The sequence below is a fragment of the Oryzias latipes genome, chromosome 12, assembly GCF_002234675.1.
Source record: "Oryzias latipes chromosome 12, ASM223467v1".
NCBI classification, from domain to species: Eukaryota; Metazoa; Chordata; class Actinopteri; order Beloniformes; family Adrianichthyidae; genus Oryzias; species Oryzias latipes.
The window spans coordinates 25,323,131-25,591,212 of NC_019870.2; the positions used below are offsets into that span (position 1 = coordinate 25,323,131).

At 42.9% G+C, this 268,082-nt stretch overlaps 10 protein-coding genes and 2 long non-coding RNA genes across 22 annotated transcripts; 5 read left to right on the top strand and 7 right to left on the bottom strand.

Moving 5' to 3' along the window:
• Positions 1–14,176: 14,176 nt before the first annotated feature.
• LOC101165905 (gastrula zinc finger protein XlCGF26.1) lies at positions 14,177–17,311 on the bottom strand. The gene is made up of 3 exons (XM_004075095.4): positions 17,045–17,311; positions 15,663–15,834; positions 14,177–15,440 (listed from the first exon to the last, which is right to left on the bottom strand). The coding sequence occupies exons 1-3, from the start codon at positions 17,264–17,266 to the stop codon at positions 14,218–14,220; spliced, it is 1,617 nt and encodes a 538-aa protein (XP_004075143.1). The 5' UTR covers positions 17,267–17,311; the 3' UTR covers positions 14,177–14,217.
• Positions 17,312–32,585: 15,274 nt separating this feature from the next.
• On the top strand, positions 32,586–41,485 carry LOC101166152 (mixed lineage kinase domain-like protein). The gene is made up of 11 exons (XM_011482040.3): positions 32,586–32,683; positions 33,319–33,756; positions 35,700–35,756; positions 37,938–38,118; positions 38,703–38,806; positions 38,882–39,017; positions 39,143–39,227; positions 39,305–39,444; positions 40,669–40,718; positions 41,036–41,176; positions 41,285–41,485. Exons 2-11 carry the CDS (start codon positions 33,321–33,323, stop codon positions 41,329–41,331), a joined length of 1,377 nt encoding a protein of 458 aa, XP_011480342.1. The 5' UTR covers positions 32,586–32,683; positions 33,319–33,320; the 3' UTR covers positions 41,332–41,485.
• Positions 41,486–44,657: 3,172 nt separating this feature from the next.
• Positions 44,658–52,964, bottom strand: tmed6 (transmembrane p24 trafficking protein 6). The gene is made up of 4 exons (XM_004075077.4): positions 51,546–52,964; positions 51,298–51,424; positions 49,653–49,819; positions 44,658–44,983 (listed from the first exon to the last, which is right to left on the bottom strand). The coding sequence occupies exons 1-4, from the start codon at positions 51,756–51,758 to the stop codon at positions 44,759–44,761; spliced, it is 732 nt and encodes a 243-aa protein (XP_004075125.1). The 5' UTR covers positions 51,759–52,964; the 3' UTR covers positions 44,658–44,758.
• A 7,421-nt stretch (positions 52,965–60,385) lies between these two features.
• Positions 60,386–67,383, top strand: LOC101160750 (mixed lineage kinase domain-like protein). 2 transcript variants are annotated; one of them, XM_004075078.3, is made up of 11 exons: positions 60,386–60,514; positions 62,259–62,696; positions 63,051–63,107; positions 64,003–64,183; positions 64,390–64,493; positions 64,571–64,706; positions 64,824–64,908; positions 64,986–65,131; positions 66,095–66,144; positions 66,506–66,646; positions 66,756–67,383. In XM_004075078.3, the coding sequence occupies exons 2-11, from the start codon at positions 62,261–62,263 to the stop codon at positions 66,800–66,802; spliced, it is 1,383 nt and encodes a 460-aa protein (XP_004075126.1). In that variant the 5' UTR covers positions 60,386–60,514; positions 62,259–62,260; the 3' UTR covers positions 66,803–67,383. The 2 variants fall into 2 exon arrangements, with proteins under 2 accessions (XP_004075126.1, XP_011480341.1); XM_011482039.3 differs by lacking the exon at positions 60,386–60,514 and adding an exon at positions 60,565–60,820.
• A 17,443-nt stretch (positions 67,384–84,826) lies between these two features.
• On the top strand, positions 84,827–99,543 carry LOC101166403 (phosphatidylinositol 4-phosphate 5-kinase type-1 beta). 4 transcript variants are annotated; one of them, XM_011482041.3, is made up of 15 exons: positions 84,828–84,945; positions 88,159–88,379; positions 89,620–89,750; positions 89,855–89,972; positions 90,050–90,202; positions 90,404–90,700; positions 92,852–93,036; positions 93,179–93,259; positions 94,524–94,572; positions 94,652–94,736; positions 94,812–94,949; positions 95,032–95,116; positions 95,838–95,925; positions 97,075–97,142; positions 98,481–99,543. In XM_011482041.3, the coding sequence occupies exons 2-14, from the start codon at positions 88,308–88,310 to the stop codon at positions 97,111–97,113; spliced, it is 1,521 nt and encodes a 506-aa protein (XP_011480343.1). In that variant the 5' UTR covers positions 84,828–84,945; positions 88,159–88,307; the 3' UTR covers positions 97,114–97,142; positions 98,481–99,543. The 4 variants fall into 4 exon arrangements, with proteins under 4 accessions (XP_011480348.1, XP_011480343.1, XP_011480347.1 ...); XM_011482045.3 differs by having other exon boundaries at positions 84,829–84,945; positions 95,035–95,116; XM_011482042.2 differs by lacking the exon at positions 84,828–84,945 and adding an exon at positions 87,927–88,027.
• Positions 99,544–104,670: 5,127 nt separating this feature from the next.
• On the top strand, positions 104,671–152,403 carry tjp2 (tight junction protein 2). Of its 7 annotated transcripts, none has more exons than XM_023961030.1 (26): positions 104,671–104,830; positions 122,513–122,642; positions 132,730–132,783; positions 139,029–139,153; positions 139,223–139,325; positions 139,407–140,112; positions 140,316–140,419; positions 140,491–140,644; positions 141,541–141,652; positions 144,966–145,096; positions 145,177–145,249; positions 145,323–145,473; positions 145,608–145,716; positions 145,800–146,019; positions 147,381–147,568; positions 147,651–147,746; positions 147,828–147,907; positions 148,166–148,376; positions 148,453–148,553; positions 148,643–148,867; positions 148,944–149,039; positions 149,233–149,430; positions 149,578–149,592; positions 149,740–149,817; positions 151,355–151,440; positions 151,528–152,403. In XM_023961030.1, the coding sequence occupies exons 2-26, from the start codon at positions 122,640–122,642 to the stop codon at positions 151,640–151,642; spliced, it is 3,534 nt and encodes a 1,177-aa protein (XP_023816798.1). In that variant the 5' UTR covers positions 104,671–104,830; positions 122,513–122,639; the 3' UTR covers positions 151,643–152,403. The 7 variants fall into 7 exon arrangements, 6 of the variants coding, with proteins under 6 accessions (XP_023816798.1, XP_023816799.1, XP_023816794.1 ...); XM_023961031.1 differs by lacking the exon at positions 104,671–104,830 and adding an exon at positions 107,179–107,196; XM_023961026.1 differs by lacking the exon at positions 104,671–104,830 and adding an exon at positions 119,857–120,275.
• Positions 152,404–152,449: 46 nt separating this feature from the next.
• Positions 152,450–179,552, bottom strand: LOC101166648 (amyloid-beta A4 precursor protein-binding family A member 1). Its single transcript, XM_023961032.1, has 13 exons — positions 179,246–179,552; positions 170,820–172,626; positions 168,562–168,825; positions 168,288–168,327; positions 168,043–168,188; positions 161,055–161,084; positions 160,890–160,976; positions 160,572–160,772; positions 156,806–156,985; positions 156,330–156,542; positions 156,126–156,245; positions 155,347–155,487; positions 152,450–152,869 (listed from the first exon to the last, which is right to left on the bottom strand). Exons 2-13 carry the CDS (start codon positions 172,557–172,559, stop codon positions 152,798–152,800), a joined length of 3,234 nt encoding a protein of 1,077 aa, XP_023816800.1. The 5' UTR covers positions 172,560–172,626; positions 179,246–179,552; the 3' UTR covers positions 152,450–152,797.
• Positions 179,553–185,130: 5,578 nt separating this feature from the next.
• Positions 185,131–204,495, top strand: mamdc2 (MAM domain containing 2). The gene is made up of 15 exons (XM_011482053.3): positions 185,131–185,570; positions 185,690–185,800; positions 189,548–189,837; positions 192,867–192,951; positions 193,038–193,175; positions 193,522–193,799; positions 194,971–195,064; positions 195,135–195,275; positions 195,380–195,499; positions 195,591–195,733; positions 197,037–197,133; positions 197,215–197,373; positions 197,935–198,188; positions 203,783–203,867; positions 203,941–204,495. The coding sequence occupies exons 1-15, from the start codon at positions 185,540–185,542 to the stop codon at positions 203,985–203,987; spliced, it is 2,073 nt and encodes a 690-aa protein (XP_011480355.1). The 5' UTR covers positions 185,131–185,539; the 3' UTR covers positions 203,988–204,495.
• LOC105355305 lies at positions 195,918–198,041 on the bottom strand. Its single transcript, XR_002291388.1, has 3 exons — positions 197,943–198,041; positions 197,602–197,695; positions 195,918–197,404 (listed from the first exon to the last, which is right to left on the bottom strand). It is a non-coding gene; the product is annotated as an uncharacterized LOC105355305 (long non-coding RNA).
• On the bottom strand, positions 200,009–202,559 carry LOC110016114. The gene is made up of 2 exons (XR_002874304.1): positions 202,510–202,559; positions 200,009–200,659 (listed from the first exon to the last, which is right to left on the bottom strand). It is a non-coding gene; the product is annotated as an uncharacterized LOC110016114 (long non-coding RNA).
• Positions 204,496–211,221: 6,726 nt separating the features above from the next.
• On the bottom strand, positions 211,222–220,507 carry slc30a5 (solute carrier family 30 member 5). The gene is made up of 17 exons (XM_011482054.3): positions 220,436–220,507; positions 220,029–220,317; positions 217,130–217,252; positions 216,969–217,035; positions 216,752–216,837; positions 216,597–216,684; positions 216,172–216,259; positions 216,021–216,097; positions 215,773–215,943; positions 214,232–214,520; positions 213,948–214,156; positions 213,706–213,863; positions 213,500–213,629; positions 212,292–212,508; positions 212,002–212,228; positions 211,674–211,802; positions 211,222–211,489 (listed from the first exon to the last, which is right to left on the bottom strand). The coding sequence occupies exons 2-17, from the start codon at positions 220,103–220,105 to the stop codon at positions 211,319–211,321; spliced, it is 2,307 nt and encodes a 768-aa protein (XP_011480356.1). The 5' UTR covers positions 220,106–220,317; positions 220,436–220,507; the 3' UTR covers positions 211,222–211,318.
• A 1,770-nt stretch (positions 220,508–222,277) lies between these two features.
• On the bottom strand, positions 222,278–227,169 carry LOC101161495 (annexin A1). Its single transcript, XM_004075081.4, has 11 exons — positions 226,891–227,169; positions 226,699–226,804; positions 226,472–226,566; positions 225,669–225,782; positions 225,255–225,345; positions 224,993–225,129; positions 224,770–224,860; positions 224,512–224,607; positions 223,216–223,274; positions 222,800–222,922; positions 222,278–222,730 (listed from the first exon to the last, which is right to left on the bottom strand). The coding sequence occupies exons 1-11, from the start codon at positions 226,963–226,965 to the stop codon at positions 222,674–222,676; spliced, it is 1,044 nt and encodes a 347-aa protein (XP_004075129.1). The 5' UTR covers positions 226,966–227,169; the 3' UTR covers positions 222,278–222,673.
• Positions 227,170–268,082: the final 40,913 nt, after the last annotated feature.

Genomic DNA, 268,082 nt, shown 5'->3' on the forward strand with positions numbered 1-268,082 from the left:
AACTTAAAATATAAATTTCAGTCTGTCATCTTAAAATTTGATTCATTTTAACAGTAATAGAAAATCACAAAGAGAATAAAAATAATCCATTTTACAGAATTTAAATAAATGCATTTACATTTCATTGAGGGAAAAAGGTTCCCTCAATGTAGATTCCCTACAAATCACTTAAAGTTCTGGTTCACACAGACCAGTTAGACTCTCCTAATCAACCTCCATCCACCCATCCATCTATTTCCGCGACCGGGTCACGGTGGCAGAAGGCTAAGAAAAGATGCCCAGACTTTCCTCGCCCCAGCCACTTCCTCCAGCCCCACTGGGGGGACCCCGAGACGTTCCCAGGCCAGGCGAGAGACGTGGTTTTTATTACAGGAGACCAGTGAAGTTAAATTTACTGTATAAAAAACAAAGTAGTTAGCATGGTGTCCAAATTGCTTTTCAAATTCAGGGCCCTAGCTAGTCCCACACTGGAAAGTTTGTTTGAAGTTAAGGAGTAAAGGAATTCGGATATAGCCAAGTTTATGTTTTTCTTCAAAATCCACCTTTAGCAACTAGCATTCACAGACTGACCTGCCTCCACCTGAACACCACCAAGACAAAGAAGATGGTGCTTGACTTCTGTGGAACACCTGCCACGGTTCAACCCATCCATCATTGATGGAACAGAGGTGGAGGTAGTTGATAACTACAAATATCTAAGAATCCCAGTGGACAAAAGTCTGAACTGGTCAGCAAACATGGACTCCATATACAGGAAGGGGCAGAGCAGGTTAAACTTCTTAAAAAGACTCGCCTCTTTTAATGTCTGCTCAGAACTCCTTTTTATGTTTTGTCATCCTGTTGTATCAGTGCCTTGTTTTATGCGGTGGTGTGTTGGGGGGCTGCGCGAACAAAAAGGACATGAAAAACTGAATCGCCTGATTAAGCGGGCAGGCTGTGTGGTGGGGGTAAACCTGCAGACAGTGGAGGCGCTCCACAGAAGTGTCACTGACAAAAGAAGCGCTTTTAGGGACCGCCTTTACTCTGCCATTTCTCTGCAGCAGGGGTGACCAAACTTTTTCGCTCAAAGTGTCAGGTTGGGAGGGCTGGGGGCATGAAGGACCCAAAATGCAGAGACAGGAGCACACGGTTCCAGGGCAAGGGATTTAATCTGAACAGAAAGGGCTGCAGAGCAGGATAACAAAACAAAACTCACTGTGGGCAAACCATGAACAAGGCGGAAGGGAGTCAGGGACAAAGAACCATTACACGAGAGACATTAAGGACGTTAATGGACCAGCACAAGAGGAAGGCAGAGACGAGACTTGAATACAGACAGGACAGACAAGACACAGGTGAACATTATCAGGACAGATTGAGACAAAGGAAGTAAAACTCAATAACATGACAAAACAGGAAACCTTTCAAAATAAAACAAGAAACAGAACTCAACCATGACAGAACAAGACAGAAAGCAAAAACCAATACAAAGAAACCCAAACCATGACAGTAGCCCCCCCTCAAGGAACCGCACCGAGGTTCCAAAAGTCAACCAAGGAGGAGGGGGCCCGTGAGACGAACTTAGATAGGCAACAAAGTACAGGGAGGCCGGGCTTGGCACTCCAGCGAGGCCGAGAAGAGTCCGGAGGAGGGCCGGAAGGCCAAGCTGTTTGGCGAGGCAGGTCCGGAGGACGGCCGGGAGGCTGCGCTGCCCGGCGAAGCAGGTCCGGAGGATGGCCGGGAGGCCGCGCTGTCCGGCGAGGCAGGTCCGGAGGACGGCCGGGAGGCCGCGCTGTCTGGCGAGGCAGGTCCGGAGGACGGCCGGGAGGCTGCGCTGTCTGGCGAGGCAGGTCCGGAGGACGGCCGGGAGGCTGCGCTGCCCGGCGAAGCAGGTCCGGAGGATGGCCGGGAGGCCGCGCTGTCTGGCGAGGCAGGTCCGGAGGACGGCCGGGAGGCCGCGCTGTCCGGCGAGGCAGGTCCGGAGGACGGCCGGGAGGCCGCGCTGTCCGGCGAGGCAGGTCCGGAGGACGGCCGGGAGGCCGCGCTGTCTGGCGAGGCAGGTCCGGAGGACGGCCGGGAGGCCGCGCTGTCCGGCGAGGCGGGTCTGCAGCAGTCGGCCGGCGGGTCAGGCATGGAGTTGGCCGGCGGGTCAGTCAAGTTGCCCACCAAGACGGCAGGCGGGTCAGGCATGGAGTCATGGTCAGGCATGGAGTCATGGTCAGGCATGGAGTCAGCCGTTGGGTCAGGCATGGAGTTCTCTGAGGGGTCGGGCCAGTCGTCGAGCTCCGGCGGGTCGGGCCAGTGTGTGTCAGGCACCCCCCTGGGAGCTGGGACAGGTCGGGGTTCAGCCGGCATCCCCCTGGGAGCAGGGACGGGTCGGGGTGCAGCTGGCAGGTCAGGCATGAAGTCCTCTGAGGGGTCAGGCATGGAGTCCTCTGAGGGGTCAGGCATAGAGTCAGCCGGCGGGTCAGGGTCTGACCACCAAGCCACACCAACTTTCCTGGAAGGAAAATAAAACTCATTACTTACCTTTCACCAATCCTGGTCTTCATTCTGGGTTTCGGCGTCTGGGTCTGTCAATCCTTCAAGTCATGACACAAAGGGCCAAAATCTAAATGTGATCCCGGTCTGTGGGTCAAATACAATAATTTTTTGTTGTCATGAAATAAAAGCAGAGAATAAAGAATATAGTTTAGCTTATTTTTTTGTATTTGGTACTTTTCAAGGTAACACACATTAGTGAGACTAATAAGTTAGTAACATTTTTCTTTTCGGCAATTAACGCCGAACTTTCATAGCTAGCCAATGTGGTGCTGTCCTGTGCTGCAGAGCGGATCATGAGGATGGCTTGCTGTGACAGAAGTTTAGATTGGAAACCTACCTACCTACCGACCCACCCACCCACCCACCGTGAAGCTTGGGGGTGGAAGCATGCTGCTTTAAGGCTGCTTATCTGCAACAGGGGCAGGACGACTGATCTGGAAAGAAAAGTAAAGAATGAATGGGGCCATGTATGCTAAAACTTTGGTCAAAAACCTCCTTCCATCAGTGAGTCCATTGAGACTAAAACGTGGCTGGGTCTTCCAGCGTGACTGATCACAAACACATCACCCGGGCAACAAAGAAGAGGCGACGTCAAAAGCATTTCAAGGTTCTGGAGGGTTATAGCCAGTCTCTGGACCTCAATCCAATGGAGAATCTGTGAAGGGAATAAAAGTCTTTGTTTTCCAGCAACAGCTCTTGAGAAGATCTCCATGGAGAAAAAAAGCAGCTACAGTGTTCAAACCTGCTGAAGACCTACAGGAAATGTCACTAAAACCAGAATTGCATTACAAAGCATTTAGGTGAACTCAAGATATTGATCAAATACTTATTTTCTGCAACATTATAACAAGTTCTGAATTTGTACTTCTGTACTGTACGTGGAGAAAGAGGGAAGTGTGACATTAAGGAAAAAAAGGATTTTCTTCATGTTCAGAGCATGTATCATGTGAAAGAATACATATTTCTGACACAAACATGAAGCAGCGGACACGATTCTTTATGCTTCATGTTTTCCTTTTTGGCTCATATGCTGTTTTTCAAGACAATTATGGAAACTTTGCCACCTTACAATCTCTAAGAATCCCTGCGGAAAATCCCAAAATGGATTTTTTGAGATATGAAATTCTTTATTCTTTCTGACAAGGCTAAATATTTATAAAGTTTTTGTACTCTCTTTCCTGGTTCCACAGAAGATAAAACTGTTCTCCACCTCGGGATTGGTGGCACCTCTGCACTTTCATCCACAAGCTTCTCTGTATCCATGGCAACATTTCATTTTAGTATTGATTTTACCATTTGAACACTCTGCAGATCTTGTTATCCTTATTATTGCCAGAACAAAATGCCTCTCAGCAGCCACTGGACTGATTTGGGTTATAGCCACACAGGCTCCATTAAGACTCTGTCTCAACCTATTTGGGTCCTCAATGAAATTCTCCAATGGTACCATTAGAGTAGCTAGATGGGTCACACATGCCCGCCAGCACACCTGCACTCAAACTAATGTTCATGCAGTGACTATGCTAAAAAGAAAGATGGAAAATGTGAACTTTGAGGAGTCTTAAAAAAACCTTGTGAACCAAGTTTCAGAGAAGAAAAAAGACCCTGTGCGCTGAAATGACCAAAGACCTGTGAGTCTGACATGAGCTCTCCTTTAACCCTTGTGCTATCCTGTGACCCCACCTTTACATTGACGTGTTCTCCCTCCCATGACAAAGGTGGAGAGGATTTCATGTAATCCATGGACACCAGTGAAGATCACAAATCATTGAAGAAAAAAGGTTCAGAGCACTGTCTTGGTCTTTTTTGCAGAAAAGATTCAGTGAGGAAACAGAGGAACAGCTTTGTTCCGTGTCTTAAACCTCTGAATAATATGTGCCACTGTCATCACAGGAACTTCAATCTGCTTATAGATGGTTTTACAGCCTTTACCTTTACGATGTTTGTCCATAATTTTGTTTCTAATGTCCTGGGACAATTATCTCCTTGGCTTTCTGTTGTCCATGTTCAGTGTTGTTCACATCTTTTCACCAAACAGCAACGTGACTCTCTTTAAATAGGCAGACAGACTGATTATGGGTTTGAAAACAGCTGTGATGTCAATTAAAGGACATACCTGAGTTCATCATGACCCCCTGGAAAATTAGTTCTCAGTCTTTTATGGAGTTACCATCATTTTTGTCCAGCCCTATTTCATTGGTTTGTTTTTTTAAATAATTCTGTTAATCAAAAACTCAAAAGTAATGGCTGATTTTGATTATTTAAATTTCAACAAATTTAATTTATTGTTACTTTTGAACGTTTAAAGTCATTTCAGTGAGCATTGTGGACTTTCTTTCTTTAACTGAGGGGTACCAACAATTTTGTCGACCACTGTATGTCAAAGAGCGTGTTTTAAGGAGTCGCTGTGACACCTCCATTGTTAAAGGGTTAACAAACAGCTAATTTTCTGTCTCATCATGTTTCTGGCAACCAAACCTACAGCTTCCCCTCTCAAGTTTAAAGCTAACCCAGAAACTCGATCAGCAGGTGCTTTGCTCCCAGCATGCACAATATTTATGAATGATGTGAATGCTCTCGCCAGCCTGCTGAGCTTGGATTGGTGCAAAACTCTCAACTCCTAGCCTATTGACATTACAAAAGGCTCCTCTCTCCAAAAAAAACAAAGTTTTAACTTAACTTCAGAAAAAAAGCTAAAACAAGGCAACTTAGCTTCCACCTTCTGCTTTGCTACACCATACAACTAAAGACCTAACAGAACATAGGAAAGTAATCTAATTTCAATCTATTTTTTTTTATTTACCTTGCTAAAGTCCACTCAGGGACAAAGTTGCAAATTTCTAACAGCCCATAATACTATTCTAACAGCAGAATTGTTGAGAATAACAGAAAATTCCTTTAATACATCCATAAATTACCATTTATTGAATTTTTCCTGCAAAAATGATCATTTTACAAAAGCAGTGCTGTCAACTATGTCACACAGGTGTTGATAAAGTACTAATGACACAAAAACATAAAAGAATATTCCATAGGATTTACTTGTTCATAGAATCTAATAGCTAAACATGAGAATACCTGGATGTAATAACTCTGTAATTGGATCAGGATGACTAGATGCAGGACAGAACAGACAAAGTTGAGTGAAGGGTTGGTATTTAATAACAAAAAGTCCCACTCCAGGCAGAAAATCAAAACCAAAAACCAATAAAGTTCATAAGTGTTGATACCAAGTAGCATAAACACTTGAGCTGATGTCACAGGAAACCTCCGTTTATCTATCCATCTGACAGTCATCAGAACAGCTGATACACTCAGAACCAGATGCTTTAACAAGTATCTTCCGAGGGGTTGTGAGTTCCAGGCTTTCAGGACTGTGCAGTATCTGGTGACTTGACTGCTGGTAAAATGAAGAGAAAGGTTTCAGTTTAACCAATAGGGCTGACTTTTACTTTCTAGACCATGTGCAAAATATTCAGAGAAATGTAACTTTTATGCGAGTCATTTATTTTTTAATGAATGACATCGTTTTCAATAAAGAGGGTTTATTATATTTGTCAATTCAATTCAATTCAATTCAATTTTATTTGTATAGCCCAAATTCACAACAACAGTCGTCTCGATGGGCTTCGTATCGGTGATTAAAAAAGTAAAACATAAAATCAAAAGGATCATGAATACAAAGAGTTCAATAGGAAAATACTAAAATGAACTAACAAACTGACTAAGCTATACTGGCATCCCTGCCCTTAGACCCCCCTTCGCGGTAAGGAAAAACTCCTAAAAAACGGATTCCGGAAAAAAACGAAGAAACCTCAGGGGTGCCCACGTGAAGGAGGGATCCTCCCCCAGGACGGACAGGCGATTTACCAGAACTCTTAGAGAAGAATTAACTTATCTAACTCTACAACTACATGTATAAAATCCAGCAGACGAGCTTCATCCAGCCGTGGTTGGGGGGACCGTCAGGGGCGCGAGTCACGCCTGAGACAGGAACCACAGCCAGGTGTAGGAGCAGGAGCAGAGACAAGGTACACGGTCAGGTACAGAGCAGAGACGAGCCAGAGACGAGCCAGAGGCAGGATCCACAGCCAGGTGTGGGTCCTTCAGAAGATGGTGGGCTTTTCTCCAAGCGTCCTGTGAAAAAGTTTATTAGCCCAGCTCTCATGTTATGTTGACATGGAACTGCTGCTGAAGGGTTGCTGGTTTTAAACCTGTTGGAGTTTGGGTAAGTACAAATGGTGGGACAGTGGTGGAGCAGTGTTTGACCCCCTTGACCCTACCTGCTTCAGTGGATCTGTGGTTTAACTGGGCGCCTTTCAGGTTTGTGAAACAATGAAAAATGGGAGTTAGGTGACTCCATGCATTCATACCAGTCATCATCTGGCTGCACCAGGCTTTTTAGCAAGACAGAGATATGCAAAGCTGTCCACTGAAGTTGAGAAACCCTGGCCTGCAGAGTGATGAATCCCCTTTAAGCACTCTCACTTGATCCCACCATGATGAGACAAACCCCCACAAATGCAGCAGCAGCCCAAAGGGCCAGGCGGCTGAGGAGTGGTTCTGTTCTGTTTGCAGCTCCCATCAGGCATGTTAAAGAAGTGAATCAGCACCACCCTTCCTCTAGAATTGACCAGTTTACTCAAAAGGTCTCCACATGTGAAGTTTCACTTGGAAATTCAAGCTTTTCCCCTTATAGGTTTCTCTCTGTATTTTTGTCCCAACCAACTTAAAACTGCAGTAGTGTGGCCCACTCACTGACCTGGTAACATCACAACCCTCTCCCCACAGCTCGACTGTATTTGGCCTTCAGTCTCAGCACAATAAAAGCTTCTGCTGAATAATCAAATGTCTCAATCTTTTGATTCAGGTGAGTTCTTGATTTCTTTTCAGCAGGTCTGACGTCTTTATGGTTTTTAATCAAACATTTCTTTAATTTTATTCTCAGTTTACTGAATAATCATGAAAATGCTTGTGTCTGTGTTTCTAAATTGCCCTGGGTGTGCATGTGAGTTGAGTGAGTGAATGGTCCTGCAACAGACTGGCGACCTGTTCAGGGTGTACCCCTCCTTTGCCCAACAGTGGCTGGGATCCCAGCAACTCCATGACCCTGAAAAGGATTCAGGACGGATGTCTGTTTCAGAAAAACGGTATATTTCAGTGAAAACCGTACTTACATTTGTGAGCATTTTGAACCAGGTTTGTGGTTTCATTGAGCTAAAATGCAGATGACAGAGTAACATTTCAGCACAAAACACTGGTTTTAATAGATTTTTGCTGACTTACTAGAACTTCAAAGCTGTAAGTACCCATCATCAGTGCCAGCATCTCAGCTCACCATTTGAGCATGTAGGTGAGATAATGTTGCATAATGCAGGGATGCAAGCCCACCGCTCACTGACATTATCTGGCTGCTGCTGACTGATGGGTCACTCGTGTCGAGTGTGGGGGGGCGGGGGTGATAAAGAGCTTTGCAGAGTTGTAATTAATGACATCTATCCAAGGTCAGAGTCATTGTGTCAGTGAGCTGAGACACAGAACTGATGGATCTGTGCTCTCACACATCGATCTTATGCTGTCTGTTCAACACTCCTGATAAAATATTCAGACTTATATGGCTTGCATCCTGCTGTCTTACTCACAAGCATACATGTGTCATTAATTTCCCTGTCATGGGATCAATTAAAATGGTAAATGGCATATACTTCTATATCACTTTTCTACCTTCCTCAAAGGCCCAAAGTGCTTCACAGTCACAGTCCTTTTCTCCCATGTATGCACACATTCACACACGGATGGTAGCTCTGCTGGCTTGCACAGGTGCCAACCTTTAACCGCCAGAGGCAAGGCAGGGTTCAGTGTCTTGCCCAAGGACACATTGACACATGAATACAGGTTCGGTTCGGCGGAAACCGAAGTTGTGTCTATGTGTCGTCTGCTCTACTTCTGCACCTTGGTTACCCTCAAGTTCTACATATCTATCTACACGCTGTCACGTAGAAGGATCAAATCCAGTCCTACAATCTAACATGCAGGGTGGTGGTAGAGTCATGATTGTAGCTTTGTTTGCAGCTAAGGAACTTGAACACCTTTAACTCATAGTGGACTGTAAACTGTTTCTACTTGAAAGCATTTAAAATCCAAATATGAAATTATCTAAAAATGTTTTTACACGGTGAAGGTCCAACAGAATTGATTTCAAAAAAATGTTACCCCTGTTTGGTTTGGGTGTTTTTATTTTTTAGTTTAATGTCAGGTTTGGTTTCCTCTTCACTTGCTGCCTGTCCTTGTTTTGATTGTTCCCAGCTGTCTTTTGTCTCGTAAATTCTGTTTCTGTGTATTTAATTTCCTGTTCTCTGTGTGTTTCAGGTCAGGTCATTGATTGTTGATCGTCTGTGTGTATGTCAGTTCCCTCCTGTTTTCTCTGTCCACAGTTGAGTCCATAAGTCATGTCTATTCCAGTTTGTAGTCTAGTCCAGCTTTTTACTACTGGAGTCATCTACATCCTTTCATTAAAGGCAAGTTACCATGAAGTTGTGTCAAGTTCAAGTCTTGTGCATTCCATCCCTTTAATAAAACCGCTTTACTACCATTTCAGGGTCGTGCTGATCCTGGAGGCTACCCAGCTACTAAAGGCACTCCTGGACAGCTCGCCAGTCCATCTCAGCTATGCATTCAAGCCAAGTTCGGTCATGTCATACTAAGTTCCTATATCTCTAATTCCATCTTTTGTCGAGTTACTTTTCGTTATGTCACAATTGTAATGTCATGTTATGTTTCACTTTGACTTTCATGTCAATTCATGTCTCACTTTGACGAGTCATGTCTGTTATGTTGACTTTGTCATTATTATTAGACTTATCTTGTATTCTAGTGACGTATCGTTATATCGAGCTACATGTCATGTTGTACAGTTATGTATTGTCATTTCATTTTGCATCTTGTTTTTTTCTATTTAAATCTGTCACGTCTGTCATATCCAGTCGTGATCGTGTAAATGGTCGAAGATTTACAGTGTGTCGAAGAGCATGTGCTATTTAGGTGTCACTGGCAACATGTCCGGTGTTAAAGGGTTATATAAACTCAGGTCTCCTTAAATCAAGGAAAGTCTAAGTTTTTTGAGTCAAGTCTGTTATGTTGAGTCACATGTGTTTAGTTTTGTCATATCCAATCAAATTAACTGAATAAATACACCCACCGGCCACTTCATTAGCCACACATGTCCAACTTCTCCTTAACCCCAATGTCTAATCAGGCAATCAAATGGCAGCAACTCAATGCATTTAGGCATTTAGGTATGGTCAAGACGATCTGCTGCAGTCCAAATTGAGCATCAGAATGGAGAAGAAAGTGGATTGAAGTGACTTTGAATGTTGCATGGTTGTTGGTGCCAGACGGGCTGGTCTGAGTATTTTAGAAACTGCTGATCTACTGGGATTCACCCACAAATATGTTTGGTGTTTATAGAGAATGATCTGAAAAGGAGCAAATATCCAGTGAGCGGTAGTTCTGTGGACAGAAATGCCTTTTTGATGTCAGAGGTCAGAAGAGAATGGTCAGACTGGCTCCAGCTGATAGAAAGACAACAGTAACTAAAATGACCACTGGTTACAACCAAGGTCTGCAGAAGAGCATCTCTGAACGCACCAACGCAGTACCGGGCAGCAGCCATTGGGGCCACCGGGCACTGGACACTAAGACCATAGCTTCACCCTACCTCTCCCCCATACTACACTACCCTCTACAGCCCCCCCCCCCCCCCTGCTTTTCCCACTCTGGAAAAGGGAGGGTGAGCCCCAGCGGAATTGTGGTGTGGATGTGCGGTGTGTGTGCTGCAGGTAAAATGGGAGGTCTCCAGTGGGGTGGCGGGCAGCAGAGCCCCCCCACCCAGGGGTCCCTCTGTGTAAGTGTGTGTTTGCTGTGTGTGTGGTGCCAACATGCAGTATGTGGTGTCTAAAGTGAGAGTATAAATTGAGGGGCGGACCGGTGAGAGATGAGCCCAGATGTTTCAACGTGCCCCCCTCCACCAGACCCTCCCCAAAAGACCCTAGATAAATCAAGGTGTCTAACGTGCGAGTAAAAGTGGAATGGAGGGAGGGTGCCGACGAGTCCCAAAGAGAGTCACCCCCGGTCAGCCCCGCCAGCATATCTCACCCTTCCAATTCCCGGAGCCCTATGTGCATCTGTGCAAAATTGGTTTGGGTTGGAGTGGGAAGTAGCAGGTGGATGGGCACAACCAGGGGAAGAAGGCTCCCCCCAAGCGACCGCCCCCCCAGCCAGCCGCAGTAGGCGCTTCACCTCCCAGGGTGACCGGCAAACCAGAGGGCGGCCAGCCAGCTGCAGACAGAGACCGGGACAGCGCCAGCACAGAGAGACAGTCAGCAGAGAAGGGGCCGGGCGCCACACCCGAGGGGCAGGAGGTCCACCACCATCACTCATGCCCCTGACCTTACTGAGGAACTAGCACTACCCCCCCCCCCCCCCCCCCCCCAGAAAAAAAATAAGAAAGAGAACTAGAACTTATTGTTGTGAGGCTCTGAGAACTTTAGCCCGCTTTGCCGACAGCATTTTGGCTGATGCTCCGCGCAACAGTTGCTGCACAACTTCACTCGTTCTTATCTGAGTCCGCTACAAAGCAACACAATCCACATTTAAAATGATACTGAAAGCAGCATGGCACAGAGTTTCTGTTCGGTACCCATCCCAAGTAAAAACTAAGTAGTGGATGTCTCATAACAACAAAACAAGCTGCTTCTGGCTGAGATCTTGAAGTTGTTTTGTGTGGTTTAGAGCTACTCAAAGAGACTCAGTGTGCTCTGCTGCTAACTAGCGGTTAAGAGCCTCTTGTCATTGAAGGATGTTCATCTTTTGTGAAGTCTGAACCTCCATTTAAGTTTAGTCTAAGGAAATGTAAATTAGATTTCTGTAGCAGTAATAAACAATTTCATGTAAAAAATGATGTTATTGCAGCTCAATTACTACCTTAATCCTCAGTTGACTTAATGACTGGGTAACATCTTTTGTTAGGCTAGACCTCTGCATTTTGGCTTAGATTATTGATCTAAAAGAGAGAATTATTATTATTGTTGTGAGTTGTACTTATGATCTCATAGAAAGGGTGTCTATGTTAGCGCATGAGTGCCATCTTGTGGAGAACTTTAATGTCACCATCTTTGACAAAACTGGGAAAGTGAACAGAGAGACTGCAGACTGGAGGTAAGAACTGCAGGATTATTCCGGCTGTTCTCATTCTTTAAACGCAAGTAAAAAAATGTTTCCAATATTCTGGCCTCCTTTAAGGTGTTTTTTTGTTAAATTTACTTTATCATGGTTTTCAATCGTATTTCAATTTTGCAATCGTGCTGTTTGGTTTGGTTTTTCAGCTTCCCTTTAGAGACCGATCATGCAGCGGCTGTTTTTGTCCCTTAATGTCAGATTCTCAGCCTTTCTGGTGCCTTGTGTTCCAGAGATGAAGTTCATCTATGTCAGGTTGAGCCTCAAGCTAAAATAGTTTATTAATTAAGGATCTCTTCCTCTCAGATACAAAAAGTGGCAGCTATGGTGCAGAGGTAGACCGGTGGATCTCTGATCATTACAGGTTCGGTTCCTCCATGAGTCTAGGTGTTCTAGGGCAAGACCGTGAAGTCCACATTGCTCCTGGTGGTTATAAGTTAGGGCCAGTGTTAGGCACTGGTTTATGTATGTACTTGTATGTGTGTGTGTGTGTTGAGGCGGGGAGGGGCAGTACTGGGACTGTAAAGCACTTTGGGTCTTAAAGCAAGATAAAAAAGCGCTATATACGCCATTTACCTGATGCCATTTACTATGTCATCTATGACACCCATGACATCACAGGCCAAAGGTTACCTGGTATGCCTTATAGTGAAAACATTTAGCATTAGCAATGGTTCATTCATGTTGTGCTGCTGCATGTCACACTATAGATGAGGTTTAACAGATACCTGCTGCCTCAACTGGTGATAGGAGGAGAAAACAGTTTGACTGCATCCAGGAGTTTAGCTGCTCTGAGTCAGCAGTTTTTTTTATTGCTCATCCTAATAAATAGAACATCAGGACTGGTACTATGACAGTTAAACATGGAAAGATCCAGGCTGCTTTTCTTCTGTAAGCATCAAACAACTGCATTTTGGAGCAACAGCAGAAAAAGAAACCTCCCTGGACTGAGCTGTTTATGATTTTGGGGCAGCTGAAAATATTTTCGAAAGAAACTTGTGTTCTAGATAGCAGGTAGGTCAGTTTATAGCTGTAACATCGTCCATCCCAGAATTGTATCACCGATTTCATATTTCTAGATATGTAGGTAAATAATTCTTACCAAGCTGCAGCTGAGGTCTGCTTACTTTTGTGATGGATAATTTGTTCAGATGTTTTAGATTCTTCTCTTGAAATACAATGTTGCTGATGGTTGTTGATGTTGCTGTTGCTAATGTGTGAAAACCTTCTTTACACTTCTCATGATCAATAAGATCTTTTTTTATGATACTGAAGTTTAATTTTCCAGCTTTTTAGGTTTTTCTTCCACACATTGAAAAAATAAAGCATGATGGTGGAAGTATCATGACGAGAAGTAAAAGAAAAAGACTACTGCACTTCACTAAACATACAAAACAAACGGAAAAGATAAAATAACTTTAGTAGTACTGCAACTTAATTTACTGTAAAAGTCTTTTACTGCAAAGCTGTGCAGTAAAAAGTGTCACGAGTCTGTAGAAAAATATACTGTACATCTACATTGTTTACATTTTTATTGAATTAAATGATATATTCCCATTAATTTTGTTAAAGCTGCATTTCCCTGCATTTCGTAGAATTTCACAATAGGAAGCTTTTAGATCGTGAAATCAATTAAGCGCCATGCGCTAAACTGACGAGAACTCAAATTGCTTTACGTCAACATAAACTCCCGTCACCGACAGCCTGAGGTTCAACTTCTGCCAAATTTCAAATCTCATGTTAAATTATTTTATTTTTTGATGTCTATTCTATCCAAAACATTAAAATTTCATGACTTTTCCACAAACTTTTCAAGGATCTAGAAATTGCATTTAGAATGTCCCAAGCTTTTCCAGGTTCTTAATGACTTTACAAACCCTGTTGTTATAATGATGCCGTTTTTAACCAAAGTTTAAAAACCTGTGTTGCTCGACTGAGTTTCTGCAGAGCAGCAGGAGTTCATTAGAAATTCACCTCTGAGTTGTGTGTTTGTGTGTGTGTGGGGGGTGTGTGTGTGCAGAGCAACCCCTACCCCATTTCCCATCATCCCTTTGTTGACACGCTGTCCCGCTAGTTTACAGTCCCTCATATCCCCAACCTAACGTTACAGTTGCAACAAAATTTAATCTGTCCAGCCGTATAATTTAGATCCAGATTCCAGCTCAGACGAGAAAAATAGACGTTCCTGGATCCATTTGTCTGTAGGTGGATGCATCGGAATAGAGCATCCATCCATTGTAGAAGCTACAACAGCTTGTAGCTTCTACAATGGATGGATGCTTCTACGTCTCACCTACAAGCTTTTTCCAGCAGCACTGATTCCATCTGCTATTGACTCACAACAATTTTAAAGGAGAAATAATCAGAAACCTTCATTTTCTTTTCATATGTCCTATATCATGACAAAAAGGCCACAAGAACATGTTAAAAACCATTGAACTGGTTCTTTAATGTAGCGAATCAGCATAGAGCAGAAACAGCTGCAGCAGCTTTGTCTCTTCCCTCGTCTTCTGCCAGGTGTCGCCTCTGGTGTTTCCTGAAGTCACACCTGTGGGTGAAGTCCTTCCCACAGGTGGAGCAGTGGAAGGGCGTTTCCCCGGTGTGGACTCGTGTGTGCAGCTTCAGACTGATTCTCTGGATGAAGCTCTTCCCGCAGACGTTGCAGCCGTACTTCTTCTCTCCGGCGTGAATCCTGCGGTGCACGTGCAGGTTACTGGGGTTGCTGAACTGCTTGTCACACTGATCGCAGGCGTACGGCTTTTCTCCCGTGTGGACGCTCATGTGATACTTTAGCTTGACGGCGGAGCTGAACTCCTTCCTGCAGACTCTGCAGGTGGGCTTCTGACCCGCTTTCCTCCCCGTGTGGATCCTCAGGTGGTTCTGCAGCGCGCTGGCGTGGCTGCAGCGCTTGCCGCAGGTCTCGCAGACGTACGGCCTCTCCCCGCTGTGGGTCAGCATGTGGTGCTTCAGAGCGCTGCGGTGACTGCAGCCTTTGCCGCAGACGTCGCAGGTGAAGGCCTTTTCTCCGCCCTCTTTGTTCAGGGGGCCGTCTTCATTCTGCACATGTATCACTCTGTGCACAGCTAGCGACGCGGCAGAGAGGAAGCGCTCGCCGCATGCTTCACAGACAAAGTCTCTGGCTCCAGAATGGAGGTTTTCGTGGTTGGCTAAAGTCTGTCGGCACTCGAAGGTCTCCGGACAAACGGAGCATTCAAAGGTCTTCTTCAGAGCACAGCACCTGTGGCGCTGAAACGCCCGCTCCCCCCAGAACTCCAGCTGGCACGCCGGGCACGTGTGCATCCTGGCTTTCTCCACAGCGTGTTTCTGCATGTGCCTCTGAAAACTAGACTTGTGGGCAAACCCCGTCCCGCACTGAGCACATCTGTGGAGCTTCTGCCCCGTGTGCGTCCTAGAATGTGCGGTCAGTCCCCGGAGAGCAGCGAAGCGTTTACCACACTGAGAGCAAAGGTGAGGTCGGCTGTGGATCAGGAAGTGTCTGTTCATCAGGCACTTTAGAGCAAACGTCTTGTCACACGTAGGGCATTGAAATCGTCCCACTGCCCTCTTCTCCTGACCCGTGACTTCTGAGTCTTCTGGGACGGTTTCTCCTTCACCTGAATCGGGAGGAGTGGTTTCAGCTGCAGACGTGGATCCACAGTCCGTCTGCGCAGACACGGCTGCAGCTGTATGAAGACAAGCAAGGCAGAACACAAAAGAACTGTGGTTACTCGGCTGCTGGTTCTTCATTCTGCAGCTCGTCTCACAGCAGAACACCACAAGAATAACCACCAGCACATCCATGCAGTCATGCAGTGTTGCATTCACACAGACATGTCACACAAGTGCAGCTCAGTTCTCAACTGTCAAAAGCATCCAGGTCCATTTTTTCTGTTTCTTGATCTTACTTCTTCTGGATGAGACCCTTTCCTGCACAGTTCTGCTTCTCCGTTTTCTTCTCATGTTTAGGCCTTTGCTCTGCTCTGCAAGGGAAACCTGACATTTTGATGCTTTCAGCATCTTCAGGATGCTCTCCACAGCATCTTTGGTCCACACTTCCATGAGGGATGCAAAGCGATCCTGTAAAGTAAAGGATGAGAATCGGACTTTCTTGTTGTTACAGCATAGAGACCAGGACTGAGGCGGCTCCAGGTCAGAACCTGCAAATACCTTCACCAACGTCTTTGTGCAGGTAGGAACTTATTTGATATTGTGATCATCTTAAGTTCTCTTTTTACCAATTTGATATATTTGATTAAATTCTTCTTCTTTTACTGATTAATATCTGTCTATTAAGGTTTATTTATTTACATTTCTGGTTATTTATCTGTTTGAACTTTTATTTATTAAATTCCTTTTACATTTTGTTTGTAACTCTGGCTCTTATACTCAGATCTGGGGGGGGGGGGTCCTGTGGTAGCAGATTGTGTGAAGTTGAGTTGGGGGGGTCACTGATGTGGACATGTCCCCAAAATATTGTTTCCCCACTTCAGTGCAAAGCCATATTTCTACATTGCATACTTTTTCTAACCATGGTGTGTGTGTGAGTGTGTGTGTGTGTGTGCATGCGTGTGTGAGTGTGGATGGGGGTGTCCTGGGCACTGTATGGGCCGTAGACAAAATATTTTTTTTTAATGTCTTGTCTTTTGTTTTTAAAATTGGATTTGTTTTTTATGTAAAGCACTTTGAGTAGCACGAGTTGGAAAAGTGCTTTAGAAATAAAGTTTGGTTTGATTTGAAGGAGAACGTGGAAGAACTGAGCCGCTCCTTCACAGACTTTAACTCCTTTTGCTGCAGGAAGAAGTGCTTTTACAGATCTTTCTTCCCGTCAGTTATTAAACTCTACAACACCTCATGGACAATGAGGATAATTATAATTATTGTTGTTGTTGTTATTTTTTAAGTGTATTTTTAATAATGTTATTAATTCTTAATCTTCTTTTTTAAATAGAGCTTTGGTATCAAGTTAATTTACTCTTAGATCAGTAAAGTTTTATTGCATTCTATAATAAACTGTAAACATGTAAACAAGCATGAATTTGTTAAAGTCGGAATTGACCCCTTTAACGCGAAGCGTCATCACTATGGCAACAGTCAAAAGAGCCTCTGGGTAACGTAGTTTATAATGGCAAAGTTAATTTTCTATTGCAACAGTAGTTTACCGAAAACTTTATGGCTGTTTCACGGGAGAAACGAAGTTGTTTGTCCAATATAATTTTCACACAGACAACGCGCATTTTCAGTGTCCCCGGGTTTTTTCTTCCTCTTTCTCTCCGTACGGGGCCCTCACCGTTATCTTTTGGAAAGACTGCCGGAAAGACTCGTCCTCCCGCCGGCTCTCCTCGCTCCCCGCAGCCGGAGCTGGAGCCGCAGCGGGGCCGGTCCAGACGTCAGCGGAACTCTGCTTCAGAAGCCTGCCCAGCTCTGCCACCGCCGCCCCCGCCAGACGCTCCATTACAGAACCAAGCTGACTCTGAAAGGTCTCCAGGCTGGACATGATGTTGGGTCGCATGTTCGTTTCAGCTCAACGAAGATTCCGTACTGCGCCTGCGCGTCGATTGAGTTCCTCCGTTTATGTCTTTGGCTTGTTTACACTCAACAGCGCCACCAAGTGGACCGGAGAGCAGAAGCTCCACGTTAAAAGCGCATGTGGCTGAAACAAAAACCTATTTTAACCACAGGAGACAACCTTTTTTAATACATCCTTTACTTCCTACTATGAAATAGGTTAATTTTAAGTCAAATTGATAAATATATCTTTGCAATTATTTTTTGGAATTGAATTTAGAATTTAGTATTTTGATGATATGTTATGTCCTTTTGTGTAAAAAAGATACTGAAACCCCAAAACATTCATTCATTCATTCATTCATTTTCTACCGTTTTTCCCTTTCGGGGTCACGGGGCTGCCGGAGCCTATCCCGGCCACTTGTGGGTGAAGGCAGGGGACAACCTGGACAGGTCACCAGTCTGTCGCAGGGTAGAATGTCCACAAACACACACCCATTCACTCTCACATTCACACCTAGGGACAATTTAGAGTTGCCAATCAACCTATGAAGCATGTTTTTCACCCAAAAACATAATTTTTATAATTTTAATTTGGGTAAAATTTATGGTTGTTCAGTAAATCCCTTAAAAATTGGAAAATAAGAAAACTATAAACTCGTAGCCAATGCTTTTTTCCTTTTCACTAATTTCCTTTTTTTCCCATTCTTTTTATTTCTTATTTATATGACTTTGAGTTGGCTTTGTTTGCTGTTTAGTCCTTGTTCCGTTTTTTATGTGGGAGGTTACATGAGAGACAACATGTTCTGTGACTTTAGATCTGTCAATAAAGGGGAGAAAAAAACATTCTTTTCTTTATATGTTTTAGTTTATCTCAAACAATGACACGATACAAATAGGCATGACTGTTCACAAGCAGCCTGTGGTACAGGTTACACCATGTCAGGATACGGAGGATGTGCAGTCGCTGCCGAACCTTCTTCACCATGATCCTGATGTTTGCGGACCAGGACAAGTCAGCAGAGATGCTGGTGCTCAGGACTCCATCAGAAACTGAAGTCATTTTATGGCTTTATTTTTCTTTATTTTTTCAGATTGCTGCATGAAAAAAGCCAGTGAAGTAATCTGAGGACTGCAGTGATGTGCACTTGTCTGGTTATTCCGGTTGGGTGTCATGCTGCAGCATTCAGGACTGTTTGGTAAATGATGAGTGACAGCATCTATTCAACAGATTTCACTCCCAGTTTCGAGATTACTGTGATGTAGGAAAGGTTTAGCTTTAAAAATGGTTTTCCATCACAGCAGAATGTTTTTTAGTTTCTGTCTTAGTAATGATAAATTGCAGGTAAAAGCTCTCGGACAGACGAGGTGACATTTAGAGCTCGGTGGTACCGCTCAATGAAGAAGGTAGAGGTATATCATCAGCTGAGAGAAGGACTAATAGCCTTGAAGTCAATTCAAAGTTGTGATGGACACCCCCCCCCTCCCCCCGCACACACATAATTTGTCGACCTTTTGTGTGACTTATTTTTTTTTGCCCATTTTACACACACACACAAAATGCATTAATTTTTTATACTCGTGTTACCAGGGTGTCAAACTTAGTCACACAAGGAGACTAAATCCAAAACACCTTCAGGTTGCGGGCCAAACAAGATAAAAATTTATTGAACACACTAAAGCTAAACTTTTAAACCTTTTAAAACTTGTGTTTTTTAACATGTATATAAATAACGACAGACAAGCATATTAATTCAGAATAAATCAAGATAAACCGTAAATAACATATAATATTTGCTCTCCATAAAAAGAAATTCCTGTCAAAATTAAACAAATATGAACATGATGCAGAACAAAACAAACAAAGCCTGAAAATACTAGAAATAAGAAATAACAAATCAAATCCTTCCATTTTCTTTGCTCTTTTGTCCGTTTTTTTAGAGCTGGACTCCTGGCATCATTTTTAGCAATAAGGTAATTTCTTCTTGGTGTGTGATGTCCGTGTGTCTTTGTGAAACATAACAAAGGGATTTCATTTGTTTCAAAACCTGTTATTGTGAATATCATTTTTAGGTCAAATGAAACATTAAAAACTAAATCATAGAAGTCATCACTGAGAATACTCCAAAAATATTTGGTATTTTCCTAATTTTATGCAACACAACAGTAAATATCCCCCAAAAAACCCTCTTTCTTTACTTTCATAAACAAATGATCTATTGTTTATTTATGATCTCATAAAGCGCAGCTGTTTTACTGCCTGCATTACCTGCTGTCTTTATGTCAAATAGGTTACTTACATCAACTAAATTACAGGAAATACGTAAAAAATACATTTTCTATGGAAAATAAAGACATGTAATAAAAATATCTACAATAGTTAATAAAAAATGACAGTGTAAGCATGAAATGAGTCATCTAAAGCCATGCTATTATCCAGGTATTGCGTGATCGAGGCTGAGCTCCATGCACCCTCCACCTCTCCCCTTTTTCTTCAAAAATTTTGCAACACCTTCTCAAAGACAGGAATGCGTGCAGCTGCGGGGGCGCGCCAATTCGCAAGTTTCAGGCCATAATGAACTCTGTAATATAATAAATAATAGAAAACCATTAGTTGCGCAGATTTGTTTTTCTTCCAAGCACTGAGTTGCCGCCCCCTTTGAATTTGCGCCCCGGCCAATTGCCCGTATGGCCCGTGCCCAAAACCGCTACTGGCTGCACACCTGACTCTCGTTCATTCATCAACCACAGCATACGTAAGTCCAGATGATGAAACATAAGTTTATTTTAAAGAAGCCAGCACAGTGATGTATAACATTTAAGCTATGTGACCAGAACCTCTTTTTTTAGGTGTGCATTATCACTTTTAATGCACACCCAGTAGCCAATCAGAATCAAGTAATTTTCCGGACCATGGTATAAAAGCTGTTAAGTAAACATACGATGAAGAGCTTTAAAAACAAGCAGAAAATGTTTGAACTGAATTCTGAGTTTGAAATCCTAAAATCATCCACACAGTGAACTGCTGTTTGATCCTGTGGTCAGTCACCTACCGTGGCTTTCCCTGTAACTGAAGTCATTTTATGGCTTGATTTTTCTTTATTTTTTTAGATTGCTGCATAAAAAAGCTAGTGAAGTAATCTGAGTACTGCAGTGATGTGCACTTGTCTGGTTATTCTGGTTGGCTGTCATGCTGCAGCATTCAGGACTATTTGGTTAAATAAAGAGGGACAGCATCTATTCAACAGATTTCAGTCCGAGTTTCGAGATCATTGTGACTTAGGAAAGGTTTAGCTTTAAAAAATGTTTTTCCATCACAGCAGAATGTTTTTTGTTTCTGTCTTAGTGCCGGTTTTACCCTGAATTTCTCCCCGGGCGAGAACCTCCCCAGGCGCCCCCCGACCCCCACCACGTTTATAAGAATTCTACACTGCATTAGAACAGTTTTCTTAACATAAAAATAAAAGACCATAAGCATGGCAAGGAAGAAAAATATTTAATAAAACACAATATTGAAAAAATAATTTGAATAATTATAAAGCACAAATCTTTAATCACACAAATAGCACGCCGACCGGCGAGGCGGGCCCGGAGGGCGGCCGGGAGGCCGCGCCGTCCGGCGAGGCGGGTCCAGAGGGCGGCCGGGAGGCCGCGCCGTCCGGCATTGAGAGTCCGACCAGTGAACGGCTGGCGGCTCAGGTTCAGGGTCTGCGGCAGGGGGCTCTGGTCCAGGGTCCGCGGAAGGGGGCTCGGGCCAGGCGACTGGAGCAGGGGGCTCGGGCCAGGCGACTGGAGCAGGGGGCTCGGGCCAGGCGTCTGGTGCAGGAAGGGGTTGGGGTGCATCCGGCACCCTCCTGTCCACCTCGCCCCTGTCCAGGACCCTCCTGGGAGCAGGAACGGGTCGTTGTGCATCCGGCACCTCCCTGTACAGGACCGTCCTGGGAGCAGGGATAGGTCGAGGTAATTCCAGCACCCTTTTGGACGCAGGGGTCCAACAGAGCCTGGTCCGTTCTGCCTCCAGGCAGAACCCTCTCAAGGCCCTCTCTGCTGGGCGCAGGTCTGGCTGGTCCATAATGTTACGGCAGGGGGGTTGAGGGGAAGCACCCAGGCGCAGAGAGGAGGGGAGGCAGGAGTTCCAGGGAAGATGGAGCTTTAATAAATAAACCAAAAACTACAAAACAAAACCACTGCAACAGGCAGGCAAAACTCGAAACTCGAAACACGAACCACACAAGAACTCGGGGTTTGACATAATATGGACCAGCACAGGAGGAAGGGAAAGACAAGACTTAAATACATACAAGGCAACAAGACACAGGTGGAAAAACTCAGGACTGATGGGGAAGGGTAAAACTCGAAACAACAACAAAACAGGAAATACTACAAAATAAAACAGGAAATCAAGGAACCAAACACAAAGAGACTGAAACCGTTACATTATGACCTGTTAAATTATGACCTGTTAAATTATGTTTTGTCACCATAGAGTTGCGGTAAATGGTAAATATTCATCTTTAAAACTACCAACAGATTTATGAAAATTCTATTGACTAATAATATAACTCAACATTTGTAAATAGATAGTTTTTATTTGGGCATTTCAAACAAAATTAACCCAAAAAGGCATGATTTTTATACCTTTATTAAAATTTAGGTTATAGAATGTCACCGTATGACTGACTTTTAAAAAAGTAGATTCCATCCCACGCCCTTGTAAAGGACCACCTGGTCACTTTACTCGGAAGCAACCCACACCCCTTTTAGTCACACATTTCCAGCAGGATACCGTGCAGTTGCAGCCAGGGGCCCCAATTCGCTACATGGTGGTGCTGTCGCAGTTTTTATTTTTAATTTTTCATCAAGCACTGAGCCGCGGCCCGCGACGTGGCCCCCATTCATTTTTGCGCCCCGGGCCATCGCCCGTATAGCCTGTGCCTAAAACCGCTACTGGTCTTAGTAATGATCAATATCAGGAACAGCTCTCGGACAGACAAGGTGACATTTAGAGCTTGGTGGTACCGCTCTATGAAGAAGGGAGAGGCAGATGATCAGCTGAGAGAAGGACTAGTAGCCTTCAAAGTTGTGTTGAACATGTTTGAAATGTTCTTACATCCTTTTGTTTCATCTTGAAAAGACGAAAGTATGCACTAGAATTATACAATCCCCTCCAAAAGAACAGAAACGGCAAGGTCAAGGCCTTTGTTTGTTAACTGCAAATTGTGTTTTCGGTTTAGACCACAGAGTGATGTTTTTCAGAAAAGAGTCAAAGCAATTGATCGGCCGGTTTGGAGGACGGTGCTTAGTGTTTTAGCAATTGGAAAAACTGTGAGTGACAATGGTTCAGAGTCAGTCAGGGTGCAGAACAGAATTTGCTTTAAGAAGAGGAAAGAAAACAAACAGACAAAATTACATTTAAAAAATCAGCAAGACTGCAAAAGGCAAACTGTGTTATAGCAAGGGTTGGTCCGCTAAATTGCAGGAGTAGATGGTGAAGCTCAGCTTACTCGGAGAGTCTCTGAACGTTGTCATGAACCCAGACATGGACACGTGCTTATCGATACCTTTGTATAGTTCTTCAAAGTAAATAAGCCATGAGGTTAAAAACTTTTGATGGTATGAGCGGCAAATTTAATGTGTGTATTGCATTTGACGTGAGCGTAGCATAAGAATTGTTTGTATAAAACAACTTCTGCTGTCGACATGGTAACAGACACAATACTTCCTCAGTGCCAGCTACATTCCCACCAAAATACCTTTTTAGTTTGAGCATTACTATTCGGCCCAGCTCAACTGGTAACACAGTTATCATGACTACTGTGGACAGGTTTTCCAAATTGGTTCATGCTGTGCCATTGCTGAAGTTACCACAAGCCAAAGAAATGACAGGGCTTATATCTCTACGTGTTCCAGCTGCATAGTCTTACTTAGAACACAGTGTCTGAGTTTGTAGGCTCCTTCTGGAAGGAATTCTACAAGCTGCTACGGATGAAGGCCAATCTGAGCTCCAGTCCGCCCCCCCCCCCAAACCATTGGCCAGATGGAGAAGTTCAAACAAGATCTGGAGACTACTTTATGGTTCATACGTGCCAAGAACCCGAGTACCTGATCGTCTCAACTTCTCGGGTCTGAACATTTTCTCATTTCCTTAATCTATGCACCATTTCTGTCCCCCTTCCAGGTGGCATGAAGTACCCGCTGGTACCGAGAAGCCAAAATCCCACTGAGAAATAAATCATTCTTGCTCTGCTACATTTTTTTTATAACATGTTCTCAATAACTATATTATTTGTTACATCATATTTTTATCTATAGTGCAAGTTATTCCAGTTATAAACTCACCAATCAGATGCCTCAATAAAAGCATGTGGTCTCACAACCAACACTCCAAACAAGAATAACTAAATCAACGGAAACATGTATAGACCTAGTGTTCTCTAATAAACAAGAAAGAATTTATAAAACTTACAATTTAGTCACTGGTCTATCTGATCGTAACTTAATTCTTTTTCAAGGAAACTACCCAAACATAGGTCCTTGTGCCCCTTTAATAAACCAGTGAAGCAGGTAAAAATACCACAAAGCGAAAATGAGAACTTAGAGACAACTTTGAAAGGAGTGAATTGGTCAGAAAACCTTTTGCATGACCAAGTGTATGAAAACTGTAAAGCATTTACTAAAATACTTCAGGATATATTGCTTCAATTTAAAAAACAGGTAAAAGCAAGGCACCAAAAAAAGTATCTGCCTTGGCTGAATGACAAAATCTGGAAACTGATGAAACAGAGAGATTAAAATTTTCATGAAAACTAAATCAACCTCAAAAATATTGCTGTTTACCTCACTAAGGAATAAAGTTACTGCAGAAATCGGACATGCTAAAGCTAATTTCTTCACCAATGCTATAATTAACTCAAAAGGTAATGCAAAAGAAGTCTGGACACACATTCATAAACTGGCGGGATGCTTTACTGCAACACGTAACATTAGTGAAATAAAATTAAAGGAAGGAGGGTCTATCCAATGACCCTTTAGATATTGCAAACGCCTTCAACACATATTTTGCGACCTCAGCCATAAACTTGACACAAACATTGTCTCCTGTTACAATTAAGCCTGTTGTAATGCCTGCTTCAGTAAAAGAACCATTGTTTAATGTAAGTCCAGTATCACAAGAACAAATCGGAAAAATACTTGGTGGTTTCAAAAATTCTAAAGCCGAAGATGCATTTGGCCTGAGAACATTAATTATAAAAACTCACAAAGAGTCACTGGTATTTCCTATTACTACCATAATCAACAAATCAATAAACTCAAGTACTTTTCCAGATCTCTGGAAAACATCAGTGATCACACCAATCCTTAAATCTGGAGATCCAACAGAAATAAGCAATTACAGATCGATAAGCATCTTGCCAGTCGTGTCTAAAGTGCTGGAAAAGTGTGTAGCAGAACAACTTACAGGACATCTTAACTATAGTTCTTATAACCTCCATCAAATGCAATTTGGATTTAGAAAGCATCACTCTACTGAAACAGCAGTCTGTTTTCTTCTAGAAAACGTAAAACTAAAGATTGACAGAGGAGGAGTTGTGGGAGCTGTGTTCCTTGACCTTAAGAAAGCTTTTGAAACAGTCAACAGGGAAATCTTAATCGAAAAATTACATCATTTTATTCTTTCACCCAGAACTATACTCTGGCTGGAATCTTACCTGACACGCAGGAAACAGCAGGTCAGAGTCAATAATACAACATCATCATGTGGAGAAAATCAACTAGGGTTACCCCAAGGCTCATCAGTATCCCCATTACTGTTCAGTCTTTACATTAATGACCTCCCTAGCTGCTGCCCACCTAATGTGCAGTGCCAGCTTTATGCAGATGATGCTGTCATCTATGTTCATGCTAGGGACAGATACCAAGGAGCTCAAGAACTCACATCAGCCATGAATAAGGTCTCAGAATGGCTCCAAAGATCCCAGCTGATTTTCAGTGTATCTAAAACCGTGTGCATGTATTTTTCCAAAAGCTCAACTAACCAAGACACCCCTCCGGTATTGATACATGGAACAGCAATACAAACAGTATATTTTAAACTGTGGGTAACTTGTTTCACTGCTTTTATGCTACTGAGCAGCCTTCTGCCCCATATAGTAGCTTGATTTAATGAGGAAGAGGGCAGTTCTGCTCCAGTCCAAATGTACTCTTAAGCATGTTTTAATCTCTTACCTATTTAACTACTTTAGTCCTTCGAAAGTTATAACTAAAATCTGTGAAAAAGAGAGAAGCAAGCTCTTAAAGGTTTGGTGGGTGGCTCTTAAAAGAGCCGTTGTGGATTCTGGAGCGGCCATGGGTCTGCTCCCTCTCCAGGAATGTGGATGATGGGGTCTCTGAGCCAGAGAGCCTCTCTGGAAAGGCTGTTGGCAGCAACCTATTTTCATCCCATCTTCAGTAATCACAGCCTCATCACTGCAGGTTCCTGTCATGCTGAGGACCTGATGAAGCTGTGGAGAACACAGGCATTTCACATTCTGCTCTGGAACTTCAATCAGGGGCTCAGGCATTCTTCAATCAGAATGCCTTTTGGATGTAGAGAGCATCCAAAAGGCATTCTTCAATCAGAATGCCTTTTGGATGTAGAGAGCATCCAAAAGGCATTCTTCTCAGCCGGGCTAGGGATAGGTCGTCGTTAAAGATGCACCTCTGTCGGGGTGGGAGGCGCTCAGGCAAGGACTACCCCATAGCAATTAAGGAAGAAACCACCAGACCAGCACTAACTAGTCGGGCTCCTTGGTGGGGCCCTGGTAACTCTTTATGGGGGTGTGGGGGTAAGTGGATCTAGGAATAAAAAGGTTTTTGTTTGAACCGCCCTTAGTCTGGCCCGTCTCCCAGGACCAGTTTGAGGTGGATCACCACCCGACTACCGGCTCCTGGGATCCTTTGGGGCACACAAACCCCTCCACCACGATAAGGTGGCGATTCAGGGAGGGGACATGAATCAGTCACAAGCCAATCACTAAGAATTATTGTGGGTAAACCGAAGGGCTCGGAGAAAACCCACAGGACTTATTTGGGTTCATTATCGATAAATTTTTGTGACTGATATCTATCTATCTATCTATCTATCTATCTATCTATCTATCTATCTATCTATCTATCTATCTATCTATCTATCTATCTATCTATCTATCTATCTATCTATCTATCTATCTATCAATTAGTAATTTATTATTTATTACTGTTAGTATTTTCTTCTTTTAATTATAGTTTTATTTTGTTAATATTATTAGAAGTTAATCTATTTATCTATAGATTATTTTATTATTTATTATAATTAATATTGTTTTTCTCTTATAATTATTATAATTATAGTTTTATTTTGTAAATATTTTTTAATATATTATTATTTACATTTATATTACATAATCCGTTTTTAATATTATAAATATTACTATTCATTGTTTGTACTTTTATATCTTTTTTTTTAAATCAGGGTTGCCTAAATTTAGCTTCTTATGGTCCTATTCCCGCCGGGAACCAGGAACCCTTTTTGGTAAGGCACCCTGATGATGTGCAAGTGCAGCTCTGTATTGTTGGAACCTGCTAGTTCTTTCTGTGATTACAGAGGTTTCCTCCAACACAGGCTGACTTGGTTGGTTTGGAGCAGGAAGCTCTCCTTGTGAAGCCACTGGCTTGTGGATATTATTAAAGTTATTTATCTATGTATCCATGTTTTTTTTGTTAATTAGTTGTTTATTATTAATTATATTGACAATGTGTTTTTTTTTATGATTGCAGTTTTATTTTTTTAATATTATTATTAACATTAATATATTATTATTTACATTTATATTACATAATCCGTTTTTTGGGGTTTTTTTATATTATTACTATTACTATTCTTTCTTTGTACTTTTATTACATATTTTTTTTTAAATCAGGGTTGCCTAAATTTAGTTTCTTAAGGTCCTAGACCCGCCGGGAACCAGGAACCCTTTTTGGTAAGGCACCCTGATGCTGTGCAAGTGCAGCTCTGTATTGTTGGAACCTGCTAGTTCTTTCTGTGATTACAGAGGTTTCCTCCAACACAGGCTGACTTGGTTGGTTTGGAGCAGGAAGCTCTCCTTGTGAAGCCACTGGCTTGTGGAAATTATTAAAGTTATTTATCTATGTATCCATATTTTTTTTGTTAATTAGTAGTTTACTATTAATTATATTGACAATGTGTTTTTTTTATAATTATAGTTTTAGTTTTTTTAATATTATTATTAACATTAATATATTATTATTTAAATTTATATTACATAATCTGTTTTTTTTTGGGGGGGGGGTTATATTATTCCTATTACTATTCTCTCTTTGTACTTTTATATCTGTTTTTTTTTTTGTTTGTTTTGTTTTGTTACCTTTATTACATTTTTTTTTTAAATCAGGGTTGCCTAATTTAGTTTCTTAAGGTCCTAGACCCGCTGGGAACCAGGAACCCTTTTTGGTAAGGCACCCTGATGCTTTGCAAGTGCAGCTCTGTATTGTTGGAACCTGGTAGTTCTTTCTGTGATTTCAGAGGTTTCCTCCAACACAGGCTGACTTGCTTGGTTTGGAGCAGGAAGCTCTCTTGGAGCAGCTCTGGCTGGAGTCCGAAGAGGGCGCCTCAAAGCAGCGTTCTGTGGTTCTTGTGCAGAGTTTGAGGCTTTGGCTTTTAGAACAGCGTTCTCAGCCAGAAGTGCTTCATGTTCTTTTTTTGCAGCTGCATATTTGACCTCCAGGTGTTTTTGGCCCAGAATTTCTGGATTGATCTTTTCTAAATCTTTGGTGAGGTTAAAATTTTGTTTCTTCAATTCTGCAATGCTGGTCTCCAGTTGTGTATATTCTGTGGCCAATCCTTCTAATTGTTCTTTCATGATTTCCAGATTTGTGTGTTCCTCCAAAAGGGATTTATTTATTTCTTGGACTTTGCTGATGGACTCTGTGGTTTCATTGAATTTTTCTGTCATTGGCCTGAAGTCCTCACATTGCTGAGAAAGAACTCTGATCTGCTGCTTTATTGTTTTGTATTCACTCTCCACAGCCTTTTTCTCAGCCTGCAGAGAGGAATACTGAAGCATCATCTCAGAGTCTTTCTCATTCTTTTTCTCCAGCTCTGTCATCTTTTCTTTCAGGATGGCGTTTTCTTTCTGCAGAGACTGGAACAAATCAGATTCTTCTTTGTACTTCTGTTCCAACTCATCTGGAGACACACCAAGGTTTGCGTGCCCTTTCCTTGTGTAGCTTTACTTTTAGAGTTGAGAACTCCGAGGTGAGGACTCTGTTTTGGGTTGAGACCGTTTGTTGTTCAGCTTTTAATGCAGCAAATGTTTCTTTTAAATCTTTGAGATTTTTGAGGTTCTCCTGAAGGTCTTTGACTTCTTTTGTGAAACGTTCATTTTCTTGTTTCAAAGGAAGGATGTGTGATTTGGCTTGAAGGTATTCTTGTTCTGATTGGATGAGTTGTTCCTGCTCTTTTTTCAGACTTTCCAGTGTCTTCAAGAGTTCAGCGTTGTTTTGTCTCAGTCCATTAAGGTTGATGGTAATGTCCTGGTGCTGCTGAACCCAAAGTTTCGCCTCCTCACACTGCACAGTGAGCTGGAGGATCTCAGTCTCAAGGCTGGAGTTCTCGTCTTCCAGAGACTTGGTTTGGATGAGGATGGAGGCATAGCGTTGTTTTGTTGCTGCCTCCTCCTCACGATGGCTTTGGAGGTTTTTGAGCTGGTTCTGGAGGGCAGTGTTTTTGTCCTGCAGTGTTTGGAGGCGATCCTTCTCGTCTTTGAGCTGAATTTCCAGAGATTCAAGGGCCACAAGGGTGGTTTGGACCCTGTGAACCTCTTTCAGTAGCTCACTGTTCTCCTGAATGAGAGCTTTGGCGGTGAGTTTGACTTGTATTAACTCGGTGGATAACACTTTAGTATCCTGAACTCTCGCCTGGAGTTCCTGGAGAGTTTCTTTGAGGGTGGTGTTGGTCTCTGTCAGGAGGTTGACTTTTTCCTGTTGGTTCTTGCAACGGTCCTCCAGGGGTTTTTGCTCCTGGATTTTCTTGTTGACACGTTGCAAGTCCTTTTCCAGCTTCTTTGTAAGTGTGGCGGCAGATTTCTTTGCCTGGCAGAGTCCAGAGAAGGTCTCTCTCAGATTTTTCTTGCCTTCCAGCTCAGCGGCGAGGGTTTGCAGCTGGTTGGTCAGCGAGCAATTTTCCTGGACTGTTTTCTGAAGTTTGGAAAGATTCTGTGTGAGGTAGCTCTCCTCAACCCCAAAATGTCCAAAATGGCGAAGGGACATTTTAAATATTGATTTTCAGGATAACTAAGAAAATCTTTAAAATGTTCTCGTGGATGGTAAAGAATGTATATGCAGTTTTTGTAACGTAGAAAAAAAACTGCGCGTTCCTTAGTTGGTCAAAGGTACCTGACGGGAATGCAAGGTTTTCGTAGCTGTGGAACAGAACGTATGCTCTCTGGTGGGAACCAAACGGGCAATAAATGAGAACTAGTTGAGGGTCCTATAAGGCAAAAACATGTGTGACATCACACAGTAAGCCCCCTCCCCCTTTCCCCCATGAAGATCATAGGCCTGGGCGGGGACATGCCCAGGCAAAGTCCTCTCGATGATAATGTCACACCTGGTAATATCCCTCATCATTTCTGACATCACCAAGAGTGACATCACTAAGGGTGACATCATCATGTGTGGCATGGCCCCTCCCCCCACTGTCTTTGGGTGTGAATGTGTGAGTTGCAGTCTGTGCAGGTTTTGTGGCCGTTACCATGACAACACAGCGTTCTAGAAAACAATTGAAACCAATTAAATAAAAGGCAAATGCTTTTATAAAGGCAATGGCTCCAACTAAGCATCCTGTGATCTGCCTCTTTCCCCTGGGATATCCAGTTGCTGAAAGTTGTCTGACTTCGTCTTCCCCTACAGCTGCGATTAATATTTCAGGATACAAATTATTCAGAAAAGACAAAGAAACAGAAAGAGAAGGGGGTATTTTGGTTTACATCAAAGATAATTTTAAATCTGAGTTAATTAGTTAGACCACAGCTAACCAGGCTAACACTGCATCTGGCTTGGCTCTCACCCCAGCTAAACAGGTTCCCTCATCATCTACAGCTAAGTGGGCTCTCACCCCAGCTCCTTGAGCTACAGTTGCAGCTAATCAGTCCTCCTCCACCTCAGCTCCCCATGACACAATTATTGGATACCGGTAATACTGTCTAACACAAAAGAACATTGTTTCACAAGTTCATCGTCAACAACAGTCGCAGAAAAGTTTTCTGCAATAAAAAAACAACGTAAAAAACAATCAATAATGCAAACGTTATTTGGGAATTCAGGTCAAAACCAAAAGGAATTCTACTTGGCCACATCCATATTAGCAGTATTGTTAATAAAAGTGAGCAAACTGAACATCTGCTAAGTGACTCCAATATTGATATGCTAGGACTATCTGAAAGTTGGCTGACTTCAACTTCACCTACAGCTGCCATTAATATTCCAGGATACAAATTATTTAGAAAAGAAAGAAACAGGGGAGGAGGGGGTATTTTGGTTTGAATCAAAGATCATTTTAAATATGAGTTAATTAGTTGGCCAGAGAAAACAGGAATTTAATTTAATGTATACTGTAAATGTAACACTTCATTCTACAATTTATTTTACTGTGATTTGTATATATAGGCCTCCCTCCACCCAGGACATCTTTTATCATCAGTTTCAGTCTATTTTAAATCACAGAAAACAAGGTGTACAAATTGAAAATTCACAGTCATCATTTCTTAGTTGTTCAGATGGGGTCCCTCAAAGCTCAATATTGGGGCCACTTCTATTTGGTTTGCATGTAAACAACCCGCCAGATGTATGAAAAAACACAAAAGTACAATTAATACAGATGATATAGTTCTGTATGTTCGTGCCAAAATAAAAGCTGAAGCAGTTGTAGTTCTGTCAGGAGCCATGGTTCCAGTCTTTCAGTGGCTCCGAAACTCCTGCTTACATCTCAATGCTAAAAAAGATGGTCTGTGTTCTTTTTTCACGTCAGCCAACAAGGGAAGAACAACCATCTGTAGTGGTCAATAGAGAGCAATTGGAAGTTGTAGAACAATTCAAACTTCATTCAAACTGAGCCTTTAAAGATAATGTAAAGAAAATATCGAAGATTGTCAAATGTAATCTGTCAAATTTTAAGCAAATAAGGTCTTCTCTGACTGCTGAGGCAGCAAAGGTTTATAAGCATTCAATGGTATATAAGTAAAAAAAAAAATGTTGGAATAGGCACCAGGGCTTTAACTCAAGGGGACATTGATGTACAAAGGTGCAGGACCAAATTTAGCCAAACAGTGGTGTCAATCAGAGGCATACAGTTATGGAATACAATGCCACAGCACATTAGAAACTGTGAAAACTACTGTTCTACTGCTTCTAAACATGGCTGAAAACAAACCAGTCCTGTTGACATTGATGTAATTATTGTTTTTCTTGTTTTTTTTCAGACTCTTTTTTTTATTGTAAATAATCTTTGTAAATATCTTTATCACTAATATTTTGCCAATGTATTGTGTTGTAAATGTTATTGTTCAACCTTTTTTCCTGCCTGGCGACAACGGATGAAATTCAGCTCCTGGCATATTTAAGTAGAAGCAGCTGCTGATAGGTTGATCAATATGCACCGTCCTAATTCAAATAAAGAAAGAAAGAATTAAAAAAACAGAAATTTTATGTTTATGTTTTATTTCAAAACAACTTTATGTTCAAACTATTTAAAAATCAATTGATACACCATTTTAGCATTACTTTATTGTGTTGTAAATGTGGATGATTACCCTCTTGTGTCTCTTTGTGTTTAAAGTACTTTGTTGTCAAATGTTAGAACAATTTTTTTGTAATACTGTACATCTCTCTCTTTTACTCATGGTGAAAGTAAAAGAACGTCTATGGTTTAGTCGTCATGCTTCACGTTACCGGAGACCTTTTTGGTGTTACGGGGTATTGGCAGCTTTTAGCCACTATTATCTGAATGAAGCATTTTCACAAATATACAAAAATAGTTAAGGGAAAGAGGGGAGGATCGTATTTATGACAGAGAAGCTCCTTATAGATTAAAACCAGACAGGGAACACAAGAACTTCAGTTCCTGAAAGTGGTTAAAGCAGTTTTTTTAGGACTCCACAGCTGTTACATAAGATCAATAATCAGGTAAAAATCTGAGACATGCACGAACTGATACCAGTCAAGGATGAAATGTTAGCTGAAGGGCTAAACTGTCAGAAAAAAAGGAAGTCCTGTGCAGTAAGGAGGGGCTTAAAGCTGCTTATTACACTTGAATATGCAGGAATCTTACAATGATCGGGATTCCTGCGCACAGTAACTGACTACACTGAATTCCTCCAAAGAACAGGTTTGTTTTCTCTTTTACTCTATCAGGTAAATTATTCTTGGTCATGTTTTTGGTTTTCTTTGTCAGTCACTCCACCTTCAGGTTCATGATCCACAGCTGTCTTCAGTTCAGTTAATGACCCTCAGCCTATTTAAGTGTCTTGGTTTCTGTTCTTCCTGGTCAGGTCATTTGCTCTGTTGTGTCACAGTTTTGGTTCTCCTCATAGTTTTGCCATGTTTCAGTTTGCCAATTAAATGTTTTATTTCCTGTCACCAATCCTGGTCTCCTGCATTTGGGTCCTCCACCACCAATTTGTGACAAGTTTAGCAAAACAATGTTTCGGTTTCTTATCAATTTATGTTTATTACAGCGCATTCCAAACTGTTATGCAAATGTTATATTTCTATGATTTTTCTAAATAGTCAGCATAATGTTAAAAGCATAATGTTAAAATGTTAAGAATTCTATTTTTTTGCACTTAAATACAATTTACATATTAATTTTTGAATGCACTGTATTTGTTTATATTTCAATTATAAATACATAAAATTAATAACTAATAATTTTATTTTCAGAATAAGTTTCACTTAGTTTAGGGGAAGGTTGTACTCCCTTTCTGTCTCTTGAAATACATGTTCTTTTTTCTCTTCATTCAGCCATGGACTTCATAGATCCCATCCTATCAATTGTCAAAGGCATCTATGAAGTGGTGGAGCAGGTGAAGGCCAATGAAAAACGCAGCAGGCGTATTTGTGACCGAGTCGCAGCCTTGGAGAAGATCATTCGTTCCATTCAAAGCCAAAAAAAAGTTGTAGAAACTGAGAATGTGAAGAACATCATCAAGGATCTCGCAGACACTCTAAATGCAACAAAGAATCTCCTGGAAAAACATGCAGATTCAAACTGGATGAAACGCGCCATTAAAAAGGGTTACTATGAAGAAGAGTTCAACCATGTGAATGACAGGCTCAACGATGCCTTCCAGGCCCTAAGTTTAGCTCTGAATGTAGAGCACGAAGACGCAATCCGCAAGGTTTTTGACAAGGTCAATCAAAAGATGGAGGATGAAGAAGACAAGAAGAAGGATGAGGAGGGTGAGTGTAGACTTCCATCTGAAGCTATCCGGCCCATGAGTCCAGCTCTCTAAATGCAGTTCTGTAGACATTAAAGAGACTTAGATATATGTTTTTTTTTACATCTAATATTTGTTGTTGACCTTGTCTTAATCTGACATCTGAACCAAAGCTAAACACAAATGCTAGGCTGCAGACTGCCATTTCAGTTTATTCAATTATTTAGAATGAACTTGTTTTAGGGATTAATGTTCAGAACATAGACTGTAAATGAGGAACTGGACCGAGTGATGTCACCCATAGAAATAGCTTGCTTCTGGCTCCAATGGAATGAAATCAATTCAGTTATTTTTTCATAATCTTGATGCCACTATCTTGTAGCCAGTTGACATTTTTATTGCAAACATTCCTGCCGATAAAGAGTGAGCTTGTTCAGTGGACTGCCATCCAACCACTTCCAACCAAAACATATCAGATTAGTAGATGGAAGGTTTAGGTGGATCCGGTAATGTAATTACACAGGACAGAAATTAGTCAACTGATTTATAGTTTAGAATCTTAAGGTTGGATGGGACTGACTGAAGCACTTGAGTCTCCAGACCACGGATGGTGCTAGTGAGTACTGCTGGGTGAGAGTGAGAGTTACTGACCACTCCGGCACAGGCACATATTCTGATTGCATAATCACTCACTGGGGTCACTTGGTGATTCTGGAGGGTAACACAGTCAGTCCGCAGCGTGTGGAGACAGTCTGAGTGGAGACAGAGGAACCATGAGCAGGCAAAAGAACCGAGAGTGAAGATCTGAGGTTTGGCAGGCAAGCAGGCACAGGCAGAGATCCCGGGGAGAGGAGACGAGGTCTGGAGTGGTTAATGAGAGACATTAAAAAAAGTGATGAGACCAGACAGGTTGCAAAGCCACACCTGAGGGCGAGGATCCAGGCTGGGCAGGCAAAAAGGCAATTAGGCAGACACCCAAAACACTTGGTGTGAGAAGGACTTGAAAGTAGCATGAAAACTTGCAACTTTGTGGTAAAGAGACTGGGGAAATGGCTGGCTTAAGTCCTGGGAAGAGCAGGTGCAAAAATGTAACTTGATGACCAGGAACCTCAAAAAGTGGGCCACACAGAATCTGTCTAAGACCACATCCTTTTATTGAAGCATCTGATTGATCAGTTTATAACTTGAATGACTTGCCATAAAGAAAAAACATGAAGTCCCAACTGGAGTACCTGAAACAGCATCACCAATGACGGACCAGTTTGCATTTTCCCCCTGTCCCTGCGTGGGTTTTCTCTGGAGACTCCGGCTTCCTCCCACTGTCCAAAAACATGCTTCATAGGTTATTTGGTCTCTCTAAATTGTCCATAGGTGTAAATGTAAGTGTGTATGGGTGTGTGATTGTGGGCGTGTGTCAGACTGGCGACCTGTCCCGGGTATCCACTGCCCTCGCCCACGAGTGCCCGGGAAAGACTCCGGCAGCCCCGTGACCCCGAAAGGGACATAATGGGTTTAGAAGATGTATGGATGTAAAAAAAGTATCAGATCACGAATTCTGGCAAAATGACTCAGTACTTCACTATAGAGGTTGTTGCGGCCGCGTAAGGTCTTCCCATATTTGGATGGTTAAGGATATCAAAAACCTAATAAACAAATGGAAAAGAAAAATCACACAGAGTCTTCATGAAGTTTCAAACCTTTTGCAAAAGGGAGAGCCAGTGGCCTCCACAGAATAGAAGTACTTCACTTCTATTCTGATCTGGTGGCTGGTGCTCACAGAGCAGGATTCTTAGAAGAATACTCAGAAACGCGTGGATCAAAATATCTCTTCTGGGTTAATTTTTCTGAAGAATGAACATTATAATACATTTAAAGACTCAAAAAAAACTGATTTTGCATTGTACAGGCCCTACAAAGTAGGGAAAACGTCTGTGTTCTTGATTTCACCCTTACTCTGCTCCTCAGACCTGCTGGAAAAGATGACAGCAATACAGAATGACGTGACCAAAATCCTTGAAATCTGTGAGTATATTGTCTTTATTTTACCATGGAGTGCTTGTCTGACTTGATGAGACCCAGTGAGTTCAGAGTTAAAGTTTTCTAGACTAAAAATCCAAGGTGTTCATTTTGGAAATGTCCTTCAAAAGTGGACAAAACCTGACGAAAAAGCCAGTAGTTTTCAACATAAGCAGAACAATAGAGTCCACCTACCAAATAAAAAGTTCCACGTTTGATTTGAATTCATTCAAACAAATTGGGTCATGTTATTAAAAGCCTCTCATGCCTGCAGCAATTTAACTTGAGGTTTGAGCTGCAACAAGCTGCAAAGTTTGATCACTGTCTTATTCAGAGAGAATCTCACAACTCTGAGTATTGGGTGTGAATGACCAGCTAGAATTCCCATCGGGTTCAAAATTGTTAGTGTGGCTATTGCGTTACCTTTCATGTGTTAGTCCTTTCAACAGGAGGAAATTCAACTTTTGGCCCCATTGTTCCATGAAGACATACTGGAATGATGTTCTCATTCTTTCAATTAAACTCAATTGTGGTGCAGTGGTCACTGTACTGTTTAACACAATTAGCATGTTAACAGTTCCAGCCAATACTGTCAGCTTGTTAAAAAAAACATTTATTTTTACTCAGTTTCAAACTAAAAATTTAACAGATTAGTTGTAACATTTGAATTACTTTTACTAAACTCTGAATGCACACATTTAAATAAAAATGATCATTTGGGATCAGGAAAAGTTGGGAGCCGGTTTAGCTCGTGCTGGTTTGCGGCGCCTTCCGTCCGTGAAACCAGGGTTCGAATCCGGGCTGCTCCCTATTCAACTTCTCTACTTCTGTGTCGGTCCCAAGCCCGGTTGCTTTGAGAGGGTTGCGTCAGGAAGGGCATCCGGCGTAAAACATTGCCAAGTTTACCATGCGACTCGTTTGCTGTGGCGACCCCTGATGGGAAAAGCCGAAAGGGAAACAACATTTGGGATCAGGAAAAGTTGAAACAGTGTCAGGTTGGGGGGGCTGGAGAGCAGGTAGGACCCAGACGCAGAGGCAGGAGGCACACGGTTCCAAGGCAAGAGGGTTTATTGAACAAACAAAAAGCGCTGCAGAGCAGGATAACAAAACTAAACTTACTGTGGCTTAGCACAAAACATGGCATGAAGGAGTCAGGGACGAAGAGATATTAAAGACATTAAGGCGCTAATGGACCAGCACAAGAGGAAGGCAGAGACCAGACTTATATACAGACAGGGCAGACAAGACACAGGTGAACAAGATCAGGACAGATTGGGACAAAGGAAGTAAAACTCAAGAACATGACAAGACAGGAAACCTTTCAAAATAAAACAGAACTCAAACATGACATAGACCAAAACTGAAAGCAAAAACCAATACAAAAGAAACTCCAACCATGACAAACAGGTCACTAAGATTGATGAATCTCAGAAGCTTGTAGTGTAGGACTCAGAATACAGGAGACCAGGCACAGTGGCAGAAACTAAATCATTTCATACATAAACTGAAACATGACTAAAACCACGGTGAAACAAAAAGGTGGCAAAGCAGAGCAGAACAGAACAGGTGACCTGACAGGGATGAACTGAAAACCAGACGCTTAAATAGACTGAAGGTATTTGACAGAAATGAATACAGCGATGGATGAGCAACATGAACTTGGAGTGACTGATAGTGGAACAAATCAAAACATGAGCAAAGCCAAGAACCCAACTGAAAAACCAAACTAAAGCACAGAATCCTTACAGATGAATTGATTACTTTTTTGTCATTGCATAACAATTCATTTGCAGCAGTGAAATGGTTTGTGACTGTGACCTTTTCAGAAGGTAGTACAGCTCTATGTAAGTATACGCCATTTACCATTTTGAATAGATCAGGCTCCACCGGTACCAAATGAGTGTCATTTGACATAATTATAAGTGAGAAGGAGAAGGGCAGGCTGTGACTGTCAAAAAAAACAGGTGGAGGTGCAGATCCTGACATCTATCCCTGCACTGGAGACAAAAACCTCAGATGATTTGTTTTATTAGAGATTTTTGAGAAAACTTGAGCTCAAATTGTTCTTTGCACTGAAAAAGTTGGACAGCAAGAAGCTTTTTGTATTTTCTTAATTGACACATTTTATTATGCATCCAGTTAAGAATTCTTACATGTATGTCTTTTGTTGTTGTTCTTTTATTTCAGTGACGATACAAAAAAGGTCTTATGAAGAAATTCGGAAGATAAAACTTTCTGAGCTAAAATTTGTCCCAGACTTCCCCAAAAAACCATTCTTGACAACAGAGTCTGCAGAGAATTACAAGGGAGAGTTTCAAGGGTTCCCAGTGGTCATCAAGAAATTCCTCAACACAGCCCAAGTCTCAAGGTTTGTGTTTAACTATGGGGTAAATACTGTGCGCTCATATAGAGCTTTATTAGGGCACAAAGTGCTTTACAGTCACAAATCCAATTCACACACGCACACATCCACCCAGTGGTTCTATTGCCATGCAAGGCGCCAAGCTATAACCAGGGGCAATGAGGGGTTCAGTGTCTGCCCAAGGACATTTCAACAAATTGGAGGGCAAGGCAGAAACCAAACATTTAACCAAATCAAACCAAATCAAAAACATTTTTTATTTTTTAGTAGGAACTTTCTTTGCAGATGGAACTCAGAGAGCAGAGACGAATAATCATCAGCAAAATCAATAAAACACACATACACTCAATAAATACAGAAAGTAAAGACCCAGCATACTCAGCAACCAAAGTTAAGGTTTTTTAAAAAAAAAAAAAGTAGTGACACAGCTTCATGACATCTTCAGCTATATTTGATACACTTTCAGACCTTATAAACTTATTGCTAAGTAGTGTTACTCATTACTGTTGTATTAATGGAAATGCCTTTTCTAGCCCTGTACAGATATAAAAACGGGCTTCTTGTTCAATCATGTCCCTTCTCTTCAACAGTTCAGAGGTGGAAACAATTTTCAAAAAGGAAACTGATACGATGAATCGCTTTCAGTCACCCAACATCCTGCGTCTGTTTGGGATCTGCATCGTTAATGAAAACTGTAAGTTCTTCATGGTCCTCACAGGGCCTGGTACTCACACTGCAGCAAAAGTCTAACGGGTTTGAGTGTCTGCAGCTCCAAAGTCAGAGTTCCTGGTTGTCATGGAGTACTGTGAAAAAGGAAGCCTTCGGCAAGTTCTGGACTCGAACTGTGAACTATCCTGGACCAGGAAAGCTCGCATGTGCCTTGATGTGGCACAGGGAATCTATAGGTGAGTGTGTTGCTGCTAAAATACTTTAGTTCTGCACGCCTTCAACTGAAAGCCTCTGATCAAAGCATCAGATGAAATGTGCACAAAACAACTACAGAGAAAGATGATAAAATGTTTGATCTCAGGCTGCACCAGACTGAAGAAGACTTCAAGGTTCATGGAAGCATCAGCAGCAAAAAGTTCCTGGTGGATGAAGCCTACAGAGTCAAGGTGCGCCACTTAAATCAGACATGCTGGGGTATGAAGCATCATAGAGATCTGAAATGATTGATTATTGTCATTTTCAGCTGGGAGGCTTTGAGCTTTCAAAAACGGAGACATCACTTCAAAAGTCGGTGAAAAAAAACGCACTGGAGTCAACTCTGTGCTACTATGCCCCTGAAACGCTGGAACACTTCAAAATAAGTAAAGAGAGCGAGATCTACAGGTGAGAATCGGGGTCTGCAAAGTTTAGAATAGAATAGAATAGAATAGAATAGAATAGAATAGAATAGAATAGAATAGAATAGAATAGAATAGAATAGAATGATTTATTGTCATCATACAAGGAGCACGACAATAGTGATGGTGCCCTCCTGCTACCGGTAGTTTGCCTTTGACCTGAAGGCAAACCAATACAGGTCAAAGTTCTTGGGGAAGAAGGATTTAAGGTGCTCAAGAACAAGCTTTTCAAAGCACTTCATAACCACAGATGTCATTGCTGGTCTGCAATCATTATTGCCTACATCACATCTGCCCTTACGGGTGGATATAGGCTGTCAGCACGCAAACAATGGGAAGATCTGTACGGGGTACATAGATGGCCCGCAGGAAACATCTAAGTTGTAGATTGCACAGTACCCCCTTAGGGTGAATATGTTTTTAAACTTTTTTAAAGGCATGCCGGAGGTAGTAACAGGTTGTGGTGAACACTTACACAACAGGTAAGAGTAAGGGTGAAGTAGGTGAGACCCCTGCATGATGTATGGGTTAGTCTTTTTTTCAACCCCCATGAATCCTGCGCATTGCCCAAGGAGCTCATCAGTGCTATTCAGGTGAAAGGTGCAAACTCCTTGCATGTGTGTGTAGCCTGGTTTTTGGAAATGAATTGACCTTTACCTTCTGTTTAGTTTTTTCACATCAAAAGGTGAACAGGTTCTAAAAGTAAACATGTGATTCTTTGACTTTAACTGCCACATATACATTTAGTTTGTGTGTTAACAGTAACTCACTCAGGGGATAAAAAATGGGGTTTTGGGTGTAATTCGCCACACTGATCATGAAATTGGGTAAACTGTGAGAGGAAAAGCTCCCTGAGAGACCTTCAGCTGAACCAAACTGAAAGGAAGGAGAGGATTCTGCTATGAGAGGACAAGAGAAACTCAGAAACAAGTCTTCGTCTTCACAACAATAAATTACTTTAAAGTATCACTCTCACGTTACTTTTTAAATGTTGGGATGTTTTGTGTCTTGCTCAAAAACATAATAGTGTCTTGCTTGGGACTTGAACCTCTGAACAACCATGTCAACAAAGCCTGCTGAATCCACTGGCCCACACCTCCACCCCAAACGGGAATATTTAGTTGAATGTTAAAGTAAATACATTTGAAATTGCAAATAATGAGAAGCTTTATTTACCAGAAGCACTTTTTCTCCCTGACATCTCTTTCAGCATCGGGATTGTTCTGTGGGAAATTGCAACTCGGAAGAAACCATTTGCAGGTGAATGTTTCTGTAAACTTCTATAAATCTGGAAATAATAAAACACACAACCATTGTCCTGTTCAGCCCTGAAACGGTGACTGTCAGTACACTCACACTCATGATTTCATACTGATGTTCAGGAATTTGAAGCCTGTCTGGGCAGGTTTGTGGTTGAAGATGTTAACTCATCTACTGCTTACTTTTGCTGCTTTCTATTCGACTAATATAAAAATAAGAGAAATGCCTTTGTTGAATGTCAGTTTTTTCTCTTGCATACTGTACATCTGAACTTTCTAAACTGAATTTAACTGATGTTGTTTATCTGGGTTTTTCAGGTTTTGATAAAAAACAAATTTATCAAAAAGTGTGGACAGAAAAATACCAGGAGCCGCTTCCACCTGATTGCCCTGAAAATCTGCAACAGATGATCATCGCCTGCCGGGCTCACGAACCCTTTGACAGACCATCAGCTGGTGGTAACTGACACACCTTCATCCAGACGCTTTATTTGAACAAACAGGTTTTGTCTGACTGTACTGACTGTACATTTGACCTGTGTTTGCTCTCATTCCTTTTTCCTGCAGTGCTCATGGATAAACTGCGCTTAGTGGTGGCCCAGCTGGAGGAGTGAGACAGTGATCATCGTAAAGAGGACTCAAACATGCAGCTCAAAGCTGTGCAGGGTGTTCTAGAGCAGTGTTTTTCAACCTTTTCTGAGCCACGGCACACTTTAACCTTAAAAAAAATCCCGCGGCACACCAGCATCCAAAAATTTAAAAAAAAGGAGAAACTCATAGTCTGTATTGATCTACAGCCCCTGCACAATCTCACATGCATTTTTGAGATAATTGTTACAGAAAAAGCTGGAAACTGCAGCTGTTTTTTTCTAAAAGATGCAATAAAAGTTAAGTTAGAAGATTTAAAAACAGTTTGTGTATTCGTTAGTTTCAAAACGTTTAACAACAGATCTCCTTTTGCGCTGTCACTCTCACAACCCAATGCATCATGGGAAATGTAGTGCATAAAACGGCCGAAGATCGGTTTTCGGAGCTTCATTGTTTTGTTCACTTGTTCCACGGTCTGATACCGGATTCTGTGGAAAGCTACACCGCTAAAGACGAGCTTTAGCTGGTATTTCTGTTAGAACTGAGCGACTTTACGAGCTAAATCGGGACAAGGAAGTGAAGACTTTAAGCACTTCTGATTGGTCAGACCGATGACATGTGATTAACCCCCCCAACACGGGACTTTTCCAAAATACAGCCGAAGGTGCAGCTGAATCGCGGTACGTCATTCTTATCAAAATGTCTTTAATAAAATAAAATAAACGCAAAGAAAATGTATTTTACGATCTTTTATATTCCTAACTCCTCAGTGTTTTATCAGGGCCTGTTTGGATGAACAGAGAGCTAAAATCCTGGAGATGGGAAATGTTTTTATATCAGTTAATGAGGGCAATTTCCCACGGCACACTTGGCCATCTCCCACGGCACACTAGTGTGCCGCGGCACACTGGTTGAAAAACACTGTTCTAGAGCTCTTATATTTCCATTTTAAATGTTTACATTGGCTTACAGAGGAAACAGAGGAACTGCATGACATTAATTTCAAATTCTAAATCATTTTATCTATAGTAGGGCATGCTAAATTCTTTTCCTTAACTATAAAACTTGGTAAAACATATTTACACTTCCAAACTTAACGTCTTGTTTTTATCCAGCTGGAACGAAGCAAAAAGGACTTGTGCTGAAATCAGGAAGAACTGGTTTGTGACCAGGCAGTTAACAGTTTGCACTTTTTTTTCAGAGAAACACCAGCTACAAAGAACTGCAAATCCATCATTTAGGATACAGATTCTGTTTATTGGTGTTTAAGGGGAGAATGATGACTTAAAGGGTGACTGGTTTTGGGTGAATGCCATAAAGTTTTTGTACTGTTTTATATCGGTGAACATTCTCATTGTTGTGTTTTTGTTTTACTTGTCTGTGTTTTTCTGAATTTTTTTTGGATGTTTGAATCTTGAAATCTTTTGAAATTTGAAATTCTTCAATTGTTAAACTCTTTCAACCATCATCTCCTTCAGCTGCTTCAAACTTTGGTTTTGGTGATTTAGAAGTTTTGAATTAATTGTCACTTTTAAACTTCAATAAAAACTTGGGAGAGATGTTTGGTCTTCAAATCCTTTAAAAAAACAGCTTTATGTTAAGGAAGATTCAAATGCAGCAGATCATCCAGGGCCAATTGTAATGGTTCCACATCCCTGGTGCTTGATGAGTTCCTATTAGCGTCAAGCTCCGCATCCGGCTAGTTCAGTGTGGTGAGGGAGTGGGCACAGAAAGGTTTATATTTCAAACTCTCATTTTTTTCATAGAAGCAATATCTCAGCAATATTTAAAAAAATCTAAGATGTGCACCGATGACTTTGACATCCATAAAAGTCGGTGAAAAGCTTGACATTACAGCCTTAAATTCAAAGTTTTGTTAAAATGAACCATCTATCTTCAATACTTTGGAGCCGACTTTTCTGTCAAAGCCGAGTACTGTGATCCCCTTGTAGTTGAAGCACACTTTCTGTCCCTCTTCTCAAAAAGAGGGACGACCACCACCACATCCTACAAGTCCAGAGGCACTGTACATGACCACTACGCAATATGACAAAGGTGTGCCGATCGAAGAAATCCACCTACTGGACAATTATATCAGTCACCTAGAACAGGGCCAGCAGGACCGCCACAGGAGCCCCCAACGCCAGAGAGCAGAGAGGCACGGAAGCACAGAGAGAGCAAGCTCCAGCCCAGCCAGAAGAATAACCTAATAGCTATACTCTCATGAGTTTTACTAGAACTAATAACAGTGCTACTCAAGAAGAGATGCAGAATCAAGAAAGTTAGCACCACACTTATGAAAGATTTTCCCAACGTAGGATAGGTTAACTTTCTGGGTGGCTGTCTTTCTCGACAAGCTGGTCGGATGACTTGGTCCATTGTTGCCCGTACTGGTTTGTGTGGTCTCCTTACCATTGGTTGTGTTCAGAATTGGTGCAGCTGTCACTTAATTTATAGTTGTTTTGGGTCCTTTTCCCGTTCCGGTAAACTTTCTGTCTCAGGTAAGTTTTTACAATCATGTCGGGCGGCAGTGGTGTAGCAGTGGGGTGGTTGATCTCTGAAAGGAAGATTGCAGGTTTTATCCCGCCTTGCCCTCCAATGTGTTGAAGTGTCCTTGGGCAAGTTGCTGAACCCCACATTGTGCCTGATGGTTAGAGGTTGGCCCCAGTATTTGGCAAAATAGCTGCCATTAGTGTGTGAATGTGTGTGTGAATGGGACTGTGACTGTAAAGCGCAGTGGAGGGTAAAAACGTGCTAAACAGGTATACGCCATATAGCATTTACTATTTGAGTTTCCCCAATCAGGTAAGTTTCTGTCCTCTCAAACATTATCAGTCCTTGTGGCATCGTTCAGATTTGGAGTGCTAAACATCACACTTTAAATTAGGTCTGGAAGTAGACAACAATCCTCACTGGACTTTGAAATCTCTCGAGTGGGATCCGGGAATAATGCAATGTGTAGCTATCCTTTTCTTCTAAATTGAAATTGGCTTATGTTCATCAGGTCAGTGGTTGTTTTGTTGCTTATGTTGGGTCAGTAAGGTTTTTCTTGAACTGTTGGAGAACTTGTAAGGACTGTTGTCAGGAATCTGCATGGTAACAGAAGGTCTCTGTGAAGAGTTCTAATGGGACTGTCTTAATGTTCAGGCTAGAATGTACAGTATATACAGGTATTATGGCTTTTTGACTTTGACCACATAAACTATGGATTCCCACCCCCTCTACTTCTTAATCATCCTCCAACTCATTCAACCCCCTTTTACTCCCCTTTCTTTTGTATCCTTACCCCCATCTTTAAAATCTCTCCTTCTCTCTTAGCCTCAAATACAAAAGATACAAAGAAGAACATCACTAACGCAGGACAACCATCAGTGTTTTATTTTTATTTTTGATCAAAACTCTTCAGCAAATCTTTGCAGGAAGGACTTGGTTCTGCTCAGAATGAAGCCACAGTCAGCAGGGTTTTGTGTCTTCACTCCTGCTCACAAACAGGCTTTTTAGGAAGCGTAGCTGCAGGTACCCGGAGGTGACGATGAGTAGGCTGAGGGCCACGGACCACCATGTCATGTACTTTGAGTTAGAGCGCAGAATGTAGTAGTCAGAGCTCTTTTTCATGCGGCCAAATGCGTAATAACGAAACATGTGGAAGACAAAATTCTTCACTCTGTTGGTGGAACCCTGGGGAGGAAAAGGCATTACAGGAGTAAGAAACTGGGAGCATAAGATCAGGGCAGTTTACGTTCATGTTTGCATCTCTGCTTTAAAGTTCTCACAAACAACAAAGCTGAGACAGAATTTTATCTCCTTAAAAAGTTACCAGAGTCAACCCTCCCTCTCCAGAACCAGAGCAGATATTTTAACATATACTTTCATGAAAGTGTCTATTGGCACGTAATTTTCAAAATACGTGGCGCCAGCCCAGAACTATTTTCTTGGCCTATTTTCTTGTCTTGTTTACTCTGGGTATGTCGGTTCCAAAAGACCGGATATGAGTTGGCGTAATTACGCTCGACTTGGTAACCCTGGGTTAATGCACGTACACAGCAAGTACATAAAGACATTCTCAATGGATCGCCAATTTCTGGAGTCACCATGGAAACGCGTGGTGAAAAAAAAAGAAAGCGCTACACTTCAGTGAGACGGAGTTGGAGATTTTAATGACGGCGTATGAAGATTATACGTCCATCAAAAAAGTAACACGGATGCATCAGCAACAGAAAGAGTTTCTGCTTGTAGTAGAAGAGCAGACAAAGTAAACGCACAAGTTTCTGATCTTGTTTCCATTTTCCATGTGACGCATATATATATATATATATGTAACTTATCCAATTTTGCCAACTTAAATGAATTACATCTATTGGTAACAAGTAATTGAGTTAAATTTATTCAACCTAATTTTTTACGTCCCAAAAACTCAATAATTGTTTATACAACTCAAATGTACGTATTTATCAAACTAAATGTCATATTACTCCAATTCAATTAATATTTTTTTCATCTTAATTAATTATATTTCTTGAACTCTCATATGTCTAAGTTTGAGCCGGCAGATATGCTCATTTTTATAAGAATAAAAAGGATGGGAAAAAATGCACGGAGTGCATAAATTCATTAAAGAATTTTCCATCATTGTCATTATACAGGGAATTGGTAGGGGTGCTATAAAAACTCATCATCCTCTCCTTCACTCTCACTCATGGTGCAGAGACTTAAGCATAGTAGGACTAAATAACACGGCAAAACACAGTAAAACAGCTAAACAACTAAACACATTTGGTAAAAAACACACACTTAAACCCAAATCCGTCCAGACAGGCAAAGGGAATGTATCCCACAGTCCCTTGCGGTGCCGATCTAACAGCAGCACCAAAGTTACACTTACTTAATTGAATTAATTTCAATGAAAGTAAAATAACTGTCTGAAAACTATGTTGTTGTTTTTTTAAGCTGACTTAACAAAAAAAATGATTTATCTTAACTGAAACAAATAATTAAGTCAGATCAAAGTAAAAAAGTTTATTTTTCCAACATCCATATGTGGTCTTATCACCCTCTCTCTGTGGAAAAAGTATTATCTGAGCTTCTTCATCCACTAAATCATCTTCAAATGGACACGCCATGCTGCTTCACCTCTCTGAAAACAAACTAACCTTCAACTAAACCTGCTCCAGACCAGGTTACGTTCAGAGCATGAGTTACTATGGCAACTTGACATATCCTGAAACATACCTCCATTTCTGGAACCAAAAGCTGAGGTTATCGACTTCCTTAGCCTCAAACTTACCGTGGGAGCTAGCATAACCTGCTTTCTGGAATGCCCCCCTGGAAGCTCATCAAGAGAATGCCAAGAGTTTGCAAAGCAGTTATCAAATCAATAGGTGGCTACTATGAAGAACCTAGAATAAGACATTTTCAGTTGTTTCACACTTTTTTATGTATATAATTCCGCATGTATTAATTCATAGTTTTGATGACTTCAGTGTGATTCTACAATTTTCATAGTCATGAAAATAAAGAAAACTCTTTGAATGAGAAGGTGTGTCCAAACTTTTGGTCTGTACTGTACATTTGTTCAGTTTACTCATTTTGGGTTTGTTTAATTAATGTCATCTGTTTTTGAGTTGTCAGTTCTGAGGGTGCCACTGATCCCTACCAGTGTGGCTGAGGTTCTGCTCCTGGAGATGTGCTGTGAGGCATGGCCAAAAGAGGAAGTCAAGTCTTCACAGCCTTTAAATGCTCCAGTCAGGCAATTGGGCAGGCGCCATCCACAGAAGCCTCCAAGGGTAGAAACCAATGGACTTATCCCACTATACTGAATAATTACAGACCTATCTCTAATCTGCCATTTTTAGGAAAAGTCCTTGAAAAAGTTGTCTACCAACAGCTCACTGATTTTCTCTTATTAAACAATTCATTTGATGTTTTCCAGTCAGGTTTTAGACCCCATCATAGCACTGAAACTGCTCTTATCAAGGTAACCAATGACATCCGCCTGAACACTGATGATGGAAAAGTCTCTGTCTTAATCCTGCTAGACCTGAGTGCTGCCTTTGATACTGTTGATCATGGGATCCTTTTGCACAGACTCCAAGACTGGGTTGGCATCTCTGGATCTGCCCTAAGTTGGCTCAAGTCTTATCTAGAAGACAGGAAATATTTTGTTGAAATTGGGAGTTGTGTCTCAGACTACATGGCCTTGACTTGTGGTGTGCCCCAGGGATCAATCCTGGGACCCCTTCTGTTCAACCTCTACATGCTGCCACTAGGGCAGTTAATACGCAGTAATAACATATCTTATCACAACTATGCAGATGATACTCAGATCTATGTGTCACTGACAACAGGTGAATATGGGCCGGTGGATTCACTCAGCGACTGCCTCCAACAGATCAGTGCGTGGATGCAGAACAACTTTCTCCAGCTAAACTCAAACAAGACCGAAGTTATTATTTTTGGCCCACAGAAACAAAAAGAAAGAGTCAGTAGCTACCTTCATTCTTTGTCTCTTAAACCCTCAAATCAAGTCAGAAATCTAGGGGTAAGCATGGACTCTGACCTGAACTTTAACAGCCATATCAAGTCAGTAACATCAGCGGCATTTTACCACCTGGAAAACATTGCCAAAATCAAAAACATAATCTCAAAGCGAGACCTGGAGATACTTATTAATGCATTTGTCTCCAGTAGGTTAGACTACTGTAACGGCCTGCTCACCGGCCTCTCCAAACGAGCTGTAAAACAGCTTCAGTACATCCAAAATGCTGCTGCTCGAGTCCTGACCAGAACCAGGAAGTATGATCACATTAGTCCTGTGCTCAGGTCTTTGCACTGGCTCCCTGTACCTCAAAGAATAGACTTCAAAGCAGCTCTGCTTGTGTACAAGTCTCTCCATGGCCGCGCACCAAAGTACATCTCTGACATGTTAGTGCCATATGAACCATCTCGTACTCTGAGGACCTCAGGGGCCGGCCTCCTGTTGATTCCCAGAGTCAGAACTAAACAAGGGGAATCAGCGTTTCAATATTCTGCAGCTAAAATCTGGAACAGCCTCCCTGAAGTCGTAAGACAGGCCTCTTCTGTGTTCATGTTCAAATCTAGACTTAAAACATTTCTGTTTAGCCGTGTATATGACTGAAAGGTCCTATCTGCAGTTTTCTTTCCTTTCCTTCCTTTATTTTTAAATCAATTTTCAAATTTTTTCTTTTCTTTTAAAGTAAATTTTACGTTGATTATTTCTATGATGTATTGTGATTTTAATGCATTTTTCTGTTTTGTGAAGCACCTTGAATTACTTTGTGTACGAATTGTGCTATACAAATAAACTTGCCTTGCCTTGCTTTAATGTTTATTTGCTTTGCTTCTGTTAATTATTCATTTTCTTCTACTTTTGAGGATTTGTCTTTTCCACTAAGGGACCAAGTTTTGTGTTTGGTCTGTGTAGTCTTTGTTAAATGTCTGTATAATCATGCTAGTCCCCCCCCCCCCCCCTTGTTTTTTCAGGTGGTCTGATCAGCCACCATATGTTCCCTTGTGTCTTTGGGGAGGTCAGTTTGTTGCCTGAGTTGCCTGAGTTGCCTGAGTTGTCTCAAAACAAAATGGACAAACCTCCAAACCACTTGGCAATTTTTCACAACAGAATGGAATTTCTCATTAATGTTATCAAATTGCAAATGTCTTAGTACATGTCTCAATGTCTCAGTACATCTTTGCAAATGATTAAGTACAGGTAGCCTACATTTAGCACAATTTCCAAATGAATAGATCTTGTTGATCGAAACCATTTGTTGATTCTTAGTGTAATGGCTGTTTGCTCCAAAATAGGTCAGCATCATTTTATTGTGTAAGTCTTCACATGCACAATAGTCTAATGTGTAATTGTCAAAAATTTTCCAGAACATAATACCATGAATACGATATATGAATCCCTTGGAACATTTGATAAAATTATTACAGCAATTGGCAGTCAGGTGAAACTGGAACTTGACTAACGAAGGAGGATGTCCCAGGCCAGCGAGGGGGCAATGTGTGCTGCCATATCTGAGAATGGTGTGGCCACTCACATCCCCAGTCTTGGTCCATACAATACACAGAAGCCACGGTGGAAATTCACATTGTCCCATACAATATTATATAGTGGTAGGTGAGGCCCTAAGACACCTCTCTCATTTTCAGGGATCAAATCAAAATGAAGGCGGTACAAGAAGAAGAGGAGCTTCTTGCCAAGTTGTTTGGAGGTTTGTCCATGTTGTTTTGAGAATGTAATTTCTGTTTCAAGAAATGAGCCAAACCAATGGAGAAAAAGTGCAATAGTAACAAAGTTGATAAATTGAACTGTAGGGACGTTCACCTCAATGATGCTCAGGGTATTGTTTAGGTCTTTGTCAAGTTCTTCTTTCTTCTTCTCCTTCTCTGCCTTAGAGGGGTCCTGGTCATCATAGTAAACACCGAAGCTGAGGAAAATTTGCATGGTGCTGAAGCGGTTGTGGAAGTTGCTAAAGCACATCTGATAAAAGCCTGAAAAAGAATATTAATTTTTTTTAGCTTATAGAAAACCCTCCCCTGTGTGGGGTAGAACAGTGGTCTCCAACCTTTTTTAGGCCCCGGACCAGTTTATGCCAGACTTGCCTCCAGTTTCCCTGGATACTTTTTTTTTTAAAGGTCACTAAAACTGGCATTCTTTACATTTAATAGTAAACATGAATCTGTAATTTGAGCAACTTTATTAGCAGCATCCTCTCCAAATCCATGTTTGGGGTGTAGACTCCTGGTTTTGTCTGTTAAATCCTGATTTCATTTTTCTTTAAAGTCAAAATCTTTTCTTCTGTTTCCTCACTGGAAACAAAAGAAGAAAAAAACTTCCTAAATAAACTCGTTTCCGCCAACTTGGGGGTTTCACTTCTTAAAGCAGCCATTTTAAGAAAGTGGTGGATGTATATTTGATGTGATTGTGGTGGATGTATATTTGATGTGATTGAGCAACTTGACATGCGCCAAGAATGAATCAGATGTGATGGGGAAAATAGTAGATGTAGTTTTTCAAAGTAAAAAGAACATCCTTCAGAATCAAATTAAAAATGAAACTGAAAAAATATATGTCTGGTTTTTTTACTTTCTTTGCGGCCTGATACCAACTGTTCCACTGAGCGGTAGGATTAGGGACCACTGGTGTGGAAAAGACAGGCATCCTTATCTGCAGAGGACGTCTTACTCACACTTTTCAACTCCACATTATAGGCTAAAATTTCAGAAAGTGCAGCTATAGAAAGACTTGTGTATCTAAATTCCTTAAACCAGCTCATTCAGTCAGGCATGGAGAAGAATGTCAATGAAGGCCGGATTTTGTTTTGTTTTTGTTTTTTTTGCCATAGGAAGTGAACACAGTCAACTTAACTGGCCCTGAATCTCCCTCAAATCTCCCCTGCTTTGCCTCCAAAGAGGACCTAAGTGAGCCTCAAATGTCACTGCTTCAAACAGCAGCATCACTCATGACTGGATGGAATACCAGTCTGCAGTTCTGATCCTGGGGAACAAACTCAGAAACAGTGCCTCAAAACAGTTGATGTATCCACACAAACCAGCTGCAAGTTCATTGAAGGGGAGGCCTCAATGATCTGCATCAGCCAATCAGAGAGCCCCACTTGTCCCAGGAGGCTTTCTGACTATGGCACAGACACATGGCTGTTCTACAGCAACCCAGAGCTGCTGATAGTTACCCTAACCATAATCCTTAACCAAAGCAGGAGCCTGGAAATAACATTCTGCTTGTTAGGATAGACTGAAAGTTTACAAGGTCAGAAAATCTGACAACCTGGATATAATGAGGTAAAAAAAATACATGTTTCGGTATACTTTTTTGAATATGACATCAAGAAAAAAACAATTACCTCCAAATCTCTAACCCTAACCCTTTGGTTCCTTGAAACTACCAATAATAAGAACTATTCGAACCTGAAACTCCAACGCTGTTCTTTGTGCATGGGAAAGATACACACCTGTTTCTGAGGCCTTGAAGTTGACCTGACCCTTTGCATCATCCACCGTGGACACCAACAAACCACCGGGAGCATTGACCGTAACTGTGAGATGCCTGGCATTACCGATTCCCGTCACCCACTGGACCTGGAAGCAGTAGATAGTTCTGGATGTGCTGGGCCCAGTAGCTCAGTACTGTTCTCTATATCAACACAGTCAGCTTACAGGAAATCCACTGATAAAGAAAAACGTCTGGTTTTTCTCTCACCATGAAGCTCAAGTAAAATGTCTCTCCATGATGAGCAAAGTGCCAGAAACATTCAGTTCCACCTGAAGGAAGCACCACAGAAAAGTCGTACTGGTCGGCCCCCCAGAACAGCTCCTGGTCTGCAGTGTTGAGGTGGGGGCTCATCTGGGGGCCACAGGCAGCTAAGCCCCACAATACGCAGACAGCAAGAAAGAAGTGAATCCCAGCCAGCATGATGTGAAAGTGGAGAGCATGACATTGTCATCTGGCTGTGTCGGCAATAGGAGTGAGGGTTTAGGAAATAATTAACTGTCTGTGGGAAGAAAAAACTGCAGTGCAGATGGAGGTCAGCACCTACACAGCACAACGTTTTCAGTCAAGCTGGGCCCAAACCTGATTTTTCATCTGAAATCACCATCAGGGTCAGCATGAGTCCAGCTGTCCAAAAAAATAGCAACAACAAGAACATTACAAAATGAAAAAATGAGGGACAATCTTGCATTAATTTTGGAGAAACTAGTTCCCAAAAACACAACGTAACAAACTGGTTTGTTTGTGTATAAAAGGTATCTGATACACGTGCAAAAATGTTTTCCACTTCCCACACCTTTACAAGGTGTGGACTACAAAGATAAGAGACTGAGATAAAGCACTTATGTGAAATGTGAGCAAAACCAGCAGATATCAGGGTCTCCCTTCTTTCCCTTGTAGTGTTTTATTTATTCCATCAAGTGTGGGACCAGTAAGAAGAAAAAACAAACCACATCTGCTCATCACATGAAATCAAAACTATGTGGGAGCACAAAACACTTGTACATATGAAAATTTAAGACAAAAAACTAAAGAGCACTTTAGTAAGACGAAATCTTAGGAATGGCATTACAAGATTTATTAGTGAAATAGAAAATGCACAATAGTTTTAATGTGTCACTCACGAAACTAGATACAGTCATTAAAATCACTAAATCACTTACCCAATGAGTGCAAAGTAGTCTACTTGTTCACACAAATGTAATTTGCTCTCATGTACAAACTATTCATAACGTTAAAACGATTGAATTAAAAAAACATACATTTTACTGTGCGGGAAAAAAAATAATCAAGAGATTTCAAAGAAGTAAGATTCATTTGTCTTTCTTAAAAAACGTTTTTTGCAAATAGAAAATGAATGGAAACATATAAAATGGAAATGAAAAAAATATATATTCCCTTAAACTAATAAAGGGCCAAACTCAACAGGGAGATGCACTTTTTCATCCAAGGCTCCAGTGTGGCACGATTTATGAAACATCAGTGGAGAGTGAAAGAAAAAGAAAAATAAGCTTTGTATCCCAAAGGATATTAAAAAGCGGCCAGCTGCTTGCATTCACCACACACAATAAAATAGACAATAAAAAGAATAAAGCCATAAAAACCATTCCAATTAAAATCTATTAGGAAAAAATAGTAAAATATCATTTAAAATATATAATAAATCTATAAAATATTTAAAAAATTGCTATTTAATACAAAAAAAACATGACGTTTTCAAGAATTAAAATTCTATGAGGTTTGTCAACGTTTTATGCTCAGTCAGGCTGTTGTACTGTCATATATCAGGAGGGACAAAAGACCTCTTTAGTCTGTCTTTGGAGCCGCGTTGGGACAGGAGTCTGCTGCTGAACACGCTCATCTTCCCGGTGAAGGCCTGGTGTAGCGTGTATGACGGATTGGTCACAATGGCCCTGAACTTCCACCATGTCCTCCACTGGGGCCAGTTTCAGTCCAACCACTGCTGCACCAGTAAGAAGAACAAGATCAAAATTTTAACTTCCTAAGGTTCCACCTGGATGTTTTTCCACATCCAAATAATCCAAAAGGACATGATTAGAACATTTTACCACACTGTATGGTCACATTTTGGACTGGAATGATGGGCTGGTCAGTTTTTGCTGCCATCCTCCTTTTCACTTTACAGTAAAATAAACCTTCCATGTCTCAAACCAAATGGTATTTTCCAAGATCAATTATTGATTTATCTAATTTTAAAATGTTTTGTAATGGTATGGGTCAACTTGATTTTATTCTCTTCTGCCTCACACAGATCAAATTGATTAATCACTACACCCCTAGTAAGTATATATAAATTTATTTTGCTTTGCAAGACGTAAAGTAAAGAGTGAACTTATAACTATGGCGGCAGACTGTCGGAGCAGAGCAGCTGAGGAGAGGAAGCAGCTCCTACTGGTAAAACTGGCTGATTTGCTTAACCCTTGTGCTATCTTAGATGACCCCACCCTTCCATTGACGTGTTCTCCCTACCATGACAAAGGTGGATGAAGGTGAAAAAGATTTCCTGTAATCCATGGACACCAATGAAGATCACAAATCATTGTAGAAAAAAGGTTCAGAGCACGCTCTAGAGGGTCTAGATGACCCAACTCCCAATGTTAAAGTGCCAAGAATAGCACAAGGGTTAAGCTTGGATTGATTTGCTCAAGCTCAGAGCGAGGTCAGCTACTCAGTGAATCATTCATGATTCAGCTTGGAGCGAAGCGAAACTACATCACTTTCCAAATTACTATGCCTGGCTTTATCTGCACAAACCCGTGTATTGGTTTGAATGCCACAAATCTCTTAATGATACAATGATCACTCTTACGTTTGTGTTAAATATCCAAGGTTCTCATACCTTGTCCAAAGAATTTCAGCAGCAGAGAGATCCTTTTTCTTTCCCACATTTCTAGAAAATGTTTCTCTTCTTAATAATGTGAACCATCCTTCTTTAGTTGTTTTCCTTAAATTGAACTCATCTGGCAAACTAATTACACTTTTTATTCATCCATGAGTTTAATTGACAAACAAATAATTTTCTATCTTTTTCACACTTAAATACAGTTTTTAAAATAATTTGGAACGCACTGTAGTTCACCAATTTAATTAAGCTGATTTGATATAAGCAAGTGTTGCAGCCGCGTGAGGCCTTCCCAGGTTCTGATGGTTAAGGATATCAAAAGTCAGATGTGCACATGGGAAAAAGGAAACGTCACATAAGTCTGCATGAATTTTCAAACCTTTTGCAAAAGGGAGAGCCAGAGGCATCTGCTGAAAAAATGCTGCGCTTCTGCTGTGCTCTGAGTTCCACCTTTCCAGCAAGCAGATTTCACTACTCAACATATGTAAATCGAATGATGGCATACAACGGCTCTGTGTTCATCCTTACAAGCACGAAGTTAAAAGGCAACCCGTTCCTGGTACCTCTGACAGTTATGACCACATTCCTTAGGCACAGAAATAAATCATTTTATACCATTTTACTGTGGTTTTGAACCAACACTCCTGTGAATCTCAGTACTGTATCAATTTATGATATCTATCTATTAACCTTTACATCCCAAATTTATGTCCAACATACAGTATATCATTTCTGCATGCATACAAATGTCCTGTCTGTGCAAAAGTGAGCAGGGACTAATACTTAGTTGAATGTCTATGTTGTAATGAGGGCAAAGGGAGGTAGAAAGTAAAACAAAAGAGGACGAGCGCACTGTTACCCCTGTGTCATGGTTTGGCAAATGCCTGTCCATCTGTCGCCCTCCTTTGGTTATCTCTGTCATAGCTCTCCTCTGGTTTTTTTTTTTTTTGTTGGTTTCCATATTTTCTTAACTGTTGTCTCTTCACTAGGCAGCCTTCACTTCTTTTACCATAAAATACAATCCATCTCTTGCAGGCCTCTGACCGGCTCTGCACCATGCTTTTAGCTCTTGCAAAACTTCCTGTTACTCATTTGTGTGCCAATTACCAAAAATAAATCTGTCAGAGGTTTAGAAAAGAATTCAAAAATGCAAAAACTCCAGACAGCAAGGAAAAACAATTTAGTGTCATATATTTACCACATGCAACAAGACTAGCAGACAGGGATATGAGCAGAACCTCCAGGCAGAAGGAGGGCTTCATCAGACTGACTTGTAGCAGGCAGGAAACAGTTGGGTAAGATCTGAGTCCTGAACCATGCCTTTGTTCTGTATTTATTCAGACTCCCTTTATTCTGTTATGAACCAAAGCTTGTAAAAAAAAAATACTACTAAAGATCTCTTCAGTCATTGGCCAGGAGTTATGAGGGCGGGGCAAAGCAACAAGAGAAGGAATAATGGAAGTCTTACGATCTGCAATCCTTGTCGGGATAGTTTGTTTATTCAAATTTAATATGTTGCTGACCAATTTTGAATATCTGTATCATACTTTGGCTCGGTGGAGGCATGCTGCAAAGCGGTTACTGAGAAGACGTCAGCTATGAAGATACACTGATATGTGTTTATGAAATATAGATTGTCAGGAACTCAGTGTGAGAAGCAATGTGTATCACAGTAAAGATTTTAATGAACCAGCATTCATCCAACCAAATTTCAATAAGGTGCTTTGTTTCAATGTCATGGTTGCTTCCTTCCTACTCTGTTTACATCCCGTGGTGCCAGCATCAGTTGCCGGTTCCTGGCCCTAGACCAGGGTCCCCTGGGTGTTTTCAGACTGAAATTTTTTTCTGGATTATTGGGAGAAACAAACTCTGAATCACTTCAAAAGAACCAAGTATGTCCTTCTGGCCATTCTGACACTTTAATCCTCAGCCTTCTTAGGGTTAGGGTTGGGGTTAAGGTTACAGCTCTCAAAGACAGTCCAAAATTATGGCTTTTCTCCCAATGCAGATAAGAACAAGGTACAGGCAGGGGCAAATCCAGGGGAGATCAACATCAAGAAAGTGTAGCACTCTTGTCTTTTATTCAGGAGAAGATTACGTTCAACAAAACTTTAAGTACGAAAGTTCTAAGATAAACTATATTTAATAAAGGATCAAATACTTAAATTTAGGATATGCAGCCAAAAGTTTACCATCAGCACGCTGGACCAAACCAATGTCTCTCTTAAGGAACAGATGCAGAGTGATCAAGAGGGAAACAAATTTCCCCTCTTTGTTCTCTCAAGTGGCTATATGCACCGCTTGGGACGTTTCCCTGTATGGCTCAGTTCTCAATGTGTTCAAACCCGGCTGCAAATTAAGCCTCTGATCCTAATTGGTTTAACAGGTGTAAAATATGAGCTGCAGTGTCATCTCTGCAACTGTATGCAGAAAAGCGCCAGAGAGGTGTCAAAACATCAATCTACTTAAAGTTACAAAATTCAGATAAAAATACAATCTTTTAGTCTTTGAAATGAAATACGTTCTATAACATAAGCAAGCTTATGTGAGCTCAGGTTGGAGAGCTGCAGACAACAAACAACTTTCTAGCTGAGAATTAGTGGTGAGCAGAGCAGGTGCACCATAAGGGTAATTATACCTATCTGGGGTCCTGGAGTCGACAGGGGAAGGGGCAGAATCCTGACATAAAACAATCAATAGCTATAATTGTTCACACGTTTATCATAAAACTGATGCAAGTGAAAAAATATATTTATCACATTTGAAAAAAGTGCTTACATTTGACAAAATGACTTAAACAAATCTACTTTCAGTGTCCTCTTTGTAACAAACAACTCCTTGTCAGTAACAAATGCCCATATTCCATATAGGCCCACAAGGGAAACATACTGTTGCCAGTTTAGAGCCAGGAGGCATTCGGGCAAGTTAAACATAGTACATTTGGATGCACACGGACTCACAGGAGAACACTTAAGCAACTAATTATTTAACTTTCCTTCCTCTCACTCAGTATAATGACAATCTCACTTGAAAGTTACCTGGAATGCGTATGGGCTTGTGTGACAGGTTTGATTGAGTTATTTGTTTGAGTTGAAACTTTGGCTACGAATGCCTGATTGTGATACTGTTAACGGAGATTCCAATAACTGTGAACTCCTCAGAGCACCAAACATGGATCGGGGCAATAGGTGAGCGCTGGATGTGTACCAAGGCTGATACCTATGAGGAGCAACAATGACTGCCACTTGTGAGCTTTCCGTTAACACCAGGAGCAGAGAGCCAATTCAAGATGGCGCCAAGTCCACTCATTTTTAAGAGGTCGGTGATAAAACTGGACCCCAAATGATTAATAATTAAAAAGCCAATCAAAAACATCAGGCAAAAGGAATCTTATAAACGTTTAGCCTGCTAGCTGATGCTTCTGACTAAACTTTCTTAAGATAAGATGAGCAGTCAGGGAAACCAAGCAAAAATTGAGGACCCCTAATAACCAAAGAGAAGGATGGGCTTTAAAGACCCACTCCAATGGAATTTGTGTTTTGGTGTTTTAACATGTTCTTGTGGCATTTTCTTATAGTGGGGGAAATATATTTAAAAAATTAAGATTAAAATTGTATTTCTAAGCATTTCTTCGTTAGACTTATGGAGAATCTGGTGCAGACAAAGAATTCTGTGATGTCACAAGGCGTCTGGTGGGCCACAAGCTCCCTGCTTCACCCCCACAAATAGATCCATGTATGTCTTTGTTTCCTCGGCCTTGTTCCCTCAGCCTTTGTTTCCGGGCTCTCATCTGGATGTCAACTGCAAAGCTGGACAGCTTCAATATCGTACACCATTTTTGTTGCACTGCTAATGTTAGCTTGGGGTTGTGAGTGGCTGTAAGCTAGCAGAAGAGAGTGAAAACAAAGGGTTAATGGGATATCAGCGCAAGTTCACTTCACGGCAACAGTCCCGCCCACAACTGACGAACTCCTGCCGCTCTGCAGAAACTATGTCCATGAAACTGACTCTAGGATTTTAGACTTTAGCGAAAAATGGCAGAATCATAATTAAAAGATCATTGGGAAAACTTTACAATAGATAAAAAGATGACTGGAGAGGAAAAGCAAGCAGAAGGCGTGTCTTAGGTTTCTTAAGGTTTTTCGTCACTAGATGTCTCCAAAACTCTGTGTTATTATCATATGACAGTTATCATAAATAAACTCTGTTATCCTGGAATATTCAAACATAATTTTTCTCCTCAAATTTGTTTTTTGTGGAACAATGTTTACATTTTACACAAAAACAAATAAGTGTGTATTTGCATAAATGGTTTGTTACTAAATTAACACTGTGAACTAAATGATCAAGCAGAATGTGATTTTGTGATTTTGTGATTTTTTTTTTAAATAAGTACAATAGTGCTGCTTAAAAAAGAGATTTTAAGCTAATTATCAGATCAGTTTCACATAGTACACATGTGTCAACACAAAATAAAACATTTGGGATCTAAACTAAATAAAATGATTGATTTCAATTGAGAGAATTGGCCTCATTGACGAGAAGTGTACAAACAGGTTTTGCTCAGTTAGATAAATATGGTCTTATTTTGGTAAAAATCAATAGATTGCAAATAGAATGCAGACTTTTTATTGCTAATTAAATGTATATTTAATTAAAAATAAAGATTTTTTTTAATGTTGCATAAATACTAGATCATGCCATATGTATAGATTATCTTTATTGTATTTTTTCTCCTGATATCTGCAGGGAGATGGAGAAAACATTGTACTTGTCTGTGTAGACTGTGTCATGTTTTTCTATAATTTGGTGTTATATACCTTTACAAACATGTTTGGGAAAAACGTTACATTAATTAAACAAATAATCAAATTTATTTTTATTCAATCAATCTTCTTTTCAGAGAAAACACATGTTGTAAATCTAATCATATTTTTGGACAAAATAGTCAGAAAATATCCCCATACTAAAAAAAATGTAAGAAACAGACATAAAAACATTTTGTTTGGATAGGAAAATAAAATGTAGTAATTAATAGTTATCACAATCATTTAGACTATCAGAACAGTTAAATGTATTTCTCTAACTAACAGACTCCTATTACTTTCTTTTATTGATCTATATTATTTAGTGTGCTTTTTCATAAGAGATTTCTGGGCTTGTTTGAGGAAAAAGTTTGTGTAAGTTCTTATCATAAACCGTTCCATGTATTGCTACAAAAAATAAAAAAAAATTGCAGGACCACTCCTTCCTATGCCGCAACAAATGGACAGGTAGAAGGACTGAACCAGATATGACTCTGCATGACTGGGCAGGACTGGGCACGCTCTGCTCTCTAATGCCAGGCAAAGTTGGCAGTCAGAGAATGTGACAGTGATGAAGCAACCTTTGGGAGAGCATCATCACTACTGTAGGCCGCATCAGTAGAGGGCTGACAGTCTGCACTAACAACAGACGCCATTCTGTTGAGGAAATGACATCACCACAACCCAGTGTCTTTTTGTTTACTCTTTATTCAAACATAGACGTGTCTCACACTGAGGAACATAGAATACAATGTACATCAATTTTCAAGATAAACCCTGAGGGGGTGGTAAAATGAAAGAAAAACAGTAGAGGTAAAATGATGTTAATCTATAAAGCTGAGATAAATGATTGGATTTGACTCTTTTATTTGTACTGATGAAACAGAGTGTGAATAACATCTGATTTGTGCTAATAAATCCAACAAATGTGTAGTTTTATTGCTAAATTTAGTTTTATAAATGTAATATTTTGTTAGTACATCAGGAGGTTCACCAAATAGAACTGTAAAGTTCTGTCAGCCAATGTCAGTATTGTCCCAGCAGCTGCTGGGCTCAAGGCCTCAACATGTCAAATTATAACAAAAGTTCGGAATTGAAACTGTAAAACTGAGAACTGAAAGCAAAGAGGAAGAGAAATGGGAAAAACTGGTTGTTAAAAAACTAACTTTTTGACTTGGTAACATTTATTGGATAGTTTTTCTCTCTCTCAATTCTTCAGCATGATGTTGATTTTTTTTTATGTACAATTTAAATTAATTTAAAGATTAATTTTCATATTGAAAACTGTTTTTTTGAGAGGATCTGTGTTTTGCATCCATAATCTGTTTTTTAAATTCATTTTGTGCTGATCCTCACACAGGAGGCCTCCACTGTCAGAAAAACAGGAAGTCCTGTGCAGCAGGGGAGGGGCTTTAAGCTGCTTGTAACAGTTGAACTTGCAGCCCTCTAAGAACCAAAGTATTTCCTGTACACAGTGACTGACAGTGACAGTGACTGAATCCTTCTAATAGGTAAGTTTGTATTCTCTTTAATGCTTGAGGCATTTTTGAGCTGCTGACTAACGGCTTTCTCGTTCATCAGGAGTCCAAAGTCTCTCTTCTTTTACAGCAGCACTTTAACCACCTCTAGCAAAAAGAACTCTATTTAAGTCTTCAGGTATACGTAGTCTAGACTAAAACTGAGGCAGTATACTTCAAATTTATCTTTTGATAGATAATAGCTAGAATAGATAGTAATCTATTAATTGTATACTTAAAACATTCCACTTTAGTCTGAAGAAGTATTCAGTTAGTATACGTCCTACTCTACACCTCCATGTGAGTAGACTGGCTATGCTTTTACTCAAGTATAGTTAGTTTTAAAAAAATTCAAGTGTACTGTTTTTTGCTAAGGGCAAGATTTATGTTTTGTCATCTCATCTATCTTTAATCTGTTTAGTTTGGCTGTATGCTGGCGTTGTTTAAGAAGTGGACGTCTGCTACTGCAGCATCAAGCTGCTGCTGTTTGTGGATCGACCAACCCCTTTTCATGAACATTTACATTTAAAAGAGATAATAATAAACCTCTAGCAACTCGTTGTCTCTTTCTGTAATTCTACCCTCTCCTATTCTTTAGTCGTCCTCCAGCGTCTAAACTCCCCTTTGTTCCCTTTCTTGTACTCTTGTTCTCCATTTTAAATATCCTATTCTTTGTCTCTCTGTTCACTGCTGTCTGGTCCAAAAATAAATGTTTTCAACTGTAAAATAAATAAAGTTAAGCCAAAAAGGGATTCATACAAACTTCAAAATTCATAACCTACTATTATAACAGTAACCTTAGTCCATTTGTTTGCTCAGCTGCTGGACGGGAAGTAAAAAAAGGAAAAAAGCTACATTTTTTGATAGATACAACTTTATCGTTCACAGTCATGACAGAACTGTCTTTATGTAAATCATAAATCAAAATGTGTTTTGTAAATGAGCTCAAGTTAGACCACTGACTGCACATGAGAACTGGACTGAGTGGCCCCTCCCCCATGGGGTTCCAAATAGGAAGTACTTGCTGGCTCCAAGATGCCGAAATCCCATAGATTTCTATAGATAAATCAGCAGCTGTCATTGTATTTATCACAATAACCATTCTTGCCCAGCCTTTTTTAACACGTTTTTGATAATCATAAGTCTTTTCTTTTTCATTTCTCTATTGCAAGGTATTTCAGTTATTAACTGACCAATCAGATGCCTCAATAAAAGAACGTGGTTCTTCAACCATTGAAAGCATTTGACTGACAGCTTCTCCTGAGCCCACTTTCAAGTGGTAGGAATGTGGTCTTCCAACAAGCTCACTTCTGAGTGGCGTGAGTGGTTGCCATAGAAAGGAAGACTCAGATCGACTCGAACCAATCACAGCTTACTGACGTTGTCTGGCTCCAACATGGTGGCGTCCGTACTGCAGAACATGGCGAATTAATTGACTTAATTTGGTCTCAGCTAGAAGTAAGCCATTTTCTAAGGGTGACGTCACACTCACTCCCTTCATTTCTCATATACAGTCAGAGGAGTTGAGCACTAGTCTACAGTGCTAGTACTAGCACTAGTAATAGTCTACAAACAATGTTTCAGTTTCTTACCTGGGTATGTTTATATTTCAATAGTTTAAAACATCTGTAATGTTTTCAGTGTTAGAATAGGTTTCCTTTAGTGGAAAATGTGCTCCCTTTCTGTCTCCTGATGTGACTCTGTTCTGATCTACACGTTGTCTTTTCTCTTCATTCAGCCATGGAAAGCATAGAGCCCATCCTGTCAATTGTTAAAGGCATCTATGATCACGTTGAGGGGGTGAAGGCCAATGAAAAGCGCAGTAGGCGTATTTGTGAGCGAGTCAAAGCCTTGGAGAAGATCATTCGTTCCATTCAAACTCCAAAAAAAGTTTTCGAAACTGAGAATGTGAAGAACATCATCAAGGATCTCACAGTCACTCTAAATGCAACAAAGAATCTCCTGGAAAAACATGCAGATTCAAACTGGATGAAACGCGCCATTAAAAAGGGTTACTATGAAGAAGAGTTCAACCATGTGAATGAAAGGCTCAACGATGCCTTCCAGGCCCTAAGTTTAGCTCTGAACATAGAGCATGAAGACGCAATCTGCAAAGTTTTTGATAAGGTCACTCAACAGATGGAGGATGAAGAAGACAAGAAGAAGGATGAGGAGGGTGAGTGAAGACTTCCATCTGAAGCTTTCCGGCTCATGAGTCCAGCTCTCTAAATGCAGTTCTGTAGAAGTTAAACAGAATTACTTGAAAGAGTTTTTTTGTTTTGTTTTTTTACCCTCTAATATGTATTGTTGACCTGGTGCTACTCTGACATCAGAACCAGAGCTAAACACAAATGTTAGGCTGCCATTTCTGACACATTAGACCTTCTCAAAATTTGTTCCTTGAACTATTTAAGACGAACTTTGTTTTGAAGTTTTTTCAGAGGCCCAGTTCCTATAAGTTTAATTTTAAATGTCTAAAGTACAGAAAACTTGTGTGCTCTTGGTTTCACCCTCACTGTTTGCTCCTCAGAGCTGCTGGATAAGATGACATCATTGCAGAATGATGTAGCTGAAATTCTTTCTCTCTGTGAGTATGCTGTCTATTCTCTACTGTGGAGCGCATGGGAATCTTTCACACACCTAATGAAAGGAGACCCAGTGAGTTCAGAGTTAAAACTTTCTAGACTAAAAGATCCAAGGTGTTACGGAAATGTCCTTCAAAAGTGGACAAAACCAATGAAAAAGCCAGAAGTTTGCAACAACAGGAGAGTCCACCTACCAAATAAAAAATTCCTGGTTTACTGTCATTTTAATTGTCTTTGTCAATGACGAAGACAGAACTATGTTTACACCTCTGCCAAAAAACAAAATTGGTTAACATGTTATTGAAAGCCTGCTGTGGAAATTTGGCCTGCAGCAAATGAACTTCTTATTGTTTAAGTCAAACTTGACTGTGGTGCCATGGTCACTGTACTCTTTAACACAACTAGTCAGTTGGTCCATACTATCAGCTTGTCAAAAGAACATTTATTTTGAACTCTGTTTCAAACAGAGAATTTTGCCATAAAAGATAAACATAAAGATGAAAGTTGCTTTTACTTATCTCTGTCACTTTAAATAAGATTAATGTTTGTTTTTGGAATGACAAAAAGGATCAATGGAAAGAGTCTGCAGTGCAAAGACGTTTTGCCTTTGCACTGCAGTTCTGATTCATTGATTTAGTTCAAGCATTATAGGGCCTATATCATGCAAAATTAATTGTTTGAACTTTGCACTGAATTAGGAGTGAGCAGGAGAAGGCCACGCTTTATGTTCACAGTTGGCCAAAAAAACAGGTGTAGGTGCAGATTCTGACATCTATCCCCTAATGATTTTATTTTTTATTTTAGCTCTTTGAGAAAATTTAACTTTTATGCTAAAAAAGTTGAACAACAAGAATCTTTACAACTACAGTTAAGAATTCTCTGTCTTTTTCTTTTTAGTGAAAACGCAAAAAATGCCTTATGACAAAATTCGGAAGATAAAACTTTCAGAGCTAAAATTTATCCCAGACATCCCCAAAAAACCATTCATGACAACGGAGTCTGCGGAGGTCTTCATGGGAGAGTTTCAAGGGTTTCCTGTTGCCATCAAGAAGTACCTGAAGACGGGTCAAGTATCAAGGTGGGTGCCACTCTAGCATTAGATTAGTGAGAGAGCAGCACAGCAGCTGACGGAAAACTTTATCATCTTCCACATTTGATTATCAACCCATTGATACAGTTGGATCTAAACAACACAGATCTCTCAAGTAATGGAATTGCCTTTTCTAGCCCTGTACATATATGAAAACGGGCTTCTTATTCAATCATGTCCCTTCTCTTCAACAGCTCAGAGGTGGAAACAATTTTCAAAAAGGAAACTGATACGATGAATCGCTTTCAGTCACCCAACATCCTGCGTCTGTTTGGGATCTGCATCATTAATGAAAACTGTAAGTTCTTCATGAGCTCCTCACAGGGCCTGGTACTCACACTGCAGAAAAAATCTAATGGGTTTGAGTGTCTGCAGCTCCACAGCCGGAGTTCCTGGTCGTCATGGAGTACTGTGAAAAAGGAAGCCTTCGGCAAGTTCTGGACTCGGACTGTGAACTATCCTGGACCAGGAAAGCTCGCATGTGTCTTGATGTGGCACAGGGAATCTATAGGTGAGTGTGTTGCTGCTAAAATGTTTAGGTTCACTATGTATTTACTAGAAACATTCTAACCAACACATCAGTGGACAAAACATCTAAAGGGAAAGATGAGAAAATGTTTGATCTCAGGCTGCACCAAGCAGAGCAAAACTTCAAGGTTCATGGAAGCATCAGCAGCAACAAATTGCTGGTGGATGAAGCCTACAGAGTCAAGGTGCGCCACTGAACCAAGACATGCTGGAATATGAAGCATCATAAAGATCTGAAATGATGCATTATTGTCATTTTCAGCTGGGAGGCTTTGAGCTTTCAAAAACAGAGACATCACTTCAAAGGTCGGTGAAAAAAACCGCACTGGAGTCAACTCTGTGCTATGGCGCCCCTGAAATGCTGGATAACCTCAACAAGAAATTCACCAAGGAGTGTGAGATCTACAGGTGAGACCCAGAGTCTGCTAGTTTTCTGGGAACAACAACTGTGGATACAATTTTAATTTCTGTTTAGTTTTTTTAATAGTTTTCTTCTTTTTTTTTACTTTTCCTGTTCAGTAGCTGAGCTAACAGGTAATAGCTGAGAGCCTTTTGTGTTGGACAAATGTTATCGTCACAATGGGGTTATTTAGCTTTGAACACACAGTATGTGTGTAATCCCTTTCTGTGTTAATGCTAAACTTTTGTATTCTTTTAAATTTTTCTGTGTGTATTTTTGAACTGGACAGATGTGGTAACTGGTTGATGACCTCCATTGTTGCTCTTGTCAGCTTCAATCCTGCATGCGTCGTGACGGTCCAACTTTGAGTGGAAATGCTCACCTGAATTGCCTGGACCGGACCGTATCGTAGCACTCAGTAGAAACAAGGCTTTAGGAGGGGGTCAGATTACAAAGCGGCAAAAATTTGCACAAGGTTTATCATTATTAATTTGACACGTGTATGTTTACGAAAACAGCTGGGTCTGTTCACAGATACACTTATCCACACATACCCAAATACTATTAACACATCTTTTGGCTGAATAAACGTTTACACACATGCATATTAACATCTATGTCCCAAAGAGACCTTCAGCTGAACCAGACTGTCAGGAAGAAGAGGGTTCAGCTATGAGCGGACAAGAAAAACTCAGAAACAAGATGGCTTCCTCACAGCATTTATAATACCACTACTTTCATTTTTAACTGTTGGGGATAATGTTGGGTTTTGTGTCTTGCTCAAAAACATAATACTGTCTATCCTGGGACTTGAAACTCTGACCAACCATTGGAACAAAGCCTACTAAATCCACACCTGCACCCCAAACGGGAATATTTATTTGAATTTTAAAGTAAATACATTTGAAAGTACAAATAATGAGAAGCTTTTTTTAACCAAAAGCACTTTTTCTCCCTGACCTCTCCTTCAGCATCGGGATTGTTCTCTGGGAAATTGCAACTCGGAAGAAACCATTTGAAGGTGAATGTTTCTGACAACAGATGCGTCTTCTTTGCTTTGGAAGTGTTGTGACGTGATACCCAAGTCGCACCACCTAAGTCATGCTCAGAACCCGCTTCTACCAGGCCAACCCTCTGCACTCGACACCCAAATTACACCGCAAGACCTCTGATTATGTCTGTACATTGACTTAACATTGAAAGTGGATTCCTGATGTGTGAATCATGCTCAGTGTGAACTCAGCTTTAGTTAATCACTTATGGATGGGCACGGGTTGTCTGCTGCTGAAACCTATGCTCTGTCTGTACTCTTTTCTACCCTTTACAACTTCCATTGATTTTTAAACTGAATTATAATGATGTTGTTTTTCTGGGTCTTTCAGGTTTAAAAGAAGACCTCATTTATCAAAAAGTGTGGACAGAAAAATACCAGGAGCCGCTTCCAACTGATTGCCCTGAAAATCTGCAACAGATGATCATCGCCTGCCGGGCTCACGAACCCTTTGACAGACCATCAGCTGGTGGTAACTGACACGCCTTCATCCGGACGCTTGATACAAACAAACAGGTTTTTGTCTGACTGTACTGACTGTACATTTGACCTGTGTTTGCTCTCATTCCTTTTTCCTGCAGTGCTCATGGATAAACTGCGCTTAGTGGTGGCCCAGTTGGAGGAGTGACAGTCAGAGGAATCAAACATGCAGCTCAGAGCTCTGTTCAGGGTGTTCTAGAGCTTTTTATCTTTGTATTTTGAACATGTACATGTGCTTACTACACAAAGGGAATAGCTTCACACGAATTAAAAATTCTAAACCAGGGGTGCTCATTACTGCGATCAGGATCGACCGGTTGGTCTTCAAGGACATGAAGGTAGATCGCAGGCCAGTAAAGATAAATAACCAAAGAAATATGCATATGTATTTCAAAAAAATCCGTCAGCGAATCAAAATCCTCAGCCAATCGAACATCCTCTAAGGCCCAGATCGCCCCGCATGCGTCCTCGATCTGGAGTCGCCCCTTCTGACCCAGCTGTCCTGCCATGGTGCCTCCTGCCGGCTGCACAGTTCCCAGCAGATGGATCTGAGCTCACTAAGGCAGTTGTGTTTTCCTGTTGCGCGCGCTTCTCGAGCGCTGCCCACGGAGCCAGCCACGCTTTAGAAATGCCATGCTCCCCCCATTGCATGGTTTACATTAGAGCATAAAACGCGATAGTCACTGCTTTCTGATTTTGTAATAAAACGCCTCATCTGTTAACGCAAAAGTATCTCCTAACATATGTTTGTGTACTCTTACTGTGTATTTTTTTAATTATCAGTAAAAAACAATTTTATATACTAATAGTTCATAATAGTATGTTTATTAAACAGTCCTGTAGTCTCAAAATACTATACCATTCTGTTCGAAACTCAACCTGCAAAAGTGCACGCTCAGTGGCAGGGTCAAAACAGCCAAGCTGACCCACCAATGCTAGAAACTGAACAGTACTGGAAAAGTACATGTGAGAAAGAGACAGCACATAACAGCAATGCACAGTGGCTGGTCTCTCTGAGAAAAGAACATAGCAACCTCCCTGAACAGAATCCAGTAATCATCACAGTGGCAGACATCCAAGAAAGAGTCTCAGGTATGAAGAACTGGACAGCACCGGGCCCTGACATGATACATGCCTACTGGCTAAAGAACTCCACGAGCGCCTGGCAGCACAAATGAACCAGCTGCTAAGAGATGGGACTCACCCCGAATGGCTAATAGAAGGGCGAACAATCCTGCTCCAGAAGGATCCCTCAAAGGCTGCAGTCCCATCCAACTACCGGCCAATAACCTGTCACTCCACAACATGGAAGCTCATGTCAGGCATCATTGCAACCAAGATAAATAGGTACATGGATCAATACATGAGCAACACACAGAAGGGCATTGGTAGAGACTCCAGAGGAGCCAAACACCAACTCCTGGTTGACAGAACAGTCGCTCAAGACTGCAGGTAACGACACACCAAACTCTGCACAGTTTGGATTGATTACAAGAAAGCCTATGACTCGATGCCCCACACGTGGATCACTGAATGGAGCTGTACAACATCAACAGGACTCTAATAGCCTTCATTGGAAATTCGACGAAGCTGTGGAAAACCACACTTGAAGCCAATGGGAAGCCACTTGCACAAGTGTCCATCAAATGTTGGACATACCAAGGTGATGCTCTGTCCCCACTGCTGTTCTACATATAGGTCTGAACCCCCTCAGCCAAATAATCAACAAGACTGGCTATGGATACGACTCAAAAATGGGGCCAACATCAGTCATCTCCTCTACATGGATGACATCAAGCTATATGCTAAGAGCGAGCGTGACATTGACTCCCTGATCCACACCACCAGGATCTAGAGTACTGACATTGGGATGTCATTCTGGCTCGAGAAATGTAGCTGGATGGTGACAAAGAGAGGCGAGGTAGTCCACGCAGGAGGGGTCTCATTCCCAGAAGGAACAATAGCAGAGATTGAGGACAGTTACAAGTACCTTGTGTAGCACTTGTGTCAACTTAACCAGCAAAAGCTACACAAAGTTACTAGGTTCTATTTACGAAGAGAAGAAAAAAAACAACAATGTGTTTAAATAACAGAGGGCAGGTTTATTCCATTACCTTTCACAACACAAAATAGAACAACAACATAAACAATAATTTCTTCCTAAACTGAATTTCTTTTACAAAATAAATCAGCTTTATAAAAACATAGTATAAAATAAATTGTTCTTTGTTTCGTTTGTGCACTCAATTTGTTCTCTACCCGGGTAGGATAAGTGAATGTGCATAGGAATATTCCTTATCTCTTGTCCTGTCAGATTGGGTTCAATCCTGTTGATGGGAATCAGTAACAGCTGGCCACACTGTACTTCAATCTTCAACAGGATACTCTCGTTCTACGCCTGGCTCGCCATCGACTTCCAACGAAGAATTGTAGTCCGAGCTACATTGAGGGTCATCAAAACAATTCGGAGTTTCCAAGAATTCTTAAACACGATACGTTCACAACGTAGCCGCTCTGAAAATGTTCTTTCGGCACACAACGTAACCGATCTCAAAAAAACAAAAAGTAGCTTCTTTTAAGTCTTCAACTTATTTTTTTTCTTCCGTCTATAACACTGCTGATCTTTCTCTGCCGGTCACGCAGCTCCTTCTCTGCCTCGTGCTTGCAAGAAAAAAAACACGCAGACACAAGATGGCACCCTCCACAGAGCCCTGCATGGTATGCCTGGAGGGCCAAACCATCTCTACCGCAAATGAAAAATTAACACTTTAATTGCCAATAGGAAAATTAACCCTTTAAAAACCTGTAGCAAAAATAAATGCTTTTTATAAGTGGGCTACACCTGGAATTCCGCAGGCAAATAGCAACCTGGAGCAGGCAACAAGGAAAGTTGCAACAGCTAAATACCTCCAACGAGTAAGGCAAGTCCTGAGAAGCCAGCTCAATGGCAAAAATAAGACCCGGGCAATAAACAGCTACGCACTGCCAGTTATCAGATACCCTGCAGGAATAATAAGATGGCCAAAGGAAGAGATACAGACCATGGATGTTAAAACACGAAAGCTCCTCACCATGCATGGAGGGTTCCATCCCAAATCCAGCACCCTGCAAGGAAGCAGGCTGAGGACTAGTGAGCGTAGTCGCCACTATCCAGGATGAAACATCAAAGATGCATGAATACATCAAGCTCAAGGCCCCAACTGACAGTGTGCTCAATTAATGTCTCAGGCAATGAAGAGTAAAGGATACAGTGCTGGAGGACAGATCCTCATGGGAGGACAAACCCCCTGCATGGGATGTAGCACCGGGCCATAACTGAAGTGGCTGATATCAAGGAATCCGACCAATGGCCAGAAAGGGCTGGCCTACAGGACAGCACTGAAGAACTCATCCTGGCAGCTCAGGAACAAGCTCTGAGCACCAGAGCAATAGAGGCTCAGATCTACCACACCAGACAAGACCCAGGGTGTAAGCTGTGCAAAGAGGTACCTGAAACAATCCAGCACATAACTGCAGGGTGTAAGATGCTGGCAGGTAAAGCATATATGGAGCGCCACAATCAAGTGGCTGGAATAATATACAGGAACATGTGTGCAGAATATGGAATGGAAACCCCAAGGTCAAAATGGGAAACACCTCATAAGGTGGAAGAGAATGAGAGGGCAAAGATCCTGTGGGACTTCCTATTCCAGACTGATAGAATGGGAATGGCGAACCAACCCGACTGTCATGATACGAACGTGAGTTCAAAAAATGACCCAGATGCTGGAACCCGGAAAGAGGCTTGACACAACGGTAGATTTCAATGGTTTAATTTAAACCAGAACTTGACAGAGCTTCCTTCCAGGAAGAGTGAGCGTGAGCAGGCTGGAGGAATCTTGAACTGGAATCTCCTTGAGGGGAAACAGCGGCGGGAGCGAGGCTTGGACCAAGACGAGGCGAGGCGCTGGCTGGAGGCTATTTGAGACGGCGTGGGCGAAGCTTGAACCAAGGCGAGGCGAGGCGGCTGGCTGGAGGTTCTTGGGTTCGGCGTGACTGCAGCGTAGGAGGACTGCGACCAGGTGAGGATCCAGAAGGTTAACGTCCTGTGGCAGAGCGAGAAATATCATGAGCTTGAGTCTACAAGACTTGAGACAAAAACATGAGCTGACCAGACTATGCACCATAGGAGGAACAACGAACTGGCACCGGCTGATGATCCAGGAGGAGCTTATGAAGGAAGGTGTAGATGAGGTGAGTGGATCCAGCTGGTCGCGTCCAACACAGGAAGGAGGGGGGAGGAGGGAGTAGCTGCCAGGCCATGACAGTACCCCCCCCTCAACGACCGCCACCAGGCGGTCCAGGGCGACGATCAGGATGGGCAGCATAGAAGTCGCCGATGAGGGTATGGTCCAGGATGAGCGAACGCGAGATCCACGAACGTTCCTCTGGACGATACCCCTCCCAATTCACCAAGAACTGGACCCCACGACCCCGACGCCGAACGTCCAAGATCTTGGAGACAGTGAAGGCGGGGGCCCCATCGATGGTACGGGCGGGTGGCGGGGAAGTGGCCGGCGGGCACAAAGGGCTCTCGGAAACAGGCTTGATCTGTGACACATGGAATGTGGGGTGTATTTGCAGAGCCGCCGGCAGACGAAGTCGAACACAGGTCGGATTAATGACCCGGTCGATCGTATATGGCCCAATGAACTTGGGCGACAGCTTGCGAGAGGACGCCTGGAGAGGGACATTACGGGAGGACAGCCACACCTTTTGACCTGGCTGGTATTCGGGACTCACCCCCCTGTGACGGTTGGCAATCTGGCGGTTATTCTCAGCGGTGCGGACGAGAGCGGCCTTGGTCTGCAGCCAGATCTCCTGACAGCGCTGCAGATGGAGCTGGATAGAGGGAACCGCCAGATCCAATTCCTGGGAAGGAAACAAGGGGGGTGAGTAGCCCAGCGAGGCTTCAAAAGGTGACCGTCCCGTGGCTGTAGAGGTGTGGGAATTATGGGCATATTCTGCCCAAATCAGATACTTGGACCAGTCAGCATGGTTCTGAGCTGCCAAGCATCTGAGGGCGGCCTCTAGCTCTTGGTTCGCCCGCTCCGCTTGACCGTTAGCCTGAGGATGGTACCCTGAAGTCAAACTGACCGTGGCCCCCAGGGCGGAGCAGAACGCTCTCCAAACTTGGGATGTAAACTGGGGGCAACGATCTGACACAATGTCACAAGGGATCCCATGATGTCGGAAGACGTGGTTGACGAGGGTGTCGGCGGTCTCCGTGGCTGTGGGAAGTTGAGGGAATGGAATAAACTGGGCGGCTTTGGAGAATCTGTCTATGACGGTTAGTATGACCGTATGGCCCTGTGAAGGTGGAAGTCCTGTGATAAAGTCCACCGCTATGTGGGACCAGGGACGGCTTGGGACTGGCAAGGGTTGTAGAAGTCCAGAGGGAGGTCTGTTGGAGGTCTCGGAACGGGCACACGTGCTGCAGGCCGCAATGTACTCTTTAACATCGCGTTCCAAGGTAGGCCAGAAAAAACGACGCTTGAGCAGACGAATGGTGCGATAAACCCCTCCGTGGCAGGCGATACGTGAGGTATGACCCCAGGCGAGGACGTGCATATATATATATATATACTGAATATATAAATATATATATCTACACACACACAGGTAGATCTTTAAGACAGTTGTCTTCTCAAAAGTACCTCAAATGCCAAAGAAGTGTGGACACCCATGTGCTAAACCTTTATTGATAATAACGCATGTTAAATTCTTACGTAAACCTTGTGCTATCTTAGATGATCCAACCCTTACATTGACGTGTTCTCCCTACCATGATAAAGGTGGATAAAGGTGGAAAGATTTCATGTGATCCATGGACACCAGTGAAGATCACAAATCATTGAAGAAAAAAGTTCAGCGCACTGTTTAGTGGGTCTAGATGACCCAACTCACAATGTTGAAGTGCCTAGGATAGCACAAGGGTTAAACAAAACTTAGTAACAAAATATAAAGTATTTGTGCTAATATCCTGAAGAACACCCAGTCCACAGTCTGCACTTATATCTGTGAAGCACTTTTAAACTATAAAGAACTTCGTCTGCGGGTTTCTTTAACAGAAGCAGAGTTTACTGTTCAACTGCAAATCTATCATTTAGGCTGCAGATTCGATTTATATCGTTTTGTTGGAGTTTACGAAGAAGCCAATAACTAAAAGGTAATGAAGGGTTTGTTCATGTTTAACTTATTTCTTTATTTTTGTGTATATCAATTTTGGATTTTTAAAAATATTTTATAATCCCTTTTAATTTGAAATTCTTCAATTGTTAAATTCTTCGAACCATCAGCTCCTTAAGCTGCTTGTAATTTTAGTCGTGGTGGTCAGGCAGGAGTTCCATTAGATGGTGGCATCGGAGCATTGTAGACCTGGGTTTTTCTGCTTGGTTCAACATGGTCGGCTGATGTTACAATCAGGCAAGCACGCAGATGCAGGAAAAAACCACAGGCAAAGATGTAACGGAGTCCAGAGAATTCATTTGCAAAGAATTCACCACATGTAGAGGAAAAAAACAAAGCAGCAAATTAATAAACTCAAAGGTCCATAGAAACGGGGTTAAATGTCAGAAGAACGCTAGACAAGCTGACGGTATGGGCACAGAGATAATAATGAGCAAAGTGCAGACAGTGTGACTGCTCAACAGGAACTACAGGTGAATGGGTGGGGTCACAGCCAGCCTGAACAAAAACCCAAGAAAAGAGAAATGTTAGAACATGAGAAAATATAAAAAGGAAACGAGATATAAATAACAGATTTCTTTCCACTTACCTTTACATTACCTGTAAAAACACTTGCATTTAACCAAAATAAACTTTTGTTACTGACTAAATATTTATTTTCCACCATAATTTAAAAATTAATTCTTTAAAAATCAGATAATGTGATTTTCTGGATTTTGTTTTCTCATTTTGTCTGTCATAGTTGAGGAATACCAATAATGAAAATTACAGGCCTCTCTCATCTTTTTAAGTGGGAGAATTTGCACAATTGATGGCTGGCTAAATACTTTTTTGCCCTACTGTACGTGTCCATTGCATGAGACAAAAAGATTGCACATGGCCTTACCAGCTGCACAAAGGCAAGAACCCCTTACCCTTGCTATAGGCACTTTAACATTGGGAGTGGGGTCATCTGGACCCTGCAAAACAGTGCGCTGAACCTTTTTTCTTCAATGATTTGTGATCTTCACTGGTGTCCATGGATTACATGAAATCTTTCCACCTTTATCCACCTTTGTCATGGTAGGGAGAACACGTTAATGTAAGGGTGGGGTCATTTTGACCCCACATGATAGCACAAGGGTTAACAGCACAACTGGCTCTGAATCATGCAGTTTAACCTATAACATACAGGTATACAGTGCCTTTAATAGATTTAAGAAGGTAAGAATGTCAGTTCATTTTTTAAAGCTAATAACATTTTTAAATTACTTTGATGATTCATTGCAAGCATATCATGCATTACCAACGTTTATTTTAATTTTGATTCTAACCACTTATGGAACTGCATCCATTCTTCCTCTGAAGAACACCCAGTACTCACATGTAGTAGCACATTCTGTATGATTATATGACTTTCCAAGATGAAACAAAGTGATGTTAGAACATTCCAGATATGTTCAACAGAACTTTGAAGTGTCTTCAAGGCCACAGTTGATGAGGTGTTTCTGAGGTGTTTCTGCCTTCTTCATAGAACGGTAGCACCGAGCTTTAAATGTCAGATAGCTTCTTCCTGACACTAAAAATGACAAAGAAAGACATTAAAACTTCTCCTGCTAGCATTAACAAATTACGGCCCAAGTTAGCTAAATATATAATGAATATAGCTTTAGAAGACATTAAATAATCTGCAGAGACTCTGCCAATTTCATTCTACTATCAACTCTCCCGACCGGAAAGGTTTGAGCGATCTTACATCAAACGTGGACGTAATGTGTGCAAATAGAACAGAAATCTTGATAGCAGTTGAAAGTTGCAAAAGAGAGATTTCACCGCAACTATAATGGTTGTTAGGAAAAGCTGCTTGTTAACTGAACTCCTGGTCCTGCTGAGCTGAGCCAGTATGTTTGATGGCACTGCTGTCAGCTCAGCAGGCCCAGGAGGCGGGTCACATGTAGGCATCCTCACCGCTGCAGGCCAGGAGCTCCACGTGCAGCTTAGACCATTTTTAACCACACATTTCAAAAAGTACTATTTTTCTGTTTCACAGACAGTCAGAGTCTTTCTTGTTACTGGGGTGTTCATGCATGCAACTTACAGCTTATAAAACTAAACAGGTGAAATGACACTTTGGCTTTCGCTTACACAAGGCCAGAGAGAGAAGCTGTACTTCTCGTCTCTCTGTGACCCACTTAGATGACTTGCTGTCTTAGTCTGAGGAGGGTAAAAATAAAATCAGAAAACCTTTTTATTATTCTCTTGATGGAAAAAAGAAAAATATAACATTCAGTAGGAGAACAACCAGATTCTCCTCCATGTTGGTTTTGGATTCCACTTGCTGATCTTGTCATCAACACATCCAAAGCTGAGTCCCTGATCAGTTGACGTGACCCATATTTTTAGATATTTCGATATTTCAACACCCAAAACACGCTGCTGCCAGACCGTCACCCGACACCCAACATACGCCGCTGGACCTCTGATCCTGTCAGCACAATGACTTAAATTGAAACTGACAAAGCATGTGGACAAAGCATGGTCTTCAGGACTAATAAACAAAAGATGAAAATGATTCCTCACCACATTCGGTCTGTCACAGATGCAAAAAACACAGATGTTCATGATAGTAAAACATCTGATCTGATGGTGAGTGGAGAACAAGATATAAGAGAGTAAAAAAGGGTTGAAGTTGGGTGGAAAAGTGTAAACTGAAAAAGAGATTATCTTATTTAAAGCAGAGATGATCTTATCCTCTACAGATTTATGTCATCATTTAAATCAAATTAGCCACCAACACCAGTGTGCACCTGTTCTCAGAAAACCTCATGCAGGAACAACCTATAACCGCAAACATTCTGGACTTTCTGTGAACTTAACTTGGAGGCTGAGTAGGAAGGCGAGGCCACCTGAGGTGAGGTGGGAAAACTTCACAGATGTGTAGAAGCGGTCCCCGAGTTTCCTCGTGTCTGCTCGAGAGAAGAACTTAGTCACTGTGAACACGCTTGAAAGACTCTGTTCAGAAGTCAACTAAGTTCCACGCCTGACCAGAACTGACACAAACCTGCTGAGGTTTTCTTCTTGCAGTCTGATCCAGCTTCTGTCTGACCGAGAAACAGCAGGTAGAAGAAGTTTGAAGGGAGTCTTCGGCAGAACGTCAGCAGTGTCACACACCCTGGCAGTGTGATTTCCGTTTACCACCTGTCCAAGTCATCCTGCCAGAGACCCACAGCTGGCTCTGCCCTTGTGAAGTCACCTGCTGTCTTCCCTCCCCCATTTCCTTCTCCCATGCTAGACTTCACTTTGGGAATTTCCCTCATTAACATTTGCACCTGTATCAGCGGCTGCAGAGGCCCGAACAAGGTCGCACCCAAACCCAAACCGGAAATGATTTTGATCCATTCATTGAGCTGAGGTGCAGTGGAGACTTTTGACTACGTGAGGTGTTTATTTCTCAGCTGTGTTCTGTTTGGATTTTTGATTCATAGTTCAGTTAGGATCGGGGTGACCAGATGTTTCACATTGAAATGAGCAGGCTATTAAAGGACTACATGTGTGAAGACAGACTGGATTCTGAGATCCAATTTATCAAAAATAATAGAAATTGATGAAGGCTGCCAATGGTAGGTGAAAATACAGCAAAATCTCACTCCAGACCAACAGAGGTGTTTTGTATCATATTCCAGTGGTGCTTTCAAGGTGGGAGAGCAAGGCATGAAACTCCTAAAGAATTCTAGTCACCCCTGTGTGGATTCTGGAATGAATCGATGGTTTAAATGTAAACTTGATAGACAAAGGATACTGGACATGACCTGTTGACTTTGCTGCTCTGTCAGACTACGATGGATGGATGGATGGATGGATGGATGGATGGATGGATGGATGGATGGATGGATGGATGGATGGATGGATGGATGGTTATACTCATGGATGGATGGATGGATGGATAGATACTTGTATTGTCCAGTGATCCATGGCCAGAACTAAACCAAACTGCTCCTCCTCCTGAGGACTATAGAGTTGCATGTAGTCTGGATAGTTGTCGCATAGACCTTACATAGCTGTAGGAAGGCAGATATGCACAATATTTAGAACTGAAGAGTGCAAAATGTCATGGTGCCTCTGTCAGACTCCTCCCCCTCCAGCTCTGCTCCATTCTGCTCCTGATTACCACCAGCTGCCGTCACTCTCCTCATCACCACTTTTGCTCTTAAAGAGCTTCAACGCCTCAAGCCGACGCCAGTTCGTTGCCCTTCAACGGTGACTCGCCTGGTCTCATTTATGCTCTGTTTTGCTCTACCTTGCTCTCGATCCAGAACTAACTCTTGTTCTCATGCCTCAGGAAACCACTTCATGAGTGACGCCAATGTGGACCCTCTGCTAAGCAGCATCAGTGAGCCTGCAACCTCTGCCTCTGTCGCTAACCGCGATAGCACCTCCAGCCACGCCACAAGCCATTCTCAAGTCCGGACCTCGTCAAAGCCAAGCCACTGTCTTCCACAGCGAAACAGTAAATCTTTACTCACCTTCCACTTACCTGTCATTACTCTGGGTTCCAGCATCTGGGTTCGCTCCGACTGAATATCATGACAGAATGAACTGGCCAAACTCCGGACCCAGCTGACCCAGAAGGACTACGTTTCGCTGTAAACCAGCAAGGCATCGCCCTGGGTGGTCAAGCCGACGCTCGGTCCCAAATATCATCCGCCCAACAAGACCTGTTTCGACGCCTAGATGGTTTGACTCAAACATTAATAGATTTAACTGGTCAAATGTCCACTTCTTCCACCCCAGCTACACTTCCGGCTCCCAGCAACGCTTCCACTTCCGCTTACGCCATGAACCCGGAAAACTTCCGCCTACTACCTGAACCATTCTATGGGGATGTCGAAGCCTGCGGCGGTTTCTTCCTTCAGTGCCGATTTCTGTTTCAACAAGCCCCGAGGTACTATCAGTCTGATCATAGCAAAATTGCATTAATCATAAATTTGTTACGTAACAAGGCTTTACAATGGGCTCAAGCATTCCTGGCCATCAACCCCATCTCTCACCTGTCTTTCGACCACTTCATCAGGGAGTTCCAGTTGGTGTTCGACCAACCGAAAAAACAAGAAGAAGCCAATCGTAAGCTGTTAGCTCTAAGACAACACAACCGTTCTGTTAGTGATCATGTGATCGATTTCAGGATCCTGGCAGTGGAGGCGGGATGGACGGATCCTGCGTTACGGGGGTCTTTTACCAATCCTTGAGTGAATCCATCAAAGACCACTTATGTACGCAACCTGAAACCCACTCTTTTGAGGAGCTCCTCACCGCTGCTCTCCGCTCTGACACTCGATTACGTGAACGTCAACACGAGAAACCCGTTCAGTCCCGCAGCCGCGGGTGGGTGTTTCCACTTCCTTTTTCTCTTCGTTCCTGTCAAGCTCTGCCTTCAGTCTAAGATTTCTGAACTCCAAGCTCTCATTGATTCTGGGGCTGAACAAAGCCTTAATGTCCATAGGGTGGTTTCTCGTCTCTCGCTACCCACCGAAAAACTAGACGCTCCTGTTAAAGCGGCTGGCTTAGGAGGTCAACACCTCTCTTTAATAACTCACCAAACCTGTACTGTTAGTCACCTGCGGTAGTCATCGGGAGTTCACCCGGTTTTTCGTCACTAGAATCCTGTCGTGTTAGGGTTTTCGTGGCTCCAACGCCATAACCCCCAGTGTGATTGGGTACACCATCGCATCACTAATTGGAGTGAGTTTTGCCTAGCTAATTGTCTGCAATCATCTGAACCTCCTGTTAATGTCTCTTCCCTCCCCAGTCATGAAGAGATTGATTTATCTAACGTGCCTGACTGCTATCATGACTTAAAAAACGTTTTCCGTAAAACCAAAGCTAGTTCTCTTCCGCTACACAGACCCCATGATTGTTCTATAAATCTCCTTGATGGTGCCACACTTCCTAAAGGGAGGTTATTTAATCTTTCAGGTCCCGAGAAAGCAGCTATGGAGAAGTACATCCAAGAGGCACTTTCTTCGGGACACATCCGTCCCTTGTCCTCCCCTGTTGGTGCTGGGTTCTTCTTTGTTGAAAAGAAGGACAAGACTCTTCGGCCTTGTATTGACTACCACGAACTAAACCAAATCACGGTAAAAGACAAGTATTCTCTCCGTCTTGTAAATTCTGTCTTTGATGCTATTCAGGAGGCTCGTATTTTTTTCCAAACTTGACCTCCATAATGCCTATCATCTCGTTCGGGTCAAGGAGGGGGATGAATGGAAGACTGCCTTTAATACCCCCTGGGAGCATTACGAGTATTTGGTCAGGCCTTTCCAGCGTCTGGGTTCGCTCCGCCTGAATATCATGACACAAAAATCCCTTTGAAAGCTGTACGGAGTTCTGAGACAAGCTGGTGCAAGAATCAATTGGTTCCACAGTCTTCCAGTTCCAGATTCTTAGATACTGCAGCTAGCTCTCTGACACACCAGGTGTGTCAGAATCCAGGCCTTGAGGTCCAGTGTCCAACGTGTTTTCCAACCAACCTGCCATTGAAGCTGGTTATTGGCTAAACATGCTTGATCCATGTCATCAGCAGCAGAAAAGGCAGGATTTCTGGGAAAACCAGCAGGACACAGCACCTTTTCTACATCCTTCCTACACCTCACCTCAGCCATAGCTCACCGAGTTGTTCGTACTCATTACAAGCCTTCAAAGCTTTAAGGAGCTGAACGGCTGATCTGCGTTCACTCGAGCCCTCGTAACGTGAATCACACAGTAGAAACATGCTGGTTCACACCTGCTGGGGTTTCATTTTTTACTCATTTGATCTATGGAGGCATGGCATACCAGGCGTAATCTGGGCATGTGACCCCACCAGCTGTTCAGCTCCCCCTACCCCCAGACCCCTCAGAGTAAAAACAGCAATTCAGCTAACAAATAAAAACAGCAATTGAGTAATTTAGCCCAATTATTTATGTTTTTATTGTTACAAACACTACAAAATAAATTATAACACATCATGTTGATATCTAGGGAGCCGGTTTAGCTCATGCTGGTTTGCGGCGCCTTCCGTCCGTGAAACGAGGGTTCGACTCTGGGCTGCTCCCTGTTCTCTTCCCTACCCCTGTGCCGGTTCCAAGCCTGGCTTGAGAAGGTTGTGTCAGGAAGGGCATCCGGCATAAAACATTGCCAAGTTTACCATGCGACTTGTTCGCTGTGGCGACCCCTGATGGGAGAAGCCAAAAGAGGAAGAAATCATGTAGATATCTAAATCCTGTGAAATAAAATTTCTTGATACAATAATATATTTTTAGAAATTCCCAACAGAAATACAAAATAAAAATTGAAAAAGTATGTCTAAAATGTTTTACTTCATTTAAATGTAAACAATTCTCAACAATGTTTATGACCACTGGGAATGCTTTTACAATAGAGCAAAGCAAACCCACATGAACTGCAATAACTAATACCTTGATAAACACTAAAAAATAAAACCCAAAAGAAAATATAAACTCCCATAATGCACCACACCCACTGGTTGCCTCACAGATAGTGGGATAGTAAAAATAATTGTCAAATATTTGAACTCACCCACGCTTCGTCGGACCTTCTTGTTTGATCATAAAATCCATCATCCTGAATCCTGAATGCTCATTCTCTCTTGTGCTCATTCAGATTTTCGCTCAGAGGAAAACATGTTACAGTGAAAATATCAACAGAGAGTAACTGTCAAGATGGTAGAAACTATTGTGAAATGCTTGGGACCACACTGTCGGTGTCTTACAGGGAACAGTGTTACAGTGTGCATACCTTGGCCATTTATGTTATTTAAATGTTTCAACATAATACAAGTTGATAAAGAGGCATTAATCTCAAGGTTGCATGAAAGGTCATGGTATCATAATAAAGTATTTATGCAGAGCAGAAGGGAGTAACAGTTTCATCTCTAAAGCAGATCATGTTTGTATTTTAAAGCTGAAACCGAAACAGCCTCATGTTAACATAAAAGGTGAAGCTTAACACAATAAAAACTGACTTACCTGCATTACCATTGTCTTTTCTCAAATCCTTGGTAAACATTTCACAGATTTTAGCTGACAAACTGAAGCACGTTGACTTGCAGTGAGGCGCTCTGCCGTCCCTCATCTGTTGCTTTCTGGAGCTTCCTGCCTGCTTTGGGCCGAGCCTGATGTCTCTCCCTGTTCTAATAAATCAGTCTTTATGAGTTGACGTTGTGTCGTTTGTGCTTTCGGTCGGCCCCAACCCCACAACAATTCAAAGAGCAGCTTGTTGGCCCGTCCTTTCTGACACAAAGCTGCTCTTTCAGCCTCTGAGTGACCGAAGGAAGTCATTCTTTGGAGCTCGGTTCAACAAATCTCACTGGTCTGGTGTTTCCAGACAAAGCAACATGAATAAATCTGGTTTGCTTCAAAGCCGTGGGACCGTATTATGTTTTAATAACATGTGTGACAATCTGAAAGCAAACAAAAAACTGACATTTTAGATTAATAATGATTGACTGTCTCTGATGACAGTCTTCTGTGGGCTGTAAGGAAGAGTGGTGACATCAGCAGCCATTCTTTTCATTCATCCTTCTGCCAGACAACCATTTGCTCCTCATACCATCAAATGTTAAGCTGATCTTTTTTATCATGGCATTCTTCCTAATTAGGCATTTTTATATTTTCTTTAACTCTGTTTTGGTCCCTTCTCTATTTCACTCGCTCGAATTTCGAGAAGTTCGTTGCATTTCATCAGATAACCAGCAGGTGTCAACGTTGCTCCTTAAAAACTTTAACTTTCCTTTCATCAAATTGATTGATTCCAATCATTCAAATGGTGTGAACCTGAAGCTGAACATCTTCAACTCACTCTTTTCAAAAATCTCCATAAAAGAGATGTTTAAGCATCACTGAGATAACAATTATCATAAGCTTTAGTTTTCATTTAAAACAATGCTTTGGACAGCTTTTGAGCTGGTTTTATTCAAAGTAAAAGCTGGACCTTGAGATCCAAAGTGTTGGGAAAGGCCTACTGTCCAGGTCTGTCGGAGATCTGAAGAAGGAGCTGCAGGAGTCGGAGAAGGAGCATTCATGCAAATCCAGCTGAAGCAGATCATCAGGAATGTGAGGAGCCTGGCTGAGCGAGAACCACCAGGTTTGTCTCAAGCTGACAGTAGATCCTAAACCCACATCATCTGAACCCAGAACCCAGAATACGACGAGCTCAACCCACACAGTAAGGTGCATCCTTCACAGTAAGAGCTATGGTGTTCATGTTTCCAGTCATCTTCCACCCTGAACACAGAGAGGTTCCTGGTTTGAGGGGATTTACTGTTTAAAATCTTTTTTTTTTTTTGTCAGAAGAGGAGGACAGAATAACGTAATCACCAGGAGCAAGGACTCAGGCAGGAGTAGAAAATAGGGGCAGCCATTCCTGGACTATCTATCTGTAAAATGCAAACCTTTCTGGGAGAGTATTGTTACCACGGCAATAAAGTTCCCAGCAACATCCCAACTCTTAGGATTTCCCTTCCCATTGTGTGTCTGTCAGATCACAGAAGGCCAAAGATTTTCCTCACTTTCTGAGGACAGAGGGCCACCTGGTCCTGACGATGGAAGAAGCTGTCATCGTCAGGCCTCCAATAGGAAGAGGATCAAAGGCTCTGAGGTGCACCACCTTCCTTGTGCAGTGGGCATGGAATGTGATGCAATAAGGTGGTGCAGCCTAAGGCCCATAATGCATGAATAATTTCACTGTAAAAAGCAGACGAGCGTCCTAAAAACCATGGTTCAGAGTTATTAAAACTGCACAGTGGTGTAGTGGTTTACACCCTTAACTCACACCCAGAAGGTGACGGTTCAAATCCCAGCTGGTACTGTCTGTGTGTTGTTCGCAAAGCTGAAAAAGTTGGTCAAGGATGCAGTACCGGGGGGGCTGCTGCAACCCCCACTGGCGGGAGGGGGCAGCTGTGGGACAAACATGTTGCTTTGAGTGTTGAATGCTGCTGTTTTTGAGCTCTGAGCTCTTTATAGGCCTCAGGGTAACACAGAGTTTGATAATCTCTTTTGTTCTCACAGATCTGGAAAAGCAGCGTGTCTGGATCACGTTGCTTAAAGCAGCTTTTGTGTCACTGAATGGGAAAAAACTAACAAAAAACTAGCTAACTCTGGTTTTCTGTCAATAAAAAAAATAAATCTTTATTGTCCTTTATTGTCCATCCATCCATCCATCCATCATCACATAGTCCCTAGTGGCAGTTATAAAATAGAAACTTCATATCTGAGAAGCTTCTGCTTTCCTACCAACAGGAGATCATTCCTTTTCTTAGTGAAATGTTGCTGCAATACATAAACAAAATGATAAAAAATAAAATTTAGTTTTAAACATAGACAAAGTGTTTATATAAGTATGCACCATTGCCCTCAGGATAAAGCAGTCTCTACTTGTACTACAAGTAGAGTAGTACAATAAAGTACAACAGTATAAGGGGGGCAGTATACTTGAAGTTCACTTTATACATACTTTCTGCACTACATGTACATGGTCTAGAGTACACTTGCTATACGTATACTCAACTGTACTTGTAAAGTAAACTTCAAGTGTACTACTTTTTGTCAAGGGCAGTGCCAAATCAGCACATGCGCGGCCCAGCTCATACTGCTTAATCTTTCTAAAATAAAATCAAAATCTGGAGAATTACCTTTCCAACATGCAGCAGCAAAAGACTGGAATGACTTTCAAAAACTCAGAAAACTAAGCACTTTAGTATTGATCTTGTCATGGTGCCTCTGGCAGCGCTCCTCCCCCTCCCCTCTTTGCTCTGCTCCTGAGGACTCCCAGCTGTTTCCACTCAATTCAGTCATCTATGTCTGGTCATCTATGTTTTGCTCTTGAACCTTGATTCCGAGTTAATCTCTGCTTATGCCTTGCTTCCAGGAAAACAAACCCTCCACGAGTGGAAACCTGGAAATGCTCCTTGAACCATTTGGACCTCCTCGCTACGCCCCGATCCTGTTCATGCCTATCCTCCAGCCACGCCACAACCTCGAACCTGTATACCGGTCTCTCTCTCAGCCTCTCACCTGCAGCCGGCAGCTGTCATTTGTCGCCAACGTCTCCACAACCTGCAAAGAAATAAATCATCTTTACTTACCTTCTCTCTCCCGTCTTCCTTCCGGGCTCCAGCATCTGGGTCTGTATTTGTTCCTTGCTAATCATGACAGATCTGAGCTTTTAAAAACCTTTTAATTGATGTACTGACTGAAACTTGCATGTTTTAACTAAACATGCATTTACCCCGTGTATATTTTCCAGACTTTTTGACTGAGTAGTTTTCTTGATGTAAATTGTTGTATGTGATGTGCTTTTATCTACCTTTGTATTTCTCTGCAGGTCATTCTTGTAAAGAAGATGTTCTCAATAGCTTATCTGGTTAAATAAAGGTTAAATTGAAAAAAGATCAGCTGGGCTTACCAGGCTTGCCTGACAAGGAGACACTCGAATACACAGAGAATAACTGACTTGCATGAAAACAACTGCCCTGCGACAGACTGGCGCCCTGTACAGGATGTCGACTGCTTTTGCTCACGAGTGTCCGGGATAGGCTCCAGCAGCCGGAAAGGAACAAAACAAGTTTAGAAGATGGATGAATGAAAACCACAGTAGATAATTGAACCTGACGTGACTGTGACCCAAAACGGATCATGGCAAAAACCAAGAGAACTTAACCAAGCAAAAGGGAGCAATTCCTCTTTTGAACCATTTTCTCCTCCTCTATAACTTTTTTTTTCTCTCAGTTGAAAGTAGTTTTTAAAAATGGTTTTTAAGGCCTCTCCTCATTAAGCGGCACCATGTCGGCTGTTTGAAAGGCATGTATTAAACATTTTTCCTCAAATGCAAAAGAGAAGTTTTACCTTGGGGAGGGACTGTGTCAGTGCTGAGTGCAAACACAACAGGTAGGCGGAGAAAGCGGAGCAGAGAAACAGGAAGGAAGTGGTGAGGATGCTCCACAGCTCTTTGCTCCGTCGCCTTTATCACTCAGTTCTGCTCTGCGTTTGGTTCACCAGCAGCTGTTTTACACCCAGAATGCTCCTCCAGGTAAGAAGACCGATTCCCATTTTTGTTCTGGCTCCAGCCTTCAGTCTGGTTCTGCTGGCTCAGCGTTTCTGTCCAGCAGTGAGCAGCTGTTAGTGTCATGGGGCATGAGAGGTATAACTCTGCTCCAGAGGGGTAAGAGCGCAGTTTCATATCATAGACATGATATGAAATGACACAGAAAGCTGAAATTCTGCAGTGGGCCTAAAAGGAGCTCTCAGTATTTACATTCATGCAAAAGAGCTGGGAGTGCGTGCCACGCCACACGTTCAAATATTTACCTGCTTTCACCTGAACACACACTGCAGCCCGCATTGGTGCAGGCTTCTCTGGACTTTGGCATTAGGGCAGCTTTCTGAGCAACAGTCCAACAGGTGCAGCAGGTCTCTACGGTCTGGGCTTCGTCTTCTGATGTCTTCCTTTTTTGATAAATCCCCACCAAAGATCTTCTTACTATGGCTCAGAATACCAGGAAATTAGACTTCTGAAACATTCAAATGTTCCCCGTCACCTGTTCAGTTGACATCACTTGTGCTGTCACGAGTCCTGTCAGGTCTGTCAGGTCTGTCAGGTCAGCCAGCAACAGCACTTCTGATGATGACTTTCTGTACTTTCATCTCTGTTTCAATCCCTTTCTGCGCTTTGCAACATGATTTTAGTCTCAGATTAGCAGCATTTTAACCCCTTGACGCCTGAATTTGTTTCCAGCAATGACAGAAAATAAGCTCTTATGTGTTTTTGCCGTTAATTAGATGCAAAATGAATGTAAGTTAGGAGCAGAAGTGGTTTGATGCACATTTGCATCAATAGCTGTTGAGGGATGAACAACATGAAAATATGAGAGAAAAGTTCTGCGTTTAGAAAAGGCGACCGCCTCTGGTTAAGATTAACCAACACTGGATCATCAACAGCACCCATAAAACCTTCAGAGAAGGCTTTAATTCTGTGAACAATGCGTCACAATGAGGAACTTCATTAAATCAAACTGTTTATTCGTTTTAGGAGTTCAATGCAGTTCCGATAAAAAACGGAAATCATAGGAAGCGACTAATTAACACAAACCAAACGGGTGATGTTGATATGAAGCTCTTGAGACCTGGCGTCCACATATGAGGAGATCTCATCGTGTGTTTTATTATCACTGAAGTTCACTCTGATTAGCTAGGATCCATATGACTATGCATAAAAAAGGCATATCAAACAAGAGCTCGGCTCTCAAGAGGCTAAAGGAGTGATGGTGCTTGAAGTGCTCCATGGACCCGCCACTCATGGTTCAGTCAGCTCTGGATTCCCCCTTGATACCCCCCCCCCCATTACTGGAATTGCTCTTATGTGGTTTGGCCTTTTTTTTTCAGCTTCACATCTGAACTCAAGTCTATAGCTGATTTTGGAGTTTTATAGGACTGTAAACTGTTCAAGAAACAACAAAAATACAAAAGAAAACCTGCTTTTGTTATTTCTGCTTTTACTTTTTTTATCAGTTTAAAAGTGGAGGAGCTGCATCCTCCTCTATGACATAATGTGCACACCAGAAAAAAGGCTTTCTTAGTCACATTCCTACAGCAAAAGCTGAAAGAATGCTGAGTTTTTTTCTCAAAGAAACATTTCTAAACCCTCAGAAGACGGTTTCTCCACAAACGCCTCAGTGCTGCATCTGTCTTTTCAGAGGTTATGACAGGTGCCGTGTGCACTTTTTACATCAGCTCTTCTGCTGTTCTTAACGTGCTGTCAACAGTTTCACTTTTACTGACAAGATCTTTGGTGATGAGTCATGTAACAGATGAAATTTCCTTTTAACTTTCAGTTTTATTTGAGGAGGATCAGCTTTCAGTGACTGGTTCTGTGGAGGACTGTTTGAGCAGGTTGTAGGAACAGCGGCATGTAAATGATCCCTACTGTGTGCTGCAAACTCTTTCTTGTTTTGAAAATCCCTCCAGATCCATTTCACATAGTTTGTTTGCAGAAGCAAAGGTTGTGTCCCGTCTATGTGTCTGTTTCTGGCCCGGCTGTTCACCACTGTCCCATCATCTGAATCGGTCCTGACTGCTTGTGGAAAGAAGTCACTTCATCAGCTGACATTCTAGCACCACATCATGAAGATTATAAAGCCCAAGCATCTGAAAACAGTTTGATAAATCACTAAAAATTGGAAAAAGAAGTCTCAAATGTGACCTCACGACCCCCCCCCCCTTACCCAGTTTTGAGTCAGAGCCTCACACCACATCCTGAAGACACATTGTAAAAACTGAATCTTAAGAAAGACTTCTGTTTCAACGAAAACTGTCTTATTTTCTGTCTTAAGGAAAACAATCTTGTCTAGAAAGTTTTCACTAGCAAAATCCTTCTTAAGAATTCTTTATGAGGCCATTTTTCTCATCCCATTGTCAGGATTTCTTGTGTATTTAAAGAAAATCTACCACTGTGGTAAGAGGGGGACGGTTTTGGCAGTGCATCTAGTGCATCAGTGCATCCTGTAATGACCAAAAAAGAAAAGTTAATTAACTTCTTAAAAATTTGAATGAAGAAGAAGCACAGACTTTGCATGTTGGTGGATACGTGACTCATCATTTTAACATGAAAAAGCTGTGTGTGTGTGGGGGGGTTTACACTGCCCACAAAATGATGATCAGGTGAGTGTTTGCTCACATGGCCGAACACGCCATCAGAAAACAAACCATGTTGTTGAGAAAGCAGCTCCAAATCTTTCTGGGCTTACAGAAGGTGGATTTTGTATTATGACGTATTTAGGTCAGCTCCATTATTTTGATGGAAAATAAGACGTGAGGGTGCACAGCTTCCACTTTAATATAGACGAAAGCTTTTATACAAACCCAATCGGCCCATAAAAATATCAAATTATGAAAAAGAAAGCTTGTTCAGAGTAAAGTTCAGGAATCACCATCTTTGGGAGGTTGGGGGGCTTAAGTTTACAGCCACTTGTTGTGTAAGAGGGATTTAGTGTTTAATGGTTCTTACAATCCTTCTTAATTAGAATCACGGGCTTCTTGGAGAGGTTCTTGAGTGTTTGCAGCCCACAAGCACCGGGCGAGCTGGAGGAGCACAGGTCCAGACTGAAGGCTCTCAGGTGTGCAGTGAGTCTCTGCTGGGAGAAGGGCATCGACCTGGAGCTGTCCACGCATGCTGAGTGACCTCGGGGACCCCCCCGCACCACAATTTCATACAAAAGTGACTCTTCTCTGTTTTTTTTATCCACAGGAATGGCCCACCTGGGAAATGCAGTTTCGGTGAAGCAGATCAAAGGTCACCTGCTGCGCTTTTCCATTCACCACTGAGGGGAAGAAGGAAGTCGTTTCAGGAGGAAGAACTGCCGAACTTCCTCTGTTCAGGTTCTCTCAGCCAAAAAGATGTCAGACAACACTTCCATGAGTGAAAGAGAAGGAACCACGCGGCCCAGAGAGGCAGCCACACTCCGAAAGGTCAGATCATCCCCCCAGACTCATTTTGGTGACAAAATTCTTACTAATGAAATGTGTCATTCGTTTAGATTTTTAAACCTGTGGATCAATTTTATTTATAAAAGATCAGCAAAGCAAACCAAAGGCTGAGAAAAAAAATCAACAGTTAAAATAAACAATAAAATAAAATAAAATAAAAAATAAATAAAATAAAAGTTAAAATAAACAATAAAAAACATAAACAAACATAAACAATAAAACACCACAATTCTTTGGAGCAAAAAATGAGAAAAAAAATGTATATAACCTAAATATAAAAGTAAAATAATTAAAAAATCTGGGATATTATCTCATTTTGAATATTTATCAGATCTGCTGATTTTGACAGCAACATGATTGATAGACTACATTTGAGTCAGCTGAAGCAAACGCCGTCTTTCTTTATAAAGTGTTAGAACTTCATGTTTCTACGTCAATGCACAGAAACGCATCAAGAACGTAACCAGGTGGGCGGAGTCAACTCCACTCAATGGGACACTTTGGTTGTCGCTCTCTGTGTAAATATCTGCCCAGAATTTGTATACAGTTTAGGGTTTCAATGGAAATTCAAGTGAGCTTCATTGAGCTTATATTTGATTTTCCTCTCTAAAAACGTCTACTGTTTTTTTTTTTACTGTTATGTGTAGTTTCTATCAAGTTTTTAACAGCTATTGTGACTCTTTCCTATCGTTTGTTGACTTTTGGCCAAGGATTACAGAAGAGAACTGGCCTTCCAACTGATTCTTCTCATTATTATTATTATTACGGCCTTAATGCCCAAATTCATTTTCAATCACACAAAAATTTTCTTTAATGTTCTCATTGTGAAATGGAGTCAAAGATTACATAGTATGTTGCAAATTAGTGACACATGCCATGAAATGTAGAATAATATACAGAGCAAGAATTAAAATCTTAAAATATTTCCATGGTTTGTGGGGATTAAACAAACATGAAAACAGCGTTTAATTCGTTGCATGTGTCAACCAATCCAGGACATCTGGCCAACACCTCGACAGTAGTTCAAACATTGACCTGAGCTACTACAGTGCTGGAGAGGTAGATCTGTTAAACGCCGAGCGCAAACAACAGATTTTATGTCAGACTTTGGCCTAACCCTTTAGCTGGAGTCAAAGAGCTGTTCATAAAAAAATAAACAAATAAAAAAACTGTGAGGATCGGTTTTTAGAGTTTTTCCTCAATAAACTTGTGTGTTTTGTAGCCCAATGCAGCAGCCCTGAAAGGAGCCATCCAGCTGGGCATTGGTTACGCCGTGGGAAACATGAGCTCAAAACCAGACCGAGATGTTCTCATGCAAGACTTCTCTGTGGTGGAGACTGTCTTCCTGCCCAGGTACACGCTTGAGTTTTTCATATACCTCTTTAAACCCCTCATTTTCTGCGTAATCCAAGTGTTTACTGTTACACCATCTTCATACACGGATGTCTGCTCTACAGCCAGGGTAGTACCCTGACCCCAGCACATCACTTCCCAGACTTCCGTCTGAAAACTTACGCCCCGTTGGCTTTTCGCTACTTCAGGGAGCTGTTTGGCATCAAACCAGACGATTACCTGGTGAGAAGGATCACACCAATTTAGCACAGTTCACTTTGGCCTGTTTGCTGAGACTCTTGTGTCCCTTTCATTTCTAGTACTCTATGTGCAATGAACCGCTGATAGAGCTGTCCAACCCCGGCGCCAGCAGTTCCTGGTTCTACCTCACCAGCGATGACGAATTCATCATCAAGACGGTGCAGCACAAAGAGGCGGAGTTTCTGCAGAAGCTGCTTCCTGGCTACTACATGGTTTGTTGATTCTTGGCTTATGCTTAAGCAGTGACTGTGACTTTAGCGTGGTTTCAACTGTGTGGTTCTGGAGACGTTGGGGTGAAGAGCTATTAATGAATCGCTCTTTGAACTGTCCTTTGAGGTGTTGCATTCATTTGAATTAATGTTTTAATTCCGTGGCTTTGGTAAAATAACAGACGTGCCTTTCTATCGTCACAGAATCTAAACCAGAACCCAAGAACCCTGCTGCCCAAGTTCTATGGACTTTACTGCATCCAGTGTGGCAGTGTGACCGTTCGCGTGGTGGTCATGAACAACGTGCTGCCACGGGCCATGACGATGCACTACAAGTACGACCTGAAGGGTTCTTTGTACAAAAGACGAGCTTCACGCAAAGAACGTACCAAGTCTTCACCCACATTCAAAGACCTGGACTTCAAAGAGACGCACGAGGGGCTGTACTTCGATCCAGAAACCCACAATGCGCTGATGAAGACCCTTCAGAGAGACTGCCGGGTCTGTTCTAGTTCATACTTTGATCTGTCAGAATAGCATGACTTCGTCTTAGACAAAATATCTGCTCAATCTTTTCACCTGTTGACATTCAGGCCTGTTACTCTCAGAAAACGGTATCTGACATGTCAGCAGAGCCACTAATTCTATATGGGGAGCAGCCAACTGGGAGGGGTGATTGGGCATCTTTGGGGGAGGACACCTGGACATCATTCCAAAGACGTGTTAAGCCACGTTCACACCACCCCCAGCAAGATGTGTTTAAGCGGCCACTTACAATCAAAAGTCTGTAACTGCACATAAATGTACATTTCGGCTTCTACGTTTAAACCTCTCTCTTTCACGTGTAACTACGCAAGTTTCTACAACCATTTTCGGGCTCTACATACAAATTGTGCAGCCACTGAACATGCGTTGCAAGTTAAACCGGGTCAAACTTTGACCAATCAGGGACTCGGATTTGGCTGTGACGCATAGATTTGGTCTATCTGGTGAACCCAGGCATGGTTCCGGGGTGACGTGCCTGACGACGTTTGCATGACGGGCCTGACAACGTTTGGACTGATCTTTCAAATAAAGACAAACTACAACACGCTTCTGACATGACGGTAATCCATGTCTGCCATTGCAAGCACACTAACAATGAACTGAACTGTTTTAATTTTGTGTCCAAATTTCGAGATTTGCACTGCTTTGGCATTTCGCACCAAGCCTCCTTTAACTGTAGGTAGCGGACATGCACTAGTAAATAGTACAAAAAGCTTGTTCAGTATGAACACCATGGGTTAAACGTGCATTCAGAACCTGTGTTTAGGGCATTGTTGAACACGAATCAAATGCCCAGTGTGAACGTAGCTTTACAAGATGGAAAGGGCCTCATAGCAGACCAGGACACTCTGGAGAGATGGTCCCTCTGCTGTTCAGAAATCCTTGGGAAAGTTGGGAGATGGTCAAAGGATCTGGCCCCATGACCAAAATCCCAGACGAGTGAAAGACAATGAGAAAATGGATTCCTAAAATGATTTAATCCATATCAAAAAAGCTCAAATTGTTTCAGGGATGTCCCCTATTAAAAAGAAAATATTCTCAAAACATTTTTGAGTGCGGAATTCTGGATTTGTAACGGATATAAAATATTTTGTGTGTACACTTGAATATCAAAACTCTACTAATACAAAATATAATTTATGCACGCACAACTTGAAATTACACTGGCTTAAAGCTAACTACGAATTCAAAAAGCTCCCGCGCATAACAGTACGCACCAATCCCCTGATAAACATAGACAAAACCACATTTACACACTGATCAGAGTTACAAGTGCATGAGGGGTTTTGAGACTCCCTTCACATACCCAGATTTGTGGTAGATGATGCGTTTAAATGCTGGTAGAATTCTGGGTCATCAGAGTTACAAATCAAGTATTACACGCACAAATGTTTTATGATTATTTTCTCTCCTTATTCCCTCCCCTGGGTCAGGGGTAACATGCTGTCACTCAAAACCATTTGTTTCTTTAGCTCCCTCAAACCCATCAAGGTGTGATCTGGTTGCAGAGTTGAACCCCCATTCTCCCAATCCGAGTGCGGGCTCTCCACTTCTCAGTTTGGCGGTTTTGGTTGAGGGTCTCCCGAGAGGGTGGAGTCAAGCATTCAGAGGGATGCAAAAACTACAACAGATGTTGCTTTAATGCAAACGGATTTTGGCCTTCCTGTCCGCCCAGCAGGTTTTCCTCTCCGTTCACAGATTCAGGCCTCGGATCGCCATCACCACACTGTTCTTCTGCTGTTCCATCACGTAGAGTGTTGATCACATAATCAGGCTCCACCTGATCCGCTCCACCTGATCCGCTCCACCTGATCCGCTCCACCTGAGCAGCCTCTGCATGTTTGCTGTCGGTTCACCTGCCTGTCTGCTGCAAACTTTGTTTGCAGGAAAACTCAAAACATTCCCCTCCGCCTTTTAGGTGTAGAGGTTTTAAGACATTGTTTCAATCAATTCTAGAATTATAATCTGGGATTAAGGATGAAGTGAAGTAAACTACAAAACAGCAGACAGAGGAGGAGAAACCAAGCTAACCTTCATTTATAACAGACGGATGGACCTCACCATGACGGTTGGTTCCCTCTGAGACTCATCAGCTCCTCTCACCAGGTTCTGGAGAGCTTCAAGATCATGGATTACAGTCTCCTGCTGGGCATTCATGTTCTGGATAAGAAGCCACTGACCAGAGCAGGCAGGGGTGACAGCAAGAAAGGTCAGAAGGTCCTGTACTCCACGGCGCTGGAGTCCATCCAGGGCTCAGTGAAGGATCCGGAACCGGTGGCTGATGACGACACGTGAGTCAGCTTTCACCCAAAATACCCTCAGCCCATCAATTCTGCCTGAAATCAACACGATTCCAGTGTCGATCTTTCAGAAGGAGTGTACATGCAGTTGATGTGAAACTTACTTGACTATAATGCTGTTCTTTCCTTTCAGATTTGGGGGAATTCCAGCCAAACACAGAGATGAGAACCTGCTCATCTTTTTAGGAATCATCGACATCCTTCAGTCCTACAGGCAAGCCCCCAGCACCCACCCACCACCACTAACAGCACAGAAGACTGATTCCAGCACCTGTTCACTGCATGCTCCACAATCACAGACATGAAGCGCCCCCTGGTGACATATGTGGGCATAACAGACAGTTGAATTGTTCCCCAGGCCTCTCAGAATTTATTATCAGGCAGAGACGCATTAAGTTCTTTAAGCAGGAGGTGGGGGTGAAGATCTTTGCCCATCTTTGCCCATCTTTCCTGCAGGAGGTGTTATTGTGATGTTGACACTTAGTGATTATTTAGAAAGATGATGTTGAAGAACTCACGTTATGATCTAGAGCTCCCCCACCTTCAACTGAGTCACCCAGGGGAAAAGCTGGGATGGGTGGGGCTGGTTGAGGCATGATGATGCAAAATCCTGCTTTGTGAACTGGATTATATAAGATATATACGAGGTGAAGGTTGGAATGCTTCAGACTTCTGCTTTGACGACCACACACACCCAGGGACAGACAGCTACCACTACACATTAAAGCCCCACTCTGATCATACTTAGATTTATGTTTAAAGTGTTCCCACTGGTCTTTAAATTATTATTATGTTGTTTGTAGCCCAAATAGAAAAAACATGGGTCGTTTTCTAGGACATTGTTTCTGCAGAGCAGCAGGAGTTCATCCGAGATTCACCTATAGGTTGTGGGCTGGACTGTCCGTGGAGTAAGCCCGCCCCCCTTTACTATCATCCATCTATTTACAATCTCTCCCGCTAATTACAATCTCTCACAACCTAACATTTGCGGTGCACCAGAAATGGCGAGCAATATTGGAGCTACCCAGCCGCACAGTTCAGACGAGGAAAACACAGACGTTCATGGATTTATTTGTCTAGAAGTGGATGCATCAGAATGGAGCAGAGCAGGAAGCTTGTGACCCACCCATTGTTGTTTTTTACATCATAAAGACTATTTTTTTCAAACAGCATTTTTTTCATCTGTTCCTAATTCACTGAATCTGAATTTTAAAAAATATAGTCGGAAATGCAATTTTAAGCTTTCTTTATATAAACGTTAGGGTTAAGGTTAACCCTCCATCAAGAGAAAAATCCCACAAAAACATGTTAAAAACACCAAAAATAGTTATCATCAGAGAGGGTCATTAATGAATTCTGATTTAATTGTTACAGTATTTTACAGTATACTGAAAGTTTTCAAAAGTAACTTCAACTGTGCAGTTTTTTTGCCATGTTGACATGAAATGTGAAAAACTTTATTTCTGACTGAACTTCAGGTTCATCAAGAAGGTGGAGCATTCCTGGAAGGCTCTTGTCCACGATGGAGTACGTTTCTCTTCCCGTTTTTTCCCGCTCTGCTTTTCCGATCCAAAGCTTTTGTGAGAAATTCCTGTTTTCATTTCAGGATACAGTTTCCGTCCACAGACCCAGTTTTTACGCTGACAGATTCCTGAAATTCCTGAGCACCACTGTTTTCAAAAAGGCTCACTGTAAGCATTGACGCACAGCCGCATCCTCACCTGTCGGCGTTATTTCCCACAAACTCTGCTGTTGTTGAACTCCAGCTCTGAGAGGAACATCCTCTAAGAGGAAGAAGAACTCGCTCTACACGACTAAGTACGCCTCCCAGGAGTTTCTGTCCTCACAGAAGGAGAAGGAGGAGAACATGAAGGCGCTGAGCATGAACAACCTAGATGAAAGCTGTAAGCTCAGCAGCTCATCGCTTTTGGATACCTGTCAGGACGGCTGGGGTGGTTCTTCCTCTCATTGAGTCTTTTGTTTCAGCAGTTGGCAGTTCCTCCAAACAACCAGACCTTCTTCCTGTCAATCGAGATTTTTCAAGAAATGAAGACGAGCTGTCTGAAAACAGGTGTGTTGTCTTCCCCACGAAGGGAGATCCGTGTTCAAATGTAAGAGCATTAGAGTGATCCATGATGTTTTAATTACTAAACTCAGTTCTTCTGCCATGACATTTCTGCAGGAAGGAGATAATCTGCCTTCATACTTTGACTAAAACCAGAACATACTCGTATAAATATGTCTGAAACATACAAGCAGGCAAAGATTACAGATCAAATGTCTCCTGTGCAACTTTGAGATCAAGTTTGTCGGTATATAGCTTAAAGACTCTTAATTTCAAATGAAACCAGAGATTATGTTTTTGTCAGAATCCACATTTAACGGGGTTTCTCTTTGATGAATTACGTCCCAGTTTATTTTTTTACAGCTTCATCCCAATACTGCTCATTGTTATCTATAAGACAATTTGCAACTAAATCAAACAAATGATGGAAACACACGAAGGGAATTTGAAAAACCAAAATGCATGAAGAAACGTAAAAATAATGACTTATTTCTTTATAAAGTATGTTTCATTTCAATGAGACGGTAATTCTTGAATGGAAAAAACATCTTAGGTGTTCGACACAAAATGAAGGTTTAGACAGGCTGCAACCACAGAGCTAATGATCATACAACAGCAGCTTACCTTTGATGCATGCCAATCTTTGATCTTCTGCACATATTAATACTTTCCAAGAGTAGTTATGTTTTTGCAGGAAAGTCACTGACGTATCTTTTTTCTACTGCAGTGGTGACAGACGGGACTCCGCCTCCACCATCGCTCTGGACGACGCTCTGCCCTCCCATCAGTCAGACACGGAGCTGGACGTCTACCTGGTACGAATCGCTGCTCTGCCAGTGGTTCATGATCTTCCTGATCCAGCACCAACATCACTTTCATACCACTGTTTGTTATTTTACATGGTTACGTGTGTCAGATACAGCTTCGTAACAAACCTTCAGAAAAAGTTCATCCAGAAGTGGAATCAGAGTTGATGCAAAGTTAGGCAGTCTCACATAAACAGCTGAAAGAAGGAAGGAAGGAAGGAAGGAAGGAAGGAAGGAAGGAAGGAAGGAAGGAAGGAAGGAAGGAAGGAAGGAAGGAAGGAAGGAAGGAAGGAAGGAAGGAAGGAAGGAAGGAAGGAAGGAAGGAAGGAAGGAAGGAAGGAAGGAAGGAAGGAAGGAAGGAAGGAACGAGGAAGAAAGAAAGAAGGAGGAGTTGTCCTGCCTCTAGTTAGACTGGCTCTGCCTTATTTATAGTGTTTTCTATGAAGGGGCTCGGCTGCGGCTGCTGTTTTATACCCGGCTGACTTGTATCTTCTTCCATGTCACATAAACAAATGCTGACAGGAAGGCAAACCCCCACCCCCTCTGATTACTGCATTATTTAGCTGGGACCTGTGATTTTAGCTCTGCAGCTTCTCCAGCCTTCATTGTTCCACAATGAAAGTGTCATCACTACAGGATGACTTAGTGCTGCAGATTGATGCACCTGCAGCTTTTTTTGGTCACTTCACGAATGCAATCAGGACTCTCCTATAAAATGAATTATCCCCTGTGCTATCCTAGGCACTCTAACGTTGGGAGTTGGGTCATCTAGACCCACTAGACAGTGCGCTGAACCTTTTTTCTTCAATGATTTGTGATCTTCACTGGTGTCCATGGATTACATGAAATCTTTCAACCTTTATCCACCTTTTTCATGGTAGGGAGAACACGTTAATGTAAGGGTGGGGTCATCTAAGATAGCACAAGGGTTAAAGAACAATTGTTTGTCGGAACAAAAAAGAAAAAACAACATTCTCAATTTTCCTGTCAAAATGTAGGATTCAACATGAAAAAAGTCGAAGTTGTTCCTCTGTTCATGTAATTATTCGTGCGTAAAAGAGTGGTTTAAATGAACAGTCAGAAAGGGTCTGGTTCAAAGTGTTTGCATGTTGTACTGGAGCAACAGTAAGGATGAACTGGGTGTTTCTGCGTTTTCAGACTGACACAGACTCACCCACAGCCCCCGGCTGGACTTGATCACTCTTTGTGTCCCAGCATCCACAAATGTAAGCATCAAACCACATCTGTGGCCTCTTTCCTTCACTCACGTTCTCCTGTGGACGGGTGCTTCTTCCTAAGACTCACATTTGCCTGGAAGACCTTCAGGACAAAAATAGAAACATTCTGTGTGTGCATGGTGGGGGGGGCGGGCTCAAAAACAGCTGCCTCTCAGCCACGTCTCCTCACTGTCAGTTGCACGCTCATATCTTCCAGCTCATCTCTTGCATGCAAGTTATCTCATCTTCCTGGAACTTTCTGCTTTGATGGTGGTGTCCCAGGGCCCTGAAGCCCTTCTGTCAGCCGCTGACGTCCTCACTGTATGACTCGGCTCGGTCACTCCCTCCTCAGCTTCTGCTTTTAACCCTTTCTTTTGAAAAAGACTTCCACAGCACTTCTCTTATGTAACCTAAAATTCTCCCTTAGGCTAACATGGAGCTCCTCAGCTCACATTGGACAGCGGGGCTTCATAGGAAGCCTGTTGACGTCCATTGAAAGATCCTTCAAATGATAACAGCCGGAGATCTTGGAGCCATGGGTCATTGCGCACAAGTGGCTTTTTTTCATCCTGGTTCAACAATCCTATTTTTCTGAGATTTAATTTACTTAATTCAATGTATTTTCGTGTCTAGTTTAATCTAGGAAACATTGGAATTAAAAAGGCATCTATCCATTCAAATATAATCCAACAGGACTTCATAATGAGTTTTAAGGACCCACTCCGATCATCTTTAGATCTATAGTAAACGTGTTCCCAGTGGGCTTTTAATTATTATTATGCCATTTTTTTTTTTTAGCCGAACCCCAAAAACCTGTTTTTTTCTAGGACATAGTTTGTGCAGAGCGGCAGTGGTTTATCAGAAATCTGCCTCTGAATTGTGGGCAGGACTGTTGGAGCAGAGAAAGCCTGCCCACACTTCCTGTCACCCATCTGTTTACAATCTCTCCCGCTACCTTACAGCCCCTCACAACCCCAACCTTACATTAATGGTGCAACTAAAATGGTAAGTAATATTGGAGTTTTGAGCCAGATGCACGGATCCATTTGTCTACAAGTGGATGCATCAGAATGGAAATGAGCAGGGAACATGTGACCTGTCCACTGTATTTTCCACGTCACTACTACAGTCTTTTTCAGACGCCCCTTTGTCATTTGCTCATAAATGCAATTTTAAGCTAATTTGTTTTTTTAAAGATGCTCTCCTTCATCAGAAAATACTACAAGAACATATAAGCCATTCAGTTCAGTCCTGCAAGTCTCAGCAGAAACACCAAAGTTATTTTTTCCTTATGTGCCTTTGACCACTTTTCATGTCTGTTAGCTGAAGCATCCCATTGTTTTCCAGTGAGGATCCCTCTGAACATGTGAACCCCCACCTCCAAAAAGCAGAAGACATTAAGGTTAAAAACTACAAGCAACAGCAGACGGGCTCTGGTCTGCCGGCTCCAGTCTGCATCTCTTTACCTTCCTGTCTGAGTCCTTTTCATCATGCCAAATCATCGGAGACCCAAGGAATGAATGAAGAAATGATCCCACGAAGTTCTGGAGGTTTTATTTATTGTCTCGATTCAGATCTATGAAACACTGCTGAAATGAAAACACTATGAAGCTTGTCCGTCCTTTTATGTTTGTTGCTTGCAAATATTTCCTTAAATAGCATGCATATTATCCAATCTGTTCATTTTTTTCTGATTCCTTTCTTTGTTTGTAGAAAAAAAAATTTCCGGCGGCTGGATCCCTGAAAACACAAGTTTTTATCAAACAGTCAATAAAAATAGTATTTCTGGGATATTATACTTTGTTTTTGCAATTAGAATTCATACTTAGCTGTTGAAAATATCTATAGAAAGAGTGATAGCAGATAGTGTAATTTATGTTAAACTGTGCCATTTTCTGCAACATTAAAGAATTTACTTATTTTGTGAAAGGGTGCTCTCAAACATCAACCTTAGCCTTAACTGCACTTCCATTGCTTGCAACTTCGACATGTTGGCATTCCAAACATAGATCAACAAAAATAACGTGCTAAATATTGTCACGTGTGTTGTTGCTACAGCATATTTCCATTACACTGTTGTGTTTTTGAGACTTTCAGATCCTAGCATGGGAACAAACTTAAAAAATAGTTAGCATGCTAGCAGAGAGCTAATGTGACTAATTCATCAAATATTTGTGGTCCTGTTATCACGTGTGACCGTCTTTATTCACTGTTCTGTTATTTAAACATCAATTTCCCATTTTCTGGGAGCTGATTTTAGCCTCTGTCTGCCTTAATTTCCTCAATATGTTACTGTGCCACTTCACCAGGAAAACTGTCCTCTATGCTAGTTTAAAAACTGAATGTGTGATGACATTGCCTTGTTTGCCTGTAGTTCTAAAGTAGCTTATCAAATAAAATGATGAGATGATTTGTGTTATTTTTGGTTTCTGCACACAGTCCATGGACTGAATGGATAATCTGTGATGTCACCCACTGGAATTTGAATATGCCGAAATGGAAAATGGCTAAATTGACCGGACGTTGCTCCACCCAACTCTGCATATCAAAGGCAACTTTGATCTGCCAATAAAAAAACCCTCTTATGCTGCGTTCACACTGAATGTGCATCAAACTCACATTGGCTGCCTCTCAAATCCAATTCGTAGCTCAACGGTCCAACAATGTTTTCATAAACTTGATGCCCCAGATGCCTGTGGCAGGAGCTACCACCAAATGATTTTAGTCTGATCACCACATGAAAGCAATGACTGATTATCTTATTTACAATGCATAGAAGACACGAATGAAGTTAAGAGATTTGGTTTATTTTTTATAAAAATTTCTACAAAAGAATCGGTCGTCACGTCTCCATGTCTGGGTTCACCCTGCGACAGACTGCCGGCATGGTCACTCCTGCTGCAGGAGCTGTGTCTTAATGAAAGCCGTTTTTAGCGGAGTTTCCGTGTCTCTGTGACCCAGTTTGAAGAGTTGCTGTCCAGCCTTAGTCAGACAAGGGAAAAAATTAAACAAGAATAAAATCAGGATCTTTTTATTATTTTATAGACCAAAAAAAAGTAAAATATAAAGCTCAAGAGGGGAACAATCGGATTCTACCTATGTTAGATGTGGACTCCACCTATCGATTGCTTCACTAAACATGTCACGTGCCCAAGGCTGAGTCCCTCATTGGATGACGCAAAGCGTTGACCTAGCTAAACTTAAACAGGTTTTTGGACTCTTGAAGCAAAGTGCCACGACGACCAAATTGCGCTGCAATGCTCAAATTGCGTAGCTGCACGACCGATGGGCCACGCCCAATGCTCAAATCGCACGGGACCTCTGACCATGTCTGTACATTGACTCAACATTGAAATCGGATGTTTATGCTGAGCAAATGGTGTGAATGCAGCTTAAGTCTGTGCAAATTGAGCTCTGATAGTACTGTATTTTCCACACTGTAGGGCGCACCGGATTACAAGGCACACAGTCAATGAATGGTCTATATTTGAACTTATGTCGTAAATAAAACACACTGAACTATAAGGCACATTTAACGAGACAAAAGAGTCAGAGATACGTCAGTCCGTCAGACTTTTTTTCACAGTAACACTAGAGATTTTTTGTAACACGCTACATGTTAGACACGTAAGAAACATAAGCCACATTAGCGTACTTACAACACCTGTAACTCCCAACCTTGTTTATAAAATGTAAATAAACAGACTGATACCACTAAAACAAATGTTACTGTAACTACGCTAACTTCCAACCTTGTTAGCAGTCAAGCACCACTTCATATTAACTGTGTTAGCATATTAACAATATTACACAAACATGTTTGCAGCTCATAAAAAGACTGATACTAAACAGAATGACATTCTGACAGAGCGCCTCTCAAAATTGGTTCAACATCAGAAAGCAGAATTAATCTAAAAGGTTTTCCAGAAATATAAAGCGCAATGTTGTTGTTTGAAACAACATTGTTTAAAGTGTGCCATAAAGTGCGGAAAATATGTAATCTCTTTAGGAGCTGCAACATTTGTAACTTTCTGGCATGTGTCAAATTGGGGAATGGCAAAGTGAAGGCATTATGAAAATCATAACTGTCAAATTGAGGGCGCAATTTCTGCATCCATCCATTTTTTAGATCTGCTAAATTCCTTTTGGAGTCACAGGGTTACTAAAGCCTCCTGGCTGCTGTTGGATGAAGGCGGGGTATGCCCTGAACAGTTTGCCAGTCTGTCCAATCTCCATTTGCAGACCCAGAGACACCTTGGAGCAGGGGTGCACAAATCCCAGCCTTAAGGCTGGTCTCCTGCTGGTCTTCCAAAAACCCTACCTTACCTGGATCAGGTGTGTTTATCCAATAAGGAGCTTCAATGGTTGGTTGGAAAACATGAAGTTTGTGGTAGGATTTGATCTCTGAACTTTTAAAATCACGTTGTGATAGTGTTTTGTTTTTTTGTCTTAACCCTTTAACACCAGAGTTTTCGCCATTGACAGTAAAATAACACATGCTCTTTGCCCTTTTGTAACTCTTAAAGTATTTACGGAATTAATGTAATTCCAGCGGATTCTGACCCAGAGAAGATCGGCTTTGCTCCATTATGCAACTCTTTACTAACGTTACTAAGGAACAAAGCCACTTTGCTCCGTATCGGAATCAGTTGATTTATTTTTATTGTGTGAACACTTTGCCATTGTAAAGAGTTGTATTTTAGCATAAGGCTGCTACACCTCAGCTTTATAACCTGCTGGAATTACGTTAATTGAATACACGGTTAAAGATTTATGGACATTCAAAGAACATCAACACTGGAACAAAAGCTCTGGTGTTAAATAGTTAATATGAAGGGTGTAGTTTAGTAGTTTCCCCTTTTTTTTCTAACACAATGTCACTTTGGTGACATAGTGTCATAATCACAGTCATCAAACTAATATTTTTCGAACTCTAAATATGACCTAAGCTCTGTCACAGATTTGGTGAGGTGAAGTGAGATCAAATGTCTACTGAGAGAAAATGGTTTGGTCCATAATAATAAGCGTATAAGATGGAAACGCAACAAAGACGAGAATAGAGGCCCTAAGGAACTTCCACTTGAATAAACTCAAGTGTATTGAGAGGTCAGGTACACAACTAATGGATGTGTTCTTTCTGTTCACCAAAACTCTGTATAGAAGCAACTAATTATAGCTTTCAGGGCTTTTATTTGGAGTAGTGATAAGAAGCTGCATTTACTCAACAAACTATATGTTCTAAAAGATGCTGAACAAGTCACACCAGTAGTCTGTAGACTCTAAGATCTAATGATAGAAAATAACCCTGAATTCATCGTTAAATGCTAATTTGTAAAAAAATAAAAACATTTCTCAACATTAATACAAATACTTTCAATGATTGAGAATGAAAATGAGAAAAGTGGAATCTCTCTTTCACTTGAGCAATAAGTCATTACACATAATTACTGTAAATAATTGAAGGGTGGGAGCTCTTTCCTGCGATGCAGGTTGCCTTCAGATTATCCAGTTTCACCCCCAGGACAGAACTTGCCCTCTGTTTACCCCCCTCTGTCTCGAGCATCTCAAGCTTCAGCAGCAGTAGACAACAAACACTGAAGGACTGGAAACTTTTCAGGAAAAGGAGGAGACTGTGGCCTTTCCTGCACAGAGTTCCTGCTCCAGTTGAGCTTCCTGTAAACTCTCAAGAATGTATTCTCCGTTATCTTTTCCTTCATCTCTTCATGCAAAGGGGCTGGGTAAATTCCTCACCACTTTCTTTGTGCTGGCTTTGAGCTGCACATGGTTCGGTCCACTTGCTAGACTAAATATAGATTAAAAAAGGAATAACTAAGATGGCAAAATCTTTAACGTGCTTTTCCATTTTCTGCTAGAGCACCTCACACATCACTCTCACACATTCACACACACTCACACAGTGCTGCCGTCCAAGGTGCTAATCAAACTACCAGGAGTAATGTGGAGTTCAGTGTCCCTTGTTCAAGAACACTTCAACAGCGACAAGTTTGCAGAGCAGGAACGGAAAATTGCTTTACCTCTGCACCAATGGCCACGCCCATGTAGAAGAGGTCTTGGAAACAGCAGAACAGCACCATGTGGTACCCGTCTTAACCAAATCGCCCAACAGTACCCATCTTGGCTGCTGTTGGGCAAAGGAAGGTACAACCTGGACAGTCTGTTGCAGGGCCGTTGGAGCTGAATCACTATGCCGGCTCCCGGGAGGCCAGCTGGCAGCCAGACAGAGACCCGTTGCAGGATGGGGAGCCAGCCTGCTCGGGTCTCCTGAAGTGTAGAGATAGTTTTCTTATGTTCATCGAGGCAATAAAAAAATAAAGCTTTGGTTTTATTGGTTTTTATTTTTACCCTCTCTGGTTATTGCGGGACAGCAAACCTTCAAACTCAGTCAGAGAGAGAACACAAATGTGGAGAACACATTTGGGACTTTAAGTTTAATTTTAAATACGTGCGGCTAACAGCTTATTAATTCACACCGAGCGTCTTCGCGACTGTTTGATTGACAGCAAATTAACTTAGAAATGCAAAAATGAAATGATTATTTATTACGTGATATTTTCATAAGAATGGCACAAGTTCAAGTCAAAAAAGTCAAAAAACATGATTTTCATCGGAGGCTTTTAGGTTCTAAATGTCAAGTAGCAGGTTTACAATGGGTTATAGCAGGGGTGTCAAACTCATTTTCACTGAGGGCCACATCAGCATAGTGGCTGTCCTCAAAGGGCCAGATATAACTGAAAAATAAATGTAACTACTCCTTAATGTTAAATAACTCATCATTTATTTATTATCACTTTTTAAAGTGACAGTTCCAGTGTCATAGAAAACATATGTTTGCTTGTTACTTTTACATTTGATTCTGTCAGGTTAGGTTATATGAACAGTGTTTAAGTCCTAATGTATAGTTGCCCAATCTGATATTTCAAGTTTAATTCCCCCCAGATATGAATAAACAATTATCAAATAATTAAATAAACAACAATTTTTATTTATTATTTTAAGAAATTAAAAACTTATGCTCTTGCGGGCCACATAAAATGACATGGAGGGCCAGATTTGGCCCCTGGGCCTTGAGTTTGACACATGAAATCCTCTTCACCGTTATCCACCTTTGTCATGGTAGGGAGAACACACCCAAGTGAGGATCAGGTCATCTGGACCCCTCATAATAACACAAGGGTTAAAATTACTAGGTAATATTTTGGCTGTTTATTTATCAATTGCAGCCTGTGAGTTCACAGCTTCTTAGACATTTCCTATACTAAGCATGATGGGGGAGGGGTCACTCAGTCCAACTTTATGTAAGTGGTCAATGCTTCTAACTCGAGGTTCCAGGGCTCAAAGCTAAAGAACCAAAACAATTCTGACCTCACAATCTTGATGATTTTACAGTCTGTTTTGGTTTCCTAAGTCATAATGTCCCACCGTCACATAAAAACCCCACTGACACGAAACTACATGCCGCACCTACAAAGAGCATGAAACTAGTGACGCGGCACCACACCTGCACTCCATAGGCCACGCCCACATACCTGCCAGAACCAGGAAATAACGTTACATGGCCTTCACCGAGGCTGAGCTCGGCTAAGGAGCGTCTTTGTTCGCTTTTTAACATCTAGTCTTTCGTGGAGGAGAACCGCGCCGCGGACTCTCAACACCGCGATCAGAAACACCTGCACCAGGTAAGAAGGCTCAGTCCGGTCCGGCTCGGCTCGGCTGGCGCAAATGTTGTTCCCTCCGCTCTGTCTGTCTGCCATGTTTGAACACCACCCAGTCTTTCAACGGCCGCGAGTAACCGTGTCACAGGACCGAACCGATTCGTTCTGAATAATGAACAATAATGAACAGTTTGGGCCGGATCGCGGTCTACCGAAGCCCCCCGAACTGGACTGAACTGGACTCACGCTCGCGGCCCGCAGTGTAATAATACCGCACGCGCGCACGCACAGTTTTCTGCGTCCTTCTTACTTCCGGAACCTTCCTGTGACCCGACCCACAGTTCCACGTCGAACTAGTGATGCAGGTTTGTTTTCTGGACCACAGAGCCACTGATTTCCTGAAATGTTCAAACTCAGGCCTTCCACTCTGAAATGATTCAGCAACGACTAACACAATAATAATCACAATAAATCATACAGAAGCTAAAAACAGTTGACTGAACCCAATGGTTTATACATGTCAGGACAGGCAGGTGAGCAGACACTTTGTCTAAAAAAAAAAAAAAAAAATTTTTGGTGTATTTTAAAGAAGATTCTAACAAATAATGTGTCTGATGTGGTTTTATTTGCAGTTTCCATTGGTCTGCTGAATACGTCCCTTCAGGGAAGTTCAGCCGTTCAGCCATGTAGTTGTTCAACATGTTTAAACAGGAGAACTGGAAAGATTTCCGTCAAACCTTTTGTTAACATGCAGACACAAATGGAAACCTCACAAAAGACCTATTTAATTATCCAAAGCTTCTGCTTTTTAGTTTGCCAGTATATATATACATATATTTGTCCATAAATGTCTTGATCCAAATTTAAAGGTTAAGCAACATGTGGGGTAAAAAATTGGAACTGAGCAGGGCAGAAGAACGTATGGATGAGTTTCATTTTCATTGTGCTTTTTGTCGATCCTTTTTCTATTTAAGGCCTGAAGTGAGCAGAGTGTGACTCATGCCTGAAGTCATGGATTGACGTGAGGACAAAGACTTTTAGAATTTGACAGTTACTCTGTTACATGTTATGACTCATCTAATCACCATCACACAGTTGAAGTTAGAAAATATATAACTATTGGGTATTGGTATCCTAAAAACTGGAGTTTGGATTAGCATCTAAACATGTTAGTTAGGTTGTAATTACATTGATTTAGGCTTTTCTGAGTAGCGTCAGTTTGTTCTGATCCAGTGTGGCCTTTACAGCTCAGCCCAGTTATGGTATGAAGGACCAAAGCACATTAGATCAATGGCTTTTTGAAAAGTACATATTCAAAAATCAACTAAGCTTTCAATGAACTTCGTTTTATTTTTTTTATAATTATTTAATGCTGAGGCAATACATAAGACAAAAATGAGAAAAAAGGACAATGATTTGAACTAGTGTGTACATATTCTTATTTTATAAAAGAAAAACATTCTGATTAAGAAAGCCATTTCATCTGGTATATTCCAGTGGTCTGGGTAGAAGAGGCATTGTTGTATTTTCTCATGGGTTTTAACTCTTTTGTTTTAAAAATTCAGATGTTTTCCACTGTTTTTGTCCTGTTCTACCTGTAAGACTGTTGGAACTGAGAAACTTCAGAAGAACAGAATTCTTTGAAAACCCCTTTTAAAAAGAAAAACCCTGTAAAGCAAACACATTTCCTATACTCCTCATAACATTTGAGGTGTTAACCCTTTAACACTCCAGTTTTAGCTCCAGTGTTGACATTCTTCCAACTCTTCAATTGTTTATGCAATTACCCGGTAATGTCATTCCAGCAGGTTCTGAACTTGAGAAAAGCAAGCTTGTGCGGTTATGCAACACTTAACAGTAGTGAAGTGTTAAGGCAATCAACGTAAATCATCAGATTTTTGTCACGGAGAAAAGCTGCTTTGCGCGGCCGAAGCCGCTTTTCTCCACGTCAGAATCAGCCGATAGATGTCGAATGCGTGAACGGCCAAAGAGTCGTGGTATGTCAAAGAGCATGTTTTATTTAGGTGTCGCCGGCAACAGGATTGATTGGAAAAACCACAGCTTCTCCTTGCTGAATTGTTCAAAACAGTGAGATTGAATGAAAGCTCAATTCTTTTCAAAAATAATCCTGACTAATTGAAAAATAATCAATAGATTATCCACCAACCAAAACAGTATTTAGTTACAGCCCTAATCCCTGCCCTGTTTCCTTCTGGAGTCCCATCATTGAGGTCTCCCTCTTTTGTTTTGTTTTTAGCTGTGGAGGAGCTGCTGCTTGCTCCTGCGCGATGCCGTTCTTACAGTGCCTGAAACCATGAAAAGATGCTGCTGACACTCTGTTGATTCCAACTTTCTGTCTGAGTGATCATTGAAGCGCCGTAGGCACAGCTGTAGGTAGACGGGTGGGGGATTTTATGGGCTGCGGCCATAGTCTGTGTGTGCAGGTCAGTGCTTGTCCTGACTGTTCTTTGCTGTTTCAGAGGCATTTCCACTTATTTCAAAAGATTCTAAGAATTGAATTAAGATATTAAAAGGACATATTAAACACGCTCCTAACAGATTTTTCTTAGAGCAACCAAACTGGATTTTTATAACTCCCCTTCGCTGCTTGATATATTTAAAGTTAATGGCTGTCACTATAAGACAGTGTTGGGGAATAGAGAGAAATAAAACTGAATGCACCTATTATGAAATAAGTCTGTATGCAGACAATGAATAAATGTACAATGATCTGTCTGTTAAACTGACAAATGTTGATAAATTGTCATACATTTTCACTACTGAAAAAAGTCAGTTTTATTTTATTGAAGAGTAGAGGACAGAAAGTAAGACCTTTGCCATGAAAATCAAGCGATGTTTAATATGTTGTTGTTTTAACTTTACTCTTATGCAGCCAGACTACCTCCAGTCAGTAAAACATTACATTATCTTCATTTTGTATTACAACAGTCTCTCTTTTATGGTAAATGGCGTATTCTTCTATAGTGCTTTCTTCCTTCCCCAAAGCACTTTACAGTCACAAACCCATTCACACACTAGTGGCGGCACCAACCTTCCAACAGAGGCAAGGTGGGGTTCAGTGTCTTCCCAAAGGACGCTTCGACACATGGGCGGGCAAGGTGGGAATCGAACTAGCAATCTTCCGATCAGGGGTCATCTGCCCTACCGCTACACCACAGCCGTTTATATTGGCAGTTATGCCCTAAAAATTACCTACAATAGGTGAAATCAGCAAAGTAGTCAAATTTATTGACTAATACAGATATATTAGGGCCATAAAACTCCCCACTACACACTTTAAAGACTATTCTCCGACATAGGCCTACATTAACATTTTTACACTTCTCTCTCTTGTTTAAACTTTGAGATCATACCTTCATATAAGTCCACTATTAAAGAATGAAAACAAAGATTTGCTAGCGATGGAGGAGTTATGTCGATTTTGCAAACTGAACACATTCTGTGCAACGGACATCAATCAATCAAACAAACTTTATTTATAAAGCACTTTTCATATAAAAGTTTAACACAAAGTGCTTTACATTTAAACAAAATAATATAAAAACAAGCACGAAAATTAAAATAAACAAGCACAAAAAGAAGTACAGAAAAATAAAAATAGGGCCCCCCCCTCCCCGTACCTACACAACCCCCCAGTTCTTTCACATCTCCCACCCCCCTACTGATGGGGAAAGACAATGAGTAAGAAGAAATAGGCTGAGGACGAAAACAAGATGTTGGAAACGCTAATAATTGGAACCTCCCTCTCTGTGAACAGCCGCATAACCAGCCAAATGCAGCATCACAGGCGGGGACCGCTCCACCACAGCTAAGCAGTGATTCAGGTCCCCATCCAGAGCCCTAGTGGCTGAACAGCAGCCGACCCAGAGGGAGAGGTTCCAGCTGGGGAAGCACTGGAAAATAAATAAAAAATGAAAGAGATTGAAAAAATTAACTTATTGATAAAAGCAATAAACAATAAAACACTGAAATAAGGTAAATTAAAATTAAAATAACACATTAAAATCTAGTGTAAGTTCATAAAAAAAGATAAAATGGATAAATACAAATAAATACATAAAACAAACAAATAAATAAATAAAAGTAGTAAAAAATTAGCTAAAAGCCAGGTTAAAAAGATGGGTCTTTAGTCTTTTCTTTTAATGCTCTCTGCGGCTCTCAGGTCCTCTGGCAGACTTTTCCATAAACAGGGTCCATAGTGTTGAAAAGATGCTTCTCCATAGGTTTTGGTTTTTACAGTCGGAATGGTTAACCAACCAGTGCCAGAGGACCTCAGGGTCTGCGAGGGCTCATACTTTACTAAAAGATTGGATAAATAAGAAGGTCCAAGACCGTTAAAACATTTAGAAACTGTTAAAAGTATCTTAAAATCAATCCTGAAGCATATGTGGAGCCAATGCAGGGATTTTAAAATTGGGGTGTTGTGAACCCACCTCCTGGTCCTGGTGAGAACTCGAGCAGCAGAATTTTGGAGAAGCTGAAGGTTCTTAATGTTGGTTTTTGGAAGACCAGCAAGCAGGGCGTTACAATAATCAACTTTACTCCTGATGAAAGCATGCATTAGCATTTCCATATTAGCAAGAGAGAGTAGTGGGCGGACCCCAGCTAGATTTCTGAGATGATAAAAAACAGTTTAACCACCTGTTTTATATGTGGGATAAACTTTGGCTTTTAGTCGAAAATAACGCCCAGGTTTCTGACTGTTTCTGAATGGCTTAATGAAAGTTCTTTCAACTTCAGAAACTCTCTCTCTTAGCTTCGGGACCAATAACTAAAATTTCGGCTTTTTCCTGGTTGAGCTGCAGAAAATTATTTGCCATCCATAATTTCACATCTAAGATACAGTTAAAAATTGCTTCTATTGGTCTTGTGTCATCAGGAGACATAGCTATGTACAACTGGGTATCATCAGCATAGCTATGAAAACTGACGTTGTGGCTTCTGATGACATTTCCCGGAGGAAGCATGTAAATGTTAAAAAGCAAGGGGCCGAGGATGGAACCCCATGGACCCCAGAAAAATATGTGTCCATGCTTACCATAAAGTTTCTCTCCATGAGATACGATTCGAACCACTTGAGAACAGTCCCTGAAAGGCCAAGACTTTTAAGTCTGTTTACAAGGATCAGGTGATCAACAGTATCAAAAGCTGCACTTAGAGCTAACAGAACTAGTACTGAGAGCTGACCTGAATCCAAGGCACATCTAACATCATCAGCAATTTTCAACAAGGCTGTCTCTGTGCTGTGGTTCGTTCTAAAGCCAGACTGGTTTATCTAAAAAAAAATTGTTTTGTAAGAGAAACTCGTTTAGCTGAATAAAAACAAGTTTTTCTAAAACCTTACTTAAAAATGGCAAGTTGGACACAGGCCTCTTGTTATTAAAAACTGAGGGGGCTAAATTCGTTTTCTTGAGTAGTGGTTTCACCACTGCAATCTTAAAGGTAGCAGGAAAAATACCTGTCTGTAGAGAGGAGTGCATGGTTTTTAAAATCTCACTCTCAAACAACCTGTAAAATCATTTTAAAAAGTGATGTAGGGATGGGGTCTAAAGAACTGGTTGTTGGATTAACTTGGAAAAAAACTCGACCAAGTGTTGCAGCTTCGACCAGGCCAAAACTGTCCGATGCTTCCTCATGTAAAATCAAGTCATCATTTCCAATAAAAAGGCTTTTCTGTCCATTTACAATGTTAGATCTGACAGAATGGATCTTGCTCCTGAAGTGGTCTTCAAAGTCCTCACACAATGAGGCGGAGGCTGGCATTGTGTTTTTATTCACATTAGAGTTGATTAAATATTCAATTGAGGTAAAGAGGACTCTGGGGTTATTTGTTATTTACAGAAATGATGTTCGCAAAGTAGGAATTTCTGGTCTATTTTACTGTTTGATTATATAGTTTTAGTTGGTTTTGGTATAACTGATAATTTATTTCAAGTTTGTGTTTTCTCCAAAGTCTTTCGGCAGATCTACAACGTCTCTTCAATTGTTTAATTTCCTCAGTTCTCCGAAGGGGGTGTGGGTTTGATTCTTATCTTTTTAGATTTTAGTGGAGCAACTGAGCCAAGACTGAATTTTAATTTACTGTTAAAACTTTCAACAAGTAGATCACAGGGGGCTGATAAGACAGGTGGAGAGTTGGAGCCAACAGATGTAATACATTTTTTGACCACTTCTTGAGTCAAGTAGCGTTTCTTCACCGTTCTCACAGAGGTCTCTTGTTCTGTAAAACTAGTGATGTTAAAAAGCACACAGTAATGGTCAGATACAGCCAGGTCCACAACAGTAGACACACTTGTAGGTAAACCTTGACTGATGACGAGGTCAAGAGTGTTGGGAGTCGGCTGCATGACGTGTTGTTTCAAATCAAGAGAAGCAAGCAAGTCCAAGAACTGAGTAGTGCAATAGTCGAGTAAGCCCTGGCTGCAGCCTGCAGAACTGCTCAACATAGTGGAATGCTGGAACGCTGAGGAATGTGAACACGCTGTGGAATGTTAACCCCGCCCACATTGAGCCCGTGCATTTGATTCACCTTCGTCAGTGCAGTTGTGATTGCAGGAAAGGGGAAGAATCAGTGGAGCACATTTTGTGTCATTGGTAATTGTATGAGGAAGAAAGAGAACAGAGGGGGGGGGGGGAATTTGAATGGTGCAATGTTTATTTTTATGTACATTCAAAAAAATGATTCAAGCCCCTCTTTCATGTAACACAATAAAATTCTGTTTGTTTTATTTAGAAATATTTATTTTAAAAGAATGTATCTACATTTAATTGACCTAACACAAAATGTATTAATAGTTTCCCCGATAACTCCAGTAATCCAAAATAATTGAGTTCAAGTAAGGGGCATGCTGTTGAATGCTGTTTTCCTGTTTCTCTTTATTTATTCTTTTTGCCGTCTTACGGCTACAATTTTTCACCTATTTTAACCATTCAACTATTAAAATGTTCAACTCCTTCGTCTAATGCCTGGTATGACTTTTGGTCCTTCAAATCCTTCGACTTTTCAAAAGTGAAAACTTTCTGTCGTTTTTTCCAGGTAAAATCGAACTGTGGCATGAAATCGTTTCAACTCAGCTTATAAGACGATACACGACGAGCCTCATTTATGTAAATAATGAATCTATTTGTTTATACCGGCGGCTTTATGATGGCACAAAAGTGTAAGCTCAGTGGATTAGTTGGCGGGTATACAGAACATCCAGAGGTTCTGAGTTCGAGGCTGGCTTCAGACTATTGTTGCATGGTTTTTTATCTTGCCTTTCTTGATAAAATTGAGTTCGACTAACTCAATTATATTTCGTTACATGGAAGAATTTTCTTTGAGGTGGGGTTACTCATATTTATTGGATAGAAATCCTGCCCACAATTAAATTGAGTTCATCCAATGAGTTATTATTTTGAGTCCGTGAGGCCAGACAAAATTTATTAACTCCCTAATACATGCACATGGAAACTTGTAAAAGGCATAAGAAGACAGCAATCACTGTATAAATTCTCTAATTCAATTAAATATTTGTTTTTATTTAGTGCAAATTCGAACTACAGACGTCTCAATGGGCTTCATACCGGTAATTGCAAGGTAAACATACAATGAAAAAGGGATCATGAATACAAAGAATGGATTAGGATAATACTAAACTTTAACAAAACAGACTAACTAAACTGATATTCCCCCCTTCACGGTAAGGAAAAACTCCTTAAAAACCGGTAGGTGGCAATATTGCACATGGAAACTTGTAAAACCAAAGAAGACGGGCTCAGCATGGGCGGGTTAACATTTCACAGCGTGTTCACATTCCTCAGCGTTTCAGCATTCCACTATGTTGTGCAGTTCTGCAGGCTGCAGCCAGGGGTAGTTGCAATAGTCCGACTTCCTGTCTATATGCAGGTTAAAATCACCTGTTATTAAAATTATATTAAAGGAAGTGTGGACAGATGCCAAAAACTCAGAAAACTCCTCAATAAAAACAGAGCTTGGTTTGGGTGGTCTGTATACTGTGATGCGTAAAATTGGAGGGCTGTTAAAAACAAAGGCGTGATGTTCAAAGCTGGGGTACTCATCTAATGAAATTTGCTTTGCTGCAAAGGAGTTGGACATTATAGATGCAGTACCCCCACCCTATTTGCCCTCCCTGGTTGAAAAAGCAAAACTAAAATTGGGTGGAGAAGCCTCTGTGAGAACAATAAATGCATCCGTGCTCAGCCATGTTTCAGTTAAAAAGAGTCCATCAATATTATAATCAATGCTAAAATAATTTATAATAAAAGTTTTGTTAGACAAAGATCGAACGTTAGAAAGTGCCATGTTAAGGGGGGGGGGGGGGGGGGGGGGGGGTTGTGGAAGCTGCTCCCTCAAGCTTTGGTGCTTCCTTCAGTGGACGAAGCCAGTTAATGTTTGCTTTTCTCCCTGCACGCCCCCTCATAGAAGACCTGTCTGTAATAATAGTCTTAATGGGCTGGGGGGGGGGGGGGGGGCAGCAGGTTGTGGAAAGGAATCACTGTTGATAGTTGAAGCAGTTTCTTGGGGAATGTGAGGGGGTGATACCACATCCAGTCATTCACTGGCATGAAGTACTTGATTGACACTTGTCTGCAGCTAATCTGGACGCAGAACACAATGCATTGTAAAAAAAAAAAAAAAAAAAAGCAATATAGCTCTCAAAAAAAGTGAAAGATGAATCGCAGTATTGCAAGGAACCCATCTACATGGATGGTCAATGGCTTAGACGAGTCAAGTAGTCTACCTAAAGCACTGCTACAGTCAGTCCATTACTCAGCTATTCTGATCTTCTGAGGGATGTGATGTTTTCTGCTCTTATGATTAAGTCTAGTGTAGTAATTAAAATCGGCTTAGTCAATGATGTATGCATGTTAATTATTCTTGGCTTAATTATCTCTGAATGGTGTTCTTTTAATACTCTCAGGTCTTTCTACCATCATTAGCGGCCTATTGTTTTGTCAATGACTAACAGACATTGTCAATCCACATTATTAGCATAGTGATCCGCATTTTCTTCTAGCATCTTTAGTTAGCCACTCTTATTTATCTTTTTTTTGGTTAATTTAATTAAATTTTACGCCCCGAATAAGGCGTACATCAGTTGATAGCCTGAGCCTTGAATTCTCCCCCACAAACACACCCCCAACATTGTAGGCGTCAGAGGTCCAATGGGCCCAAATTTTCATGGTATAATTCAAATTTAAACACTTTGCGGGAAACTGTTTGTTAGCAGTAATGTTTAAGTGCGAAAAGGGACACAGAAGAACCATACAGCAACCAGTAGGGAAGTTCCCCTATCAAGTAGCCCACTTCCATGGTTTTTTTTTTTTTTTTTTTAGGGTCCCCTCCCCGAACACTTTACCAACTTTCGGTATAGGCAATGATGGGAACAGAGAGCAGGTTGGAACAACCTCCAACTCTCATCACAATTTGTTTTAACCCCATCCCCTTTCATGCAGATGAATGCATTATCTATTCCCTGCCTATTACCTGCTTTTCATGTCATTAGAATGTCATCAGAAATCTTGCTGTATAAATAATCAGTTTGTGAGAGTCTCATCAATCGCAGATAAAGGTTGGACTTTGACTCAACAGGTGAACATCCAGATTTTATTTTATGTTTACTCATGCAGGAAAAGAAGCCACTTAATACTTACATCCACTGCCCCAGCATTCCCTTTTATTTCTTCACAACTACTTACTGTTTTTATGCATATTGTTTTGGAGAAAAACGAACAATACATTTGCAGAAAAAGAGGAAAGAAAAGTGAATACTTGAAGATAAAATGGCAGTCTTTTTAGTCTTTGTTCTGATTGTGCTTTGTGTACTCAGCAGCGTTATCCCTGCAAGGATCTCCATGTCTGCTGATGATCCAGGTCCCAGATCCTGTAGGGACTATGTGCAGACTGATTCCGTTAGTCGCTTTCTCCCTGCACTCCCATCACAGATTTGTTTGGCATGTGTCCCTCCATCTGGCTCGCACATGCCTCGCATTTAGATATTGCATAATGGCCTTAGTAAGGCAGCACTACAATTTTACTATGGCATGTGGCAAAGTGACAAGACTCTGACAAACGAAATGCTTATGTAAAAGCATTAAAAAAGACCAAAAAATGAAATACATTCTTATACCATGGAGAATGGAGGGGTTCTGTTTATATTCATTAAATGTTCAAAGAAATGAAATTATAATCTTATCTGTCGTTTGTCCTGAACAGGGTTAAAAACCGAAACAGGCCCAAACGCATCCCTTGCTGCACTTTAAAGTTCATGGCTGGACACAAAGTACACATACCACTGCAGTGGATGGCGTTGTTTGCTACTGTCAACCTTGACACTCATAACATTCAGTGTTTGCCTGCATCACTAATAAACTTCTATCATGTTCCCTATATACCAAATTTTTTTATATTCCTTTCATCCAACACTGATTTTTTTCTTTTCATACCTAAAAAGTACATCAGCCTGTCCATTAAGTGCATCTCCAACTCTTTCTTACTATCGCTGTTGTCTGTAGTCTGTATAATTTAGTGTTTTTTTGTTGTTGTCATTGTTCAGTTCACCCCAGTCTTACCTGCATTCTCATTGGCTGTGAAAAGGAGAATGAGGCTGATAGGTCCAACAGTTCCCATGGAACATTAGTGGCTAAAGTCTAAGACTGCCACTCAAGTTGGTCTGTAGATCTTCCATTGGAAAAACATTTGTGCATGTCAATCCGCTCATACGAAGACCTGAGTTGTTATCATTTTAGTAGCAATTTGTTGCAATTTGATTCATATCATAATTGGTGGTTGACGATATGATTCATAGTTGATATTGATTCATTTTGAACAATCCGATCCTAGACTGTAAAAATAATGGACGAATTGAGGTCCGGCTCGCGCGAAATGAGGTCAAATCCCTCACCATTGCTTCCTGATAGGGACGCCGCCATGTTGAAACCAGTGGACAGTGATGGGTATGAGTCGCTCTGAGTCATGGTATCTAAGACAATGACTGCCACCAAAGTTTGAGCTTATCGTGAGTCCCCACTAGGCCTGCACAATAAATCGCAAATTTATCGTAATCGCGATATCAAGCTGTGCAATACGCATATCACAGAAGTCAGCGAAAATTACAATAAGTGGTTACCTTAAATGTGCTAAAACAATCTTATGGCAGCTTGAAGTATTTAGCGAATCAAATAAATCCCTTTATGCATTTGACCAATCGGATGGAGCCCTTTTATGTTAGATGTTCGCCTATGTAGACAAGGGTCATTGGTAGTGTAATTTAAGTTATGTTGACTCCTATTTGAATTAAACTGTTGCAGTTAAATGGAAATTATGTTTTTGGTTGTTTTACTATTTTTTTCATGCATTACAAGTTATATCGTCATCGCAATATTGATCATTGGTATCGCATATCACATGTTTTCCTCATATCGTGGAGCCCTAGTCCCCACCTCTTTCCCCACCTCTACCTCTTGAACGCTGCGTTTCCATTGACTATGAAATTGTGCAAATTGAATTTGCAATACTAAGTTAACCCAGTGGAAACACTTTTTTCAAATTAAGAGTCACATGTCCAACAAAAGCCAGCTTGGGCCTCCTAAATGTTATATTTTTCTTCTTTTCATCAAGACAATTCTAAAACGATTCTGTAGTTTGATTCTTGGTTTTATTTTTCCCTCTTGAACTAGTATGGGTCACAGAGACACTGAAGTAGTGGCAGAAAGATGTTTTTGCAGCAGGAGAGTGAAGGATCTCATAAAGCCAGACATGGAAATGTAATTACCGATGCTTTTGTAGAGATTTTTAAAATTAATAAATCCAATCTGGTAAATGGTAAATGGCGTATACTTATTTAGCGCCTTTCTTCCTACAAGGACAAAGCGCTTTACAGTCACAGACCCATTCACCCGGTCACACACACACATTCACACACTGGTGGCGGCTCTAAACATCCTCTGTGTATTCCATGCTTTGTAATGAGATATACACAGACAGAAATGTGAAGGTAACTGCTTTAAATCAAAGTATTGTTCACATCCGTTTTTTAAAATTACTTACCGTGCAAGTTGTTTTGTGTTTAATTGCATAGTTGTGATTTATTAGAGGCAGTTTTTTTTTCCGCCATTGGTCATCGCTCCCCCAGGGGATGGGTCAAATGCGGAGAAGAATTTCCCCATTGCGGGATAAATAAAGTATCAATTATTATTATTATTAAATTCGAAGTGTTTCCACACATTGGACTGGTGCTGTCCTCACACGTGTTGTCCGCTGTGATGCACTTGGTAGTTTTTTAGTTATAGTAAAATAAACCTACTGTGCCTCTATCCAAATGGTTTTTTCCAATATCAATATCATTTGTTTCTTTTTGAAACAATTTTAAAATGGTATAAGTGATTCAATGAACAACTAGTTTGATTTGGTTGGATTGAAGGAATATAAATATATTCATCGAATAAGTTGATTAATCATTACACACCAATCTGAAAATAATCCGCAGATACAAAAGTTATTTATACATGTTGACATCATTTTACAACTTCAACATACCTATGAAAGAAATATTACTCTATAAATTTTACTTAGTCTTTTCTTTTTCTTAGCAATTTATATTTGTCAATGTGGTTGTTGTAGCAACAGCTGTGGAAAAACACCTAAGAGCAGTTTTGGTGAGCAGTATTACTGTCGGACAAGTGCTGTGGTGGAGCCGAAAATGACTAAAGGTTGGCGAAAAGCAGATGAAACTGCAACGCGAGTTGTGACTCATCAATGACTCCAAATCACATCTTTACAGTTTATTCAGCAGGGATTTCTTGGAAAAATGTCCAGTCATTAGTGGATCATTTGATATCAAGATAAAGAGCATTAAAATGACAATCCCAGGTTCTGAAGAGGTTCTGCATAAGAGGATCTGTGTGGAGCCGCTACAGCCCTCATTGAAACTAGGTTTCTTTGTTTGCTCATTTGTCCTGATTGGGTAACATCTTAGTGGACCTCCATTCTCTCTGTGTTTGTGGTGCTTTCAGTCTGCATGACGTCTTTGTGCTCTTAGTCAGTGCCTTTTAAAAATAGAGGCTTGTTATTTTTGCTCACCCCACCTCACCATGCTCCTGGCACTTTCCCTTCCTCCCAGGGGTCTTTGCTGCTCAGTGAAATCTGCTGCAGCCTTTCATGCCACAAGCATCATGAACCGTAATCCAGACATCCAAGCTGCCTGGATGCAAATCCTGTCCGGAGTTGTGCCGTCTGGCATTCATCCAGAGGGCACAAAGATGATCACTATTTGCTTGAAAGCTTTTAGGACATGGTGGCTTCTGGCATCAAGATGGACTTAATCTGGCCTGCCTTGGACACTGCACCCCTTCTCTTTTTTTCAGGGATGTGTGTGTGTGTGTGTGGGGGGGGGGGGGTATTTTGATATTTTATGAAATAGAGAGGACTTCTACAAAACGTTGTCAAATCTGCATCTGAAGACATCACGGTCAAAACATAAAGCTGCAGGCATGAAGCTTAAAAAATCGCTTAGAGGAGTAAGTCTGATTTGTGACGGTTTGTTAAAAGTGAGTGTAAACCAAAACTTAAGTTTCTGTGAAGATGCTTAGGTATTTTCTTCTTGACTGCATCTCTGCGCGTTCATTGTTGAAGCTCCACGCTGCACGACTGATGCAAAAGAATGACGAAAAACAAAAAATTCTGGGGGGAAAATTGTTTTAATTTGCTAATAAGCAAGTAACTATGAAGAAAGACCTTTCAGTTGGCTCATACTAAGCCTTGTGTACTGCAATAAAATAATAAATACTAAATTCTTCTCAAACGTAGCAGGGATTTTTTTAAACTTCCAACTAATGGTATGCAATAGGCATGCAACGATGCACTTTCCCCACAATTCAGATCTGCAGGTCCGCTTTAACGCAAAAATTGTGGCATATCCCTTTTCTACACAATGCGACTCGCCTGAATGAATTGCCCTAAATGTGGAAGGTAACGTACACACCGTGAATTTGACATGCGTTCTAAAAAATGCGTTCTAAAACATGCCAAACTTGGGTTGTTGAACATGCTGTAGCCCGTGGTATTCACACTGGACAAACAGGGAGGGGCTTCTTCTGCTTTTTCTTTATCTATTGTTTGCTAGCCTCCTTCAGATGGAAAGGGCTTAGTGTGAAATGCAGAAGCAATCAGAATCTCACGAATCTTGCTACAGGCTTTTTCTTACACAGCCCAAAAAGAGTTGTAAAAACCTGTGTAGCTACACATCAGTGTGGGAGCCCGAAACGTGCATTTACATCCGGTTATGTAGACTTTTTCATTGGAAGTTCCTGAACGTAGCTTGAAAGCAAATCAGGTTGCATTTCTGAGCGCTGTCCCAGACGGGACCAAAGTTGACATGTTGGGATAAAAGTGAAGCGTCAGAAGGGGGAAGTTGAACTCTCCCTGTTCCTCGTCGTGAATAGAAGAACTAACAGAGGATCTGCTTGGTTTGGATCCGACTATCCATTCATTGGTGCATTCAGGTCTCTGTGGTGAGATTCTGCTGCTGCATTTCAAACTTTCCAACAGTAAACTTCCTGTCTTTGTTTTTTTTCTGGATTACAAAAGTATAATTTATCCATAGAGGATTAATATTGTTTCATCCAATTCAACCCACAGCCGGATGTTTCCCATTCTTCCATGAATCATTCAGGAATTACATAAAGCTGAAATTTGATGTGGTTTTAAATCTTTTGACGGTCTTGGAGTATTTTGTGCAGTCGGGGTCCTTATCCGCCTTTCATGGTGGTCAGCTGTGGATGCTCGGGTGAAGTTAGACGGGTGGTGTAAGTGGCGGGAAGACTAAGCCTTGATGGAGGGGGGGATTAAAGGCGATGGGGGTGGGGAGCGTGCATGATCTGTCAGGGCTTAGTACCACAATTATCCCAGCAGCTGCAGCATCAGCGGTGGCAGAAACTGTGTTTTCATTAGTGTAATGCCCAGAGATGCTCCACAGTTATGTAAGCGTGACGTGCTGTCGTTCGTCCCCTCTCCACCAGCCCGCCTCCTGGTTACAACGTGGCTGTTTGTTTTCCTTTTATCCTTCATCACTCGGAAAGCCAAAAGGACATCTGTCGGAGTCGTGCTTAGGCGCAAGTCTGTAGTAGCCTAGCCGCGGGGACGGCTCCCATCTGCACACGGAGTGTGTGGCTGGTTGTCATGGAGAAGCAGATGCACCGAGGCGCGAGAGCGTCTCTGAAGTCCCGATGATTCAGATGGAGGCGAGCAGAGGTGCTTTGCTTCTGCGCTCTGTTAGCATCGATGGAGGGTCGGCAGCAGCCATGAACTCGCAGTGATGCTGTTGACGGAGAGGTAAAAGATGAAGTTCAAGAAGTTTATCACCATCATGCAAGCGGCCATGGGGATCGTACCCCTGAACAAACGCGAGCTCCTGCCACCCGGCAGGAAACTGTGGAGACCTTCAGGGTGAGTGTTTTTTTTTTGCGTTTCCAGACTTTGTGAAGGAAAGCGGGGGATGCTCACTTCTGCAGATGAAATCTAATGGCATTAAAACAGGATGGAAGCAATATTGCATTACATATATTGCACAGGGACGGAACTATAATTCTTTGTTAAACTTTGTTTTTTTTTTTTTTTATTTTATTTTATTTTGTATCATAAGAGAACATTTCTGTGCAAAGCAGCTCATGTTTCTCCAAACTGACCAAAGGATGTGTTTCAGTTAAAAAATGGAAATAAAGGATAATGGAGTGAAAAATTAATTTTGCTTTTCTGAAAATAGTAGGATCTCATGAACAGTTTTGTTATGGCTGTTTTGGTAGTTTCATTGATGGTTTCTGGGTTTTTACGGTTTCTCCAACTGTTATGTTATTAAAAAAACATCCAACATTAGTTTCATTTTATGCACACATCATGCTTAACCAGCTTTTTTCAAAGGGTGGGAGATGCTGCTATCACCTTCTTTCATCAAAGATGGTCTAGTTTCTTTTTGAATGACTCAGTGAAGTTGGAGGATGCGAGCAGCTCCTTTTATCTCTGTCACAAAGATGCTTCACGGATAGCTTTTCACTTCCATCAAAGAAAGAAAAAGAGTTTCTAGCTTTTAAAGAGAGGCTGCAAACGGGAAACGGCTTCTGCATTTGGGCTCATTGGAAAGATGTCTGGATAACACCGCCTCTTTCTCCTTTGAAAAAGGCAGTGGCATGCGAGCATCAGTTTAGGTTATGCTGTTTTTGGATTACTTTATGACCGCTTTAATCAGCTGACATGCTTTCCCAAAAACTCCCTTTTCAGTCTATGTCCATGTAAACTTCTGTCCAACCTCTTCAGATGTGGACCGATTAATCTTCATACTGTTTTTTTTTTTTTCTTTTCATTTGTTTATTTCAAAGATGAAAAAAATAGATACATTTAAACACTTGCTGATAACTTCAGTCAGTCACAAGAGTATCTACCGTATTTGAGAGAACGATAAACATGTTTGATGGAGATGGGCAGAAGCTGATTTGACCGTTGTGCCATCTCGTTGGGTCCAGATGACCCCACCCTTACACTGACCTGATACCTCTACAATGACAAAGGTGGATGAAGGTGGAGAGGATTTCATGTAATCCAAGAAAAAAGGTTAAGCACACTGTCTTGTGGGGTCATCTGGACCCCACAAGATGGCACAAGGGTTAAGCCTGATTCAACTATGACAACAAAAATACAAAACAACAAAAATCCTGACAATACATGGATGACATCAATATCATCAACATGTCACTTGAGTTCTAGCTAAAAACATTGCTTGAACTGAACTGCACAACTGGAGGGGAGGTCATTTAACGGGTTGGGAAGACTGAAATCATGGTGTGTTGTTGGGAAAAATTTCAGTGCACAGAAATATTCCTGCCGGGTAAACCTGTTACCCAGAGGTGTGTATGTCGCCATGGAAACTGCATCTTGATGGTTCCTAGTCTTCCTCTCTTTTTTTTGTTATTTTTATTTTTTTATACATGCTAGATAGAAAGCTTAAAGGTCTGGGTGCAAAGAAAGATCCAGGTTCTGCACCCTTTAGACCGGCACCGCACATTTCTGCTGCTTCCTGTTGACGTGAGGATGAAATATAAGCTGCGTCAGGCTGGCAGCGAAAATCTTTGCCATATGTTAATGATTAGGAACAGCGTGTTGCTCTTGAAGTGCGGGATTATAATCTGTGAGTTTGGTCCTTTTGCATGAATCCAGCAGATGTCTTAACCAGGCCAGATCAGAACAGGCAGTTCCTTTGCTTCTTCTCAGACCTTTCATCCTATAAAATGCGCACTTGCTTTCATCCAAGTTTTCCAAAATAATCTACTTCAAGATTCACTAACTGCTGTTTAATCTGTAGAAAGTGCTTAATCTCTCATCCAGCATTACTTGCAAACTGAAAGATTATTAGAAAACAGATGCAGACTTGAAGTGGAGGAATTGCACAATTCCAGCGAGCTTAAAGTCTAATTCATTTGGCTCTAAAAATAGCAGCTCTCCGTCTGCTAAAAGCCCACGCGCTTCAACTCCAACCGACTGAGAGCTGAGGAGGAGACACTCTGACAGGAAGCTCGCTGAAATGTTCCCTTTAAATATTTTACTAGTTAAAACTCAGAGCACACTGCAAACCTTTCTGTCTGTCTGTCTTTTGTTGGTAAACGTCTAAATGTCCCCGTGTTTCCTCTGCACAGGGACCAGGCTTGTTCTGACCCCACCAGCACCGATCTGCTCAAGTCCAGCCGCAGATTCTGCTGGTCCAGAGAAGCCCAGTACTTGTATCTGCGCCGCCTGTCTTCACGGAGCTTCTCTGCAATCACAATGGTAGGTCCCTCCGGTGTTGGATGTTGATGAGATCCCTTCGGAGGTGCAGAGTTCCTTCAATAAGTGTTACTATCCAAAAACGGTCTTTGAATGCTGACACCTTCTGAATCCTCATATGTAGTGAACTGATCTGTGGACTTCTCAAGACCCATCCTTTAAAGAGCGAAATTAATACATCACAAGCCCTCAAAGCCTCCATTTTCAATCCTGCCCTGTCCTTAAGCACTCCTTTAACAGACTTTCATTTAGGCATCTGATTGTTCCATCTACCAAGCGGTGCAGCTTCACCAAAGTCCTGTTTAAATAATCTGACAGATTTTTGTTTAACCGCTGTGTTCCACAGAAAATCGGTTTGAAGTCGGTATACACAAGCAAAATCCATACATACCTCGCATTTCTAAGACTCACTGTGGATTTAAGAAAATTAAAGAGTGTCTCCTGGGGCCTCATTTATAAAACTTTGTGTAGGATTTGCGTCAGAAATGGCGTACGGATGAAACATAGGACGTGCGTACGCACAGAAATATTCGGATTTATAAAACCGTGCGCACGCACATCCTACGCATCTTTCCCTTAATAAATCACAACCAATTCTAAATGCAGCGCAGCTTTTGCGGCTTCATGACACGCCCATAGTTGCCCATAAATAGTCTGTGAAACGCCCACAAATGAATATTCATTGATTGCGAAACCATGGCAAACACAGAGAGGAAATGAAAAAAACGTAACTTCACTCAATGTGAAGTAGAAGTTATCGTTGGCGAGGTGGAAAAGAGGAGAAAAATGTTGTTTGGAATGTACAGTGTGGGCATTACTAATGCCAAAAAGGCACGTGAGTGGCAAACGGTGGCAGACGCCGTAAATGCTGTAGCCTCACAACCTTGGAGCGTGGCCGAAATAAAAAAGAAATGGTCGGACATCAAAGTCGAGGCGAAAAAACTTCTAGTGCTCCATCGGGAGGAGGGGGGGGGGGCACCGAGCACCGGAGCGCCAGATGCACCGGGTGACACGCGTGGTTCCTCCGAGTGCTCCTCTGCCCAAAAGCCCGCAGAGGTCCATCAGGACGGCTCGAGGAAGTCGGAACCGGCTCATAAGCCAGTCGTCCTCGTTTGCCATCAAGTCTTCTTGCTGTCTAAAGATGCGTTCACTCCGAATTATTCCATTTGCCACATCTTCTAAGAGCGTAAGATCAGCCATTGTGCGTCATTACGCATTGTGATGGAGCATTTTATTTCCATCCATTTAATTACATCTGACAAGCTACAGATGTCGGTAATAATCGACGTGGAAATGGGAAATTGTTCAGCGCAAATGTAATTTCTTGTTGCTTTCTGAATGGTTGAGACATACGCCATACATGGTTTTATCAAAAATAAAACAAACTAAAGGCATATGCATGAATACCATAATTCCATAGCTTATGAAGAAATGTTTTGCTCTGAAAACAACTTTCCCCAGTGGACAATTAGTCCACCCGCACCTATATCTGCTCCGCCAGACGGACACACTGACGGGAATATCAGTTTTGTACATTATTTCGTTCTGTTAACTATATTATTTATGAGGATGAATTGCACAACATGCCAATATTGCAGAATATATTTCATTTTTCTTTCTGCAAATAAGTGTTCATTTGAATTTCTGTTGTAATTTTTGTTTGATTTTTTTTTATTTGTTTCACTGCTGATCGATCAAACGGGTGTTCGTGTAGGCTGTTAATTGTAAGACTTGCTTTGTGAAGTCTTCATGTTATTTATGAGAGGCAGTATTGTCATTTTCCCTTTCACGTGTTTCTTCCATCTGCCGGCGGCTGTGTCGCCGTTTCTCATTTCACCCGTTTTTGTGCGTACGCCTGGGTCAGAGCTTGTGTGAAGGACCGCACATTTTCCTGTCAAGTTTGCTTTTTATAAATCTCAACTATTGCGTAGTGAGTGCCTTCTTTTGTGCGTACGCAACGTTTATAAATGAGGCCCCTGGTCATATGTCTGCCACTAACCTAAGTGGGAAAAGTTACTCTGTAATATTGCGCTCTTATTTGCCAGACAGCCAGAAAGGCTTCTAAAACATGTTTGCAGATGCTAAGTGCAGAACTGTGAAGAAGGCAGCAGGTCGGCTGGCTGAATCAGACAGACCCCCACCCTCAGAACAGAGAACGAAAGCAAGAAATTCCAAGCGTGACTACAGCCAAGGTGCTGCTGTGTGTTTCACTGTTTGGAAGCTCTTTTACATGCAGTAGACACTTCTGTCCAGGTCAACTGAAGAACTTCATTATCAAACGGAATCGTCCTGTCATGGAGTTGTTGTTTTTAATGCATAGGTAAGAAGACCACTCTGGTGTCCGAACAGCACTCGACAACGATGTTCCTGACATTCAAATTCAGCTCAGTCATGAATCAAAGGAAGATTCTTTTAAAGAATTAAAAAACGTTTTGTGTGAAATTCATTCTGGAGGGCATTGGAATCAGGCATATTCAGTAAAGCAAAATAAAACCCCAAAACCCTTCATTTATCTGCTGTTGGCCTTCTTTTGGCTTGATTGTTGATGGGATGAAATGTTTTTTTCTAAAGGCAAACGACATTGACAAACTCTGGTTTTGAATAAATGATCAAAATAAATGATGATGCAGGATTACTGTAGATACCAAGGGCTAGAGTGATGACTGGACTCTGTTCAGCCTTCACTCCCAGACACCACACATCCGTCTGCTGACTCCACTGCTGAAATTCAGGCCACATGTTTCTGCCATGACGACAAGCTTAAATATGCAGCTTCATAGAAAAAATGTTCCATGTCTTTAATTAGACAACCACAGCTTTCTTTAACTGCTGATGTTAATGCATCAACATTAAACAAAAGTGTTTCCCAGGCCTGCCTTTGTGCAACGCTCTGCTGCAGGGAGCCACACTGCATCCAGGATGAGGCTTTATCACTGTGGATCATCCAGGAAGCGTCATTGTTTTAAAGACTAATTATCCAGGTCAGCCATGCAGTTTTGCATAGGAATGGCCTATTTTAAGGCCTGTCTGGCATTTTTCAACTGATTAGGAATTTACTTTTTTTTTATTTTTTTTAACAGGCTTTGGTCTTTAAAGATGTACTAGAAACTTCATTAGTTCTGGTTTAGATGCCAACAGCAGGTTTCTGTACTGTGGTTGTCCTGACCTTTCAGCTGAAACTCCACACAGACTCTTGGCCTTTTGTGTTCATCTGCCCTCCGACTGATTTGCATTGGATGACGCCTTGACTGTCTGGTTCAGCTTTTTTTTTTTTTGCACCAACGGTTCCTAGTTTTGCATCACAAGTTCTGTTTCTGAAAGCTGTCGTTATAAATGTCCCCAGTACGGAATTGAGAAGTGACAAATAGGTTTATCATATTGACCATATTCTCTGGAAGTGGGGCAACAAATCCCTGTTTTGTCTCCAGTGTCTGTTTTAATGTTTTTAAAGGTAAAATAACTTTCAAAGGCAGGCAGTAACCACTTACATTTACTTACTTTTGCTTTTTGTCAAAGTTGTATTCTTAAATATTTATTTATTTACTCTCACAAGACTTTTTCCTGACTGAATTTATTATGAAAACCAACTATTCCTCTACTGCGTTTAAGTAATTTATCAATTTTTGTTGAGATGCACATTGTTATCTGTGGGATTGCATGATGACAGCGTCAGCTCAAATTTTGGGAATTTGGCGTGACAGGCGATAAAATCTTTCTGTAAAGCAGTGATGCATGGTGGGAGGAGACCACATCATCACAAAAAAGTTATATCTTGGTAACACCAGAGACGTGGTAGTATGTATGATTTATTTTTTATCTTTTTTCAATCTAAAATTGTATCATTTGTGGAAGATATTGGCCAAAATGCTAAGGGTGAAAAAAACATGAAATATGAAGAAGAAAAAAAACATTTTACATTTGTGTTTTACTCCACAAAATCAGAAACTGTGAAAGTCTGAAAGGAAGGTTGTTAGTTTTATTCAATTAAATAAGAAATTTAGTTTGATGTTTAATAATACAAGAATTTCAGCACTTTATGCTGATTTTCACAAGTTTGGTGAGTAAAAAGCAACAGTAAACCAGTTGTGCTGTACTGAGGTACTTTTTCCCCCCAGTATTTGAATGAATGAATGAATGAATGAATGATATATATATATATATATATATATATATATATATATATATATATATATATATATATATATATATATATATATATATATATATATATATATATATATATATATATATATATATATATATATATATACATACACACACACACACACACTATGTATGTGTGCGTGTATGTTTTATTTTTTTAATTTTACTTGAATATTACTTTAAGTTACGCTGCTCTTGAGTTCACTTTTGGATACTTTACAAGCCATTGCTGATTGGTTGGAAAAGTTTTAAAAGCTTTTGTCCTATCTTATAAGTCCTCTTTGTTTATTTATTATTATTTTTAACTTAATCATAAAGTCTCTGTCATTTAAAAACGTTGTGTTTGACAGGTTCAAACACTCAGCAGCTTGGATGCTTTTTTTTTTTTCTGTCATTCCTGTTTTTGTCTCGGAGCCTCCCAGCGATCTTCCCAAAAAGTCAATTTTGGACGAATCCATTTCATCGATATTCAATGGAAATAACCTTGCGACCGGAAGCGGGTTTAATGTTGTTACTAATGATATTCTGATTCTTCATTTACTGGAATAAATGTGCTTAGGTTTAAATCCGTCACCGGGGAAGTTTTTATTTTAATCAGGTGGAGCAACCTTAACTGTGTCTCCCCCTCCAGCCTACAGATTTGGTACAATCTGGACCGAGCTAGGAGCATTGTAGGAGTAGCGGCGCTAATTTGTGTCCGGATATTTAATGTTTGTCCCTCAGCGACGCGGCTCCCTGAAGTCAAGCTAAATCCTTAAAAAACTTCAGCTCTCCTCGTTTTCTCGTCCTCTTCCCCGGACGGAGGGCCGGGGCCAAAAGGGTGTGGATCTTCGGTGCCAGTCCGGGACGGTTCAAAGTGCGTGATGCCCGTGAACGGAGGGGGCCTGCTCTCTCTGAGCAGATACGCCACTCAGTATTTTACCGTGAGTACGTCGTTATTTGAGCTCAAACGGGCGGTAAAAGCGCCGTCCTTCAGACCGGACGGCCGCTCCGGAGCGAACAACTTTTCCAGGGAATCCGCCTGTTGCATCCCCGCCGCACCTGCTGCCTGCCCCGTCCGCGCGGTTCGCGAGGAAACCCGTTAAAAAGACAAAAACGGCTCCAAGAAACAAACTTTTAATGCCAGCCGATTCAAATCTGACATCATCGATCATATATGTCGTTAATAGAGTTTCAACGTAATTTAAGTAAAGTTTTTGCCCCCTTTATTGTGAGGTTTTGACATGAATCTGCTCTAGCAGCGCTCAGCTGGTGCCGTGTGTCAATTCAGGTGAAGGTTCGGACGGACCGAGGAGCGGTCCGAAGTCCCAGCTTCCCGTCTCGGTCCACTTATCTCATCTGTCCATGTTTTTTCCAGCCCATATGTTGGTGCGGCATTTTACCAGCAGGGGGCGCTCGGACAACACGGTAGATTTTTGAACTGCTGTGCGCGCGCATATCTGAGGTCACCAGCCTAAAGTGACCTTACAGGCTCGAGATGAATCTGATGGCTTTAAAAACAATCACCTGATTAATTTAACGTTGTTATTGCATCCTGGAAAGCGCAGAAACATCTATGCAATGTTTAAACTATGAAATGTTGTCAGACTCTGCTTGCTGTGCTTCATAAAGTGTTTGTTTTGGGTGAATATGACCCCTCATTGGTGCTGTTTGCTTAGCCTGTTGAGTTAACCTGACCGGCCTGGAAACATGGCTTACTGGAAAAGCACTGAAAGCCTCTTTTGATGTTCATCAAGCGTGTGTGCAACATGAAAGGTCTTTACAGATGTAGCACGTCGATATCTCATTGAAATATAAAGTCTATTATAGATTTGATCATTCCTCTTTTGCTGAATGTAGTTCAAAGCGGCTCTGAGGGTCTGAAGGTTGCAGCCCTACATGTTGGCTTTGATCTATTGTGATGTGGGTGACGTGATGAATTAAAGAGACGGTTTGCAATGTTTCGACACGCATCTGTGCTTCCTCGCCTCAGAGGAGGACTCTGCTGTGTGATTCCAGCATGCATCCATGTTTGTAGTCTTTGGTCTTATCTGTGGTGAGTTTCCTTTTTCAAAAACTGAACAGACTTAAGATTGAAAATCAGAAACACATAAGTCAGTCCACCTGTACTTTGCAATAAAAAAAACAAAAGTTTAAAAACTTATCGCGGCCTTTAAGTTGCACAAAGCAGACAGCCCCAAAACTTCATGGGTTCATTTTGAGAGAAGTCAGATGTGCAAAGATTAGAAAGATAAAAACATTTTCAAGAAATTGCTAATTAAAAATAGCTATAAATATATAATATTTTTTTAAAATTTGATTTATATATATTTTTTCTATTTCCTAGTTGTTTTTCATTTTTTATTTTTTCCCCCTGATTTTAAAAATTAAAAAAAAAATCATGATTTTGTGTTTTGATACTATTTAATCATTTTTGAGAAGTTTTTTGTAGCTCTGGTATAATTTTTTTGTCTACTTTGGATATTTTCTTGTTTTTTGTTTTTGTAAATGGTATTTTATTTTATTTTGTTGCTTTTTCAAGCTAATTTTGTTGTAACCCTGAAGTGAGGAGATATGGATGCATCTACAACTTGCATTACTTGAACACGCCGGTTCACTTTGAGAGAGTGAACGGACACGGACCGTGTCTTTGACATGGCAGATTTTCAACCTATTAATTGCACGCCATCTTGCAGTTTTCACGAGCAGATGCTGTTGGCGTCCAGCCTGTTTGTAGGGCTTTGCTTTTGTAGTTATAAAAGAAATCACCAAAAACACTACGTGATATAATTCTTTTCTGTCTTTTATTTTTTTATTGAATATGAGGCACATTTATATGCTTTGGTAAAAGAAAAATGAAACTTTGAATTCGAAAAAGGAATGTATTTTTGGTCTAAAAGGCACATTGAGCCAAACGAACCACCGGTCAGATGTTATCCAACACAAACGGTTACAGTCGGTCCGTCTCCCTCCTGACGGCTGCAGCCATAAGGCTTTGACCGGCAGTGCCACTTCGTAGTTGACCAGTCAAACCATAAGTTCAGACTTATTTTCAAACGTCGTGTACCGCATATAAGCTGCTCAAGCACAACCATAATGCATACCTAATTATGGACTGTTCATTTTTGAAAGTACTCAAATATTTTTAAGTTATTATAGTTTCAGAAGATGCAGTAGGGACTACTTGGTTTGCTCTGATTTCATTTCAGTTAGTTTGGTTTACACATGTACGGATGAGCCCTGCACTAAAATATCCAACTGTTTCATAAAATATACCGTTTGAACTGATTTATGATGAAAAAAAGCATTCAGGTATGTGCTTTGTATATGATCGTTTAACTCTGTGTAGAAGTCACCATTAAATTATGAGCTCATTTAGTTTTGTTCATGGTAGATTTCTGAATAAATGAATAGGAAAAGGATCCTTTTCTAGTAGGGATGTAACAATTACAATGTTCCCTCACACTGGTTGAAGTTTGGCCTAAAGATGTCCTGAATTGATCTTAGGTCAGTGAATCGGATCATCATGCACAAATCCTGATCTGAATGGAATCCAGGGCTCGACATAGCCATTTACCCGCTGGCCCGGTCCTGTTTCTCGAGCAGTACGACCACAAGACTTTATTTTTCACTTGTCCGCTGGTGCCACTAAAATATCTAACGGTTAATATATTTTCACCTTTTTTCAATGAAGTATATTTTGCGAAAACGTGTAGATTTATCTCGTCTTCATCACTTTAAAGGTTTGACGTCGGCCATGATTGTTTTGGTTAGCGAACCATCTCTCACGCATCTCCACAACAGAGATGCGTGAGAGATGGTTCGCTGACCAAAACAAGCACCACGCATCCGTCGGAGCAACTTAATGGCGCGAAAATAGCTTGGGAAGTTGGACAAGGAGACAACGAACGCACAAAGATGTGTTCTCAAACCTCCCCAAGATGGAGTAATGGGTGGAATTAGTAGTATGGACAGCAAGATATTTAATGAATGCATGGAAGATGAAACTGTGCACTAAGCTTTAAGCTGAATGTCAAAGAATCAAAGGCAACTCCAAATACCTGAATCTCAGACTCAAATGCAGTATAATGTCAAAGTACTTCATTTTGCTTTTCTTTACAACACTGTGAGCAGTAAGTATTTCTAGTCAAAAGCTGAATGATCTCAGTAATTTAATTTTATTTAATTTTTCGATTATTTAATTTAAGTAACTAAAGTAACTAAAAAGTAAATGTAACAAGTAACTCTGCAAATTTGAACAACATAACAGTAATAAGGATCTAAAAGGTAAATGTAACTTTGCAACAGTAACAAAAAGCAGAACCTCAAGGCAGTCAGAGCAAGAAGTAAATGAAACTTCTTAACTATTGATTAGGAACAAATGTGAAATAGCAGTGATTAGAAGCAGCATGAAAACTTCTTAACTAGTGTTAACTACTACACTGCAGTGCTCTCTTCAAAAAATCTGAAACAGACTAGAGCAGATTAAAGTTTGATCTGGTCTATTTTCAGTCATGAAAAGTGTATAAATAAGTGCTAAATGTCACCAGAATGCACCATATTAAAATTTTCCGGGGGGGCATGCCCTAAAGTTGGGGCGTCCATCACTTGGGTGCCACCTGCGGCGGTGTCGGGCCAGTAACTTTCAAAAACTACTGGCCCTGTGGGCCAGTGCAAACTTCTGGAATCATCGTTAAAAGGAATCTTAGTTTCTAACAATCCTGTGTGCTTCTGGGCAGTTTGACGTCTGATCAGAAATGATCCTGTCGCCGTTCTGCTGCGAAAGTTTCCTCTCCGTTGGCAGTTCCCGCTCTGCATCATGTCCGTCATGTGGGGCTGTGTTTCCTCTGCAGATGTGTGACCGTATCTGCAGAGTTGCATGGGAGTTCGCAGACAGATGTTGGCTTGCAGATGTGCCGGCTCTCCTCATGCTGCTCCTCCCATGTCGCCACGCTGGTCAGAAGATCAAAAAGACGGCTGCTGTGGCTGAGCTGCTTCCCTGAGACGTGGCCCAGTTTTCCTCTGTCAATGGCAGATGGGAAGTTGCAGTCGGTGTGAAAACCCCAGCTCTGCTTTGGTTGTGTGTGTGTGTGTGGAGAGTGAAGGGGTGTCAGAAGTTTGGAGCGGTGCTTTTCGAGGGTGTCGGCGTTTTGATTTGAGGTGGGGTCGGACGCTCCGGTGCTTAATCGGCGTCCGTGTTTACACTTCCCTGCAGACGGTGGGATTTGTGCAGAATGTAGGGCAGCAGAATCCCTCTTACGTCAAAGGCAGTTAGGCGGGCAGATGCAGGGAGAGAGCGGTGCTGGTTGTGCAGCTGTGGTCATGGAGGAGGCTGCGGCGCACGTCGGTCCGCCAGAGCAGCGCTGCTGGTGAGCCGGGGGAGACGTGCGCCATGAAGACCGTTCTCAGCCTGCACAGGAAATGGGCCCACGCGGTCAAGACCATCCGCATCCTGCAGGGACTTGTGAGTGCCGTCATTTCACCAAATTTGGGTGTTGGCCCCGTTGCTGGCGTCACAGCTTTTTTTTTCCTCTTAGTGAGGCGTGTCCGCCTTTACTTTGGGATGGGGCTACTGTAATTTGACAACAAAAGGAGGCTTTTTCAAAGGCTGAAGCTTCCAGGCAGCGCTGAAGTTAAAGACGGACACCAGTGTTGATGCCTTTCTATTTTTAAACCTGAACAAAGTTCCTATTTTTGCACTTTTGTGAGTTCTAAGTGGACCGGGATGCTGATGGTCCTCTGTGGATGTCCGCGTTTTCTCTACTGGTTTCAGTCTTCAGCGGAGTTTTGTAAAAATGTTGAAAGCGGAGTTGTTCCGGCTGCTCCTGAATCTGCCGCTTGCCGCTGTGGTTCTCCCTGCAGCTGGATGTTGTGTAACAGCCGCCAACGGTAACAAACGCACACGGCTGTTGTTGCATCACGTCATTAATCTGTTTTCTGTCCACAGAACCCGGTGATGGAGGAGACGGTGTGGGAGCAGTACACGGTGACGCTGCACAGAGTGAGTCCCTCTCAACCTCATTTCCATGTAGAAACAAGGGGGGGGGGGGGGGGGGGGGGGGGGGGGCGCATGTGGAGAACATTTAAATCATTTGTTTGATAAGTTTCTGCACCCTGGAGAAGTTAGAGATGGAAGTGACTCTAATGAACTTTAAATAAAATAGAACCGTTCAAGTCCTACCCCGATCATCTTATTTGAAAGTGTTTTAATTATGATTATTCTGTTTTTAGCCAGAAAAAAAACAAAAACGTGTCATTTTCTAGGACATAATTTCTGCAGAGCCCTAGGGGTAAGAAATTCCATTTTTGAGGGCTTGCTCCGCCCCAACAGTCCTGCCCCCCTTCCCCATCATCCATAGCTGAGAGCTGTCTTTTATGGGCTCTTCTGCTGGCTTACAGCCCCTCACACCCCAGCTTAAAGGCCCGTACACACCGGGACGAATTTCGCGGGCGATATTCGCCGACGTTTAACGCCTCGTGACTAAAAAAAGGGCGCCAATGAGAGTGTGCACACCGACGCGAAAAAACGCCACATGTCAAAGCGTCACTTTTTAAAAAACGCCTCGGGTTCGCTTTTTTGGGTTTGACGCGCCGCTTCAAAAACTATACGACTAATGAGAATGGCGCTCTTGCACACGTGTCTGGAGCTTCTGAAGTTACAGTAAACTTGGGGGCTCAAACACAAAAACTGCCTTGCTGAGCACACATACCAGCGAAGAAGATAGACGCCGAGTTTATATTTCAAGCACCAGTTAGAGCAACTGGTGCTTGAAATATTCATGTTTTCTTTGTTTGATTCTGACAAGCGCGTAAATACTTGCTCTCTTCTTCTGAGTGAAAAGCGACTTTAAGAAGCATAAAGTTGCGCAGCGCCACCTTGTGTACAGGAGTATTTCTGTTTTACATTAAGCGCCATCTAATGTCAGGAAATGAAATTGCATGTTCGCTCGGCTCACCGTCAGCGAAAATCGCCTGGGTGTGAACACAAAAAACGTGGCGAAAAACGCTGGCGAATATTCATCCCGGTGTGTACGGGCCTTAACATTAGATCTGAGATTTCCAGCTGGACAGTTTTGAGCCTTGGAGGCCAGACTTTTCTTAAAGTTGCTGCTGCCAAGAAACACTGAAATGTATTTAACCAATACGGGAACAAGAACGGACAGAATGGAATAAATACTTCACTAGATCAGTGTTTCTTTTCTTTTCTTTTCTGATCCAAGGCACACTTTCTCCTTGACAAAAATCCCAGGGCACACCAGTTTCCAGAAATTAAAAAAGGAGAAACTCTATAGTCTGTAGTGATTTACAGTCCCTCCGCAATGTTTTTCCTAAAAGATGTAATAAAAGTTGTTAGTTTTCAGTAATAATTTTCAACTAAATTCTTTCACATTTTACTCTGGTAGTTGTTTTTTCCTCCAGTTTATTAACATGCAATTTTATTTAACTTCACGAAAAAACAAATATATTCTTTCTAAATAGTGATTTATTTTTGTATGTTTTTTTTTCCACCGTTGGTGCAAAGGCAACTGTGATTTTTGAACAATTATATGATCATAATATGTTTGATAAATATTACACAAAAAGGCTAACATTATATTTATGTTTTCTGTAGCTGCACAAAAAAGTGAACATTTCTCTTATCTTAATCAAAGATGAAGTCTTTGAAAACTTTAACAGAAATGTTGTATTTCTTTTTAGAGGATTACATTGTTTGAATGTAGTTTAATTGTCTGTTGGTCACTTCTCCTTAATCCTGTTTTTAAATGTTATTACTTTTTCTTAAGTTTAATATATAAAATAATCCAGACGTTATCAGAAAAGTATTTCAGTTAGAAAGAATTTAAAAACAGTTTGATATGTATACGTTGCGATTTCAAGACATTTAACAGGTAATACTCATTTTACGCTGAGATGCTGTCATTTTAACCCAATGCATCATGGGAGATGTAGTGCGAAACTGCAGCCGAATCGCAGACGGACTAACTTCTCTGAGCTTCATTGTTTTGTTCACTTGTTCCACGGTCTGACACCAGATTCTGTGGAAAGCTGCTCCGCTAAAGACGAGCTTTAGCTGGTATTTTTGTTGGATCTGAGAGTTTTTATGAGCTGAATCGGAATAAGGAGTGAAGACCTAAAGCACTTCTTATTGGTCAGTCTGATGACGTGTGCTTAAGCCTCCAAGAATGATTGGTGGAGACAGTTGGAGGGGCGGGACTTTTCCGAAAACAGAGCTGAAGCTCGGCTAAATCGCGGTATCATCATTGTGATCAAAATGTCCTTAATAGAATCAAACAGAAAAAAGTATTTTATGATCTTTCATATTACTAACTACTCAGTGTTTTATCAGGGTCTGTTTGGATGAACAGAGAGCTGATATTCTGGAGATGGAAAATGTTTTTAGATCAGTCAATGACGGCAATTTTTCACGGCACACCTGACCGTCTCTCACACTAGTGTGGCGCGGCACACTGGTTGAAAAAAATTGCTCTGGAGTAACACTTTGATGTTTATTTAGCTTCATGAACCATAGGAGGAATCCAGTATTGTAGTGACTTCAAAAACAAAGAGTCGCTGAGAGGCTGATGCTGGATCCGGTTAGTGAATGACGCACTCAAAAACATCATGACGCATTACGAAGTTAGTATTTTGAACTTTTAATAGTGAAAAAAAGGTCATTAAATCCACTTATTATAATGTGATCAAAAACCAAAGAATCAAAAAAAAAGATAAAAAGGCAAAAAAGCTTTCAACAAAAAATACATCAACCCAGCTCAACCCCCCCCCCCCCCCACCCCACCCCACACACACACACACATACACACACATCTTACACGGGGACAAAACCTCAGGTGAGTTAAAGCTACTTAATGTCACCACCCTAAAACCTGTCACCCACCAGGTGTTTACCGCCAATAATACTATAATCAGAACACAAACTATATTCATTCATCCTGATAAAAACCACACTTAATTCATGGCACCTACAAGTATATTAGTGCAACATATGAACAATAGTTCAGATAACCATAGCATAAAAAACATGCTAACACGTCAACTTTATACGACTATAACCACTAAATCTGTTGAATTATTCATCCTCTGTGTCACTTTGGAACAATTCTGCTCAGCCCAGCGTAAGACTGAGTGAGTGGGGCTTCTTCATTATTACTGTCAGTAGCAAATACTGCTTAACACACCTACAGCGCCCTCTAGTGGTTGATTTAAAAAGAAAAGCCCATATAAGTTGCACCCCCAACCAAAGTGAACAAAAAAACTGCGACCTGTACTCAAAATGCAGAACATAAATCCGAGCAGGGAACCTGTGGCGTATTTCCTACGTCACAAACGCGCTCTTTGTCAAACGCCAGTTTTTCCGTCAGCTCCTGATTCACAGCGATTTGATGAAAAAAACTAACAAATGCTGAGATGTGCGGCAGCTTCTGTGCCCGTGAGCACGTGCACGCCTGTGTCGGCTCACCAGTCGAGCTTAACGAATCCCCCTCATGAGTTAATCGTCTCGTGCTGCTGCTCACCGAGGCCAGAGAGGCAGACTTGGTGCAGAAAGGTGGAGTTGCTGCGAGCATGTGACCCATATGTTCAGGGCCAGCTGTTTCCCCTCTGTCCTTTCACCCACCGCTTTCTAATTTTAGGATGTTTGGGGTCGCTTGTCTGGGAGGCTGGGATCTTTGCTCTGATCTTAAGACTATTTACAAAAATTGTGAAAGAAAATATAGATGACATCAGAGTGAAGACGGTCTGGGTTCTATGATCGACAAAGGTTAAATGAAGGGGGGTCCTTCTGCCCCACATCCCTCTATTCCAAACACACAGAAATCCTTGCATCATTCGGAAGCATTTTGCTTTGACACTTTAGCTGTAATGCATTCACACCTGAGACAGGCCTGCAAACCGCACAACTCACCAATCCAGATATAGTCCTGTAGATGATACTTAATGGAAAATAGTTTTTCATGTGATGAATCAAAGGTTTGTTGGGGGGCTGCTTTGATATGACTAAAAAGAAGAAAAGGAAATGGAAAGCTGGATGTCAAGTTCTCACTAAAAATAGAAACGTAGAAGCTAAAATAGTAACACAAAATGCGAGTTGTCTGCTTGATCCTAATTTAGCTGTAAAGTTAAAGTTGAACCTTAGTAATGCAAATTAGGGATCCATAATACTGAAGTTATGCCTATAAAATTTTCAAACGCATGTTGGCTGATGTCGGAACGTTTTTAAAACTCTCATTTCCATTTGGGGGATTTGACTAAAAACCAAATGAGCACAAAGACAAACGGAAGGCCGTTCAGTTTGGAATCTGTTCCGGGGTTTTTGGTAACAGTCGAGAAAGCCCACTGCGGGCTCGGTGAGGTCCATGTCTTGTGGTTGGACTTTTCCTGTACAGAACCCCAGCTCGGGATTTGTGCTTCAGTTGTGAAGACGGATCTCAGCCTAACGCTGTGAATGAAACATGCAGGTGAGCCTCAGAGGTCTGTGAAAACACTGAGAGGTGGAGAATCTGGAGAATCTCGCAACAAGACGTGGAGAATCGTGGTCACAGCAGATTTACATCAGCAGAAGTTTTATTGGCTGATAACTATCATGCATGCCTAATGCAAACATCATGAAAACTCACATCTGATCAATAATGTTCAAGAGTTTTGAAGACGCAAAAAGAGACAGTGGAAAGGAAAAGTCCCTGTAAGAAGTAGAATGGGGAGACACTTTCAGCAGATCCAGACTGACCAGCAGATGGTTGAGTCTGTAGGTCTTTAGGGGACATAAAAGAGACAAACAGGAAAACCACTGGAACATCTGCTGCAGGATGAACAAAACAGGTTAGTTCCAGCTGCAGCGACAGATGGAAAAACACTAAATCCCTAGAACATCTGTTGTAGGGCGAAGGAATAAGTTATTAATCGCATAGATCAGCGGTCTTGATAGGCCAAGGCGCTCTTCTCGGTCATGTGAAAGGTTAACCGTGACACCGCGCCCCCTGCTGGTTCATCACTGCGGTGATAAAAAATCTCACACCGTCACAGCTCCAGGTGAGGGCAGACATAGGCACATTGTACAAATTTTTCGTTTTTAAACCTCCTTAAATCCTGCGTAATGAGCCAGTTAGTCCTGGTTAAGTGAGAAGTGTGCGCTCTGACAGGCTGACTGTTAGAAATGAGGAAATTAGACAATCAGAGCGTAGGTTGTGTGGGAATTCTACGGAAAATTCGACATTACAAGCAAACTCCATGCGTGCAGCATTTGCACGTATGAAGCCAGCTCTCTCACTTTACGAACGACTACAGTACGGCAGAAAGACACTGCACAGCAGCATCCCCTGTATTTCGTAAGTGTCCAACTTACTTCACGATATAGTTAGCACATGCAAAACAATGGTACGTTCCTTTTTCATGATGTCCATTTGACTGTACGATCCTCAAGGCAACTGCAAGACACACCTGTGTTTCTGTCATGGGACCGGACAACCCCAAAAACCTGCAATACCCGTACGCGTCAACCCCGCCCCATACTAAGACTTTACTAACTGCAATAGTAAAAGAACATCATGAAGACAGAAAACGTAGACAAAGAAAAAGTAGACGAGGATAAAACCATTGGAAGATCTATTTGGACTAGAGAAACATCGGTTACTGCAACAACAGAGATGAAGTACAATTTTGTGACTTTTTTGAACCTAAATAGTTGAAAGACAAAAAAACATTTTTTAAAAATACAGAAACGTGCAATTTCAAAACCGACCAGAGGAACGTTAGTTCACAATCAGACAAAAGAAGCTGTGAATGAGCACACAGCTCCGGCTAACTTTTAACTGGACTTCATCCTCATTTGTTTGATCGCTCTATGACTCGCGTTTTCTCCGGCTTTCTCCATCTGCTCCCTCCCACCCCTGTGGCCATCTGCTAAAGACCAGAGAAAACAGGAATTTTTTTTTTTTTTATCGTACAGATGGAAAGCAGAGGATCAAGAGATATAAAGGTCATCAAATCTCCAAACTCAATCTCATCTGTGCAAACTGCAGCTACAGCAGGTACAATCCTTTTGACACTAAGCTGTCACAGCAAGGATTGTTCTGTTAAAAGCAGTCAAACCTCAGAAAAGCCACATTATCACAAAGTGCATGGCTGCACACATTCATTTGGGGCAAAGGATCCGCTTCTGTTGGACCTGTTCACACTTCCACACCGCCATCGGTAATGGGCGTGGTCTGAAATGTCTGTTTCTTTCTACAGGACCCCAAAATGGGCTTTGGTATGGCGGTGTCCGGAGGACGGGACAACCCGAACGATGAGACGGGCGAAATGTCCATCGTGGTGTCGGACGTCCTGCAGGGGGGGCCGGCCGACGGATTGCTGTTGTGAGTTTCTTTTCTCTCCGCAGTGAAGGAAAGCGTGTTTTTGTTGGTCATCAAGAATCTGTGTTTCAGTGAGAAGGACCGCGTGATGCAGGTGAACGCCATCCCCATGGAAGGGGTGGCCCACTCCTTTGCTGTGAACACCCTCAGAAAGTGCGGCAAAGTTGCCAAAATTGTGAGTTTATCCTCTGAATTTCTTCTAAGCAATTCTGGAGCTTAAAAATGCAGTAATTTCTGATTTTCCGCTGACATTTAGATCGTCAAGAGGCCCAAGAAGGTTCCGGTTACTGTGGTGAACCGCCCCCCCTCCCCTGATGACAGAGTCTTCAACAACGACTACAATGATGATTACAACTACGAGCCTGACCGCCGCAGCACGCACAGCGGCGCACGCGACCACAGTCAGGAGCGGGGAGGCTACGTGGATTCTGGCTACCAAACCCGTGAGCGCGACTACAACCGGCAGGAGCGCGGCAGGAACCTCGAGAGAGATCTGAGTCCAGACCGCCGGGCCCGCAGGGATGGCAGCAGAGGTCGCACTTTGGACCGCAGCCCCGATCGCCGCTACAGCCCCGATCGCCGCTACAGCCCCGATCGCCGCTACAGGAGTGAGCACGTGCTCGACCGCGACCCCAGCCCAGACCGCCGCTACCGCAGCGAGCGCACTCTCGACCGGGATTACAGCCCAGACCGCCGCTACCGCAGCGAGCGCGCTCTCGACCGAGATTACAGCCCTGATCGGCGCTATAGGAGAGACAGCCCAGGACCGGTCCGTGGGCGTGATCCCAGCTTCGAGCGCAATCCCAGGAAGCTTGATGAGCCCATTAGAAAAAGCAGGGACCGCCTGGACCGCTCCCCCTCGCCCGCGGCCCCACCCATCCCACTTCCGCGCCCCGCCCGTGACCTGGAGCCTCTGGAGAAACCTGTGAACGTGCTGCTGCTGAAGAACCACCCCAACGAAGGTGAGGGGGTGACCCACTCAGTGCTGGTCTTACGTTTTGTTCTGGTGGAAACATTTTCAAGAAATGTCAGCTGAGCTACATCAGCAAAACTCTCCACCATGTGAGATCAGAAAACTGCTGCTAAAATGGAAAAATCCCAGAAGAAATCCCACTGAATGTAATGTTTGCTTTGAGTCGGCACAGAAAAGTATGTTCTCTTCCAGAGTATGGTCTTCGTCTGGGCAGCCAGCTCTTCATCAAAGAGATGACCAGCACCGGACTCGCCGGCAGAGACGGGAACCTGAAGGAGGGCGACATCATCCTGAAGGTGCTTTGGCCAAATCCAACCGTCTGCACCAGCGAGTGTGTCGGGTGTTACATCTCACGTGTCTCCTTCAGATTAACGGGACGGTGACGGAGAACCTGTCTCTGAGCGACGCCGGGAAGCTGATCGAGAAGTCCCGCGGAAAGCTGCAGCTGGTGGTGCAGCGGGACCGGCGGCAGGTGCTGATCCGAATCCCGCCCATGGTCGACAGCGACTCGGAGCTCGATGGTGAGAGACAGTCCAAACAGAAAGGCAGAAGGACCTATCTGGTGTGAAAGCACACTGTGCAAGTGGCTGACATCATCATCATCATCATCATCACCACCTCCATCTTCCTCTTCATATAGAAAGCCCAGTGCATGTGAAGTTCATTCTTAAACCAGCTTTGTTGCCATGACAATGTTGTATCTGTCAATCCAGTAATTGAATAAAGCTTTTGCTCACATCCACTTTAGTCGTACGCAAACATTATTTCATGTTCTGCAGAGCAGTACTAACACCAGACATCCACTAACCGTCATCAGGCCCCGCCTCATCGCACTCGCTCCTTTATACCTGGTTTTAAAGTCACATGACCAGATGGCACGCCGCCATTGGTCAAAACCAATCTAGATAAGTGGTGTGAGTTTTTGTTTGTTACGGGAGGGGGGGGATGGCCCTAAGACTTATGACCCACTTTAGTTCCGTGTGTGTGTGTGTGTGTGTGTGTGCACGTGTCTTCATGTGTGAAAATGTGCACTCGCCTGCAGCAGGGTGATCTAATCCCCTTCATAATCCTGCTGTTGCAGAATTTCATTGTCGCTGCAGAAGCTCCAAACCTTTTTCTTTTTCGTCCGAGCTTCAGAACATCCTGGAGTCGTGTGTTCACAGGGTTGATGCTAATCATTTAGCTGAGCCCCTGGCTTTAGAAGGCAACGCGTCTAAATCTTGATCATTCCTCTACATCCTCCAGGAGGGGGCGTTTGTGTCTGGTATCGCCCCCAGTAGACAATTTTCCAAATTTCCCATAGATCCAACCCTCTCCCAAAGCAGTTTGGAGTGTCTGTAACCAGAACACGCGTGTGAAGACACTGGCTTGTCTGAAGGGAGGTCACAACTTTCATCCTGTGTGTCGTGTTTTGCAGATATCTCAGAGATCGAGTCGAACCGCTCTTACTCTCCACAGGATGACAGACGAGGCCACCCCTCCGACCTCTCCTCCCACTCTTCCAATGAGAGGCTTAGAGACAAACCCAGGTACGCAGCCTTGAAGGCCACATTTCGGTGGCTGTCGGAGCTCGTCGTAATACAAGCTCCGCTTAAACTGAAACGGTGATTCCGAAATGTGGCTCTTTACTTCGCAGAGGCCTCTCCTCTGGTAGTTTAGCGGTGTGACGATGCATTGCATGGATGTGTTGAGAAGCCCTGAAAGGCTGTAGGTGCCTGAATGTAGCCTTCTCAGTCATTGACTTTGTGGTTTCTGCCCTTCCCTAAAAAGATTCTCCATTTTTAACTTTGACTGTTTAACCCAATAAAACCCACACCCATTGTCCCCCCCAAAAAAGCTAATTATGTGGGACAAAGTAGACTACAGAACACATTTCTGATGTTCTTCTGGTACACTGATGTCACCAAAGGTTCTTATGGGTTAAAGAGATTTAGTTTTGTTAGGATAACGCTCCCTGGTCGCCCAAAAGATTAATATTTTGTGCCCAAACGATATTTTTTTATTCCAAGCAGCTGACAGAGTGATTCTGAGACAGACCAGAGTGCATCATGGGTAAAGTTTACGTGTATATCTTTTCCACAAAAGCCAGGAATCAAACTACCAACTTTGGCCTTTAGAAGTCAAACGTCTAACAGCGATGACGGTTAATCCTCAGTTGTTGCAGAATCATGATGGACGTTTACAGGAAACGGCGTTCAGGCCGGAAGAGTTTTTCATCTGGGGTATCAAGTAAAGCAAAGCTTTACTTTAGTTGGAAATTCCTGAGCAGAATGAAACTCGATGAGCTGATTCGTTCTCTGAACCTTCAGAGGATCATGTCGAGTTGGAAGAAACTCTTGGTCAAAGAAACTCCTCTCCACGAGCTGCTGGAGGAACCAGCTGCTTTGCACAGCCTCTCAATACTCACCTGTTGCTTTTCTCAAACTATGGCAGACGATTGTCAAGGACAGATCCAAGATTGCTCCCAGGTGCAGGAAGAGAACTGTTTCCGTTTTCTCTTTAATGGAGGGGCTGCAACAAAAAAGTCAGGGCCCTTTTTTTTTTTTTAAATAAATCCTCCAGAGCTGCTGGATCAAAGTCCAAATGATCTCATAAAATACAGAACAGACATTACTGCACATTTCATACAGCTGCCTCCAACACTTCATCAACTGTGCAAATGAAAACGTTTAAATAAAGCTGCTAAAGTGAAATCATAAATCCACCGTTTCAAGTTTGAACTGCTTACAATCATAACAGTCAGTTTTATGCATTTTCGTAGTTGTGCTTCAAAAATACCAATATTTATTTAAAATACATTAGATTATGTACAGTGGGGGAAAAACTTTCTGTTTGTAGTTTGGTCTCTAATTTTCACCGTTGATAAACTACAACTATCAAAGACGGAATGTAAAATAAAAATCCAGCAGATAACATTGTTTGATTTTTAAAGAATTTATTTGTGTAATGATGCAGAAAAGTATTTATCTCCTAAAAACTAGCAAGATTTGTGTCCCTCACAGACGAGTTACTTCTTCTTTAAGAAGCTCTTCTATCCTCCACTGGTTACCTGTATTAATGTCACCTGTTTGAACTGGTTATCGGTATAAAACACACCCGACCGCACCCTTCAGACTACACCATGACCAAGACCAAAGAGCTGTCGAAGGACACCAGGGACAAGCGTGTAGACCTGAACGAGACTGGGAAGAACCAATCTACAATAAGCAGCAGCTTGCAGAGAAACTGTCAACTGTTATAAAATGGAAGATCACTGACGATCTCGCTCTACATGGAGCTTCCTGAAATATCTCACCCAGCAGGGAAGAAAAGATCTAGAGAACGGTGAGGAAACGGTCCAGAACTATGCGGAGGGCCTGATCAATGATCTGAAAAGAGCTGGGACCACAGTGACAAAGGTTACTATGGTAACACGCAATGTCGTCATGGATTCAAGTCCTGCAGTTCTCCAATGGTCCCCTTGCTTAAGCCAGGCCGGACTAAAGTTCTCCAGAAACCATCTGGATGACACAGAAGAGGATTGGGAAATGAGTCAGATGGAACCAAAATGTAAACCAAACTCCAAGTCTTTATTCTTAACTGTAAAAAGAACAACAACAAAACAATGAGAGGACCACTGCTGCTCTGTCTTTACGTCAGAGTAAATTTGAGACACTTCACATAAAGTTATGGACGACTCCTTCGCTCTTCCGTTTTTTTTTTCTTTTCTTTTTTCAACAAACATCGTGCCATTACGGGTTTAATACTTTCCTTTAGAACATGCCGGACATCTAATGCTAGAAATTCATTAACTGTGACAAACAGGTGGACAAAAGGGGTGGTACTGCTGTGTGCGGCACATTTTGTCGTCTCAGAAATATAATCTGGAGTTTAAGGTGTAAAAACTGGATTTCCTGATTTTACACAGATGCATGTTCTTGCTTGGTTTCTTTTTCGCTCTTTAGTTATTTATTCCAAGCAGCAGTGGATGCAGTTTGTTTTTTTAATAGATATATAGCAGGGGGATTTTTTTTTAGTGCTGCATCAGAGAAAAGCTTCACGAACAAAAGTCGTAATGATCGGATTTTCAGCTAATTGCCCCCTAAGTCATGGACTGTTTACCTGACAAGGAGTCTGCTAAAAAACAAACAAAAAAACGGTGAGTTTTTTACAACATGATTTAAAAAAATCTTTGTTTAAGCCAAGTAGAAAGTGGGGAATAAATGGTTTGATTTTTAAGAATGTTCTGTGTTTATGTTAACCAAAAATGAACATAAATATTAAAGTTAATTTTGCATAAAGCCACTAATTTTAAGGGTTAGATAGAATCAGGTTCTAGACTCGTAATACCGCTTTTAACCTAAGCCTTAGTGTTGGAGGCTTTTAAATAGTTCATTTTACTTGTTTAAAAAGTTGTGATTATGATTTTAATCCTGAATTAAGTTTCTGTTTTTCAGTGGTTGATTTGTTTTCGTGTTTAAAGATCTCCAAACCTAAGCATTTATTTTGAAAAGCAGCTCGTACCGTCTTCACCTTAACTTCCTGTGAAGATTTTAGTCTTGGCTTAAAGGTCGCCTGAAACACAGATGCTAGCTGACTGAAAACAAGCAAATTGACAAAATGTCTTTGATTGATTTTTAATTCTAGTTTTAGCTTGATGAATTTTTCTAATGTAAACTCGTAAAATGAATCTTGTTGGAAGTTATTTTTAGAGGAGGCTGTATATCAAAGCATTGTAACTGTTTTAATGGAGCAGAAGAAACCGTCATGATGATAATTCTCCATGTACGGATCTGATCTGCTTCAGACCCGCTTCGTTGTGCACGTTGTCTCTTCTAAATTCTTTCTTGGTGTATTCACCAGAGAGGACCCCCCCAGCAGGCTTGCCAAGATGGGTGCTTTACCAACCCCGTTTCGAGGTTTAGACAGAGCTGCTGAAGACACGTCCTCTTTGAAGGCTGAGAGGGAGGAGCCTCGATCAGAGACGCCACCAGGTAAACCTGTTCCTCTGAGTTTCAAACCCTGAGGGAATGGTGTTTGGGGGGGGGGTTAAACCTGCTTGTCCTGTCTCCAGCTGTGGTCCCCAGAGTCCACGCCCCTCCAAAGGTGCCGCTGAAGCCGAGTGCAGAGGACCTGGAGGTTTACGGGTGAGTGTCAGGAATGCCATGGTTTCAGGGAGATTCCTGCTGTGGAGTCTCATTCTGAAAGCGTTTCACGCAGGCCCAACACCATGATGGTGCTGTTCAAGAAGGGAGACAGCGTTGGCCTGAGGCTGGCGGGGGGGAACGACGTGGGCATCTTCATCGCTGGCGTTCAGGAGGACAGCCCGGCGGACCAGGAGGGTCTACGCACTGGAGATCAGATCATGAAGGTACCCATGCTTTTATTCTGTTGCAAACCTCAACGTGCTTCACTTGCTCTCTGAAACTTTAACTGTTTGATTGGAAAATACAGTCTTTGTGAGTCACAATGCTGTGTTTCTATTAAATGTTATTTTGAAATCAGGTGAACAGCATGGACTTTCGAGGAATAGTGCGTGAAGACGCTGTCCTCTACCTCCTTGAGATTCCCAAAGGAGAGGACGTAACCATCCTCGCTCAGAGCAAGCCTGACAGTAACGAACTGCAGCACAATAGGAAGGAACTCTGTGCCAAAACGACAGTCGGAAACAAACGCCTCTCTTTTCTTCTCCTTCAGTTTACAAGGACATCTTAGCCTCCGGCCGAGGAGACTCCTTCTTCATCCGAACCCACTTTGAGTATGAGAAGGAAGCTCCACAGAGCCTCCCGTTCTCCAGAGGAGAGATCTTGAAAGTGACGGACACACTCTACGACGGCAAGCTGGGTCACTGGCTCGCTATCCGAACGGACAAAAACAACCAGCTGCAGGATAAAGGCATCATCCCTAACAAGAGCAGGTGTGTGTGTGGGAGGGGCTGTAGGAAAGATGTGCACGCTGTGTCAGCACGCCCCTTCATTCTGGGCCAGAGTACATGTGAGCCCAAAGCGTGCCTCGTCTGGTTACCGTGGTCGTTTTCATTCTGGGCTGCAGGAAACTTGTCCTGCTTGCAAAGAAGCATCAAAAGCATCCGGATGTTCTGTGGAGGTCATAGGTCGTCTGACATTACTGTGACATGAGGGCACTATAAGCTACCACAGCTCACTCCGTAGAAGAGGGCAGATGCAACAATGCCATTATAAACAGTCTTTAAAATCTACTTTTTTGAGCTTCTAAGTTTATTATAATTTTCATGCCTCACAAAGAAAAAACCAAAGCGGTAATTTGATCCACTCACACATTTCTAAGCTTCCTCTAAATACCTGTGGGTTCTCACATTGAAAATGAGGGAACAGCCCCTTCCAGGAAGAGTCTGTGCTGCCAGCTCCGCCCCCAGGCTAACGCACACACCCGCTTTTTCCGAAGCGGGTGTGTGGGGATCAGCAAAACGCTTTCCTTTCGTATGCACAATATGCACATCCGTCTTGCAAAGGTTTGGATGTTGTTTGTTTTCGTGGGCAAACGCAGACACACTGCCGAAGCCGACTCTAGGATGACATCATAAAATGGGCGGGACCCATAAGGAGCGAAAGGCGGAGCCTCAGAGGTCGAGTCGTCTTATTTCCGGGTAGCAAAATGAGCTGCGAAAATAACTCTTAAATCACAGGTAATAATATATTACTGACACATAAAAAATCTTATCATTATGTGGATATAGTTTTTTTTTGAAAGACTTCTAGCATGATATAGACTCTGTAAGAGGTCTGCAAACTCTAAAGGACATCCTCTGAGATCTCCATTCGCTTCTCTGGCAGCATTTTGTTGTTGCCAAGCAACAACAGCTGATGGTGTAAACATTGCACCAGGAGACGACTTTTGATCCCAGAAGTAATGGAAAATAGTCCAAGAAGGAGTAACAAGCACACCACAGCATTCAGTACGTGTAAAAAAATAATCATGATAAAAAGTCTGACCGTCAAAAAGAGGTTGATAAAAACACGTAAGCTAACACGGAGGCATGGTGACTGAGTGCCTGCTGTGGCAGCAGTTGGAAGATTTACAAATGAAGGGACATTGAATGAAATTATGGTCGCTCGTCCAAATCAAATGGTGTTTTAGCTGCAGGTGATATTGATGAATAAAACGGTAAACAGTGCCACCCCCACCCGCCGTCCCTACAGGAAGAGGAAGGTCTTCTTCTGGTTTTCAGTTAGACCTCCTCTGTTATTGAAAATGGGAACGTTGAAAATGGCCTAACAAGTTTGTGGCTGTCCGTCTCAGAGCCGAGCAGATGGCAAACGTCCAGAACAGCGCCCCGGCAGCCCCCGGCAACGACCGCGGGGACTTCTGGAGGCTGAGGGGTCAGAGAGCCGCCAAGAAGAAGGACATGCGCAAGAGCCGGGAGGACCTGAGCGCGACGCCGGTCACCACCAAGTTCCCCGCCTACGAGAGAGTGGTGTTACGCGAGGGTAAAGAAGCCGCTGCCGCTGAACCCTTTAGCTTCTCTCTTTTGATTTTGTTGCACTAATGCTCTGCTCTCGCTCCGTTTAGCCGGTTTCAGGAGACCTGTGGTCATTTTTGGACCCATTTCTGACGTAGTGAATGAAAAGCTGGCCTCAGACCTGCCTGAAGAGTTTGTCGTTGCCAGTGAGTGTCATCCCATCATGCACCTGTCAGCCTGCTGTACATCTGTCTGAAACAGGTCCTCATGTGTCCGTCGTCTTTCAGAAACGGAGCCCAAAGATGCCGGCACTGAGAAATCCTCTGGAGTTGTGCGGCTCAACACGATTCGTCAGATCATTGAAGAGGTTGAAAAACATCCCACTTTTTGAGAGCGCTGCAACTTTGTTGCACGTTTACTTGAAAAACTGTCGTAACCAAAGTTTAGGTCCTTAGAATTTCACAATAATTTCTTATTATTATCACATCTTGTTAAAATCATTGGAGTCGTATGTATTCCTGCAGAGCTGTACAGATGGAGTAAAGTGCTGGAAAAACCTTAAAATTTCAGTTTGACAGCTTTCAGATGTCCTTGAATCTGAATCCCATCCTTGCCGTTTCCTCAGGACCGACACGCCCTGCTGGACGTGACGCCAAAGGCCGTGGACACCCTGAACTACACGCAGTGGTATCCTATCGTCGTCTTCCTGAACCCAGACAGCAAGCAAGGAGTGAAGACCATGAGGAACCGCCTGGTGCCCGGATCCAGCCGAAGCTCCAAGAAGCTGTACGAGCAGGCCGTCCGGCTGAGGAAGACCTCCTCGCATCTCTTCACAGGTGAGCGACCCGTCAATGTTCAGCCGCCCTGAAATGAGTGAAACCGCCACTCATGTCTTGCCTTGTGCGACTGCAGCAACCATTGACCTGAACTCAGCCAACGACGCGTGGTACGGCAGCGTGAAGGATGAGATCCGGCAGCAGCAGGACAGAGCTGTGTGGGTGTCCGAGGCCAAGGTGAGGGCTCAGCAGCGGCACACGGATGCATCTTCTCTCAGCTTGAGAGATTGTGTGATTCCTATCTCCTTCTTGCTTGTTGTCCTCAGGTGGATGGTTCAGAGGAGGTCCTGGATCTCCAGGACGACCGTATGTCCTACCTGTCTGCCATGGGTACAGACTACCTCAGCATGGACAGCCGGCTGGCCAGCGACTATGAGGACACCGCAGATGAAGGCGGGGCTTACACCGACAACGAGCTGGACGAGACGATGGACGAGCCGCAGCCCGTGTCGGCCATCGGTCGATCCTCGGAGCCCGTGCTGCGAGACGAGGTGCGTCCGTCTGAGGAGACGCCACTTCCTGGCTGCTCCCGCCCGTCTTCTAACTGTTGGTGTCGTGTCTGAGCAGAAGTCCCATCCTGAAGCCCGACCCCGCGTGAGGAGCACAAGCAACAGAGACCGGGAGCCCAGCCCTCCTCCGTCGTTTATCCCAGAACCCCCAAAGGTGAGAACTTTCTGTCTTCCAAACATTTCTATTGCAGTTGTGCGAGAGACCTGTAGAGGCGGGAATCCGAGAAGAGAACGCTTCCATTGATGCCAACACTAAAAAGCCAATTTTACACTCAAATTAACAGCCTCATTTTTTCTGTTGATGACAACTTTGGGAGGCTTCCTTTCACAGTTGCTTCCTCTTTCAGGTACGCACGCAGACTCGCAGTGACTCCACTCGCAGCGAGTCTCAGTCCAGCAGCACCATCAGCAGCGACGCCGCGGTAGGCTACAAGCCCCTCCCCCCGCCCGTGGCCCTGAAGCCCTCCCTCGCACGCGTGCCGGCAGAGGATCCAAGCCCGGCCAGGGTCGAGGAGGATCCCGCCACCAAGTCCTTCTTGGGCAAGGTTAGAACGGCAGGAGGGCAAAAACGGAGCCGTGCTGCAGAACTGTTCTCGTCAAATGACCTGGAGGTTTTTCCGTCTCTTCTGTCTGACTCAGTGAAATCTGTCTTTCTTTTCCCTCCTTTGCTTCTTTGCTCCGGTGTAACGTAGACAATGGGTGAGCAGGTAACCGCACGTCTGCCTCACCATGCGTGCTGCACTTCTCCTCATCGTCAGCCCTCTGCTGTCTTCATCCCTCATGTGAACCGTGCCATCTGGACGTGTTTCCGTTCAGAGCCGAGCGTCCGCTAACAGGGCTCTGTCTTCCTGCAGATCAAAGCCTTTGAGAAGATGGACCACCTGGCACGAGCTCAGAGGCTGCTGGAGCTGCAGGAGGCTGAGAACGCTCGGGTCAGTCCCCTTTCTGTGTTCACGCTCGGACGAGTTCACACTGAAGATGCGGGGGGTTCACCACATTTCTCTGCATTCACACTGAACGGCTGCGTCCTGATCTGAGCTCCAAAGGCCTCCAGCAGCTGCAGAAGGAGAACCAGTTCTGATCTGGTTCAGGGTTCAGGGGGCGAACAAGACTTTAGGGTCCAGGAGAGATGATACTTTGACCTCTACCATCACCAAGTATGAGTGAATGAATAATGGACACTTTGGAAGCACTTTGAGCGCAGATAATTCCAATCCATTATTATTATTATTTTAGACGTTAGAAATTTCACACATCAATCAAGTCGTCTCAGTTTGGTTGGAAGCATGTCCAAAGTCCGGCCCACAGACTCAAACAATGTGGCTTACGTAAACATGGCTGCATTTTACCTCTATGACGTCCACCAGTTTAAGTCTTAAATTTCCCGCCATCATAATGCCGGCGGCCTGTGATGTCATACATCTTTTTACGGCTTTGGCAGGAGTAGAAAATCCTCGACTTTTCAAATATTTCATGGTTTGTCACTGCAGAGGCCGACCTGAACCAACCTCACTGCTGCTGAACGTTTTCCCATTCAGTTTGATCCAAACAACATCCTGCTTCGACGCCATTAACGTCTGCACTTCTGAATAACAGAAATGTTGTGTCACTGCTCCGAATGTTTTCAAATGAAAACAATTCAGCATTTTTGAAACCCAAGCTTTGTTCAACACTAGAGGACCTCAAGGTCACATTTGGCCGCTGGTTTTTATTTATTTTTCCATCTTTCAACACTCAACACCAAATCTCACTGGTTTGATCATTAATTCTATTAAATTATTTTACTGTTATTCTTTAGTTTAAACTATAATTAGTATTTTTTGCCTTAATATTTATAGTTTAAAATAAAATTCCTGTATATATTGGAATAACTTTTTATTCAATGTGGACATCAAAACTAACTTTATATGATGTGTACAGAAATGTATTTGCATTTATTGATAATAGTCTGGCTGGAAAGTTGTCCCTCCAACATATTCACCTTTCTAAACCCCCCCCCCCCCCCCCCCCCCCCCTCCGCAACACACACAAATTTTTATTTACACAATACTACACACTCACTGTTTTGTTTCTTCAGCAGACTTCTGGCAGGTTTTGTTTAAAAACCCAGCTTGACATTGGTTTATAAAATGGCTCGAGCAAAACCTCCACAGAAAAATAAACTGCATCCACTGCTGGCCGGTCGGTGTAAAGATCCTAAGTGTTGCTCTAAAACGTTTGACACAGCTCAGTGATTCCACTCAGTAGTGTAGAATCTTCTGCTGATCGGGGCTCTCGTAGAAACTGGATTCCGGGCCGGTGCCTCTGACGCGGCGGCGTCCGGCCCGAGGCTTGTTGAGCGTACATCCAGTAGATCAGGGCCGAGCTGCCAAGGCGATTCCTGCCGGTGGGCTTCTTGAAGGTGAAGGTGTCATGAGCTGTTTGTTCTCCTGCTCTGCTCTGACATTTCTGGGTCTGCTCTCTCTGTAGTTGGAGATCGCACAGAGGCATCCCGACATCTACGCAGTCCCGGTGAAACTCCCCAAACCCAACTTGAACCGTCCTCAGCCGATCGGGTGAGAGCGCCAAAAGGCTCAGACGAGGAAGGTTCTTCCTGGTCTGGAGCTAAACTGACGGACGGCTGCTGTTCTGGTGCTTTCCAGGTCCAACGCTGAGCCGCAGACTCCATTCCGGCCGCCGTACTCTGAGACCCGGGGACCCGAGGACGCCAAGAGAGCGTTCTATGCCCCCCAGAAGTACAAAGATACGGAGCTGTGAGGGTCCAAGCCAGGAAGTGACGTCATTACTGCACCTGCAGCCCCAGTTACAGACTTTTGGTTGTTTCAGACACTGCGATGCACCGACCTGCTGACTTTTGACAAAGTGATGTTCTGCTGTAAATATTTCTGTCTGTGAGATGTAGCTTTCCTTGATCTTAACAAGACCGTCGCGTCACAGACACGACAACAGTTTTTCCCCAAAACGATTCGCCAGAAAGGATTCATGGCTCCTCTCCTGAAAGTGACGGGAAAAACTGCACGTGTGCAGACACCCTGACCTCAGTTGTAAGCCCCGCCCCCAGCGCATTTTTGTCCGTCAAACCCCCAGGAATCAGTCGTGGCGTTGTGGGGTCCTCCCTGCACAGAGGAGTGGGGGGGGGGGGGGGGGGGTCAGGTCTCTAAGGTGTGGTGGAGCTGCTGCTTCGTGGTTCCTGTTAAAATGTGGGTCGCAAAACACTGCCAAGTGCCTTGCAGCTCCTTTGGCGTCCCGGAATCGAGCCTGTGGAGTCCGGGGCTGTGCGGCGTGGAGGAGGCGAGTCCCGCTGTTTGTAGGGAGGGGGCCACACGCGTTCACACTGGAATCTTTCTGCTCGATGCATCTGAGCTGCTGGGTTTGATAACTGCCACAATCACACCTTTATTTTTCTACTGAATATGCAGACGCTGTACACGTGCTGACAATCATGGTAAAGAGCTGGTAGTGTGTGATTTCTGTCTTTTCACCTCTCACTTTCTAATAAATCTCACTTTTTTACACTCCTCTGCACTCGCTGTGGTTACTCTCTCCCACATTAAGAGTCCGGACGCGTGGAATGAGTTTATTTATTGTCTCCCACCAGAATTGTACATGCACTTTCCGCCACGGCTGCCGTGGCCCCGACGGTTTCTAGGTCCATGGATAGTTAGAGCACATTCAGATATAACAGCTATTCAACCAAAGCTAATATTGACTCTTGTCTGCAACCGAAATTCGCACAAGAAAAACCCACAAATTCTCTTTGGTCAAACGTAAAATGTCACATTAACACTCTGCCATGATCTGCCTTCTGCTCGCGTGACGGTCAGCTGTACAGATTAAGGCAAGTCCAGTGATATCAAACAGAGCGGGGGGGGGGGGGGGGGGTAAAGAGCAGGTGAACAGAGGGAGGGGCGCTCAGATGTAGACGGGCTGCTCCTGCGCAGTCAGCAGACGGTACATGGCTGCAGGCATGGTCTTCATGTGGATCTGCAGAAGTAAAAACAACAATCAGGACTTTCTCCTTAAAGGAAATATTGCTACAGTGGAGGAAATACATATTTGTAGCTTTGTCCACGTAAAAAGAAACTGTCATTCTAATGGTTCATTTGAGCAGTGAGATAGAAAATCATAAATCAACTGACATTGGTTTGCATTTCATTTTGGGAAATGCGTATTTGAACCCTCTTGCCGGAAAGACTTCGTCATTAGTGGGAAACCGTTCTTAGAACCACGGAGGTGAGACCGTTCCAAACCATAAATGGAAAAGCTGAGAGTTTTTCTGCAGTGATGCCTCTTTGGCATCATATTGGGTTTTGGAAATCAGAATTTGCTGGAGGATGCGTCATACAAGGATAGACTTTATGATGATGCAATAAAACAAAATCAATTAAAAAATCGTATCTTCAAAAAGAAAATGGGTTTTTAAAGTCAGCAAAGATCTGGTGCATAACCCCTGCTCACGTCCACGTTGGAGTCTGAGCTCCTCTGGAGTCACTTTGATGAACTCACTCTGCACTTCCTTTCATGAAGCTACGGCAGCATCTGACATCTGTCTTTGCTCCTTCTCCACTCATGCATTATGGCAGCCGCAGGGCCGACAGGAAAAATGCCTTCATTCTGTGACCATTCATACTGAGCAATACAAATGTGGAACCAAGGGGGAGGGGGGTTACACTGAGAGGGTCTCTTATCCCTTGTGCTATCCTATGGGGTCAACATGACCATTGATGTGTTCTCCCTACCATGATAAAGGTGGAAAGATTTCATGTAATCCATGGACACCAGTGAAGATCACAAATCATTGAAGAAAAAAGGTTCAGAGCACTGTCTAGTGGGTCTAGATGACCCAACTCCCAATGTTAAAGTGCCTAGGAGAGCACAAGGGTTAAACAGTAACCTTGATAAGAGACATGAATCAGATGTAATATTGATTACAGGGACCGTCTCTGTGAGGATTTGGGTTGGGATCGGGTCTAAGAGACCAGGTGATGCGTTTCAGACGACAAGAGAGACGTAAAAATATTTTTGTTGAAGCTGTGGTTCCTGAAAAACTATCAGACACGATATTTGGGAGATTTTTCTCTCAGTCAAAGCAAACTTTAGCTGAAGCTCTAGAGTGGGAAATAAGAAATTTAAGCTCCAAATGTCCTTTCTGAGTTTTTCTTTTTTCAAATTGTTGTGAATCAGGAGCAGATGAAAAAGTGCAGTTCGAAAAAGCTGACCACACACTCCGAGCTCTCAGCAACGCGGAGGGGAAGTGGGGGTGGGGTTGCTCTGTGCTAAAGGTCCCACCCTCAACTCAGAGGTGAATTTCTGATTACCTCTTGTATCTGCAGAAACCATGTCCTATAAAACCACACAGGTTAAAAACTTCATAATCATAATTAAAAGTACAATGGGAAGGCTTTGAAAATGGATCAAAAGATGACTTGAAAGCTTTTTGATGATCTCTGACAACATAATCACTAAATGAAGGAGATCTGCTGTTCTTAAAGCTCTCCTGCCGTATATGAACACAGGTTCAAACAGAAGATGGTGGCAGCAGCATCTGTCTCTGCAGCATCACCCAGATGTTACGCCAGCGTTCAGACGGATATGAACAGCCAAAATGAAGCTGAAATGTGTCAGTCATAGGGACAGGGGGTCATTTCTCCCCGCCGCTGCACGCTCAGCACAACAATTTTCTGGGTCAGACGGAACGACAACGACTCACAGACATGTTGAGTCTGCCTGTTTGCTTCCTTCTGATGATGTCAGGAGTCACCTTTGGATCTACTTTTCAAAGAATTCCCAGTGGTCTTTCCATTATGATGATGCAGTTTTTAGCCAATTAAAAAAAAACCTGTGTGTCCTTTTCGAGGACACAGTTTTCTGTAGAGCGGCAGGAGTTTATTGGAAATTCACCTCTGATTTGATCTGACTGTGTGTGTGGAGTAAGTCAGCCCCCACTGCCCATCACTCATTTGTTTACACTTTCTCCCTCTAGCTTACAGCCGCTCACAACCCCAACCTATTATTAGTGGTGCAACAAAAATGGCGAGCAATGTTGGAGTTAACCAGCCGTACAGTTTGGATCCAGTTTCCAGTTCAGACGAGGAAAACAAAGACGTACATGGATCCATTTGTCTGCAGGTGGATGCATCGGAATAGAGCGGAGCAGGGAGCTTGCGGCTGATTGTAGCTTCTACGTCACAAATACGATCTTTTTCAAACAGAAATTTTGGTCTGCTCCTGATTCACCATGATTTGAATAAAGAAATGCTCAAAAAAGACATTTTGATCATAATTTTCTTTATAAATGTCCTCCATCATCAGAAAAATGCTGCAAGATGTTAAAATCACCATTTTCGTCTGAGTGGGTCTTTAAACCAAATCCGGAAGAAAGAGTTTGTGCCACCAGAACCGTCTCAAAGAGGTTCTTTCATGTCACAAAGTGCACTGGGTCGGTGCTCGGCTCTCCTCACCTCCCCCATGGCGTTGGACAGGATCTGAACGATCTTCTCGTGGGGGGTCGCCACAACGCTCTGGCTGTTGATCTCGATGATGCGGTGACCGACGCGGACCCCTCCTCGCTCGGCGATGCCTCCCCTCATCAGACTGCAGATCTGCAGGGGTAAGACACAAACGCCAGAGTTCAGGATGGAAATCGGGCATTTTTTTTAAATTGGACCAGAACGAAAACAAGCTGGAAGCAAAGAATCCATGGAGCCTGATAAGAAAAAAAAAACCCTGACATTTCTGTGCTTGATTTAAAAATGAGGCACCACAGTGGTGTTGCCCCACAGCAAGGAGGTCTGGCTCCCTCCCATCGTCTAAAACAGGGTCTCTGAAATATCCCTAGGTGTTCATGTGAGTGTGGCCCTGCAGCAAACCTGTTCAGGATGGAGCCTGCCTTCACCCAACAGTAGCTGGGATAGGCTCCAGCAACCTGGTGACCCTGAAAGGGATCTCAAGATGAATGGATGGAAAAAACCCTCAATTAGTCTGCAGATTTTGGGACATCCTCATCAGATAATCGTCCCCCATGGTCCGACATCAGGAAAATTCTGTAGTTGAGGTATTTGTGTTTATTTATATTTGTTGTTGCTCCCCCCCGAAACCTGAAGCATCATGTAGTGGATTGAGGTGTCAGGATTTCAGGTTTTTATCATCTGGACTCAAAAGTCTTTTAGTTTCCATAATTAATATGTAAACAAACCTCTAATCTCTTTTCAGGAGGAGCAGCGGTCACGCAGAAACTTACTATGCCGTTCTGGACACTGAAGCCCAGCTGGTATCTGAGGTCCGGCCGGCGGATGAGGACCATGGTGACAGGAGGACACCGGACGATGTTCATCTTGATCCTGGACTGAGACTTCAGACCCTGAAGGGATACGGATCAGCTAATGAAACCAGGAAAAACTGCCGTGTTGAAACTGAAGGGATGAAGCTGGACGACGGGACAGACCTTGATGATGCTCTGGCAGGTGCTGAGCGGTAAACCCACCAGACTTGTCCCATTTATGGTCATGATCTGATCGCCGATGTTCAGCCGGCCGGACTTCTCCGCCGGACCAGCATGCATCATGCTGGCAATGATGACAGTGGGGAGGATGGACCCCCAGCCGGACTCCACTATGACCACACCGAGGATCTCCCCTTTCTGCTTCTCGATGTAAACCTGCAGGAAAAAGGAAAAGCTGCGTCCGTCACACGGTCCTGATGCTGCGGCTCCGCGGCGTTTCCTAAAAACCTGAACGGTTCCTGTCAGAAAAGTCTTTTTTTTGGGAAACTTTCAGGAGAAGATGATAGCTTCCTGATTCTTTCCTCACAGAAAAAAGGAGACGACTGTTCTGAGTTTGAACAGGAACCAAACCGGTTCAGATTCCTGCTCAGACCAGTTTCTTAACATCCCTGTGTGCTGCCCCCTGCTGGCAGACTCACGTCTCTGCAGTTCTCGGACTTGGAGAAGTGGATCAGGTCGTCGTTGTACATGTCCTGCGTGTTGAGCAGGTCGCTGTACTCCCTCTGGCTCAGGTCCTCCGGGTCGATGCCGTTGGCTCTCAGGAACTCCTGGTAGGCGACGCTGAAGCTCTGGCCGATGGACTGAGCGATGAGCTGAGCCTGAGGGGACATGTAAACATGTTCAATGTCATTTCAGCAGACAAACAAATAAGCTTTCATCAGCTAATTTTCGGTTTCCTAAATGTAAACAGATGTTTTTCAATTTCTGTCTTTTTATGACTTTTTTTGGGACCTCGTCGTCCTGTTCTCCCACTGAGAGCATTCGTGTTTGAGTGAAACAGCAGGGATGTGTAAAAAAGTAGTTATTTTAATTTCTGCAAATACAAAACTGCAACTTTCTGAAAAAGAAATCCTCTTATGAAGCCAGAAACTCCACTAAAAGGGGTTCCTGTCTGTCAGACTTCTGCTCTTCAGAGGAAAAGCTTTTCCCACAAGGAATCACTTTCCTGAACACCTACAAGAACAGGCCACGCCCCCCTCAATGACACATACACTCTCTACCCTCATCTGCAATTGGGCTCCTGCTTTTTTTTTAAATTTGTATTTATATCCTTTGTTCTTTACCGTTTTTTGCTTATTGCATCTTTGCAGACTGATTTCTATTCATTTCCTTGCACCTCCTGGTCTCCAGCTGCTCTCATTTCATTGCAGTTCACTATTTAATCGAACATTAGTTTGTACTTCACCCAACAACCTCTCTCAGCATCTTTGAACTTTTCTGGACTCCTTCAGGACTTCTGACTAAAGCTCATCATCAACTTCTCCTCATATTTCTCTGTCTTTTTATTGTATTTCATAAATGTTTCTTCTTCTGTGGCTTGTTTTTTTGTACAGAGTGACGCTCATCCGTCACAAAGCTCCACATCACTATGACAACAAAAAGAGCTGCTCTCTGCCTAATGAAACTGTTATGCTACATCCCCTCCAGGCATTTCAGGAACGTGCCAAACGAGCATTTATGGACGCACGTTCAGCCGGTGGTGTTCAGGACAAGCAGGGAGGGGCTTCTTCTTCTACTGTTTACTTGCGAATATCCGTCACCAATAGCTGGAAGAGGCTCAGGGGGTGTTGAGGCGGTGCAATTTTCACAAATCTCGCTACAGGCCTTTTTTTCTTTACCACTCTATTCCAATGTATGAAAGACTTGGTGTCATAGAACTCCGGCCGACCGCAAGTATTCATTTCTCTTCCATGATCAATTTTCAAGCAGTTGGCATTTCCGTGAATTAAAGGAGACTCTATCCATACGTCACTATCAAATCCGAGTCTCTGATTGGCCAAAGTTCAACCTGGCAGAAATTTCAACGTGCATGCATTGGTCGCGTGCGTTTTCAGAGACTTTCTTTATTTGGGCCGCGTGAACATGTGTTTCCAAGAACATGTTCTTTTTCTGATGATGGAGAACATGAGAACGTGTATCAAGAAAATTAAATTGTGATTCAGGAGCAGACGAAAAAATGCTGTTTGATCGTGTGTGTGAGGTCCGCTGGGCGGGGCCACAAGCTCCCTGATGGATCCCATTGTAGACGACTAGATCCATTCACGTCTTTCATTTTCCTCGTCTGAGCTGGCATCTGGCTGAAAACTGTACATCTGCATAGCCCCATTATTGCTCGACATTTTTTTGCATCTGTAATGTTAGGTTGGGGGTGTGAGGCGCTGTGAGCTAGCAGGAAAGCATGTAAACAGATGGATCATGGAATGCGTGGGCGGGGTTTCTCTGCACCGATGGCAGAGGCAAATTAGCAGAAACTCTGTCCAGATTTTTTCATTTTTGGATCAAAAGATGATCCTCCGTCTCCTTTAGAAAAAGTGTTTCTACTGAAGAACGGGAGGATAAGACAAGCTTTAGATCAGATGTTCTCCTTCATAAGAAAAGGCCGATGTTTCTCTGGACCAGAGAGGACGGGAGGTTTTCGGTAAGGGAGGGACTCCCACTGCAGATTCAGGAGACGTCCCGGTGATGACGGTTCAAAGCGACAGCTCCAACAAACGGCCGCTTTAGATCCTCTAAGGCTCATCACCTCTCTCCCTGTCATCTCCTCTGCTCACATTTCTGCTAAGGGGAGCAGAGGAGGTGCAAAGTGGAGGTGGAGGAGCACCTCGTCTGAGGCTGACACCTCTCAGAGTGGGAGCTTAACTGTGCCTGACAGCAGGCGCTGGCTCCTTCTCCTCACTGTCCTCCTTCCTACATCCAAGCAGCGAGGAGCAGAAAATACATTTGAATCACTTTCTTTTGAAGTCTAAAACGCACACCTGACTTCAGGTTTTCTATGTTTTACAAAAAGTCTGCAGAATGTGTCATGTTCCTCCTTTTAAGGATCTTTTTGGTTCCTTCTTCTGTTTCTGCTGCAGCATCTCTGCTGTGAAGGAAAATGGATCCTCCGGTCTGTGTGGACGCTAACATCAATATTATCATCTGTAAGTTAACCAGCAGACGGACCTGAACCGACCCCACGGGCTTTTAATCACTGGACTCCTTCCTTGTAAATCTGAGGAGCATCCATGTTGAACTTCAGGAAAAACACTTTGATGCTTAAACGTTTTGTTTTCTGCCTAAAAATCTAAACATTTCTGAACTTTGACTGATAAAAACTAAAATAGTTTAATCATTTCTGAACTAAAATAGTTTAATCAGTTTGGATTCGGTTTCAGAGTCAGAAAAAACGACTGTAACTGCTTAGAGAGATGAACAAACACTGAACAAAAATATAAACGCAAAACTTTAGTTTCTGCTCCCGTTTGTCGTGAGATGAACTCAAAGATCGGAAACATTTTCTACAAACACAAAAGAGCCGTTTCTCCCACCTATTGTTCACGGGTCTCCTTTAACGAGAGAAACCATCCCGCCTAACAGGTGTGCCGTATCAAGATGCTTATTAGACAGCAGGATTACTGCACAGGTGCGCCTCAGACTGGCCACCATGGAAGACCAAGAAACGTCCGCTTGTGTTTGATCTGAGGAAAACCGGTCACTATCCGGTGTGGCCACCTTTTGCGTCATGCAGTGCTACACATCTTCTTTGTGGAGTCCCGCCTCCACCTCCTCTGTCAGAGCTACAGAACATCTCACCACGTTCTTCCTGCTCTCATCCTGAACATCTCCAACGTTCCTCTCTGTCACTTCTCATCCAAACCACACATGACCTTCTGTTCTTCTCCAGGAACACCCTCAAAGCAAATGTTGCATCTGTGGTTCTCGTCTTCTGCATAAAACCGAACTGTTGTTCACAAATGTTCATTTCTGACCCCAAAGCTTCATCTTCTGTTTCCCAGAACGTCATCAGCTTAACTCCTCTGTAGTTATTATAATCTCTCTGCTCTTCTTCAAAATGAAAGCAGAACTCTTCTGCATTCCTCAGACTCCTTCTCAAGACCTTGTTAAACAGTCAGAAACTCTCCTAAAGTCTTCCAGGGATGATGTCACAAACAACTGCCTTTCAAGTCTTCATCCTCCTCAATGTCTTCCTCACTTCATCCTCTTTTCCTCTTCTGTGCTAACAATCTCCTCATTCATCAGTTCTTCAAAGTCCTCCTTCCATCTTCCCATCTCCCTTGTGGAACCTTTGACATTTTGTCTTCCACTCGGTGGCCTTTCAGCCTGCTGTAGGGAAAAATGTCCGCAGCGTCGCTGCTTCCCCTTCCTGCGGTCAGCTCGCCGACCTTCAGTCAGAGCAACACTCACGTCCTCCGACTCAAAGACGTGGCAGATCATCCTGTACAGCCTCCTGTCGTCGTGACTCATGCTGGTCTGCTCGTCCGTCTGCTCCAGGCTCTCCTGGGCGCTGCGCGACCTCACCATCTTTCCCCTCGCCATCAGCACCACCATGTTCCCAATGTCGGCGATGTAGGAAATGGTCCGCAGGGGCAGGTCCATTAACGACTCCTGACAGAACGGGACGAAGGGAGACATGTTCTGTTCTGTCGTGTTTGACAGAAAACAGACATTTGCAGAAATCTATCAGCTGAGAAGGAGGTGGCAGCTGTGCTCCACTTTCCGTACCTGTGTGTCTGCATTCAGGACTTTGATCCTTTGCGTGGACATGAATAGGTCGACCTCTGCGGTGGTCGCAGCCTCGCCGTCAGGGCTCTGCAGGAGCAAAAGGGAGAAAAACCTCAAAATCTTGACCTGTTATTATTGCAAACGAATGTTTGGCCTCAAACTCACCTTTTTCCTGCTCTTCTGCTTGTGTGCAGCCTGCAGTGACCAAAGAACAGTGAGAAAAGACAAAGGCAGGCGCCTCATTCCATGCACACAGTCCAAATGCCAAAGCTAGGGACAAAGGAACCTTAAAGGTGTGTTATGTTTATGCTTGTGAGTGGGAGGACAGTGATGCTGCTGTCTATCACGTCTGACAGGAGCGTGATGCCGCAGGCCTCCAGCAAAGACCGTCACAACATTCTTCCTCATCCATGTGACACCAGCCGCCCTGAAGACAGGGAAGAAGCCTCATGTGTTCCAGACGCCTCGTCTCAGCTGGATCCCCATCATCCAGTCAGGGATTTTTGCACATTTGAGGTTTGCTTTCTAACACGAGGCCTCTCAAACCCCGCTCAGGAGATCTGCCGTATTTTCTGGACCTGAACTCCGGCTCATTACTCAGGCCCAGCGCACTCCCTAGTGAGGTGCAGTAAACTGTAGGAGGAGTTTACAACGCAGCAGCTAGTTAGTGAGCTTCTGCTGAGAGGGGCTGCTGCCTGTCAGCACGCCTGCTCAATGCAGGTCAGCAGCGCCCCCCTGTGGTGGGAGTGGATGCATGGAGGTGGGAGTGAACAGCTCAGTGTATATGGGATAGTGCATTTGGGTGACTGTTTACTGTTGAGCCTGAATGTGTGAGTTACTGGTAAGTGTGCACAGGTAAATGGATGGGAACAGCGGAGTGTGTAAAGGTGAGTGTACACAGGTGAGTATGAACAGGTATGTGTGCTGTGAGCGTGCAAGTGTGTATGGATGAACGTCCACAGGGCAGTGGATAAAGGTGGGTATACGTGGAGGAGTGGCAAAGTTAAAGATCTGCTCCGATGTTTTTGGTGTTTTGAACATGTCCATATATAAAGACAAAGAAAATTGAGCTTAAAACTGCATTTCTGAGTATGTCTCTATTCAAATCGTTGTGAATCAGGAGCAGATGAAAAAGTGCCATTTGAAAAAGCTTGTAGTTGTGGCATAGAAACTACAGGCGAGCTCCAATCTGATACATCCACCTGCAGACAAATAGTCCCAAAATAGACACTTTTACAACAGATCAGAAGATGATTGGAGCGTGTAAATGTGTGCAGGGAAGTGTGAATTGTCGAGTGTGAACAGGTTAGGAAATGCAATTTTAAACCTAATTTTATTTATTTATGTCTTCCATCATCAGATAAAAAAATGTACAAGAACATTTAAAATACCAGAAACAGAATTTTCATCAGAGTGGGTCTTTCCAGGTCATTCACTATCTAACCCTAACCCTATATCACCCACACATCAAAATCAACTTTTCGTTTAACCCTTGTGCTATCTTAAATGACCCCACCCGTACATTGACGTGTTCTTCCTACCATGACAAAGGTGGATAACGGTGGAAAGATTTCATGTAATCCATGGACACCAGTGAAGATCACAAATCTTTGAAGAAAAAAGGTTCAGAGCACTGTCTAGTGGGTCTAGATGACCCAACTCCCAACGTTAAAGTGCCTAGGATAGCACAAGGGTTAAAGCAAACGTCTGACATCAAAGCTTTGATACTGAGATTCATGGAAACAGGCAGACGATGGTTTCTGAATGTGAAGCAAAGACGAGTCTGGAGCTGAATCTGAAAACCCTCACAGCCTCCACACAGTCTTCAAAAGTGTCTTTCTGTCAGCCTTCTGCCTTCTGCCAATGACTGAAGACCCTCTATAATTTAAAAACATCTTTACATCTATAATCACGTTCAGTTCATCAGCTTCTTTTAAATTCTTCAGACATTTTTCTGGTGTTTGATGAAGAAAAAAACGTGAGAATAGATTTTCAAGAGAAACTTTTACTCTGAAGTAACCGGTTATGTCCTCTCACTTACATTTATACGAGTGAAAACGGTATTTTTTTACATGTATTTCAGTAGTTTATGGGTAAACAGGCTATCATTTGCTTCATAATTTTTTATTTTTAACATTTATTCTTTACATCAGGGATACAGACACAGAAACTCGCCGCAGATTGGGACAGTCCACATTTTCCTTATCAGAAGAAGTTAAATCATCTTTTTCTATGGAGTGCAAAAGCTGTGTTAGCTTCAGCACAGAATAAACATCCACAGTGCTGTGATCTGCAGATTCAGCTTTTAAATGCTTCTCTTTGTTCAAACACATAAATTTGTAAATGTGAAAGGCTTTAAAGCTTCAGTCCAATAAAAGCGGCATTTTGTTGTGTGTTTTAACATCTTCTTGTGGCATTTTAAAGGAAATTGAGTTAAAAACGGCATTTTTCTGAGTATTTCTTTGTATTCATATAATTCCGTATCAGGAACAGTGGGGGAAAAATGACGTTTGAAGAAGAGCGTATTCGTCTTGAAAAGAAAATGCTGGGCGGGTCACAGTCTCCCTGTTCTGCTCCATTCCGATGCATCCTGGTAGAAAAATAGATCCGTGAACGTCTTTGTTTTCCTTGAGCTGGAATCAGGATCGAAACTGTTCGGATGGATAGCTTCAATATTGGTCGCCATTTTCATCGCTCTGGTAATGTCAGCTTGGGGGTGTGAGGAGCTAGCGGGGAACGTGTAAACAGATGGGTGACGGTCCCACTCCCAACTCAAAGGCAAATTTCTAAGGACTCCTGCCACTCTGCAGAAACTATGTCCATAAAAAAATGAGTTTTTTTTAAATTTGGGCTAAAATCAGCACAATAATAATCAAAAGACCACTGGGAACACTTTGACAATTAAAGATGATCGGAGTGGGACTTTTAGAGCGTCATCGTAGCCAACATTTCTTTCCTCACCACTGATCAAAACACTGATGCCAACTTGAAAAAAATATGTCATTCATCAACGGTGGAAATAAGAAAAACAAAAAAAATAAATGCAGTTTTTTTATCTGAATTCAGTTCTGACTCCTGAGCTCTTTCTCGTTTTGCTAATTTTGATCCTTGAAATGTTATATTTAGTTACAACGTGACCCATGAACGCGCTGCATCAGAGACAGCTTGACTGAAGGCGTACGAGTGCTGTTGCATGGCAACCGGCAGAGCCCTGAACTCTTCATCAGTGCACGTTTTTTGTTGTGTTCATGTCTTTATCTTCCTGCAGCTTATGATAGCATTTCCCTCCTCTCTGCTTTTTGGGGTCAGGTGGGGTCACACAGCCTACCCGTGACTTTCCCCTCATGAGTTCCTCCACCAACCAGCTGGAGGCCTGAATGTTTGAAAATCTTGTAGGAATGATTGTAAACCGCCATCCGTCAGATGGTTCAAATATATGTTTGTTGGAAAGTTTTAACGCAGCTGAAGATATTTTTCCTGTCATTTAACACCTTCTTCCAAACATTGTCAAAGCTCAGAGGCAAAAAAGTGCCTCTAAGCTGGAAAAAAGCTCAAAGTGATCATCTTCACACCCTGATGTACATCTTTTGTACAACCTGGGTTACTGATCTCAGGTTTAAGGCTTAGTCACATGCCCCCGTACAGGGGGTTTCTGTCTTTTGAGGCTCATGCAGCTCCCTCAAGAGACGCCATGAATTATGGAACGTCCGATAGTCGTGCATGTGGTAAATGTATCGTGAAGTAATCGTAAGGATAACGTAAGTTATACGCACTTAGGATGTACGGGGGATGCTGTCGTACGGTGGCCTTACGTTACACTGGCTCCTTACCGACCACGTGACAAATTCTACACGCATGGGGCGTGCAGGTGATTCATAAGTGCCTGCAGGATGTCCACACAAACTACACTCTGATTTCTTGACTTCCAACAGTCAGCTGCACATAAAGAACGCACACTTGATCATTACTAAGGGGCTCCTGGCACTGTAAGATAAGTGAAAAATCCACACAGCACGCCTGCGTCTCACCTGCTTCACCCTCACTCATCAATACGTGTTGTGTAAGTGTTCACTACGGCCTGCCGTTTGCAGCATGCCTGTAGAAAAAAATGTACACAAACATTTCCACTCTGCAGGCTCACCGAGTGGCCTATGACCTTGACATTTCCTACCTCTGTGCAGATTGGCCCTTTTTTTGTTTTACCTGCAGACAAGCTGGAAGGAAACGCAGGTTTGTTTCTAAACCTTTTCATAAGAAATCTGGTGACCGAAGGATGACCTTTAAATGCCAGCTTACCTCCTCGAAAGGCACTGTGGTGCATGACTCGTTTGCATGACTCATTGCAGCCACGAATGCAGTTTGACATGAGGAGAAAATCAGAGCTGAAGGAAAGATGGTTTTAATGCTATTTCTTTCCGTCTCCATAAAATACTTTATTTTATGCACTATAGTGGGCACCGGATTCTACAGGGCACCGTCCATGAATGGTCAATTTTTGATAAAGATGTCATATATAAGGCACACCAAACTATAAGGCGCTTTAAAGGAGACATACGAGTCAGAGATGAATCTCTCAGACTTTTTAAACTACGTTCACAGTATTTCTAAAACATGTTTGTATCACATTAGAGTACCAGTATTCACAATATCTGTAATTCCCAATTAGTAACACATAAAATTACAGACTCATACCACCACAACAAACATTAATGGGACTACGCTAACTTCCAACCTTGTCAATAACACAGACAAAAAGACACTCTTACAACGCTACATGTTAGGTGCATTAGCGTAAACCCAATAACACCAGACCTTATTTGCACCTGGTAGCGAAACAGACTGACCTTCTGACAGAGCGTCGTGTACCTCTCTAAATCGCTTCAACATCAGTAACACAACCAGATAAAGATTATTAGGCACTTTGTTGCTTTGAGAAATAAAATAAAGGCATCTTAAGTGGGCCTCATAGTGCGGTGAAAAGGATGATGGGGGTAAGAACCTGATCGATGTGTATGGTTCATGCATTCACAGCACCGTCGCTGTGAGATCAAGGCTTAAACGCCACTTTCTTCTGAAGGATAAGGGGAAAGTGAAGCGTCCAGGCTGCACGTCAGCCTCTCTGTGTCCTGCAGCCCATCGCTGCTTTTCATGAGCACATCAAAGCCCTAACAAAAAGGCCCTGATTCAAGTCACATTCTTTCTTAACATACGTAACAGCCTTTCGATGCACCAGAATGGAGTTAAAAGCATCTCCTCATTTGTATGATGCAAGTCTGACATGACAGACTGTGAAGCAGGAGAAGTCCAGGTCTCCGGTCTCTTTGAGGCCCCGCAGCCTGCAGGGTTTTTACATAACGTCAACTGGAGCTGTGGAGAAAGAGCCTCTGACTCTGGACAGGGCGCGCTGAACCGTACATGATGCACAGCTCTTAGAGGGTTGGGCTGTGATGGCTGCTCAAGCCGGCACCTGGAGAGAATCTAGGATCTAGCAGTGCAGGTTCTGGCTTTGATGGAAGCTCCTTGTTGACTGTTGCACAGAAGTTACGTTTAACCCTTGTGCCATCCTAGGCGCTTTAACGTTGGGAGTTGGGTCATCTAGACCCACTAGACCCACTGAACCTTTTTTCTTCAATGATTTGTGATCTTCACTGGTGTCCATGGATTACATGAAATCTTTCCACCTTTATCCACCTTTGTCATGGTAGGGAGAACACGTCAATGTGAGGGTGGGGTCATCTAAGATAGCACAAGGGTTAAATGTTGATGAAGGTGGAAGTGAGAAGGAGTTCACTGAACCTAACGCTTCATCTCTTTGAAAAATAACCCCGGTTGCCATGGCTACACTTGCAGATTTACTCATAAAAGTAAAGCTTAAATAAACATTTTGTCAGGCTTTATTGAAAATATATATATATATATAACAGCCTGACTGAAAACCGCCCCATCCAATGTAAATGCCTGTTTTTATTGGTTTACACCCACCAATAAATAAAAGCAAAAAATGGGCGTAGAAAAAATTACTGTTCTAAAAGTGTAAATGATGAGTGGCGTATACTTATGCAGTGCTTTACTACCTTCTTAGAAGACCCACAGTGTTTTACAGTCACTTATGCACACACACATTCACACACTGCTGATCACTAGTGTCAACCTTTAACCACCAGCAGCAATGTGGGGTTCAGTGTCACAACGTCTCCAGGCAGACGGGAGTAGTTTCCCTCGACTTTTGAGGATAAAGTTTATCTTCATCCTCTGTAAAATCTCTGCAGCTGCTTTAAACTGTATTTGTTCATTAGATTTCATATAGAAGCCATTGAAACGTGATATTTTCTCTCAACCCATAACTGTGGAAGTTGAAGCTAAAAAATCTGACGTCATCTTCAGCCTTATTAGAGTTTAGCAGATAAATACCAAAGATGAGACGGCCTCTAAAAAAGATACTTTCTGAATATAATAATAAACTTGAACCCACTGTTTGAACAACTTTATTAACAGCATCTTGGAAACATTAGACAGCTGATTGCTGAATGTTCTGCATTATTAATATGGTCTGTGGGAACAACTGTCACAATAAATTCCTATTTGAAGTAAAGACTCCTGTTTTTTGTCTGTTAAATGCAGATTTCTTTTATTTTGAAATTCAAGGCTTTTCTTCTGCTTCCTCACTAGATCTGTTCCACAAAAATAAACTTTCTAAATGTGTTTGTTTTTTGTTATATTTGTTTGCTTGGGGGTTTCAATTTAGCGGTTGGTGCAGTCGCTTCAGTAGTGGATGAATTTTCAAGATGCGACTTGACACGTTGGATGTGGTGGAGAGAATCCAGCAGTTTTCCAAAATAAAACGTTTTCAGAATCAGATTATAAAAATCAAACGAAAAAAATGCAGGTTGTGGATTTTTTTACTCTACGGGCTGGTACCAACTGTCTTACACACCGGTACCAGTTCGTGGCCCGAAGGGTTGAGGCCATCTAGACCACCTCTGCAAACCTACTTCAGCATGTTCCCTTTAACTGTTGTCGCACTAAACCAAATCAGTTGCAGCAGATAAACCAAACATACCCTGGGCTCAGGCGGACAGTTTTTGGGGGAATTCTCATTTTCTCGTTCATCAGGTGAAGACGGAGTGAGATCTGCTGTGTGAGGTGCTCTCACCCGGACTCTGCTCATGGCCTCTTGCGCCTGCTGCATGCGGGCGCTCTTGGTGGGTGTCCTCTCTGAGAGCAGGTGGGTGCATCCCAGGTAAGTGGCTGCAAAGATGATGCCATCGATGAGGTCTTCGGGGTCACATGGACCCGGGACTGTAGGAAGCAGACACAGCCGTTAGGCTTGTACAGAAGCAGACAGATTAAACACACATCATCCCTGCTGATCAAAAGAACATGGCGGCTTCCACTCACCATCAACAAAGGTGGGAAAGGGAGGAAGAGGTCTGCGCGTCTGCAGAGACAAAAAAAGACACTAATTTCGGTTTAAGCACCACATGCCACTGAAAAGTCATTCTAATTGCCTCTTCCTCACAATCAATAACATCCTGCAAACCCGTCCTGGACGTTTTTCTTCTCCCAACATCCTCAAGGTTTGGAAAAGGTTTTGAGCCAAGCGGAATACAGTTCCATTTATGCCAACTTTCCAAACAGAGAGAGATAGCCTGCTGACATGAGAGAGTCTCACCTCCGGGGCAGATGGTTGCTGTGAGGGCGACGGCTGCTGTGCTGTTTGTGGCTGCTGTGCAGGGTGGTGCTGCTGCACTTGTTTGGGGACTGCAGACGTGTAGGTCTGCGGCGCCCGGCCGCCGTCTCTCTGCTGAGACTGGAGGGGGGGCTGCTGTTGGTGCTGTGGGTTCACGGATCGGCACGGGTCGGCTCTGGGAGGACTGACGGTCTCCCGGAGCGGAAGAGAGGAGAAGCGGCACGGAGACTCGGACTGAGGGGAGGACTACGGGGGGAGGACAAGAAAACACCGAGGTGCTAATAAGTTAGCAGGCTAATCCACTTTTAAGGAAGATGTAATATTGTATTCAATAAAAAGGAAACTAAACCAAAACTTTGTTTTTTTTACCCCTGTTGAATAAACAAATAAAAAAAACTGTTAGCTTTGATGTTAGGAATAAGGTAGGAAAGTCATAAGAAAAGGAATAGAGATAAACCACACTAATAATAATGCAGCATTATTTTAAAAAGATGGTAAATTAAGATGTCTGATTTAACCTTACAAAGCTTTAAGCTTATTTAGGCAAATCTCCAAAATAATTCTTTAGACAATAAAAAACCACTGTTTCTAGAAAAATGGTCTTATTGGCTTATTTCTACAACTGCATGTCATCAGAACTTCAGAGAAGACGTAAGGACACTTTGGGGTTTTTTGTTCAGACTCTGGGACCAGACCTGCATCTGAGATTCTGAACATACGGTAGACTTATTTTAGTTTAAAAAGAAAATACACTATAGAAAATATTTATAGAACCATGTTTTATGTTGATTAGAAAATTGTTCAGAAATGTTAAAATGGAGTAACTTTTCTTTCTTTGATTTCTTCTAGAGCTGATGTCTTTTTATTCAAACCTGACAGAAAACTTTGCAATAATAAATTCTGGAAGTGACATGAGCATTAAATAATTTCTCCGTGAAAGGAAAGGGTCTGACTTAGTTTCAACACGATGAAATGCAAACTTTCCAGTGTTATTTCAAAGAGCTCCTGTATACAGTAATGCAAAACCTTAACACGTATGATTAAATTATCTCTGACCATCTTAACTTGACCCTTCTTCAGCCGCTGAACCAGCACAGTTTGGTTCTAGTTTAGTTCTAAATAACCTGCAGGGAGTTGTCATCCATCCACGTCTTTCTCTGCTCTAAAATTTTTAAGATTTCAAAAGTCATCAGCGGTCCCGTCCTCAGGAGCACATCAACGTAAAGTCATGTGTCGTCTGCAAAGCTGTGAACATTTACTTGTTTCCTGGTGACATCACAAAGTTATCGGAAATAAAACTTGTGAGTCCTATGCTATGTCCGAATTCCCACCCTAACCTCTATATAGTGCCCTATACAGTGCATTTGCCATTTTGTAGTGCTGTCCGAATCTATAATTCCAAAATGGAGTGCCCTAGAAATTTCCCAGAAGTCTCTGCGAAAAACCAATGTGCATCAATGCTCACTAGATCGGCGAATATAGACCACAATGCACTGCGGCAGTAAAATTTTTACTATAAAATGTATTTAAATGTACTTTTTTTGATAAATCATCAACGTTTTTAACTTCAGAAGACAGTGGACTCATTAATAATCGTCGCAAAATGGTCATTTTAATTTTTAACTTTGTGAAATCAATGACGTCATATCCGCTGTTAAAAAAAAAATAGTGAGCATGGTGTCTGAATTAGTTTTTAAATTCAGGGCACTATATAGTGCCGCACTATATAGTTTTTTTGTAGTTAGGCGTTAGGGTGGGAATTTGGACACAACCCTAGAGGACATTCTATTGACTGTATAAGTGAACTGGACCCATAAAAAAACGGCTTACTTACGGTTCCAACCAAATAAAGTCAATTCAGTCGCCATTTATTCATGATATCGCCATGTTGCAGCCAGATGGCGTCAGTAAGCAGTGATTGGTCCGAGTTGGTCTGAAATATCGTTTCAATGGGAACCAGGGTTGTAAAACATTTTCCAAATACTTGGATGTTGAGAATTTAAGTATGAATATTTGTGACACCCAAAATCCCATTTATTGAAGGAAAACAAATGTTCAAAGAGGGCATTCTTACTTTAACGTGAGCGAAGTTGTTTTTAAGCTTTGCTAGCAGTTTTTTCAGCTGTATGACCAATTCCTGTTGACAAATCTAAATTTTTAAAGGGACAGTAGAGCAAAGCCAACCCTGCTGACTATAATAAACAGCTACAGAGGCACTTCCACAAAAAGACGATACTCACATGGTCAGTTGTAGCTTGCAGTGGGTATGCATCCTCCATGGGGCTGACCTCTTGCCTCATCACCCATATGGGCTCCATTGGTTGGTCTGGTGTGTATGGGGACCGCACCGTCTTGGTCTTCACACCTTCAATTGCTTCCTTGATGTCTTTTATCGCCAGACTGATGGCGTCTCCTGAAGCTTTTGTGCCTTCACCAGACAGACCCACTGCACTCCGCTCATTTTGGGTGTCACAGAAGCCCGTATGGCCGGGCGATGACATCTTCGCCCTGTGTTGAAGTTGTCTGGGTGACTGTCTCCCACTTTTAGAAAGTGGGCTTTTATCCACAGCGTCTTCATCACCATCAGACTGCCCATCATAGTGATGCAACCTACAGCCGACAGAGCGATCCGGAGGAGAGTGGTGCAGACCTCGGCCTCTGCTCTGCCTTGGAATGTGATGGGAACCCTCATTGGAGGAAGATGGGGTCACTTTCTGTGCATTATCCAGTCTGTGGATGGTAAAGGGTTCCTTTTCTTGTTGGGCTTTAGAGGGCTCAATCCTCCTGCCTGTTGGATGATGAGCTTCTTTCTGTTGCTCAGGGTAGGAGGTCTTTAGGGGCTCGGGGAAAGAGTTTGGATAAGATTTTGGCTCCAAGTAAGATGCTTGCTGGGCCTCGTCTGAGCAGGATTTAGGACAAGATTCAGAGCAAGACGTGGAGCGAGACAGTGAACAAGATTCAGAGCAGTCCTCCTCCTCTTCAGGTAAGAGGTCATTGTCTGGCTGGGAGGTCATGCTGACATCCTCACTAAAGTGGTCCAGCTGTGGGAAAGGGGGGACGTCGGGGGAGGAGGGAGGAGTTGGAGAGTGGAGTGGGGGTGGGCTGTGGAGAGGTCCGTCCATGCTGAGAGAGGCAGCGCTTTCGGTGTCGGAGCAGAGGTCGGTGAGTTCTCGTCCCTGAGCTGCAGGATCCTCCTCTGCATTGTCCATAACGCCTTCTTGGTCCTCCTCCTCCTCCCTCTCAGCTTGTTCTTCTGCTGGGTTTGGGCTGCAGCTGGGCTGTTCTGCAGAACAAGGGGGTTTTTCTTCGTCCTCTTTGACTTCATCTGGTTCGTCTTCATGCTCCACTTTAGGCTCATGCACATCCTTTCCTGTATCAGCAGAGGCATACTGAGGTGGACTGACTGAGAGGAGAGTTTGAGGAGATCCCCTGCTCTGTGATAGGTCCACTACAGGATCAGCTGAGGAACAGGGTCTGGCCTGCACCTCCACTGGACCTTCTCTGTCATCCACACTTGGAGAAGGCTCCTGGATCTCTCTGAATTGCTGCCGCTGTCTGTGACTTCTGAGTCTGGGGTTGGGGTCACCATGGCGACGGTAGCGGGTTACTCCTGGGCGGAGTTGCTGGACAGGGCGGGACTCTGCGCCCTGACCTTCATTTCTCGGTGACACAGGCTGCGGTTCCTGACCAGGACTGTGAATTTGACCCTGACTTTGCCCTGACGCAGGCCGCCGGCGGTGCCGAGGGGGCCCCCGCCCAGCAGCATTGTGGTGGGGACGGTGATGATGATGATGATGGTGATGCGGATTCATCTCCCCGTCTTGATGAAGCATCTGACATGGCCTCCAGGACCGACGAGCAGCCGCTTCGCCAGCAGTCCCGTTGTGTTGCCGGCTCTTCGAAGGCGCAGGGGCCGTGGACAGCTGCTCCTCATCTGCGCCTCCTGATGCCTCCTCCTGATACTCCCTGATACTACTCATTGCTAAGGTGTCTCACTCCAGTTCCCAGAACATTTCCATCTTCAAAACAATACTGTCACGCCAAATCCTGGAAGAGATGAGAAAAAACAGGTCATGATGGGTTCTCAACAGGATTGATGATGCACATCTCCAATGTCTGATGCTAAAAGCCAGCTTAAATCCCTTTTATCATTGGTTTCTTGTAATCTAAAGGTAGGGGTCTTTAACCTGTGTGTTTCTGGCTGATGAAAATAAAAATGATTGTAGCATTGGTTTAAATTTACCTGGTGTATAAGTGCATATGAATATCATGGTAGGCGCATACTGGCAGCCACGCCGCTGTGGCTACATGAGTATCTTATTATCACCAAGTGTGAATTAGGATTGACATTCATTGTAAGATCTTTGACATCTGGAAAAGTGCAGAAAAATCCAATACATTATTATTTATGAATTCTAGACTAAGATGCCCCTATAGTGGTAAGCTGAAGAAAATGTGTCACCACTGTAGACATTACATTAAACCATGAGCCCTTATATTTCATTCGCAGCACACAAATGTCAGATTCTGAGAAAATATGTCTAAATATATTCTTTAAGCTTTGTTTATTATACGAATACTTTTAAAGCAAATCCTCTTATGCTGTCAAACAATGTTTAGTTGCTGTCTGGAGGGGAGAAGAGCATTTTTATGGACTTCATCTACTTTTTCAATTGGATCTTAGACCAATGAAGTCATATTTATATTCAGGTTAACATTAGTCAGAAGGGAAAAGGATGGCGACTCACTAAAGTAAACCTATAAATAATTTGAAAAAGCTTTTCTTTATTCACATTGTACATTTCTGGTTGAAGTATAATTGCTGCAGCAGTTGTAGCACAAGGTGTCTTTTTTTTAAAGTGTGTGCCTTCCTCAGTAAAAGCCAAATTTATAGGTAGAATAAAACACTATCTTCTCTTTATTTTATTTATTTTTTATTCATGTCAAAATAGCGACATGAATCATCTGCCTCCGTTACTGACAGAAAGAGGCAGGAGGCAGAGATGAAGATGTCAAGGTTCTCTTTGGGACTGACCAGGATGGATCAGGAATGAATCCATCAGAGGAACAGATCATGTTAGGGAAACATATTGGGATGTTTTAGACACGTTGAGAGGAGGAACAGAGATCATAAAAGGGTGCTGAGGTTGGAGCCACCAGATAAGCAGACGTAACCCTTTTGCTATCCTAGGCGCTTTAACGTTGGGAGTTGGGTCATCTAGACCCACTAGACAGTGCGCGGAACCTTTTTTCTTCAATGATTTGTGATCTTCACTGGTGTCCATGGATGACATGAAATATTTCCACCTTTATCCACCTTTGTCATTGTGGGGAGAACACGTCAATGTAAGGGTGGGGTCATCTAAGATAGCAGAAGGGTTAGGGTAGACCAAAGAGTAGGTTAATGGATGTAGAGGAGGAGGACATGAGGGTAGTTGGTGTGAGTGAAGAAGATGCAGATGAAGGGTAAACGCCGTCTACTGATCGTGCCAACTGCAGATAAAGGGAGTCAAGCTTGTCAGGAGTCAGTTACATGGTTTGGAAAACTTTTACGTGTGTGATGTGAGTTGACCACAAGACCAGCTTTGTTATGGATGTATTTACATAAGGATGGGAACATTTTCTACAATTATTATAAGAACATTCTTTTTTTGAAGAAAGAAGGAAAGGAGGTCTTCCCCTGTTTGGACCAACATTTTTGGTTTCCACTACTTTCTTTTAACTTTTATATTTAAACTATGGATGGATGATAGACCAGAAGAGGAGATGGACATTTAAAATGTTCACGAAACAGGAACCAGAAAGCTTTCTCCATCTTTATTCACCTTATCTGAATGCTGAAGTTTGGTTCCGCCTTGCCCTGATTGGTCCATTCCAGAGGGCTGATCACATCACACACACCTGGACCAGTTTATTAGATCTCACCAGCAAAACAAGCCATAAACATTCCAAAAAGTATGTGCAAGCTTGAATTTCAAAGTCCCCAGTGTCACAATGTCCAACACCTAAAGATTGGATTCACAATATTTTGAAGTTTGATTTCTCATGGGCCGTAAGCTGCCCACCGCCCCCAAAAATAAGTAAATAAATAAAACCAAATAACAAAAGCATCATAATATCTCACTGGGCTATCATTATGCCCGCTCCACTAATACCAACATGTAAATCCCCCGGGAAGCAGTGCACTTTAATCTGAACCACGCACATCCGTCCAGCAGCTGGCAGATGAAGCACAACGGGAAGAGGAGGAGGAGGTGGAGTGGGAGCACATGGAAGGACCTCTGTGTGGTTTCTGATCAGACCTGACAGGGAGAGCAGATGGACCCGCATTGTAAATAATAAATGGAATGAAAGCCAAGAAGGCTTGTTTTGATATTTGTTTATTAGGAAAAAGCCACCCAGCCGCGGCAGCATTCAGCCCCTCCGCTGTCAGGAAGGTGATTGCAAAGAGCTGCAGCTCACACATGACGTTCGGGGCAAATAAACTGGTGGTGTGTGAAGTTCACACAGAGTGAGGCCTGCGCCACAGGAAAGCTGGAAGCATTGCAGCTCCTGGCTCTCTAATTGGACTTTCCATCCAAAAGTCCATGGAGCCTGACGAGTTTCCCTCACTTTTACAGTAAAAAACTGACATTTCTGTGCTTGACTTTTAAATGTAGTGGTGGTGTAGCGGTTAGCACGCTCGCCTCACAGGAAGAAGGTTGGGGTTCAAATCCCAGCTGGGTTCTTTCTTTGTGGAGTTTGCATGTTCTCCTTGTGCAGGTGTGTGTTTTCTCCAGGTGGTCCAGTTTCCTACCACAGTACGTATGCATAGTAATACATGTCAACATGTGCATTTATGTATAGATTTATTTGTGTATGGTTATATAATTTTACTTTATTTCTGTCCTTTTTTGTTGTTTTTCTGCCTGAACAATACCAGATGTATTCATGTATTTGGACTGAATTTAAACAAATATGGATGGATTTCTGCTCATGTTGACTATCATTGTAAATATGTCTTTCCCTCTTTTTTTCTGTTGTCTATTCCAAATGAAAATATAATAAAAACAAGATTTACTGCAGATTACTCATCAAGCGGAATAATCAGCAGAAATCTGGACACTATTTCAATAATTGCCACGCAACAAAAACAATGAGTTATGGGAATTGACGTTTTGATGGTGTGTTGGAGACTTTAAATTCAAGTTTGTCAAGTCAAAGCGTGTGGTTTATATATTACAGCTGCTTCAGTTAGGTCTCAGAAGCTGAGCGGATGACATTAAACGTCTCCTCTGTACATGAAAACACTTCTTTAGAAATAAAAGAAACGCTCATAAACCATCAATCATCTACATTCACTCTCTGATGTGGGATAAATCTGACCCTTTTTCATAAAATGGTATAACCCTAAAAAAAGATTCATGGACATTTTTGCTGAAACCAATATCAGATTGGGTGGAGAAAAACAACAGAATGATTTCCATTATTCCATAGTTTTCAATAATACTAAAATAGTTATATTTATTTTGCATTTGTAGTAAAAATGCTGCAAGGTAAAATACAAAATAGTGATATTTTTCAGTGCACGTTCTGCAACCTGTTAGCGGCAAACAAAAGTGCAGAAAGACAAAAAACGTTCAGCCCCATTCCTTTTATCATATGGAAACATTGCAGCAGTCTAGAAAATGACTGATCAGCAAAATCACAAGGACCCCAGCTGATGGAGGCGGCCTTTAAAAGCATCATGTGGACCAAGAGTGTGAAAAGCAGTAATCAAAGCAAAAGGTTACTATGAAGAAACTCCAATATGACATATTTTCAGTTGTTTCACCCTTTTTTGTTATGAATATAATTCCACATGTGTTAATTCATCGTTTTGATGCCTTCAGTGTGAATCTACAATTATATATACATTTATTAGGGCTGCATGGTATGAGGAAAACTCGCGATATGCGATTTTAGTGATCAATATTGCGATGACGATATAACTGGCGATAAAAGAACAAATAGCAAAACGACCAAAAAAAACATAATTTCCATTTTAGTGCGAAAGTTTAATTTAAATAAGAGTTTGCCCTATACTACAAAGGAGGTGAACAACTAACATAAAAGAGCTCCATCCGTGCGGTCAACAACGTGAAGGCGTCTATCCGATTGGTTAAATGCATAAAGGGATTTATTTGATGCGATAAATACTTCGAGCTGCCATAAGATTGTTTTATCACAATTAAGGTAACCATTGATTGCAATTTCTGCTGTCTTTTGCGATATAAGTTATGCACAGCATCATATCGCGATAAAGATAAATTTGCGTTTTATTGTGCAGGCCTATTATATATATGTATATATTTATAGGTAGATCTTTAAGATATTGTCGTCTCAAAAGTAGCTCACATGCCAAAAAAGTGTGGACACCTCCTGCATTAGAGTATATTCATTCATGTTGGGTTTCTGTTGACCTGTTTCCACAGTGATCCTTAAATCTTAGCTCCCACTCAGGAACATTTTCTCCTGTTTGTGATAAACTGATTTATTCTGGTCAGAATAGGTTGGTCAACCTTTCTAAAGCCCAAAAATCTGAGTTTTCCAGCATAGGCTCGGATTACTCAGTTTGTCAGTAAATTCAAGCCATTGACAGTAAAGGAGAACTGGATTGAGTGACCCCTCCCCCTGGTGTTCCAAATAGGAAGTACCTGCTGGTCCCAAAAAGCAAAAATCCCATAGACTTCTATTGAGAAATAAACCGCTGTTACTCTGTCATTTTATTTGCCAGAATAAACATTTTTTCTCTACCTTATAAACTGACCAATCAGATGCCTCAATAGAAGTAGGGGGCCTCGCATCGAATGTTTGAAGTGTTTCAGTGGAAGGGGTGTGGCCTTCTAACATACTCACTCCTGATTGGAGAGCGTGGTTGCCATAGAAATGTAGACAGACCAATCGAGGATGTTTGGTTCCAACATGGCGGCAGACTTATTGTGGAAAAAATGTCGACCTAATTGACTTCATTTGGTTGGAACCAGAAGAAAGTCATTTTCTATGGGTGACATCACACTCTATTCATCCAGTGATTATATACAGGCAATGGTTCAAGCTAATTTAAGCCCATTGACTGTAAAGGAAAAGTGGACTGAGTGCCCCCCGCTGGTGTTCTAAACAGGAAGTACTCTTTGGCTCCAAGAAGGCAAATCATGAGCTTCACTTCTCACTCCGTAGTGCAATATAGTAGTTGCCATTTTGTAGAGCTGTCTGAATCTACAGTTCCAAATTCAAATGCCCTAGAAATTTCCCAGAAGTCACTGCAAAAAACCAGTGTGCATCGGCGCTCACTAGATTGGCAAATACAGACCACAATGCATTGTGTTTGAATGATTTCTTCAAAGAAAAAGTATTTGAATTTATTTCTTATTTAACCGTCCCCGTTTCAGGGCACAGTAAATTCATAGTCTTCCCAAAATCCTCCTTGTTTGTTAGGTTTTTACTTTGTGAAACCGGTGACATCGTATTTGCCTTTTTTTTAAAAAGTAGTGAGCATAGTGTCCGAATTCCTTTCTGTTTGTCAGAATAACCATTCTGTGCTCTGCCACCATTTTTTCATGTTCTTGCTAATCCTGGCCAATCAGATGCCTCAAAAAAAGCAGGTGCTCTTACGTTTAAAACTTTTGCTTGACAGATCTGTGTAGCACACTTTCAACAAGTAGGGGTGTGGCCTTCCAACAAGCTCACTCCTGATTGGCAAGAGCGGTTGCCATAGAAATGAGGACTCAGACTGACTCGGACTAATCACTGCAATCTACGGCGTCCGTATCATGAAAAAAAGAAGGCGGTAGTTGGTTGAGTTGGTAAGTCATTTTCTATGGGTGACGTCACACTCACTCGGTCAGGTTCTCTGACCGAGTGAGTGTGACCGAATGGCCTGGCATGAAATCCAAGCATTTTTTTAAGTCTGCCTGTGAAGAATTTTGCTTTTTGAGCTGGTTTTCTAGAAGACACAAAGAGTCAAAAAACATGGCTGCAGGTTTGGCTTCTCTGAGCTTCTCTGAGTATTCTGTAAAACTGAGATAAACCACAACTGTTTGGGCTTTAAACCAATGCACAAAATGAAGAAATTTTTGTTGTTTTCTGATCATTGGGGTCTTCTAACTTTTAGATGATTAAAGGATGCTGTAAGTCATCATTGTACCAGCTGCCCCCCCCCCCCGCCTCTCTGCATGATACCCCCCCCCCCCCCCCCCACCTCCTCCCACACAAACACGCAAACATAAGGCCTGCATCTCCATCACCCCACAGCACCGGCCCTGTCTGCTGCGCTGCAGGAAGACGGCCAGCAGCATCCACGCCGACGGGGGCTTTTATTTTGAAGGCCTGCCCAGCGTCTTCAACGCCCTCTATGCTACGAGTTTTATTGTGGTAACAGGGGGGCAAAAGCCTTCCTGTTTTGATATTTGGTGCTTAGGAGGCTCCGTCTGACCTCGCCCCCTAAAATGACAGTTTGATTTCATCCTGTCGGAGGATCCTACTCGTGTTTAGAGAAACGCATCACGTTTCTTCAAAGGATTCACGTTAAAAAACAAAAAAGGAAACCGTGTCCTCCTCTGAATCGCGGTCGTGCCTGCAGGTGCACCATCCGCCATCCGTGAAATGGCCCGGCCGAACACCCCCCGGTCCCGGTCCCGGTCCTTACCGCCTGTCGCAGACGCCGCCTCAGTACAGGAGAGGCCCAGCTCCGGCGGCTGGAGCGAACATCGCCCCCGTTCCTGCGGGTTGTCGACCGGCTCGGCTCGGCTCGGTTTGTCCCTCCCGACAACCTGCTCGGATTAAAGCGGAGAGTTCAGCCCCTCCCTCCGCGCCGTGACATCAGAGCGGATTAACCGCACAAAGCGCCTCTCTGAGCCCCGCCGATGCTGCTCTGTAGAGCCGCGAACGCCGCGTCGTATCCCGCCTCCCTCATCAGCAGCAGCAGCAGCCTGCAGAGGGGCGCTGCACTGCCACCTCCCGCCGCAGGGAGGCGCTGTTTTCCCGTTTTCTGCGGAGGAAAACCCAGAACAGAAGCGCCTTATGAGTAAAACATGAGCAGAAAAAGAAACCAGGCGTATAAAACATGCGTCTTACATCAATTTTGAAATGCCACTCCTAACATCTTTTGATGTATTTTCCCTTGTGGTCTTTTAATTAATTATGACTACGCCATTTATAGCCAAAATCTAAAAACCTTTGTTGTTTGTTAGGACATAGAGTGGCAGGAGTTCCTAAGAAATTCACCTCCGGGTTGTGGGTGGGACTGTTGGCTCTGAGCAATCCCACCCCCACTTCCCTCCCTTATTGCTGAGAGCACTCTGTTTACACTCCCTCCTGCTATTTCACAGCCCCTCACACCCTCAACCTAACGTTAGCGGTGCAACAAAATTGGCGAGCAATGTCTGAGCTATCCAGCCATACAGTTTTGAGCCAGATGGCAGCTCGGATAAGGAAAACAAAGACGTCTATGGATCTAGTCGTCTACAAGTGGATGCGGAGCTGGCAGCTTGTCACCCGCCCAGAGTATTTTCTACGTCAGAAATACGATCTTTTTTAAAAAGGCATTTTTTTCATCTGCTCCTGATTCACAACAATTTGAATGAGGAAATACTCAGAAATGACATTTTGAGCTTAATTTCTTTTTTTATATATTCTCAATTATCAGAGAAGTGCCACAAGAACATGTTAACCCCCCAAAAATACTATTTTCACCAGCGTGGGTCTTAAAGAATAGTATAATCAAGTATAATTAGCTTATACTGAAAAATGTAAAACAAGATCTGTGACTAAAAACATTTCTAAAACTTGTCTCATACAAATGAAGGTTATAGCACAATTAAACCGAGTCTGGCTCTAAGGGTCTCAGAGTTTCCTCTGCACTGTTTTTCACTCAGTACCCTTTCAAACCCTGAAGTCCTCTTTTGGTGACCTAAATCAAGGTCAATCATAGAAGGATCTGGGCCAATCCCAGCCCAACAGTGACCCCAGAACCCCAGAAGGGATTAAGCAGATTTGAAAAATGGATGGATGGATGGATGGATGGATGGATGGGTTTATACTACCCCACACATCATTCTAACCACACACTAAATGAAATCAGAGCTCATAATGACAGCTTTGGTGTGGGTAAGGAAATAAAGCATCCGTCAGTAAGTTTTCACAAAGTTTCTCTTCTAGCCTCAATGTTTTCTAATTGTCCTTGAGTGCATGGACAAAATATTTACACATAGCATTGATTTGATTTCTTTGGTGCTAAGGGCTAATGTTACGAGTTGTACTGTCCTTTGAGTTTCTACATCATTGCTACTTTTGACGTTTCTAATGTAACCAGAGGTAATTATCACTACGACATAATTCTGGGGTCCACATTTGTCTTGAGACAGACAGCTTTACTGTTTAAGGATCTTTAGGGATGTCTTTTCCAGAAACCTCCCATGAGATCCCAAAGGAGAAACAACTTTATTAAGTAAGACGTAATTCAGCCACACTGCAAAGATCAGGATGACTTTAGGACAGACCTGCTCTACCGATTCTTTTTTTTTTTTATCATTTAGGTGTTACCATGGTGACATATGATGGGTGGAGTTAAATTGTTTTTATGTTTTAAAGAAGTGCCATCAAATCAGAGGAAGGAGCCAGACTTTGTGAGTTTTTCTTTGTGGTTACAAGGTTAAATTTGTGTTTATTTTTTAGAAGTATCCTGATTATCAATACTTACCTGACATTCAGTGGCTGATTTTTCTAAACACTTTTACAGTCTTTTTCTTTTGCTCTTATTTGAAAACAAACTGTTACAGGTATCCATCACAGGTTTCCGTGACAAACAAATTAGATACTTACAAACACTAACAACAAACATTTAGACTATCATGCCAAACCCCTTTTCTCTGAAGCATTCTCATCCGTCCCATGCACCATCCATTTCTGAAGTAGGTCCCGTTACCGTGACAACGGGGAGGAATGCAGGGTGGCGAGGGTGTTGAGTAGTAACCATGGCGTCCAATCTGTTACCACCATCTCAGACGTCTTTGTTCCCACACAAATGCGCGTTTCTCAGACAGTGAACTTTGAGACAACACCAGAATCAAAATGCTGTGGAGAAAGAGATAACCCGTGAATGGGATGGGGGTGCTCTGTTCTTGCTGCACAGCCGGAGCTCCTTCTCTGGGTTTAGGTCGCTGCAGCTTCACTTGCAGAGACCACATCAATAATTTGTGCATGCTTGTATAATGACCGTGGAGCACGGCCTGTAGTTAGCTTTGGCTGAAGCCAACACCGGAATTAGTGCACATTAGTGTTACATCATCATTTGTGAGGCATAATGCGGAAATGCAACAGTTGATGTGAGTCAAAGCACATTTATTTGCCTGGAGTCTGCATCTGACAGCAGATATTTATTCCTCTCCTTAGGACCTGACAGATTAATTCCTTTTTTACTCTATGTGTGATAAATGTCCTATTGCCAGTGGTTTTACATGGGTTTACATCAGGCACCTGGTTAGGCAGCTCGAGGGGTCCTTGTGTATTTTTGTAGCCCTTAGACACAACAGTTGCTCCATGAGTCTGTCAGCATTTGTGATAAAGAGACCGGACAAAGCCAAACAGATAGAGAACAGATGAATGAAACCAAAGACTGTAGGCGAGTTAGAGTGTGAACATCATTCGTCTTAAATGTTCTATTGTGTCCAGACTCACTCTTTAATCTGGATTTAATCTGGGTTCAAGAGAACATCCATCAAAAATAAGATATATTTTCATTAGTAGTTATTCAGAACAGAGAGTTTTATCTTTTCGACGGCCAAAACTTCACGACAACCAGCTCTACAACAACGCTAGTCTCACATTTCTCCTGTTTTCTGTAATGACCAAGTCAAGTGTTTGACCAATATCATAAATGCAGATTTGGAAAAAGTAAGTCAAAGACCCACTCTGATCACATTTTGATCTGTTGTAAAAGCGTTCACAGTCGTTTTTAATGATGATGATGCAGTTTTTAGCCCAAATCGGAAAAACTGTGAAGTTTTCTAGGACATGGTTACTGCAGAGATTAGGAGTTTGTCAGAAATTCATCTCTGAGTTGTGAACAGGACTGTTGGTGCAGAGCAACCCCGCCCCCACTTTCCCTCTGTTTTCACGCTCTCCCACTAGCTTACAGTCCCTCTCAAACCCAAGCTACTGGTACAACAAAAATAGTGAGCAATATCAGAGCCATCTAACCCTACAGTTCTGAGTCGAATACTAGTTCAGTCGAGGAAAACAAATACGTTAATGGATCTATTTGTCTGCATCAGAATAGAGCAGAGCAGAGACTTTGGCCCGCTCATTTCAGTTTTTGTGAGTGAGAACTCAGTGAGAAGTGGGAGCTCAGACGGCGGGTTTTTACTGGTTCCTAATCCATCACTATTTGAATAAATAAATAGTCAGAAATGTCCAACAGCGGAGCAGAGAAGGGAGCTGAAGGCCTTTTGAGTTGAACATATTTTACCGTTACAACATGAATCTTCGGACACACAAGGTGTATATTTGAATAAACCCCTCTTGTGATTTAGACTAAACTTTATTTATATTAATCATATTTGTAACTTTTTCTTGTTAGACGGGACAGAAAAGAAGAGGAGGGATGAAGAGAAAGAGGAGTTGGGGAGGGGGAGATAGGAGGGTGATTATAGAAAGGGGGGGGGGTTCAATCATAAAGCATCATAAAGCAACAAATTGCTAAGTTTATAATCTTTACTTTCAGGTATGAATGTGTAACAAATCTAAAAGGGGCGGAGCCTGTCCACACACTAAAATGTTACAAACATACCTGTTGGCTCCAATAATGTTCTCATACAAACAAGTAAACATGGACGTAATACAACTAACGTTCACAAACGCGTACCTATGCATTCAGACCAACACATGTGAAAAATTTAATTCAGTCACACAATCTAGGACTTCCACACTTTTGTGGCAATATTCTCAAATGAGAAAGCTGCAGGGACAGGAGAGGATTCCTAAACAGTGTTGCTGGTTCTTATGCTCACTGTTGAACCAAGGAATGCAGGTCTGGAATACCCAGTCTAAGCCTCAAACAGGTCAGAGGCACCTACTGCAGGAGTTAGAGAACAACCATGAACTCATCCTAGTAACAACATAGGGGCTGCCAACATCTGTGAGAAACCCCTGCTGCTGGAAGCGAAAGGAGGAAAAATGTTCCCAAGACATGGATAATCATCAATATCCAAACATCCAGGGATGTTTGGATAATGATGATTATCAACTTCAAGTATAACAATAAAAAAGGTCATTTTTGACTTTATTTTGCATTTATTCATTGGAGCAAGTTTGCTACCGAAGGATAATTCTACTTGGCATCAAGTGTTTTATTTTGAAAGGAGCTCACGTGTGCCTTTGTTTAAAGAAAGAAAACAAAACTAGTTTTATAATAATAATTTGATTTTCCTTTTTCCATTTTTATTGAAGCAAAACACAATAGTTTATTTCTGTTATGACAGTGATAGTAACAGATGAACAGACTTAGCTGACAAACTGGCAGGTAAAGAGTGGCAAAACCTGATTAACCCTTGTGCTATCCTATGACCCCACCCTTACATGACACCATGACAAGGTGGATAAAGGTGAAAAGATTTCATGTAATCCATGGACACCAGTGAGGTTCACAAATCATTGAAGAAAAAAGGTTCAGAGCACTGTCTAGTGGGTCTAGATGACCCAACTCCCAACGGTAAAGTGCCTAGGATAGCACAAGAGTTAACACAGCCAGACTGAATGGAGATGGGTTGCAGGTGCAGCAGTGGTCCTGCACACCTGTGGAGGAAAAGCGACACTAGCTGGAACATCAGAAATGACCGCAATGACAGAGACAAACAGGAGAGGGCGATAAAGGGACAGGAAGCTGTCAAACCTGGACACAGACAGATGGAGCACAAAAGTGGATCAGACTTTTTCCTCTGAGAATACAGAACAGTTTCCATGTCAAAAATGCTGTGCTTGTCTTCTGCAGCCGCTGGGCTGCTGGGGGTCCACCGTGGAGGTCTCTCATTCAGGAACTTACACGTTGAAGGCGCAGCAGAACCTGGTTTCCAAACACAGCTCTAACCTTTATCTGAGGAGGCAGAAGGATTTAAGTTTTTATTCTTTTAGCATCTGACATCCATCGGCATTTGTTATCTGATAAATGCTGAATGATGCTGAATAAAGTTCCATATGTCAAAGTGGAGCCAGCTGCACGAGGAGGATGGAGGCGGGGCCTGCTTAAGGTGGAATTCATGCAGTAAATATGTTTTAGCAGATTGCTGATGGAAGTTATACCTTTACCATTTAGACCTGACGCTGAGGATGTCAGATACATTTTTGAAGTGCTGTGAGTAGTAATGACAAACTGACCCTGAATCAGTGCTTCTTCTCTTCCTCAACCTGAAACTAGAGCAAGGTCTTTTTCCAAAGAGTCTCTTTGAGACTTTATGGGTGTGTGCGCCCCAGTCCAGACACACTCCTGGGTGGGTAAGTGGATGGAAAGGGGCTGTTCAAAATGGTAAGGGGGGAGAAATGTCTATTTCTTTTTGTTTATAAAGTGTTTGACATTTTCTCTCCAGATGAGCAGCAGATGACTGAAGTTAGAAGCAGTTTCTGGAGCCCCCCACCCATCCTGCCTTCTCCCTTGTGGACAGGGGGGAAGGCCTCGGGGTGCGTGTCCTCACTGCAGCCCCTCTGGCGGATGGTTTCATGCTGTGAAGCTGCGTCACACGAGCCTCTTCTATTTCATTTCTGTCCATATTCCCGGCTCTTCGCTTTTCTCCTCCTCCTCCCAGCCTTCTCCTCCTTCTACTCCTCCCCCTGCAGGCTTCAGGGTGCCACAGAGACGCTCAGTCTTTGAAAACAAACTTTCCCTGAAACTTCTTTCCTCTCTGCGGATGCAAACTCTTTGGTTCCTGCAGGTTCTTCGCAGAAAGCTGCAATGCTTCTCATCTGTCTTTTAACTTTTGCTGGTGAGTTCATTGAAGTTCATTTGCTCTGCATTTTGGAAATGACAGTGATGATGATTCATTCTTGCCATTACCCCTTCCTCGTGTCCCTCCTCTCTTGGTCACTTTTCCATCCCTCACAGGCGCCGCCGGAGCCCAAAGCCAGCTTCTGCCAGGCTCATGCAACTTTGAGTCCAGCACCTGCGGATACACGTCAGAACCGGACTTCATGAGCTGGACCCTGCACAAAGATGGTACTTCAGAGACAGAGAAGTGCCTCTTATTTTCCAGATGATTCCTAAAGTGTGTCAGTTGTGGGCATGCAGGTTTGCGTCGGGTTCCCTCATTGAAATGCTTGCTGCAGGTTGTGGGGGTTGGAAGGAGATGCATCTGCTCTGTGTTGATTCCAGCATCACTGCACATCTGGATCTGGTGGAAAAACACATTTAGGCATTTCCCTCAGAGATACTACTGCATGAATGAGTGCTCATGCTACACTGGTGTCACAACCTAATTCTGCAGTGTGATCAAAGCCAGCAGATGGATGGAAGTCTGATCATTTGCACTGAACACATTCTGATTCATTTGCTGCTGTTGGAAACAGCTGAGCTGTGTCTACAGTCCAGACAGGGACCTCCAGGTCGCTCAGCAGACCAGCAGGATCTTGTTAACTCAGAGAGGTTAAAGTTCATGTCGACGTTCGATGTTTCTCCTATATTTATTTCTGACCTGTCCTGAAGTCTAAACTGTTGCTTAACGTACTTTCATATGGTGAGTGGCTAATGCACCCACCAACGGGTTGAACATGTCAACACCGGCTCACATTTCCAGAGAAAGTCCAAATATTTTGATCCTGACTAAAGAAAAAACAGAAGTAAATCGGATCATAACCAGACTTGTGAGGTTTTTAGATTATTAGCCCACCAAAGGTGTGGATTCAGTTTAAACTAAAAGGTTTTTACAATCAAAGTACAGTGTACTAAGTTAACATCTAATGTCATGATGGCCTGGAGGCCTGATGTTCTGTTGAAAAGAGAAACGTCTGCAGGTTCCCTATATGTGTTTGACAGTGTTGTTGAGCCAGGCGCTTTTCTTTGAAACATGACAGAAAAGGTGGTTTAATGGCACCTTTGTCACACACGGCTGAGTGTGGCGACATTTGTTCTCTGCATTCAGTCTGACTCCACATTTCTACGGCAACCAGTCTCACCAATCATGAGTGAGCTTGTTAGAAGACCACGCCCCTTTCGATGAAAGCAGGCTCGGGAGATTCAAATGCTTCGAATGTTGGACCTGGACCACCTGCTTTTATTGAGGCATCCGGCTGGTCAGTTTATAGCTTGACTAACATGCGGTACAGAAACAAAATAATGGAAACAAAAACAAGATTAGCAAGAAAATGTTAAATAAAAAAAAGCTATCCGACCAACAATGGTTTTTCTGACAGACAGAATGACTGTGTAACAGCTGTTTATTTCTCAGTAGAAGTCTATAGGATTTTGGCTTCATGGAGCCAGCGGCTACTTCCTGTTTGGAACATGAGGGAGGAGGAGTCACTCACTCCAGTTGTCATATAGTCAGTAATTTGGACCCCCCCCCAATGGGGGACACTGACCTGCAGCCACTTTGGTGGTTCATTTCATTGTTTCTGATCTCCAGTCCTCAGGTTTCACCATCCTGGATGCTATTTATGCTTCTCTGCTCTATAACAGGGGTTCTCAAAGTGTGGCCCGGGGCCAATGGCAGCCCACGGGGAGATTTTTTGTGACCCTCAATACAAGAGAGCCAAAGCAGGTTCCTTTGAGGAAAAACATTCTGTTGGCGAGGAGAATAGCACTTTCAGCCCATGTCGTACCTCATGGGCTGGATAAAGTCCTGTGCCTTATTTGCAAGCAGGTAAATGCAATGCTCAAAGAATTCAAAATAAATCATCCTTATGTTACAAATCATAAAAACTATGACAAATTTACAGGCGAGGAGCGTAACAATAAGCTTCAACAACTACAACGAGGCTGTGCTGCACAACAGAGAGTGTTTACAAAAATGGCTAAATCCAGGGAAGCTGTGACAGAAGCTAGCTACGTTTTGGCTTTGGAAATTCCCGGTGTGGCATGCTCTCAAGTGACGGAGAGTTTGTAAAAAGAATGGATGAAAGTAGCTGAGATTTTTTGAAAAAGTTTGAAGAATGAAGTCTGTCTAATGATACAACTACTAGAAGAGTAGAAGATCTGGGCAGAAACATCTTCGAAAACATCTGGAGGTTCTGGTTAACTGTATACATGACACTTGCTCATTAAAGTTAAAAAAAAAAGTTTTTATAAACAACTTTTTCTGTTTATCCATTTTTTTCACCAAAATTGGTCCCCAGTCTAATATCGAGTTCCTAATTTGGTACATAAACTTTGAGAACCCCTGCTCTATAATGACGGTTACCACCCAGCCTCTGCAGAGGTCGGTGATGAGCTAAGACAGGTGTGTTCACGCAGGTAAACTGGAAAACATCCAGGTTGGTGGGCCCTGAGGCCTGCATTGAGGGCTTCTTGAGGGCTCAATTGGATTTGAGTTCCACTTTTAGGGTTTTTGGTTTGACCATGGAATCAAACCCACAATCTCTGAATTCCAGGACTTACACTTCACCACTTAACCAATTGGCTGGTCCAGTCCACATTTTCTTTAGTCAAACCAGTCAGAATCCACTCTGGTGTGTTTGAAGGTGAAGTGTGATGTTCTTCAGCGCTGTGTCCTGCTGTGTTAGAGGTGCCTCATTATGAGCAAGCAAGAGAAGTGAAGTGAAGTCATGTTTCAGAACATTTCCTCCTAAAGACGGAAGGTCAGGTGACTCATTTCATGAAGACGGTGTCATGAATTTAAGCATCAAATATTTATTTTCACACACAAAGCAGGAATAATGTTTGTTATTTAAAGGAAGACATTTTTAATAAAACAAATGTAAGTCTGGAGAGTGAGAATTTGTGGGTCATATGAGGTCACAGCATTTGTGCCGCAGGGCTTTCCACAGAAACGTATAATAAAGAACGGGAAAGAGTCCATGAAGGAATGCACAACATCCAAAGTGCCTCTTCAATATGAAAAAAGGAACCTAATAAGATTGGATTTACTATTTTATCATGTTGGTGTTTTGTTCTGCCCTGAAGACTTTTACTTTTTTTTTTACACTTTTCCCAAAGAGATACGAAGGACTTTTTTGAACTTATAAACTTCCTGAGCCAACTGAGCTGGCTTTAGCAAAAAATCCCTATTGTTAAAAAAACAAACTCCAGTCTGATGAAGAGGCCTCAGGGCCTGGAAGTCCTCCTCAGACCTGCTCCTGAACTTGGCCTCTCTCAGATTGCTAAATGATTGGGTTCCAGGTCTTACCTCCCCAACATTCCTCTAAGCAAAAAATAGTACATTTAAAGTTTTTTTTCTTCTTTTTTGTTTTCTTTTTTCTTTTACATACTTGTAGTACACTTAAACAGACTACTCATTTCTGAGGGTTACAACCACCACCTCCATGCTTCACTGGGACATTCATGGCTAGATGAGAGATGCAGGTTTTGATCCCTTTTTTTCATTGTCATAAAAAAATTCTGCTTTCATATGAAATCTTGGCGAGAGAAGTGAGCTCTGATTATGTTTTCTGTAAACAAAAGCTCTGTCAGGTCACGTGTGTCAGGTCACGGCTCACAGATTATAGTGGTTCTTAGTTCTAATTACGCCCCTGTGGTGTCCCTAAGTGCCATTTTCATTCAGATGTGCTTATATTTTATAATTGTCTCTAACCTGAAATGTGCTGTGTGAACCCTTTATATATGAATCCATACATATATGCATGCATTTTTTTACTAAACTAAAGTGCTCTGTATGTAGTAGGTGGAGCTTCAGTAATTCTTAGATGTGTTACCAGATACATTCTGTTTCGATGTAAAGTGTTGATTGTTTTTGGGGTTTTTTTGCATTGTGGTGAACAGTTTCTTTTTCGCATGTCTCGATCTTTTTAGGACATTTCGTTGCAGTGGAGGCAGAATCGAGCGCTAGCCTGGACCTTGGCTCAGGTCAGGGTGCAGAACCAACGACAGAGATCATGGGAACCATGATCAGTCCGGTTCTTGAGCAGGAGGAATGGAGCTGCCTGAGGCTTGTCTACCAGATCACAGAGTCGGGGAGCCTGGAGGTCCTGCGTCGCTCTGCGGGAGACGGCTTGGACAAGCCGCTGTGGAGCAGCCAGACCCCCTCCGAAAGCTGGGTCATCTCCAGTGTGGATCTGCCGCACACTACGGAGCCTTACAGGGTAAAATGACTGAGAAGATATCATCTGTGATAACAAGTAAACCAGCATAGAAGAAGAGGAAGGAAAGTGTCTGAGGAGCTGCAGAGGTTTCAATCTTGGCTAACAGCAGCTTTGTTTGTTCATATTATACCATCGGGGGGTTAACATTGGCTACGCTTAATCTAAGGTAAAAATCAAAGATTGTAAAAACACTAGAAACACTATGATGCTAACTCCAACCATGATTTTACCTGGTCTTACCAAACCTGGTCTGATCCAGTTTTACTGCCACACATTCACAGCATGAATCTGAAGAAGCAGGAATTGTGAAAAAATATGAAAATGTCTGCTGGGTGAGGAGCGGTGGGTGCTTATCCATACATAAGGACTAGGAGGACTCTCGGTTTTTTTTCTTCTTCCTGCTTTCGTTTTCATTGTTGGACCACAGTGCCCGCAAATGAGTGACAGAGGGAACTGTGGGATTGTGGGTCCCAATCACTCTTTGGTTCTGTCTGAGAGTGCCATGTGTGAAAGTAAACCAAACTAGATGAGGGTGGTGGTGGGGGGTGAAGTCACTGGCCCCTTTATTAGGCACACCTGTCCATCTGCTCGTTAATGCAAAGTTATATTCAGCCAATCACATTGCAGCAACTCAATAGGCATGTAGACATGGTCAAGACAATCTGCTGCAGTCCAAATTGAGCATCAGAATGGAGAAGAAAGTAGATTGCGGTGACTTTGAATGTGGCATGGTTGTTGGAGCCAGACGGCCTGCTCTGAGTATTTCAGAAACTGCTGTTCTACTGAGATTTTCACCCACAACCATCGCTAGAGTTTACAGAGAATGATAAGAAAAAGAGAAAATATCTAGTGAGTGGCAGTTCTGTGGGTGGAAATGCCTTTTTGATGCCAGAGGTCAGAGGAGAATGTCCAGACTGGTTCCAGCTGATAGAAAGACAACAGAAACTCCAAACCACTGGTTACAACCAAGCAGAAGAGCACCTCTGAACACACAACACATCCAACCTTGAGGCAGATGGGCTTCAGCAGCAGAGGACCACACCGGGTGCAACTCCTGTCAACTAAGAACAGGAATCTGAGACTACAATTCACACAGACTCAACAAAACTGGACAATAGAAGATTATAAAAACTTTGTCTGGTCTGATGAGTCTCCATTTCTGCTGCCACATTCGGATGGTAGGGCCAGAATTTGGCATCAACAACATTAACTATGGATCCATCTTGCCTTGTATCAACAGTTCAGGCTGGTGGTGGTAGTGTCATGGTGTTGGGGATATTTTCTTGGAACACTTTGGGCCCCTTTGAGCATGGTTCCACGCCACAGCCTACCTGAATATTGTTGCTGACCATGTCCATCCCTTTATGACCACAGCGTACCATCTTCTGATGGCTACTTCCAGCAGGATAAGGCGCCATATCATAAGGCTGGAATTATTCCAGACTGGTTTCTTGAACATGAGAATGAGTTCTCTGGACTCAAATGGCCTCCAGTCACCAGATCTAGATCACCTATGGGATGTGGTGGAACAGGAGATTAGAATCATGGACGTGCAGCCGACAAATCTGCAGCAACTGCGTGATGCTGTCATGTCAGCATGGACCAAACTCTCTGAAGAAGGTTTGCAGTACCTTGCTGAATCTCTGCCACCAATGATTAAGGCAGTTCTGAAGGTAAAAGGGGGTCCAACCCGGTACTAGCAGTGTGTTCGTAATAAAGTGGCAGGTGAATGTAGATATAAATTTTACTGTTTCTTGAATAAAATCAAGTGTTATAAAATTGTAATTACAAATTTACACATTTGTGTACTTAAATACATAGTTATTATGAAAAGCAAATTTTAAAGGGAATCAGACAATTATTTTGAATTGCATTAATACATTTAGATGAGTATGGACGTTTACTACACGATAAAAAGTTTGTCTGTCAATTTTCCTTCAATAGCTTGTTGAACTGCACCTGTTTGTGTTTGTAGTTGTCATGTTAACGGCATAGCAGGGCAGGGTGTGCCGACAACAGAAACCTTCCGTGTGTTGGGCTAGTGGAGAAAAAATGAGGCCCTTTGGCTGCTGCATCCACAGTTAGGAGTCTGACGCTGAACGCTCTGTCCCTTCTGAAGTTTAGGAGGAAGAAAATCTCCAGATCTGCAAGCAGCACACAACTCTTTTTAGTTGAACACACATGTGCGCACTCATGTATTAGAGGATGTTTCACGTCAATGAAGTGACACACTTCCTGGCTGATGGAAATATTTTAAAAAATAGTTATTTTTTCTTTAGCTCTTTTTGATGACCCTCAATTTACCCATACTTCATTAGACTGTTTTAGATGGACTGTCGGCTCTTTGCAAAAGCATAATTTGGCTTAATCTCTCTTAGATTTTCTTTCTAAATATCTATTGTAAAATTTCTGGACCCAGTGAACTTTAGGAGGTTGATCATTTTCCACCTTTAAGAAAAAAAGCGTGCTCTCCAATAAAAAGGGTGGATTCAGGATAGGTCACAGTTTCAAGTGCTGAGAAGGCATCAAAGTGCTCTGACTTATTGCCAGGGGGGAGGGAGGGACAGCAGTCTGGATGGATGCTTCCAGCCTGTAGAGAGCTTTTTGTTGGAGGAAATTACAGTGGCGCTGTCCAACGTTTGCCTCCAGAACAGAATTACTGATGTTCCAGTTAGAGCATCACATGGACTGAATGGACAGAAGATCGTCTTAATAATGAAATGGAAAAGAAGAAAAAAAGCTATGATTCTGTTCAAAGGTGGAAGTGTGTGGAAGGTTTCTTACTGGTTTGTTTAAACATCCCAGCCCTTCTGTAAACTGGGATGAACAGATGTGAGGGATGCAGCTGAAGCAGGACGGCCTTAAATCCATCGGGCCAGCATGAAGCGTTGGCATCAGCCTCCAAACACTGGGAGTCGTGGAGTGTGTGTTTATGCTACATGGAGGGGCGGAACTGGCTCTTTGAGCGCCCCCCCCCCAAGTCGGCCCCTCTTCAAATAAACAGAGTGGCTTTGTGTTTCTGTGCTCAGCTCGTCATGGAGGGCAGACCTGAGCTCAGAGCTGGAAGCAGCCTGGCCATTTTTGAGATCCACATCAGCCCCGGATACTGCCTGGGTCAGTGACCTCTCTGGTATCTTTACTGGCCCCCTCCCCAGACGCTACACATGCATGCTGACAGGCTGCACTCTGTGTCTCCCCAGACTGTGATTTTGAGCAGCCCCACCTGTGTGGCTACAAGAACCAGTGGAACGCAAACGTGAACTGGTACGTGGGGGGAGGCAAGATCCAGCTGCTGCACAACAACATGCCCTATGACCACACCTACCACAACAAGACAGGTGAGGGACGCTCCTGCACAGGTGTTCCTGAATCAATTCTGAATAGCTTCTTTGCACCTCCCCACTCTAATCCTCTAAGGGGGGATGAGCAGCATCTTCATCATGAATTATGGTCACTGAAAAGCTATTTCCTGTCCAGGTTAACCTTTGACCTAAGCAGGAAACTGAGTTCTCTGTGTTTGACAACATGTGCTTCACTCACAACCCCATTGTGTTTTCTTAAAACATTTCCTTCACGTTAAAAAGTCCTGTCGATCTCAGGGGATCAAGTAAAAAAGTGATGTTCTGGAGATGTCGGCTCTGCTACCACCAGAACCGAGACCAATGGAGTTCTGCTCCTTCCCAGGTCACTTCATGTACGTGGACTCTGGCCACGCCAGGACCTTCGTTGAGGTGGCCAAACTTGCGTCTCCCATGACGACAGTGCCAATGTCCGGGTGTTTGACCTTTCAGTACCAGCGTAACGAGGGGGGAGGGAACCTGTTCTCTGTTTACACCCGGGACCGTCTGGGTCAGTACCAGGAGCTGTGGAGGGCGGGATCAGAGGACCAGGAAGAGTGGGGTGAGGCTCTTGGAGAATGGATCCCCGTGCAGGTGGACCTCAAGGCTCCGTACTCGGTGCAGGTGAGGACCATGGAGTTGAGTTTAGTCAACAAAAGAAGCAGTTTTGGTGCCACACTGCTAGAACTTTCAGCATCACCGAGTTAAGGAGAAAACCTTCAAGCCCTCATTTGATGTTGGATCTGTTCTGAAAAAAATTTCCTTTTGGAAAAAAGTTTAAAAACATAGAGATGTTTCCCTTGGTTGAAATGCCCACTTCATGAAACTTGCGTTTTTGTTTTTCTTAGCATGTCCTTTTGGCATTTTTGATTTGATTTTGGCTAAAAAGGACGTTTTCATGATTAAAAGATCCCTGGGAATGCTTTTACCAGAGATCAAAAAATGACAGAAGTGGGACTTTACGTAAAAAATCCTGCGAATGTAACTAACAGGATTTTTTTTGGTATTATTTGTTAAAATAAGTTCTGATGTCCCGCACTTTGAAAACCAAACTAAATCCTGAAAACTCGTTGCAAACACAGATTTAGGTACAGTATGTTGCTCTGGTTATTAGAAATAATTCTTAAAATAAGTGTGTGTTGCTCAAAATTTGTTTAAGATCTGTAACCCTTGTGCTATCCTAGGCACTTTAACATTGGGAGTTGGGTCATCTAGACCCACTAGACAGTGCGCTGAACCTTTTTTCTTCAATGTTTTGTGATCTTCACTGGTGTCCATGGATTACATGAAATCTTTCCACCTTTATCCACCTTTGTCATGGTAGGGAGAACACGTCAATGTAAGGGTGGGGTCATCTAAGATAGCACAAGGGTAAAAATGTGCATTTTACATGCTTTTTCCCTCATAAAAATATATCCTATGTGAGTGATTCAACATCTGTCCTTATTTACTAATCTTTGTTACTCATGCTCCACAACGGTTACCTCTTCTATTCTTTGTTCTCTACTTCTCTTCATCAACTCTTCAAAGTATTCTCTCCATCTCCATTACACCACTGACACCTGTCAGTCACCCTGAACTGCTGCATGTCCTTCCCGTCTTGGTCTCGCTGCCTTGCTAATCAGTATAGGTCAGTCTCTCCCTCTTTACTACCCAACTTAGCATACAATTCACTATAACAAACAACTGATTTAAATAAAAGGTTCCAGTTTCACTAAAAATCAAGCAGGTCTATTTTTTGAACAAAGATCACTTTAGGATGTACTGGGGTTTCTGCATGTGTCTGAACCTTAAGGTCGTCTTTGAAGTGGGCTTCAACAGTCAGACTGGGGGGCACATTGCGCTTGATGACATCTCCTTCTCTCCAGAGTTTTGCAGCTCAGACACAGGTGAGCATCCGAATCTTCACACCGTCTCCTCTATGCTTTTCTCCTCATCCTGCTACTGTTTCCTCTGCAGAGCCGACCTTTGACCCTTCCATCGGCAACTGTGACTTTGAGTCGGGTCTCTGCCGCTACACACAAGAGTCAGGGTCATCGTGGAAGGTGGTGTCCGTGAAGCCCAACGTCTTCAGGAATGGAGACCACACCACGGGGGCAGGTATGAGTCTGCTGGGAGCTGGTGGAAACACACAGACGAGACGTTCACGTGCAGCAAAGGGGGAAGAGGTTTTCACCCATATAAAAGCCGCCCTCTTCCTCCAGGGTCGTTCCTGCTGGCCCATTCCCGGTTTGGCCCGCGCTCCACATACGTGAGCCGAGTACTGGGTCCAACTCTGGCTGGGAACATGAAGTACTGCCTCAGATTCTTCTTTTCGCTGAGAGGTGAGGCACGGCCCTGGATCTTGATCTTTGTGTTTATTGCTTGGTGGGATCCACAGAGTCGGTTGATCGTGAATGTCTTTGTCCTCTGCAGGCTTCAACCAGACGGACCAGGCTTTAGCTGTTTATCTGCAGCAGCACAGCGGGGTCCAGGAACAGATCTGGACTCAGGGGGAGAAGTCCAGAGGGATCTGGATCGCAGCAGACGTCAGCTTCCAGACCTCAAAGTCTGCCAAGGCGAGTGAGGGCTGATGGAGTCTCATCTGAACAAAGATCAACTAAGTTACAAGGGGCACGGGGATAGGATGTGCCAAAATGGTAACAAATGGGAATTTCAGTTGGAATTCATAACATCGGAGCAAAAACATCAAAGTCTGGCTTTTCTTTTTCTGTTCCCAGAAACATGGCAGGAAGCCAAAAAGTCTTTCAGAAATCCAACCTTGATTTAGGACATTTTATTAACACACATCATAACTGTGGGTTTATTGTGAGCTACAAGTGTCTAGCAGTTCCTCCTTGGCTCTAATTAAACTCTCTTTCTTAATTCAAGATTCAAAGACTTTATTTTGATTCCAGGTGGTCTACCAGCAACAATGCACTGGGCAATAAAATACAAAGACTCACTGTAGGAGATAAAATATCTAAAAAAGGATTAACGTGCAGTGCACTTGTTTTACAGGTTTAACAGGTGATGGATAAGGTGGGTGGGGTCTGTCCTTCTTTTTTGGCAGCATGATTTTGAGATGGTCTCAAGGGGGGGGGCAGCCAATGATCTTCCGGGCTGTGCTGATGACCGTCTGCACAGCCTGTCTGTCTGTCGCTATGACGCTTTGGTGCCATACACTCAGAGAGTGGGTGAGGTTGCTCTTCACACTGCAGCGGTCGGGATTATTATCATCAAATATGACAATACAATAAATTAACTTGATGACTCTGATGGGAATCACAGCCTTGGAATCGAATCCATCCAGAAATCTGACGGGAACAATTGGTGGTCGAAATATTTCTGAAACTTTTCATTTTTATGTCATTTCTTTTTCTTTCTTTTTTTTGTTGTGTTTTGGTTTCTGGAATTTGGTTTTGAAATCTAAAATGTAATGTTATTTTTTATTACTTGTTTTGCTTTTTTATTTGACGTCATGATCTTTATCGTGTTTTGGCTTTGAGGTGATTTGTTGGTGTGATTTGCACTTCAGGGCCACCGTAGTTTTCCTCTCAAACCTTGATCTCATTTAGCTCCCATGGACACTGAAGCTGCTTGCAGTCAACCAGAATGGTTTTTGAGCGGTTGACCTCTGATTGGAAGATTGCAGGCTTGGTTCCCTTTTTGTCCTCCCATATGTTGAAGTGTCCTCGGGCAAAACACTGAACCTCACATTTCTCCTGGTGGTTCCAGGCTGGCGCCTTGTGTGGCAGCAGAGCCGCCATCAGTGTGTGAATGTGTGTGCATAGGACTGTGATTTTAAGCACTAGAGGTTAGATGCTGTGGTGTAGTGGGGCAGACCTGCTCTGCAGCTGATGGTCTCACTCTGTTGTTCAGGTGGCTTTCGTCAGCACCTGCAGGAGCTTCTGGGACTGCGGCTCTGTGGCTCTGGACGACATCAGCATGAGTCTGGGAGACTGCGAGCTGACGGCAGGTGACAGCTCCTCTCCTGTGAGCGCCCTGAGGAACACCTTTTTGATGTTTTTTTGAGTTGGTTTTCATTTCCCCCCCTCAGGTTTGTCGTCGCCGCCCCCTCCAGGAAACTGCGACTTCGAAGCAGGACTGTGTGGTTATTCCCAGGAGAAGGAGAAAGATGCTGCTGACTGGCAGAGGAGAAGAGGACCCACCCCCACCTCCTACACTGGGCCCAGAGCGGACCACACCAGTGGCTTGGGTGAGGAATCCATCCTGCATCTGCAGCTCACCTGCAGCACAGGTGCATCCATTTCAGCAGAATATCAGCAAAAAGTTGATTCAAATCAGACAATAGATCAACTTCAAAATTAAAATGTTTTAAATTTCAATTAATATACCAAGTGAATTCAAGATTAAAAGGAAGAACCTCAGAGAGAACAGACTACAGTAAAAAAAAAAAAAGTCAGGTGGAGTTACACTAACTCACCTGCAGAAGTTCCTGCTTGGTTAACCATCATCTGGATCTTCAAGAGCGTGGTCATGAGGACTGAAGATCTGTGGAGTTTGGTGTGAAGGAGACACTAGGGCACAGAAGAGCTGAATGTCTCTATTAGAGGAACCAGGGCTTCACGAACATCTCAGCAGAGCCTCCAGGTCATGATGCACTGATGCAGGAGATCTAGTTCTCTTTTAATAGTAGATCAAACCAGATTGGCTCTTTGAGTGGACTAACTGATATTCTGATAAATCAGATGCACCTGTGCTCCTCACATTCAACCATAAAGGCCCATTTGCAGATAGCTCCTCCCATCTCTCACAGGATACTACCTGCACATGGAGGCATCGCCCATGCTGCCCGGACAGAGTGCACGGCTGCTGTCCCGGTCGGTCCGGGGGGGGCGGGGCCCTCAGTGTCTGCAGTTCTTCTACCACATGTACGGCTCCGGCACGGGTGAACTCAGAGTCCTCCTCAACGGAGAAGGCCAGGAGGCGTTGCTATGGCAACAGAGTGGGGAGCAGAGCGTCGCCTGGCTGAGGGGTCAAGTGCAGTACCAGTGGGACAGACCCCACCAGGCAAGGCAGCCCTGCTTGATCAGCTGTAGAACAGAAAAGTTTGTGACCTTCAGACAAGACTCTTTTCGGGTTTCTGCTCCATCTAGGCTTTCATAAGGAGACCAGAGGACGGAGGTCAGACTAAATAAAAAAAACAATAGCTATTTAGGGTTCAGACGCAGCTGGTGAAAAGCTTTTCCAGAATCAGGAGAAAGTTATGAGCACAGACCCGTAGAGCTGCATGCTTCAATATTATAACTTTAATTACAGAGGAAAACCTAAAGAGAAACTGACTGTCATCCTAGAATGGAATGTTCATTTGAACAGTAAGAGATAGAAAATCCCAAAGAAAACCAAGAAAGTGACTTTAAAAAGTTTCAATTTATAAAAACTGAGCTTCAGCTCCCTCCAGAGGTTTTCTATAGGATTGAGGTCCAGAGAATGGCTAAACCTCATTGACCTTGATATGCTTCTTCAGCCATGCCTTGGTGGCCTTGGCTGATTGTTTTGGGTCATGATCTTGTTGGAAGAACCATCCACCACTCCATTTTAAGCTACCTGGTGGAGGGAAGGAGGTTCTCATTCAGGATTTGACGGTACCTGGCTCCGCCCATCCACACAGTGAAGTAGCCCTGTACCAAATCACAATGTTTCCACCTCCATGCTTGACAGGATGGTGTTCTTGGGGACATTGGCAGCATTTCTCTTCCTCCAAACATGACAGGTTGAGTTGATGCTAAAGAGCTCAGATTTGGTCACATCTGACCACAGCACCTTCTAATCTCTCCAATCGTGAAGCTGTTCATTGCTAAACTTCAAATGCGTTTCTTTGAAAGCTCTAAAAAAATTGTTATGATTGTAAAGTATTTCAAATGGTGTTCTTGGTGACTGTGGTTCCAGCTGCTTTGACCTCAACCAACTCCTGCCATGTTATTTTAGGCCGATTTCTCACTGTTGTCGTGATCATGGAAACACCACCAAGGGAGATCTGGTTTGGATCCCCAGACCTAAAGATGAATTGATGGTCATGTTGCACAGACCGTTGTCCCTTTAACCTCCAGCTTCTTGCTGATGGTTTCAGAGTTCATTACGGTCTTGTGCAGGTCTACAATCTTCTCCCATAACCCTTGTGCTATCCTAGGCACTTTAACATTGGGAGTTGGGTCATCTGGACCCACTAGACAGTGCTCTGAACCTTTTTTCTTCAATGATTTGTGATCTTCACTGGTGTCCATGGATTACATGAAATCTTTCCAGCTTTATCATGGCAGGGAGAACACGTCAGTGCAAGGGTGGGGGTCATCTAAGATAACAAGGGTTAAATCCACTGAAAGCTCTTTAGTCTTTCCATGTTTGAGAGTTTGGAGTCTGACGAATGGACTGATTCTGTGGACAGGTGATTAAGTTTTTTCAATTCAAGTGACAGGTTGATCAGGAGACTAACTGAACTTTGTGAACCAGAACTTTTAATGGTTACTTGAGGACCAAATACTCATTTCCCCCAATGAATTGCAAATAACTTTAAAGACTTTATGACGTGGATTTCTTGATTTTCTCTCACTATTCAAATGAATCTACCATTAGGATGACAGACTGTTAATTTCTTTTTAAGTGAGCAAAACAACAAAATCAGTAAAGGATCAAATACTTATTTCCTCCCCTGTATTCCAGCAGCAGTTCAGTGACCTGGAGTGCTAAATACTGTTGGAAGAATTGCTGCTCCAGCTCTGCTCTGAAACCGACCAAGTGGTCGTGGGAGATAAAAGAAAAAAAAAAAAGCAACAACGCCACCCCGAGTACAGGGTCCAGGGAACCCAAGCGCTGCAACACAGGCGCGCAGATTACTGTTTAACATGTCAAGACGTGGTACCAGCTAAAAGCAATTTTATTTACAAAATGTGTTATAAACAACGACTCAATCACACTGGGGAGGGAAAAAGGGAAGGAGACCCTTTGAGGGCCGAGGCTTACCAACGGAGCGCTGGGCCGACCCATGTGGAGGAGATTGGCAACCAAAGAAAACAAAAAACACCCCACTCTGTGGCATGCACATACGTGGAAAACAACAAAAAACATATAAACTAAATTTGAACACGCCCAAATTGAGCCTCCACTGTTGTCGCCCAACACGCTCCGTCCCTGCACTCGGCCCTGAGAAAAGAAATATAAAAACAAGGGTCGGCAATATTGTTTGACAGAAGCCACAACAACAACAAAAAAACTCAATGCCCACCGTCACACAAACACTCACAGTAAATACAGGATAAAAACCACCGCAACACAGCAGCCCTTGGGAAGGGCGCAACCCCTCTCAGCAGGTTCTCAGTCCAATGACCATGGAGAAAATGAGGGCTTGATGCCGCTCCCGTTGGCTGCCGCAAAGGCCAGTAACATGAAGGTCGGGGCTCGGAGGGCGGCCTGAAACCCACTGGCAGGAGCTGGAGCACTGAGGCCTAGAGCTAGCAGCCACTGGTTGGAGCAAGGTGCAACTGCTGTGCGATTTAAAAAAAAAAAAAAAAAAAAAAAAAAAAAAAAAAAAAAAATCAGGAAAGCCAAACAAAAGCAGCAGTATGCCTCTGCTGCCCCTGAATACAAACAAAAATTGGTTAAAACACAATTAATAAAATGTAAACAGGCAGAGGCTCAGACCAAACAATCTGATAACCTGAGCAGTGAGGAGAGAAGCTCATCCACACCTTAAGCTCACTGGGGCGTAGAGGGGAGCTCCGGATGCCAGAGCTGTATTCTTTTTTTAGCTAAAGAACAATTTGTTTAGCACACTCTAAAGGCCTGTTCACACCGGGACGAATTTCGCCGGCGATTTTCGCCGACGTTTAACGCCTCGTGACTAAACAAAGGGCACCAACGAGAGTGTGCACACCGACGCGAAAAAACGCCACGCGTTAAAGCGTCAAAAAAAAAAAAAAAAACGCCTCGGGTTCGTTTTTTTTTTTTCGACGCGTCGCGTCGAAATCTACTCGACCAATGAGAATGGCGCTTTTGCTCACGTGTCTGGAGCTTCTGAAGTTACAGTAAAACACAACTTGGGGGCGCTCAAACACAAAACTGCCTTGCTGAGCACACATACCAGCGAAGAAGATAGACGCCAAGTAGCGTCTACACAGCCGCGAAGCAATAATGACGGACATTCTAAAATATACCCGAACCAAGCACCAGTTGGAGCTACTGGTGCTTGAAATATTCATGTTTTCTTTGTTTGATTCTAACAAGCGTGTAAATACTTGCTCTCTTCTTCTGAGTGAAAAGCGACTTTAAGAAGCGTAAAGTTGCGCAGCGCCACCTTGTGTACAGGAGTATTTCTGTTTTACATTAAGCGCCATCTAATGTCAGGGAATGAAATTGCATGTTCACTCCACTCATCGTCAGCGAAAATCGCCTGGGTGTGAACACAAAAAACGTGGCGAAAAACGCTGGCGAATAACGCCTGGCGAATATTCGTCCCGGTGTGTACGGGCCTTAAAGCGGCGACGACGACGACGACGACGACGACCACCACCACCACCACCACCACCACCACCACAGTGACGTGCGGTGAGGTTAATGGCTGGTGAGGCACTGACGTCATCAATCAGATTTACAAACATATGAACCATACTGAGTAACTTATTCACCATTTAATTGACAACAGTTAACGTGTTTTGTTTAAAATATCATTTCAACATGTTTTTTCATATACAAACTGCAGCATAGAAAAAAGCACAAACCTTATTATCATCTTACCTTTACTTGTAAATAAAGCCCATATGCCGCTCCTTCTGAAGAAAATGACTTGCCGCTTGCTATCACTTCTTCTATTATTTTTAGCGTCATAATCTCAGGGCTCATCGGCGCCCCCTAACTTGAGGCACGGGGACTTCTGGCCTCACCCAGTTGCTTTTTTGCCGGCGTTTAGCGTTCAGCACAAGAAACACGTCCCTCACAGTTATTTATAAAAACAAACACTGTACATCATATACGTCTGTTAAATTATGTAAACTCAGCTCATATAGTACAAGTGATTGAACCGACATACAGAGAGACAGCAGTACCGACTGACTGCATAGGTATTGCGCAATCCAAGGTGAGGCTCAGCGGGCTGGTGCCTCATCGCACGTCACTTCTTAGTATCTGAACGGCAAATGCGGAAATTCAGCGATTTTGAAAAGAAAAAACACCCAAAAATTATACATTTAAATGGAAAATGACTGCAAAGCACAAATTACTGAACTTAAATATAATAATAATTGAATTTATTTTTCTCTTTTCTTCCCATAATGACAGGTGAGGCACAGCCTCACCTGCCTCTCCTGACTGCACGTCACTGCACCACCACCACACTTACCTGGAAGCACCGAGGGTTAGCCACCAGGAAACGGGCAGGGTTTGAGCACCAGACACCAAGTGCTCAAGTGATGGGCCAAACCATTTTTAAACTGCTCCCAGGTAGTCAGGGGAATTGCCTGCAGCTGTGCTGCATCATCCTGCTACATAAAGTTATGTAACCAGCAAACACAAATGAACCTTACTACATCAGAACCACCTTGTCAAATATGTTTAAGTGATCTCTGGTCAAGGCCATTTTAAATATTTGATTAAGGAACTGAGGACTTGACGAGAAAAAAGCAGAATGAATGACTTATTTTAAAAGACAGCAAAGCTGCTAAGTTAAGGGCTAAATGTTAAATAATGCCCCAAGTATTGTTATTTTCCTTGTTTCAAATTGTTACTAGATAAGGTTAGAATAATACCAAAACAGTTTAATACATTCAAACGTGATTTCTCATTTTTTTATATAAAAAAAACATTGGACATATTAGAGAAAAAGCTTAAAATTGCTGTAGTGGAAAAGATTATAGATGATTTTAGACAGTTAACTAGTCGAAATAATTTTTTTACATTTATTTATTTTAGTCTAAATGATTTTGAAGAATTGTAGAAAATTGTAGAAAGGACCAACTCTGCATCTGATGTTTTATTGAAGTCTGAATTATCATTTTTGCTGAAATGTTTAGGTCTAAGGAATTCCAATAAGGACAGATCTCGGGAATGCAAATAAATGTATTTGTCATACAAAAATGTGCATGACATAGATAATCTGTTGGCGGTTAGGCTCGTGGCAGATGATGTCTTCATCGTGGTGGGATTTGATCGCATATGGTGGTTAAAGCCAGTCCAGGAAATTGTGTTGGTGCAGGTGGAGAACGGGGTGGAGGGCTGGCAAAAACTGTCTAGAATGTAGATATAGTGATTGGCTGTGGAAAGAAGGAAATTGGTTAAGGGTGAAGGCTTAATTGCTGAGTGGCGTGTAGCGTGAGTGACGTAGGAACTCAGCTCACCTGGAAGTGAGGTAGATCTTCCTAATTAAAATTGCACCAAAGCTTCCCTTTTAACAAGCAAGAAAATCTTTCAGCTTAATCTTTCAAAAATTGTAAAAGCCAAAGGAGAACATGCTAAATGGTTGAAACATCTGAGAGCATGAAGTTTAAAGCGCTGAAGAAGGTCTGAATCTTCCTCACATCATCATCAAGTTTGACTGAATCGGACTGATTTTCCTTTCAGCTTCTGTTCACCTCCTGACCTTTTCTGAACTAACTCGGGTTTTCTGTCTGCACCAGATTATATTTGAGGCGACCCGGGGGTCTTCTGTGAGGAGCGACATTGCTATTGATGACATCATCCTGCAGGGGGGGCCATGTCCAGGTCATCGACCTTGTTTCCGATCGTTCTGAAGGAAGCGTGGCACATGACCCTGACACTTCTGTTCTCTCTGCAGACAAGCAGGTGAAGGCCAGCACAGTGATCTCCAATGAGCTCCATTAGGAGGAGGATGTGCATCCCCCCCACCCCCCCATTCCCACGGTTGGACAGAACAACTTGGTGTTGTTGCCTCCTGAGGGAGCTTTCCTCTTCAGCAGCTCTCCTCACATCCATTTGCATTAGATTCACGCTCCAATAAAGTTCTTCTACATGACTCTGGTTCTGAGGCAGCCGATGCTTTGGGAGGCTGAGGTCGACATGGGGGGTGGGGGTGGGGGGATGGGCTCCCAGAGAAAAACTGATCAGGAGGATCCTGAAGACACACCTGAGCTGGACTCGAATCCATCAGTGGAAACAGCAGTCGTCCTCTCCATTCACAGCACCGCCTTTTTTTTTGGGGGGGGGGGGGGGGGGGGTTCCATACACACCACGAACCAAATTACTGTAATTTCACGTTTGTCCTTTTTCTGCACGACCGTTTTTAAACAGCTAAAGAGGAAGACTCCTTCCTTCTCTCATGACTTCTATGTTTTCTTTAACAATAAACTAATTCAGTCCATCAAAACAACTGAATTTGGGCTTTTTTTCTTTTTTCTGGGGCAAACTTTCTATCAGACTTTGTTCCTCAGATACAGGCAGTTTTTCTGGATTTGGTCCTACTTGAGGACTGGACTGAATGACCTCTCATCTGTCAGAATAACCGTTCTTGCTCTGATTCCTTTTTTTCCCTGCATCCGTCCTGGAAAGCAAGGACCAGATTGTTTTTGAACATCTTCTTTCTTACTGCACCTTTAAGTGCAAATTTCACCTTAACCACATACTCAAAAACTCACCAAAATTTTCCAACACCTTTTGAAAACTATTATGGGATGGTCAGAGACCTACGGCTATGTGGCTATTTTGTGGCATTTTTGCACGATGGGGAAAAAAATTCCTTACGAGATCTTTGTGAAAATTCACAGACATGCCACCAGCTTAAGTCATCAAACAGAATCGAAGTTTTGTTGACCTTTGACCTCAAGAACAGGCCACCATCTTGCATTTCCCTTAAAAAACAACAACCTTTAGGTACAAATTCAAACTCCTCCTAGGAAATTCAAAGTATCGCCTCGAGCATCATTGGGAAGCTGCTTGGGGGAAATAGTGGAAGTTGTAGATTTTGAACGGCGTTAGCACGGCAAGTTTGAAAAAGTGGCGTTCCCCTCCTGCTCTCACAATTTTTACCAGAATATTGTGGACAACTATTTGATTGGCTCAGGCTGAATGAAGTAACATTCGATATGATTGTTTTAAGAATGCAGGTGTGGCTAACTAAAAACCTCAGCTGCCTTTGAAATCCAAATCTTGTCAAAATGATGCTATGGACCCGTCTGTCAACCCCGGATGACAGACACAAAGAATGGTTGCTATGGGGATAAAAAAACGTCAGAAAAGCCAACATTTTTCATGAATTTGTCACAGGCAACTCTGCACAGGGTGGCAAGGGCAGAAAGGGAGAGTGAGGGGCGTTTAGAAGGCACTAAGCCAGTGAGGGAAGGTCAGGAGGTGGTGGCGAGGGCGGGTAGCGCCCGCGGCCCTTACAACGCCACCCGCTGCTTTAATTTTTCTCTGTAGTTTAAGTTATACTCCTCACTGCATCTGATTGGCCAGGTCCAACGTTTAAAACGTCCAAGACTCTTGTCCCCTTTCAAGTGGTCGGGGTGTGGCCTTCTAACAAGCTCACTCCTGTTTGGTGGGAGTGGTTGCCAGAGAAACACTGACTCAGATTAATTCAGAGCAATCGTTGCTTAACGATATTGTCCAGCTTCAAACGGCGTGTCCATTTTCCAAAAAAACGGCGATTGAATCGACTTTACGTGGTTGGAGCCAGAAGTAAAGCATTTTCTAAGGGTGACGTCTCACTCAGTTTAGTTCTCATCATCGATGGTCATGCATGACATTTTCAGAAAATGATGGCCCCATGACCCGGTCAAAATTAATAACGAATTTGAAAACTTTTATAAAAACCTGTACACACCGCAGATCAATCCGTCAGAGCAAAGTATTGACTCATTTCTTAATAATGTAAACCTACCCAGGCTAAATGAGGATCAAATCACAAACTTAGATTCTCCGCTCTCGCCGTCTGAACTTCATGAAGCTCTGTTACTTATGCCCAATGGTAAAGCACCAGGGCCTGATGGCTTTCCTGCTGAGTTTTATAAAGAATTCTGGGAACAACTGGCACCAACATTTTATAAAACTGTCACATCTATTAATGAGAGCCAATCAATGCCACCTAACATGAACTCAGCCAACATAATTCTTCTTCTAAAACCAGACAAAGATCCCACTAGTCCTTCAAGCTATCGCCCCATTTCTTTAATCAATGCAGATGTAAAAATTATCTGCAAAGCACTAGCACAGAGAATAGAAAAAATCACTCCTCACATAATTCACTTCGACCAGACTGGATTCATCAAAGGCAGACACTCGGATGATAATGTCCGTAGACTAGTTAATATAATAGACTTTGCCACCATTAAAAAACAGGAAATGACGGTACTATCGCTGGATGCTGAAAAAGCCTTTGACAGAGTTAATTGGAAGTTCCTTATTGCTGCCCTCCATAAGTTTGGTTTTGGAGAAGCATTCATCAATTGGATCAAAATATTATATCACAACCCCAATGCATCAGTTAGAACTAATAAACAGACTTCAAACAGGTTTTTTCTTGGAAGAGGAACCAGACAGGGCTGCCCACTCTCTCCTTCTCTTTTTGCTATATTCATTGAGCCTTTAGCTGCAGCAATAAGACAGAATGAGAGCATTATAGGAATAAAAACCAAACACAGCCATCATAAAATTAGTCTTTATGCGGATGACATATTACTGTTTTTAAGGAATTTACATTCTGTAAATGAAACAGCAATGATCATAAATGAATTCTCCTCCATATCAGACTATTCCATTAATTGGAATAAGTCTGTTTTATTACCACTCAACAGGAATATGGAACAAAGACTCACAATTCCAGTTAAAACAGGAAATATCAAATATCTGGGTATCTACTTTTCCCCCAAACTATCAGAACTGGTGCAGCTAAACCACACCCCATTACTGAAAAGCATACAGGACGATCTAACACGCTGGACCAACCTGCCTCTGTCCCTTATGGGCAAGGTAGCCACGGTTAAAATGAAAATCTTACCCAAGGTTAATTATCTCTTCTCAATGATTCCCACACAACCGCCATTAAAATGGTTCAAAACATTAGACTCATCCATATCAAGCTTTCTATGGAACAACAAACCTGCAAGAATTAGTCTAAAAACTTTAAAATCTGCAAAAAGCTGTGGAGGATTAGAACTACCTAATTTCCACAAATACTTTCTTGCAAATAGATTACAATATATCTTAAAATGGTTAAAAAATAATCCAGAAACCAACTCATGGTTAGACTTGGAACAGGTGTTATGTGGAAAGATCAACCTGTCACAGCTACCATTTATTAGCCAAACAGTTAAAAAACAGGATTGTTTCAAAAGCATTAATATAAATGCCACCTTAACAGCCTGGTGGGAATTTCTCAAAATATCAAAATCATCAATTCAACCGTGCAAAATGACACCCATCTGGAACAACCCGGACATCCTTATTAACAAAAAAATGATTCACTTCCCAGCTTGGCAAGCAGGGGGCATAAAACAACTAGAGCACGTAATTATTGATAGAAGATTCATAACCCCCCAGGAACTTCAAGACAAACATGGAATAAATAACTTCTTGGAATATCAGCAACTTAAATCAAGTATTACTAAAAAGTATAAAATTAAAGACGACGATTTAAAGCTACCAGATGTAGTTACCACTCTGATTAATTTTTCAATGAATAGAACTCTCTCCAAAATATACAAACTTTTATGTAATTTAGATAACAATATTGCCCTTCCAACAAAAAAATGGGATGCAGATTTGAGCATCAGCACAGATGAAAGCTTCTGGTCAGAACTTTGTCTAAACACCTTTAAACTGACAAAAAGTCCAAATCTGCAGCTAATCCATCTCAAAACTCTTCACAGAATTTACTACACTGGACAGAGGATGTTCAAGATGGGTCTCAGTAACTCAGACATTTGCGAGCACTGTGATAATAATCTACCCGACAGCTACATGCACGCACTGTGGTTCTGCACTCCTGTCAGGGCTCTCTGGCAGCAGGTATGTGCCGATTTATCAGTCTGGCTTAAGGTTTCAATCACTGCCTCACCGTCACTTTGTGTGCTTGGTGACATGAGTGCCATCGATATAGAAGAAGGATTAGCATCTATCATTTTCATAACTCTTTGTATTGCCAAAAAAACTATTTTAATAAATTGGAAAAACAAGAAAAATATAAACATAAGTCAACACAGAAATCTGCTGTTTGATCATATCAGCTTGGAAAAAATGTCAGCCCAAAGCTCAAGTAACTTTGAAAGAATTCAGTCTCTCTGGTCTCCTGTGGTTGACTCCATGACTTAGGGGGTGGAGGGCCTGGTCGTCGCTGCTCCTTGCCCTTCTGCCGTGGTTTGGGGTGGGGGTCGGGGCTTCCGGTGCCTGGCGGGGGCGGTGGGGGGCTCCGTTGGTCGGGGGGTCGGGTCCGGTGCCTGGGTGGGGCGGGCTGGGGCGCTGCGTGGTCCTCTGGGCTTGGGTGTGGGGGTGCGTGGTGGGGGGGTGGGGTGGTGGTCTGGCTTGGCTTGGGGGGGTGGTCCCTTTGCCTGTACTGGGGGGGGTTGGCGGGGGGCCCTGCTCGGGTGGGGGGGGCCCAGCGGCGCCGGATGGGCTGCCCATCTGCACCTGGGGCTGGGATCGGCCCTTCCCTGGCTCTGGGACGGGACGGGACAACCCTCTCGGGGCCCCCGGTCGCTCTGGGTGTCACCCGCTTCGGCTGCGGGGTCTTGGGTGGGGTGGGGTGGGGGGCTTGTCGGCCCTGTCCTGTGGGGGGGCGTTCTGGGGGGGAGGGGGGGCCCATTATTAGTACGGGTCGGGGGGGCTAGCGGGTCGGGGTCTCCGCTGAGGCAATCAGTGGTTGCCTCGGCCGGTTGGCCTCCTCGGTCCCGTCGAGGCCTGACCAGAGCTCTTCTAGGGCCGGCGTCTGGGGGTGGGGGCCTGGGCTTGCTCCGGGGGGGGGCGACGCTTTCTGGCTCCTCTCTCTCTGTGTGGGGTGGGTGGTGCCGGGCCTGGGGTGTCGGCGCCTCCGGGGGTGGGCCCCTGGGCTGGGTGGCCCTGGCCCCTTTGCTGGGGGTGGGCTGGGGGACGGCTGTTTGACCACCGGGGGACAGTCTACCAGCTGTCCCCAACTTACCCCCTTCCTTATATAACCTCATATTAGGGTGAGGGGGTGGGGGGTTTAGCCTGCGATGAGCCTTGGGGGGGGGCTACTTGGGAGTGGCCCCCCTCCTATGGTTGCCGTATGGAGTGGGCCCCCCCTCTTTCGGTTTTATTTGCACCTTAGACACGTAGGGTCCTTGGTAGGGGGGGTGCTTGGACATCACTGCCAGCAAGCAGCAGATGTCCTCCTGGCACCCTACCCGCCAATTTTAACCGCACCTTAGACATTTAGGGCCCCTTGGTGTGGAGGGTGAGGGGACATCACTGTGAGTAATCAGGAGATGTCCCCTTAGTGCCCTACTCGCCAATTTTAACTGCACCCCCCTTAGTACACACACCCCTCCCCCTTCAATATATACATTCAAACATAAACACACACACATGCACACAAACACCCTCTCAAACACCCATACACGCACACACATTTTACAAGGAAGGTGGGACCTGGGTCCATCTGTCCCCTACCCCGTCCCTGGTGGGGGGTGTGGGCCCCTTGGCGATGGCGGCCGTGTCCCTTGGGTGCCGGCTCCCTGGGCCCGGCGGTGCTCTCTCCGCACGGTGGGGGGGTTCATATTACACCTGAGCCGGGGGTGTTCGTGTCCCTGGGGGGTGGGTCCTGGTCCTTGCCCCTGGGCGCTGGGCCCCGCCAAACTTCCAACATGGCCGAGCCTGGTCGGGCCATATTTATAACATCCCTTATGGGCCGCCCTTTTTTCCCCGGGGTTCCCCCCTCCTGGGCGGGGGCGGCGGGCCCCTGCCTTGCTCCTACCTGGACCAACCGTGGGCCGGGTGGGTGGCTGCCTGGAGTGCGGAGCGGGTCTCCCTTGGGGGGTCCTGGCTCGTACCTGGGGTCGGGGCGGGGGGATGCCCGGAACTCCTGGGTGGTGGTGGGGTGCTCGTCTGGGGCTGTGGGCGTCCCTCTCCGGTGGGGCCCTGCGTTGGGCTCTTCTGGCGCGGCGGGGGGCTGCTTTCCTGGCTGGGCTGGGGCGGCGCTCTCTTTCCCTCTGCGCCTCCCTGCTCTCTGGCTCTGGGGGCCTCGCGGCGGTCCTGCTGGCCCTGGCCTGGGTGGCGGTCTTGGTCGCCCGGGGGGCGGTTGTTCCCTGCCTGTTCCCGTGCGGCGCTGGGGGAATTCCGGCTGCCGCTGCTGCTGCGGCGGGGGTATGGGTGTGGGGGTGGCTGGGCGCTCCTCCTCCTTCTTTTCACATTCCACCATCCATTTTAGAAGAACATAAACACTCACCTGAGCACAGGTGTTAGCTCACCTTTGCACTAATAGTTTGCATGATTGAATGAATGAAAGATTTCACACTAGTTGGTTTAAAGGCATAAGTATGCGTTCGTGAACACTATCTGTTTTGTGTGCATGTTGACATGTGGACATTTCTGCGGCTAGCAGGTGTGTTGATAATATTTGAGTGTGTGTGAACAGGCCCCGCCCTTTTTGTACTACATTTGAACCGTACCGTAACGATAAACAACCAGTAAACCTGCCTGCTCTATGCTGCTTCATGGTCTTACCCCCCTTCCCCTCCTATTATCACCCTCCTACCCCCCCCTCTCTCTAACGTCCCTCTCTCTTGTTCCCCTCTTTCCTTTTCCGTCCGGTCCAACACCAAAGATTTTCAAACATGATTGAAATTAATAAAGTTTGGCCTCAATTACAAAAGGGGTTTATTCAGACATACCTTTGGTTTGTCTGAAGATGAATAACCCCTCTTGTTAGAATAAAATATGTCCAACACAAGAGGCCCTCAGCTCTCATCTGTTTGCCTAGCTGTTGGACAGGTCAAGTTAAAAAAAAAAAAAAAAATGATGGCCCCGCCCCCTGCGTGCAAACCTAACTGTAATCTCTCTCTCTTATTCCCAACGTTTCTTTCTAAATGAGCAACGGATCCCGCAGTGACAGAACCCAAACACGCGAAGGCTAATCAGCAGCAGAGACGAATGGAACAAAAGAAGATTTATTTTTCCACAAACGTCCTCTGTACACGCGGCGGTCTCTCAGAGACGCCGTTTCCCCCATTTGGTCCGTCTGACTGAAGCTACATGATGCACGTGCCGTCACTCGGGTATTTCATGGACTCCATCTGCTGAGTCATCGCCAGGACTTCGTGGAACCCGGAGCTGAGTCCTGACATGTGCTGGAAGTAGGCTTCCTTCTCCACCTGCACCGACAGATTGTTCACCCCCGCGTCTTTCAGGAGGGCCGTCACCTAAAGGAGGAGAGGGTCAGTTTAAGCCCTTGTGCCATCTTGTGGGGTCCAGATGACCCCACTCCCAATGTCAACGTGCCTCCAGGGGGCACGTTGACATTGGGAGTGGGGTCATCTGGACCCCACAAGGGCTAGAAAAGCAACACATCCAGGTTTGTCTTAGCCAAACGTCAGAATGACCGACCTGCTGAGTGATCCTCTGCTCCACCACGTCTGACATGACCTGGAGGTGGATGGTGCCGGCCACCATGTTTGCAGAATGTCTCCAGAAGTGAGCGTCTCTGTGCGACAAAACTCCTTCAAGCTTATCGATCTGAAAGAGGAGAACTTTGTTGTCATCTGGCGACAATTCAACGCCTCCTTCCAGCAGAGACGTCAGCGTGGGATTTCAGACGTTCCTCCAAAAACGGCCTCAAAGAGCGGACGTTATCCCAAAGCTGCAGGACGACACTCGCTCTGCCCTCCCCCACCCCCCACGGCAAAAACCATAAGAGAATTCCACGACTCCGCACCTTTTCCAAAGCGCCATTGAGCACCTTCTCATGCTCGGGAGGAGTTCGTAGAAGAAGAACCTCACAGGCTTCCTTCAGGAGGGGAATGACGCTGAGGAAGATGAGAGTGGCGATGAAGAGCGAGCATATGGGGTCAGCTATCAACCACCCAAACTGGCGGATGAGGAGGGTGGAGATGATGACGCCCACGCTGCCCAGGGTGTCGGCCAGCACGTGGAGGAAGACGCCTGCAGAGGACATGAGGGCGTTAGGCTCCGGGTCCCGTCTCCTGGCGTGCGTCTCAGACTCACCTCTCATGTTGGCGTTCATGCCTCCGGTCAGAGAGCCGTGGGCGTGCCCGTGTCCGCCATGGGCGTGGCTGTGTCCATGTCCGCCATGGGAGTGTCCGTGCTCTCCGTGGGAGTGGCCGTGGTCGTGTGATTGGCAGCTTTTACCGCCGTGGGAGTGGGCGTGACTGAAAGCGCAGATCCCCACCAGGTTGACCAGCAGGCCTCCGACAGACACGGGCTGCAGAGAGAAGGCTGTGAGTGACAGGAGGAGCTGAAAGCGGCTCCTGAACCGGCGGCCTCAAGGACCCACTCTGATGAAAATGGTGTTGTTGTAGCGTTTTTCTGATGATGGGAGACATTTATAAAGAACATTTAGATTTAAAATGCCTTTGTGTTTTGCTTTATTCTGATCGTTTTGAATCAGAAGCAAACGAAAAAATGAGATTGGAAAAAGACTAATTGTGACACAGAAGCTACTATTGGTGGGCCACAAGCTCCATTCTGATGGATCCACCGGCAGACAAATAGATCCATGTAAGTCTTGGTTTTTCCTCATCTGAACTGGAATCTGGATCCAAACTGTACGGCTTCAATATTGTTTTCTTTGCACCACTAATATTAGGTTTGGGGTTGTGATGGCACTTTATTTAGCAGTTTTGCTCCAAGCTTTTTCACTTTATGGCTCTATTCTGATACATGAAAGACTTAATGTCATATATTTCCACCTGGGCACAAACTGTAATTATTAATTTCTCCTCCATGATCAATTTTCAAACGGTCAATCATCCATACATCACTACCAAATCTGAGCCCCTGATTGGTGTTCAACGGCTGCCTGTTTTGTACCAAAATCTTAAAAATGTGCGCAGTAGTGACTTGTCAGTCTGGAACCCAGAAGCCTGATACAGAAATATATGTGCCTTTACGTTGACTTTTTATTGGAAGTGGTTGAACCAGCATTTCTTTGAACATAGCTGTAGATTTCAATGCCATAGAAGTAAAGCCCTTCAGAGGGGAAGGTTCTTGCACCTAAAACCTGAAACAGTCCCCCTGATGATGTTAGACAAACTTCTACTCTGACTATGTTCAAGTCCTGAAGTAGATCGGTGAAGGGCTGCTGAACGGCGTCACTCTTTTATTCTTGTTTTAAACCGGACGTCCGATAAACAGACGTGACAGCTCTGCTCCTGCAGCTGCTGGGATGTCAGACGGAGCTCGGCGAAACTGACCGTCAGCATGTCTGTGTTGATGTTCGGAGGATCCAACAAACGCGTGACGGACTCCATGAACACGAAAAAGGCGATGACCATCAGGAACAGGCCGTTGATGAACCCAGAGAGAATTTCCACTCGACCAAACCTGGAAAACAGTTTGACCGTCAGTCTGGGAGCTCTAGCTGACGGGCTGCTGCCCCGCGTAGTGAAGGAGACTGCACCCATAGGAGAAGATCCTGGTGGCTTTCCAGCGGGTCATGAGGGCAGCGAACAGGCCCAGGACCAGAGCGGAGCAGTCAAACAGCATGTGGAAACCGTCAGAGATGAGTCCCAGACTGTTGGTCCAAACGCCATAAAACAGCTCCACGAAGGTGAAGGCCTGAAAGCAGATGCGGTTCCATAACTGCCACGTCCCCTGAACTAGAAGCTGTAAAAGTATTTCCCCTGACAAACACACACGTACCAGATTCAGGCACAGGAAATAGAAGATCTGTCTGGAGTCGTACTCCTCCAGGATCTGCTTGAGCGAATCTTTGATGAAGCGCGGCAGCGACTGGGACGTGTGCTGCAGCGCGTCCCCCATGAAGTTATACAGGGGCGTTCCCTCAGGGGAGTACCCCACCAAGGTGCCTTTTTGCCCCATCTTTGAGGGAGCTGCTAGAATGCTGGAGGCTGTGGAAAGGTCACACAGCTGGGTTGGAATGTCGTCACGCTGCAGAAACGGCCGCGTCACTTCCTGTCACTTACACATAAGGAAGAAGACGGCGCTGACCATCACGCCACCGGACAGCACGTGCTCAGTGCTGACGAGCTTGGGGGGGATGCTCATAGATCGGATCTGATCCGTGAGGGGGTGGGTCCAGAAGTTGGCCAGCAGCAGTCCGCTGGAGAAGAGGGCGAAGGTGCCGTAGCGAGCACACCTGGGAGCCTCCATCTTTGCGCTGCAGACGGCCTCCACGTAAAACTCCAGGATCATGACGGAGAAAATGACCATCCCGAACGGAAAGACCAGCGTCGCCCACGACTCCACTTTACTCTGGTTTGAGAAGCAGAAATAAACAATTGCACATAAATGCAACATCGCCATGTGTTCACTCCACTGTATGAGAGAACTGGACAGAGTGAATCCCTCCCCCCCCTGGCGCTCCAAACAGGAAGCATCCACTGGTTCCAAGCAGCCAAAATCCCATAGACTATTGAGAAATAAACAGCAGTTACTATTTGTCAGAATAACCTTTCTGGCTCTAAAACCTTTTATTAACATGTTCTTGATAATCTAAAATGTTTTAGATATTGTTTTCATTCCAAGTTATTCAAGTTATAAACTGACCAATCAGAAGCCTCAATCAAAGCATGTTGAACGTACAAAGTGTTGGACAGACTTTCCTGAACCTGCTTTTAGGTGTGGCCTTCCAACAAGCTCGCTCCAGATTGGCAAGAGCGGTTGCCATAGAAGCAATGACTAAACCAATCGCTGCTCACTGACGAGTTCTGGTTCCAACACACAAAAAATGGTGACTGAATTGACTGAATCGCCCATCTTAGCGGCCTTATGGAAGAGTGTCCGCCCTGTGACTGGAAGGTAGCCTAGTCATAAAGACTCGGCCTGGATTTAGTGGGACCCAATGCCCCCCCCCCTGCTTGACACTCAGCATGAATGGGTTGGAGTGGGGGGGTTAAACCACCAAATGGTCCCAGAGCGCGGCTGTGTCTGCAGCTCACGGCTCCCCCATGGGATGGGCCAAATGCAGAAAACAAATGCCACACACCTAGGTGTGTGACAGCTAATGGGATTTTAACTTTAACTTCATTGGGTTGGAACTGGAAGTCAACCATTTTCTATGGGGGAAGGCACACTGACTCAGTCCAGTTCTCATATACAGTGATGGATCCCTATTTCTGATCAAGTGCGAAAAGGCCACAGGAGCTCAGCAGAGAGAAAAGTTAAGATGGCACCAAGAAAAACCTCAGGAATAGAAAATTCTGGGGCTCCAACAGTGTCCGCGCTCTATTAATACCTCCTAAAGCTCGGTTGGACGGCTACTCACTTCAAGAATACATCAACAAAACCGGAGCTGCACAACCAGAGTGTCGCGAACACAAAAAACAGGAGAAAAGTTCATCAAAGCAAACTGAGTGAGACCTCATCATGAAAAGCCAACTCCACCCCTTCAACCAGTGTTTTAGAAAATATTTTTTTATTGTGACGCCGTCTTGTTTAAGGATGCTCTTAAAGGATTGCCATGCTGAAACGACCAATTAAGTCCCATCTCCTCTAGTTTACTCACTTCTGTGGTTACAGACAGGAATATCACCCAGGGGAGCAGCACCACGGCAGAAACTAAGCTGTCCAGGGCGTAGAGACGCTTGGAGCCTCCGATCTCCACTGACAACTTCCTGGCAGCCGTGTGGAAGCCAACCTTCAGGAACAGAGACACCACCAGAAGCACGACTCCACCCTAACAGGGAGCAGAGAATGGGACCGTCACGATGCAAAGCCTGTGCTGGCTTTACAAGACATTCAAAAGAACCGTACTTTATGATCTGCAACGCCCAAAAAAGAGATGGCCGTGTAGAGAAAATGAGTGAGAGCGCTGTCGTGATGTCCTTCAGCTGCAGAGACATCTGTCAAGGTTAACAGGTCAGCGAGCAGAAAAGTTGGGCAGAAGGACAGCAACCAAGGATACGGTGATCTCCCATTTTGGACATGAGGTCGTCGTTGTCGAAGAGGAGGAGGCAGATCACGGCGATGATGAACAGAGCAGCTCCTCTGGTCTGAACAGAGACACCATCCAGAAAAAAGAAAAACTCAGATTCTTTTTTAGGAAACAACAGAGACTGACAGAGTGAAAAAAAAGTATTTTTCCAGCATTTCAATAGACAATAGCCATGGTTAAACTATGATTTAGCCCATGGCCTCCCTATAGAAGCAGTAAAGATGCTTACAGAACCAAAAGTTAAGATTTCACAGAACTGAAATGGAGGAAAGAACAGAATCTCTGCAGAAAATGTCATTCTAATCCATGAATAGCTCATTTCCAGTCCTCCTCACAACAATAATGCATTAAAAATGAGAGTCTGTAAAGAGTGTGAGTGAACAGGGCGGTCCTACTTTGGACGGTCCTCCTCCGGAGTTGGTAAACAGGACACTGAGGAGCGCGACCACCACCACGTCAGCATGTTCAAACAGCAGCAGAGTCCTGCAGGAGACACGCTGGTAAACGCACAGAAGCAGCTGCAGCTCCACATCACCACAGTGCATCCTACCTCAGAGGACCACAGAGAGTCAGGCCGAAGAAGCCCAGGAGGGAAACCACGCAGCTGAAAACGGCGTGCTTCAGCAGCTTTATCCACTGAAAAACAGCAGGGGAAAAAACTCTCAAATGATCAACACAAACCGTCAGGGATCCAAAAGGGAACAGCTTTTTTTTTTTATCTTTCCCTTCTTCTGGCAAATCTTTGGTATTGAGGGAATCCAACACACCTGTCTTTTGGAGATGATTTTTCCGGATGAAAAAGGCTTTTGAAAGACAAGCAAAATAACAGCACTCCTGAAAAAAATGAAAAAAGAAGCAGCTCATGACATCCCAAAGGCTGCAGTCACACACACCAAACTCCCGGTGCTTCTGAAATGAAGAAACTCACCCCAACTTTAAGATGAAGATGAACTGAACTATGTGGACAAACTTTAAGATGTCGTAGGATTCAAAGACTCCTAAAGCTTTGAGCACCTTGGAGACGACCAGCAGAGCGATGTACTTCGTCAGCCTGTCAGGAGACAAACATGCGTCATGAAGAAAACGTTTATTGCTGTTTATTCTCAGACGTTTAGATCCTGTTGGAAACCATCACCCACTGGCATAAAAACAAAAAACTGATCAATGAGCGTGAACTTCAGCCATAACCATTGACTGTAAATGAGAACTGGACAGAGTGTGACGTCACCCATAGAAAAAGGTTTACTTTCAGCTCCAACCGAATGAAGTCCATTCAGTCGACATCAGTAAAGCAGTGAATGCTGCAAGTCAGGTTGAGTCAACGTTTCTATGGCAACCATTCTCACCAATCAGGAGTGAGCTTGTTGGAAGCCCACACCCCCGACCACTGAAAGTGGGCTCAGGAGCATCTCTTGATCAAACGTTTTGAAGTTTCAACATAAAACCACCTCCTTCTATTTGGTCAGTTTATAACTAGAATAACTTGAACTACAGAATAAAAATATCCTGAAAAAGAATAAGATCAACAACAACATGCTAACAGCATGAATGCTAATTCTGACAAACAGCTGTTGATTTCTATATAAAAGTCAACGAGATTCTGGTTTCTTGGAACCAGCAAGTACTTCCTGTTTGGAACCAGCAAGGGGGGCAGGGGCCTCTCAGTCCAGTTCTTTTATACAGTCAATGGCCATAACTTGACCGTTGGACAGAAAATGCTGCAGACAAACGTCACCTGAGCTTCTTGTGCATGAGGTGTTCAACAGTTATAAACCTTAACAGTAACTGAGTCCATGAGCCTGACTGACATTGGAGGCTTATCTGCACCTGAATGCCAAGTTCAGAGGAGAAATGCATCGCAAAGCTTTTTCTGGAGCTACTCCGGCCTCCGTTTGATGTTGTATTTTTGTTTCTTGGCTCGCTTGGTCAACTTATCAACTATCTGAAGGATTTCTATAAAAGGGGCTGCAGTGGTCAGCATCAGGCCTCACAGCATCCGGTGGTCCTGGTTCACATCCCGACTGGAACGTTTCTGTGTGGCGTTTGCGTGCTCTCTCTCCTCGTACATAGACGTGTGCGTTTTCTCCAGCTTCCTCCCACAGTCCAATGCCTCACGGGTTAATTGGTGTCTCCAAGTTGCTCCTTGGTGTGAATGTGATAGCATGGCCCTGCAACAGTTTGGTTACCTGTCCAGGGTGTACCCCAACTTCAGCTACCAGTAGCTGGGATAGGAACCAGCAACCCAGTGACCCAGAAAGGGACTCAGCGGTTTCTGAAGATGAATGGATAGATATTTGTATAAAAAGGTGGCATGCAGCGATTTATATCCTTTTACTGATTTGGGGTTTAGCAAGTTGTTTGACTTATTGTAGCAGTCGTGCAAAACTGGTTAGCTGATCGTACTCTCCACACGGATTCAGCAAAAACTAAACTGATCTTTCATAAAAACCCAGAAAATTAGCTATTCAGTTTCTTCTGTCCAGTGAAGCCTCGAAAACCTCTATATTTGCTTTGATAATATGAGACATAGATCCTAATTAGGGACACTTTTATCACATTCTAACCAGTGAAAGATTTTTTTTCCCCCATCTCATTTCAATAATGCTTGTGTGACTCACTTGTTTTCAAACTGTGCAGGATGCTGACTTTAAACATCAGCTAGGAGACAAACAGACTTTTCTCTATTTTGCCCTTCGATTGGAAAGGAGGATTTTACCATTTGTTTTTAGAAACATTAAACCAGTTTATTCTGAAGTTTCTATGAATTGGTGTAGCCAACACCTATTCTTGGTGCCTAAAACCTGTTTTATAGTTGGGGAAGACCCCCCCCCTTTCCCTTTAAGCAGTTTCTTATTCAGACCAGCTTTAGGGGGGATTGGGTTTTATGGTTCGATTGCTTGCATTTCTCATATTTCTGTAATTCTGTTCATGCGGTTTGTTTTCATTTTAGGATCTTTTCTTTCATCTCAATTGCACAAGATTTTTAAGTAATTCTGTAATGTGCTTTGGGATTTTATGTAGAAAAATATGCAGAATAAATAAAACAAATTAACAAGGTGTACGAGAAACAAAACACTATTTTCTTTATGACCCAAATTTAATATGGAATAGGAAGAGGGAAACTTTAAAAAAAATATGGTCAAATTGTGTGTAGTGGTATAAATAAAAAAAATAAAAACTAAACTAATCGGTCTAACAAAGCACAGACTCCTGGGTGTAAAATCTTGACCCGAGTAACAAAACAAATGTTTTTGTTTGATGGTTTTCAATTTGATTTCTGATTTAACACCAATTTCAAAAAATAGGTTAATTTGGCAAATTTCTATTTAATACATTTTGATTAGTTATGAAAAACATTCTTCACATAACTAAACTGAACAGATAAGGAGTTAAAAATAAAGTCAAAGCAGATTTGGCACAAAAAAAAGAGATGAAATAGTTTGAAATGCTAATCGACACAAAGATATAATGAAGTGATTTACAGCATTTTCTATGTGAAGATCAACATGATGACATTAATCAAGTCATCCCTGATGACAAACATTTCACTTGCATTGATTATTATTCCTTAGATTGTTTGCATCTGTGAATCTTAAGGTTCACAGGAGCTTCAGAACATGATGATCTCAGGAACTTTTTGCTGCAAAACGACTTCATTGTGCATCTGAATCATAGCACCGATTTTTCCCTTCTTTTTCTGGATTGGACTCTGAAAATCAAACGCAAAAAGGTGAAATACACTTTACACGAGTCCGAAGCTCATCAAAGGATGACACTGGAAACGCAGTGGGGCCCATGATTCAGGTAGGGTGACGTGCAGCTGTTACCTGGAGTCCGGCACCTCCACCATGCCCAGCTTCCCCCCGGACAGGACATTGCTGCTGTACTTCTCCTCCGAGTCCATTCTGAGCCCCGGACACCAACACTTCACATCGCTAATGAAACGCTGCCACAACCGCCACCCACGTCAGGCTAGCAGAGCGTTTCTGCCTCAGGAGGAAAGTCCGACATTTTTCTTCCAAACTCTTCTCTCTGTAAGAGTTAGCTGTTAGCTTAGCTAGCTCAGCAGCTGGGCTGGTTCGGCAGAAAAGAGGTTTTCCTTGTAGTTTGGAACAGCTGTTAGACAAATAAACAGAAAAACAAACACACCGGTCCGGCCGATAACTTACGACAACATCATTCAAAATGTTTCGCTTAAAATAACTAAAGTACCACGAAGAAATAAAAGGATTACGTTAAAATAACAGGTCTGTCCATTAAGCCACGACACTTCCGGACACGTCACGTGCGAGTATTGTGGGTAAATGCTGCGCCTGCGCGGTACTATGTTCTGATTTTTTTTGGTAAATCTTTATTAAAACCTTAAGTTTTCAGAGCACTAAAACAATTCTGAATTAAATTTTACTGAAATCCTTTGATTTAACTTAAGAAAACAATTGATAGTATGGTCAACAGTTAAAAACCTGGAATTTTAAGAATTAAACTCAATCAGGATTTGTTGAAGAAATACCAAAACATAATAATTTTGAACCATTTCTTGATTCATTGGAATAAAATTTGTTAACAGAAAATCACGGTTTCCTTTAATTCTAGCTTTCTGCAAGGCTTTTGATCTGTTTAAGAAAGTTTTTATAATCAAAACTCTTATTTATATAGACTTTTACAGAGCGCTGAACAAGACAATAACAAAAATAATAAATTCTTCCCTCAAATTAGCATTCGTGATACACAAAATAATGACATGTGGGAACACAATGATGATTTGTGGCCACAAGATATAGCGATTTGTGCATACAAAAAGTGAATTTGTTTGTTTAATGTCATGTCCAAGGCTCCATAGATTTTGGCTTTACATTCATCAATATAAATGATCTTATTATGTAAGACATCTGCTTTGTGGTCTCAATAATGTTTTTTTTTTATCCTTCTCCAACCGCTCAGTTTCTCCTCCTGAGGGTACATACAAAGGATTTCAGTTCTGATGTGACACAAGGCTCACCCAAACTGTTTATTAGATTTTGAACCTTCACTTGTGTCAGAAGGACCTCGACAAGTAACACAATAGGTTGATGACACTACAGTTATTTTGTGTATGGGTTAATACACACCTTAATGGATTTATGGAGCAACCCCCCCCCCCCGCAACAAAAAATAAATAAAAAAATGAATAGATTTAAGAAAAAACTTTCTCCATGCGGAGCTTCAATAGTACATTTAAATCTTAAATATTTTCCTGGCCCCTCATAACTATTCTAATGCAGATCTTCATGGACTTTCTATGAGATATGAATTTAAATATTGAACTACAAATTGACACCCATGCACCTAAAATAGTGGTGTTAAATTTGAAATATTTTCACTGAACAGTAAAAGGTAGACTATTTAATACCTCTGTTTCATTGTTTCAAACATTTCATTCAAAGATGTAAATCCTCGAGTGTAAACCCCCAGTTTCAAATTTATCAAAGGGGAGTTTTGAATTTTATAAAAAGCTTTGTGTGAAAAAAAACTTAAAATCAGAAAATTTTAGAATTGTAAAATCACAAAACACAAATACCTAAATGCCATTTCATGTACACTTTATCTTGAATACAACAGTTTTTTTTTTAAATGTTCTGTTATGCAAGCTCCGTCAGTGTTCTAGTATGTAAATGATCAGAAATGCTCATTGTAAATTAAACAATTTAAGGAGGGAAATTAAAGCATTAAACTTGCTCAGGCTGTTTAAAAAATATATCAACACAATGAGAGGAAAAAAAGATGACAGATTTCTGAAACTGCAGAAATCCTTTAGCAATGAGGCGGCTGGGAGATGTTCTTTGTTGTAGTAGAAGTATGAATTACTTTAACTGTTCCAAACATGTTCAAATTCTAAAATTGTGTGCAAAAAAGAAAACTGATGCCCTTTTGTCAAAAATAAAACATTAACACAAAAACCAATAGGTGTTTCAAGAAAACATTTCCATTTTTAATTAGAAATCGATATGAAGTAGAGGGAGTGATCCTAATCTATTCTCCTTTTACCAGTGTTCTTGAATAAGGGAAGCCTTCGCAGGGTCATGTCTCCATAAGTGCACACAGGGTCTCAGGTTTTATTTAGATGTAGAAGAATGTCAGAGCAATATTACAAAATATAGAAATATGAATATAAACTATTTTTGGATACCTTCATTTTATCTACTTTGCTTTAGCTCAGCACGTAGCTCAGGTGTGACTTAACAGTTTGGGATCTTGAGAAAAACATTCATATGCTCCATTTTTACCAATCAATGGAGAATTTTCTTGTCCCCTTTTTACTCAAGAATTTTTAATTGGTTCTTTTGTCTATTGATCTGGTTAGAAACTAGATGTTTTGGGATAGCACTTTATTGATACATCAACAGAATAGCGAGATTCACAAGATGTTAAGATAGTATGTTGGGTTTTTAATTGATGCAAAGTTTTTGGATGTCCAAGTGATGGGTTCAGATCTTCAGTGAGGTCCACACAATCCCAGCAGGATCTGCTGGTAATCTCCTTTAGTGTCTTTCTGTAAAATACAAATACTTTCAGCACAAGTACCTTGTGAACAAAAAAGACAAAGTTCTCTTTTTCTTGCCTGTATGTCCTCCTGCAGGCGTCGGCCAAACATGGCCTTGTACTCCTCAATGATCTTCTTCAGGTCCACTTCGGAGCGGCTCACCAGAATCCTGATCAAAGTGTTATCCCGCGTGCCGCTGCCCTGTAACGGATTCATGACATGCTGGATCCTATTATACCATCACCAGGCATGCTAGGATATTATGGTATTAGCCAAACTAAGAGATTTCCTGATATTTCATGGTCTAAACCTTTACTACATTTGAAAACCGATTCTCAAAAGAAAATACGTTACTTATTAGTAATCTATCTATCTATATGATCAGTTTTACATAGCTAGAAACCTTTTGATACTTTATCACTGCAGTATTTTACCAACTTATTGACAAAAGTAATATAAATTCTAAATCAAGTAAACTTCAGGTTCATACACACCTTCATGGAGTTATGGAGCTTCTCAGCAAAGAAAGCCGGCGTGTTCCAGGCACATTTCACTGCATGGCAAAGAGGAACATGAAGAGAAAAACAACAAAACAAAAAAAACATTAAAAAAATTCAATAAATCAGCTGCAAAAGATCACCAATGTTCACTTGTGAGGCAGACTCCAACATTTAAAATCACACGTTTTGAAATTGATGACCTAAGAGGCTGGGTTTGTTTTTACAAGGCAAATACACTCAGAGCTTTTCACCTCCTACTTAGGGATAAACTCCGCATCTGCAGAGGGGAATGTTCAAACTAGAATCTGGGTCTCAGCTGTGATCCAGATGATGCAAATATTGGAAAACATTGTTAAATCCACAGACCAGGCGACTTCCTTTAATCAGTCACTGGTGTGCTTTTATTTGCACATATGTGATCTGATTCAGCTTCTGAAAATGAAACACTGGAGAAAAAAAAAAAAAGGTTTTATTAAAAAAAGAAAAAAACAAAAACAAACAGCTGATGGGGAAACAAAAAAAAATGGTTAAAGTGTTTTAGAAAATACATTTTTCGAGTAAACTCCAAAAAGTTTTTTCTTCAAAGAAAGTTTTTCATTCCAGAAATACAAACATTTGTTTGAGTTGGCGTGATTGGAGCTGCAGGAAGGAGTTTTGCTTTCAGGGCAGACGCTGCCTGGCAACCGTAGGCGTTTTGTTTGCATTTCTAATTTATCTGGATTGACCAGCTCTCCTGTTAACCGATATCAATCTAAGAGCATTCTTTCGCAACTCTTAAACTTTTATACAAAAAGGTCAGAGTTCATGATTCAGTCAGAAGGAGACATCTGGACAAAGATGGATCCATGGGAGAGTTTTTGATGAGCAAAAAGAATGCAAAGACTCAGGAACATTCCTCAAAACCTTGGTAAAAACAAACATACTCCAATAAGATGGGAATGGACAGAATGTATCAAACATCTGAAGCATCCAAACAGTTTCAGAGTGAAACGTGGTGGTGGGAGTGGGATGATGTGACGCTGATCTGCAGCTTAAGGACCTGGACGACTGACTTTAAACTTGTTTCAGCCTGAAAACTAGCAGATCCTGTTTTATGACCTTAAAAAGTCGTTCCTGGAAGAAAATGTGGGCGAATTCAAACAAAGGTGCGTTTGTGTGAGTGAAAATCACTACAGTCTGGACTATTTGAAAGCTCAGAACCAGGCTCAAAACAGATTAAATCATTTTCCTTTGCATCTGAGAGGAGTGGTAGCTTCAAGAACATACACAACTGGACGGTGGTTCACTCACCGATGTCGATGAGGCAGTCTTCGATGTCTCCTTTGAGCTGCAGCTCCAGGGCTTTGGGCAGCGAGGTGTCACTGACGCTAGCGTAATGCTGGAACGCTGCAGAAATCACAGAAGACATGCAGCTGCCGCTAACGCAAAGTGTTGGAAGCTTGTACCACCAGAGTGATGGTTATTTGAGTCAGATCTTGGATTAGGTAGATGCTGGGTGTGTTCAGGCCGTCTGAGAGCGGCAACCTGTTTGTCTGCTTTCAAACTCACTTTTTTTGAGCTGTGGGCCGCTCCTGGAAGTCAGGATTTCAATAAAGGTAGAAACGTTGATCTTAGAATTACCGCTTGCTTCAAAAAGAATCTGCAGACACGGAAAAAAAAAAAAAAAAAAAGAATTTACAGCCTCTCTATGAGGCTGTGGTTCGTGTCGTGGAGAAGAGGCGTGTCCAAACATCCAGCAGGTACTGGGTTAGAAAGAACCGGCTGCTTTTACCTTTGCGTCCTTCTGGGCCAGCTCCAAGTCCACCTTCTCGCCCTCATCCTTCTTGGCGCTCAACATGGCAAGGAGGGCCTTGGTGAAGTCGCCGCTTGTCTCATCCTTGATGACCTCCTCCAGCTCGGTCTTGTACTCTGAGGAAGCGACAGTTCAGATGCTACAGCTGCTCCATAGACCAGGGTCTGCAACTGCACAACCCTGATCCATTTCCGGAATTTAGAGCTCGTGTGAAGAATAACAGAGTGGAGTGTCTTAAAACCTTCTTTGAAGACTCTTTTGATGTTCTCAATCTCTCGGTTTGACCTTGTTGCTAGAATCTCCACCAGGACATTCTCATCTGTTCCCAGGCCCTGAAGGCAAACCCAGAACATTCAGCATAAATATTCAATTTACCGATACAAAGTCTGAGAAAAGACATGGATCCCAGCAGATGCATTCAAATAGCAAAGCCTCAAGCCTGAAGTAAAAAAAAAAAATACACCAAAACAACCAGACCACACAAGAAAAAAACAAAACAAAAAAAAAAACAAACCCGCACTAATTATGTCCACCCACACAAAGCAATTTCCCCCTGCAAAATCAGAATCAAAACTGCTAAAAAGGGTGGGAATCTGCCCAATCTGGCAACACTGAACTCAGGCATTAGATGCATTTAAAACAAAAAAGTTTTTACCTTTGTGGCTTTCCTGAGCAGATGGGCATCATAATTTGCCGGTGGCATGAGCAGAGCCAGACACGCATCTTCCAAATGTGATCTGAGAACGTCCTTCAGGCTCTGTTCCAGCTTCTGAACACACAGCAGGACACAGAGGAGTAACGCACAACACTGTGTTTTTTTAAACGTAATCCGCTGATTTCTTCATCAGGCTTTACTACAAGTGTGGGGGGAACCTTTTTTTTTGTTTTTTTTTTTAAACACCACATTATTAAAAAAACAAAAAAAATCAGCCATGCACATCAACCTGAGCCAAACATCACTATCTATCCATCTATACACATCTTGTAGAGTCTTTTTGAGGCTCTTCGATGTGTTATTTATTTAGTTTTAAATGTTATAAAAAAATCCTTTATAATTGTCACACTAACTGAAGAGAATTTTAAATTTATTTAAATTAAAAGTAAATATATTATTCTTTTCAGAAAAACATTTTTTTAAATAATCAAATATTCAAACTGGAGAGGGAAAAGTATAGTAGAAGAACAAGACAAACACATCTGAGAATTGTGGAAAAGTTTAGCTCGCTTAGCGGTTACATTTTAAGTGGAAGGATGAGCTTTAGTTCTGTTCTCATAACATTAAAGTTTTTCATCTCAACAGCAGGAGTGCCTGCTTCATTGACAATAATTTTGACCTTTTAAGAAAATATTCTTCATTCCGCCTTTTGCGCATGCGCAAATAAAAAAAGGCTACTTTTTCCATAAATTAACCTACACTTCAGTTCTGGAAGCTAAACAAACGGGATTTTCCTCACTTACCTTCCCCACAGATGCCTCATAAACCGTTTTGATCTTCTGCCTCTGCTCATTGTTTCGTTTCGCCAAAACAGCAACGATCACATCTTCATCCACTCCTGACAATAAACAAATAAAAACCATCTCTGTCTGCAGGTAAAGTCACCACATTAAGATCCGAGCAGGAAACCGGAAACCGCAGCCTCTGCAGAGGCTGAAGCCCCGCAGGCCCCGCAGCTTCCCGCGCTCACCTTTGCTTTGGATGGCGCTCCGAAGAACCCCGGCATCTTTGCTGGCATCAAAGTCCGGATGAGGCGTGACTGTCCCATAATACTTTGGTTTGGGCTTTTCCTTCACCTTCACAGACAAAAACCAGACTCATCATAAGATTTCAACAAATCCAAACCTGCTCTCATTCATCAGAGGCGCGTGCCGGGACTCACGGGCTCCGGGACCTTCTTGTTGTCGGAGTCTTTCGTGTGGATGATGTTGTTGAAGAATTTTTTGAACATGGCCATTTCGACTTCAAACGGGAGACCTGGATCCTAGAGAAACTGTCTGAGGCTGGTGAAGCCACCAGCTGCACCTGCGGAGTTTTTACTACAGGCTCCGCCCCTTTCAGGCAGGTTTCTGCTCACCTGCCGATGATCTGCCAATCACCCGCCACCTGTCTAGCAGCGATCCCACCAGGTAAGAGAAGCCACGCCCCATCAGACACACGCTGTGAGTCAGGAGCGTCCTGCACACACCCAGATATACCTTCTGGCTTTGCGCACACCAAACCTGAAGGTCCACATTTTTTCACCTGAAGTTCCCAATTGAGGAGCTGTAGGGATGGTCAGCACGGATCAAAATCTGCACGGGCAGGGCTTTAACGAAACTGTCATTAAAGTCAAGTTAAAGCCTGTGCTGTAGCTTAATGAGGAAAGGTTTCCAATAAGGCCTTAGTCACAACGGTTCTAACGGGTGGATACAGACTGTCTGAGAAATGAGACTGGGTTGGGCCCACATTAAAAAGGGCAAAGTTGGTGAGCCCGTGGGGAAAAGATGTTCATGAATCACAGTTACACAAATGCTGCCCGGGGCGTGCAGCATTTGTGCAGAGTCAGTAGGTACCCAGAGGGCACCCCTTACCAATGATTAGAGCGTGGCGTGAGGGCACCGTACAACAACATCACCGTGCATCATATGTGCATGTAACTTACATTATCCTTACAAATACTTCACAAATACACTTACTGCACGCATGACAGTGGTGCGTTCCATCATTTTCATGACGTCCGTTGAAGTGGCCACTTAATGGGGCAAGGGAACTGCAAGACACTCATGTGCTCCCTTTAAGATGCGTTCTCTCCTCTTCATGACCCTCCAGGAGCGAGGACATCCCAAAAACCTGCAGCATCCATATGGGTCAACCTGCGATGCACCTTGGGGGGGTGGGGCTACTTGGCTGCGTCCCCCTCCCATTGGTTCAATTCAATTTAGTTTCATTTATGTAGCCCAGTTTTACAGCACAGTGTTCTCAGTGGGCTTCACTAAACGTAACATCAGTTACAAAATACAATAGCTGATTGCTAAGGTAAATTAAACATACTCAATTAAACTAGGCATCCCAGCTCTTAGACCCTCCTGCTCAGAGAGTAAAAACTCCTAAAATAAAAGCTGATATCAGGAGATAAAAATAACCTCAGGGTTGTCCACTTGAATGAGGGATCTTACTACAGGACCGACAGGCGATGTACTAGGACTCTTAGAGAAGAATCAGCTTATCTAACTATACAACTACATGTTGAATAGTGTTGCCGATGGGCTTCATCTAAATTGAACTGGGAGATGGCTGGGGGCGCGAGACGAGCCAGAGACGAGGTCCACGGCCAAGGTCAGGAGCACAGATGAGCCAACTGCAATCTGGAATTAATCCCTCTGCCCCAAAGGGGAGTGGGAAAGAGGGACAACACATCAATTGCACTGCACCAAAAAGAGACATGGAGAACTAAATGAAAAATAATGATCAAGAATAGAGGACAGGAGAAGTAGATGAGAATAGAGAACAGAACCTCAGTGCACCATAGTTTCCCCAACTTATTGTTATTTAAATTTTATTCATGTTAATATTTGTTTGCATTATGGCCCATATACCAGATGGTAATAATTATAATAGAAAATCTACGTTTTAGGCATATCAATATTGATACAATATAGTATTAATCTAAGCAGGGGGAATTGGCCGGCCTGGCGCGGTTTATGAAGGGCGTGGATCCGCGGAGAAATATGTATAATGGATGTAATGAAAATGAATATTCCCCCAAACGTCATTAAGGTAAGGTAGTCCAGCAATAAGTTAAATATTCTCTGATTACTAGCTAGCCTGGAAATAAGCCTGACCAAAAAGGAATGAGTTAAGCTGAACTTTGAATGTAGAAACTTTGTCGGCTACCACTCCTCCTTCGTGTTGGGCGGGGGGTCTTGGTGGGTGGGGCTGACCGGGCACCCCCCCCTCTTGTTAAGTTCCTTTTTACATTCCATCATCCACCACAGTAGAACTCAATTGCTCACCTGCGCACAGGTACCATCTCACCATTGCAGAGATGGTATGTGTGATGGAGTGATATGGTTGATATGTGTTTGTTTGTCTGCATAAGTATGTGTGTGTGAGCTGTAGTTGTATTGTGTACGAGATGACCTATTTCTCTGTGAAGATTTTTGGAGCCAACAGACATGTTTGTAATACCTGAGTGTGTGGACAGGCCACGCCCCTTTTAAATAACATCTACACCTGCCAGTAATAATGATAAATCCCCAGAAACTCATTGCTTTGTGTTTCTTACCCCCGCAAAGCCATTGCTCTTTAATCCTCTTCCATCTTTTTTAACCACCCCTCTTATTTTTTCTCCCCTTTCTTTTGTACCCCCTCCCCCATCTCTAACATTCCCTTCTCTCCTTTTGTTTTCATCCAGCAAGAAATATATGCAAACGTAACTTATATAAATAAAGTTTAGCCTCAAGGACAAAAGGGGGTTTATACAAATATACACCGCGTGTGTCAGAAGATTCATAACCCCCCATAGTAACAGTAAAATCTGTCAAGCTTAAGAGGCCTTTAGCTCTCATCTGTTTGCTTATCTGCAGGACAGGACACTTAAAAAATAAATAAAACAAAACTGTGTCCACAAGAAGCTAAACTTCTCTCAGCAACCATTGAATTTATTCTGCCACACCCACATTTGTGATTTGTTTCAGATCGATCAACTATAAGATGTACACATATCTTCCCTATAACCACTATCCCCCCTTCATGGCCACAATTTCATGGAAACCCTGTCTTTTTGTCCAGAGGAAGGACAGACAGTTCATGATGAACAGTTGACAGTTCCTCAAAGTTCATATCCATCACCTAGCTCGAAGTTTGCGCAACTGCCATGACAGTCAAGGCGGTGTAAGGATGTGGAGATGGTGAACAATCATTTGTTTTTTACCCACCACCCTTGTGGGCACTGTTCACCCTGGACATGTTTAAAATGATAAGGGGAAATAAGAATAATGTACCCAACTTTACTGGGAGTCAAAATGAGCAAATTTGGTTTTTATTCATGAAAGTAGATACAAGTCCAATTCATCTTTCAGAATCCAATACAAAACAACTTTCTTTTGTCTCAAAAAAGTTTTTACATGTGTATTGTAGTAAACTGAACAAAGGAAACTGAAAGAAAATCTGTCTCATGCCTGAAGAATTTGATGAATTTTGATTTGATGAGTGAAAAAGAAAAATTCAAATCTTTCCATCAGTGAATGAAGCCACTGTAGCATCAGTCAAAACAAATGTCATCCTGAATGATCTGAATAGTTTCAAATAGATCTCATGATGACATCATCAGAGGATGCAGCAGAAACTCCATCTTTTCTATTAGGGGAACAAAATAAAGACCCAGATCCAATTTGTTTGCATTAAATGTTAATGTATGAAACAAAGTAACAATAATGGAGGAACCTGCTCAGGATGAGCCCTGAACTGCTTCATTCAGAAACCAGAACTCTCAATCTCTCATTAATTCCTGAGAAGAAAACTACATAGCAACAATAAAAGAAAGGAGAGGGGAAATCCATCTTTTTTCCCCTTTCTAATAAAAACACATTTGTTTAAAAAATGTGTCATCCCATTTAGATTATTATGGAAGTTTTTATTGTCATAGCAACATACATTTCCCCTATTTATGGTCCGAAATTTGTTTCTCAAAAAATTAGTCATGAGATTTATCATAATTCTCAGCCGCTAACATTGTCGTCAGAACGCTGACCCAGTAACACATCCATGTACATTTAGAAATGTGTGGAATTTGTCAAACAGTACGTCAGAAAGACTGTTTTTGTTAAGACTGTTTCATAAATCCTGCTGCTCCGATTTGAATCTGCTTTAAAGCTTCTGATGCTTTAAGGGTGAAGAACATGATATGGTGGCTCTGTCAGACTCCTCCCCCTTTCCTCTCCGCTTGGGTCCTGATTCAGCCCAGCTGCGACCACTTACCTCATCTCATCACCTGCCTTCATAAGAAGCTCCAGGATCAGTATTCTTTGCCAGTCCGTTGCCCCTGATGGTGCATATTTGGTCTCCAAGTCAAGTGCTTTACTCTCTCGTTACGCCAAGCCTGCGCCTAATCTCTCTGTCTACTCACCTCCAGGAATCCATAGCCACAAGTGGTCGCCTGAATCAGCCTCACCCCGGAACCCTCATTCTGCCTACTCCTCTGGACACACCTCAAGCCTCTGCCATTCTCCGTCTGTCTCCCAGATCTCCACTGACGACGACAACATCTTCCAAGACCTGCGGAGGAACCCACCAGTGACGCCACCAAAGTCTGCCTCACGTGTAGTGATCTCCACGAATCCTGCTCACGCTCCTCTGTGTTTCTTCCGGGTTCCAGCGTCTGAGTTCGAAATTGTTCTGTAGCCATGACAAAACGGACTGGCCATAATCCTGACCCGGAAGGACTCAGACTAGCTGTTACCCAACAAGGCATTATGCTTGGACGTCAAGCGGACGCCCTGTCTCAAATGGCAGCTGCCTAGCAGGACCTTTTTCATCGCCTGGATGGTATGACTCAGACCTTACATGAACTAACTGGTCAATATTCCCATGTTTCGCCCACCACAGCTCATGCTACCGTCAGCCCAACATCTTCCGCTTCCAGATCACCGTCCGCTCCTGAAAACATCCGGCTCCAACCGGAACCCTTCTTCGGGGACGTAGAAGCCTGCGCAGGGTTTTTGCTGCAGTGCCAGTTGATATGTCAACAAGCCCCCAGATACTATCAAACGGACCACAGTAAGATAACGCTCATCGTTAATTCCCTGAGAAATAAAGCTCTCCAGTGGGCTCAAGCCTTACTCTCTGCCAATCCCATTACTCACTTTTCTTATGAACACTTGCTTCCTCAGCGAGTTCTGACTCATATTTGACCAACCTCGAAAACAGGAAGAGGCGACCCGGCGGCTCCTCGCTCTCAAACAGCGGAACAGACCCGTTAGCGAACATGTCGTCGATTTCCGCATCTTAGCGTCGAAACTGGCTGGCACCAATTTGGCGTTTAAAGGTATTTTTTACCAATCACTGACTGAGCAGATAAAAGACCACCTCTGTTCACAACCCGAAGCTCGCTCGTTTGAGGAGCTAGTCTCTGCGGCTCTCAGGTCGGACATCAGATTACGGGAGCGTCAAAGGGAACAAAGCCATCCACCTCCGCGTCCCCCAACTAAGTCAGTCCACGCTCCACCCGTCGAACAGAGCCTGCTCACAGAGTTTCCCGTTCCATCTAAACCTCCGGACGAACCCATGCAGATCGGCCACTCTGTCAGAAGGGGAGCGTCGCAAGAGCGTCGCAAGAGACGCGAAGCTGGAGCATGTTTTTACTGTGGGACTAAAGGACATTTGGTTTCAGCTTGCCCACTGCGTTTAAAGTCCCAAGCCCCTAGCTAGACGACAGGCCGTGAGCGGAGTTAGTCACCAAGGATTCTGGTAAAGAATTTCTGTTTTTACCTGTGAAGTTATGCTACGACCTCCATGTTCATGGTTTAAGGGCCCTCATAGACTCTGGGGCTGAGCAGAGCCTTATTGATTATCATGTGGTTAATCGTTTGTCAATACCCACAGAGCCCCTGGACACCCCCATTGAAGCCTGCAGTCTTTGCGGTCAAAACCAGTCACGTATCACTCACTGCACCAAGCCCATCCTTCTCGATACGTCAGGTAACCATAGGGAGTCCATTCAATTTTTCATCACTCAGGCCGCCCACACTCCCATTGGGTTGGGGTTTTCCTGGCTTAAATTGCATAACCCTCAGTTCAACTGGTCTCAGGGGTCTATCACCCAATCGAGCCCGTATTGCCTTGCAAACTGTTTACTATCCGCTGTACCATGTGTGTCCACCCCTAATACAGAGAGTTCGGTTTCGGTAGATCTAGCAGCTATCCGGCATTGTTATCACGACTTAAAGGCTGTTTTTAGCAAAGCTAAGGCTAGTGCCTTGCCAGGTGCTCCCCTGCCCAAGGGCCGGCTGTTTAACATTTCTGGCCCGAAAGAACCGGTATGGAGCAGTATGTCCAAGAAGCGCTCTCCCTGTGTCATATACGACCTTTTTCCTCCCCTGTGGGGGCTGGATTCTTTTTTGTTGAAAGGAAAGATAAAACACTCAGGCCATGTCTCGATTACCGCGAACTGAACAAGATCACCGTCAAAGATAAATACTCCCTGCCATTAATCTCATCCGTTTTTGACTCCGTTCAAAAGGCCCGCATTTTCACTAAGTTAGATCTCCGTAACGCTTAACATTTGGTTCGCATCAAAGAAGGGGACGAATGGAAGACTGCCTTCAACACCCCCTTGGGCACTACGAATATTTGGTCATGCCCTTTGGCCTCACCAATGCCCCGGCAGTCTTCCAGAGAAGGGTGTACGACATCCTTCGCGACTTTCTTAATCGGTTTGCGTTCGTGTACTTAGATGACATCCTTATCTATTCTCAAGATCAGGCCCAGTACGAACACCATGTGCGTCTTGTACTGGAAAATCAACTTTATGTCAAGTTTGGGAAATGCGAGTTCCATGTGACCACAGTTCAGTTTTCAGGCTACATCATTGAGGCCAGCTGCATCCGACCCGACCTCTCTAAGAGTGAGGCTGTCACCAACTGGGCACCTGCAGACAGTTGTAAAAAACTTCAATAGTTCTTAGGCTTCGCAAACTATTACAGACATTTCATCCGTAACTATAGCAGCATTGTCTCCCCCTTCACATGACTTACTTCTATAAATCACCCCTTTGTCTGGTCCACGGAAGCCCAACAGGCCCTCAACAAACTAAAGAACCTTTTCGTAACCGCACCCATCTTCATCTAACCGGAGCCGTCTCGGCAATTTATAGTCGAAGTGGATGCTTCGGACTCTGGTGTGGGGGCCGTCCTCTCCAAAAAGGAAACCACCACAGGCAAATTAAAACCATGTGCCTTTGTTTCACGCAAACTGTCACCATCAGAACAAAATTATGACGTCGGAAACCGGGAGCTACTTGCCATCAAGCTGGCGCTGGAAGAGTGGCGTCACTGGTTGGAGGGAGCCGAGCAGCCGTTCATCTTATGGACCGATCCCAATAACCTGGCCTATCTCCGGTCGGCCAAAAGGATCAACTCTAGGCAAGCTCGACGGTGTCTCTTTTTCGACCGTTTCAATTTCACAATCACTTAGAGACCCGGATCCCGTAATGTCAAACCTGACGCTCTGTCCCGGAAATTCAGCCCTTCCGCCCACCTGCATCATCAGAGCCCTGACTTGGGACATCAAGAACAAGGCACTCCAAGCCCAGAATAACGACAATAATCACCCTCCTGTCCCCAGGGGTACCTTGTTCATGCCGACAGATCTCCGTTCAGAAGTTATCACCTGGGGTCATACATCCCGTTTGGCTTGCCATGGGGGGTGCACCGGACCCTAAGTCTCATCCGCAAGAAATTCCATTGGAAATGTGCCTATAAGTTTTGGGCGGAGCTGTTGGTGCAAAGCAGCCCTACCCCCCCCCCCCCCCCCCCCCTTACCTTCCATGTCGCTGAGAGATCTATGTTTACACCGTTTCTTGCTATCTTAAAGCCCACTCACATAAACAACCTAACATTAGCATACTTGCAGATTTTTGCTGTGCTAATAAATCCTCTGCAATTGGAACCAGCTGTCTGCCTGTTTTGTGAAAAAGGAATTCAAAATGGAGAGACAGCAAGGATAAGAAAAGAGAGGAACAGCATAAGAAGTGGTGGATATTGGTCATTTTGATATTACTTTCATTTTATTAACACCACTCTAATGTGTTCTGTTTTTCCCTTTATTCAAGTACTTTAAGTTTATTTTGCCTTCTTTGGCAAAATCCGACAAAGAAAATACAGAAGACGCTGATTTGTTGCTACGAGAAAGTGAGTTTAAAACCGTTTGCGCTCTACATACAAAATGTGCAGCAACTGAATGCGCTTTGCCAGTTGAACCAGGTCTAACTTTGACCAATCAGGGACTCGGATTTAATGGTGTATGGATTTGGTTTATTTGGTGAACCCAGACGCGTAGAAGGGCCTGACGGCGTCTCTTTATTTTTCCAATTAAAGATTTTTCAAAGAGAAGATAAACCAAAGGTGCTATCCTGACTTGATGGCAAATCCCCATTTGCCATTGCAAAGACGTTAGCAATGAACTCCTGATGACCTTGAACCTATTAACGCTCTTTTAAACTGTATTTTTAATATAAAGTTGTGGATAGTAGAAAAATTCCTACATCTCAACCACGACAAAACTGAAATTTTAATAATTGGTTCTGAAGAACAGAGAGAGATGATTTTACATCTTCAGAATCTTAAACCTTCTCACTGTGTGAGAAACCTGGGCTTATGTTTTGTCTTTGAGCCAAATTTTTTTGTCCACTCATAAAAAGGTTCCATAAAAAAGAGGTTCCGGTTCCGGGTTACAGCAGCAGGACGCGTGGCGTGCCTCTCTGCGATTACAACTATCTTCAAATTACTTAAAAAGTTGATTTTTCTCCAAAAAAGAGAGCTGACCATGCCCCCGAAGAAACCCCAGGAATATGAAGAACTCAAAAAGTCTCTTGACATTATTCAAGAAACGCTGAAAAGTTTTATGGATCAAGTGTCGGCTAAGCTAACGCCACTGTGGGATATGATGGAAGAGTTCCGAAGATTTCGGGCTCAAAACGAGCAGCGAGAAAACCGGGTCGAGATTCTGGAGAAAAGACTGGACGATGTGGAACAGCAAGTAAGGATGAATAATGTCATTCTCACTGGAGTACCAATCAAGCCTCGAGCTAGCACTGCTAATGCTAGCGCTAGCGTAGCTGGCAGTGCTACTAATACGGAGTTCGGTGGAGAGTCTCTGGAACAGCAAATACATTCATTTCTCACATCTAAAGGGATTTCCCTGGATCTCAATACCATCGAGACCTGCCACCTGCTCCCCAGGAGAAAGGAGACGGATAAACCAGCGATCCTCATGAGGTTTGTGAATCACAAACACAAGCTAGCTCTGATGAATCAACGCAAAAATCTCAGAGGGTCTGCTGTTTATCTGAACGACCATCTGACCAGAAGAAATGCTGAAATCTCAAAACATGCATGGCTTCTCAGGAAGCGTAAGCAGATTGAGAACACTTGGGTTAAAGGCTGCAGGATTTATGTCAAACTGCTCGGTCCAGAGGACCGGTCCAAGGTTCTGGTGGTGAACACCATGAAGGACTTTGAGAAGTGCTTGATTACGGTTGTCTGAAACAACGTGGAGTAATAAACCAAAGAGCCAAATAATTTCAAGAAATATGACACCAGGAATCATCACTTTCTCCATCGTCTGACGTCACCTGAATAACAGCAGAGAGTTCTGACCTGCAGACAACTTGACCTCAACTTTCACCGCAGCTGATATCAGCTGAAGAAGGATATGGACCTGAATCTAATGTCTGCAGACATAACATCGAAGAGAACTATAAACTCTGTTTTGAACCCAGGAGATCAGCTGTTATCAGTAAAAGAAGAAGTACCAACCTTGGACAATCGACAGTTATGGACCCTTTTAATTTTTCCCCAACAGCATTACTTTATTATATAAAAAAAATAAATAAAATAAAATAAAAATATATATAAAAAGAGTAAAACAAATGATTAATCACTTTTGAAAATTGTTAAATTGATTGACTTTTGATGATATTACTTCACTAGCTCCTAAAATTGATAAATTGATTCAAAAATCTTTCCTAATGTAGCAAAGCTTTGCACATGTTTTAACTTTTGATACTTGATGAAATTTTGCTTTGAAAATTCCTGAAACAGTGTTGTGTCTATTTTACTGGTATAGTATTATTTTTTAAAGCATATGAATGACTTTTAAAAGTAACATAATTTGCATATATTTCAGATGCTGCATTTGCCATGTTAATTTCTAAAATAGTCATTTTTGACGTAGTTCTTAAGTAATTCATCTTTGGCATGTGCCTTATTGATACCTTATGATTCTTAATTCTGTCTGATAAAACCTAGGAACCGGATATTGATAAATCATGTTATAAAATGGTTATAGTATAACGGGGTGGAATTATATAAGTTCGCTTCCTTCCACTCCCTTTCAAGCAATATTTATTAAATATGTCTAATTATCCTAAGTTTGATTAGTTACCGTATGAATGTATAACTGATGTTTATATTGCTTTTGTGTATAACTTCTATTTGATTGCTTGAAATAAACCATTTCAAATCAAAAATAAAATAAAAAAAGGAGTTAAAACAGGATTTGATCATCTTAAAAATATTGCCAGAGTCCACCCATTCCTCTCTCCTGCCAGCACAGAGATGCTGATGCATGCTTTTATTTTTAGTCATTTAGATTATTGTAATGCCCTGCTCTCGGTTTACCCAAAAAGTCTCTTTCAAACTTACAACTTCTACAGAACTCAGGGGGCGTTTGAGAATTGATTTTAAGATTATTTTATTCACTATAAAAGTTTTAATGGTCGTAGGCCTTCTTATTTAAATGATATTCTTTTAAACTATGAGCCTTTGTGGACCCTGAGGTGTTCCGGTGCTGGACTTCATATGACGAGGCTTCGTTCTGCCATTACCGTCCTCGCCTGCCGGAGAAGCTCAGCGCCGCAGAGACTGTAGAGGTTTTTAGGGTCCAATGAAGCGAGGAGCTAGTTTACGGGACGAAGCTTGGATGGGTATATTGCGTGAGGACAACCAGACTTTCTGACCTGGTTGATATGAGGGACCCACCACCCTGTGGCGGTTAGCGATGAGGCAGTTACCCTCCCTGGTGCGCAGGAGAGCTTCCTTGGTTTGGGTCCAGATGTGTTGGCATCGCTGTAGGTGGTGCTGAACAGAGGGAATCGCGAGGTCGAGCTCCTGTGAGGGGAACAGAGGGGGTGAGTAACCAAGTGAGGCTTCAAATGGAGATGTCCCTGTGGCCGACGATGGGTGGTTATTGTGGGAGTATTCAATCCAGACCAAGAACTTGGACCAATCGGCTGGATTCTGGGCTGCTAGGCAACGAAGGGCGGCCTCAAGCTCCTGGTTGGCCCTCTCCGCCTGCCCATTAGCTTGTGGATGGTAGCCGGACGTCAGACTGACCGTGGCCCCCAACGCAGAGCAGAATGCCTTCCACACCTGTGAGACGAATTGGGGTCCACGGTCGGAGACAATGTCCTTCGGAATGCCATGATGTCGGAACACATTCTGGACCAGAATCTCAGCCATTTCAGAAGCAGTGGGCACCTGGGTGAGTGGAATGAACTGGGCGGCCTTGGGGTAGTCCCGTGACGAAATCCAAGGAGATATGGGACCAAGGGCATCCAGGTACTGGAAGCGGCTGAAGGAGCCCGGCAGGTGGTGAGTTGGAGGTCTTAGAGCGTGCACAGATAGTGCAGGCTGCGATGTACTCCCTGACATCCCTCTCCATGGACGGCCAGAAGAAACGCCGATGCAGGAGGTTCAAGGTTCTATGGACACCAGCATGACAGGCTATACGGGAGGCGTGTCCCCAGGTGATGACTTCTGAACGGAGAGATGAGGGCACATACAAGGTGTTAGGAGGTGCAGGGGGATGATCAGGTTCCTCACCTTGGGCCTGTAGCACTCTGGACTCGACGTCCCACGTGAGGTTCCCCACAATGCATGTGGATGGTATGATGGGGGAGGAAACTGAGTCATCACTGGAACAGTGCATCCGGGAAAGAGCATCCGGCTTGATGTTTCTGCTACCTGGTCTGTAGGTTATTGTGAAATTGAATCTGTCAAAAAACAGACACCAGCGTGCTTGCCGAGAATTGAGTCTCTTAGCTGACCGCAAATAAGCCAAGTTTTTGTGGTCAGTCCACACTATGAACGGATGTTGAGCCCCCTCCAGCCAGTGACGCCACTCTTCTAATGCAAGTTTTATAGCTAGCAGTTCTCGGTTTCCCACGTCGTAGTTCCGTTCGGCCAATGACAATTTACGGGAGAAGAATGCACATGGTTTTAACTTGCCAGAAGATCCTTCTCGTTGAGACAGGACAGCTCCAACCCCGTATCTGAAGCGTCAACCTCAACAACAAATTGACTAGGAGGGTCTGGTTGGATGAGAATGGGAGCGGTGACGAAAAGTTCTTTGAGCTTATTGAAAGCCGCCTGTGCTTCAGGTCCCCAGGAGAAAGGCCTTTTGATGGATGTTAGTTGTGTGAGGGGTGATGCTATGGTGCTGTAATTCCGGATGAAACGTCGATAGAAGTTGGTAAACCCTAAGAATTGTTGGAGCTTCTTTCTATTCTCTGGTGGTTCCCAGTTAGAAACGGCCTTGATGTAGTGGAGGAGCGCGTGATGCTGTAGTATCGCGAGAGCCGACGAGAGGAGTGTGGTGAGTTTACTTGGCGGCGCGTAAGTTGTGAACAAACATTTTTGATTTATTTAATTACACCGCCATATTTAAATAATCCAGAAAGTTTAAAAAATAAAAATCTGAAAAAGTTTGTCAAGCATTTGCCAGCCTGGATGACCTGGAGGACCTGGAGGATCTGGAGAATTACATCGACGAGTGTTTCAATACCTGCCTCATGAAGAAATCCAACACCGCCACTCCGTCCACCAAACGCAACCGTCCCGAAGACTCCCCGGGGGCTGCCTCCTCCCCAGGCAGCAACATGAGTGATATCCTGGATTCAATTGATACAAGGCTCTCCAGCCTTGATTGCCGTTTAAATCTGCTGGAGATCCTCCATAAGGAATTCCAAGGTCTGCGAGAGTCTCTGGAGTTCAGCCAACAGCAGGTGCAGGAGCTCGCAGCGGAGAACCAGGCCCTCAGAGAGACCGTCAAGACCTTGGGCCACGACACCGCCCGTCTCTCTGAGGAAAACCGATCCATCAAAGAAACCCTCCTGGATCTTCAGGCGAGGAGCATGAGGGACAATCTAGTGTTCGCAGGGATTCCAGAAGAGGCAGGAGAAGTCCCGGAGAACATTGTTAAGTCCTTCATGGAGGTCCATCTGAAACTCCCCAAGGAAGAAGTCCAGAAGATCTCCTTCCACAGGGTTCACCGGCTCGGAGGAAAGAGGCCGGACAATCAGCGTCCCCGTCCTATTGTTGCTAAATTTGAACATTATAAACAAAAGATGCAGGTAAAAAGCAGAGGGCGAGAGCTGAAAGACACACATTACAGCGTGAATGATCAGTTTCCAGGCGAGATCCTCCGCCGGCGGAAAATCCTCTTCCTGCTGAGGAGGAAGCACCTGTCTGCTGGAGCCCGTGCGGTGGTTGCCGTTGATAAACTTTTTGTGAATGGCAAGCTGTTCCGGGACCCAGAGGTAACACCCTGGCTGTGCTGAAGGCTTTCAGAGGCGCACTGACATCTGCGCTGCCCAGAAGAAACCCGCAAACTTATTTAATTGAATAGGAAATAATCGGATCATCAATAATCCACACCTCTCAGGAAAAGTGTTTTTTCTTTCTCTCACATTCATGTTTCTGTTGTTGTTTCGTTGTTTTTGTTTTTTGTTCTTTCTCTTTCCCTCTCTCTTTTCTCTTGTCCCCCCCCCCTTCCCATGTCCTCATATGTGAATCAGGTAAAGTCAACGCAACCACGGTGAGTATTTATTTATGCACGGAACAGGCGCGCGCGCATACTAGCGCGCATAAGAGCATGCACACGCGATCCCGCACACACACGTTGATAAACTGCAAAAACCTCACTTAGGCTCACACAGGACGCACGTAACATGCAGCTCATAGCCAAGACACGTTCACCCACAACGCACAGCGCTTGTCAGTGTAGCAGGAACGCACAGCGTGTACGCGCACACGGACGGGCACACGCACTATTTAGCCTTGCACTCTCCCGGTTAGAACAGCTATGAACAGTCTTAACATCGTTAGCTGGAATGTGCGTGGACTTGGTTCTGGGCCAAAGAGACTGAAAGTGTTAAATCACCTGAATGATCTTAAAGCAGATATAGCTCTGCTGCAGGAGACCCATTTATCTTTATCAGCTGGTCATCTCCTGTGCTGTTCCCAGTATCCAGCTATGTATTCTGCCAGTTTCAACTCCAAACAAAGAGGGGTTGCAGTTTTGATTAATAAAAATGTTACATTTACTCATAAGGATACAGTTACTGACCCAGAAGGCAGATTTGTAATCATTAATATATCCATTCAGAACAAGGACTTTTGTATAGCGAGTGTATACGGTCCTAATTTTGACGACTCTTCCTTCTTTCACAGATTCTTCACCTCACTCTCAGTTCACTCTGACTCCACAATCATTATAGGAGGAGACGTCAACCTTGTTTTGGACCCTGAACTTGACAGACTCAGCACAGCAGCAAACCAGCGTACATGGCAGTCTGCAAGTATTCTAAAGCAGTACATGAATGATCTGGGTCTCTGCGACGCTTGGCGCTCATGTCATCCAAGCACTAAGGGGTTCACCTTTTTTTCTCCAGTTCACCATTCACAATCTCGTTTAGATTATTTATTAGTCAGTAACTCCCTTTTGAAAGAAATTAAAAGTTCCAAAATTCATCCAATTATTATCAGTGACCATGCACCAGTTTCTGTTACTATTTCAAGGGAAGTACCCAGACCCTCGGGTTCAACCTGGAGGTTTAATACGTCTCTGTTAAAAGACCAGGAATTTATTGAATTCTTTAAAAAAGAGTGGGCAACCTTCTTAGAATTCAACGATACTTCTGAAATATCACCAAGTATTCTTTGGGAAGCAGCAAAAGCAGTCATGAGAGGGAAAATCATCTCTTATTCAACGCATAAAAAACGCAAGGAGAAAGCAGATTTATTAGAATTAGGAAATAAAATAAAAACTCTGGAGACTGCTTATGCTGCTTCTGCACAGGAACACATACTGGGGGACCTGAAAAATTTAAAGCTGCAGTTAAATGACATCATCAATAAACAAACACAATTCCAGATACAAAGGCTTCGACTGGAAAGATATGAAAACTCAAATAAATCTGGCAAATTTCTAGCTAATCAGCTTAAAATTAATAAAGAAAAATCAACAATCACTTCGATTATGGACCAAACAGGGAATGTCACCCATGACCCGGTAAAAATGAATAATGCGTTTAAAGACTTTTATCAAAACTTATACACTCCACAGATCAATCCATCAGAACAAAGCATCAACTCATTTCTCAACAAAATAAACCTGCCCAAGTTAAACGAAGATCAAATCACAAATTTAGACTCTCCGCTCTCGTTGTCTGAGCTTCATGAAGCTCTGTTACTTATGCCTAATGGTAAAACACCAGGACCTGACGGCTTTCCTGCAGAGTTTTATAAGGAATTCTGGGAACAACTGGCACCAACGTTTTATAAAACGGTAAAATTTATCAATGAAAGCCAATCTCTACCACCTAACATGAACTCTGCCAACATTATCCTTCTTCTAAAACCAGACAAAGACCCCACGAGTCCTTCAAGCTATCGCCCCATTTCTTTAATTAATGCAGATGTAAAAATTATCTGCAAAGCACTAGCACAGAGAATAGAAAAAGTCACTCCTTACATAATTGACTTTGATCAAACTGGATTCATCAAAGGCAGACACTCGGATGACAATGTCCGCAGACTCGTTAACATAATAGACTTTGCCACCATCAAAAACCAGGAAATGACTATACTATCACTGGATGCTGAAAAAGCCTTTGATAGAGTAAATTGGAAGTTCCTCATTGCTGCCCTCCATAAGTTTGGGTTTGGAGAATCATTCATCAAGTGGATCAAAATATTATATCACAACCCCAATGCATCAGTTAGAACTAATAAACAGACTTCCAACAGGTTTTTTCTTGGAAGAGGAACTAGACAGGGTTGCCCACTCTCCCCCTCTCTTTTTGCAATATTTATCGAGCCTCTAGCTGCAGCAATAAGACAGAATGAGAGTATTAAAGGAATTAAAACCAAACACAGCCATCATAAAATTAGTCTCTATGCAGATTACATATTACTGTTTTTAAGTAATATACATTCTGTAAATGAAACGGCAACAATCATTAATGAATTCTCTTCTATATCAGACTATTCCATTAATTGGAATAAATCTGTTTTATTACCACTGAACAGTAATGCGGAGCAAGGACTCACAATACCAGTTAAATCAGGCAATATAAAATATCTAGGTATTTATTTTTCCCCCAAAATATCAGAACTGGTGCAGCTAAACTACACCCCATTACTGAAAAACATACAGGACGATCTAACACGCTGGACCAACCTGCCTTTGTCCCTTATGGGCAAGGTAGCCACGGTTAAAATGAAAATCTTACCCAAAGTTAATTATCTCTTCTCAATGATTCCCACACAACCGCCATTAAAATGGTTCAAAACATTAGACTCATCCATATCAAGCTTTCTATGGAACAATAAACCTGCAAGAATTAGTCTAAAAACTTTAAAATCTGCAAAAAGCTGTGGAGGATTAGAATTACCTAACTTCCACAATTACTTTCTTGCAAATAGATTACAATACATCTTAAAATGGTTAAAAAATAATCCAGAAACCAACTCATGGTTAGACTTGGAACAGGCGTTATGTGGAAAGATCAACCTGTCAGATCTTCCATTTATTAGTCAAATAGTTAAAAAACAGGATTGTTTCAAAAGTATTAATATAAATGCCACTTTAACAGGCTGGTGGGAATTTCTCAAAATATCAAAATCATCAATTCAACCGTGCAAAATGACACCCATCTGGAACAACCCAGACATCCTCATAAACAAAAAAATTATCCACTTCCCAGCTTGGCAAGCAGGGGGCATAAAACAACTAGAGCACATAATTATTGATAGAAGATTCATAACTCCCCAGGAACTTCAAGGCAAACATGGAATATATAACTTCTTGGAATATCAGCAACTTAAATCAATTATTACTAAAAAGTTTAAATACAGAGACAACGATTTAAAGCTACCAGATGTAGTTACCACTCTGATCAATTTCTCAATGAATAAAACTCTCTCCAAAATATACAAACTTTTATGTAATTTAGATAACAATATTTCACTTCCGACAACAAAATGGGATGCGGATTTGAGCATCAGCACAGATGAAAGTTTGTGGTCAGAACTTTGTCTAAACACCTTTAAAATGACAAAAAGTCCAAATCTGCAGCTAATCCATTTCAAAACTCTTCACAGAATTTACTACACTGGACAGAGGATGTTCAAGATGGGTCTCAGTAACTCAGACATTTGTCAGCACTGTGATAGTAATCTACCCGACAATTACATGCATGCACTATGGTTCTGCACGCCTGTCCAGGCTCTCTGGCAGCAGGTATGTGCCGATCTATCAGTCTGGCTTAAGGTTTCAATCACAGCTTCACCGTCACTTTGTGTGCTTGGTGACATGAGTGCCATCGATGTAGAAGGAGGATTAGGCTCTATCATTTTCATAACTCTTTGCATTGCTAAAAAAACTATTTTAATAAATTGGAAAAGCAAAAAAAATATAAATATAAGTCAACACAGAAATCTGCTGCTTGATCATATCAGCTTGGAAAAAATGTCAGCCCAAAGTTCAAGTAACTTTGAAAGAATTCGGTCTCTCTGGTCTCCCATAGCTAACTCCGTGACTTAGGGGGTGGGGGGGGCATGGTCGTCGCTGCTCCTTGCCCTTCTGCCGTGGGCCGGGGTGGGGGTCGGGGCCTCCGGTGCCTGGCCGGGGGTGGTGGGGGCTCCGTTGGTCGGGGGGTCGGGTCCGGCGCCTGGGTGGGGCGGCCTGGGGCGCTGCGTGGTCCTCTGGGCTTGGGTGTGGGGGTGTGTGGTGGGGGGGTGGGGTGGTGGTCTGGCTTGGCTTGGGGGGGTGGTCCCTTTGCCTGTGCTGGGGGGGTTGGCGGGGGGCGCTGCTCGGGGGGGGGGGGGGCATCTGTCCCCAACTTACCCCCTTCCTCATATAACCTCATAATAGGGTGAGGGGGTGGGGGGCTTAGCCTGCGATGAGCCTTGGGGGGGGGTTTACTAGGCAGTGGCCCCCCTCCTATGGTTGCCGTATGGAGTGGGCCCCCCCTCTTTCGGTTTTATTTGCACCTTAAACATGTAGGGCCCTTGGTAGGGGGGGTGCTTGGACATCACTGCCAGCAAGCAGCAGATGTCCTCCTAGCACCCTACCCGCCAATTTTAACCGCACATTAGACATTTAGGGCCCCTTGGTGGGGAGGGTGAGGGGACGTCACTGTGAGTAATCAGGAGATGTCCCCTTAGTGCCCTACCCGCCAATTTTAACTGCATCCCCCTTAGTACATACACCCCTCCCCCCTCAATATATACATCCCAACATAAACACACACACATGCACACACACACTCTCTCAAACACACATACACGCACACACATTTTGCAAGGAAGGTGGGACCTAGTACCATCTGTCCCCTGCCTCTTCCCTGGTGGGGGGTACGGGCCCCTTTGCAACGGCGGCTGTGTCCCCGGGGTGCCGGCTTCCTGGGCCCGGCGGTGCTCTCTCCGCGCGGTGGGGGGTTCACATTACATCTGAGCCGGGGGTGTTCGTGTCCCTGGGGGGTGGGTTCTGGTCCTTGCTCCTGAGTGCTGGGCCCCGCCAAATTTCCAACTGTGGCCGAGCCTGGTCGGGCCATATTTACAACACCCCTTGTGGGCCCTCTTTTTTCCCCGGGGTTCCCCCCTCCTGGGCGGGGGCGGCGGGCCCCTGCCTCGCTCCTCCCTGGACCAACCGTGGGCCGGGCGGATGGCTGCCTGGAGTGCGGAGTGGGTCTCCCTTGGGGGGTCCTGGCTCGTACCTGGGGTTGGGGCGGGGGGATGCCCGGAACTCCTGGGTGGTGGTGGGGTGCTCGTCTGGGGCTGTGGGCGTCCTTCTCCGGTGGGGCCCTGCGTTGGGTTCTCCCGGCGCGGCGGGGGGGCTGCTCTCCTGGTTGGGCTGGGGCGGCGCCCTCTTTCCCTCCGTGCCTCCCTGCTCTCTGGCTCTGGGGGCCTTGCGGCGGCCCTGCTGGCCCTGGCCTGGGTGGCGGGCTTGGTCGCCCGGGCGGCGGTTGTTCCCTGCCGGTTCCCGTGTGGCGTTGGGGGGATTCCGGCTGCCGCTGCTGGTGCGGTGGGGGTCTTGGGGTGGGGATGGGTGGGCACTCTCCCTCCTTCTTTTCACGTTCCACCATCCATTTTAGAAGAACATAAACACTCACCTGAGCACAGGTGTTAGCTCACCTTTGCACTAATAGTTTGCATGATGGAATGAATATAAGATTTCACACTAGTTGGTTTAAAGGCATAGGTATGCGTGCGTGAACACTATCTGTTTTGTGTACTTGTTGACGTGGACATTTTTGCAGCTAGCAGGTGTGTTGATAACATTTCAGTGTGTGTGGACAGGCCCCGCCCTTTTTGTACTACATTTGAACCTTACCGTAATGATAAACAACCAGTAAACATGTCTGCTCTATGTTGCTTCATGGTCTTACCCCCCCCTCCCACTATCACCCTCCACCCCCCCTCTCTAACATCCCTCTTTCTTCTTCCCTCCTTTCCTTTTCCGTCCGGCCCAACACCAAAGATTTTCAAACATGATTAAAATTAATAAAGTTTGGCCTCAATTACAAAAGGGGTTTATTCAGACATACCTTTGGTTGTCTGAAGATTAATAACCCCTCTTGTTAAAGTAAAATATGTCCAACACAAGAGGCCCTCAGCTCTAATCTGTCTGCCCAGCTGTTGGACAGGACACGTTTAAAAAAAAAAAAAGTAATTCGATCGCGCAATCATAGGGCCTGTGAGGGGGAAGAGAACCGGCTTTAGATTTACTGAAAACCGTCTTGAGATCGTGGTAGCATGGAGGAACATGGGAGAGGTCGATCTCTTCTGAAACATGACTGGGGCTGGGATTAATACGGGGTTCAGCGGATCGAAGACAATTAGCCATCCAGGCTATTATATTACCGCTAACCTAGTCAAACTGAGGATGAGTGCACAACCAGGAAAACCCCAAGACGAAAGGTGTGTGATGAGTGTTAGTGATAAAAACTGTATGTATTCCCGGTGATTACCAGAGGTGATGAGTTGGACCGGTTTGGTGCGGTGGGTGATCCGGGACAGTGGTTGACCCCCTAGACCAGCAGCCTCTAAGGGATGTTCCAGGATTTCTGTGGGGAGATTCAGCTTGGAGACCAGACTACAGTCAATAAAGCTCTGTTCTGCGCCAGAGTCTACTAGGGCCTTGAAGTCATAACGCCCGTGAATGGTGCAGAGCTTGACAGGGACAAACAAAAAATTCTTCTCCAGCTGAGAAGTAGGTTTACCCGCCCGCAGCCTGCCTTCTAGCGTCTAGGGTCTTGGCTTTTAAACGGAGCTGACATTTACTGACAATGTGACCCGGGAGCCCGCAGTAGAAGCATGCTCCCTCATTTCTCCGTCTCTCGCCTTCTTCCGGTGAAAGCTTTGAATGCCCAATCTGCATGGGTTCTTCTAGGTCTTTGTTTAGATATCTACGATCAGAGGGTAGAGATGATACCAGAAAAGTTGCATGAGGGTTAGTATCAGGAGGTACCTTGCGTTCCTGACGGGTGCGCTCCGTCTGTGGTTCCCTGATACGAACGTCCGAACGTGATGCGGCAGTAACAAATTCCTCGAAGCTATGTGCCTCAGGTTGAAAGCATAAATGATCCTGGATAGAGTTATTAAGGGATTGATAGAATATCCCTTTCAGGGCGATGTCCGGCCAGCCAGCCTCCACTGCCAGTATGCGAAAATCAATCAGGTAGTCACTTACAGATCGGTTGCGTTGTTTGAGTGCTAGTAGTTGACGGGAGGCCTCCTCCTCCTTCCGGGGTTGGTCGAACACCAATTGGAACTCTCTGAGAAACTGCTCAAAAGAAACATGGTATATGGGGTTAGCCGAGAGGAAAGCCTAAGCCCACTGTAAGGCCTTGTTCCTTAAAGAGTTTACTATTAATGTTATTTTGCTGTGGTCAGCTTGGTAATAACGAGGTGCCTGCTGGAATATTAATTGACATTGGAGGAGGAAGCCAGCACATGCACCAACGTCACCGTGGAACGTTTCAGGTTGGAGGCGGAAGTTTTCAGGAGCCGGACCGGAAGCGGAAGTGGTGATGTTGCCGGGTGTAGGAATGGATGCGGAAGTAGCAGCGCCAGCGGAGTTGTGACCTGTTAAGTCCATAAGAGCTTGAGTTATGTCATCCAGGCGGCGGAAAAGATTTTGCTGCGCGGATGCCAGCTGGGTCAAGGATTCAGCTTGGCGTCCCAAAGCTATTCCCTGATGCGTGACGGCTAGACGGAGCCCCTCCGGGTCAGCTGGGTCTGGGGTTAGGCCAGTCCGTTCTGTCATGGTATGTATGACGAGACAGACCCAGATGCTGAAACCCGGAAGGAAACTTCAAGTTCAAAGTTCAAGCGGTAAAGTTCGTCAGCTCGGAGCGTAGCCGCTGCTCGTGGAGTCTTGGGCTCGCAGCAGGAAACGAGGCGCGGCTGGAGCGAGCTGAGTCTTGCCGAGAGGGGAAAACCACAGTCAGTCTGAAGTCCTGGGGCTGAGGCGAGGATGGAGCGTGACAATACGTGAAGCGAAGCCGAGACGGGTCGAGAGGAAGATCTTCCAGGTGGACACTCGTGGATGCAGAACCAAGGTAGGTAAAGGACTGGCGATGAATGCTGGGTCGGATATCCTTAAGAAGGCGGTGAGGTAGATGAGCTGAGTGTCCACAGCTGGTTCCAATCTTCAGGTGAAAGGGAGGGGGAGGAGAACTGACAGGCACCGTGACAATTGCAGATTCGATTCCCGCCTTGCACGCCCATGAGACGATGCGTCCTTGGGCAAGACACTGAATCCCACCTTGCCTCTGGTGGTAGGTGGGCGCCTGTGTTCGGCAGCGGAGCCGCCAACAGTGTGTGAATGTGTGTGTGACTGGGTGAATGGGTCTGTGACTGTAAAGCCATTGGGCCTTGTAGGTAGAAAAGTGCTATATTAGTATACGCCATTTACGCCATTCAAATATTTCCCAGACAACAGTACTCAGACAACAGTACAGTAATATGGACTCAAAACCCCAAGTCAGAGTGTCAAACAGCTCCAAAAGTGGTACAGAATGAGAGAGCAAAGTTCCTGTGGGACTTCCAGATACATACAGACAGGATGGTAATGGTGAACCAAACTGACATTGCAGTGGATAAAGAACAGAGGAACGCTGTTGTGGAGGATGTGGTCGTACCAAGTGATGGAATCATAAGAAGGAACATGAGAAACTGGAGTAATACCAGGGGGGACTCCCGGTGGATTTCATCCACTCCCTGTGCCTTGCCGTGTGTATATATGCCGGAACATATTGTATATATGTATGTACACACATATATGTACTTGTGTAGATACCTATACATATATGTACACACACGATGAGTTAATGTGTGTGTACACACATGTATGTACACACACACACACACACGCATTAACTCATTACTGTGATTCACATGTTCAGTTAGATTTTTTTTCTCACACAACCCTCTGCATTTTTCCGGACTTGGGACCGGCACAAGTGGGCACTGGATTGTTCCCCCTTGTGGTTGCATTACACATTCATTCCACATTCATTCATTCATTCATTCATTCATTCATTCATTCCTTTATTTACAAAGACTAACAACCACACACACCCTTTTTTTTTTTTTTTTTTTTTTTGTTTTTTTTATAAAACCCCACTAACATTAAACAAAAATGTTTTTTTCACTTTTTTATTTTTTTACAAAACACGTTCATTCCATCATTCATTTCTTTATTTACTCATTCATTCATTGACACTGGAGAGTTTTTTCCAACCAATCACAGGGACACACAAAGACTAACAACCACACACACACTGTTTTTTTTTTGTTTTGTTTTAGAAAACCCCACAAACATTAAACTAAAACTTTTTTTTTCAACATTTCTTTTTTAATTTTTCATCTTTTAACAAAACACAACAACATTGATGAATGAATAATACATTTTTTTGGGGGTGAAATAAAGGCACCATTAGAAACTCCACAAACATTAAACAACTTTTTTTTTTTTTTTTTTACATTTTCATCTTTAAACAAAACACAACAACATTGATGAATAACATTGAAATAAAATATAATTTTTTTTAAGGGTGAACCTGAGCACCAGGAGAAAACCCAGACATATAAAACACAAATAACAAAAAAAGGTTTTGCTCTTCATCTCTTAACAATAAAAATAATACAAATGATGAAGATTTTTTTTAAGGGGGAACCTGAGCACCAGGAGAAAACCCAAGTTTGTTTTGGCTAAAATTTAGATTTCCAGTCTATTTTTATACTGGCGTTTGCTTGCTGGTGTGAGAGCCTTTTTAAATCTTCTCCACACAGAATTCCTCTGACCATGAGAAGACTCATCTTCCTCTTCATCTGGCATGACTCTCTGGTCATCTGAAGTTGCTTCCTCATCATCTGACGTTTCGTCCTCATCATCTGAAGTTTCGTCCTCATCATCTGAAGCTTCATCTTCATCTGACGTTTCCTCTTCAGTCAGTCCAGAATCAGTAGACTGAGAGGTGAGCGAGTCACTGTCTTGATCATCCACAGATGGACTTTCAGGCAGATGTTCAACTGCCTCTGTAGTGTCTGTCAATCTTTCATCTGGGATGACCACAGGAGTGTTGCTCTTGTACTTGCGCCATCTTGCAGGTGTGAGAGCCTTCTTGAATCTCCTCCACAGGGAGATTTTTTCTTTTTTGGGTGGCTCTGGTTGACTGGAAGCGTCTGTTTCTTCTCTCAGAAGTTCAGACACAACTGATTCCTCTGTTTCAGGGTCATTCTCACTGATAAAGGTCCATGGCAGTCTTAAGGCAGTTTTGTCTGTTGTCTCCTCAAGTTTGGCCTTGACTGCACTCCTTCGTTTGGCCAGACGAGTCCTTACAAGGACTGGTTTACAGATCCTCTGTTTTTTGATGGGAGGACATTCTGTTGTGTCCATCTCCATAGGTCTCCTGCGCTTTCTGGAAGGTTCTGCAGTCACTGGTTGTTCAGAAGCAAACGCTTGGTCTGAAACTTGGACTTGGACTGGAGCCTGGTCCAAGTTTCGGTTGGTTTCCTCTTTGTTTATTTGATCCAGACTGCTGTTTTGTGGGGTTTTTTGGTCAGCCAGAGGAATGCTGACTGGTTCGCAAGTTTCCAGTTCCTCCAGGGCAGGAATTTTCTTTCCCTTCTTATTTTTACGCTTCTTGCGCTTCTTGGAAGGTTCTGGAACTGCTTGTGAATCTGAAACTGTAACATCCAATGATGCATCTTTTGTCACATTCTCAGATCTTTGTGGTTGTGGGACACTCTCTTCAAGCAAACCCTCGGTTGGGCCAGCACACTCCTCAGGTTGGACAGATGCTTGCAGTGTTGTCATTTCCTCAGAAAGCTCCTCAGCAACATTTTCCCTAGATTCTGTGACAGTCTCTTGGGGAAAGCAGTCTGCTGCTGGTGAGTCGGTTCCCTCTGTGTTTATTTGATCCTGACTGATGTTTTCTGGAGTTTTTCGGTCAGCCAGAGGTGTGCTGACTGGTTCGCAGGTTTCCAGTTCCTCCGGGGCAGGAATTTTCTTTCCCTTCTTATTCTTACGCTTCTTGCGCTTCTTGGAAGGTTCTGGAACTGCTTGTGGGTCTGAAACTGTAACATCCAATGATGCATCTTTTGTCACATTCTCAGATCTTTCCGGTTGTGGGACACTCTCTTCAAGCAAACCCTCGGTTTGGCCAGCACACTCCACAGGTTGGACAGATGCTTGCAGTGTTGTCATTTCATCAGAAAGCTCTGCCACCTGGGACTCAAGTTGGTTCGCCAGTGTCATCTCCAACTGCAATTTTGTACACAGTTGATGCTTGAAGCTGGCCTGTTCCTCCAGATCCTGCTTGACCTTTTGGGCTTTTGCCTTCATCAACCGTTTGCAATGTTGGAGTTCTTTTTCACGTCTTTGTCTGAGTCTGCGTTTTTCTTCTAAGGCCACTTCCATGTCTTGCAGCAACTCCCAGTGCAGGACACAGCTCTCCTCAGTGGCAATTCTTCTCTGTTTCAGTTCAGATAACTGCTCATTCCTGTCGTACAGTTTATTCAGTAAAAGGTCCCGTTCTCGGATCAGAGCAGACAAATCCTTTTTGACAGACGGGCCTTTTGGTTTTTCCTCATCAGACATTTTCTGAACTTGTGGAACCGCTGGAGGTTTGGTTTCAGATGCCACAGGTTTAGTCGTTTTGCCGTTTTTCTTCATGTCTCTGAGGTGTAAGTCGGTGAAAATGTAAATGTGAGAACCGATTTAAAACCAACGTGTGTGAAATCTCTTGAGATCTTTGAGTCTCTGTTGAGTTCTGAAACAGGACTCTTGACTCATATTTAGGAACTTTTTGGCCACTGCCCAGTGATGTCATTTGATGATGTCATTACATCAAATGACATCATTGTGTCTTTCATCACCGATGATGTCATTTGACGTCATTGTGCCGTTCAATGCGGATGAAAGAGCTGACTCCTACTGAGGAGAACCAAAGCATTTAGCCAATCACGTGTGAGCACAGCCGAGGATCATGCCATTACTTGAGAATGGGAAGGGGGGTGGTGACCGAAGTGGTACAGTCCAGGTAAACACGTGAAGAGTCGGATTGAAAAGCATGCGTGTGGGAAAACAGCAGCTTCCAGCAGCATTTTACTGATTTTGGAGACGGACACGCTGAGCGGGGTTTCTGAAATGAAAACCAATCTTCTGGAAATATTTTGGAACCGCCCATCCATCCATGCGGCTGCAGGAGAGAAGACAGGCGAAATGCAGCCATGCAGGTTTCCTGAAAACTGCAGGTAGACCACGTTCTTCCACGACACAAACTGGTCTCTTCCAGACCTTAAACGTCTATTTTAGAAGCCACAACCAAAGAACCTTTCTGTTTTTAAAGGTTTCTGTCAGTTTGTCAATTCTAAAGTCAAGTAAGAACAAAGACTTTAATGGAAAAAGTCAGAAACTTTTGCTTGTTAATCAGAAGATGAAACTAAAACAATTCAGTGTTTAAACCAGAAGAGAGAAGCATTTAGCTTCATGCAGGAGACCTGAAGTTCTTATGAATAATTATTTTTAAGCTAAATAACACAAGCAAAGCTTTTGGGAGCCTCTTTATGAGTCTTCTTTCAAATCGTTGAATGAGGAGCAGACGAAAAATTGCCGTTTGAAAACTTTTTAGATAATAATTATACTTTAAACAGGATTTTCGTTTAAATAGGATTTTCTTTGAATAGTTTTCATAAGTCTTGTTCTGTTTCTGACTAGAAGTATCAGACAAAGGGTCAAAAGCTTTCACTTTTGGTCTGCAGCCCTCTACTACATCAATTTGCTTAACTGACTTATTTTATGGTACAAACAAAGAAGAAGTGTTTAAATTGTTCTTTTTTTCCTTGTTTAATAAAAAGTAAAATTTTGCGTCACTGAAATGAGAACAAAAGTCAGATTGGAAATAAAATGTTCCCAAACTGCAAACAAAAAACATGAACATTTTGTTCGGAATTTAAAAAAATTTGATTTCCAAACTGAATTTTCTTCTCCTTTTAGTGGGACAAATAATAATTCATACATTTTGCACTACAGTTTATGTCTTTACCTAATATTACCGAAGTAACTATGACAGAACCAGATTACTATGAAGAAAAGTAGTGTAAGGCAATTTCAATACAGTTATTAGCAATATGTATATACACATTAACAGTATTATGCAAGTTACCTTTAAACCGTAATGCATTACAGAATTCTTATTTAAAAGTAATCCCTCATCCTGGATAAGTAGAAGAAGATGGATGGATGGGTGGATGGGTGGATGGGTGGATGGATGATGGATGGTTATACTCATGGATGGATGGATAGATGGATGGATGATTGATGGATGGATGGATGGATTCACTCAGCCACACCTTCTATCACTTGAGCTGTAAAATGGGTTAGTGGAGGAAAAATTACAACATTTGAACGATCTTTATTCTGAAAAAAGTTGGTTTTGAAAATGGACAGGAATTCGTCGGTCACATTTCAGTCAGTTGAGCGCTAAAAGTAGTTTGGCGGCGTGCTACACGAGAAAAGTTGTATGTGGAACGTTTCCTTGCAAATGGATAAGGGATAAGCGCAAGGACAGAAGAAAAGATGGAAGAACGGGCCACGACTTCAAGACAAAATAAAAAATAACAACAGCAGGCTACCAGGAGTCCTGTGGCCTGTTTCAGAAAGGAGGTTAAGTGTAAACTCTGAGTGGGTTAACCCTGAAATCAGGGAAACCCTGGGTTTTCCGTTTCAGAATGGGAGGTTTGTTAAACCAGAGTAAACAGAGTAAGTCAAACCCGTTTCTGAAAGAGAGGTAACTTATACTCAGAGTCAGTGTCCATGGTTACTTACGCTGTGAACCTAACCTGGTCGGGAGCAGGTTTTATCCTCTAAACTCAAGGTTTCTGCCGGTCCCCTCCCTTTTTTAAAGATGAAGCGGTATTTTTCGCTTTAACCTTCATTGCCCACATTTCCGTCACACAGAGACAAGCTAAGTGACAAGAATGGCTTGTCCTTTTCTGGAGGACCCAATAGACGAGGAGGCTGCATTAATTCGTAGAGAATTACATTTACGTCGTGCGAAGATTTTGAGACCTAGACTCGATTTTTTGTCATTTCCCCATATGTTTTTGTTTGAGCGTTACCGTTTTTCGTTGCAGTCAATTACATATATACAATGAAAACCACATTAGATATGTATTGCTATGTAGATGTTTCATATGTCAAATATTGTCAACAAAGCCTACATCCATGACATGCTCAAATTTGACCTGATTGAATTATGTTTTTATACTTTATTTTTAGCAGCTGCCATGTTCTTTTAATTCCTGCAGGATTGCATCTACATGAAAATGAAATCAGGGACATTGAATTAGATTAATGTAACAATTACTTTTTGGAAACACAATTTGCTAGCACTGCTTACTTTCTTAATCCCATATAAACCTATACCACTTGATCAATACAAGGGTAGACAAAAGTTCATTTAAAAAAAAAACACAATTGCATGTATTAATATAAAACTGACCAACGTTTGCAAGAGGGGAAGGTTGACAAAAAAGTCCTCTAAACATTACCGACGTTAAATGCATTTTCCCCCAGATTGGTTCTGTACACTATGCAGCATTTCATGCAATTACACCAGGAATAACACTTCAAAAGTACACCTAAATATCGCCATTTTTTATTTCACACCTTACGCTATTTAAAAAGTTATTACAGCCAATATTTTATAACAATGATTTAAATGCAAACTTACGCATTAACTTGAGCAGCTATGTTTTCCCACGCTAACTGTCTCTGTTTTGCAGATGCAGCGGTGTTGCTTTTCTTCTGGAATCTGTGCTCATATTCACTGTAACTCTGCAGCAGCACCTCAAGTTCAGCTGGCGAAAAATATGCAGACCTCTTATTTTCCACGGTTGCCATGGTGACTCGTGATATCTGCGCTCCATTGATAATGGCTTCTTATAGTCGCGGTGCGCACGCTTACCTCCGAATCAGTCCACTCAGAATTGATTAACCTAACTCCGATCAGCTTCTCTGAAACAGAAAACTCAGAGTTGTTAATCTCTCGATTGACCAACTCAGAGTTCAAGTTTAACCTCAGACTTGGTTGAACCTCCTTTCTGAAACAGGCCCCTGCTTTTAATATGGATTTGTTGCAACAGGTGATTTCCCACACGGAGCCTGTTTACATAGTACACTCAACATTGATTGGCAGAATATGTTACAAGAGATTGAGACAGGATTTGATCATCTTAAAAACATTGCCAGAGTCCGTCCATTCCTCTCTCCTGCCACCACAGAGATGCTGATGCATGCTTTTATTTTTAGTTGTTTAGATCAATGTTTTTTTAACTTTTTCTGAGCCAAGGCACTTTATCCTTGACAAAAATCCCACGGCACACCAGCATCCAAAAATTAAAAAAGGAGAAAATCTATGGTCTTTATTGATGTACAGTCTCTCTGCAATGTTTTTTTCTAAAAGATGTAATAAAAGTAAAGTTAGTTTTCAGTAATAATTTTCAACTAAATTATTTGACATTTTACACTGGTAGTTGTTTTTCCCTTCAGTTTATTAACATGGAATTTTATGTAATCTAAAAAAAACACATATATTCTTTCTAAATTGTGTTTTATATATTTCTAAAAAATATATTTTTTCAATGTTAGTGCAAAGGCAACTGTATTTTTTGAACAATCATATGATCACATCATATGTTTGATAAATTTTACACCAAAAGACTAACTTTAAATTTATATTTTCTGTAGCTACACAAAAAGTGAACATGTTGAAGTTTTCTTAGTTTTTCTTTTGTCTTAATCAAAGATGAAGTCTTTGAAAACTTTAACATAATGTTTCATTTCTTTTTAGAAGATTAAATTGTTTCAGTTTAGTTTAATTGTGTCTGTTGGCCACTTCACCTTAATCCTGTATCTTAAATGTCATTATGACTTCTTCTTAAGTTTAACATGTAAAATAATTCAGACGTTATTAGAAAAATATTTCAGTCAGAAAGATGACTTGGACCAAACTCTGGGATGTTTGGCTGTTAATAAACACAAACCTTGAAGGAGAACTAAACAGTTGAGCTCCGATTTCATCAAGAAGATTTAAAAACTGTTTGATGTGTGTTTGTTGTGGTTTTTAAGATGTTTAACAGGGAAGACTCATTGTAGCGCAGAGTGGCTTTCACTTTAACACAATGCATCATGGGAGATGTAGTGGCAGACAGACTCTCTTCTCTGAGCTTCATTGTTTTGTTCACTTGTTCCACGGTCTGACACCGGATTCTGTGGAAAGCTACACCGCTAAAGACGAGCTTTAGCTGGTATTTTTGTTGGAAATGAGAGACTTTATGAGCAGAATTTAGTTGGACTTCCGGTTGAGTGGACGCTGGCATGACTGTTGCCGCTGCTCACCGGTAACTTTTCTAGCTTTTCTAAACGATTCTGCTACGACAGATTTTGGACTGTGAAAACAGAGAACAAACGTCATTGTGTCCACTACTTTGATTATCTATCTACTTCTCACTGCACGCCTCAATAACCGATAACTTCCACTACGCCACTCCTCCAACCTGGGGCTTGGCTAGCTAGGAGTTACGTTTTTCAGTCTGCAGTCCCGGGCCTTCTCCTGTCAGCTATGCTCACGTGTAAACTTTACATCTGGTCGGCTCTAACCTGGATCCTCCTCTGGCTTTTCCACCGCCCCACGGCCGGGCTCATCCAGTACTCAGCGTCGGAACTCCTCCGTCTCCGCTGGCTGCCTACAGCTCCTGCTCCTCTGCTCTACGCCCGCACCGACCCCCTGCTCCCACCACGCCGGAGGTACATCCACCGTGGCACGCACCGGCACTACCAAGCCTCGTCCAATCTCGTCCGCTTCCTCTCCTCCTCTACCCGCCGTCCTCCACGTAACACCGGACGTTCTGTGGACCACGGAGTGCTGTCCAGCCTCCCCGGACCTGCGAACTCGACTTCTTCGGCGCCGCGCCAGGTCATCAGAACCATCAACTTTGGCCTCATCAACATCCGCTCCCTCTCTAACAAGGGTCAGCTGATCCAGGATCTAATTGTGGATCGTAAGTTGGACTTTTTCTGCGTTACGGAAACTTGGCAGCAACAGAATGACTTTTCCTCTCTCAATGACTCCACCCCTCCCGGCTTTGTTTACCTCTGTCAGCCTCGTTGCCATGGCCGCGGAGGCGGTCTCGCGGTGATATATCGCGAGACGTGGAAAGTCCTCCCGGTTCCGCTCCCCTCATTCAGCTCCATTGAGTGCACTGCCTTCATGCTGCCTGGACCCACACCAACTGTAATAGCAGTGGTTTACCGCCCCCCAAAACCGAACAGGGACTTTCTGGAGCATTTTGGAACTCTGCTCACTCACCTATCGTCTCTCTCTCCTAATGTTATGTGTATGGGTGATTTTAACATACATTTTGATAACAACCACCTCCCCCTCACCAGAGACTTCTGCTCATGCCTGGACAGTCTTGGTTTTTGTCAACATGTTCAGCTGCCTACCCATGCTAAGGGACACATTCTGGACCTGGTCTGCTGCTCTGGGTTAACCCCCTCTAACTGTTCCACAGATGAACTTGCTATGACTGATCACCATCTTGTTTCTTTTAGCATCCCCTTGATTTTATCTGAGATCAAACCCACTCGCCTCATCTCCTTCCGAAACATTAAGAATATAAATGTGGAGCTGTTTTCTTCTCAGTTGGAGTGCATTCCTTTTCCAAACTCGTCCAACCCTGATGATCTGGTTTCTTTTTATAATAACTGCCTTTTAGATGTTCTTAACAATTTCGCTCCTGTAAAAACCCGGTCTGTTTTATTTGTTAAATCTTCCCCCTGGTTCACCCCTGAACTCCATAAAATGAAAGCCAAATGCCGCCAGTTGGAGCGGCTCTGCAAAAAAACTGGCTCTCCCGTCCATAAGGAAATATACAATAAACAGATTTTACAATACAAGGACTTGGTTTCTAACACTAAAACAAAATACTTCACTCAACTGATTGATGCAAATAAGGGAAATTCCAAAATGCTGTTTTCTCTAATGGATGATGTCTTTCAACCCCGTAACAGTTTTCCCCCTCATTTTTATTCAGATGAGCACTGTAATTCTCTTCAATTATTCTTTAACCAGAAAATTATAGATATCCATCAGCATCTCCATTCCTCCACCTCTCCTCCCACCCCGTCTGACTCATTTTCTGTAACTCATATATTCACTTCCTTTTTCCTCCCTGATCCCAGTGAAATTTCCCGCCTCATCCATAAGTCCAAACCATCCACATGTTTGCTAGATCCCCTACCAACATCCCTGGTTAAATCCTGCCTTCCTTCTCTTCTTCCTTTCATTTGTGCCATTATTCACTCCTCATTGACATCAGGTATTGTCCCCTCACTCCTCAAGATCGCTGCCGTCAGACCCATCCTAAAAAAACCCGGCTCAGACCCCAATTCCTTTCATAATCTTCGTCCTATTTCTAACCTCCCCTTCATTTCAAAAATTCTTGAAAAAATTGTCGCCTCCCAACTTTCCCATCATCTCACCCAAAATGATCTTTTTGAACCCTTTCAATCTGGTTTCCGTCCCCTTCATAGCACAGAAACTGCCCTACTAAAAATCACCAATGACCTTCTCCTTGCAGCTGATTCTGGACTCTTCACCATCCTCATCCTCCTCGACTTGAGCGCAGCATTTGACACCATATCTCACTCCATCCTTCTCCACAGACTTTCAGCCCTCGGTATCGAGTCCACCCCCCTCCGCTGGTTTCATTCTTATTTTTCAAGCCGCACTCAGTTTATTCAACTGAATTCTTTCAAATCCCAACCCTCACTCATTTCATCTGGTGTTCCTCAAGGTTCTGTTCTCGGTCCCCTCCTCTTCATTACCTACCTGCTACCCCTTGGCAATATATTTCGTAAATTCAATATTGATTTTCATTGTTTCGCGGATGACACTCAGCTCTATCTGTCCAGTAAACCCAACTCTTGTATTCCACCTGCCTCCCTCTCCTCATGCCTGTCTGAAATAAAAACCTGGTTCACCCTAAACTTCCTCAAACTTAACAGTGATAAAACTGAATTACTCCTCGTAGGTTCCAAATCCACCCTTTCCAAAATTCCTAATTTTAACCTTTCCATCGATTCCTCTCCAGTTTTCCCCTCCCCTCAGGTAAAGAGTCTGGGTGTCATCCTTGATAGTACATTATCATTTCAATCCCACATCAATAGCATTACTCGGTCAGCCTACTATCATTTACGTAATATTAATCGTCTCCGCCCCTCCCTCACCATCCACTCTGCCTCCATTTTAGTTCATAGTCTGGTCACTTCTCGTCTCGACTATTGTAATGCTCTTCTCTATGGTCTTCCCAACAAAACTCTAAATAAGCTTCAATTGGTCCAGAATTCAGCTGACCGCATCATCACCAGAACCCCCTCCTTCCATCACATCACTCCCGTTCTCCAGCAGTTGCACTGGCTTCCAGTAGCCTTTAGGATTAAGTTCAAGCTCCTTCTCTACACTTTCAAAGCCCTCCATAGCCTGGCTCCCTCCTATCTCTCTAATCTCCTCCATGTTAACACTCCCTCTCGCTCTCTTCGATCTTCTTCCTCCCTTCAGCTCTCTGTCCCTCCGGCCCGTATGGTTACCATGGGGAGCCGTGCCTTCAGTCGCTCTGCTCCCCAACTCTGGAACTCTCTCCCCCCAGACCTCCGTAACACTGACTCCTTTCTGATCTTCAAATCCAGACTCAAAACCTATCTGTTCAAGCTTGCATTTCCGGAACACAGTTTCTCATTTTCTGTCAGCTGATTTTATTAATGAATCCAATTTATTTATTGTTTTTAACTTGTGATTTTATTGTGTTTTACCTCTAACTTTGTACAGTGACCTTGGGTGTTTTGAAAGGCGCTTTTAAATAAAATGTATTATTATTATTATTATTAAAACTTTAACCACTTCTGATTGGTCAGACTGATGACATGTGATTAAGCCTCCAAGAATGATTGGTGGAGACAGTTGGAAGGGCGGGACTTTTCCTAAAACAGAGCTGAAGCTGCGGCTAAATCGCGGTACCACCATTCTTATCAAAATGTCTTTAATAGAATCAAATAAACACAAAGAAAAAAAATATTTTGTGATCTTTCATATTCCCAACTACTCAGTGTTTTATCAGGGCCTGTTTGGATGAACAACCTGGAGGAGGTAAATGATTTCAGATCAGTGAATGGGTAATTTCCACAGCACACCTGACCATCTGTCGTGGCACACTGGTTGAAAAACACTGGTTTACATTCTCGTAATGCCCTGCTCTCTGGTTTACCCAAAAAGTCTCTTTCAAACTTACAACTTCTACAGAACTCAGCTGCACAAGTTCTGATGAACTAGGGGGCGGGAACACATTCCACCCATTTAAAAATCGCTGTATTGGCTCCCTGTGCGTTTGAGAATTGATTTTAAGATTCTGTTAATGGTTTATATATGTGATGTAAATGATATTCTTTCAAACTATGAGCCCTTGTGGACCCTGAGGTCCTCCGGTGTTGGAATTCTTGTTGTCCTTAAGGTGAGGACCAAGACTTATGGTGAGGCTTTGATCCACCATTACAGTCCTCGCCTGTGGAACAGCCTGCCGGAGAACCTCAGTGCCACAGAGACTGTAGAGGTTTTTAAGAAGAGGCTCAAGACCCACCTTTTTAATTTTTCTTTTAGTTGATCTAATCTGCTTATTGATTCTAATAGTTTTAGTACATATTACTGTATGTACTTAATTTCATTTTATGCATCTAATCTTATTCTCAATTTTATGTCTTTATATTCATCGTATGTCTTCAATTTGAGTATTTTGTCATGATATTAGCTCCAGTGTTTCTTGTGGGGATCTTTTCTGCCAGGAATTGCCAGCTTGGTTGGTGGTTGTTACTGCGGTTGTCGCCCTTGCTGGGGCAGCTGGAGTTTAACTTTGGAGCCTCACGGCTGTGAATTGGACCCCTTGTTGTCCCGGTCTGGTTGGACACTGTGGCGATGTTCCTACAGCAGAGCTGACTACTGGTATGAAGAGATTCCCAAATCCTGATTCCTCACAGCAGATCCAAGCCTTACATTTCTTTTAAAAGTTACTTTTATCAATATTCATTGTATGTGGGGTCATGGGTCGTATGTTTTCATGGAGGGGAGTGGGAAGGGTGAAGGGTGGGATGGATTTTTTATTGTAATATTTTTTTTTGTTTGAAATGTTAAAGCGCTTCAAGTTGTGCAATCTATGACATGCGCTTTTTAATTTTTTTATAAAGATAACGTTTGATTGATTGATTGATTGATTGATTGATTGATTGATTGATTGATTGATTGATTGATTGATTGATTGATTGATTGATTGATTGATTGAACAACAATAATTAGGTACGGTGGCCGAGAGGTGCAAGACACGCTTACATTTAAGATACAACAACAACAAATCCCAGAACAAATGAACAAATACCGAAACACAACAGCAAATCATGAAACAAATTACAGAATCCTAAGACACCAAAGCAAATCCGGGTGCAAATGACCAAATACCGAATAGCAAAAAAAGCAACCCTGTTACAAATGACCAAACAAATGAGAAACAATGAAAGCGGAGATACGGCTTTTAACAGAAAGGGACGTACTATAAAACAAATTGTGTATGATTTTTTAAAGTTATTAATTGCGGTTTTCTTTATATGGACATTTTAAATACATGGGACAGTCCAAAACCAATCTTTTTTATTGTTTTACTATGATGATCCTTTATTTAATTGATTTATACTTTGCACTCTTTGCATGCCTTCCCTGCCAGGATTCTTTCTCATGGGCAGCTGTGGTGCAGCGGTAGGGCGGTTTACCCATGATCGTAATATTGCAGATTCGATTCCCGCCTTGCACGCCCATGAGACGATGCGTCCTTGGGCAAGACACTGAATCCCACCTTGCCTCTGGTGGTAGGTGGGCGCCTGTGTTCGGCAGCGGAGCCGCCACCAGTGTGTGAATGTGTGTGTGACTGGGTGAATGGGTCTGTGACTGTAAAGCCATTGGGCCTTGTAGGTAGAAAAGTGCTATATTAGTATACGCCATTTACGCCATTCAAATATTTCCCAGACAACAGTACAGTAAGATGGACTGAAAACCCCAAGTCAGAGTGTCAAACAGCTCCAAAAGTGGTACAGAATGAGAGAGCATAGATCCTGTGGGACTTCCAGATTCAAACAGACAGGATGGTAATGGTGAACCAAACTGACATTGCAGTGGATAAAGAACAGAGGAAAGCCGTTGTGGAGGATGTGGTCGTACCAAGTGATGGAAACATCAGGAAGAAGGAACATGAGAAACTGGAGTAATACCAGGGGGGACTCCAGGTGGACTTCATCCACTTCCTGTGCCTTGCCGTGTGTATATATAACGGTACATATTGTATATATGTATGTACACACATATATGTACTTGTGTACATACCTGTACATGTATGTAATAACACGATGAGTAAATGTGTGTGTACATGTATGTATGTACACACATTAACTCATTTCTGTGGTTCACATGTTCAGTTTGATTTTTTTCTCTCACACAACCCTCTGCATTTTTCCGGACTTGGGACCGGCACAAGTGGGCACTGGATTGTTCCCTCTTGTGGTTGCATTACACATTCATTCCATCATTCATTCATTCCATCATTCATTCCTTTATTTACAAAGACTAACAACCACACACACCCTGTTTTTGTTTTTGTTTTTTTGTTTTTTTTTTATAAAACCCCACTAACATTAAACAAAAATGTTTTTTCACTTTTTTATTTTTTTTACAAAACACGTTCATTCCATCATTCATTTCTTTATTTACTCATTCATTCATTGAGACTGGAGAGTTTTTTCCAACCAATCACAGGGACACACAAAGACTAACAACCACACACACACTGTTTTTTTTTTGTTTTGTTTTAGAAAACCCCACAAACATTAAACTAAAACTTTTTTTTTCAACATTTCTTTTTTAATTTTTCATCTTTTAACAAAACACAACAACATTGATGAATGAATAATACATTTTTTTGGGGGTGAAATAAAGGCACCATTAGAAACTCCACAAACATTAAACAACTTTTTTTTTTTTTTTTTTACATTTTCATCTTTAAACAAAACACAACAACATTGATGAATAACATTGAAATAAAATATAAATTTTTTTAAGGGTGAACCTGAGCACCAGGAGAAAACCCAAACATATAAAACACAAATAACAAAAAAAGGTTTTGCTCTTCATCTCTTAACAATAAAAATAATACAAATGATGAAGATTTTTTTTAAGGGGGAACCTGAGCACCAGGAGAAAACCCAAGTTTGTTTTGGCTAAAATTTAGATTTCCAGTCTATTTTTATACTGGCGTTTGCTTGCTGGTGTGAGAGCCTTTTTAAATCTTCTCCACACAGAAAATCTCTGACCATGAGAAGACTCATCTTCCTCTTCATCTGGCATGACTCTCTGGTCATCTGAAGTTTCTTCCTCATCATCTGACGTTTCGTCCTCATCATCTGACGTTTCGACCTCATCATCTGAAGTTTCGTCCTCATCATCTGAAGCTTCATCTTCATCTGACGTTTCCTCTTCAGTCAGTCCAGAATCAGTAGACTGATAGGTGAGCGAGTCACTGTCTTGATCATCCACAGATGGACTTTCAGGCAGATGTTCAACTGCCTCTGCAGTGTCTGTCAATCTTTCATCTGGGATGACCACAGGAGTGTTGCTCTTGTACTTGCGCCATCAACTTGCAGGTGTGAGAGCCTTCTTGAATCTCCTCCACAGGGAGATTTTTTCTTTTTTGGGTGGCTCTGGTTGACTGGAAGCGTCTGTTTCTTCTCTCAGAAGTTCATACACAACTGATTCCTCTGTTTCAGGGTCATTCTCACTGATAAAGGTCCATGGCAGTCTTAAGGCAGTTTTGTCTGTTGTCTCCTCAAGTTTGGCCTTGACTGCACTCCTTCGTTTGGCCAGACGAGTCCTTACAAGGACTGGTTTACAGATCCTCTGTTTTTTGATGGGAGGACATTCTGTTGTGTCCATCTCCATAGGTCTCCTGCGCTTTCTGGAAGGTTCTGCAGTCACTGGTTGTTCAGAAGCAAACGCTTGGTCTGAAACTTGGACTTGGACTGGAGCCTGGTCCAAGTTTCGGTCGGTTTCCTCTGTGTTTATTTGATCCAGACTGCTGTTTTCTGGGGTTTTTTGGTCAGCCAGAGGAATGCTGACTGGTTCGCAAGTTTCCAGTTCCTCCAGGGCAGGAATTTTCTTTCCCTTCTTATTTTTACGCTTCTTGCGCTTCTTGGAAGGTTCTGGAACTGCTTGTGGATCTGAAACTGTAACATCCAATGATTCATCTTTTGTCACATTCTCAGATCTTTGTGGTTGTGGGACACTCTCTTCAAGCAAACCCTCGGTTGGGCCAGCACACTCCTCAGGTTGGACAGATGCTTGCAGTGTTGTCATTTCCTCAGAAAGCTCCTCAGCAACATTTTCCCTAGATTCTGTGACAGTCTCTTGGGGAAAGCACTCTGCTGCTGTTGAGTCGGTTCCCTCTGTGTTTATTTGATCCTGACTGATGTTTTGTGGAGTTTTTCGGTCAGCCAGAGGTGTGCTGACTGGTTCGCAGGTTTCCAGTTCCTCCGGGGCAGGAATTTTCTTTCCCTTCTTATTCTTACGCTTCTTGCGCTTCTTGGAAGGTTCTGGAACTGCTTGTGGGTCTGAAACTGTAACATCCAATGATGCATCTTTTGTCACATTCTCAGATCTTTGCGGTTGTGGGACGCTCTCTTCAAGCAAACCCTCGGTTTGGCCAGCACACTCCACAGGTTGGACAGATGCTTGCAGTGTTGTCATTTCCTCAGAAAGCTCTGCCACCTGGGACTCAAGTTGGTTTGCCAGTGTCATCTCCAACTGCAATTTTGTACACAGTTGATGCTTGAAGCTGGCCTGTTCCTCCAGATCCTGCTTGACTTTTTGGGCTTTTGCCTTCATCAACCGTTTGCAATGTTGGAGTTCTTTTTCACGTCTTTGTCTGAGTCGGCGTTTTTCTTCCAAGGCCACTTCCATGTCTTGCAGCAACTCCCAGTGCAGGACACAGCTCTCCTCAGTGGCAATTCTTCTCTGTTTCAGTTCAGATAACTGCTCATTCCTTTCATACAGTTTATTCAGTAAAAGGTCCCGTTCTCGGATCAGAGCAGACAAATCCTTTTTGACAGACGGGCCTTTTGGTTTTTCCTCATCAGACATTTTCTGAACTTGTGGAACCGCTGGAGGTTTGGTTTCAGATGCCACAGGTTTAGTCGTTTTGCTGTTTTTCTTCATGTCTCTGAGGTGTAAGTCGGTGAAAATGTAAATGTGAGAACCGATTTAAAACCAACGTGTGTGAAATCTCTTGAGATCTTTGAGTCTCTGTTGAGTTCTGAAACAGGACTCTTGACTCATATTTAGGAACTTTTTGGCCACTGCCCAGTGATGTCATTTGATGATGTAATTACATCAAATGACATCATTGTGTCTTTCATCACCGATGATGTCATTTGACGTCATTGTGCCGTTCAATGCGGATGAAAGAGCTGACTCCTACTGAGGAGAACCAAAGCATTTAGCCAATCACGTGTGAGCACAGCCGAGGATCATGCCATTACTTGAGAATGGGAAGGGGGGTGGTGACCGAAGTGGTACAGTCCAGGTAAACACGTGAAGAGTCGGATTGAAAAGCACGCCTGTGGGGAAACAGCAGCTTCCAGAAGCATTTTACTGATTTTGGAGACGGACACGCTGAGCGGGGTTTCTGAAATGAAAACCAATCTTCTGGAAATATTTTGGAACCGCCCATCCATCCATGCGGCTGCAGGAGAGAAGAGAGGCGAAATGCAGCCATGCAGGTTTCCTGAAAACTGCAGGTAGACCACGTTCTTCCACGACACAAACTGGTCTCTTCCAGACCTTAAACGTCTATTTTAGAAGCCACAACCAAAGAACCTTTCTGTTTTTAAAGGTTTCTGTCAGTTTGTCAATTCTAAAGTCAAGTAAGAACAAAGACTTTAATGGAAAAAGTCAGAAACTTTTGCTTGTTAATCAGAAGATGAAACTAAAACAATTCAGTGTTTAAACCAGAAGAGAGAAGCATTTAGCTTCATGCAGGAGACCTGAAGTTCTTATGAATAATTATTTTTAAGCTAAATAACACAAGCAAAGCTTTTGAGAGCCTCTTTATGAGTCTTCTTTCAAATCGTTGAATGAGGAGCAGACGAAAAATTGCCGTTTGAAAACCTTTTAGATAATAATTATACTTTAAACAGGATTTTCGTTTAAATAGGATTTTCTTTGAATAGTTTTCATAAGTCTTGTTCTGTTTCTGACTAGAAGTATCAGACAAAGGGTCAAAAGCTTTCACTTTTGGTCTGCAGCCCTCTACTACATCAATTTGCTTAACTGACTTATTTTATGGTACAAACAAAGAAGAAGTGTTTAAATTGTTCTTTTTTTCCTTGTTTAATAAAAATTTAAATTTTGCGTCACTGAAATGAGAACAAAAGTCAGATTGGAAATAAAATGTTCCCAAACTGCAAACAAAAAACATGAACATTTTGTTCGGAATTTAAAAAAATTTGATTTCCAAACTGAATTTTCTTCTCCTTTTAATGGGACAAATAATAATTCATACATTTTGCACTACAGTTTATGTCTTTACCTAATATTACCGAAGTAACTATGACAGAACCAGATTACTATGAAGAAAAGTAGTGTAAGGCAATTTCAATACAGTTATTAGCAATATGTATATACACATTAACAGTATTATGCAAGTTACCTTGAAACCGTAATGCATTACAGAATTCTTATTTAAAAGTAATCCCTCATCCTGGATAAGTAGAAGAAGATGGATGGATGGGTGGATGGGTGGATGGATGATGGATGGTTATACTCATGGATGGATGGATAGATGGATGGATGATTGGATGGATGGATGGATGGATTCACTCAGCCACACCTTCTATCACTTGAGCTGTAAAATGGGTTAGTGGAGGAAAAATTACAACATTTGAACGATCTTTATTCTGAAAAAAGTTGGTTTTGAAAATGGACAGGAATTCGTCGGTCACATTTCAGTCAGTTGAGCGCTAAAAGTAGTTTGGCGGCGTGCTACACGAGAAAAGTTGTATGTGGAACGTTTCCTTGCAAATGGATAAGGGATAAGCGCAAGGACAGAAGAAAAGATGGAAGAACGGGCCACGACTTCAAGGCAAAATAAAAAATAACAACAGCAGGCTACCAGGAGTCCTGGGCCTGTTTCAGAAAGGAGGTTAAGTGTAAACTCTGAGTGGGTTAACCCTGAAATCAGGGAAAACCTGGGTTTTCCGTTTCAGATGGGAGGTTTGTTAAACCAGAGTAAACAGAGTAAGTCAAACCCGTTTCTGAAAGAGAGGTAACTTATACTCAGAGTCAGTGTCCATGGTTACTTACGCTGTGAACCTAAC

Excerpts from the sequence above, each read along its gene's own strand:
- LOC101160750 (XM_004075078.3), top strand. The coding sequence starts at position 62,261 with ATGGAAAGCATAGAGCCCATCCTGTCAATTGTTAAAGGCATCTATGAT. Across the intron at positions 62,697-63,050 it reads CAAGAAGAAGGATGAGGAGG|AGCTGCTGGATAAGATGACA; the intron begins GTGAGTGAAGAC and ends TTTGCTCCTCAG. Across the intron at positions 65,132-66,094 it reads AAGGAGTGTGAGATCTACAG|CATCGGGATTGTTCTCTGGG; the intron begins GTGAGACCCAGA and ends CCTCTCCTTCAG.
- slc30a5 (XM_011482054.3), bottom strand. The coding sequence starts at position 220,105 with ATGGACTCGGAGGAGAAGTACAGCAGCAATGTCCTGTCCGGGGGGAAG. Across the intron at positions 213,864-213,947 it reads ATTTCCTGTGCCTGAATCTG|GCCTTCACCTTCGTGGAGCT; the intron begins GTACGTGTGTGT and ends ATCTGCTTTCAG. Across the intron at positions 212,229-212,291 it reads CATGAACGCCAACATGAGAG|GCGTCTTCCTCCACGTGCTG; the intron begins GTGAGTCTGAGA and ends TGTCCTCTGCAG.
- tmed6 (XM_004075077.4), bottom strand. The coding sequence starts at position 51,758 with ATGCTGGCTGGGATTCACTTCTTTCTTGCTGTCTGCGTATTGTGGGGC. Across the intron at positions 51,425-51,545 it reads CATTTTACTTGAGCTTCATG|GTCCAGTGGGTGACGGGAAT; the intron begins GTGAGAGAAAAA and ends TACTGCTTCCAG. Across the intron at positions 44,984-49,652 it reads ATACCCTGAGCATCATTGAG|GGTTCCACCAACAGAGTGAA; the intron begins GTGAACGTCCCT and ends TTTCCTCCCCAG.
- LOC101166403 (XM_011482041.3), top strand. The coding sequence starts at position 88,308 with ATGTCAGACAACACTTCCATGAGTGAAAGAGAAGGAACCACGCGGCCC. Across the intron at positions 89,751-89,854 it reads GAGACTGTCTTCCTGCCCAG|CCAGGGTAGTACCCTGACCC; the intron begins GTACACGCTTGA and ends TCTGCTCTACAG. Across the intron at positions 94,950-95,031 it reads GAACAACCTAGATGAAAGCT|CAGTTGGCAGTTCCTCCAAA; the intron begins GTAAGCTCAGCA and ends CTTTTGTTTCAG.
- LOC101161495 (XM_004075081.4), bottom strand. The coding sequence starts at position 226,965 with ATGGCCATGTTCAAAAAATTCTTCAACAACATCATCCACACGAAAGAC. Across the intron at positions 226,805-226,890 it reads ACAAGAAGGTCCCGGAGCCC|GTGAAGGAAAAGCCCAAACC; the intron begins GTGAGTCCCGGC and ends TTGTCTGTGAAG. Across the intron at positions 223,275-224,511 it reads AGACTGCCTCATCGACATCG|TGAAATGTGCCTGGAACACG; the intron begins GTGAGTGAACCA and ends TTTGCCATGCAG.
- tjp2 (XM_023961026.1), top strand. The coding sequence starts at position 120,169 with ATGAAGTTCAAGAAGTTTATCACCATCATGCAAGCGGCCATGGGGATC. Across the intron at positions 147,569-147,650 it reads GAGAGTGGTGTTACGCGAGG|CCGGTTTCAGGAGACCTGTG; the intron begins GTAAAGAAGCCG and ends CGCTCCGTTTAG. Across the intron at positions 149,040-149,232 it reads TTATCCCAGAACCCCCAAAG|GTACGCACGCAGACTCGCAG; the intron begins GTGAGAACTTTC and ends TTCCTCTTTCAG.
- LOC101165905 (XM_004075095.4), bottom strand. The coding sequence starts at position 17,266 with ATGCGACCCAACATCATGTCCAGCCTGGAGACCTTTCAGAGTCAGCTT. Across the intron at positions 15,835-17,044 it reads AGTCTTTCCAAAAGATAACG|GATCGCTTTGCATCCCTCAT; the intron begins GTGAGGGCCCCG and ends TTTACTTTACAG. Across the intron at positions 15,441-15,662 it reads AAGGGTCTCATCCAGAAGAA|CTGCAGCCGTGTCTGCGCAG; the intron begins GTAAGATCAAGA and ends GTCTTCATACAG.
- LOC101166648 (XM_023961032.1), bottom strand. The coding sequence starts at position 172,559 with ATGAGTAGTATCAGGGAGTATCAGGAGGAGGCATCAGGAGGCGCAGAT. Across the intron at positions 168,189-168,287 it reads CTTTCCCACCTTTGTTGATG|TCCCGGGTCCATGTGACCCC; the intron begins GTGAGTGGAAGC and ends TGCTTCCTACAG. Across the intron at positions 155,488-156,125 it reads TCAGTGTCCAGAACGGCATA|ATCTGCAGTCTGATGAGGGG; the intron begins GTAAGTTTCTGC and ends TTACCCCTGCAG.
- LOC101166152 (XM_011482040.3), top strand. The coding sequence starts at position 33,321 with ATGGACTTCATAGATCCCATCCTATCAATTGTCAAAGGCATCTATGAA. Across the intron at positions 33,757-35,699 it reads CAAGAAGAAGGATGAGGAGG|ACCTGCTGGAAAAGATGACA; the intron begins GTGAGTGTAGAC and ends TCTGCTCCTCAG. Across the intron at positions 39,228-39,304 it reads ATGAAGCCTACAGAGTCAAG|CTGGGAGGCTTTGAGCTTTC; the intron begins GTGCGCCACTTA and ends TGTCATTTTCAG.
- mamdc2 (XM_011482053.3), top strand. The coding sequence starts at position 185,540 with ATGCTTCTCATCTGTCTTTTAACTTTTGCTG. Across the intron at positions 193,176-193,521 it reads CACCTACCACAACAAGACAG|GTCACTTCATGTACGTGGAC; the intron begins GTGAGGGACGCT and ends GCTCCTTCCCAG. Across the intron at positions 193,800-194,970 it reads AGGCTCCGTACTCGGTGCAG|GTCGTCTTTGAAGTGGGCTT; the intron begins GTGAGGACCATG and ends CTGAACCTTAAG.